Below are 288,358 nucleotides of genomic sequence, written 5' to 3' on the forward strand. Positions count from 1 at the left end.
AGTGGCAGTGGGAATCAGACGGAAAAGTAAAAAATGATGGAAGAAAGTAGACAGTGGTTGTGGTATAGAAAGAGGGGAGGAGGCAATGGCAGTGTCAGAGGAAGAGAGGGACGCAGTGGTAGCGCAACGTAGCTGACAGTGACAGAACACTCCTAAGAAAAGAGTGAGGAAGACAGTGCCAGTCTGAGAGAAATAAAGACAAGAAGAAGAAATGGGCGAGAACCAGTGATAATGAGCGGCAGAGTCTATGACAATGACAATGAGAAAGAGAGAGATGGTGACAGTGAAAAAAGACGGTACCAGTGGAAAGGAATGAATGAGATAGTAGCAGTAAGAGACAGCAAGAGGGACACATTGCCAATGAGAGGGGACAGCAACAGTGGGACATAAACGAAGCAGACTGTGGCTGAGAGACAGGAGCCAGTGACACTTAGGATGAGCTGGGCTGAATAAGTGAATGAGAATGGAAAAACTTTCAAAAGTGATGAAAAAGGTAGCATGAGGTAGCTGATACCCCACTTTTCAGTCAGTCTTTTAAGTAAACAGGACCATTTTCGCCTTTTTTGTGCTCCGATAGGAGTTAATTGGCTCTGAGCACTATGGGACTTAACATCTCAGGTCATCAGTCCCCTAGAACTTAGAACTACTTAAACCTAACTAACCTAAGGACATCACACACATCCATTCCCGAGGCAGGATTCGAACCTGCGACCGCAACGATCGCGCGGTTCCAGACTGAAGCGCCTAGAACCGCTCGGACACTCCGGCCGGCTAGGAGTTTATTCCCTGAGCACTATAGTATGACTGCTTGATCGTTACATTAAAGTTAAATACTAAATTAACTGCTTACCAAATAAATTATCGGTTGCCTCTAATTAGTATAGGTGCTTTATTTAGCCTTTTCAATAGGCTAACTCGGGTTAGTTGGGATCTATCTTTAAGCGTTTGCAAGTTCAGGTTTTTCAGCGTCTCACTGGGCCCTCCTATGGCTCATTCAAACTGGTTACCATTCGTGTTGCCCTTTTCTGTATACGTTCAGTATCTCCTGTTTGTCCTATTTCGTACAGATCCCATATATTTTAGAAATATACTAGAATGGGGCGAACGAGTGTTTTGAAAAGAGTCTCGTTTGCGGACTAATTGCATTTTCCCAATATCCTGTCAATGATCCGACGTTTACAATCAGGTATTTTCATGAAGTGACTCAATAATATGGTAGTGGTAGGATGACACAGTTTTCGTTTTGTGAGGTGCACTATTATACATTTGTGAACATTTAAAACAAATTGTTAATCTTCATCATTTTGAGATCTTATCAAGATGTGACTGAATATTCGTGCAGTTTTCTTTTTTTAGGCTGTACTTCACTCGTAGATAACTGCGTAATCTGTGAAAAGTGCGAGGTTAATATTAATACTGTCTGCCAGGTTATTTATACACGACATGAACAGCAATGGTCAATACACTTGCCTAGGGAACGCCTATAGTTACTTCTGTCGATGAGTCCCCACATAGGAGGGCACCATGCTTCCTTCCTACCAACAAATCTGCAACCCAGTCACAAATCTCCTTTGATGCACCATGTGATCGTACTATCGTCAATAAACGTTGGTGTAGTATTGTTTCAGACGCTTTTCGGAAGTCGAGACGTAACCTGCATTTACCTGATCGGTTTGACCCGTTGCTTTAAGAAAAGAAAGAGATTGGCTTCACATGATCGACGTTTTTCAGAACCCATGCTGGCTGATACGGCTGTTCGACACTGACATTGTGTCTGAGCTCAGAATTCGTTTAAAAATTCCACAAGCTAATTGAACAATAGTTTCGTGAGTCACTCTGTTAACTTTCTTGTTGACGTAATTGACCTGTGCTTTTTTAAGTGCTGGGCACGGCTATTTATTGCAGGAATCTACGCTATATCGTGAACAGTTGAGGGGCTGACTCAGCCGCATAATCTGGATAGATTCTGAAACGGTCCCGCTGGGCCCAGCAGATTTATTCAAGTTCAACGATTTTAGCTGTTCCTCAACGCTCATGTTGGCTATTTCCATATCATTCACCTTTGCGTTCATGGTAGAATTAAAATTTTCTTTGTAATGTAACATTTGAAAAAGGATTTCAGCATTCCTGTTTTTCTTCTCATCCATGAGTGTCTGGACACTTTGGTGCCAATTACTGCTTTTACGTATGACTAGAATTTCTCTGGGTTTTGTGAGATGGCTTTCGATAAGACTCTTCTGCGGAAGTAGTTAAAGAGATCATTTATTATCCGTTTGACAGCCAAACGCGTTTCATTTAGTATTTTTCCATTCATGTGTTCGCTCTTTCTTTACAATTTTTTTCTAGAGGGACTGTATATCAATGGGGATCGCTCTCTTTTCTGCAGATATATCTCCCCAAAGCTTAGTCAGCTGCATCTTGTGTACTGAAAATGTAAACCATTCTACTTGTTTTAATTGCTCTTGTATTCTGGTAATCATTATTACTACAGCTTCCTAATGGTCACTGATGCGAAATTCAATGTGGGCATCCTCAAAGAGATCAGGTCATTTCAATTATGAATGGGCATCCAAAACGTCTGTTTAGATAATCGTCAGGTAAGGCATTTATTACTTTTTCGGAAGATGATTTGTCACTTCCTCACTTAGAAAACCGTAATTACCGCAATCGACTGTTGCGCGCTCCAAGTCTTTTCCAGTGATGATAGCATGATTGCGCAGTCTATGTACTAGCTAGCTGAGATGTCCTCTGCAGTTTTCCGCTTTATCTAGGAGGGAGTGTCGTACTCGAGAGAATGATTAAGCTGTAAGTTTATGATGTGTGGATAAAAATGCTTAGTTAAGGTTGCAAAAATTCCTTTCATTATAACTAGCTTCAGCTCATTGACGAGTAATCTTTCAACCAATAAAAATTATTGCTTAACTCAGTGTGTGTCAGCCACCATGCATTACACATTGTCAGATCTGCTGAGCCGAATCACTCTTGTTGTCGTTTACACACTACAGAAGAAGGTCTTCGTGGTTATATAATTTAAAACCTTAGCCGTGTGTTCACACTGCCACACTTGTGTTTTAATACAAGGCGATTGAGTTCTCTGACAATCATAGTAGTGGTACCTCCTTGTTCCTGTAGCTACTGTTGCGAGTGATATGCCTTCTTTACATCCACACATGGAGTATGTAACTGTTACCACTGTCAATCTCTCTCTATTAAAATAAAAGTGTGGCAATATGAGCAATGGATATGAATATGATGCATGGTTAACTTTTTAAATTTTATGACCATGACAACCTTCCACTTTAGTGTGTACATGATAACAGGAGCGATTCAGCTCAACAAATCATGACGATGTTTAATGCCTGGTAGCTCATACACACTGAATTAAGTAATAATTTTATAGATTGGAAGACAGTTTATCATGGAACCGAAACTAGTTGTCAATATACGAATTTTTGCAGTGTTGACCTAGGATTTAAATTCACACATTTTAACATAACGGATTGCCTGTCTCCCTATCTGACAATGTCAACGTAAGTTTTTGCCCACCCTTGGTACTGACTCTTACCCAAAATCCAGCTTCAGTTTCTATCGCAGTGAATTTGAGTTACTTGTCTACTATACCTACGGTTATGTGAGCTCTGCTGCTTTTTAGAGTTCATCTGAGATGATTAGGCCCTTCAAGATAAATTTCTAGTTTTTTGTGATGGCATTTAACCCATTTTATTTAGTCTGGGCCACAGTGTTTGAGCCAATGTTATCAGATTTGTTAAAATTTCAACTCATTCACAACATGAGCTCATTGCTAGCTAACGAGGTCTGTTCCCCAGGTTATCCAGGCATAGCTGTCGCTAGTTCCTCACCCCATTTTCATCATGTACACCAGTAAAGCCCCATGTTTCATAAAATTATGTGCCATAACTCCTTGTGGAAGAAAATGCGGGTACCTTATTTAAAGTCTTACCTAAATGGCTCTTGGATATATTTTCCTGTCATGCTTGTACATTGGTCATCTCACCAATCTTGCAATATGGGATTATGCATGGTATGACATTCATTTAAATTTGGTCCTTGCCCTAGCATCTGTCTCCCTTTTTTTAAGTCTCCACTACATGACTAGCTTTCCACTCCCTTCTTCCTGATAAAAAATAGGAATAACTGGAGAGAACTTCTGTCCTATGCAAAAAACAGGATGTTTAATTTTATCCATGGATGCTTCAGTGTTTTGGAAGCTGTCATCAAGGAGTTCTTATTATTCTGTCACACATAAAGCTTAGTGCTAGTAGTTTTATGCTTTACACTTTCCGACATGCTTTTTTATGCTGTTGTCTTGTTTACTGTCATATTAGACACATAAAAACACCCATATTTTCCCTATCACTGTTGTAACAGTTACACACAAGATTGCTACCACCAGTTCAAGTGTCATCGTAACTATATGTGGATATAAGAAATGTATTCTTAATATTTTGAAGTAAACTCCCACTGAAGTCATCCTATAAGCATCAGAGTATCTCAGTATTATATCCCTCTGCACAGTGCTTGTTTAAATTTGTCTAGTCTTGCCCTGTAACCATACAGACTGACAGCTTAACGTATTAAGAATGTAAACTTGGGGCCAAATCCAGTATTACAGCGCTTCTTAGCAAATAAAATGTGTTCAGGTCACCTACATATGTACTCTCCAAGCCATTGTTAGGTGTGTGGCAAAGGTATATCCCATTGTACCATTTATTAGGGCTGTTTCCCACACCATTCATGAAATGGAGCATGAGAAAATTAGCTGTTTAAGAACCTCTATGCATGCTGTAGCTAATCTAATCTTGTTCCCATGCCATGGGAGCGATTTACAGGGGATATTATTATATTCCTACTTTGTAAGTACTCATTATTGGGATAATTTACAACTATCTTCAACTGTCTGCCAATTAAAAAGTAATTTCGTTCATCATGTTGCCAGTTCAACATTAATTTCGTTCATAATATTGGGACTTTTTGAAGTGCTGATAAAAATTCTGATTTTTATCAAAATGCAGCGCCAGATCCCTCCTTTTCACATATTGCTAAAGAGAATGGTTATTTTTTATGTAGTTTATTTTGCTTTACAGTTTTCCCTTGGGCACTATATGAAGGGCTTGTTTCAGTAGTGGTACATGTCCATTACCTCCACTTTTCTGTCTATAAAGCTTCTGAAATTCATGAGCCAAACAAACAGAAAAAAAGGTTCATCTCTAGCAAGAGGCCATATACTTGAATATTTCTGGTATCTCAACTGCAGATTTTTCAGCACTCATTTAACTTTAGGACTCTATATCTCAATATGAACAAAAATGGACTTGTACCACTATTGAAATAAGCCCTTCATATAAGCTATTTTGTCGATGTATATTTTAATTTTGTTTAAGATATTAAGAATCAAAAATGAAAAGTTGTAAGAAATAGAATGTTCTATATTGGTCTGCCTACAGAATTATGTACCATATTAGTGAACATCATGCATCACTTTGATTGAGGCAGTTCACATATATTCACTAAGTTTCCAGGCTTGTATCTTGAGGTTTGTGTGTATGTACATATACCAAAAGATAAGTGTAGCAATAATTACTTTGTGTTCTTAAGTGTGATGGTGATACCCATGGGTAACTGTTAATTTAAATTTTGTTTAAAAGTTAAAGGATAGTGTCAATATTAGGATTTTTGTTTACTTACATCACCATCGGTGTACTCATTAGAATGAAACAGCGTCAAACATAAGTTGCCATGGAAGCTGAAAACTTGAAGTACACAGCTATTTATTCTATCACTCCTTTCGAGGTTCAACAATATGAAGTTAAATGCCTAGGACATCACATGGGGCATGCCACAGGGCTCTCTGTTTGGATCTTTACTCTTCACAATATATGTAAATGACTTGCCAAGTATGTTTGTAAATCCACATTAATTACAGGTGACACTGCTTTTATCTCAGTTCAGAAATACTTAGGAGCATTAAATCAGGAAATTAAGTGTCCTCTCAGAGCAGCCAGTTAGTGGTTCCATATCATGAATTGTATATTAATGACGAAAAAATCTAAATGTTCTCTTTAGTTTACTAATACCTATGCTGGCAATGACTGTGTTAAATGGAAGAGTCACACCAATTATATCCATACTAAGATAGTGTGTGCTACTTATTTGTTAGGTACACTATGGTCTTGTGTTAGTTATAAGCTACTGCTCAATGCATAGTATATCTTCTGCAACACCCACATGACATATGCCATTTTGTTGTGGGGGAATTCCCCTGGAGGAAACCAAGTTTTAATTTATCCAAAGAAGACAAGTAAGACAACTGGATGCATCAGTGAAGTCAGAAATAACGAGTCTCGTAGGCTACATTTAAAAAAAAAACTAAAAATACCAACATTTATGTCTCTCTTTGTAATACATTGCATAATACAAAAAAAAAAAAAAAAAAAAAAAAGAAAATCAACACAGTCACAAACTATAACAATATGTCTATGAGTATGGCATATGCCTAGAATCATAGATCAACAACAAAGTAGCTAGATTTAAGAAAACTCAAGAGAGTTATAAATACACATGAGTAAAACTATTCAACATGTTGCCATTCCAGCCAAACAGTGTATCATGGAATATGTTTTAAACAGCCACATAGAAATGGCTTAGAGACAAAGCATTTTATACAAAAGAAGGATTCAAAATTTGCCCTAAAGATGATGTTATTTACTAATATAGTTTCATTCACATTAAACTTATATGTGTGAATATATTGATTACATCATTTGCAGTATGATGGACAATTATGTATCTTAGTAGACAATAATAATCTGAAACATCATTTACATGGTGATGTTGTTTATGTAATTGAATATGTAAGTATGTGTGTATACAAAAGATGACATCAGTTGAAATTTTTAATGCCTAAAGATGGATTGTAAATAAAGAAATAAATAAAAAGCAAGAGCTTTACCTGTTCTGTTACTCTGTATTGATGAGATGTCTGCTATTGTCAGTTAATGCTTTGTAGTGCTGGAGACTCCACCACAACATAAATCTGAGCTAAGATTATACACTCCTGGAAATGGAAAAAAGAACACATTGACACCGGTGTGTCAGACCCACCATACTTGCTCCGGACACTGCGAGAGGGCTGTACAAGCAATGATCACACGCACGGCACAGCGGACACACCAGGAACCGCGGTGTTGGCCGTCGAATGGCGCTAGCTGCGCAGCATTTGTGCACCGCCGCCGTCAGTGTCAGCCAGTTTGCCGTGGCATACGGAGCTCCATCGCAGTCTTTAACACTGGTAGCATGCCACGACAGCGTGGACGTGAACCGTATGTGCAGTTGACGGACTTTGAGCGAGGGCGTATAGTGGGCATGCGGGAGGCCGGGTGGACGTACCGCCGAATTGCTCAACACGTGGGGCGTGAGGTCTCCACAGTACATCGATGTTGTCGCCAGTGGTCGGCGGAAGGTGCACGTGCCCGTCGACCTGGGACCGGACCGCAAGCGGCGCACGGATGCACGCCAAGACCGTAGGATCCTACGCAGTGCCGTAGGGGACCGCACCGCCACTTCCCAGCAAATTAGGGACACTGTTGCTCCTGGGGTATCGGCGAGGACCATTCGCAACCGTCTCCATGAAGCTGGGCTACGGTCCCGCACACCGTTAGGCCGTCTTCCGCTCACGCCCCAACATCGTGCAGCCCGCCTCCAGTCGTGTCGCGACATGCATGAATGGAGGGACGAATGGAGACGTGTCGTCTTCAGCGATGAGAGTCGCTTCTCCCTTGGTGCCAATGATGGTCGTATGTGTGTTTGGCGCCGTGCAGGTGAGCGCCACAATCAGGACTGCATACGACCGAGGCACACAGGTCCAACACCCGGCATCATGGTGTGGGGAGCGATCTCCTACACTGGCCGAACACCACTGGTGATCGTCGAGGGGACACTGAATAGTGCACGGTACATCCAAACCGTCATCGAACCCATCGTTCTACCATTCCTAGACCGGGAAGGGAACTTGCTGTTCCAACAGGACAATGCACGTCCGCATGTATCCCGTGCCACCCAACGTGCTCTAGAAGGTGTAAGTCAACTACCCTGGCCAGCAAGATCTCCGGATCTGTCCCCCATTGAGCATGTTTGGGACTGGATGAAGCGTCGTCTCACGCGGTCTGCACGTCCAGCACGAACGCTGGTCCAACTGAGGCGCCAGGTGGAAATGGCATGGCAAGCCGTTCCAAAGGACTACATCCAGCATCTCTACGATCGTCTCCATGGGAGAATAGCAGCCTGCATTGCTGCGAAAGGTGGGTATACACTGTACTAGTGCCGACATTGTGCATGCTCTGTTGCCTGTGTCTATGTGCCTGTGGTTCTGTCAGTGTGATCATGTGATGTATCTGACCCCAGGAATGTGTCAATAAAGTTTCCCCTTCCTGGGACAATGAATCACGGTGTTCTTATTTCAATTTCCAGGAGTGTATAAAATGGTTTAAAGTAGTTTGCAATACTGTAACATATCCAGATGCAGCAATGCGACAGAAAGTTGTATTTATGGAATAGATGTAGATAGCATTACATTAATTCTTGGAGCCGTGTGTATATATTCTAGTCCAAATTTAGAGCTGTGTGGTCATCCTTAGTTGACTGTTTTTGGACCATTCTCCTAAGAAAAACTTTTTGTGACTTTCTTTTTCGGGATGGTCTCAGACTGTGAAAAAAGATTTCACAGATGTTTACTCATTTCAGAGCAGCAGAAAAAAGCACACTGGCAGAGGTTATCAGTGTTGACTTTAGAATTTGATTGATCAGCATCTTTTATTCCTAAATCCAAACAGAAATGCATTTAGACTGACTGTATTTCATCCAAACACACAGGCTGGCTTTTATTTTATTCTTCCTAATGTCCTAATAAACATGAAAACCAGAAAAGTTTCACAAATTTCACTGATTTCTTTGATTACTGCCTCCCCAACTACTATTTTTTTTAATTGTTGACCTTTACTTTACCAATAATGAGGTTTTCTATTTCTGCCACATAGTTATCTGGAGTTAAAAATTATAATTTTCTGCTGAAAAATTCAAATTTCAGTAATAGCCATAAGGAGTAACATAGTGGTATGGTCTAAAACACTGCAGAATTTATCCAAAAGACATGCTCATTTAAATAAAGAACAGTGAAGTATATTAGGAAGAAAATTGACATTAACATGAAAGATGGCAAGAATTAATTCTTTGATAGTTACACCTTAAGAAAAATGTATAAGATATTATCTGAATGAGAAATAAATGGCATTAAAGTTACTAGAATATTAATACATGTATGTCAGTGGACCAATGATGATAATTTTTTTTCAGTGTGGCAGTTTTATCAAGTCTTAAGCATAATTAAGCAAATTTAGTCAAGCTGTTAATCCATCAAAATATAGAGTAAAGTTCTTTTACCTTTTGTAAAAAATAAACGTCAAATTAATCTACTTATTGTTGAATAATGTAGGTAAAAGCTTGATGCTAACTGGGTTCACAACCTTTGTGAAGTTTTTAAACAAATATATAGTAGATAAATTCCAACACCAAATGCAACTGCTCTTACAGCATGTCACAGCTTTCTATTATTGACTGGGTTCCAACAGACCACAATGCTTGAAAATGACCATGTCAGAATTGCAAGTGCAATAAATGCAGATGGAGATGAAGAATTTATAACAAGAAGATTCACAAGTTTCCATTGATAAGTTATTGTATTCCAAGTTAGTAAAAATGTTAGGCTCTGTTCTCTAATCTCAGGAGTAAAAAGAGAAAAAGAAACACATGTGTAAGGTGCAGAGAAGATGGGATGAGAATTTATAGGGCAGCTAACTTTTACACAGGAGGGTGCAAGATGTTCAGTGGCAGGTAGTGTGAAAAAATGCTTGAATGGAGAAATATGACTAGTTAATTATGTAAAACACTGGAAGCGGTCACAAAGCTAACAGAAAAGATTTTTGATACTGAGGTACCCTGTTAGTGTTCCAACTGTGACTAAGCGAATGAACCAAAAATTAATTGTGTTGTCTTTTGTGAATATCAGACAAAGGAAAACTGCAAGATTAGCCTTCAGCTATTTGCATGGCCAATGTTCGCACATTAAAAAATTCCACTGAAGCATTGGCAGGATAACAGTCATGATCTAGAATCCCATTTCAGTGACCTGACACACTTGCTTCAACATTCTTGATTTACTTTGTTACATAAAGATTTTAGTCCACATTATTATTACTTCTTTGATTATTTTTCTTTTTGGAGATAGTGTTGCAATAAAAATAATTACTGATAGTTGATTATCATCTGTGTCCTACTCCAAGTGCATGGTCACTGCTTTTACAATATTTAAAAGCCTATGTCTGCCAGTAAAATGTTTCATTGTCTTTTTCAGATTCTGTAGTAATTCATTTGATTATGTTGAAAAGTCAGGCCATAAAATAGGTTAACTTACAATGTACATCACAGTCCATAAAAATTAAAACCAAAATATTATCAAGAACGTCTCAAAAAAATTAAATGTTTTCCATATTTTTCATTTAAACTCTAGCTAATTTTTGTGATACCTTGTATAAATCACATTTATATTAAGACAAAGTTCCTTAATCTACCTTAAATTAATGGCAATAGTGAATAATAAAAGATCTCACTGTTCTGGCAACAAAATCATTAATATTCAATCATATGTCATATGGCTTTCTTGGCTGAGAAATACCATGGACTGTAGTCAGTTGGCTCATCATTGACCCCTTTCCCTGCAGATATGTGAGAGTTATGTTGTATGTGTATTTATGGAGTGCAGGTGAGTGTAATGGATGCATATATAGGGAAGTGTTATGTTTGTTTTGTATGATGATGAGAGAAAGGAGGGTGTGAAATCCAGTGTCAGTGCATATCCTAATCCTCTGTAATAGCACCAAGGGACCACTGAGGTTAGTATCCCCATCTGATGGATGTGCCACAAGCCTTCATTTCATGAGACACCAGGGAGATATTTGAAATTTAATCCAGGACATTAATGCAAAGACTAGTGGTCAGGAACTTCAAGACACAATCTCTCATCCTCTTGCTGGTCAGATATTGTCAGTGAAAATTTTCCATCATCAGGACTTGTAGCAGCTTCTCTCCGAGTTCAGAGCCACTCCATAGGCATGTGTTGGTGACTTTGACTACAGGAGTGGGTATTAAAGGATTCTGTAAGTTGTGTTAAAGGTATTTTTATGGTCTTATGTTCACTTTTTTTGCAGCTCAGTACAAAGAAATGATTACCGTTCAGCAACTTAATACATGTTGTTTGAAAATATGAACATAAGATTTGTACAAACTTTTTATTTACTTACAACATTTTCTCAAAGTTGGTTTTTCTGACTGTAATCATTCACACTTATTGTATATGAACATTCTTTTATCAAATCAGAAAGAACTTATACTGCAGAGATCTGTTGCTTATTCTTTTCACCATTACCCATTCTTTTCTGATTAAACTAGGACACATTTTCATAAAGGGAAAGCTGTAATTCACTTGCAACTCTAAAATACTAGTGATAACTATAAGTAGCCGAATTTCACTCCAAAAGAAATTGGCATAAAAGTGAAGTTTTCATCTGTTACTAAAACTTAAGTTGTATAATTAAATATGCATAAAATATTAAGTAAGAGAAAGATTGGTACTATATATCACAGTAAGTTCATTTTCCTACTTGTCCTACATGTTTATATAACATAGCTGCTAGATGTTCTGAGCAAAATACAAATAAAAAGTATAAAGAAAATGTAATGAGAATCAGATTACAGATTTGTACATTAAGAACTTGTAGAAAAACCATACTAAGGACAATCAATTTCCTTGCAATTGTCTTATTGACCTACTTATTTAGCAATATCATTTTCCCTTCTTTAGAAAATATGAGATGACAGTTTTAACTTCCCATATAATAAATATGCACATAGTGTAAGGTACTTATGTCGCCATTGCTGTGTATCATCAGCACCTGTCTATGGATGGCTTGGTTACAAAAAAGTTGCAGAATACTCATTCTAAGCAAACACATTTCTCTCTTAGAATTGAAGATTAACAGGTTAAGTTGATAAAAAATATTCATTGCTCACTAACAACATTGACTCATTATAACTGATGTATATGTGACCTGCTCGTACAGATGAACAGTTAAGTTTCTTTCATAACACAGTAACAGAACAGGAACTCAAGACGGCATACAATTACAAACATACATCAACATCTTAATCATTTTTCAGTCATCTTTCATACATATAAATATTAACAGTTTGAGTTATTATCTTAATCTGAGTTAAGCACCTTGACTTATTGTTCAATCATAATGAATTAAGGTAACATCAAAAGTCATTGTGGTTACCTTAACAACATAAAATTTGCTTGCAGTTCCTATAATTCACCTCATGCATCAAATTAATACTTTTGATGTTCCCCTTAAAACACTACACTGTGTTGACTACATCCTGTACATATCCACAGAGGGCACTAGAAAAAATCTCTTCATTATGATCAACATCAATTGCTGTTATCTCAAAGACAGAAGCAGAATCAAAGCAGGAACAACGAAAAGTGTGGGATGATCAACTGCAGCTGTTGTAAAAGAGAAAACAAGATAAAATCAGTAAACAAAATCATTGCAACTGTTTTTTTTCTTCTTCTATAAACTTTGCTTACCTCCTGAACGACAGTCAGAGTTGTCAGATGTTGGTTCATATCCTTTCATGCATTGGCATACACCAGAAATGGAGCAGATAGCTGTCATGTCATTTCCATGTTTGAGTACACACTCAGCACTATCTGAACAACGTTCATTAAGTCCTGAAAAACTAGCAATCTTGTTAAAACTGCAGATACACTGTTTAATTCACATTAATTTATATTTACTTGTAGACAAATGTGTTAAATGTTCCACATATTTTCCATTCCTGAGGTCCTACAGAAAACAGGAAATATGTCTTCAGCAAATGTAAATTAAAAGATTACTACCGTAAGAGAATGCCAAAATTTGTGCTGAAATTTTTTCAAGATCTATGGAAAGGTTTGAATTATCCGTATATAGACATAAAAAAGGAGATTGGTATTAACAGAAATTAGTAAAATAAAAAAGGCAAACCTACAAATTTGTTTTTTGTACAAAGTATCATAGTATAGTGTTCCTTATATTCTTAAAGCTTGTATCACAGTGAATATTTTCTTTATCAGAGTAAATGTCTATATTTACAACACAAAATTAATTATTTTGTTTCGACATGTGTTCATATACACCCTAATGAATAATATATAGCCTGCACCAATAGCATGATCATTAAAATAGACAGACAACAACTTTTCAGTATCAACTGAGACGCCATGGGATGCGTCCTTACACCTTCTTTTGCCTGGCTTAGTTCAGCAACCTGACAAGGCAAGGACTTAACAAGTCGTTGAAAGTCCCCTGCAGAAATATAGAGCCATACTGCCCCAACAGTCATTCATAATTGCGAATGTTTTGCTTGTGCAGTAGTTCGCACAACAACTAGTTTCTATGTTACATCCCATAAATGTTTAACAGGATTAATGTCAGGTGATCTGGGTGGCCAAATCAATCGCTCAAATTGTCCAGAATGTTCTTCAACCAAGTTGTGAAGAATTGTGGCCCAAGTGACATGGTGCATTGCCATTTATGAAAATCCATCACTGTTTGGAAGCTTGAAGTCTGTGAATGGCTGCAAATGATATCCAAGCAGCTGAAAATAACCATTTCTAGTCAAAACACATCTCACACAAATTGGAGCCACCACCAATTTGAATAGTCTCTTGTTGATAGCTTGGGTCCATGGTTTCATGGGGTATGCGCCTGGAAACCTGAGTATTGAAATTAGATTGAAACACCCAAATAATGATTCTAGTTTGATCCTCCTGTCTGTATCTTTTAAGAAATCTGGACTGAAATCTCCGCAAATTATTGTTCCTTCTTTACTGGCAGGTAGCTCAATAAAGCATCTAGATTTCTCATAAATAGCTGACTGTTTTGTAGAGGCAATCTGTAGACTGTTACAATTATCAGAGAAGTATTCTGCAGTAGCATTTCACAAGCACACTCTTCTAGGTTCTGATTAACACAAAAGCTATTTGTTTCAGTATTTTTGACTTTTTGTTCACCTTTTACAACAATGTCACTCCTCCTTTTTCCATATTAACTCTTCACAAAAATGATGCAAGTCTATAATCCTTGATATTTTGTATATAAAAAATACGCTCATTTACTGTTATTTAATGTATAAATCTTCTTGTAAGACATCAACTGCTCCTGACTGTATTCATTTAGGCAGAACCGTAAATAATATCAGCTATCAGTTTATGGTAGCAATATAATATAAATACTCATTTCTACTACCATAGTGTCTCAATTAATTTTACTCATTCAGTAAACTGTAAATCATAATTTATGAGTGCATATGATACAGTTTAAATGTTGTAACATTGCTCGTACCTTCATTTTTCCAGAATTGTATTTCGTTATCTACAGAGTGCTTTGCATTGTGGAACATTATCTTACTGAACAAAAATTTATCTTATTGAACAAAAATTTATTTTGCTCATAGCTGTAACTTGATCTATAATGACATGGCAAAATGACAAACCTGTATCTTCAAGGAATCATTGTCTGACATAGGAATAAATGAAGCTCATTGCCTCCGTCAGGGCAGATCAGCGACTAAACAAATGCATCCTCAAGTCATAAAGTGTACTTTCAGATATGTCATGTGGATGATAATGTGATGTGTCTCGAATTTTAATTGCGTAGTTACTTGTAGAGGAACATTACATAAAGACAATTAGTCTCCAGAACAGACTTTGCTGAACAGCCATATATGGTATGTGGTGGACTAGACATCAGTGAGTTAAAGAATGCAGTGCATTATTGGATAACTAATTTCCATGTCTTTTAGGTACAAACTATTAATTACCAAAAATGAATGGAAAATGATAACTCAGTCAGCGAATCTTCATGATGTGTACACTTACAGGAAATTGAAACAGGAAAAGATGCACATTAACAAAATTGTCAGAAATATATTCTGTAGACTGCATTAATAGTTAACTATCATTAAATTATAATATTTTATTTGTGCTCATACTTAATGAAGTTAGTAGGAAAGGAAATTCCTGTGGAAAGTTGGTACTTACTTAGTGGTGCTAAGTAACTATTATTTATCTGCTCTTGATTGTTAAATATTTATGAAGTCACTGTGGTAATGTATAACACTATTACATATTAACATTCTGTAAAAATATAGCCTTGTTTACAATTAACAATATACCAAGGAATTCTTTTCTTCTAAGAATTTACAAATTCTTACAAAAGCTAAGTAATTTTTTTAGAAATGTAGTTGACTCTCTTCTTCTTCTTCTTCTTCTTCTTCTTCTTCTGCTTTTACGGCCTCATTGGACCACTTCAGTCAATCATTTCTGGTCCTCTTCTTTGGTATTTTCCCCTTCCGAGTGGCCCAGTATCTCTTCATTCGTTCCGATGCGTTTCGTCATTCCTTATCTGTAAATACCCTTTTCATTGTATGTCGTTCGTCAATTTTTGGTTTAAATCTTATTTCTGTGTCCCTCAACTTCTTTAAATTTGGCGTTTTGTTCTGCAAATCATCCAGAGTTATTTCCAGTTCTACCATATCCTCTCTTATTTCCTTAAGCCATCCTCCTTGTTGTTTCAAATTCCAGAGTTTCTCAATAATTTTCCTTGATAATCTGGTTTCTGGTGTCCTCAGAATGTGACCACAAAAAGAGATCCTTTTCTTTCGTATAGTATCAGTGATGGGCTCCAGTTCTCTGTATACCACTTCATTTGGAACTATCTGCTATTGCCCAGCTTTTTGATATTTCTTATTTATGCATGTTCTAGCAATTCTTCTCTCTACTTTTAAAATTTTGTCAATTCTGTTTTTCTGGGTGACTTTAAAAAGAGTTTCACTTCCGTATGTAACCTCTGGTTGAACCACCGTCTTGTAATGTTTTAATTTTGTTTTAATTGATAGACTTTTTTATTGTACGTAGACCATGTTAGTTTTTGAGCTTTTATCATTTTATTAGTTCTTGCTCGCCATGCAGGTTTCTCGTCCAATTTATGTGTTATAATTTCACCCAGGTATTTAAATTGTTTCACTATTTTAATTTCCCTGTTGTTCACTGTGATGTGATCTATTACAAGTGGATCCGTTACCATTATTTCAGTCTTTTCAAATGATACCTGGAGTCCTAATTTTTGTGCTATATTTTGTAAGCTTGTTATTTGTTTCATGGCTTCCTGAATATTATTAGCTAGTAATGCTAGGTCATCAGTAAATCCCAAGCAATTTAGGTTTATTTTATCTTTCTTAGTTCCAATTTTAATATTCATAGGATTTCCCTTGTACCATTCTCTCATTACATATTCAAGAGCACAATTGAATAGCAATGGTGATAAACAATCTCCCTGTCTCAACCCTGTTTTAATCGTAAATGGTTCAGATATTTCTCCTCTAAATTTTACTTTGGATTTGGTGTTTGTTAAGGTTAACTGTATCATTTTTATTAATCTTCACAATTTAGTAACTTGTTAAATGTTTCTGCTAGAATTTCTGTATTTTTACTATTGCTATGGGCTAGGTTATTATCTTTATCTTTTAACATTAATGTTGGAGGATCATATCTTTGTAATTGTCTGCCAAATATTTTGTAATAGTCTCTTGAGTTTGTTTTTTCACTATTTGTTTCTATCATTAGAAGTATATCTTTTTGGTACTGACTTTTAACTCTCCTTATTATTTTTTGTGTTGTCTTCCTTTGTTTTGTGAGTTCCAAATATGATTTTTCTGTTTTTTTCATTTTGATGCCTTAACCAGGCTTGGTGTCGATCCAACACTGCTTCATCACATTCATTGTTCCACCACTGGTGTTTTTTCCTTGGATTTATAGGGGCAACTTGTTCAGCTATTTGTTTCAATTTGGGAATTATTTCTTCCAGATCATCTGTTATTTTTATATCCCTGGTTTGTGCTTCATAATCCTCATTTTGTATCAGTTTATGAGGGTCATAGGTTCTCTTCTTCTTCTGGTGGGATTTTTTCTTTGCTAATGGGGTTAATTTAATTTTAATTTTTATCATGTAATGATCTGATCCGGTATCTGTCCCTCTCAGTACTTTCACATTGTAAATTTCCTTGTGGTAATTCTTATCCATGCAGACATGGTCCAGTTGCCATTCTCCTTTTTTCCAGTCTGGATGTTTCCAAGTTTTTAGTTTACTTGGTCTTCTCTTAAAATACGTCGACTTTGAGATCATGTCATGGTTTCTGCAAAATTCCACTAGTCTTATGCCATTTTTGTTTGTTCTTCTTTGTGCTGTCCATTTCCCTATTATGTCTCTATATCTCTTTTCCCTTCCTAACTGGGCATTGAAGTCTCCAATTAAAATTTTGATGTGATTTTTATTAATGTTATTCGTCGTTTGATCTAAAAGCTCCCAAAATTTTTCTACCTCTTCTCTGTGTTCTTTTTTATTATTTTTATCATTTGTTGGGGCATGGGCATTTATTATTGTGTACATTTTATTTGCAGCTTTTAGAGTTAATGTTGAGAGCCTGGGAGATTGTGCTTTAAATTCTATTATGGAAGTTGACTCTCTATTACAAGTTTTTTATCAGAAAAATAAAATTAGAAATGTAGTCCTAGATAATTTTATGGAGCAACAGAAACCGAAATTATACAAGATAAGATACTGTCCCTAAATTCAACCCAACACCATCACATACACTGCAAATGTGAAACATAACAAACTGACATTCTTGGAAACCCATTCTAGGTTTTTTATCTGTTTGCATAGTGAATTGATTAATGTCTGTTATTGGACTCTTACATCATTTTAATTTGTATGAAGTTGCATAATATGAACCTTCAAGTAACTTTGTATCATGAGTAAACATTAACATTTTCATAAGTCTGTTTTAGATTCTGCAGAGAGTATTTTAAAAAATACTATAATCAAATATAAAATGATAAATTTAAAATCACTATAGATACAGGACCAAATGAAAAATATACACACAAAATAATTGTATGAATTACATTCAGGGATTGAATATTCCTATTAGCTTCATAAAAAGTTGCAATGTACGTGGTAAACCATCCTCTTTTCTTACAGAATGTAAAATCAATGCTTTTGCAGATACCATGCACGAGTATAATCAGGTAAACACTAAAGTAGCTGTGAAATATAACCTGTAAGAAATAATTCAGCTTAGTAAACGTCATTTTTTTCCAACGTAACTTATGCTTTGCTTTCTGACCTAATGTTTAACAATTAATTTGATTTCATCATCAATTTTTTTCTTTTGCATCCTTTATTTCTACTGCCCGCAGCCTTCTAGATTTACCTTTCACCCCTTTTCACAACTCAATTAAATATAGATATATACAGAAAATGATCTATGCTAGAATTTCATCAAGGTTACTAACAAATCATTCATTTATAAAATTGTTACATTACATGATTTTTATAAAGTGCACTTTTTCTATTACAGTCCAGGTGTAAAATTCTTCAAAAGACAACAACACCTGAATAAAATAAATGGAGTTTGAATATTTTTGAGAATATGGGCTACAATATCTCTGTTTACTTTTTGTACTTTCACTAAAGGATTCTGCTTAAAGAAAGCCAGTAGTGTGTTCAGAAATAGTGTCTTTGTGGAACTAAATAATAAATATTATTGTGTGGTATTTTATGCAATACCAGAGAACTTAATATTTTGGGAACCTTGAAATTTCACTTTTGAAACTAAAATGTTCTGGCATTCAATTACACTCTTTCATTCTGCATCCTGTTTTGCCTCTCATTTTCCTGCAACTTGGTCCTACTTTTTAGAAGTCACAGTTTACATTTTTCTCCTAATTCACATTTCTTATCTCTTTACATTCAGCTGTTTCCTTTGCTATAGCGCTTTTCCAATTTCCTCTTCTGTCAAATGTGTTGTTTCAGTACATTATCAATTTCTGTTCAGCACCCTCATTAATATTTCTATTGGATCATGAGTTAACATGCTTCATACTGTTTTAGAATACTTACATTACATTCACTTCAGTCTTTACTCCACTTCATTTACTCATTTGTTCATTCATCAAATTCTGTAGACCAAACCATAAATACGACTTCCATGAATGTAGAATGAAGAAAAATCAGATTAAGGTTTAACATCCTTCTGAGGACAAGATCATTAAAGACATAGCAAAGGTTCACACTGGAGCAAGGATGGTGAAGGAAATTAGCTTTTTGAAAGGAACCGTCCCAGCATTTGTGCTAACCAACTTACATAAATTCCAGAAAACTTCAATTTGGGTGGCTGAGGAGGATTGTGCACTGACCACAGCACCTCTGCATTTGATATGTGAAATGACTCAAGGTACAGTATACATTAACAGGGAGAAGTAGCTAAATTTAGTATACAGTAATAACTTGGAACCATCATTAAACAGTTTTATTGAAGTTGTTCTTACTTAGACCTTATGTTTATGATCACACTTTCAAAGAAAGCAAAACCCAGGCCATTATCTGAATAGTTCACGATTTATTTTATTTTACATTTGGTCATTACTCCTATTTATCTTATGCATCAGGTATCTTATGAATCTCCACTCAGTTGTCATTATATCCTAGATTATTTTCTCCCAGTTAGCAATGTTTTAACGTCTCTCAAGACATCTTAACTAGTGACAGGATATAAAATTGTGCAGGTTCAATATTAAAAAATTGTTATGTTACATACCAATATTTCTCCAGCATTTAGTCTTGGCAGCAGTGTAGTGATAATCATCCTCACAGATACATAGGCCAGACTGACACTTGGAAAATTCAATGTATTTTGCACATTGTGCATCTTCCTGACATGGACTCTCTAACACTTCAGCAGCTGAAAAATTTACCCAATTGCAGACAGTAATCAACATCAGTATTTCTTTATTAATCATGGTATTAGACCACACACACACACACACACACACACACACACACACACACAAAGACAAACAAACAAACACACACACACACACACACACACACACACACACACACACACACACATAGTACACCAATTGAACAGAAAGCTCCCAGAATAAAATTAAAACTACATTGCAATTCTAAAAATGATATCAGTGCAGAATGTTGACAATGTCTCTTATGAGAGAATGAAATTGTCTCCGACCCACCACAGTAGTGCAAAATATTTAATGTTGCTTCTTGTCACTATTCAGGAAATTAAATCAAAATTTTATTGTTACAAGTAAATATGCAGAACTCCTGAAAACTGGTTTTCTAACATAACTACATCACATTCAGCTGCAGAAAAAAAGCAAAGATGATACTGAATCAATTACTAAATCATTAAAGGGTAAAGATCCCCAAGGGTTGTGTAATTTCGAGTAGAATTAAGAAGATTAGTATACCATATACTACTTCTGTACTCAGCTGTGCAGTGTTTCTTTCAGTTGTGGGAAGTTTACTGACACATTGAAATACTTGTTGTGAACCATCTTTATGAAAAGGTGACAGAGATAACGTACAAAATTACTGGACAATTTCTTAGTTATCCATGTTTTCAAATTTTTTTGTGAAATCAACCTGTAGGAGAAGTGGCTCATCTCAGTACAAGAGGTTTGCTGTCATTTTATTGGTTTGTGTGTGAGTCATTAGTAGAGTTAAATGATCAGTTGAGAACAATAGGTATTTTGTGTTATTAAACAAAAGTATTTGATTTGACTTAAATAATGTTTTTGCATAAGGTGGAACATTATGGGATTAGGGGAAAAGCTCAACAGTTCTTCACCTCACATATGGAAAGTAGGAACAAGAAGATCGTCCTTCAGTATCAACAAACAGAAAAGAGGACTGAATCTGACTCAGGTCATGTAAAGTGGGCTTTGCCACAGGGTTTGTTCTAGAGGTGTTGCTTTTTGATACATACAAGAATCATTTGCTACTAAAAGACAGATAATTCAAAAAAATTTCTCTCTGTGGATGAGACAAATGTTGTTGTGAAAGACAAGGAATGTACTACAAATGATGTAGCTAATAGGATAGTTAATAACACCACCACCGTCACCCAACTTCCAGGTTGACATTTAACTGCAACAAAACGCAATGCATACAGTTTCTGACACTGGACTCATAAAAGCGAAATTTTACTGTGCAAAGGTGATCAATTCTTACCACTGATGGTACATGGGAGGCTTTCTTGGAAGTATCACCTTCAAGATATTTTGCAGAAACTGAATGCCACAATCTTCAGTGTAAGAATGATCTCCACTGCCTCTGACACTGAATGTGAAAGGCTTGTTTACTTTGCTTACTTTCATACTATTATCTTGTAAGTGAGGCAACTCTAGCATTCACCAAGAACATCCTTAGCTGAGGAGAGGGCACTTAGACTGATCTGTGGTGTCAGTTCATGGACTTTTATAGACTTTTGCTCAGGTGCCACAGAATCCTAACCTTACCATTCCTGTATACATCTTCCACTGTGGGATATGTTGTTCACAATATTAAATCATCCAGAAGAAACTGTAACAATCAAACATTTCTTCAGTGAACACTAGATGTAAAAAAGATTTGCACTTGGGTATCATACAGAAAGATGTGCACTATTCAATACATTTCATTTTCAAAAGGCTTCCAGCATATCTGAAAAAAATTGAATTATAAACGTGAAACATCCAAATCTATGTTTAAAAGCTTCCTTGTAGCACAATACTTCCATTCCATAAAAGAATCCTTGATGTAATTGAGAACTACTCTCTGTAATGTAATTTATTCGCATACTCTCTTCATTTTTTGTAGTTGATTGATTGTTTAAGGTTTAGATTACAATTTTTTTAATCAAGATTCTGTAAACTGTTTTCTGATACATTCCTCGACCCATTAGCTTCAGCTTGCATTGTCCCACGAAACCTGATAGATAATTGTTTTAATTAATTAGGTTTTACTCCTGTAAACAAAAGATACAGATTTCCACATTACCTACATCATTATATGGAGGAGTGACAGAATAGAAAATTTGGCTGTGGAGGGTATATGGTGCACATGTGAAGGCTTTGGAGGAAAATAAAGGTTTGGGTAAGGTAAGCAGGTTCAAATTGATGTAGAGTGCAGTAATTATGCTGAAAAGACTTGCACAAGGCAGTCTAGCATGTCTTTTGACTGATGACTATAACAACAACGACATTAACAGTCGCGATATATTTTGTGGTATTTAAAGAATGGTGTCATGGAAGCAATAAAAGCTATTGTATATTTATTCACAGACAACCATTTATGGCCAAATGGACATCTTCGAGTGATACATTAACACTAAATCAAGTTAAAGGAAGGTTGCTTGGTGTCAAATACACTGCTGTACAAAACTTAAGAACGAGGTAGATAAAGTAACAAGACAACTGTTCAGTGGAAATGAACGACAGTGTAGGAGTATGTTGCCAGATGTCTCCTAATCGTGCACAGAAATCTGAACGTCACTTGCCCTGAGGTTGGCGTGACTGTAGCGCCAAATGGGAATGGCCCCACATCACGAGGAAGTTGAAGGAATGGGACACACAGTGTACTTCAATCAGTGAACAGTTACGTGTTTGGTAGTGGTGGTACTTACAATGAAATAGTCCATAGACAACATCTGGATGATTTCATACGGACATAAATCATCGGAAACTTGAAGAAGGACCACGTGTAACGAATATAGCCGAGGAGTCTTGTATCGCTCTAAGCATTGTTTCGCTTGCGTGGAGGCCATTCTGAACTACAGACAATGCAGCCCGAAGAAGAGGAGGTGGTCGACCACGGTCAACTGCAGCATCAGGTGAGCGCTGCATTGTGCAGCAGGCAAGAAGCGAACTACGTCAAACAGCGGGTGCAACTGCAGCCCCATTTAACAGGACTGCAAAGTACAAAATATCTCTCTCCATAGTGGCTCGGCGACTGCGTAGGTGGTCTCCTTCCCCCACGATCAGTACGTTGTGCTCATTTTTCACAACAAAGTTTAGGCTATAGTTTGGTGATCCTCTGATGAACACTCAGCAGTCGCTACGCAGTGAGCGAAATCTAATCTTATACAAAAGAAAGACACTTCCAATATCAAGATTTTAACTGTAAACGCAGAAGATTTGTATATTTACTGACCTCCAGAAAAGCTGTCGCGCTCAGATTCTACTTAGAACTGGGAGCTGGATGAAACCCGACGTAGAAAGCTCCGACATATTTAAACAGACACAGAACGTATACCGCAAAGACAGTTCAGACGTCACAGAAAGGGGCGTGTTCTTAGCAGTCGTCAAAAATATTGTGTCTATCGATGTTGCAACTGAGCCTGACTGTGAGGTTATCTGTAAGCCATTCCAGGAAAGTCTACTCTCAGTAGTGCGCAAGTACCCCGCTCATCCAATATTAAATGGAGGAGACTTTAGTCTACCGAGTATAGATAGACGTTTATGAATTCATTGATGGTGGTACGGTCTTGGGAAATAATTATAAATACATTTGTCCGAAAATTGTCTTGAGCAGCTGGCTCTACTACCCACAATGGAAATATTTTAGACCTTGTAGCTGCAAACGCACTTGACCATGTCGATAGTATTTGTATAGACAAGGATTAGTGATCATGGTGTCATCGTAAACACGTTGGTTACTGCAGTTGATAAATCCATCAAAAATGGTAGGAGAGCTCTTATGCTGGAAAGAGTAGACAAGCAGTTGTTAGCATGGTATTTAGACAATGAATGGACATCATTTAGTTCCGCGATGAGTAATGTAGAGGTATTATTGGCAAAGTTTAAAATGGTTGTAAATCGCGTTATGGAGAAATACATGCCGAGTAAGTGGATTAAGGATGGATAAGACACATAGTGGTTTTGTAAAAAAAAATTCGAAAAATAGTGTGACACCAGAGATTGTTGCACTTACAGTTCCAAAAAAACGCAGAAATGTCGACATCCACAAGTCAGTAGAAATTCGTGCATTTGTGAAAAATCGATGCGCGAAGCGTAAAACTTCCACCATAATACGTTAGCGTAGCATCTTGTTGAGAACCATAAAAAATTCTGGTTCTACGAAATATCGATAGCGGGTCCAAGGCTCATATCCAGTCATTCGTCGAACAGCGGAAATAACGGACATCAAAGGAAGGCTGAAGTTTTAAATTTCTCTTTTAAAAAATCGTTCACCTAGGATAACTGTACAGACATACCATCGTTTAACCGTAGCACAGATTGGCTTTAAGATGTCATAGAAATGGACACCCCTGGCGTTGAGAAGCAACTGAAAGACTTAAAAACAAAAAAGTACAAGTCCTGGATTGAAATCCAACACGGTTCTACAGAGAGTACTCTTTGGAATTGACATCCATTACTTAGCTTGTAAAGTATGCAGTCCCAAGCGACCATAAAAAGGGCAGGTGACTCGTGTTTATAAAAAGGTAAAACAACAAACGCCCAAGATTAAAGACCAATATCCTAAACATCGGTTTGCTGTAATATTCTTGAGCATATTCTACTTCTGAATACAATGAACTTCCTTGAGGCAGAAATGCTTCTGTCCGCAATAAGCATGGACTGGGCGAAATTCAGCTTGCCCTTCTCTAGCACGATTTTCCTTCATAGCTACGGTTAGAATAGAAAGTATTCTATCAACCAATACTTCAAATCGATAAAACTATCCTGCAAAAGATTTGAGCGTCATCGTTCCTCTCACTGGATCTAGACCACTTACAGTGTTTTATTACATTCTTGCTTCTCTGTCATCCTCGGAAGTTTGGCGCATCATTAGGAAACTACCAAACGTCAGCTTGCTTGTATATCTGTTCCCTTTCCCTCATAGTTAAGTTGCTCAGCTTCATTTTATAGGGTTAGTGTGGCAAACAAACGGTTCAATTGTACCTTGTCGAATATTCTGATTTCCAAAATCCGAATTTATCAACAACACAAAAGGCAAATTAACTTAATTCTCATCATTAACGTTTGTTACTTACTAAAAAATAACAAGTAGGGCACTGTCTGGCAGTCATTCGATGTTAGTCCATAATTACGGTAAGGAGCTGCCACTTGCATTTAGCGATATGAGGTATAACACGTAACTGGAACAAGGAATTACTGTTGTTTTTACCTACCTAAGAGACAGTGGCGACCGTCTTGGCTAATTTCATGATGTACTGTGCAGTGGCATACGTCTTTGCAGACGGCTCCTTCCGTTATACATTCTTCGTCAGTGTCACAATTCTGCCCAAGTTCTGAAATAGTTTAGAGTGTAATTTCATTAACAAATTAAAATAACCAAACATGCATGGTTACATACATCATAAGGAGCATACACATTTGAATCTAATGCTATAGACATAGGACAGCAAAGCTCCACGGTCTGGTCCAGGTGGGCGAATTGGGACCATCCTACAGCCGTGTCATCCTCTGCCAAAGGTGTCACATCAGGATGCGGAATGGAGGGGTTTTGGTTTTTCTGTACAGAGTTGTGCTATACCGAAAATACGGTCGGGTAGTTTTGGAACACTGCATGAATGATGTAGTAAATGGTACCATTGCTAGTGAAGGAAACATAAATGATTTTGTTTCTTTTTAGTTTGTTTGCTTGTTTGCATTGCACATATTTAGGACCGCACATCTTTCAGTGTTATTCCAGTGCGTATTTTACGTTTTCACAGATTGCTTATAAATTGCATTTTGTAAAGATGTTTCCGTAAGAGCGTGCAAAAATGTAACACGACGTAAGAAACGCTCCACTGAACAATATGAGGTAGGGAACGTGGGGTCGGAGAAGCCAGCTTAAGGAGATATGAAAGTAAACTTGTCTACCGCTTTGTCTAGCATTATTACTGTTTTCCAGTACATTTTTTATTTCCTGCAAGGAAACATGCAAGACGAGCCTGGTTACTAGGAAGTCATGAAGCATGTTTTGTTTACATTACTTATCCATAAGGTGGCTTTGTTGTATCGTATATACATTGCCTCATGACAGAACAAGCTATGAATCAACGACAGACGCATTCATTACTGAGTGCTATTCAGAGACGTACAGTAAAATCCAATGGATCATTACCGGTACAGTTTCGTAGGACTTACTGACATGCGCCTTGTGTATGGTGAAGTACGTTGCAATGCTCTCGCTGCTGAAAGGCTGTAAAGAGAACGATTTCCTGATAGACATCATCCGTCACGACGAGTGTTTATTTCTCTCGAAGGACGAATACGGGAGACTGGTTCATTGGAAAGAAGAAACGAGGGGCCTGGCAACATGAGAGCCATTCGCACACCCGATTTTGAAGAGGAGGTGCTAAAACGTGTTGCAGTGGACCCCGCTACAATTACTCGTCGTATTGCACGTGAAATGGGCGCTGCACAAACTGGCGTGTGGCGAGTGCTCCACGAACAACAATTACACCCACATCATACACAACGACTGCATGCAATGCTTGTCACTGACTTTGGATTAACTGTCGCCTTGTGTCAGTGGTTGCTGCAACAATGGATTGATCGACCAGATTTCCTCCAAACCGTGCTATTTACTGACGAGACCTCATTCGACCGTGGTGTTTCGAACAGGAGGAACTGCCATGTGTGGGATGATGAAAACCATTACGCTGTATTAAAGTCTTACCATCAACTACGTTTTGCTGTGAATATCTGAGCCGGCATTTTAGACGACAGTCTCACTGGGCCTTACCTTCTACTTGGCCGTCTGAATGGCCACCTGTACTTGAGGTTCGTGCAAAGAGCTCTACCTCAGTTCCTGGAGACCGTACCCTTGGCTGATCATGAGAGATGTGGATACAACAGGACGGTGCACCGCCTTAACTTCAGTGTGGATGTCCGCGACCATCACAGTGCTGTTTTTCCTGGTCGCTGAATTGAAAGGCGAGGTCACCTGACCTGAATCTCCTTGATTATTTCCTATGGGGGTATCTAAAGTCACTTACCTATGAGACCCCAGTGTATACAGAGATGGAATTAGTTGCCAGAGCTGTAGCTGCCTGTGATGTGATTCTGAACACACCAGGGATATTTGTCAGCGTGCGTCAGAATCTTGTTCGCCGCATTGAAATTGATGGCCGACAGTTTCAGCACATTTTGCAAGATACATCGCAAATGGTACGTTCATTGTGTCAGTGATGGTATTTGCAGTTAACTGTAACTAATGTAAATAAAAAAGTACGCAGTAATGTGATTTTATTCCTATTATGTCCTTTAGCTGGCTTCTCTGACCCCAGGTTCCCTGCCTCAAATTGTTCAGTGGAGCATCCTCCATGTCCTGTTAAATTTTTGCAGGCACTTACGGAAACGTGGATGTGTGTGTGTGTGTGTGTGTGTGTGTGTGTGTGTGTGTGTGTGTTACTGTTATTATTTTGCACTCAATAGAACGTTCTTCATCGTGCTCAAAGGCAAGAATTTCTTCTTAATATTGACAAATGCGAAAGTTATTTATCTATAAAATAAATTTGTTTTATATAAGTTCGACGAAGTATAGGAGCAACGTTTTATATATTGCTGTTTTGCAGGTGTTTTTATTTCACTTTTTTGTTGAGTAAATTGCTCTTTCTAGCGGTATATGGTTATTCTGTATTGTTTTCCTTTATTTTTAGCACAACATCCCTCTGTTGCACATTACAAATCAACCATTTTCGAGTAAAACCTTATATAAAAACCTTATATAAAGATTGACAGTTTCAATTTTGCTATGAATAAGTGAGAAACAGGAGGATAGCCATGTAGAACAAAAATTTTCTGTTGGTTACCTGGCCCTTTAGATATTCTCACTCAGTTTCTAGATGGTTCACACTTCCTGTTTTAGGGGAATTTAGTAAAATACTGATCACAGACGTAAAGAAAGAGAGCGTTATGCTGTAAGCCTGACATATATGCAACACACCTAACATGCAGGTAATGCGAGTACAACATTAACTGACTGAGGCTACTAGGAAAACTACCGTAGTCTCTGCTTACTTTTGATATCATATGGTAGCCTATGGTAGTTATACAACTCTATTCTTGACCATGTAAACACTGTTTCTCACTCAAGTAGCTCCTGACCTAGCACTGAGAGACTGACTGCGTCCCATTCCAGTCCCCACCAAGGAAAAATCCCTGCCAGTACCAGGAGTTAAAACCAGGTCCTCCTAGCAAGCACCTGTCTTCTTTTTCGTTTACAGCTAATCTATTTGTGTCTAGCGTTATCTAATTCCCAGCTCCACTTACAGCACATGATTTCAAGATTTGTGAATATGCTCACTGACAATAAGCTGTAGTCTGTGCTAGTCCCTTACAGTGAGATCTTCAGGTTAACATTGATCTAATTGGTGATATCCTGAACGCCATGGATCATGGAAGTCAGGCAGTTGCAGTATTTCTTGGCTTCCGAAAAGAATTTGTCCCGGTATCAAAGATTTCTAAAGTAAGTACAATCACATTTGGTATGGAATTAAATTTGTGACTGGACTGAGGATTTCTCAGTAGGTTTGGTTATATTACTTTGGATGCAGAACATCGACAGATGTAGACGTAACTTCAGACATTCTTCGGGGAAATATATTGGGACCTTTGCTGATCGTGTTGTACATTGATGACCTAGCATAAAATATTAACAGAGACCTCAGACCCTTGACGAATGTTGCATTTATCTGTAATGAAGTACCACCTGAAAAAACGCTTCGTAAATATACAATTAGGTCTTGATAAGATTTTTAAATTATGGAAATATTGACAGATGGCTTTAAATGTTCAGAAATGCAAAAATTTGCACTTCGATAAGAGCGTAAACTATGACTACAAAATCAGCGAGTCATAATGTCATCATTCAAGTCATACGAACGCCTAGTCTAACAATTTGTGGGGATATGAGATGGAATGACCGCAAAGGTTCAGTCGTAGATAATGCAGGAGGTAGACTTCGGTTCCTTCGCGGGATATTTGGAAAATGATAAATTTCTTATTTTTAAATTTTGGTCACTAGCATAACCACACACAATTTAAACAATAATTCTGTATTATCTCGTCATCTTCCACACCTGCACGAAAAACAGCGTAATCATTCATGAAGAACGCTGAAGAACAAATATTGTAAATGAAAGTGTTTATGGACCCTTCGCGTGTATGTAGGGTAAGAATCTGATGAACTATTTATCACCTTACAGGAGTTCAGTTAATCTTGTCATAGTACCATAAGTCCAAGACGCATTTCCATTAATATGTTACCAGTTTTTATGCACTTAACCATCATCAGACCTGTTCTTAGAAATCCAGTAGCTTAACGTTCACACAGAGCAGGGTATTAATGCACAACTCACATAAACCAGGTGGTATGTTCCAAAATGGAGTGTTGATGGCAGATGCGTCCAAACCGATGACCTATTAATAAAAATAAGTGCGTATTGGACTCCGGTTTTATTTAAATTACATGAAATTAATAACGTCTTTTGAAAATAGCTGGCAGTGTTTTACAAGATTTGGATGTACTGCACATAGCAGTTTCTACTGAGAGCAGGAAGCTGAGAGTAGAGATTAGACCTGCAATTGAAGGTACGAATAGAACAGCTGTTGTCTGTTCTCGTTCTATCAAATCATTATGCCAGGCATAGTTCTCTCCAGGTATAGAGGACGAGTGTTTAGTGCTGTCTGGCGTGTGGCGTAAATTTCAGTTGAGTAACTTCAGACCGGGCACTAACACATTTCACTAAACTGTATGAAATACCTGATATGCCCATTATATCAACTTGAGGATTGAAAACCTCGTATGTTGGCGGTAGTTTAGTGAGATATTGCGACGCATGTTTCTTGGACATGTTATATGTTTGTGAAACACGCAATAGAAAATTCTTGATTTCTTGCAGAAAGTATTTTAATCAAACTAATCTCAAGAAACTATTGCCTATTCCCTAGTTCATTAGACACAACTCGCCAGTTTGCCATCTGACAGTATTTTCGACGGTTTTGTTTTTGCATCTTGTGCCTCGCTTTCTCTCTAGCACGAGATGATTATTCATATACGGGACAGTTCATTCACGAGGTTTTGATATATTGTCACTAGTATGCCTCGCTGCTCAGGCCAAACTGTTGCCATAATCCTCTTCCATCCGTTAAATAATTTCCATTTATATGCATGTGCCTTTAGATGTTCCTGCAAAGGGACTTGCGGACTAGAATACCTGTGATAGGTAAATTAGTATTTCGAACTACTATCGCCTAAATCATTCATTAGATAAATGTGACCTTTTATGTTAATCGTTATTCTTCTCATATCACAAACGGACCAAGTACATATGAATAACGTAATCATGTACCTGACACATCAAAGCCAGGAAAACGTTGCGTGTATGTGCAAGAGGATTGCTTTGAACGTTTGAAGGAGATGCAGTAAGTTTTTCGATTTTAACGGGTAATTGATGTAAATTTTGCGTGACATCTCAAAGACGTGTTTCTTCTGGTGAAGCAACAACCAACAAGCGACAAATGAAGCTCTGGAGCGTGTCACGATTGGCAACTGGCGAGTCCAGCGTAGTGGCCCCTCTGCCAGCAGAATACTGCACGAACTGAGATCACAGTAGTAGTCGTCACCAGTGCAGAATACCCGACACAATAGGAAGAATAACAGCGGACGCCAGTGGAACGCCACACCACGCAGACCTTCACCGTCGCCTCACTTCGCATTGTGCTACTCAACAGTGAATGTGGACCCTCCTTACCATACACAGATAAGACGCAACAACGACATGTGTTTTTTAAGCATCAAAACAATACAATAAGCTTTCTTCACACATGGAGTGCGGCAAATTCAACACACTGCTGGGAATAAAAAGCAGGTATGTGTAGTGCAAACTTTTCAAGAGAACAAAACGCCCATATTTAGTTTGTAAAAGTACTTAGGGAACACGTTACGTAGCACATTTCACTTTTGTCTGATCCTTTGCCTCTTGGTGTGTTTCTAATTCCGAAATAATATCAATAAAGTAAGGCCCACTCTCCTCCCATCTTTTCGTTGCTATTATTGTTTTACTATTTGAGACAATATTCACGAAAATACTTTTCAGGATGTCTGTTTATGGTGTTGTTTACGTGCAGAAGAGACTGTTTCGTTGTCAGTGTAAAGGCTAAGCAGTATTTCTCTGCCAGATACTGCATTTTATTCGCAGACAATCGCTTGTAAAAAAAAAAAAAAAAAAAAAAAAAAAAAAAAAAAAAAAAAAAAAAAAAAGCACACGCTTTATCTGTTACCAGAATAGCAAACAATAATAATCAAAAGAACATAATCTTCCAACTTGGATAAGCTCGACGAGTGCAAATTAACATCAGTTCGTTATGGAGGATGGCGTCACCCCTTGTTCAACGTAACGAACAACCGTCCTCTCCGAGAGTTATTGAAGTGGGACGACGTTTCTTTACTCTGATAGTTAATGTCACTGCTTCCACGTAAGTCTCATGGGAAAATATCTTCCGTAACGTGACGTCGACCCCAAATCGTGTCCGTTGCTCACCTGTCACTTTGTACCAGGACGGCGCGCGAGCAGCACATTTGCCGGCAAAGCGTTGCATCAACAATGCAATCGTATAGGAGTGAAGAGACTATAAAAGGCTAGGCGACGCCTAGTCCGCCAGAGAGCAGCAGCACGGCCCGACAAGTATGTGGGCTAAGAAGCCACGGAGTACATTTCTAGGAAAGCGTCCTGACATTCGTGTCAAACGAAGCCGGGACGCATTGAAAACCAAAATATGGAAGGTTGGAGGAGGATTTAAAACATCTATCGGAATATGAGTATAGTGTCTCAATTGCTTCACTAATTCGGCCGGACACTGCTGCAGAAATCGGTAACTAGTTCTAAATCAAGAATAAATGGAACATGTAGATTTAGAAATCTTTACAAAATTTGAAAATTAGTCATTTAACACTGGGAGTAAAGACAGTTGTATCCACGAACTGGTAATCGCATAATGGCTCCCGTACAAAACATTGAGCTAACAATTCTTTTATGGGTGTGTGTGTTTGTCCTTGGGATAATTTAGGTTAAGTAGTGTGTAAGCGTAGGGACTGATGACGTTAGCAGTTAAGTCCCATAAGATCTCACACACATGTGAACATTTTGAACAGTGCTTGTATACAGTTTTGCCTTACCATTTCCAGGAAACAATTAGGCATTTATAATTTTTAGTGCTACTGAAAGTATGCCGAGATTTTTAAAATTCTGCCAGATTATATTACATATCATCGTGTATTTGAAAACAAAGATGAGCTTCAACATAATATGGAAATATAATTATTATATAAAATGGTTTTATATATACATGTATACTCTAAGAATAAAGAATGGTGCACAACGAAGGAATTATCTGAATGGCATGGAAATCAGTAGATGTTATGTACGTGTACAGACAAACATTTGCATACCATTTTAACGAAAATTGGATGATTTGTTCAAGAGAATGAGCTTCAAAAATTGAGCTGGTCAGGAACGCTCTGGTCCACTTCTGGCTCTTATGCAAACATTTATTTGGCTGAATTGATTGGTAGACTAACGGTCTTGCCGTAGTTGTAACACAGGTTCCCGTAAGATCACCGAAGTTAAGCCTGTCGTGGTGGGCTAGCATGTGGATGGGTGACGATCCGGTCTGCCGAGCGCTGTTGTCAAGCGGGGTGCACTTAGCCCTTGTGAGGCAAACTGAGGAGCTACTTGATTGAGGCTCCGGTCTCGTAAACTGACATACGGCCGGGAGAGCGCTGTGCTGACCACATGCAGGTCATATCCGCATCTAGTGACGCATGCGGGCTGAGGATGACACGGCGGCCGGTCGGTACGGTTGGGCCTTCCAAGACCTGTTCGGACGGAGAGTTTATTGATTGGTAGAGTTGTTGGATCTCCTCCTGAGGGATATCGTGCCAAATTCTGTCCGACTGGCGCATTAGATTGTCAAAACCCCAAGCTGGTGGGAGGACCGTGTCCATAATACACAGAACGTTCTCAACTGGGGGGAGATCTGGTGATCTTGCTGGCCAAGGCAGACAAGCAGTAGAGGTTATCGCCATGTACTGAAATGTAAACTCAGGATGACTTGCCACGAACTGCAATAAAATAGGTTGCAGATTATCGTCGACGTACCGCTGTTCCGCAAGGATGCCGCAGATGACAACCAATGAGATCCTGCTATGGAATGAAATGGCACTCACGATTGTAGGGCCGTATGGCGGCCGACAGTCAGGATGGTATCCCAACGTGGGTCTTCATACACGTTTCTGCTATGCATCGGGCCTCAGTTTCAAGCAGGACTCATCAATGAAGACAATTCTACTCCACTTGGGATACCAGGCTGACTGTCACCCGCCGTACACCCGATTGAAGGTCAGAAGTGCCATTTCACTTCAAGCAGGACCCCTTTAGACGTCATCCGCGACACCCTTACAGCACAGCTGTACGTCGACGATACTCTGCGCCCAGTTTAGTTGCCCTTCAAGGCAAACCATCCTGGCCTTATATTTTAGCAACATAATGCCCGCCTGCACAAAACGAGAGCTCCTACTGCTTGCCTTCGTGCTTGTGGAACCCTACGTTTGTCAGCAACGAGGCCGAATCTCACCCCAATTGAGAAATTTGGGGCATTATAGGCAGGGTCCTCCAACCAGCTAAAGATTTTCACAATGTAATGCGCCAATTGCACAGGACTGGCACGATATTCCAAGGGAGTACATTCAACAACGCTGTCAACCAGCGCCAACCCGAATAACTGCTTGCATACGGGCTAGGGCTGGACCAATGCGGTGTACACTTGTTCAATTTGTGGAGCTCTATCTCTTGACTAAGTCTTCCGATTTTTCTGAAGTTGTAATCATCTTTTGTGTGTACATGTACAGTCGTGCTCAAAAGTATCCGAACGACCTGAATTCCATTTCGCCTGATTCGAATGCAACCCACACAGCGCAGCTGTCTAACAGGTCCTCTAATCGCCCCTCGATACAGTCGTTTGACTATTGAAAATGGTTCCAACAAGTCACCACTAGAAAACACTGCCCTGCATCGCAATAACTCAAGATGTAAAGTAATACCAAGGTACTACAAATATCAGAGAACATCTTATCACAGATAAGACGGTTCTTCAGGCTTGTAGTTCACATTTATTACAATAAATGATATACACGAAATGTTACCACTCTCATTATTACGTCAGATAGGCAATTCACGTAGTAAGTTCGTCGTATTCATGATTTCCTCTTCAAAATAACATACCGTACTTATTATTTAACACAAAATGACAATAAAAATTTGAGTTATCACTAGCAGCTAGTTGAGAATATGTATGAACTTCAAATGACACGACGAACCGTCTCGTTCTGCATATGGATTCAAACCCAGGTCATGCAGACTAAGCAAAGACTTCGTGACTGACGGAAACTAACAGTCATTCCTGACTAGGCATACAGAGAGTGATATACATCGATTTTAGACAGTATTAGTTAACGGACACCAATTCATACCCGGCATCTATTGTCCTTGTTAAACGAACTACGAGAGATGTTAAATATTGCTTCTTCACAAGTAACTTACTTGAAATGCCGTGAGGTAAAGCTTTGTGTTGGACAGGGATTCGAACTCAGAACCTAATTGGATTGTCATCGAAGCACAATCAACTGTGACATATCGTATTTTCTCGGCAGTAGCTAGATGTTTTAACTGAAATGACGAGACGAAACATTAATTTTTTCTTTCCCAGGACTCCAACCTCGCACCTATCGCTGTTATATTCTAGAGAAAACGAACGTTAAAAATGGGTTTGTTACACCAGCAGCGACATGTGAGCATGTTTGAACTAGAAATAATATGACGATGAGTTCAGTGCTGACTGGGAATCGAGCCTCACACATATCGTTGTTGACTGCATACAAAGAGACGTCAGCTGCCGAATTTTTCTCCACCAGCAGCTCAGCATAACATCCTTGAATTTACAATGATTTCGCAAACAGTTCTGTGTCTCACTGGGACTCAAAAACGACAGATACCGTTAGTGTTGACAACGAATGAAAATACATTAAAAACCAAAATTATTACCCACCAGCAGATAGGTGTTCTCATGCTAGAGCTTCATAATACATAATGAAAGCTTTAGTGCCGGGCCAGGATTCGAACCCTTTCACGCGCAATATGTGGAGGTGTTGAGGAATCTGCAGTTTTGAACAAACAACAAATTACAGTCGAGCTGTATTGTCACAAAAGGATCAAATTCCGCGTTAAGGGCGGTCTGAGTTGCATTCCCAGATCAGAACCAATTTTAGCGACATACAGAAGCTCAAATAAAAGATGGAATAAGTGTCCTGTGACCCTACGTTGCGTTTCTTTCGTCACTAGAAATAAATAACTAGTATAAGAACGGTTACTGCTGATAGAGTTTCTACGTGACGCGACTCTTGACTCGATTGTGGTTCAACCTAACGTCTACTTGGTAGAGAAGGAATATCATGTTTAACATTAATTTCAGACCACAATGCCATTATACCTTGTTCACTTGGCGTAGCCAGAAGAGAACAGAATCTTTCTCTCCTTATCAAAAATAATTTGTAGAAGTTGGAATCGAACCCAGACCATAGGTATATGAAGCTAGCATCAACCCAAGAGACCACCAAATTCCCTTCGCATTCAATCATTATTCTATCATAACAATGTTGCGCCTCACTGGATGAGAATTCTGACACACAGACTCCCTGTTGTGGTTTGCAGCATGTTCAGTACATTCATTTACTTGGTTGACCGAATCACCATGAACTAGCTGCCTCGGCTACCCAGTGCATACATTCGACTCTTTTGTAATCACCGAAATAAAATCACGTAACTGACACCTACACAGAACTGCCAACAGTGTAGGATGCAGAAATTTAAACAGGAAGTGTTCCTTTCGACTTGCGCTACTCTATTGCGCTATTTGTTTGTTAACAACGTCGTGCAGTGCAAAGGAAAAGCTGTAACTGTCAGTCCCTCAGAAGTCTAGATCCGGCCATATGCATTATCTCACAGCACTGTGCAATGCGCAAGTTCTGGAGGAATTCTTGTTGAGTTATGGAGGTGTTGTAGCGTCACGGTAAGCGTGTGGGTCATTAACTGCTACATTTTTTAAAACGCCATACTGATGTCTGCTGAAGTTATCGATCTAATGGAACTTTGAATATAATTCCCTTCACTTCTCAACCCAAAATAGTCGCAAGTGGAAAAAGGGCTAACTTCTGCGACATTTTGTTCTTTTCAGGTTTAATACACTCCTGGAAATTGAAATAAGAACACCGTAAATTCATTGTCCCAGGAAGGGGAAACTTTATTGACACATTCCTGGGGTCAGATAAATCACATGATCACACTGACAGAACCACAGGCACATAGACACAGGCAACAGAGCATGCACAATGTCGGCACTAGTACAGTGTATATCCAACTTTCGCAGCAATGCAGGCTGCTATTCTCCCATGGAGACGATCGTAGAGATGCTGGATGTAGTCCTGTGGAACGGCTTGCCACGCCATTTCCACCTGGCGCCTCAGTTGGACCAGCGTTCGTGCTGGACGTGCAGACCGCGTGAGACGACGCTTCATCCAGTCCCAAACATGCTCAATGGGGGACAGATCCGGAGATCTTGCTGGCCAGGGTAGTTGACTTACACCTTCTAGAGCACGTTGGGTGGCACGGGATACATGCGGACGTGCATTGTCCTGTTGGAACAGCATGTTCCCTTGCCGGTCTAGGAATGGTAGAACGATGGGTTCGATGACGGTTTGGATGTACCGTGCACTATTCAGTGTCCCCTCGACGATCACCAGTGGTGTACGGCCAGTGTAGGAGATCGCTCCCCACACCATGATGCCGGGTGTTGGCCCTGTGTGCCTCGGTCGTATACAGTCCTGATTGTGGCGCTCACGTGCACGGCGCCAAACACGCATACGACCATCATTGGCACCAAGGCAGAAGCGACTCTCATCGCTGAAGACGACACGTCTCCATTCGTCCCTCCATTCACGCCTGTCGCGACACCACTGGAGGCGGGCTGCACGATGTTGGGGCGTGAGCGGAAGACGGCCTAACGGTGTGCGGGACCGTAGCCCAGCTTCATGGAGACGGTTGCGAATGGTCCTCGCCGATACCCCAGGAGCAACAGTGTCCCTAATTTGCTGGGAAGTGGCGGTGCGGTCCCCTACGGCACTGCGTAGGATCCTACGGTCTTGGCGTGCATCCGTGCGTCGCTGCGGTCCGGTCCCAGGTCGACGGGCACGTGCACCTTCCGCCGACCACTGGCGACAACATCGATGTACTGTGGAGACCTCACGCCCCACGTGTTGAGCAATTCGGCGGTACGTCCACCCGGCCTCCCGCATGCCCACTATACGCCCTCGCTCAAAGTCCGTCAACTGCACATACGGTTCACGTCCACGCTGTCGCGGCATGCTACCAGTGTTAAAGACTGCGATGGAGCTCCGTGTACCACGGCAAACTGGCTGACACTGACGGCGGCGGTGCACAAATGCTGCGCAGCTAGCGCCATTCGACGGCCAACACCGCGGTTCCTGGTGTGTCCGCTGTGCCGTGCGTGTGATCATTGCTTGTACAGCCCTCTCGCAGTGTCCGGAGCAAGTATGGTGGGTCTGACACACCGGTGTCAATGTGTTCTTTTTTCCATTTCCAGGAGTGTAGATGGCCAGGCTGCAGATGCATCTCGAAACTTTTGTATTATGTATAGGAATAGCGCATCGTGCCAAAATACGTCAGAAAAGTATTTTCTACATTAGCTGTCGTGTGGCAGTGGCATTTTATTCTTCATAAAACCTTGTTTGACAGCTTTAACTCAGAACAAGTTTTCTACATGCATGTAATCAATAAACTGCATGTGCATTGTTAGACTGTTATAGATAACATCAGAGAGTTCGCATATATCGTTGATGATTAATGTCTCTCCCATGTTAACTAATGTTTTAACAACACTAAAAGAACCCGTACGAAAATTGTGCACTGTATTATAAGAAATAAAATAAAACTACCCACGATAACCTTACGACGAAAGTCTGTTTCAATAAAACTGAGTATCTGTACACAAGCGTGCCTCTATTGGCACGAATTAGTAAAATACTAATCACTTAGATTTCGATTGGGTCTGTGTTTGATTGGTATGCTGTGTCATACCCAAGTAGTATGCAAATGTGGCATTTCATAAATAAAGTTATGTATTCCTAGAAACCCAAAATCTGTTTGTCAGCAGCGGAAAGAGGCGTTACCTGTTGTGCAGCATTGTAAGTTTTTCACCATTGCACTATGAGCCGAAAGTATTGTCTTGCGATTCCCTTATTGATGTGTGATCTGACTGCTTGTAGCTCTTTCACAGAAGGGATAAAAACGTTACAGTCAGCAAGACTGGAACTGCAAACCATAACAGACGCTTTCTCTGAGGTTAGCACGTTTCCACTGAGCTAGGGAAGAGGCAGGCGTCTAGGTCTCCTCCTACGAGACTAGTAGTGGCTAGAACTCGTAAACCGCAATTTAAAAAGGACGAGATTAGATGCGATTTTCACGTGCAACGACTTTCCTGGGCTGAAAACCGGAAATTTACAATCTTTTGTTACAGCTCAAGCGTTAATAATAACTGAGTTTACTCAATGGAAATGACAGGAAAAATCAAGTGACCTTTGAGGCTTAATTACGTGCACACCAGGAAGTAACTCGTCGATCACAGAGTTGCCAAATATACCTTGCCTTGTTGCCAAATCTCAGTTACATTACCAGCAGGAAGAAGACGAACCGATGTGATCCTACAGCGGGCTGGGAAGTGACCATAGCTGGCGTCTCAAAGACGCGGCTGCTACGGCCTGGAATACGTAATCCGTCTGATTCACATTCTGTAACTGGCTTTAGGGACTGGAGCGTAGTTACTAATAATGCTCAGAACTGACTGCAAACTAAGCTTCATAAATCAGTAACTCTCATAGTTCTTTTTATATATCTTTCGTAAGTGTACTCAAAACTAAGAAAATCATTGACGAACGTTTTCGTGCCTCGCCAATAGTCGAGCTCAACAAACAAATAAAAAAAAAAAAAGACTGAGTGTGTGTGTTTGTGTGTGTGTGTGTGTGTGTGTGTGTGTGTGAGAGAGAGAGAGAGAGAGAGAGAGAGAGTAAAAAATTGTTGCAAAGAAAGTGAATCACGGTATGTAAAGAAATCTTTCATTAAAATGACACATTCTATATCATTACGAAATGTAGTATTCATGATCTGTGGAACAAGTATTAATCTAATCGAATCTAATCTAATCATATCATCATGTCCTCCCTCAATCTCACCTGATAGGGATCCCAAACGCTCGAGCAGTACTCAAGAATAGGTCGTATTAGTGTTTTATAAGCGGTCTCCTTTACAGATGAACCACATCTTCCCAAAATTCTACCAATGAACCGAAGACGACTATCCGCCTTCCCCACAACTGTCATTACATGCTTCTCCCACTTCATATCTCTCTGCAATGTTACGCCCAAATATTTAATCGACGTGACTGTGTTAAACGCTACACTCTCAATGGATTATTCAGACATTACAGGATTCTTTTTCCTATTCATCTGCATTAATTTACATTTATCTATATTTAGAGTTAGCTGCCATTCTTTACACCAATCACAAATCCTGTCCAAGTCATCTTGTATCCTCCTACAGTCACTCAACGACGACACCTTCCCGTACACCACAGCATCATCAGCAAACAGCCGCACATTGCTATCCACCCTATCCAAAAGATCATTTATGTAGATAGAAAACAACAGCGGACCTACCACACTTCCCTGGGGCACTCCAGATGATACCCTCACCTCCGATGAACACTCACCATCGAGGACAACGCCCTTTATGGACAAAATATTCATTGACAACATGTCTGAAGGAGTTTGAATGTTAAAAAGTCTCGACATAATGCACGAGCTGGAGCACACGTGTTTGCACGAGGTTAGTAATGAGAGTAGTAGTCGTAGCCTTGGGGCGCAGAATGGCGCAGCGCTTTCTCTAGGGACAGCCTTCTTGAATTTTCTCTTGAGGGCGGGCACAGCTGTTTCTGCTGTGTTGCCCCCTCCCCCTGCCCTCACCCCTCACCCAACTTCTCCTCCGCTGTACGCCCCTGGGTGGCCCAGAGCGAACAGTTCTTAGCAGCGGCTAAAACGTGTCTACCCGCCGCCGCTATCTTACCCCCAACTGTTAAGACACGATTCTCGCACATCAGCAAGGCAGCAGAACCTGTCCCTTCCTTGGGGTCTCCCAAACGACACTGCCATTCGAACTTTTTTTTCTTGCTGTTGGCGAACTGCGCAGCAGCCTCACTGCCACCGGACTGTGGCCGTGGCGCATGTACGCAATTTCATTTAGAGGTGTACTATGGTTTTCCAGAACTCTTGCAACAAGTCTGTCTTTCATCAATCTTTCCTAACATCGATTTTTATTTGATTGTCTTGTTTCGTACTGCTGCTTAGTATTACACCTATATTCTTACGAAATGGCGCGACGTGCTCAATACGTCGACCACATATTTTAAAATTGGGAACTGTCGGTTTCGCTGTGTTATATGCATGATCTTACGCTTATTCACATTTAATGAGAGCGGCCACAACCAAAGTGAAATTTTGTGTAAGTCTTTCTGTAATTCCTTACGATCGCCAAACAACAATACTTTACTGTGTACAACAGTGTCGTCGACACAGCCACATACTGCAGCGGATCCTAAGTGAGAAATCGTTTACGTATACTGAGAACATCAGAAGTTCTACTGAACTTCCTCGATGCATAACCGATGCTCCCGCTATTTTATGTTTAATATTCGCCGTTCAATACAGTGTACTGCGTGCTATTAGACAAACATTCATCGGGCTAATTACAAAAAAAATGGCTCTGAGCACTATGGGACTTAACTGCTATGGTCATCAGTCCCCTAGAACTTAGAACTACTTAAACCTAACTAACCTAAGGACATCACACACGTCCATGCCCGAGGCAGGATTCGAACCTGCGACCGTAGCGGTCGCGCGGCTCCGGACTGTAGCGCCTAGAACCGCTAGGCTACTCCGGCCGGCGGCTAATTACATATTTGCAGTGATACTCCGTACGATCATACGTTTGTTGGTAGCTGAAAATGTTGCGCAGTGGCTAAGGCCTTGTGGAAATCTAGGAAGACGTAATCTACCTGTCCACCTACACATGTTGTTAGCACCATGTCGTGAATGAATGAAGCTTCCTGGGCTTCTGACGAGTGACTTTTTCCTCAAATTGTGCTCATTCTTGGAGAGGTTGTTGGATTCCTCTAGAAAGGTCATAATGCACTGTCCAGTCACATTAATGTGACCGCCTGTCAAAAAACTTAATATATATGAAGATGGTATCTGTTCTTTCGGACATGTCCGAAAGAATAGATACCATCTAAATATAGTTAAGGCTCACCGGCCATTTGACCATCAGTGTGCGATCTCTTACGGACATAGGCGGTAAAGCCACGAGTAATGAGTATAATGGGCAGGGGCACTATGAATACAGTGAGGGACAATAAGTTGCCGGCTGGAGTGGCCGTGCGGTTCTAGGCGCTACAGTCTGGAACCGCGCGACCGCTACGGTCGCAGGTTCGAATCCTGCCTTGGGCATGGATGTGTGTGATGTCCTTAGGTTAGTTAGGTTTAATTAGTTCTAAGTTCTAGGGGACTGATGACCTCAGAAGTTAAGACCCATAGTGCTCAGAGCCATTTGAACCAATTTTTTTTTTTTTTTTTTTTTACAATAAGTTGGGAATGTGGATCTCACGGGAGGCGTGCCAGAGATAAGTCCCTGCAGTCGCAATATCTTCTGTGTCCTCGGTGGCTCAGATGGAACCGGCACGGTAGCTCAGCGTGTTCGGTCAGAGGGCTGATTGTCCTCTGTAATAAAAAAAAAAAATTGAGTAAAGGAATGAAGGATCAACATGAACTGATGTCATGTGACGTCCGCCCAGACCAAACGCAACGAACAATATCGAACATAAAAGAAAAAAGAAAAAAAACGGATAGAGGTCTGCCAGATAAGCAGGAGATCCCAGGTTCGAGTCCCGGTCGGGGCACATATTTTCTACTGTCCCCGTTGACTTATATCAACGCCTGTATGCAGCTATGAGTATTCATTTCATTGTAAATTCAAAAACCTGAATGTCCACCTTTTGCTGCGTGAATCTCTGCGAGACGAGCAGGAAGTAATCAATGAATTCCTGGAAGGTACCGACTGGGATGTGGAGCAACGTGTACTCCAGTGCCGTGCTCGGCTGTGCTAGATTTCTCGGTTGAACATCCATTGCGCCAACAGCCCGATCGAGGTGGGCCTGTAGATCTTCGATTGGGCTTAAATTCGGGAAGTTTGGTGGCCAAGGGAGTACGTTAAACTCATCCCATACAGTACTCATCCCCGTTAAACTCATCCTATATGTACACTGGGCGTTTTGTGACACGTTGCATTGTCCTTCTGGTAGATGCAATCGTACTAAGGAGAAACAAATTACATGTAGGAGAGCATATCGCCCCGAAGGATAGATACATTCTTTTGTTGATCCACTGTGCTTTCCAGAATGATGAGATTACCCAGGAAACGGCATGAAAACATTCCCCCGACCCTAACGCTTCCCCCTCGGTCCTGTACCCTTTGCTTTCAGACGTTCCACGCCAACACGCCAACGACCATCTGTCGGATGTGGTATGAAACATGATTCATTTGAAAAGGCTACCTGTCGCCTCTCTATGGACGTCCATTTGCGGTAGCGGCGCGCAAATTCCAGTCTTCGCCATCGATGAACAGCAGTCAGCGTGTCTCCATGAATCAGGCTCCTGCCGCAAACATCTGTACATAGCAACATTCGCTGAACGGTCGTTGAGGAGACACTGATGATAGCCCATTGGTTCATCTGGGTGGTCAGTTACTCAACGGCTGTATGTCTATTCGACTGTACATATCTCCGCAACCGTGGTTCACGCCTGTCAAATATGGCCCGCAGTGCGGCGTCAGTTTTGAATAGAACAATTTTGCTATTTTGTGCTTTAACCACGGCGGCCCGCGAACAGTTTACGAAGCTAGTCGTTTCGGAAATTCTTCCACGCTTCTGGCGAAAGCCAATGCCTTTTGGACATCAGATAAATTGTTCCGTTTCCGCATTACGACAACGACTCCACTGCTTTCCACATCCCCCCCCCCCCCTTTCAACACGCTTTATGTACTCTCCACTGCCAGTGCTGCCACCTGCCGTCTGTAAATGATTACTTCACTTTGATATCGAACATGGGGTGTGGTTACATTACGCATACCGTATTTGAGCTCTGGGATCCACCAACAGATGTACGTAAGCGATATTTGGCTCTAATTCTGAGAATCCGATCTATCACCCTTTTTGAAAAAAGGAGTGACTGCGCTTTTCTCCAGTTACGCATTGTCGTTCACTGTTCAACAGATTCTCGATGAATATGAGGTAGAAAAATGCCAAATTCCATAGCGGATCCAGTTTAATGCGTAACTGGAACTACAGCAGGGCCTGTTGCCTTGACCACTTAAGTAGATTTGTTTTTCAATAGTACGAGTCCTTGGGTTAGTATCTCTCATTTCTGAGTTTCTGTGGCAGTCAGACATTCGTGTGGTGCACTGGCCACACAGTGCTTGTGAAGAACAGGGGCAGATAACCATTAATCATCTATCGAATTAGTGTTAGAATGCCACTGGAAAGAGAACTCTCCAGTAGGCGAGGTTTGTCGCGTAGCTGACAAACGTCAGACCTTTTACTCGTCGTCTGAGAGGAAGACAAAAAAACGCCGAGTTGTGAGTAGGACACGCGCACTGATTGTTCCGTACAAATTTAATTATGTATGTGGCCACTCCATCCAGTCTGGGAATCGAGGATCTCCACCATTTTTGCTTGTCGTCGACACTGATCCTGGCAAGATATCAGTCCCAGCGATTCCAAGATTTTCGAGAATATTTCAAGTTCAATAACATTAATGTGACATGAAGTCATGGAGAAAAGAGGCGACCATTATTATAATAATCGATAGTTCTCCATTCAGGCTGACTGGTTCTGTCTGCTGATGTTTGTATCACATGTAACTTGAAACGTAGTAATCGCTCCTGGATATCTGATGATGAATAAATTCCGGAGCGTGTCATTTCAGCAACACAGTCATTCCTTGCCTGATGTTTGACTTTTACCATTGCGACCCAGTTTGCCTGAATGCAGAACTATCGATTATTTTAAATTGAGGTTGCCGTCGGATTACAAATGACAGGAGAAAAATTTTATTCTTGTGACATAATTACAGATTAACTATTTTCGGATTTTTTCTTTACTTATACTGTGAAATCTTACTTCTTTCGAAATTTCATCATTATAGATTAACGGAACCTATAGGTTTTGATGAGTGAGTTTGCGAGACATAAATGGCTGTACATTTTGATTGCACTGACTTGGAAGCAAACATTTACTATATCGCCAAGGGACCATAGACCTCAGATAGTGGCATAAATTTCGGCTTCATATGTCTAAACATTCCTGAGATAAACGGGTCTTATCAAATGGGCGAGTAAAAGGGGTCTTAAAAGATACTCATATAAGATACAGACACTCACACAAGAGATGAAAAACAATTTTTTTCATGTGATATAATTACAGATTTACGGTTTTCAGATTTTTTTCTTATGGTTTCACTGTGGAATCTTCCTCTTAGACAAATTTCATGGTTCCAGGCCAACGGGAAGCACCCTACGGGTTTTGATGTGTGAGTTGGTGAGTATTAAAATATGTGACAAAAATGGTTGTAGCTTTTTGTTGCATTGACCTAGAAGCTTTAATATTTTATTGCCGAGCGATCATAGAATTGAGTATGTGACATAAATTTTAGCTTGATATGTTTACCCGTTCCTGATAAAAAGAATTTTTAACAGTAGGGCAGACAAAGAAACAGGCAGACAACAAAGTGACCTATAAGGGTTTCGTTTTTACGGATTGAGGCACGGAAGTCTAAGAAGGACGGTTAGACTATAATCAATTATGAAAACGCATATAGATGAAAGTACGCAATACTCAAGGCAAAAAGTCTCAGCAAACATAGTCCCTAAAGTGCTTGCCTTCAGAGCTACGAGAACTTCGTCATCTTCGCTATTGTGAAGTGCATCTCTTCTGCTGAACAAGTGCTCATACCTCTTAAGGTATGCACTTTAGAGCGCATGTTTGCTGGACGTTTTTTTCTTGTTTCGGTCCATTCTACCTGTTCCAAAACTATGAAAAGCAAAGAGCTTGCAATAGAAGAGATTTGTTTCAGAGTATCGAAGATGAATAAGTGCTGATAGCTTTTGAAGTATGCACTTTAGAGCCAATTTTACTGGATTTGTTTTCTTTTTTTCTTTTGCTCCATACTACCTGTTCCCAAAATATGAACAGCACAGGGGTTGCAATGGAAGAGACTTATTTCACAGTATCAAAAGGTGAATTGTCCATAGTTCGTCAGATATACGTTTTAGAGTCCATGTTTACTGAGACTTTTTGCTTCTAGTATATGTGCTTTCAACTGTGTGCGTTTACGCTATTAATTAAATGTTTGTGTGAGTTCCTAAAGGACCATTCGTGACACGGCGCCTCAAACCGCGCGGCCACTCCGCGTGGCAGCTATTAATTACAAAACACCCTGTATATATTTAAGCATTGTAAATTTTGTTGACATTTGCTTCTGAAATGTAAGGTCTTGGAAACAAACCCAGCCTACACAGAGAATAAGGAACCACTTTCTTTGTGCGCTTTACGTAATTAAGTAACGTAATTATCAATAAACTAACCCAATGTGCGAACACAGTCAGAGCCATTGTTAACAGGTCTGTACTGCTGGGGACACACACAGACCTGATAGAGGCAGCTCAGCATCACGTTTGGATTGTCAATGTGACAGTCGTTACTCACACGGCAGGACTCGCCAGCCCCTGAAAAAGACACAAGGGCCGAACATTAGGCGTTAAGGCGAAAGTCAAGTACTTTAAACATTCAAAGCAGAAAATACAATAACAGTTGCAAACAGAACCAACCGAATGTCCAATTAAGTGTAAGTTGCGTACTTTACACATACTTAATAAAAAATTTCACAAGTTATCACTAAATCATAGCACCACTGATAGAAAAGTTTTAGGGAGATGTAAGCAGAGATTGGCAGATAAACTGTGAAGACGGAACGGGTTAATCCAGCAATACCAACTCATTTTCCATAACATGTACTGTCAAGCGAGAGGGGGGAACTTTATGCGTATCATACAAAATTTAAAAAATATTAATTGTTGTTAACTTTCATTAACAACACGTTTTTAAATAGGTACTGATGTGTAAGTAGAGTTCAGAACTCGAAATATCTTTTAGAACAATCTTAGCAATGCCTACGTATTTTCCATAACCAAGGGATGATAGGCCACCACAAGTTTATTTTTTTTACTTATACAAATTTCCATTATTATTGTTCTCTTTTATTCACACCACAATTCTTACAGACATATAGACGTGTAAGAAGAATCCTGAACCTGTAAATATGAATACAACTGTTGTGAAAAGTCACATGCACTATTATGACTTAAATTTTTGGGTATGGTTTTACTGAAAATTTTCAAACAATTAGGGAATCTGGCTGAAATTGTCTTTAAAGACACTAAAAATTATTTTTCAAAATTTTAAAATATAAGGTAGATGACTAGATAATGGAGAGGTGGGCATAAAGTACCGCCCCGCATCCGCTTGATATTCCAAGTGTTAAAGCCCGATCCCGAAAGTGCAAAAGAAGAAGTAGTTTTGTCCTGAGCCTTATAAGTTCAGTAGCTACCAAAATAATTTTATGGTGTGTTGTCAAATAACAAACTTTCTCAGAAATCGAAAGTAAATAAATCATCAGTTGCAGAAGATTAAGAATGCAATAAAATTGTAAATTTATTTATGCATTTCTTTCACCAGGCAAGGTAACGACCATCTTTTACACCTAAACAGACGTCCTTATTGAACCGGTAAATGATATTAAAAACGATAATAATATTCGCAGTTACGGAAATGATTATATGGAATTTAAGAAACGCCAGTCTTATTGACATTGTGTTCAGCAATCTTCGTTAAGTTCTCGTCGAATGGGAATAATGATAGGTAACAGAAACATGTAGCAGCAGCAGAGAAGGAATCAAATGTGGACAAGCAGACTCATCATTAGAACAGCGAGAAATAATAGCGTAAGATTAGCAGATGAGATGGAATGAAGCAATAATGTGGTAGAGCACTGGTTTGCTGTTGCACAGCAAGAAAACAGCTTAAATATGCCGAGAGGGAAGCTGCACCGACGATAATAGACAAAGCTTTAATTTCGTCTTGAATGTAGAGTGGCTTTCGATAAGATCCATATTATAATGTAGTTCCTTCCAGAGTCGTGTTGCCGAAATTGAGAAGAACTAGTGTTATGCAAAGGCAAAGCCAAAATACTTGACACAGTTGATTTCGTGTAATGGAATGATGATATTCGAGGAGAGGTACTGAGGTCGCAGTGACTAACAAGGGAATCTCCCCATCGCAGCCCGCTCAGATTTAGACGTCAGACGGCCCAGCCAGTGGATAGCCCGTCAAAAACTAAACACAGGTCAAGCATGAAAACAGGAAGAAGGTGTACTGGACTGTGAAAAAAGAGGCAAAAGAGAAAGAGTGAATGGTCCAATATCGCTCGTACCCCTCCCCCCCCCCCCCCCCCCCATCCCCAGACATTTTTTTTCCCCACAAAATTAACTTTTCATGCAGTCATTGGCCTGTCTGTGAAAACAACCAATAAACGGTTGTGAACTATGTTACAACAAGAGAACTTAAAAGTCAAAACTTCCAAAATGGAACGCAACAGTCATAACACGTGGTACCTGAGTAGAACAAATAGGAGGTACGTAAGTCTGGAAGTCTCTTTTTTATATCTCGCTGTTGCAAACGGAAGTTACACCACGACCCAGACACACATTAGAACGCAGAGAACAGACACGTCAATGACCGAACGGATAGTTCATAATTTTGTGGAAAAAAAATTGTCATGAGCGAGGTATGAAGCTGATCTCCCCTTTCACAGTCCATCACCGTAACAACATAACCACAACGCCATGGCTACGCACGTATGCTCAACGCTGCACATCTTGAGCTTGGACTGTTCACTGTTCGTGTTTTTCTTTCTCTTTTTCTATTTTGCTTCCTTTATCACAGTTCAGTACACCTTCTTCCTATTTTCATGCTTGATCTGTGTTCAGTTTTTGACGGTCTGTCCACTGTCCATCTGTCCATTGGGCCGTTACAACTAAATCTCAGAGGGTGGGGGGGGGGGCTGGGGGGGGGGGGCGATGGATGAGGAGTTTCCCTTGTAAGAAACCGAAGAAGGGAGAGAGTGTGGAAATGACGTTCCATATCCCGACGCATACACCCTAACTGAGTATACGAAGGACTGTCGTGATCAAATAACCGAATGTTACACATATCTAACTCAAGCATACAAGGCTATCTCGAGTTGTAAGGGTTTTTAACCGTTCCAGCCGCGTTGAACTACATCACAGTAATATAGCTACAACATAATTATCTACAGCAACACTTGTATATCATTGGAATTCATACAACTTCAGCCAAGAAATGACTTGCTACATAATTATATCAAAACAAAGTATGTGACTAAGAATCTTATAACTATTACAGAGTGCACAGATAGGGCCGGGATACCTCAAGTTTATTAATAAATATTTCAAAACAGAATATGTTGAATGCACCCCTTAATACTAGAAAAAACTTAATCTAAGATATAATGAAGTAACTTATTTGTACTGGTTCCCATACAGCAATAATGAGAGCTCTGACTGTCCAGTCATAAAACACGAACTCTCTCACGTCATTCAAATTTTAAAAAATTGGGAATGAGATCAGTTGAAATGAATACTCTGGTAGTAAGAAAATGGTCACCCTCTGGCTGTTCAGCTGTCTCAGTAAAGCTGCAGCTGAGCTGGGAACACTTACTTGAGGTGCGATGACACCGCCCCTCCACGAAGTGCGCATTCTCGCGGCACTGACAGCGCCCGGCGCTGTCGCAGACGGAGTTCTCGCTCAGGTTCATAACGCACTGCTCGTTCAGGAAGCAGGGATCGCCCACTGTTGTGGCAGCTGGAACATGTGAACACATCCAGCACTGTACACGTGACAGCACGGAGCATGGACGAAGCTTAAATCTGAAATACCCCCCGATTTTTAGAGGCTGTACAGTACTGCTCATAAAAGTAAGGAACACTTGTGATTGTCGGGACAGTTGAAGGGTTGATACCTTCGTTATATTCAGTATAAGATCGCATCCAATAGAAACACACAAGAAAACTGCGGTGCATCAACCGTTAACTGGTATCATACAATTTTATAACATAAATGGCATCATGGTGTCTGTCAGACTCCAAAATTTTACTGTTGTTTCAAACAATGCTATCTTAAGTTATTAATTGTTTATTGACCTCAACTAGTTGCAATATGTGTTTTAAAACATATAAAACTGAAATATCATAATTAATATTAATAATCAAGAAGACAATACAGAAAACACTCAAGTGATGTTGTAAGGGGTTCACCACCCTGCTGGAGCAAATGTAATTGCGATGTATTGCTCACGCGTTGCCTGCAACAGAAAATATCTTTGCTGCAATAGAGTCGCAGGTCAAAGCAGTCTCGGCAGTAGCAGTCTCTCGCTGCCACAGGGCAGTTGCAGTCTGTCGCTGGTGCAGCGCAGTTCATAGCCATGTATTGTAAGGTAAATTTTATTATTTTTATTGGCATGCACGTAGTTAAGTCACTTGTTTGAGATGTTAATACGAATCTATTTCAATCTGTTTGTGATTCGTCAGTACCAGTTGACCCAGATTTGTAATATTCAATTTCTCATATAGTGGATTGCAGGTCTTTATCAATAATCTAAAAGATTTTCGGAATATAATTTTTACCAGTCAACAAAAAGAGGAAGGAATAATTTTGCCTTACGTCATTACCAGTCCCGATCCAGTCATCTATTTAAATTTAAATATTTCAGAAGTTTTCTCAGATGATAGTCGTGTGTTCTGTAGTAACCAGACGACCAACTGTGCAGCTATGTCAATAAGCATAGTCAGTTTTTCTAATAATTCAGATCTCAGACAAATGTTGTCCAGTAAAGTAGATGGGCCAGCATTACACTAAACTGTGCCATTCACGAGCAGATACACAGACAGCGTTATTCGGCGTTACCATCCTGAGGGAAGAATGTTTCAGTTTATTCAGATTGACTTCACAGGGCCACGGCGTAGTGCTGCTTACGTAAAAATTTATCAGTTTTAATGAGTTATGAAAGAAACTTTATTATTTTTATTATTTTATACGGGAACGTTAAAATGCTCCGAAAAAGTGGACTTCCCTACCTCTCTCAAAAATCTAGTAATAAAGCTTTCAGTCGTTAAACGCACGCTGTGCTAGTCTTCCTTAAACAACAAGGAAACAGAAACAAAACTGCTGGACAGTTTCAAGAATAAATTCACATTTTGATGTTAACTTTCAAACTTTTTAGAGACCACAGTGCGGGCACTGTGTTAAGCACTGGGTCCTGACTCACACAATCCTTAACCCGTATTGCGCCAGTTTTCTTGGCAGGTACCTCCGAAGTCTACATCGACCATGGAAAGGCACAAGGATTTCATCAACAAACATAGCAGAGCCTGGAGAGTAACACTACTGACAATTCACAATAAAGATGTTAAAAATGTTTGACACTGTGGCAGCAGCATCTGTTTTGTTTTCTGTCCCCTCGTCTGGTTTACCAAATAAAAAAGGTGTGGCTTATAATATATTCGGTTCCACACAATGAGAAAATATCATATATGGATTCACTGCCATATTTCGAGAGTGCTGTGAATACAAGTAACGTAACTGGTATCATGATGTCTGTCAGATTCCAGAAGTTCAAGAACATGAATATCATGTAAGAAAGGTATGTTCGTTTGGTAGTACTTTTATTTTACAGATGTTATTCATCAATCACTGAAGTTTCTCATGTAAAATGTTATGAGTAAAAGTAGACTCGAGAGTTGTCCTGCATCAGGATTCCTACTCGAGGCAGTTCCCCTAAGTCGCAGACCATGCGTTGAAGTAACAAAAGTCATGGGATACCTCCAAATTTCGTGTCGACCCTCCTTTTGCACGGCGTACTGCAGGAACTCGATGTGGCACGGACACAACAAGTCGATGGAAGTCCCCTGCAGAAATATTGAGTCATGCTCCATTCACAGCCGTCCACAACTGCGAAAGTGTTGCTGTTACAGAATTTCGTGCACGAACTGACTTCTCGGTTATGTCCCATAAATGTTCGTTGGGATTCATAGCGAGCAATCTTGGTGACCAAGTAATTCGCTCGAACAGTACATATTGTTCTTTTAATCAACAACTTTGGCCCGTTGACGTGACGCATCGTCATCCACAAAAATTCCATAGTTGTTTGGAAGATGGAGCCCGTGGATAGCTGCAAATGGTGTACAAGTAATCGAACATATCCATTTCCAGTCAATGATCGGTTCAGTTGGATCAAGAGGCCCAGTCCACACCGTGTAAACACAGGCCACACCATTGTGGAGTCACCACCAGATTGCACAGGGCCTTGTTGACCACTTGGGTCCACGGCTTCGTGGGATCTGCGCCACACTCGAACCATACCATCAGCTATTATCAACTGAAAGCAAGACTCGTATGACCAGACCACGGTTTTCCTGTCGTCTAGGGTCCAACCGATGTGGTCGCAAGCCCAGGAGAGGCGCTGCAGGCAGTGTCGTGTTGTTAGCAAAGACACCTGCGTCGGTCGTCCTCTGCTACATCGTTAACGCCAAATTTCGCCGAACTGCTTTAACGGATACGTTCGTCGTACGTCCCACATTGATTTCTGCGGTTATTTCACGCAGTGTTGCTTGTCTTTTCGCACTGACAACTACTGTACGCAAACGCCGCTGCCACAGGTCATCGGCAGCTGCGTTGTCCGTGGTGAGAGTTAATGCCTGATATGTGGTATTCTCGGCTCGCTCCTGACTGTATCTCGGGATACTTAATTCCCTAACAACTTCCGAAATGGAATGTCCCATGCGTGTAGCTCTAGCTAACATTCCGCGTTCAAAGTCTATTAATTCCCGTCGTGCGATCGTAATCAAGTCGGAAACATTTCACATGAATAACTTGAGTAGAAATGATACTTCCGCCAATGCATAGACCTTTTATACCTCGTGTATACGGTACTATCGCAATCTGTAAAAAGTTGTTCTATGACTTTTGTCATCTCAGTGCAATGTCATGTTAAAGGTTTAACACAGTAAGACAAGTATGAAGGTTAGATACAGTGTGTATGTCTCGCATAAATTAAGCAGAACTCACAGCGCTCAAATTAGCCATACTATATTTATGCAGCATTTGAGAATGAGAGCACATAACTTTTACGAAACTATTTCTCGCCACCTCCCCCCCCCCGCCCCCTTCAAAATGACGAAATTAAAATTATTTATCGCTTACTGCGTTATTGCTGTTCATACAGTAAAACACAATATCATGAATAACATTTTACTTTAGTACTTCTAAACTAACAGCTCTATTTGAAACGTATTTTGCAGACAGAATCCATGAATAGCACTGGACTTACCTGCAAAATTATATCATTGTGTGGCACATAGTTCAGGAGATCGGCACCATAAACATTGAGATGCCTGAGAAGCTAGATTTTGCTTACAGTGGAGGTGAAACTACATTCATCCAGTGTTCCATAATAAGAGCACTTAGCGACTTCCAACAAACCTTAAGCACAATTTCAAACTTTTTTCCAAACTTTTACTTCCTCACATCCTTATTGTCAAATGTTTAACAGGTTAACCCATATCTAAAGCGATAAGATGTTCGAAGCAGAATTATACACGGACATATGATTGTTTAAACAATCAGCGGATTACCACTACAGCCTAAGATAGCTGAGCTACAGCATTTGTTGTCCGACACAATTAAACTACATTATAGCGAAGCACCGGTTAGCAATTCGAGACTTTAGCGATGCCGTTTGTGTAAAGCTGACGTCAGATGACGTAATCAGAGTGTGACAGCTGCGACAGGGCGCCTCAAACACATCCAGGACGTGGTGCGGACAACGTGTCAGTTTTCTAATGTACGCGTGTAAATTTCCACGTTTATGACTGCCGACACTAAGGTGACAAAAGTCGTGGGTACCCCGCAAAATCGTGTCGGACCTCCTTTTCCTGGCGTAGTGCAGCAACTCGACGTCGCATGGGCTCAAGTCGTTTGAAGTTACGTGCAGAAGTATTGAACTATACTCCCTCTATCGCCGTCCATAACGGCGAAAATGTTGCTGGTGGACGATTTTGCGAACGAATTGACCTCTCGATTATGTTCGACGGGATTCACGTCGGGCGATCTGTGTAGCCAAATCATTCGCTCGAATTGTCGAGAATGTTCTTCAAAGAAATAGAGAAAAACTGTGACTTGGTGACATCGCGCATTGTCATCCATAAAAATTCCATCGTTATTTGGGAATATAAAGACCATGAATGGCTGCAGATGGTCTCCTAGTAACCGACCATAACCATTCCCAGTCAATGATTGGTTCAGCTGAACCCAGTCCATTTCATGTAAAAACAGCCCACACCTTTATGAGGCCAGCACCAACTTGTATTGACCTTTGTTGATAACTTGGGCCCATGGCTTTGTAAGGTTTGCACCACATTCGACCTCTGCCACCAGCAGCTCCTTCCATCTGATATCGGGACTCATCTGACTGGGTCACGGTTTTCCAGTCGTCTAGAGTCCAACCGATATGGCCACGAGCCAGGCAGAGGTGCTGCATGCGATGTCGTACTGTTAGTGAAGGCACTAGCATCGGTCGTCTTCTGGCATACTTCATTAACGCCGAATTTCGCTGCACTCTCCTGACGGATACGTTCGTCGTACGTCACACATTCATTTGTGCGGTTATTTCACACAGTGTTGCTCTCTGTTAACAATGACAGTTTTACTCAAACGCTGCTGCCCTCGGTCGTTAAGTGAAGGCCGTCGGCCACTGTGTTGTCCGTCGTGAGAGGTAAAGCCTCAAATTTGGAATTCGCGGCGCGTTCTTTACATTGTCGTCTCGAGATATTTAATTCCCAAACGATTTCCTGAATGGAATGTCGCATGCGTCTATCTCCAGCTACCATTCCGAGTTTGAACTCTGCTAATTACCGTCGTGCGCGGCTATACACGGCGGAAACCTTTTCACATGAACCGTCCGAGTACAAGTGACATCTCCGTCAGCGCACTGCCCTTTTATACTTTGAGTACGCAATACTACCGCCTTCACACCGACCTTTTTAATGCAGTTATGTGCTATTTTCTGTGGCATTCGAAACAGGCGTTGAAGAGGACTCGAACCGAAGTGACGTGTGTGAAACTCGATCTCTAGTGACAAGATGTCCGCTGCCCCGTCGTCAGGAGGACGAGTCCCACAAGCGCCTGTACAGCTGCACCAAGTGGAAGCAAACGCGCCACTCCAGTACGGTTCGTGAGTTTAGCTGTATACTTGAGGTCCATCAGCCTGTGCTCTGCTGTTGCAGCGATCAAAAAACTTTCTCGTCATGATACTCAGTGTTTCCCAATAAACACAGCTGTCGAAAAAATGGATATCGTTTACATTTACTGTGAATGTCACTAACCTTTTAGAGCAGCGGTGTGATTTATGCAGAAAGCCAAAGGAGTAGGGCTGATTCCAGAACATTTTCCCACACAATCGGCCTATTATCTGGCGCCTTCTCTCTCAGACATCATTTGCCGTTTCTTGAGCTTTTTCTCTTTTTACTCACGCCGTAAATCCCTTTGTAGCGGTGAATCTGTGTTCGATCACTGGTACCAACACCAATTTAAGCAAAAATGGCGTCAGAGGAAAATATTTCCAACAAGTTGTGCGACCTTGCTAATTGTGGTTCAAATGGTTCAAATGGCTCTGAGCACTATGGGACTTAACATCTATGGTCATCAGTCCCCTAGAATTTAGAACTACTTAAACCTAACTAACGTAAGGACAGCACACAACACCCAGTCATCACGAGGCAGAGAAAACCTCTGACCCCGCCGGGAATGGAACCCGGGATGCTAATTGTGTATTGTGTATTAAACCGGGGATCTAGAAACGACGGAGAGGCTTCGTCCCGCCGTAGCCCTCTTGTGTTTCACAACCCCACAACAGGCCACAGCAGTCCACCCACCTCACCGCCGTCCCACACCGAACCCAGGGTTATTGTGCAGTTCGGCCCTCAATGGACCCCCCCCCCGCCCCCCCCCCACCCCCCCCCCCCCCCCGGGAACCTCTCATACCAGACGAGTGTAGATCCAAATGTTTGCGTGGTAGAGTAAATCTTGGTGTATGCATACGTGGAGACAGTGTTTGCGCAGCAATCACCGACATAGTGTAACTGAGGCGAAATAAGAGGAAGCAGCCCACATTCGCCGAGGCAGATGGAAAACTGCCTTAAAAACCATCCACAGGCTGACCGGCACACCGGACCTCGACACTGATCCGCCGGAGACCGGCACGCCTTCCCGCTCGGGAAGCACCGCGGTCGACCGCGCAGCTAGGCGGGCGGGCTGACCTTGCTGATACTGTTGTGGCCTTTATTTCAGTGTACTTAATGTTGGAAGGGAGTGTCTTTTCTGTGAGATAAACATTATTTTAGTCTATTACGGTGGAGTCACCATAATCTTTTTAGCGCTTTCTTTTACGTAATATTTTCAATTTCACTGTTTACCACCCTGTTTTCAATGGCCAGATCGCAGTGTGCCACACGTAGGGGCTTTATAATTCACGTACCTGATGATGTGTAAAACTGACTTAACCTTTCTTTGAAATCACGCGTGATAATTACAAACACTTAAAGATATGAAGACGGCAAAACAACGTTTTTGATACTAATAATCTCATGTATACACTACTATCTGGGAAATAAAACTGAAGATGGCAATATAACTTTGCTGAAACTAGTAATCAGGATATGTATCATTTGCGATCTGAGCAATGAAACTTCTCTTTTAGAAGCTTTTTTACATCGATATAGTGCTCGTTCTGACAATCTCAGGTTGTTACAACACTTTTGCACGTTTCCTTTAGAAGCACCCACGAAGTAATGGTGCCTCCACGAACCCCCACCATAGACCACATGAAATGCAAAAGTACCACTTTTGCTCCATTTGCTTAAGGTTGAGGAAGTGTGTAATATTCGTACTTTGAACCTGTAATGTAGGACAGTCACACTAAGATAGTACTTCTGTTACGTATGCAAATGGCCCGTAGCCCAACGGCTATCCAAAACCCTTGATCCCACCTTTCTATCAACAACGGTACGCGAGGTATGAGCCCTGGAAAAATCCCCTTTCCATGCGCCGCGTTTTGGAACATACTGCTAAGCATGTTCTTGGATACTTACCGATACACTTACAGTTTTGTGAGGTAGTTATGTATGGGTGTGTGTCATAAACCGCATCCAAGTCATTGAATCTGTATCCATATAGGTTGTTTTTCATAGGTCCAAGCAAGTGCAAGTCAGACGAGGCTAAATCAGGGCTGCAGGGTGCATGAGGCACCAGTGACCAGTCCATTTTTGCAATCACTTGCGTTGTGAAATATGTGCAGGGGCGTGCATTATTGCCTCCTCAAGTCTCCTAAGTGTAATTACATAGATTACTCTGTTGACTGTGAACTTCAACCTATCTGGCTCCTCGAATCACTTTATCAGCGCATCCTCTACTGAATTTGTGACAATGTTGCCATCCGACTGCTGCGCTGTTTGTCTGCGATGTCGGTTTCTCTGTTCGCAAACCTCTTCACGAAACGCCTAACATTTATGATGACCATTCAGGGCCTCATACACTTTTTTTTCATGGATGACGGTAAAACTATAAAATCATAAATCAAGAACCAAAATTCTGAATTTTTCCAAACTGGTTTTGATGGCTGGGTTCAATGACAGTGCAAATGTGTACAAATACATGGTGACCACACTGGGCTGGCGAAGGTCACTGGATAATGATATGCACATACGTAGATGGCGGTAGTATGGCGTACGCAAGCTATAAAAGAACAGTGCGTTGGCGGAGCTGTCATTTGTTCTCAGATGATTCAAGTGAAAAGGTTTCCGAAGTAATTATGATCTCACGACGGCTATTAACAGACTTGGGTAGTCGAAGCTACACACGTGGGACATTCCATTTCGGAAATCGTTTGGGAATTTAATATTCTGGGACCCACAGTGTCAAGCGTGTGCCGAGAATACAAAATTTCAGGCATTACCTCTAACCACAGGCAATGCAGTGGTCGACGGCCTTCGCTTAACGGGCGAGAACAGCGGCGTTTGCGTAGAGATGTCAGTGCTAAAAGGCAAGCAACACTGCGTGAAACAGCCGCAGAAATCAATATGGGACGTAAGACGAACGTATCCGTCTGGACAGTGCGGCGAAATCTAGTATTAAAGAGCTATCTCGGCAGACGACCGATGCAAGTGCCTGTGCTAACAGCACGACATCGTCTGCTGGTGATCATGTCGGCTGGGCGCTAGGCATCTGGGAAACCGTGACACAGTCAGACGAGTCCCGACTTCAGTTTGTAGAAGCTGATGGTAGGGTTCGAGTGTGGCAGAGGTCCCACGAAGCCATGCACCCACGTTGTCAACAAGGCACTGTGCAAGCTGGTGGTGACTCCTTAGTGAGTTGGGCTGTATGTACGTGGAATGGACAGGGTCCTCTGGTCCAGATGAACCGATCGTTCACTGTTCGGCTATGTGGAGACCGTCTGCAGCCATTCATGGAATCCATGTTTCTAAGCAAAGATGGAATTTTTGTGGATGACAATCCATCATGTCACCGGCCACAATTGTTTTCGATTGGTCTGAAGAACATTCTGGACAATTCGAGCGTATGAAGTTACTTAAAATCGGTCTTGATTGCAATTTTTTTTTTATTTTTTTATTCATATGACCGGTTTCGGTTCATTCAGAACCATCTTCAGATCTGATATTTCAGTTACAGGAGTAACCCGTCCAAATCCAGCAACTTTCACATGCTACGTAGCATGTGACGTAGCATGTGAAAGTTGCTGGATTTGGACGGGTTACTCCTGTAACTGAAATATCAGATCTGAAGATGGTTCTGAATGAACCGAAACCGGTCATATGAATAAAAACAAAAATTGCAATCAAGACGGATTTTAAGTACCATTATAAAATCACTGATTGCTGTTATCCCATAAGACATTATGTCTGTTTTTGCAAACGAGCGTATGAATCCCATCGAACATTTACGGATCATAAGCCGGAGTTCAGTTTTGTGCACGAAATCCTGCACCGGCAACGCTTTCGCAATTATGGACGGCTACAGAAACAGCATGTCTCAATATTTCTGTAGGGGACTTCCAACGACTTTTTGGTTCCATGTCACGTCAAGCTGCTGCACCACGCCGGGCAAAAGGAGGTCCGATATGATATTAGGCGGTATCCCATGACTTTTTATCAGTGTATTTTGAACAGCAGTGATTCGTAGAGGACAGTTCAGTCTGCGATCTGTTCTAATTCACTGTTATATGTTAAATTTTGTACGAGAGGAGGCACAACTTTTTGATCTACCCTCGTCTCATAACAGGCATTTAATAAGATTTTGCGCAGAATTTACTATTTTGCAAAATACCATGTGTACAAGGATGCAAGTATTTGGTACCTGTTAATATCAGCATCGGAAAATTTGGACAAAACGATGGCAAACTTAACGATGTGCTGGTTACTCATACAAGATACTAGGCGAAGGGCATTAAGGTATTCAACGTGTCGTCATGAATAAAATATATCTGAAAATTCAAATGAGTTTCACATTCATCAGTATTGGCTTACGACGAATACTTGTTTTACCATTAGAAAAGCGACTGCTGACAAAAAAGGCAGATCTTGCGAAGTTTTGCAAATGTGAGGTATGGTGATGAGAATTATTTTTATTTATTTAGCGTATGGCTATACATGCAACATTAATACATCAAGTGTTAGACATTAAAATCTTATAACAATCATAAATATAATTTATGTATATATTGGTCAGTTGAAAGGTTATATCGAGGTTTGAGATCCATTCTATCGCCGATGGGGATGCCTCCAGGAAGTCGGACCAGTTCCCTGCATATGCTCGCAAGGAGCATTCACCATGGATGTGTTGGATCGTCTGTCTAGGGGCACCGCAGTCGCATTCTGGTGACATCGCTCTTCCCCATTTGTGTAGTGAATCCGCACACCTGTCATGTCCAGTACGTATTCGATTTAATGCGGACCATGTATTCCGTGGTAGTTCCATTCCAGAGATGTTGCAGTTATAGCTCTCAAACCAGGTCTGTAGTTGGTCATTTGTCTTTTGGTTCCAATCTAGTCTCCATTGTTTCATGTGGTCATAGTTATTATTTTGAAGCTGCTTAGCTGTGCGTATGGGTGGCTTTCTTGATTTCAATCGAGTGTGTCGCAGTTGTGAGAATTCTTCTTTAATTGGTAGTTCTGGTTTTGTCTCAATATTTCTGAATTCGTGCAGTAGGACCGCTTTTCTACGCAGGTCCGGGGGCAGGATATTACATAGCACCGGTAACCAGTACGTGGGCGTTGATTTAACAGTTCCAGAAATCAACCTCATTGTGTTATTTAATTGCCTGTCAATAAGTTTGGTGTGACAGCTATTAATCCAGACTGGAGCGCAGTACTCAGCCACAGAAAACACTAAGGCGATAGATGAGGTGCGTAATGTTTTTGCGTTAGCTCCCCAAGTAGTACCGCTAAGTTTTTGGATGATGTTATTCCGTGTTCCAATTTTTGCAGTGGTGTTCTCCAGATGTTTTCTATAAGAACGAGTGCGATCCAATGTTATACCTAAGTACTTTGGAAACTTATTATGTTTGAGGTTGGTGTTTCCGAGTTTTATGTTAATAATTTCATTTGTCATTTTGTTATTAAGATGGAATGTAGATACTTCAGTTTTGTTAGGGTTTCGCTTGAGTCTCCATTTCTTGAAATAATTGTATAGTATTTCAACGTCATTATTAAGGACTTCCTCTGTATTGAAGAGATACTTGTCTCTGGTAGCCAGTGCTATGTCATCCGCATAGCAAAATTTTCTTGACTTTGTGTTTGGGAGATCTGCTGTATATAGGTTAAACAGAAGAGGGGCCAATACGGAGCCTTGCGGAAGCCCGTTGTTAATAAGTTTTGTTTTGCTTGTTTTTCCGTTTAGGGTGACCTGGAAGGTTCTGTTACTCAGCATATTATGTATTAAGGATGTTAGAATCTGGCAAGGAATCACTCTTAAGAGTTTGTATATTATTCCATCTCTCCAGACAGTATCATATGCAGATGTTAAGTCTAGAAATACAGCACTTGTTTTCAATTTCTGTTGAAAGCCAGCCTCTATGTAGGATGTTAATGCCAGAACTTGGTCACAGCAACTACGGCCAGGTCTGAAGCCTGCCTGTTCTATAGGTAAGTTCTCCATAATAATGCCGCTAATTCGATTATGGACAATTCGTTCGAGAAGTTTGTATGTACAGCTAAGAAGTGCTATTGGTCTGTAGATTAGCGGTTGGTCTGCTGGTTTCCCTGGTTTCAGCAAAGCTATTATTCTTGCCTTTTTTAATTCTCTAGGGAGATGGTTTGTAGTCAAAATGTTCGAAAAGAAATTTGCCAGCCATTTGACTACGTTCTTTCCAGCGTAGGTTAGAAATTCTGGATGTATGTTGCCAAAACCTGGGGCTTTGCCCGGTTTCATATCCTTGAGGGCAGTAATGACATCATCCTCAGTGAATGGTCTGGAAAGCTCTGATATATTTGGAGTATTCTTTTCTAGTGTTCTGAGTTCGCGCTTAATCATCCTGGTATGTGGTTTGTCTCTCGGAGCTCTTGACATTTCGACAATGTTATTTGCAATTTTCTCTTATGTTATGGTTGGATTTTTCTGGGCTAGTCTTGTCGTACCTCCGAGTTTACGTAACAAACTCCATCCCTTCCTACTTGATTGAGTGAAATTCATTCTTTCAGTTGCTTCAGTCCATCGTTGTCTTCTTGCGGAATCTAGATTGTGGAGGAGGTCATCAGCTATTTCTTGGTCACCACTACTAGTAAAATCCTCATATAGCTGATGGCATTTTGCATCCCATCCTGGGATGTGTTCTTTTCGAAACCCCCTAGGGATGTGTTTTTTAGCTGTGGTAATTATAGCTTTGCTGAAACAAACGTAGCATTTAGGTAGTGACGGTATAAACCGGGTGCATTTATCAAGGTCCACTGAATACTTCTCCCAGTCAGCTTTTTGGAAATTCCATCTAGGTCGAGGGAAGGAGCGTATCAGGGGTATAGTGACACCGATGTCTAAAATAACAGGCCTATGCTGGCTGTGTGGGAAATCTGTGGCAACCCTTCTATGTATAGGCACTGGTTTTCCCTCGTTATCGGTAGTTACAAAGCAGAGGTCCGGATTGTAGTCCCTGCGCCAGACGGCAGAGTGGAATGTGCCCCTCTCCTTGGCATCGAATATAAGATGTAGATTGTTCCCGTCGGCCCATTCCATCAGCGCTTCTCCATGTTCATTATTTTGGGTGTATCGCCACATTTCATGATGGCTATTAAAATCACCGGCTTATATCGTTGGGTGTTCATGTACGAGTAGTACAATACTTGGCCAGATTTGGTTTGGTGGTTTGTAGACATTTATAAGTCTTATGTTGTCTACTTTTATATCAACAACATGGATGTTGTTTTCTGTGCTTGTGGACAGCAGGTGTGCATGTTCAATATCGGATCGGGCATATGTGGCGGTGCCATAGGCGTGATGATATGTTGCGCCTATTTGTTGGAAGCCTTGAATACGTCCTCTTCTTTGTAAGTCTTCCTGCGAGTCGGTATGTGTTTCCTGAAGGAGTACCACATCGATGCTATTGTCCAATAGAAACTTTGAAAGATATTCAGATTTGGATCGACTAATTCCCTCAATATTTAGCTGGCAGATCCGGACTGATGGTCCCAATCTTCTAGTCGGATGGTTCCCAAAGGAATCGTTCGTTTGGTCACTTCGTTGCATGTTTGAATTACCAGGAGATCCCAAAGGATAGTCTGGTAGCCAAGATTGTAGACTATTTAGCCGCGATATAATCACGTTGCCCGGGGTGCACCACGTGGAGGCTAGTCTACTACGCATCCAGGTGATGAGAATATACAGATGCAGCACCCTAGTTGCGAAGTAATCTGTCAGTTTGCGTATTCACAAGAAAATAAACCGAAAGCTGCGTAGCTGATGTAGATCCAATCAGAGGTGAAATTCTACACTTTACACGTGTTTGTCCCCTGCATATACCCAAGAGAAATAATATCACTTGGTATATTGATTGCTTTTATCGATTTACCCACTGTTTTATTGTTAAACTAGTTGAGTAGATAGAAGCGCTTGAAATATTGTGCTACAGAAGAATGCTGAAGATTAGATGGGTAGATCACGTAACTAATGAGGGGGTACTGAACAGAACTGGGGAGAAGAGAAATTTGTGGCACAAACTGTCTAGAAGAAGGGATCGGTTGATTGGACACATTCTGAGGCATCAAGGAATCGCCAATTTAGTACTGGAGGGAAGCGTGCAGGGTAAAAATCGTGAAGGGAAACCAAGAGAGGAATACAGTAAGCAGGTTCACAAGGACGTAGATCACAGTAGTTATTCGGTCATAAAGATGCTTCCACAGAATAGACTAGAATGGAGAACTTCATCAAACCAGTCTTTGGACTGAAGACCACAACAACAACAACAGCTGAGTACCTGGTGTTTCCTGGGTATGTACCTTTTCCAGTCTTCTGTCAGTCCATTTCTCCCTTCACCCTCTGTTTGTCCATCTCCACCTGTTCTCTGTCCATCTCCTCCGCCCCCTCACTCTGTGCACTACCTCCTCAACCCCACTCTCTATCTATTTCCTCCTTTCCTCTCTCTGCCTATCTTTTCCTCCTCTCCCGCTCTCTGTCCATCTCATCCTCCACCCCATTTGTGCCCATCCCCACTCGCAGTCTGTCCGTCTCTCGTCACCCTTTTCTCTCCACGTCATCAGAGGAGGCTGATGATTCCCATCCCCACAATACTTCTTTCCAGACGGTAACTGATGTGTCTATCAAAATTTGGTTGACATCGTTCCAGTATTTCTTTCCGGATTGTAACTAAAATGTGTACCAAATTTGGTCGCAAGTGCTCCAGTGATTTAGGATAAACTTTTAACCTGTGGCTATGCCCGCGTACGCACAATTCAGATATATTTAACATATTACAAACTTATTTGTACACGTATTTCACCTGTATCTCTAGCAAATTTCGCCTTGCAGTTTCGTTTCCACGCAGCTCAATTTTATAATGTCATATCTCCTGAACTATGAGTTGTAAAATAGTATAAATTTACTGGTATCTTCAGTGAATATTTGGGTACTGTATATGTTGCGAATAATTAGTAGTAAAGACGTATTAAATTAAAATGTCATGCATGATCCCACAGTTTTTCACGCATCTGAGTATATGACGTCATGCCTCCCGAAGTATATGTTGTACAATGATATATTTTTGTAGGTACATTCAGCGCAGATGTGGGTTCTGTCTGCGAATAGAGCTAGTAGCTTATACGATGCCGCAGTTTTTCACAAACCCCAGTGTTCATGACGTCATATCTCCTAAAATATGCGTCGTATATGACATAATATATCTGATACATTTTGTGGTGTATGTGAATATTAAACTTCCTGGCAGATTAAAACTGTGTGCCCGACCGAGACTCGAACTCGGGACCTTTGCCTTTCGCGGGCAAGTGCTCTACCAACTGAGCTACCGAAGCACGACTCACGGCCGGTACTCACAGCTTTACTTCTGCCAGTACCTCGTCTCCTACCTTCCAAACTTTACAGAAGCTCTCCTGCGAACCTTGCAGAACTAGCACTCCTGAAAGAAAGGATATTGCGGAGACATGGCTTAGCCACAGCCTGGGGGATGTTTCCGCTGCAGAGTGAAAATCTCATTATGTGAATATTGTCTACAAAATGTGCTGCGAATACAATTAATAGTAAACAAGTAATAAATTATAACTGCGTTCTTCATGCGGCAGTTTTACTGCATGAACGGTGAAAGTGTAGTGAGTGATAAAATTATTTCCATTCATCATTTTGTGGGGGCCAGAAACAGTTTCGTAAAGTTTAGAAATTACGTGTAAAATCTGTTGCAAGTCTCTAAGTGCTCTCATTCTTAAATAGTGGATGCCTAAATCATGGGAATTCAAATGCTGTGTGCTACACTGCCTTGTCACCCCCTCCACTTTGATAGGTACGTGGTTGTATGGCTGTTAAACCCATAGCGACGATTTCCAGAAAGTAAGTGTTATACGTAGCAAGTTTGGCTGAAATCCGTCCAGTGGTTTAGAAGGAGATGGGGAATACATACAAGTACATATGTATATACATACATACATACATTTTCATAGTATATATGGAGTATGAACAACACCGAAGTTTGTGTAACTAACGTTCTCTTGAGATATAGTGATAAATGATTTTTTATTTATTCAATGCGTTTGGTACCCCCGAGGAGGTACCTAGGTCTAGTTTTGTAAGGTGCATAATCAAGGTCTGGACCAGGTTAACAGAACTTTCAAAAAAAATTAATTATTATCGATCGCATATACGAGTCATGTGGGTAGTTACACCGCCGTCCACCAGCGTGCTGGCGGCTCCCTCCCGCGCCTCGTCCTTGACTGCCCCGGAGTGCAGCGCCAAGGGCCACTCAAGATCGGCTAGGCTGTCGCTGTGCAAACGTCTTCTTGCCGTTGCCAGCGAGTTAAGACTCGGTAACGTCACAGGTAATGTTTGTCAATTCTAACAGCATCCAGTTATTTGCAGGCGAGACACCAAATTATGCTGTTAAATTTCTTGGCAATCCTTTATCACATTTATGAAACACTTTGAATAGTCTATATTATAAAGGGCGATCAAAAAGTTTCCGTTTGAAGGCGTTGCAACGCAGCGCCATTCCGATGCACACGTAGGCAAGGGATTGGTGTGGCATTCGAGTCCTTCCGATGTGTGCGCGGTTAATGCAGAAACGTGAACTATGGCGAAGTTGTTAGCAAACGCGTCCAAACAAGACCAACATCCTGTTATTCTTTTCTTGGCTGCCGAAGGACAAATATCAGTCAACATTAATCGGAGAATGAAGAATGTGTATGGGGCAGCATGTTCGTCGAAAACCACCGTTGTGGAATGGTGCGCCAAGTTCGGTGCTGGTCGCGATAAGACGACAGCCGATCTGGGAGGCCAGCGCCATCCATTACTGACAAGAGAGAGACACTGGAGCAACCGCCTCATGATCCTGATCTCCCCCTATGCGAATGTCACGCCTTCGGTCCCCTAAAAGAAGCCTTGAAGGGTCGATGATTCCCGTCGGAGAAGGATGTGTAGCAGACAGTGAAATTTCATCTTTGTATGTAAAGAATGACAGTGCTGGGAAAACTCTTACGTTATTTGATTTTCAAACAGCTGAGCAAAACTGAACGTACTCAGACAGTTCTCTCTTTACTTATTCTGATCATCACTAAACTGACACACAATATGTTTAGCGTGACGCAATCTGACTTTCAATGATCCCTGCAAAAGAATGGCCCTGACTAACAATAACCTATACCTTTCATGAATCACTTACCTCACAAAAATCTTCGTTACTCGAACTACTGCAATACAGCGAGCGCCAATACTGCCAGCTAAATAAAAGATTCTAACTACGGAAGGCACTAACTACTGATAGGCATAGTTAGCAAATGAAAGATTTTGATAGAGAACAAACAATTTATTTACCTTGCTAGTGTTCAAAAGACATTATATATATATATATATATATATATATATATATATATATATATATATATATATAAAAGTAGGTAAAAAGAGGAGGGTTAGTAGAAATCCTTGGGTAACAGAAGAAATATTGAATTTAATTGATGACAGGAGAAAATATAAAAATGCAGTAAATGAAGCAGGCAAAAAGGAATACAAACGTCTCAAAAATGAGATCGCCAGGAGGTGCAAAACTGCTAGGCAGGGATGGCTAGAGGACAAATGTAAGGTTGAAGAGGCTTATCTCACTAGGGGTAAGATAGATACTGCCTACAGGAAAATTAAAGAGACCTTTGGAGAAAAGAGAACCACTTGTATGAATATCAAGAGCTCAGATGGAAACCCAGTTCTAAGCAAAGAAGCGAAGGCAGAAAGGTGGACGGAGTATATAGAGGGTCTATACAAGGGCGATGTACTTGAGGACAATATTATGGAAATGGAAGAGGATGTAGATGAAGATGAAATGGGAGATACGATACTGCGTGAAGAGTTTGACAGAGCACTGAAAGACCTGAGTCGATACAAGGCTCCTGGAGTAGACAACATTCCATTAGAACTACTGACGCCCTTGGGAGAGCCAGTCCTGACAAAACTCTACCATCTGGTGAACAAGATATATGAGACAGGTGAAATACCCTCAGACTTCAAGAAGCATATAATAATTCCAATGCCAAAGAAAGCAGGTGTTGACAGATGCGACAATTACCGAACTATCAGTTTAATAAGTCACAGCTGCAAAATACTAAAACGACTTCTTTACAGACGAATGGAAAAACTGGTAGAAACAGACCTCGGGGAAGATCAGTTTGGATTCCGTAGAAATGTTGGAAGAAGTGAGGCAATATTGACCTTACGCCCTATCTTAGAAGAAAGATTAAGGAAAGGCAAACCTACGTCTCTAGCATTTGTGGACTTAGAAAAAGCTTTTGACAATGTTGACTGGAACAGTCTCTTTCAAATTCTAAAAGTGGCAGGGGTAAAATACAGGGAGCGAAAGGCTATTTACAATTTGTACAGAAACCAGATGGCAGTTATAAGAGTCGAGGGGCATGAAAGGGAAGCAGTGGTTGGGAAGGGAGTGAGACAGGGTTGTAGCCTCTCCCCGGCGTTATTCAATCTGTATATTGAGCAAGCAGTAAAGGAAACAAAAGAAACATTTGGAGTAGGAATTAAAATCCATGGAGAAGAAATAAAAACTTTGAGGTTCGCCGACGACATTGTAATTCTGTCAGAGACAGCAAAGGACTTGGAAGTGCAGTTGAACGGAATGGACAGTGTCTTGAAAGGAGGATATAAGATGAACATCAACAGAAGCAAAACAAGGACAATGGAATGTAGTCGAATTAAGGCGGGTGATGCTGAGGGAATTAGATTAGGAAATGAGACACTTAAAGTAGTAAATGAGTATTGCTATTTGGGGAACAAAATGACTGATGATTGTCGAAGTAGAGAGGATATAAAATGTAGACTGGCAATGGCAAGGAAAGCGTTTCTGAAGAAGAGGAATTTGTTAACATCGAGTATAGATTTAAGTGTCAGGAAGTCGCTTCTGAAAGTATTTGTATGGAGTGTAGCCATGTATGGAAGTGAAACATGGATGATAAATAGTTTGGACAAGAAGAGAATAGAAGCTTTCGAAATGTGGTGCTACAGAATAATGCTGAAGATTAGATGGGTAGACCACGTAACTAATGAGCAGGTATTGAATAGAATAGGGGAGAAGAGGAGTTTGTGGCACAACTTGACAAGAAGAAGGGACTAGTTGGTAGGACACGTTCTGAGGCATCAAGGGATCACAAATTTAGCATTGGAGGGCAGCGTGGAGGGTAAAAATCGTAGAGGGAGACCATGAGATGAATACACTAAGCGGATTCAGAAGGATGTAGGTTGCAGTAAGTACTGGGAGATGAAGAAGCTTGAACAGAATAGAGTAGCATGGAGAGGTGCATCAAACCAGTCTCAGGACTGAAGACCACACCAAATATATATATATCAGATCACGACATCCAGTCTTATAGCTGTCCTTTTTCTAACGGATACAAATCCAGATCGTCCGCTCATAGTAACCTCTCAAAACTCTAGCAGCTCTCTCTCCTCATCCACGTTGCAGTAAGTACTGGGAGATGAAGAAGCTTGAACAGGATAGAGTAGCATGGAGAGGTGCATCAAACCAGTCTCAGGACTGAAGACCACAACAAAATATATATATATCAGATCACGACATCCAGTCTTATAGCTGTCCTTTTTCTGACGGATACAAATCCAGATCGTCCGCTCATAGTAACCTCTCAAAACTCTAGCATCTCTCTCTCCTCATCCACCACTGCTGGCGGCTCACCCCCAACTGCCCAACGCTACGCGCTGTTCACATCCAACTGCCGAGCACTACGCTAGCGAATATTCCAACAATGAGTCCAACCAGCCACAGACTGCACACAGTGCAGCCAGCGATTTTCATACAGAGCATTACGTGGCGTTACCAACATAAAAACCTAAACAGCCTACTTATACAACAGTTACGGACTTATTCATGTAGGAGGACACGGTGTTTTACAAAAAGGGTATCTTCAACATGCTGCGATTTGCCGGACTGGCATACCTACTGTGAACTGTACGCCTTCGAACAGAACGTATTTGATCGCGCCTTATACTAAACAACTAATCCGAGCACGGTCCCAGTTCGGGATTGCCCATCTAACGGTTTCCTGGTGCAGCAAAAATTAGCTTTTCAATATTTCATGCAGTTATTGACTGAATTAAAAATTTTTAAATGTTGTCATTGGCTGTTCAATAAGAGCTATAGTCGTAGGTTAAAATTTCATTCCAGTTAGACACGTATTACAGTAGGCTGCGTAACTCACTGCGCGAAAATTTCCGAGACTATATTCACCCAGTATTTGAGATTGAGAGCACGTCGCATCTTCTTGTAGACTTTACAAACATTTATCCAAAGATTTTCTCTCTGATTCCCTGGAAACAATAAAAAAAGTTTATCACATGTTTCATTTTCACTGCAAAAGCATTAAAACAGGAGATGCAAGTATGATGTTTCAATTTATTAATTCTCTATTACCAGTTCATTTGCAGCACATTCTCCAAAAGGTACCTACGTATACCACAGAATGTATCTGCAAAATTACAGTACTGTACGACTCATAATTCGAGAGACATGTGTTAAACAGACAAGGTCGATTCTTTAAAGGGAGTTTATTGTTTCTCCCTTACGGTGTGATATGGAGGACATAAATTAAAAATATTTTGTTCAGGAATATGATCATACACACATGCAACAAAAACTCTTAGTTTTCAGTTTCAACGTTTTGTTGACACGGGACCAACAGCTTCATTAATATTTCACAAAGCGCTTATTATCAAATCTGTCACAGTTGAAGTACATGCGGTTAGAGTTTGATTCTGACTTGCTAAGTAGACACAAGTTGATTGTGACAGTCATCTGTGAACGTTTTATAAAGCATGTATTGCCATTTTGATGCTTGTCATCAAGATCAGGCACATTCAGTGCTCTCTCAGAAGGCCAGGTTTGAGAATGAACCAATTGGTTCGAAACTCGTGGCCAAACTATGTACTGCAATTGTGACGGATTTAATAATAAACGCTTCAAAAAAGGTTAGCGTTAACGTTGCCCAGGCTGTGCTTTACACACCATTATAGCAACGGAAGAGTTCTCCAGGCGTGTCACACGATCCCATGCTGATGCACTTGCACCACGTTTCTGTGAAACTTAGCATAGGTCTACGGTTTATCTTTACCTTAGAGATTCCTTGCACTTCCGTCACTGCAGCTTCATCATAACAGAATCGATGAAAGGCAACGCTTACATCTTTCTCAACAAGAATTTGTTTTTATGTATATCTTTCTTCCTTTTAAACATTGCAAATATGTACTGCAGGTAAATCGTCTGTCCTGGTGCTTCATCTTCATTCGTCTCAGAATTTCAGCTACTTTATTTCATCTCATATTATCGAAGGCTATCGAAAACATTCAAATGGCTCTAAGCACTATTGGACTTAACGCATGAGGTCATCAGTCCCCTAGAGTTAGAACTACTTAAACCTAACTAACCTAAGGACATCACACACATCCATGTCCGAGGTAGGATTCGAACCTGCCACCGTAGCAGCAGCGCGGTTCCGGACTGATGCGCCTAGAACTGCTCGGCCACAGCGGCCGGCTCTTGGGGTCATTAAAGTGGAGAATCCTGGGAAAGGTTCATCATTGTGCTGCAATTAGAAAAGTATCTTGACAGCATTTGGAACTGGGAGTCTCAATCTTAACTCAACTATGGGAAACTGGAAACGGGACGGCGAGTTCTCCAGGCAGGCGGCTGCCAGAAGGCACAGAGCCAAACGAGGCCGAGTTGGCTCTCCACGTGCAGGCCCGGTCACAAGTCAGGTTCAGGGAGCCAAGTGTGACGAACAGACCTTCGACGTTCCTCGTTCACACGTTACGTTGTTAGAGCGTGTACAGTACGGCATCAGTGACAACTGAGAATGATTTAGTCGCTGTGTTGCTTGACAGACACGGGCACTATATACAGGCGAGAACGTTCTACGCTAATCCGTGGACTTGGTACGTCACACCTCATCTTATCCTTAACGCTATAAACACCTACCAGGTCTTCATCGGGTGAATAGCTCTGCTCAGGACAAATTTTCTCATCGTACTATTGCTGCCTCCGTATCCGAGATTGCTTGCGAGGTGGCCCTTAAGCCGTTGGCACACCGAGCGTGCTTTCGAACGTCAACGTTGAGCGTGCCGAGTACAACGTGCTGCTGACCGCTCACAAGAGGAACTCCCGATCGCAACTCCCGCAGATTTACTACTAAAGATGGTCCAGTGGATAGCCTGTCAAATAGTAAACACAGATCAAGCTTAAAAAAAAAGAAGGTGTACTAGATTGAAAAAAAGCAAAAGAGAAACAGTGGACGGTCCAAAAAAAAGAAACGCAATAAACAGCAGGCTTAAACAGCAACGGCGTCGTGTGTAATTGGTCATGGTGCTGGGCTGCCAAGTGGACGAGCCGTATTCGAAACTCTCTCGTGTCACATATATTTATTTAGTTTTTCACAACAATATGAACTGTCCTATCGGTCATTGAAATGTTTGTTATCTTTCTGTAGTCTTAGAGTTGTCATACTATACATTGATTATAGAAAATGAGTAATATGCTACGAATACGTTCCCATTGGAAGTAAATGTGATGATGAACAGTGAGAGCAGGCAAGACACCACATAGACGTCTCACAGAAATCTGAACAAAAAATAAAAGGGTGTGAACTATGTTACACCAAACGAATTCAAGAGTCAAGACGTCCAAAACGGAACACAATTTTAAAAACATATGTTTTGAAAGATCCCAGAGAAACTGTGTGAGTGTCAAACTATTGCGTTCATTTGTTACTGCTTCGGTAACGATCTATTGTTCTCATCATTTCCTTGGGAGTGATCATATTGAAATTCAGACGAACACCTACATCGGACAAGCAGGCATATCTCACTCATCAATCGTACGAATTAGGTGCGTCGATAAGAGATTGCTATCATATGACACAGGTACTGTCACTAATTCTATGTATGACATACCAGATGTGTTTTCCGGTGGAGGATTCGGTTGACTTGTCGCCTTGTAGTCAAACGTTTACGGTTCCCATTCGAAAGCTACTTCCTTTCGGCTGCTAATGCAGTAGCTGTGTAGAATCAATTGTCATCCTTACGGTTCCCTGTTGTAAACGGACGTTACACCACGGGACAGACACAAATTTGAATAAAGCGAACCGGGAAAAAAAAATTGCCACCAACGAGGTTTGAAGATTGCTCGCCAGCTTGGCAGTCCAACATCTTAACCACTTAACCAAGATGTCATTTGTCTTTTCAGCATCTCTGTATTGCACTTCTTGTTCTTGGAGCGTTCACTGTTTCTGTTTTGCTTGTTTTTTTTTCACAGTCCAGTACTGCTTCTTTCTGTTTTCATGCTTGAACTGTGTTCAGTTTTTGGCGGGCTGCCAACCGGACCCTCTTACCGCCAAATCTGGTGGTGTGGCTGGGGGTGGGACGGGGGGGGGGGGGGGGGGGTTCCTTTTCAGAAACGATGCGACTTGTGCACACGGTACGTGCTCTCAACGTGGCATACGCGACCGCAGCGCGCTCCAGCGGCAGTTCTCGGCTGGATCTGGCTGGCAAAACACACTACTCACGAAGTGGACGGACATAAAATTCCTATATTAGCTCTATTAAAACGCACATTGGCTCCCTTGTCCACATGCTAGTCATGTTGAAAGGGTACAGTACCACCCGACATTGAAAATAGGTACAACATACTTCATTATTTTTGTCAGAACAACACATTTTTTTTTGTAAAATAACTCAATTTCAATTAATACAGCGAAACCGGATACCAGTGTGGGAAAGAATGACAATTTATTTATTTAATTGATCACATGTGCACTCCCTCAAAATAAATCCCTACATCCAGTTTGGTGAGATCTGTGAAATGAATGAATGTATGGTCGTCTGCTAACCGCAGATAGTGAATGTGAATATAGATCATCTTTGAGACGATCCTTTGGCCACCTTTGGTGGGACCAAAGAGATGAAATTTACCTGAGCTTTGAGCACCTGAAATGTGGCTGACCAATACCGTAGCAAGGTGCTCCCCCACTTCGACAGAGGTGTGAGAGGACCTGAAGAACGGCCATGTTTCAGCACTCTGCCGCTGGATCTTGTGCTGTTAAGACCTGTCTTGGGTGTGCTTCGTAAAGACAAAAGAGTGGAGACATGGTATGCATGTGGAATATTTAAGAGTAGTTTGAAATAATAATTTATCTATTTCAGGAACTTTTGTGGGGAGAATTAAATGTCAGGCAGGTAATATTAATGGGATCGTAGTAATCTTCGGAAGTGACCAACGGTCACAATGAAACCACGTGTAGCAATAAGTTGAAATACTTCCATGCGCTTAAGTTAAGCTGAATTACTAGCGTGTGTACTATAAGTTGAAATATTTAAGAAATAGCGTGTGCAGGACTTGAAATTAGAGGCGAGTACTTCCACGTGGTGAGTACTGTGTGAGTCTCAATCTGTGTATGAGACAAAGGATAAAGAGAACTACTCGTCCATGGTATCAGTTGAGGACTCGTGTGTGTGATGAATATGTTCTTAATATTACTTTGCGTGATATGTTTCCGTGTGACGCTTGATTCAAACTATAATACTCTGAGAGAGAAGCAAGGTGAGTCAGCCGTCTATCCAGTAACGCCACTTGGCGTGCATTGCACAGGAAGACGTGCATATATCTCCAGAGTTCATAGTAGGAAAGTAGAATTACGAAGTGGGGCAGTGTCGTGTGAAACTGGGATAAATATTAATTGAAATGGGAAAGCTGAAAGTGATAATGTTGTGACTATTCCCTGTGTTGTATTTCATGTTGTAGTATGGTGTATGTCATGTAATTTAAGTATGTGTGGTTTGCATGGGAGAGTAGTAAGGTAGTTTCAGAGGTAGTGGGTTATGCGTGTTCCTTTTGTACTGCTCGGTCTGGAGGAAAGTTTCGAGATAATGATTGTGAGAGTCGAAGTGTGAGATATAATAAAAGATCCACCATCCTATCCAGAAAGTGCACTGTAGCGTTAAATAATTACGAGACCATAAGATAGAGAATCACCAATGTAAAGCCATGCCCACTGGGCGGAATTTGTCATGTGTTATTGTTGTAGGTTATAGAATTTGTGTGTTTAGGTTATAGAATTTATCGGAATAAATAAGATCATCATCATCATCATTTAAGACTGATTATGCCTTTCAGCGTTCAGTCTGGAGCATAGCCCCCCTTATACAGTTCCTCCATGATCACCTATTCAGTGCTAACATTGGTGCCTCTTCTGACGTTAAACCGATTACTTCAAAATCATTCTTAACCGAATCCAGGTACCTTCTCCTCGGTCTGCCCCGACTCCTCCTACCCTCTACTGCTGAATCCATGAGTCTCTTGGGTAACCTTGCTTCTCCCATGCGTGTAACATGACCCCACCATCTAAGCCTGTTCGCCCTGACTGCTACATCTATAGAGTTCACTCCCAGTTTTTCTTTGATTTCGTCATTGTGGACACCCTCCTGCCATTGTTCCCATCTACTAGTACCTGCAATCATCCTAGCTACTTTCATATCCGTAACCTCAACCTTGTTGATAAGGTACCCTGAATCCACCCAGCTTTCGCTCCCGTACAACAAAGTTGGTCGAAAGATTGAACGGTGCACAGATAACTTAGTCTTGGTACTGACTTCCTTCTTGCAGAAGAGAGTAGATCGTAGCTGAGCGCTCACTGCATTAGCTTTGCTACACCTCCCTTCCAGTTCTTTCACTATGTTGGCATCCTGTGAGAATATGCATCGTAAGTACTTGAAACCGTCCACCTGTTCTAACTTTGTTCCTCCTATTTGGCACTCAATCCGTTTATATTTCTTTCCCACTGACATTACTTTCGTTTTGGAGATGCTAATCTTCATACCATAGTCCTTACATTTCTGATCTAGCTCTGAAATATTACTTTGCAAACTTTCAATCGAATCTGCCATCACAACTAAGTCATCCGCATATGCAAGACTGCTTATTTTGTGTTCACACATGTTAATCTCACCCAGCCAGTCTATTGTTTTCAACATATGATCCATATATAATATGAACAACAGTGGAGACAGGTTGCAGCCTTGTCTTACCCCTGAAACTACTCTGAACCATGAACTCAATTTACCGTCAACTCTAACTGCTGCCTGACTATCCATGTAAAGACCTTTAATTGCTTGCAAAAGTTTGCCTCCTATTCCATAATCTTGTAGAACAGACAATAACTTCCTCCTAGGAACCCGGTCATATGCCTTTTCTAGATCTATAAAGCATAGATACAATGCCCTGTTCCACTCATAACACTTCTCCATTATTTGCCGTAAGCTAAAGATCTGGTCCTCACAACCTCTAAGAGGCCTAAACCCACACTGATTTTCATCCAATTGGTCCTCAACTAATACTCGCACTCTCCTTTCAACAATACCTGAGAAGATTTTATCCACAACGCTGATTAAAGAGATACCTTTGTAGTTGTTACAATCTTTTCTGTTTCCATGTTTAAAGATTGGTGTGATTACTGCTTTTGTCCAGTCTGATGGAACCTGTCCCGACTCCCAGGCCATTTCAATTATCCTGTGTAGCCATTTAAGACCTGACATTCCACTGTATTTGATGAGTTCCGACTTAATTTCATCCACCCCAGCCGCTTTATTGCACTGCAATCTATTGACCATTTTTTCCACTTCCTCAAATGTGATCCTATTTCCATCATCATTCCTATCCCATTCTACTTCGAAATCTGAAACATTACTGATCGCATTTTCACCTACATTGAGCAACTCTTCAAAATATAAATAAGATGGTGAAAAGAAAAAGATTGGTGGACTTTTCCTTCGAATTGTATGTTGTCATGATATCCAGAATTTATAATGTGTGCGCCATTCATATTCAGTGCGACGGCCACGTGTTGATAAAAGCCGTTAAATAAAAAAAAAGAAAATGTGGTATTGCCAGTGCGTAGTGAACAGTCAGAGTTCTGTAAATTGCTGATGGTCAGATGTGCGTTTCCGTTGCGTATTATTCATATAGGAGGATAATTTGTAACTTAGTTGCGAGTACGAGAGTTCATGTTACTCGATTAATAAGAATGAATCCACTCGCTTGGCAGACCACTCGTCTTGCAGGCCTGACTGCTTGATGCCACAGTATGAGCAAGGCATGTGGGTGCCTCTCAATGTTGTTCACTCTTTAGTATGTTATGTTAATCGGGGACCCATAAACGACAGAGAGGCTCCGTCCCCGCCGCAGCCGCAGTGGTCCGCAACACCACGACGACTATCGCAGTCCACTTCAGCCCTCTGCCGCCCACACCGAGCCCCGGGTTATTGTGCGGTTCGGCCCCCGGTGGACCCCCCAGGAAAACGTCTCACGCCAGACGAGTGTAACCCCTATGTTTGCGTGGTAGAGTAATCGTGGTGTACGCGTACGTGGAGAACTTGTTTGCGCAGCATTCGCCGACATAGTGTAGCTGAGGCGGAATAAGGGGAACCAGCCCACATTCGCCGAGGCAGATGGAAAACCGCCTCAAACCCACCCACAGACTAGCCGGCTCACCGGACCTCGACACAAATCCGCCGGGAGGATTCGTGCCGGGGACCGGCGCTCCTTCCCGCCCGGAAAATCGTGCGTTAGACCGTACGGCCAACCGGGCGGGCACTATTTAGCATACACAAATAAAAATTTCAGTATCCATGGAGATTTTAAAAGGCAAAGAGGGAAGTACCATACCCAGTAATTACGTACATCAGCTTTTAAAAGTTCCATTAGAAATAGTGCGATACAAATTTACAGTAGTTATCCACGTAACATAAAAATTATTTCATCCTGTTTACTTTTTGGTAAAACCCTAAGGACATTCACACTTGATCACTGTTCCTATTCAGCAGCAGAATCTTTAGAAGTGAATCATAAAAAATAATACAAATGAGTACAAAATATCTTATTGCAAGTAGTGCAAGCTATCTTGTAAACAAACTCACTCCTCAGAAAGAGAGCACTTATATTTATATAACGTCGAATATTATAGAATACTCTTTCTTTAAAGCAATAAAAAAGTATCACAACCTGATAGAAAACACGAAGGCTAGTAAAAACACTGTTTGGGTTGTGCGAGATTCGAATCATCAAGAAGTCGTTTAATATTGTATACATGTGCGACCCTGCTCACTGCGCTGTAACGACCAGGAACGTCGGGCGAATCTCCTTTGTTCTTATTGTCTCCTGAAGGCCGTAGTTGTCGACATGTAATTAATTGACATTTAATTATAACAAATTTTACCAACAATATTGCCTTTCTTATGAATGCTCAGTATGCCGATTCCTTGAAACGGGATACTTTCATAATACACAAGCTACAATAACTCCTTAACAACCAATATGACGTTTACCGTTATCCTGTTGCAGCAAATCGTACAGTTAACGACGGGTTTTCGAGCGATCCGCAATTTTCTGATGAAAAGAAATGGCATATATACATAAGGGCTTCCGACTATGTACTGAAGAGGGACGACGTTCTTACACCTCTTTGCTTAACGTTCAACCGCGCGTTCAGCATATCTGTCATGCTAAATATTGCTCCGCACGTTCTGAAAGACTGCTCAACATGCTTTATCCACGCTATGACGTCAGAAACTCGGCAGGCTCAACAATTATAGTTCGAATGCACGGTCCGTGTGCCGATGGCTTTATTGCAAGTGTTACCGTTTCGAATTCTTGTGCTGGAAGTAATTTTTATCGACAGGATATCGTCGGCAAGAAGCGGAGAGGGGTTGAGGTAAGCGTCCTCACTACCAGGCCAAGCGCCACTGTCCTGGATCAAACGCAAACCTCTCCGTAGTATGTCACCGAGAGAGAGCCAGCGACACTGTTGTATTGATTCATCCGTCGGTCCGATGTGGACGTTGTCCTCGGGCGGCCCTCTTACTTCTACTCTCCACAAGTAACACACACTGATGAGCCAAAATATTATGACCACCTGCTTAATTGTTTGTCCGTCTTTGAAACGAAATACATCACTGATTCTGGGTATCAGGGATCCGACTGTTTGTTGTTAGGTTGTCTTTGATGGTCCGTCGGCACACGGACCGTTGATTCGAACTTTGACTGTGGAGCAAGCCTAGTTTCTGACGCCGTAGCGTGGAAAAAGCATGTTGAGCAGTCTTTCAGAACGTGAAGAGCAATGTCTAGCGTAACAGATATTCTGAACGTGCGGCTGAACGTTAAGCAGTAAGCTAGAAGAACGGCATCTCTCTTCAGTAGAGTCGGAAGCCCATATGTATACCTGGTATATGCCATTTGTTATTATCAGCAAATTCAGGATAGCTCAATAATTGTATGATTGGCTCCAATAAAATAACGGCAAATGTCATATAGGTCGGTAAAATACATTGTAACTTGCGTATTATGAAAATATCCCGTTTCAAGGAATGGGCATACTGAGGATCCATAAGAAACGCAATTTTCTCTGTAAAGTATCATCGACCTAGTAGAGCAAAAATTTGATTCACCCGAAGAGCCGACACGTTTCCATTGATCGACAGTTGAATCCTTATGGTCCCGTGCCCACTGCAATCGTAACTGACCATGTCGTTGGGTGAACATGTGAAGATGTAGGGGTGCTCTGCTGCGGAGCTCTGTTTTCAACAATGTGTGATGAACGGTGTGCTCCGAAATACCTGTGCGGACACCAGCATTGTGTTCCTTCGGCAGAGATGCCTCAGAACACCATCTATCCTACTTTACAGAGCACACCTATTGGTAGCTTCACTGTCCTACTTCTATCCGTAGATGCTCATGACAGTAGCACGTGAACATTCCACCAGTCCCGCCCTTTTCGAGATATTCTTTCACAGGCTGTGCTTAATAATAATCTGTCCTTTGTCAACGTCGCTTATCTCAATGGATTTCCCCGTTCGCAGCCCTGTACCTTCGCTAGTGTGATCCCCCGTCCGTATCTGCTCCTCTTACACACTTTTGTCATCGTGCCATGTGTTCGCGACGCTAGCAAGTGGCATCCAACATCGCGGTGGTCAATGGTCATAAAGTTTTGGCTGATCGGTGTATGTACTTAAATTCGATTTCACTTTCTAGTTTCCTTCAATTCTGTACATAATATTAACGACAGAAACTCACTATTACAAAACAACAGCATTCATCGCAGTTACACGTATTACACACACATCAAAAAAAGTTTTGCATCACCCCAGTTCCCAGAACTTCTGAAGACAGACGTTGACTGTGGGTATTGTATCACAGAAACAGTCCCTTTGACTGTTCAGAGATGTAACTGTAACCCGCCCAAACATGTAAACAACCACGCATGGCCGGCCGAAGTGGCCGTGCGGTTCTAGGCGCTGCAGTGTGGAACCGCGAGACCGCTACGGTCGCAGGTTCGAATCCTGCCTCTGGCATGGATGTGTGTGATGTCCTTAGGTTAGTTAGGTTTAACTAGTTCTAAGTTCTAGGGGACTAATGACCTCAGTTGTTGAGCCCATTGTGCTCAGAGCCATTTGAACCACGCATGAGCAGTGCCTATTAGACGGAAGGGGTCCCACGGCCTACCAGTTCCAGTCATCCCATCAGGAAGGAGGTACACTGCTCGTGTTGTCTGTAGTTCAACCGTGCCTAGACGGTCATTACCGCAGTTCGATCGCGTCCACATTGTTACTTTGTGCCAGGAAGGGCTCTCAACAAGGGAAGTGTCCAGGCGTCTCAGAGTGAACTAAAGTGATGTTGTTCGGACATGGAGGAGATACAAAGAGGCAGGAAGTGTCGATGACATGTCTCACTCAGGCCGCTCAAGGGCTACTACTGCAGTGGATGACCGCTACTTACGGAATATGGCTCGGAGGAACCCTGACAGAAACGCCACCATGTTGAATAATGCTTTTCGAGTAGCCACAGGACGTCGTGTTTCGACTCAAACTGTGCGCAATAGGCTGCATGATGCGCAACTTCACTCCCGACGTCCATGGCGAGGTCCATCTTTGCAACCACGATACCATGCAGCGCGGTACAGATGGGCCCAATAACATGCCGAATGTTACCGCTCAAGATTGGCATCATGTTCTCTTCACCGATGAGTGTCGCATATGCCTTCAACCAGACAATCGTCGGAGACGTGTTTGGAGGCAACCTGGTCAGGCTGAACGCCTTAGACACACTGTCCAGTGAGTGCAGCAAGGTGGAGGTCCCATGCTGTTTTGAGGTGGCATTATGTGGGGCCGACGTACGCCGCTGGTGGTAATGGAAGGCCCCGTAACGGCTGTACGATACGTGAATGCCATCCTCCGACCGACAGAGCAAACATATCGGCAGCACATTGGCGAGCCATTCGTCTTCATGGATGACAATTCGCGCCCCCATCGTGCACATCTTGTAAATGACTCCCTTCAGGATAACGACATCGCTCGACTAGAGTGGCCAGCATGTTCTCCAGACATGCCTGGAGTAGACTGAAAAAGGCTGTTTATGGACGGCGTGAGCCACCAACCACACTGAGGTATCTACGCTGAATGGCCGTTCAGGAGTGGGACAATCTGAAACAGCAGTGACTTGATGAACTTGTGGATTGTAAGCCACGACGAACACAGTTATGCATCAAGAGGACGTGCTACTGGGTGTTAGAGGTACCAGTGTGTACAGCAGTCTGGACCACCACCTCTGAAGGTCTCGCTGTATGGTGATGCAACAAGCAATGTGAGCAATAAAAAGGCGGAAATGATGTTTATGTTGATCTCTATTCCAATTTTCTGTACAGGTTCCGGAACTCTAGGATCCGAGATGATGCAAAACTTATTTGATGTGTGTACATCTATCGTAAGGAGATGAAAGTCATGGGATAGCGATATGTACATATACAGACGGCGGTAGTATCGCGTACACAGTGTATAAGAGGGAATTCATTGTCAGAGGTGTCATTTGTACTCAGGAGATTCATGTGAAAAGGTTTACGACGTGATTTTGCCGCACAACAGGAATTAACAGATCATGAACGCAGAATGATAGTTAGATCTAGACGCATGGGACATTCCATTTTGGAAGCCGTTGGGAAGTATTCCGAGATCCACAATGCGAAGAATGCCCCGAGAATACCACATATCAGGCATTACCTCTCACCATGGACAACGTAGTGGCCGACGACCGCTGGCAGAGGCGTTTGCGTAGAGTAGTTGTCAGTGCTAAAAGAAAAGCAACACTGCTTGAAATAACCGTAGAGGACGACCAACAAAACTGCCTTTAACATTTCAAAGAACATAGTTCGTATATAGGAAAACAGCGATCTGTAATTATTATAAATAAGCCGGAAGCAGTCTTGATAGCATAACTTTTTTAATGTGGTGACTGGTTTCGAACTTTTTATAAGATCATCTTCAGACCATGAATGTCTGCCGGAGGCGGTGGCGCATGACAACCCTCTTGCTTGTGGCTAGTGGTGCCGGTCACCACATTAAAAAAAGTTATGCGATCAAGACTGCTTCCGGTTTATTTACAACTGCCTTTGCTAACAACATGACATTGCCTGCAGCGCCTCTCCTGGGCCTGCGATCATATCGGTTGGACCCTAGACGACTGGAAAACCCTGGTCTGGTCAGACGAGTCTCGATCTCACTTGGTAAGAGCTCATGGTGGGGTTCGAATGTGGCGCAGACCTCACGAAACTATGGACCGAAGTTGTCAACAAGGAATGTGCAAGCTGGTGATGGCTCCATAAAAGTGTGGACTGTGTTTACATGAAATGGACTGGGTCCTCTGGTCCAACTGAACCTATCATTGTTCGGATACTTGGAGACCACTGATAGCCATTCATGGACTTCATGTTCCAAATCAACGATGGAATTTTTATGGATGACAATGCGCCATGTCATAACATTCTGTACAATTAGAGCGAATGATCTAGCCACCCAGATCGCCTGACATGAATTCCATAGAATATTTCATGGGACATAACCAAGAGGTCAGTTCGTGCACAAAATCCTGCACAGGCAGCACTTTCGCAATTATGGGCGACTATAGAGGCAGCATGCCTCAATATTTCTGCAAGGGACTTTCAACCGTCTGTTGAGTCCATTACAAGCGGAGTCCCTGCACTATGCCAGGCAAAAGGAAGTCCGACACGATATCAGGAGGTATCCCATGACTTTTGCTGCCTCATTGTACATCTATATCCGACATGTCATCTTACGTTATCTGGTCGAGGTACCAGTTGCCCCCCTTTCCTCTCCCAGTCGCAATACTTTGAACGTTATATGCTGAACGAACCAGTTTATTAGTTGACTTTTCTAGGACTGGATGCTATCGAAATGTTGGCAGTAAACCACTCCGTGATGCACAACACCTTTCTTGTAGCGTCTGCCACTGGAGTTTGATAAGTATTTATTTTTTGTTTCCTCTGTCAGTCTTATCAGATAAGGGTCCCATACTGATCAGCAGCATTCCAGAGTCGGCCGAGGACAACTTTGTACGTTACCTCCTTCATGGGTCGACTACACCTGCTGGGAGTTTTTCTGATGAATCTCTATCAGCCATCTCCCTTTCCTACGGTTAGTTTTATGTGGTCGCTTCTCTTCAAATTAATCTGCGTACTCCCATATATTTGATGGATGTGACTGCTCATAGGATTTTTTGGCAGTCGTGTAACTGTACAGTAATACTTCTTTCCGCCTCTTTATACTCAATACGTTGCAGATGCCCATTTAAGAGTCACAGAAAATAGCAGGAAAGCAGAGGACAGTAGCTCGTAAGATACTTATTTAGAGAACGCAACAAATAAAGCTACCAACATTTTCGTATATTATTCTGGCAATGACCTGTAACAAACACAGTTGCTACTGAGTACAATCCGGATTCAGTCCATGACCACCTAGTTTTCAGAATACTCAAAGTTATTATGGTAGTTCTGTCACTTTACGATACCCCCAGAAACACGCAACCTATACTGGCAAAAAGTAAAATCTCCTTAGTGTAGTGTATGTTAGTCACCCAAGATATAGTAGGTCGTTGTAGCAGCTATAAAGCAAATCTTTGGTGCGTGGTGCCTCTCAGAACCCCATGTCAAGTGTCTGTAAGCAAAGGGTCGGTGCAGCAGTTGAAACTTAGAACCCAGATACGGCAGTATCTCTCGCCTGCAACGATGTAATGAAATTAAGGAATATATGCCCTTCAGCTACGACTATGAGGAGCATAGCGTATGTTTGGTTGCCATCAGTTAGGTGACACATCACAGGTTGCACAGTTAAAAGATGTTATCTTCAGAGCTCTTTCGTGGGACTTTTGTCAATATTGGTCTTATGGACGTTAGTGAAGGCAGCAACGACGATGTTGAACACATACCGACATTGTTCTTTGAATGTCGAACAAATGAAATAAAATACATCACGGAACCGAATGTTACATGTTTTTTCTTTCTGATGCCTGGTAAAAGTATGAAAGTATCCAGTGGCTGTAACTGGGACTCCTTCAAAGAAAATTATTTTATAGACAGGCTGCACGTACGCGACAAAATCAACTTTCAGATTAAAAGGGAGATCCAGTGAGTAAACTAGAAGTTTTTTCTTTGCCAAAGTAAAGAGCAAAATTTCGAATAATTTGGTGAATCCTCTGTTCACATTAGTCGACGCAAGACTGGGATTCCACTTTTTACTATCGACACCGGTCATTTCTCCCCAGAAGATATATATCAATATAATATCAGATTAACTAGTGTTTTTGCTCTGCTGCAACTTGAAGCAGTTCGGTTGTTCTATCTTTTTCTTTACTCTGCAGACGTCAGAGCAAATGAAATGTACGTATTACAGGCAGGGGGTGTACAAATATTTGGAAGCATCAAAAGCACAACGTGCCAACGGCCTTGCCGCAGTAGTAACACCGGTTCCCGTCAGATCACCGAAGTTAAGCGCTGTCGGGCTGGGCTAGCACTTGGATGGGTGACCATCCGGTCTACCGAGCGCTGTTGGCAAGGGGGGTGCACTCAGCCCTTGTGAGGCAAGCTGAGGAGCTAATGATTGAGAAGTAGCGGCTCCGGTCTCGGAAACCGACACACGACCGGGAGAGCGGTATGCTGACCACAAGCCCCTCCATATCCTCATCCAATGACGCCTATGGGCTGAGGATGACATGGCGGCCGGTCAGTACCGTTGGGCCTTCATGGCCTGTTCGGGAGGAGTTTAGTTTTTTAAAAGCATAACACATTAACATGCCTCATGCTGTGCAAGGATAACGTTGGCTTTCTAAACATCTTCTAGGAATGGATACATAAAGGTTCTGTATGGTTTTCAAGGAAATGTTACTCAGTTCTTCCGGCAAAATAGTGGTACGTTCATGTAACGAGGATGGAGATGGATAGCGACACTCACGATTCTTTCCAAAATAGACCACAAAGGCTCAGTAATGTTGAGATCTGGTGACTATGGTGGGCAGGGGAAATGCGACAGTTCATCCTCATGCTCACAAAACCAGCTCTGGACGATGTAAGCTGTGTTACAGGGTATAGAATAAATAAATAAAAAAATAAAATAAAATATTAATTATTGTATATTTATGATAGTGATTGGTTGTAATTAATGTTTGCTTATCTAGAACATGGATGTTTAATTATTTGGTATAGACGCTTGACAATGGCTTTTTTCGTAAATGCAATGTTATTCGTTGTTGACCGTGAAATGTAACTCAAATAATCGGACTTCGTATTTAAATCGTTTCCAAAGACTGCTGCGGTAGGTGCGGACTCAAAATCTCAATATTAGAATAATTTGCCAGCCATGTCAATACGTCGTACAGAGGTGACTGTCTACTAAACATAAAGAAGTTTACACAGTTAGTTAAATCAGATATATTCAACGAATAAGCCTACGGTTAAATAATTCAACTTACTTTCATAAATATAGAATCTTTACAGAGTCGAGTGCCAAGTGAGATTGCAACTCGCAGTGCTCTTATATAACATCAAATATGGCGGTGTGCCAGTTAATAAAATACAGGGTGAGTCACCTAACATTACCGCTGGATGTATTTCGTAAACCACATCAAATACTGACGAATCGATTCCACAGACCGAACGTTAGGAGAGGGGCTAGTGTAATTGGTTAATACAAAAAAATAAAAAAATGCACGGAAGTATGTTTTTTAACACAAACCTACGCTTCTTTAAATGGAACCACGTTAGTTTTGTTAGCACATCTGAACATATAAACAAATACGTAATCAGTGCCGTTTGTTGCATTGTAAAATGTTAATGACATCCGGAGATATTGTAACCTAAAGTTGACGCTTGAGTACCACTCCTCCGCTGTTCGATCGTGTGTATCGGAGAGCACCGAATTACGTAGGGATCCAAAGGGAACGGTGATGGACCTTAGGTACAGAAGAGACTGGAACAGCACATTACGTCCACATGCTAACACCTTTCTATTGGTCTTTTTCAGTGACGCACATGTACATTACCATGAGGGGTGAGGTACACGTACACACGTGGTTTCCGTTTTCAGTTACGGAGTGGAATAGAGTGTGTCCCGACATGTCAGGCCAATAGATGTTCAATGTGGTGGCCAGCATTTGCTGCACACAATAGTAATCTCTGGCATAATGAATGTCGTACACGCCGCAGTACATCTGGCTTAATGTCGCCGCAGGCTGCCACAATACGTTGTTTCATATCCTCTGGGGTTGTAGGCACATCACGGTACACATTCCCCTTTAACGTACCCCACAGAAAGACGTCCAGAGGTGTAAGATCAGGAGAACGGGCTGGCCAATTTATGCGTCCTCCACGTCCTATGAAATATATCCAGCGGTAACGTTAGGTGACTCACACTGTATACATGCTTCCCGCACCAGCTATTGTACAAGACCTACTTCTTCTTAATGAAACATAAGAGTGTCGTAATTGTATTTTGTCTTAATACGCCACAGCGCTGCAGTTCTGTGCCATAGGCTTTATTTATTTGTCAGCGATTAATTATTTAATTAAGATTTCGCGCTTCCGATGAAACTCACGCACGGCATGCAAATGTGCCTTTGTAAGGGCCCTGCCGTCTTGGAACACAGCATCACCCTGGGATGTACTATGGGGTGGATCTGATCAGTCAAAATGGTCACAATCTTTGGCAGCGATGCGAACTTGCAGAGTAACAATGGCGCCCATGGAATATCACGATATGGTTGCCCAAATCATCACCGAACCATCACCATCTTTCACTCTTAAAACGTAAACTCGAACCTGTTGGAAAATTTGAAACAAGACGCATCCGACCAAACCACTTTCTTTCCATTGCTCCATAGGCCAGGTTTTATGGCTTCGGCCGACATTTTCCTGTTACGGGTATTTGCATCACTGATGAATGCATTTGGAATTCCAGTTTATCCTGCAATTCCCAAATCCCTACTTATGGGACTCCCTTCATTTTTTTTTATTTTTTTTTTCGACAGGATTCTGCAGTGACCGTCTGCCACGCTCACTCAACCCACACTTTCGTCCGCGTTGTGACATAGAGGATGATGTTACTCAGCTTTCCCTGTATGCGGTACTAATCTTCGAAGCGGTGCCGTTTGAAACACCAAACACCTCGGCTACATCTACATCTACATCCATACTCCGCAAGCCACCTAACGGTGTGTGGCGGAGGGTAGTTTGAGTATCTCTATCGGTTCTTCCTTCTATTCGTCTCGTATTGTTCGTGGAAAGAAAGATTGTTGGTATGCCTCTGTGGGCTCTAATCTCTCTGATTTTATCCTCATGGTCTCTTCGCGAGATATACGTAGGAGGGAGCAATATACTGCTTGACTCTTCGGTGAAGGTATGTTCTCGAAGCTTTAACAAAAGCCCGTACCGAGCTACTGAGCGTCTCTCCTGCAGAGTCTTCCACTGGAGTTTATCTATCATCTCCGTAACGCTTTCGCGATTGCTAAATGATCCTGTAACGAAGCGCGCTGCTCTCCGTTGGATCTTCTCTATCTCTTCTATCAACCCTACCTGGTACAGATCCCACAATGGTGGGCAATATTCAAGCAGTGGGCGAACAAGCGTACTGTAACCTACTTCCTTTGTTTTCGGATTGCATTTCCTTAGGATTCTTCCAATGAATCTCAGTCTGGCATCTGCTTTACTGACGATCAACTTCATATAATCATTCCATTTTAAATCACTCCTAATGCCTACTCCCAGATAATTTATGGAATTAACTGCTTCCAGTTGCTGACCTGCTGTATTGTAGCTAAATGATAAAGGATCTTTCTTTCTGTGTATTCGCAGCACATCAAACTTGTCTACATTGAGGTTCAATTGTCATTCCCTGCACCATGCGTCAATTCGTTGCAGATCCTCCTGCATTTCAATACAATTTTCCATTGTTACAACCTCTCGATATACGACAGAATCATCCGCAAAAAGCCTCAGTGAACTTCCGATGTTATCCACAAGGTCATTTATGTATATTGTGAATAGCAACGGTCCTATGACACTCCCCTGCCGCACATCTGAAATCACTCTTATTTCGGAAGACTTCTCTCCATTGAGAATGACATTCTGCGTTCTATTATCTAGGAACTCTTCAATCCAATCACACACCTTTGGTTACGTAAGCACCAACATACGAGTACCAACAATTTTCCCCCGTTCGAATTTTCTTAGCTCCGACATACTGCACTCACCACTACGCAGAACACTGTTCTTATTACGACTGACATTTGCAACATACCGAGGACATTGCACAGGTGCCGTTCGTGATGAGATACAACAGCGCAAGGTGCGTGCTTGGCTAGCGCCCGCATCTGTGTTCAAAGACGCATTCCTCGCGGTGTTCTCATATTTTTCTCCAACCTCCGTAAATTGCCGCATCGAGAAAGTGGAGCCAGAACGAGTCAAGGGTTAAGATGTTAAGAGGTAACCGGCTTGACGCAAGCGAATAGTCTTGTGCCAGGAGCAAAGTACTTTGTAGTTTCAAGGTCGACGTCTCAAAATACCGGTCGGCACAAGTGCTGGTGCGTAAATGCCGCTTGTATACGTCGCACTCTGCTGGCAATACAAATAGAAGTCAGCGCTCTGGTAAGGACTACGGTCTGAAAACTTTATTCCACTTTAGTAGTGTGTATTGAGAAACAACAATTTCAGATAAGATGCAATACTCTGTCGTGAATTTTACAACATTGTATCGTCACACGACCAACTGACACAGTACACGAAAACAGAGTCGTTTAAAGCAAAAAAAAAAATCCTGCTTATAGATAATTCAATGAAAAAATGTTGTTGTTGTTGTTGTGGACTTCAGTCCTGAGACTGGTTTGATGTACCTCTCCATGCTACTCTATCCTGTGCAAGCTTCATCATCTCCCAGTACCTACTGCAACCTACATCCTTCTGAATCTGTTTAGTGTAGTCATCTCTTGGTCTCCCTCTACGATTTTTACCCTCCACGCTGCCCTCCAGTGCTAAATTTGTGATCCCTTGATGCCTCAGAACATGTTCTACCAACCCGTCCCTTCTTCTTATCAAGTTGTGCCACAAACTCCTCTTCTCCCCAATTCTATTCAATACCTCCTCATTAGTTATGTGATCTACCCATCTAATCTTCAGCATTCTTCTGTAGCACAACATTTCGAAAGCTTCTATTCTCTTCTTGTCCAAACTATTTATCGTCCATGTCTCACTTCCATACATGGCTACATTCCATACAAATACATTCAGAAACGACTTCCTGACACTTAAATCTATACTCGATGTTAACAAATTTCTCTTCTTCAGAAACGCTTTCCTTGCCATTGCCAGTCTACATTTTATATCCTGTTTACTTCGACCATCATCAGTTATTTTGCTCCACAAATAGCAAAACTTCTTTACTACTTTAAGTGTCTCATTTCCTAATCTAATTCCCTCAGCATCACCCGACTTAATTAGACTACACTCCATGATCCTCGTTTTGCTTTTGTTGATGTTCATCTTATATCCTCCTTTCATGACACTGTCCATTCCATTCAGTTGCTCTTCCAAGTCCTTTGCTGTCTCTGACAGAATTACAATGTCATCGGCCAACCTCAAAGTTTTTATTTCTTCTCCATGGATTTTGATACCTACTCCGAATTTTTCTTTTGTTTCCTTCACTGCTTGCTCAATATACAGATTGAATAACATCGGGGAGAGGCTACAACCCTGTCTCACTCCCTTCCCAACCATTGCTTCCCTTTCATGTCCCTCGACTCTTATAACCGCCAACTGGTTTCTGTACAAATTGTAAATAGCCTTTCGCTCCCTGTATTTTACCCCTGCCACCTTCAGAATTTGAAAGAGAGTATTCCAGTCAACATTGTCAAAATCTTTCTCTAAGTCTACAAATGCTAGAAACGTAGGTTTGCTTTTCCTAGCTTCTAAGACAAGTCGTAGGGTCAGAATTATGTTATGTTATGTTATGTTATAAAATTAAATTTATAAACCATTTTTCGCTCAAATAACGTGACAGAATTTTTTGTACTAGTCTAGGTATGTTACACTTAACCTTATATGCAAATGAGTAAAAAAGCACTGAGAATTTCGCAACGAGGTTAGATTTTTGGCTCTCGTCATTATTTAAGTTCTGGAAGCTATCACTTAAACTGATGATATATAAACACGTAACATTACATTTTAGACCTTTTATGGTATGTGATATTACTTCCTATAAAAATATGTAGATTTATTTTATTGCTTCGAACCAAAATACTGAGAGGAACGCTTTTACTGAGTGTTTTTGGTGACATACCTTTGAGACACGCAGTGCTGCCATTGCTGAGCGTGTAGGCGAAGGCGCCGACCTTGCAAAGGCAGTACTTCTGCTCCTTGCAGTAGGCGTTCGGAATGCAGTCCTCATCGTAACGGCAATCGACTGGAAAGTAGAACAGAAATACAGATTCCAAGAGAAGACCAATGCCCAGCACAATTTCTTCACGATCTGAAGAAATTCCATATCTCCATGAATGTTTTGAGTCTCAGTGCGACAGTAAGAATTAGTTAATATTCCGCTATAGACAAGGGGGACCACTAACCTGTGTAGTGGCGAATTTAGTTGATGCGATGTGCTAGTTGCTTTCCTTAGTAGTAAATGAATAGATTTGGTGAAAACTTTACAAGAGACCTGTGTTTAATATGAAAGATGATCATGAATTGTGGAAAATAAAGCTAAGTGTAAAATATTTAATACTGCAAATTTTAATGATATCTTGGTTTGTTTCGGAAGAATTGTGATATCTTTTTGCCGCACACACTAATTTTAGTGGCGGAAAATCATTTTGTAGAGGAAATTGCATAAAGATGGTAGTTTTGTTCATATGTTTCGCAGGTGTAGGATGACGTTATTAAAATTATTCAGTACTTTCGTGTGATCCAATTTTCCATATATACCTCTTGCACGGTCAGCTGTATTTAGTAATAATATAGTTTTGTAAATGAGGTTATGATCACCATTTAATTAAAATTTTGGTTATAAAACCAGCAGTTTTAATTTCGACCGTGTGGTGATTATCAAGTGGAATAATCCAAACTATGCTTCAGCAAGTGTCAAAACGTAAAAATTATCTGACATTTGTACATGCCGTCGTCACTTCCTTATGTTGGGTATTTAATGGTAAGGATGCATCCTTACAGTTAAATACCCAATATACAGTTGTGATGACGGCATGTACAGATGTCAGGCATTTCTTATTTTGACATATCGACCCTCTGGAATGACAAGGCGTCAACTAAGAATTCATTCGTGTCGTGTAAATTGATTTCAAAATTTCCTTAACTCATTATTCAGTCGTCTCTCACTCTACAATAACGATTTTTTGATGTGGTACTACTAAGTGCTTCTCACAAAGAACTGTGACGAACATTTACAAAAGCAGTGAAATCTGGAATGTAACTGTGTTAACCTTTTCCCTACCACATTCCTTGTACAACTGCTGCTGCAAAAAACCTCTGAAAACTACAAGAAATTTGTACCTGGTCATGCTTTCAAGGGCCTATGCGTTTTCAAGTGCCACTTACCTCTACCTTGTTTCTTCAGTCAATTTATAAGAGCAAATTTCCTTTATCTTGTTTTTTCTTCTACTTCCAAATATGAACAACTTACATGGTAGATATTTTCCTCGTTTGAACGCTGATATTTGTTAGGAAGAAAAGATTTGACAAATGAAAACTATTAATTACAGTAATATTCATATATTTTTATCAGTAGTTACAAGAAAAATGATTCAGTAATAAAAAAGTATGTTCCATCTGTCAAACAGACCTCGGTATCCCAACGAATCAAACAAAGTGATATCAGGTGGTACTTCGGCGTACTTGTAACTCGGCTATTTCTCCGCAGATTGCAACACGACTACTTCAACATGTATAGCATCTTGTCACACTAAAAACTCATTTTTTTCAATTTTATCAGTCGGAACCTTGTCATTGCAAAGGGTCGATGCGTTAAACCACAGCTCTGCAATATTCCACTCGATAATGGCCACATGGCCGAAATTACAATGGCAGATTTTATAAATAAATTTCATTCATGATGCCGTTTAAAAAAATTTCTTGAGTATGGTTCACAGTTACAAGTTAATAATTCAGTATATATCTGAAATACACCACCCGACTCCAAATGTTCTTGCAAGTAGTGCCGTTGCCACAGTTCTTACCGTAACAGATTTATCAGACAATCTGAGCAGACCTCTCAGATTGTTTGCAGATGATGTTGTCATTTACCGTCCTAGAAAGTAATCAGACGATCAAAATAAATCACAAAATGATTTGGACAAAATATCTGTATGGTGCAAAAAGTGTCAATTGACTCTAAATAATGTAAAGTGTGTGAAGTCGTCCACATGAGTACTAGAAGGAATCCGCTAGATTTCGGTTACAGGATAAAACACACAAATATAAAGGCTATAAATTTAACTAAATACTTAAGAATTACAATTAGAAATAACCTGAAATTGGAATGATCACGTAGATAATGTTGTGGGGAAAGCAAACCAAAGAGTGCAGTTTACTGGCAGAACTCTTAGCAAATGCAACAGGTCTAGTAAAGAGACTCCTTACACTACGCCTGTCCTCCCGTCCTAAAGTACTGCTGTGCGGTGTGGGATCCGCATCACACAGAATTGACGGGGGGCATCGAAAAAGTTCAAAGATGGGCAGTTCGTTTTGTGTTATCGCGAAATAGGAGGGAGAATGCCATGGATATGATACGCGAATTGCGTCGGCAGTCGTTAAAACAAAGGCGTTTTTCGTTGGGGAAGTATCTTCTCATGAAAGTTCAATCATCAACTTTTTCCTTAGAATGTGAAAAATTTTTTGTTGGTGCACGTCTACATAAGGAGAAATGATAAAATAAGAGAAGTTAAGGCTCGCACAGAAATATTTAAGTGTCCGTTTTCTCCTGCACTCTGTTCGAGAGTGGAACGGTAGAGAAATAGTTTGAAAGTTGTTCGATAAACCATCCCTCGGGCATGGATGTGTGTGCTGTCCTTAGGTTAGTTAGGTTTAATTAGTTCTAAGTTCTAGGCGACTGATGACCTGAGAAGTTAAGTCGCATAATGCTCAGAGCCATTTGAACCATTTGATAAACCTTCTGACAGGCACTTATTTGTGAATTGTAGAGTAATCAGGCAGATGTAGATGTAAATATTCGCTCGAAACTGGCTGAGACAGACCTGCATTCGCCGACAGCCGCAGTCCCTGTTGGGTTGAAACCGATCGTCATTGACAGGCGTGACATTCGTCTCCAGTCCCTGTCGGTCACCATTTGTCTACGACCACTGTTCTTACGCCGTGTTACGTTGTTGCGAGGGGTACAGCATTCCTTGTAGACACGTTGGACAGACCACGTTGATTCAACAAATGAGGCAACTTCATTCGCGGTGTGATCATGGGGACGACCATGCACGATGTACTTCCTTTTTGCCTTTCTGTCACGTTATGTGTAATTGAAGGTGGAGCGGGGAAGAAAGGAAAGGAAAAGGAGGGGATCAAAACTGTCAGTTGCATTGCAACATGACGTGGAACCAGCGCGGCGACGAGTGAACATGTGTACCGGACCAGGACTCGAACCTGGGATATCCTGCTCACCAGGCAGGTACCTTAACCACTGCGCCATTCGGGAGACAACGCCACCGCAACTGGGCGGACATCTCGGCACGCCTCACGGCCGATGCACGCTAGAGAGCCTACATAGAGGGAGGGAGTGGCCAATGGTGATAGCATCGCTGATTGGCTGGGAGCCGAGGACGCCATATTTTTACCAAACTGACGGTTACTTGGTACGAGTATAAATAGATACTGTGTGTGATACTGTACTATTGGTTCTCTTCAACGCTTCGAACGCCAATTCTATTGTACAATTATGTACAGGTTGTAATACGGTAGGTATTGAAGGACTTTTGTATGTTCTCTGTCTGTTCTATTTACGTAAATTACTTCACAGTCACTCTCTTGGTCTGATCTATCAACTCACTGGTTGTCGCTGCTAGAAAGCTCGTTTGGTTTCTTTGTGTATCGAACAATCAGTTTCTCTCAATATGATTATAATGCCTACAAAACAAAATTTAAAAAAATTAAAGAATAACCTTTTTACTGATACATCCCCTCCATGAAAGAAAAAGTAAATGAACACCACGCTATTACTACTGTGGCCTTGTAGCATGGGGGTGGAGTTTTAACTTTAATCCGAAGGTTGAGTTCGAATCCTACTCGAACCAGGTTTTTTTTAAACGTCCTTTTTTCGACTTTTAATGGTTCTTGAGTGACAATTCATGCTACACGATCTGTTTTAACATGTATACGGACTGGCGACTCGCACTTGGCTCTGTAGTCTTGGCTATTCACATTCTTGTAAATTATAATTATCGTGTGGATATTCAGTTACTTATTTTGAATTACTTTCTGCTGTTTCAGTAAAGTACCTAAGTATTGATATTTCTCTGATTTTCTGTGGTATAGAGTTCCTAAAAGTGTGTACGAATGAGGTGTTTAGCCAGCATAAGAAAATGATATAAGGTCGATACACATTTAAAATGTATTATGTGGGGACGGAAAGAGACAAGAGTTTACCAATTTCAACGATGAATATCCGCAAGGAAAAATCTGAAATAGCATCATGTGTTCTGAGATACATTAAATGAAACTTCTTTTTCTTATTAATCAGCTGTCAGTGTTTATATAGCATCATAAAATACAGCTGTTGAAATTCGGCATACATACACACTGCTTCAAGATACTTCCATTCGCTCACAAATTTATTAGGGCTATATAAACATAGACGAATGGCATTTGTTTTAATTATATACCGAGTATTAAGGTAGAAGATCTGCTCTGGTCTCATGCGTCAAACACATGCCTTGTTTTACTCGTGAAGTGGCTCGCTTTCTGCTTGTGTCTCTACCTAATTGTGTGTGTGTGTGTGTGTGTGTGTGTGTGAAATCTTATGGAACTTAACTGCTAAGGTCATCAGTCCCTAAGCTTACACACTGCTTAACCTAAATTATCCTAAGGACAAACACACACACTCATACCCGAGGGAGGACTCGAACCTCCGCCGCGACCAGTCGCACAGTCCATGACTGCAGCGCCTTAGACCGCTCGGCTAATCACGCGCGTCGCTACCTAATTGCACGTCCCGCGCGCAATGTGGTAAAAACATGGCGGCCACTGGACGATTGGCCACTCTCTCCCTATATGGGCTCTCTAATCCACACTCCCATCGAGCGCCAACTACCCGCAGTCGCTGTCCATTTCCTCCTTTTAGCTCTCTGACATTCCCACAGGAGGTCCGACGTATTTGTGCATTCCCACTGCGCTGCTTCCGTGCAACCCTCTGATACATACGCACTCCACTTCGCTCCCATGGCCTAATTCAGCGGTGGAGGGCCACGCGACCGCCTGGCACCAGTTCTAGACCACCTAAACAGTTCCAAAGCGACCATTGTGCTCTTTTAAGCATGTGACTGATACTTTGCCTCGTGAGCTTATAAAAAATTACTTCGCTCCTTACTCTAAAGAAAGCTGCTCGACTCTTTGAAACAAAGAAGCTAACACTGCTAAAGAGGGTATCGAAATCTTTGATAATACTGTAATCAAGAAGAACTTGTTGTGGAAGCAACGTAGCAAAGTGAGGTTACCAATATGATGTTGCTTTGTATACCTTCGTTGCCGTGATCTTAAGAAACTATAGCCCGATTAAAATTACTTGACAGGTGACAGACGTCTGTCACTTGCCGCTACAGTGTTGCCATAACGGCTGCCGGCTACTGCTCAGTTGTAGGCGACACACAGACACGGCGGATCACTACACAAATGCTGTTAATGTGTAACGCAGAGCAGGGTTGGAAGAGGCCGCCACGGCTACGACGGTCGGAAATAGAAGGTGCTCCGTCGACAGCTGACTTTTAAGTTCCAATGACTGAACTGCAGCAGACGACCCGTTTTGTAGCACTGAACTTAAATTCAGGTCCTAAGCAAGCCACAACCTCGTGATGTAGAATGTATCTGAGAAAATAGCTATGAACAATTGACGTCAGAGCAAAAATTACGACCGCCTTGTGCACGGCGATTAAAGCTAATCTATACGACCAAACTCAAGACAGAAAAAAATTCAATTACAGCGCTAATAGCAACTGTAAGTTCCCGCTGTCACTGGTTACCTGAAACTATCCTCACACCAGCTACACGAGCTGCCGCGTGACCAATCAACAGAAGCAGATTCCAAATGAAAAAAGAGTGAGAGAAGGAAAAATAAGAGCGAATAAAAAAGTCAATACGGTTTTGAAAAGTACTAGAGAAATATTATTGTATTCAAATCAGTTAACGGAAAAAATAATAGTCAAATTCTTTTGAATGCATTTATGAGTAAAAAAAAAATTGCTGCATTTGACAAAATTCGAACCTACGAACTTTTACGCTGAAGCACCAAAGAAACTGGTATAGGCATGCGTATTCAAATACACAGACACGTAGACAGACATAATAAGGAGCTGCGGTGGGCAACGCCTACACAAGATATCAAGTGCCTGGCGCAGATTTAGAGTTGTTTGGGCCTGGCCTTTGTTTGGAGCGATTTAGGGAAATCACGGAAAACCTAAATCAGGATGGCCGGACGCGGGATTGAACCGCAGATTTTAGATCGGTTACTACTGCTACAATGGCAGGTTATCAAGATTTAATTGAGTTTGAATGTGGTGTTATAGTCGGTCCACGAGTGATGGGACACAGCATCTCCGAGGTAGCGATGAAGTGGGGATTTTCCCATACGACCATTTCACGGGTGTACCGTCAATATAAGGAATCCGGTAAAACATCAAATCTCTGACATTGCTGCGACCGGAAAAAGATCCTGCAAGAACGGAACCAACAACGACTGAAGAAAATCGTTCAACGGGACAGAAGTGCAACCCTTCTGCAAATTGCTGCAGGTTTCAATGCTGGGCCATCAACAAGTGTCAGTGTGCGAACCATTCAACGAAACATCATCGATATGGGCCTTCGGAGCCGAAGGCCCAGTTGTGCAAATTGGAAAATTGTGGTAAGATCCTATGGGACCAAACTGCTGAGGTCATCGATCCATAAGCTTACACACTACTTAATCCAACTTACACTAACTTAACGCTAAGGACCACACACACGCCCATGCGCGAGTGAGGACTTGAACCTCCTTTGCGGAGCGCCGCACCAACCGTGGCAAGGGCGCCCCAGACCGCGTGGCTAACCCGCGCGGCTCACTCGTTTACCCTTGACGACTGCACGACACAAAGCTTTACGCCTCGCCTGGCCCCGTCAACACCGACGTTGGACTGTCGATGACTTAAAATATGTACCCTGCTAGGATGAGTCTCGTTTCAAATTATATCGACCGGAATGACGTGTACGTGTACGGAAACAACCTCATGAATCCATGGACCCTCCAAGTCAGCAGGGGACTATTCAAACTGGTGGAAGCTCTGCAATGGTGTGGGGCGTGTGCAGTTGGAGTGATACGAGACACCGACTCTGACAGGTGACACGTACATAAGCATTGTGTCTGATCACCTGCATCCATTCATGTCCATTATGCACTCTGATGGACTTGAGCAATTCCAGCAGGACCATGTGACACCCTACACTTCCAGAATTGCTAAAGAGTGGCTTCAGGAACACTCTTCTGAGTTCAGCCACTCCCGCTAGCCATCAAACTCCCCAGACATGAACACTATTGAGCCTATTTGGGATGCCTTGCAACGTGCTGTTCAGAAGAGATCTCCACCCCTCGTACTGTTACGGATTTATGGACGGCTCTGCAGGATTCATGGTGTCACTTCCCTCCAGCACTACTTCATACATTAGTCGAGTCCATGCCACGTCGTGTTACCGCACTTCTGCGTGCTCGCGGGGGCGCTACACCATATTAAGCGGGTGTATCAGTTTCTTTGGCTCTTGAGTGTATACGTTGGGTTAACACGCTATCCAGTGAGCCACGCCACTAAGCTGCGGAAAACTGCTACATTTATGACTCTGGTGATCCAGTTGCCTAAAAAAATTCAGCTTTACGCAGTGTCGTGCGAAGCTTATCTTGTGTGGGCTGATCTCTGTGATAATAACAACGTATTTGTGAGGCTGAGTCGCGTCTTGTCCAGAAGGATCCAGTATGTAAGAAACCCGTGAATTCCGTTAGGGTCGTTGTGTGTGTAATTGTGTGTTTGTGTGTGTGTGTGTGTGTGTGTGTGTGTGGTGTGTGTGTGTGTGTGTGTGTGTGTGTGTGTGTGTGTGTGTGTGTTGTTTTTGGTGTGGTTATCAAGTGGGATGAAATACGAAAGAAAGGAGCCAGACGCAGTATTCGGGATCCAAACACATAAAGAAAGAAAGCCGGACAAGGAATCGGAAGCGAACTAATTGTGGCAATTTGGCAATGGCGAACGGTTCGGTCTTGTCGTTGAGTGCTCTGATTTGAGGAAACCAGCTCCAGCGGGTAAAGTGTCGCTGTCAGACTACAGAACGCTTCAACCAACAGAAACTTAGACATATGAACATCGAATGGGGTGACTTCATGTCAAACACTACTGTTCTTGAGAAGGCAAAGATGTAAGGTACAGAAGCCACCATTATTGGCCTCCAACTCAGATGGATTGGGCATGTCCACCCGACGAGAAACAAAAGACTTCCTGGACATATTTTGTGTAGTGAAGTGAGCACATTGGTAGAAGGCCCCATGGTGCTCCTCTGAACCGCTATAAGGACCAGTTCAAGAACAATCTAAGGAGTCTAAACATCAGCTCAAGTAACAGGTGCGCCGCAGCAGAAGATCGTGATCGCTGGCGCACGGATACTTCAGGTGTTGCCATACGTTTTGAATGGGAACGTCTGAGATGCAAACTTCGGCTGGCCTAGCCACGTCCTCCACCATTTATTATGTTTAACCCATGTGCCCGCATGTTTCATGCCAGGATTGGTCCGCTAAGGCATCTCCATACCTGAACTGCGATACAATAATAGAAGTACAGGAGAAAAATGAAAACTCGGATACAAGTAACAGCCGACTGCTATAGGTGGAGGAGAATCCGAAACAAAGGTTTGCACTACGATGCAAATAATCGTTTCTGCGAGAAGTATTATTCAATTTTTGTAGTCAGGATGGAGAGAATAAAGTAAATAAGCGTCATTTGATTCGATAAACAAATCTGCATTATTTCTAACGCAAAAAGTTTCAGATTGTTATAGGTTGGTACCGTGATACGTGGAGCATGCTATAACACAATAACTTTAAGCATGAAGTAGGTTTCGAAAAAAGTCTCTAATCTCGAGACCTATTTTGTAACAAGAGTTCATCCAACGATAACATCCCACAGCCAATGAGGAAACAAGCGGTGAGTTATCCCCTGATAACATATACGTGCTGTTATCGCCGCGTGCCACAGTTTTATCGCTTATGCGACAGGCGTGTGACTCACTAACTAAACTGAATCCTCCGCTAACCGTACACAACAATGCGCGTATGTGAATATACAATACTTTCATCATTAAAATGTTTGCCTGATGCTGTATATCTCTGTTTCTCTAGAGTGACCGAGCACATGAGTTTCAGACGCAGCGTTTTCAGAATTGTATTCCTCGTGATATTTTTCGTGGGGCAGTTTCATCACAATATGCAATCATTGGAGGCGTGCCCCCCTTTTTGGCCGTTGAAGTACCTATTTCTCATTAGACAAAGGCTCACCCTCGACTTCGTTGCACTATTCAGTTACAATCAATAACATTCTTTCTCTGTGCTCTTCTCGGCGAAAGTGATGAACTCAGCGATGTTTCTTTCCGCGTCTGCAGTCTTTCGATAGGTTGGATGCTACTCGCCATGATACACTCTTCATGTCAGAGTGGCACTTACACGCAAAGTCCTCAGCTACATCTCATATACATTCTAATCTCTGCCTTCCCTCCACATTTTTTTTTTTTCCAGCTAGTATCATGGAAGTTATTCCATGACGTCCTATCATCCTCTATTTTGCGGAGAACTTCATTTCTTGTTAGTCCTTTCATTTTCAGTATTCTTCTGTAACATCCCATCTCAAACGCTTCGACCGATTTTCCTACAGACCACAATTCACTCCAGGAGCGTACATTCTCAGAAACGTCTTCCACGAATTAAGGTTGTGTTTGGTACCAGTAGAATCCCACTAGCGAAGAATATTCTCTTTCCGTGCACTAGGCTGTTCCTTATACTCTACTTGATTCTCTCTCTTAATTCTGCTTCCAAGACAGCAGAACTACATTTGTCTACTACATGGTCCTCAATTTTGATGTTGTTCGACGCTAATCGCATTTCTGCTACTCCTCGTTATTGACACCCGATCGATATTCTGTTCTCAGTGCGCTCTTCAACGCACACTGCAATTGCAGTAACTCTTTATTACTTTCACAAAGAGAAGAGAGAATTATTTCTGTTATAGATCTCTTATTATGGAATGTTAAGGCAGTTCTTAGAAGTCTGATAAGATTTGTTCTAGTTAGTAATGTTAAAATCTGAACACGGAACTATAGCGAAGTCACATCGACCATTTTAGTGATTAATTAACCAAATTTTCTTGAATGACATGTATTGAACGACATATTGGAATTAACTTATGTGTTTCTGTCTCAAAAAGTTGTGACTGTACAAACCTGTTTGCAATTTTTTTTATAGAAAAATGTACTTTGTACTCAGAAATCATCAAGGTTTTCCTATTTTTCTAATACTTAAGAGATATTGTTTTGTTATTTTTAAGTGATTTTTACATCCATATTTTCAAAAAATAATTTTTTTGTAATTGTTGATGGCTGATTAGTGTAACTGTTCAGGCTAGGCAGAGTAAATAGGATATCCAGGCTAAACAGCGTAGCTAAATAAAAAATCATTGATATCCTTCCACAATACGTTTTAAATCCACTTCTGAACCTTTCTTTTATTTCCTTGGTTGCTTCTACGATACACACATTCAACGGTAGAGGATCAAGGTTGCATCCCTGCCTTACATTTTTTTTAAATCAAATTCTCTCTTGGTCTCCCTCTCTTATTGTTCGTCTTGGTTTCTGTACATATTGTATATCATCCAGCTTTTACTATACAATAGTAGAAACCAGTATAAAGGCATAGATATTTGTAGGAAAATTATAATTGTCGGTTGGAATAGCTGTACTGAGTTTATAAGAAATAGTATGAGATCCTTTATACCGACAAATGCATTCAGATGGTGTCGCATTCGATGTCAGTAGTACAGTATATAACAAGATACCAACGATTAAGGTGGTAGAGGTTGGAACTCGGTATTTAGGCAGCTGGCTCTATGTGTTTTCATGTGTGCGTACGTGCCTTTGCTGTGGAGAGGAAGTATACACCATTAGTGACCACGCGGTCACCATTATCATGGATGAAAAAGCAAAAGTCGGTGCGTACAAGGAAATGGAACTCTCTACTCGTCGAAACGCCGAGAAGATAAACCGTTCAAGTGCAGTGATTGATAACTTCGTTAGATTGGGTGCATGATACGGACAGTATCGAAAATACGGGCAGAGTACTAAATTATCTGAGGCCTCGAAACTTTTACTTTTGCGCAAAGCAATGGCCACACACCATCTTTCTTCTCAACTTGTTGCTGATTTACAGTTGCCAGTAACTGCCAGAAGAGTACGACAAATTTTATCAAACGACAAACATCTTGTGTTCCAGAAACAACTGTAGAAACCTGCTCTAACACCAAAACACAAACATGGTAGATTAGAGTTTCCTGAAAAACAAATGTCTTGGACTTAATAAGGGAATAAAGTGACCTTCAGTAGTGAGATGGAGTTTAATTTAGGTAGGCCTGATGGATTTCACTGTCAATGGCATGTTCTGAGAACAGAGCAGCCAGTAAGAATGAGCAGAAATTTTGGAGGTGGGAGCGTTATGATTTGGGCAGCCTTCTGCACTAAAGGTAAGTCACGGACTGCATGGCAGAACACTACAATGAAATCTGACATATACACTGAGATGCTAGAGACAGGATTGATTAGAATGCATGAGGACCTAGACGACGAAACTCTAATGTTTCAACAAGATAACGCACCTGTGCGTTTCTGCTATAAGATAAGGATGTCTTGCCCTGGGCTGCACGTAACCGGATTTGAACCCCGTGAAAAACCTTTTGGGAGTACTTGCAGCTTGCAAGGCGTGTTCATCTCCATGGAGGGCAGTTTGAGGCCCATGTGATCTGAAAAGAGCGACACAAGAAGAGAGGGCGACAGTTTCACTGCAGTAGCTGCTAACCCAAACAAAATTAATACCGAAGAGAATTTTTTGAAGTAATTAGGAAGAACGGAGGTTGGGCAACAATGCAATAGCTCAACAAAACAGTGAGTGTCTTTATTTCAATTTCCATCCGGAAAATGCAAACGCCTCGTTTTGTTACTCGTGTTATGGAAGAAACTATTTAATTTCGTCATGATTGTTTGTCTCGTACGTATCTATTACTTTCATAATAAAATTCCAGACATGTATGCTTCAGACACCGTACTATAACTTTCGTAGAAACTCTGCCTTTATACTGACTCCCACTATTGCAGTGTATTTCTATTTTTCCGAAGATTTAGATCAATTTGGACCACTTTACAATGTAAACGCGTTTTCTTAATCGGCAAATCCTATGACAGTTCCTTTTTATTTCTCAAATTTTGCCTCCATTATCAAAGAGTTTCATTACACAAGTAAACTTCCATAAATATCTCGGTTGATATAACAGTACTAACGATGTTGCAGAATTACTCACCCCTCTGCCTGGTGTCATTTGCTGGAAAACGCGTTTCGATACTTTCGACATTTCATGAATTAAAACACGTCTTACGCCTTACGCGATTCATACAGTGACAAAACTACCCGGAGTGAGAGAAAATCTAATAATGTTTGACATTATTATTTTCTAGACCAGACCTGCAGTTGCGAAAATCTTCGCCTCCTACTCGATATTAACTAATTACAGTGAGAGAAACTCATGATCCAGTATTTAATTTACAGCTGAACACGAATATCTTTTTGCATTTCGGTCACCGGAAAATACTTAGACTCTGTATAGCGAGCAGAGATGTGATATCTAAGGATGTGCTCTGTTATCTTGGATATAAGCTTTCAGTTTACATAGCTAGTGATAATTTTTTTGCTGTCGTCGAATGAAAAACCAGAGCAATGCGGCAGTGAGTTTGAAATGAGTGAAACCGGCGCACTCGATTGATATTGTTTTTACACTTCAAGTAAATGCTAGAATGGGTTCTCAAATATTAGGACGACTATCTCTTGTCGTGAATTTAGCTGATCACGTTAACTGCAGTTTGAAGGATAGGAGTCACCTGTTCGAAGGTTGTTTTAAGCCCCATTGTGTTTTACCATGCATTGTCCTGTTGGAGATAGTATTCTCCTGTCTTCCTTCGATCTGAGCACCGTTTCGTACTGTCAGCAGCGGGAGGGGTGAGGGGGTTGGGGGGGGGGGGGGGGGAGGGGGCCGATGAGAGCTACAGTGGAATCAATTCTCTTTGCAATTAAAGCTGTGTGCCGAATACGGAACCTTCATTTCCACTAGCCGGGATCTTACCGAAATGTCTCGCAATCTGTCTCGCAGTTTCAGTCTGACAGCACCTTTCTCTTGCTGCAGTGTAGTCATTTAGCCTCTATCAGGTACATTTAGTAACGACGGAGGTGACTGCTAGTTAAAGCGTCAAGAAGTAAAGATGAAGCCACTCGTCGATCCAATGTGAAATTCTTCAGCTGACTAGGACTTGAGTAAACACCCATCCAAAAATCCTCTTAATGCCTCCTAATTTCATTTAAATATTTAAAATCAGAAAATAGAGGGTGATTCTGACATTTACATAAAATCGAAACGCACTGTCTGTGAGTACGTTCGCTAAAATGACCGTTCCGCTTTTGAATCTGTGTGATATTATTTCAGGATGATTAGTGACTACAAGACAGCCATCATATACTGGTGACGTTATTAAAAGGGCTCAGTTGTCAAATGGTTTGCGCGGGGCTGTCAATGGAATCACTGCAGCTCACAACCAGACATATGTTTCACTGCTAGAAGTGTCCTACCAACGTGCGAAGTGATGCCGTAGGGTCTTTTTACACTCGTCTTTCAAGCTGCTGAACCTCTTCCCTAGTTATTGCTTTCTCCTTCTACTTAAAACTGCTGATACGTTTTACAATTCAAGATAACGACGCTTTACGTGAATAGAAACTGTCTATTGTAGCTCAGTTATGCAATACTTTACCAATTCAGTATTATTGGTGTTACAAATAAAAGGCTTTCAGCACAGCACAGTGAAAACACAAGAATACGAATGAGGCAAGTAACTTACGAGGGACTGTTCCACGTCACTGATTCAAAAAGCACTTTTATATCTCAGTACAATCTTCTTATTCACAGAGACATTTAGCATATTGTTCAGGGTGTCACTGAAATCGATCAGCATAGAATTACTTTTGCTGTCTGCAAATGAATTTACTTTCTTTGGGAAAGATGGTATCTAAGAGCACAAGAGGAATGAAAGCCCCTCGATCTGTGTCAAAACTATGCCCAAAATACTCCCACTTGAAATACTGCAGCGCGTCATTTGTTTCGTTGGCAGTGTTATGAAGCACGTAGTTGCGCACGGATAGGACGCATTTGGTGAGGACCTGTTTCCAGAGGACATTTCAGTACGATTTGTAAATACTTATTTGTTCTTGATGCAAGAATGGATTTTGCAGTATAGTTGTGTGATTCCAGAACAGAGTTAGAATCGGAAAATCATGTGTGTAGTGCCATATTTCTTTTCCCAGAGGACGTACACTCCTGGAAATGGAAAAAAGAACACATTGACACCGGTGTGTCAGACCCACCATACTTGCTCCGGACACTGCGAGAGGGCTGTACAAGCAATGATCACACGCACGGCACAGCGGACACACCAGGAACCGCGGTGTTGGCCGTCGAATGGCGCTAGCTGCGCAGCATTTGTGCACCGCCGCCGTCAGTGTCAGCCAGTTTGCCTGGGCATACGGAGCTCCATCGCAGTCTTTAACACTGGTAGCATGCCGCGACAGCGTGGACGTGAACCGTATGTGCAGTTGACGGACTTTGAGCGAGGGCGTATAGTGGGCATGCGGGAGGCCGGGTGGACGTACCGCCGAATTGCTCAACACGTGGGGCGTGGGGTCTCCACAGTACATCGATGTTGCCGCCAGTGGTCGGCGGAAGGTGCACGTGCCCGTCGACCTGGGACCGGACCGCAGCGACGCACGGATGCACGCCAAGACCGTAGATCCTACGCAGTGCCGTAGGGGACCGCACCGCCACTTCCCAGCAAATTAGGGACACTGTTGCTCCTGGGGTATCGGCGAGGACCATTCGCAACCGTCTCCATGAAGCTGGGCTACGGTCCCGCACACCGTTAGGCCGTCTTCCGCTCACGCCCCAACATCGTGCAGCCCGCCTCCAGTGGTGTCGCGACAGGCGTGAATGGAGGGACGAATGGAGACGTGTCGTCTTCAGCGATGAGAGTCGCTTCTGCCTTGGTGCCAATGATGGACGTATGCGTGTTTGGCGCCGTGCAGGTGAGCGCCACAATCAGGACTGCATACGACCGAGGCACACAGGGCCAACACCCGGCATCATGGTGTGGGGAGCGATCTCCTACACTGCCCGTACACCACTGGTGATCGTCGAGGGGACACTGAATAGTGCACGGTACATCCAAACCGTCATCGAACCCATCGTTCTACCATTCCTAGACCGGCAAGGGAACTTGCTGTTCCAACAGGACAATGCACGTCCGCATGTATCCCGTGCCACCCAACGTGCTCTAGAAGGTGTAAGTCAACTACCCTGGCCAGCAAGATCTCCGGATCTGTCCCCCATTGAGCATGTTTGGGACTGGATGAAGCGTCGTCTCACGCGGTCTGCACGTCCAGCACGAACGCTGGTCCAACTGAGGCGCCAGGTGGAAATGGCATGGCAAGCCGTTCCACAGGACTACATCCAGCATCTCTACGATCGTCTCCATGGGAGAATAGCAGCCTGCATTGCTGCGAAAGGTGGATATACACTGTACTAGTGCCGACATTGTGCATGCTCTGTTGCCTGTGTCTATGTGCCTGTGATTCTGTCAGTGTGATCATGTGATGTATCTGACCCCAGGAATGTGTCAATAAAGTTTCCCCTTCCTGGGACAATGAATTCACGGTGTTCTTATTTCAATTTCCAGGAGTGTAATATGTTTCCTTCACATTCACGCATGCGCTGTCTCGAGAAGGTAACGAAGACCCGAAAAACTGGTAAAAAAACCCATATAGTATACCGTGTCCTTTTCCTTGATTGGCGTTCTGTAATGCCATTTCCAGTCTTTGCACATTATGCTATGGGAGTAGGTAAACAGCAGGTCTCCATCTTTGTCAGACAACCGCCGGTTACTTATTCTACGAGATGGGTAATGTCTTGTGAGGAACTAAAATCAGCTATTGCAGTGTCCATAGTTCCCTCTGTCTTATACCCATCATTTTCCTTCCTGGCAGTCTTCAGTGATTGGACAACGCGGTTTTCGAGAACTGCGTACCATATTCGAAACTGCGCTTCGCATACTTCTAACCAGTGTGTTCTGCTGCGACTTCTCCCGTGGATAGCGACTATTTCTTTATGAATAATCTGTCCGCAAAAATCGCGCGGTATTAGGATGTTCGAATGTTACACACTCACGTGGACCGGCCGGCAGATTGTGTTTGTTGTTTCGTATTAATCATCGCTTGATTACATTGTCAGCTATTGACACTGAACTAATGTTGCAATGAAGTGATGAAATCCTGAAGAGTACGAATCAAACGTAATATTAGCGTCAATTTGTAATTTTCTTAACATTTCATTCTAATAAATATTAATTTGGCAACAGAATGAGAGATTCACATCTACACCTATATCTACATGACTGCTATGCATTTCACAATTAAGTTCCTGGCAGAGGGTTCATCGGACCACCTTCAAGCTGTTTCTCTACCGATTCACTCTCCAACAGGGAGCGCGATAAACGAACCCTGAAATCTTCCCGTGGGAGCTCTGATTTTATTACGATCATCGTTCCTCCCTATGTAGGTTTGAACCAAAAAAATATTTTCATACTCAGAGGAGAAAATTCGTGATTGAAATCTAATGGAAAGATTCTGCCCAAAGGAAATCGCCTTTGTTTTAGTGATTGCCAATCCAAATCGCGTATCATGTCCGTGGCACTCCCTCCCCTGTTTCGCTATAACACAAAACGAGCTGCCCATCTTTGAACTTTTTCGCTTTCTCCCGTCAATCCTATCTGACGCGGATCCCACACCGCACAACAGTACTCCAGAAGATGGCGGGCAAGCGTAGTGTAAGCAGTCTCTTTAGCAGATCTGTTGCATTTTCTAAGTGTTCCGCGAATAAACTGCAGTCTTTGGTCAAATACACTCCTGGAAATGGAAAAAAGAACACATTGACACCGGTGTGTCAGACCCACCATACTTGCTCCGGACACTGCGAGAGGGCTGTACAAGCAATGATCACACGCACGGCACAGCGGACACACCAGGAACCGCGGTGTTGGCCGTCGAATGGCGCTAGCTGCGCAGCATTTGTGCACCGCCGCCGTCAGTGTCAGCCAGTTTGCCGTGACATACGGAGCTCCATCGCAGTCTTTAACACTGGTAGCATGCCGCGACAGCGTGGACGTGAACCGTATGTGCAGTTGACGGACTTTGAGCGAGGGCGTATAGTGGGCATGCGGGAGGCCGGGTGGACGTACCGCCGAATTGCTCAACACGTGGGGCGTGGGGTCTCCACAGTACATCGATGTTGCCGCCAGTGGTCGGCGGAAGGTGCACGTGCCCGTCGACCTGGGACCGGACCGCAGCGACGCACGGATGCACGCCAAGACCGTAGATCCTACGCAGTGCCGTAGGGGACCGCACCGCCACTTCCCAGCAAATTAGGGACACTGTTGCTCCTGGGGTATCGGCGAGGACCATTCGCAACCGTCTCCATGAAGCAGGGCTACGGTCCCGCACACCGTTAGGCCGTCTTCCGCTCACGCCCCAACATCGTGCGGCCCGCCTCCAGTGGTGTCGCGACAGGCGTGAATGGAGGGACGAATGGAGACGTGTCGTCTTCAGCGATGAGAGTCGCTTCTGCCTTGGTGCCAATGATGGTCGTATGCGTGTTTGGCGCCATGCAGGTGAGCGCCACAATCAGAACTGCATACGACCGAGGCACACAGGGCCAACACCCGGCATCATGGTGTGGGGAGCGATCTCCTACACTGCCCGTACACCACTGGTGATCGTCGAGGGGACACTGAATAGTGCACGGTACATCCAAACCGTCATCGAACCCATCGTTCTACCATTCCTAGACCGGCAAGGGAACTTGCTGTTCCAACAGGACAATGCACGTCCGCATGTATCCCGTGCCACCCAACGTGCTCTAGAAGGTGTAAGTCAACTACCCTGGCCAGCAAGATCTCCGGATCTGTCCCCCATTGAGCATGTTTGGGACTGGATGAAGCGTCGTCTCACGCGGTCTGCACGTCCAGCACGAACGCTGGTCCAACTGAGGCGCCAGGTGGAAATGGCATGGCAAGCCGTTCCACAGGACTACATCCAGCATCTCTACGATCGTCTCCATGGGAGAATAGCAGCCTGCATTGCTGCAAAAGGTGGATATACACTGTACTAGTGCCGACATTGTGCATGCTCTGTTGCCTGTGTCTATGTGCCTGTGGTTCTGTCAGTGTGATCATGTGATGTATCTGACCCCAGGAATGTGTCAATAAAGTTTCCCCTTCCTGGGACAATGAATTCACGGTGTTCTTATTTCAATTTCCAGGAGTGTACAAAGTACTGCCTTTATTGAAGAACCACGTTTTAGTAAGTTCTTGAGGAGAGGTAGTGCAGTGAGGTAACGATGGAAAATTAATCAGAAGAACTGTGATTCGGAACCTAGTAACCTTATTTAGTGAACCGCTCGCAAGCTGGCTTGCGTTTAAAGCGATAATTTTAGACTAAGCCAAACAGTGAGTTGTGAATACTAACTGAAATCATAATGTTGAAAGTAAGTTAGTTGGATGTAATATTTTCTTGATTATAATCAGAAAATTAACATAACTAACAAATAAAAATAATTATTACAACTCCATCATCAATTGTACTAAATGAATTTAATTGTCAAAATTTTTTTCACACATGTTAGTGGAATAATGAAAGATGTGTAAACTGTGAAAACCAACCTACCATCACACACATCCATGCCCGACGCAGGATTGGAAGCTGCGACGTAGCAGTCGAGCGGTTCCAGACTGTAGCGCCTAGAACCGCTCGGCCATACCGGCCGGCATTTCATTGTTGACACTACACATGATTGCACGTAACGTTATCGAGATATTCACAGCAATATAGTTCTCCGTACAGGATCTTTGACAACAATTTATTTCAGCTAACGAGGAAAATATACACTATCTAATCAAAAGTATCCGGACATCTATTGATGGGCATTAATATGAGATGTGTCCACCCTTCACATTTGTGACAGCTTTAGTTCTGCTGGGGACACTTTCAATGAAGTACCTGAATCTCTGCGAAGGAGCCGATGCCAGAGAATGTAGTGATGCTGGATTCTGGGGTGCGGAGCGAAGTCGAAATTCTAACTCAAACCACAGGTGTTCCATTGGGTTCAGGTCGGGGCTCTGGATAGGCAAGTCCACTTCAGCAATGTTATTGCCCCACAGATAAGGCTTTATGACAGGGTGTATTGTCATACTGGCATTAACAGCCATCGTTTCCGAACTGCTGCTTTGTTTTACGCAGTGCACAGTGCTGTAAAATGTATTCAAATCCTTCCGCATTTAGCGTTTTCTTAAGAGCAATAAGGGGAGCTCACCCTAGCCGCGAAAAAAATTATCATATCGTAATACCACCTCCTCCGTATTTCATTGTTCAAAAAATGGTTCAAATGGCTCTGAGCACTATGGGACTTAGTATTGGTTGAAAACAGTCTTGGTTGCAATTTTAGTTTTTTATTTTTCAACGACGCGTTTCGCCTTATTTAGGCATCTTCAGATAAGCTACATAGAAAACAGAGAACAAATACATCTATTTAAGAATCGCGATCGAGTTGTGCAGACTTGGATAACCTAAAGGCATGTATAAACAGATCAAATACTGAAAGAGCAAATAGCTTATTTTGGTATTTCTTAGAAGAATCCATTAGTCAGTGTAGCCAAAGGGCATCGTCGAATATGTCATGCCAACAACTCCTTCATTAAACTCGGTAAAAACTAGAAATATAAAATAGTAAAATCAGATTTAAAAAAATTCATCAGTAATCGGACACTTAGAAATGCAATCATATTGCCGAAGCCCTTTGATAAGGCCTTACCTTTTCAGGAGGACGCGACTGACACCAAGATCTGCATAACGCGTTCAACTGCTCTTTCAGTATTTGATCTGTTGATACATGCCTTTAGGTTATCCACGTCTGCACAAGGCGATCGTGATTCTTAAATAGATGTATTTGTTCTCTGTTTTTATGTAGATAAAAAAATGGCTCTGAGCACTATAGGACAACTTCTGAGGTCATCAGTCCCCTAGAACTTAGAACTATTAAACCTAACTAACCGAAGGACATCACACACATCCATGCCCGACGCAGGATTGGAAGCTGCGACCGTAGCGGTCGAGCGGTTCCAGACTGTAGCGCCTAGAACCGCTCGGCCATACCGGCCGGCATTTCATTGTTGACACTACACATGATTGCACGTAACGTTATCGAGATATTCACCAAATCCATACCCATCGTCTAGATCGTCATAGTTTACTGCCTCATTCGTCACTGCAAATCACTCGTTTACAGCCATTCACTGCCCAGTGGCGTCGGTCTTTACGCCATCTCAAAAGCTGTTTTGACTACAGAAACATGTGATTCATGAGGAAGTGCTTGACGATTGCACCTAAACCCAGTACGCACAGTCATTGTGCTAACTGGACTATTGACAGCGCTTTCGAAATCGCGAGTGATTTGTTCCAGTGATTTTAGCGGTTTTTTACAACCACCGCCTGCATTGCTGAACAGTCCCTGTGCGTTAGTACGTGAGATTACCGGGTGTTGTTTTAGCTGTGGTTGTTCTTCACTTTTCCACGTCACAATCATGTCATCAACAGTCGTCTTGAGTAGGTTTAGAAGCGTTGAAATGCCTCTGACCTATTTATTGCTCAGGCGTCAAACAACGCCCATGCCACGTGGCAGAGCTCTTCTCAAATGGTTCAAATGGCTCTGAGCACTATGGGACTCAACTGCTGAGGTGATAAGTCCCCTAGAACTTAGAACTACTTAAAACTAACTAACCTAAGGGCAACACACACATCCATGCCCGAAGTAGGATTCGAACCTGCGACCGTAGCGGTCGCGCGGTTCCAGACTGTAGCGCCAGAACCGCTGAGCCACCAGCGGCCGGCGAGCTCTTTTCACCTGCCCATTCAGTTGTTACTGTTTCTCTACTAACAGTACAATATTCACCGCCTCTACCTATACTGGCGGGGCTCTCATGACATCTAGTGATAAGTTCCGCAATATACAGCAGTGTCCGGATACTTTTGATCAGGCAGTGTAATACTCCTAAAGAAGGAAAAACGAAAGAAGATTGGGTTTAACGTCCAGTCGACATCGAGGTCATTAGAGACGGAGCACAAACTCGAATTGTTTGAAGGAAGAGGAAGGAAATAGGGCGTGCCCTTTCAAGCGTACCATCCTTACATTTGCCTGATTTAGGGAAATCACGGAAAACTTAAATCTAGGCAGTCGGACGCGGATAGTATTCCGAAAGGTGTCGTGGGGTTGTAAAGTAACTGCAAGTGGTTGGAGGTACCGGAGGAGCGCCGGTGCAGTTAGGCCGCAGCGGGCAGCCGGGGCCGCCGGTACTCACTCTGTCCCCTGCGGAGCTGCGCGGGGTGGTGGACGGCGCTGGCGGCGCCCGTCAGCAGGAGAGGCAGCGCCAGCAGCAGAGGCAGCGCCAGGTCCGTCAGCAGCGGCGCCGCCGGCTCGCGGGGCGGCAGCATGGCTTCAGCAGCCGCGGCGGCCGCGCGCCCGCATCTCCGCCTCTATCTTATCGCCTCCACCTGCACGCAGATAACACGCGCCTCTTGTCTCTGTTCGCCACTCAATCACTTGCACGTTCGACGTGACGCCCGACTAAATATTAGTCACCCTCTTAAAAAAAAGAAAAATGCACACTGGTCGCTTTGGACCATGGCGGCTATGTGACCGTCCACCACAAACCTGCCATGGCAGTGATAGGTGTGTATGTGTGTGTGTGTGTCTTGCATGTAATCAGTACAGTGATACAGGTCCGACAGTAATATGAGTCGACGTGGGGACGCGACAGAATGGCTGAGAGGAGCTGACGAATGTTCACACGTTAGGGATGGTGGTTTTTGCTGAAAAAATTGCCCCTTCAATTATATATCATTTTTCCACGCCAGTTTAACCTGACCGTTAAAACCGCTCAAAATAATTGCTTTCTGAAACAACCGATTTTCAATTTTTTTCCGTATTACACACATCAAAAAAGTTTTGCATCACCTCCGTTCCGAGAGTTCCGAAACCTGTACAGAAAATTGGAATAGAGATCAACTGAAACGTCCCATTTTGAAACATTATAAATTACTGTGCTAGTAAACTTCTACGTCATTTGATTTTCAAACAGTTGAGCAAAACTGAACGTACTCAGACATTTCTCTCTTTACTTATTCTGATCATCACTAAACTGACACACAATATTTTTAGCGCAACGCAATCTGACTTTCAATAATCCCTACAAGAGAATGGCTCTGACTAACAATAACCTATACCTTTCACGAATCACTTACCTCACAAAAATCTTCGTTACTCAAACTACTGCAATACAGCGAGCGCCAATACTGCCAGCTAAATGAAAGATTCTAACTACGGAAGGCACTAACTACTGATAGGCATAGTTAGCAAATGAAAGATTTTGATAGAGAACAATCAATGTATTTACCTTAATAATGTTCAAAAGTCATAATATATATATCAGTTCATGACATCCAGTCTTACAAATTTCGTTTTTCTGACGGACACATGTCCAGATCGTCCGTTCTCAAAACTCGGCCATCTCTCTCCCCACATCCACCACTGCTGGCGGCTCACCTCCAACTGCGCAACGCTACGCGCTGTTCACATCCAATTGCCCAACAGTACAATAGCAAATATTCCAACAATGCAAATCAGCCACAGACTGCACACAGCATAGTCAGTGATTTTCATACAGAGCGCTACGTGGCGTTACCAACATAAAAATCTAAACAGCCTACTTACACGACATAAGCATCATTTCCGCTCTTTTTGTTGCTCATGAAACCGAGACAGTGCACGTTATACCACCATACAGCGAGACCTTGCTGTACACATCGGTACCTCTAACACCCAGTAGCACGTCATCTTGCACTTACACAGGCCTGTATTCGTCGCGGCATACTATCCACAAGTTCATCAAATCACTGTTAGTCCAGATTGTCCTACTCCTCAACGGCGATTCGGCGTAAATACCTCAGAGTGGTTGGTAGGTCACGTCGTCCATTAACAGCCCTTTTCAGTCTATCCCAGGCATGTTCGATAGGTTTCATGCCTGGAGAAGATGCTGGCCACTCTAGTCGAGCGATGTCGTTATCCTGAAGGAACTCATTCATAAGTTGTGCACCATGGGGGCGCGAATTCTCGTCGATGAAGACGAATACCTCACCAATATGCTGCCGATATGGTTGCACTATCGGTAGGAGGTTGGCATTCACATATCGTACAGCCGTGACGGTGCCTTCCATGACCACCAGCAGCGGACGTCGGCCCCACATAATGCCACCCCAAAACAGCAGGAAATCTGTAATTTGCTCAGACTGACCGGGTTGCCTCCAAACACCTCTCCGACGATTGTCTGGTTGAAGGCATATGCGACACTCATAGGTGAAGGAAATGTGATGCCAATCCTGAGCGATCCATTCGGCATGATGTTGGGCCCATCTGTACCGCGCTGCATTGTGACGTGGTTGCAAATATCGACCTCGCCATGGATATCGGGAGTGAAGTTGCGCATCATGCAGCCTATTGCGCACAGTTTGAGTCGTAACACGACGTCCTGTGGCTGCACGAAAAGCATTTTTCAACACGGTGGCGTTGCTGTCATGGTTCCTCCGAGCCGTAATCCGTACGTATCGGTCATCCACTGCAGTAATAGCCCTTTGGCGGCCTGAGCGAGGCATACCATTGACTGTTCCTGTCTCTCTGTATCTCCTCCATGTCCGAACAATATCGCTTTGGTTCACTCCGAGACACCTGGTAACTTCCCTTGTTGAGAGCCCTCCTTGGCACAAAGTAACAATGCAAATGCGATCGAACCGTGGTATTGACCGCCTAGGCACGGTTGAACTACAGACAACACGAGCCGTGTACCTCCTTCCTGGCGGAATGCCTGGAACTGATCGCATGTCGGACCCCCTCTGTCTAATAGGCGCTACTTATCCATGGTTGTTTACATCTTTGGGCGGGTTTAGTGACACCTCTGAACAGTCAAAGGGACTGTGTCTGTGATACCATATCCACAGTCAACGTCTATCTTCAGAAGTTCTGGGAACAGGGATGATTCAAAACTTTTTTGATGTGTGTACTTCCTGTAATAAACGTAGATATCGAACAAAGATTGAAAAATTTTTACTTTCTCAGTTTCAAGATATATAGAATCAGTATGTAAAATTAAATAGATAAATAAAAGAACACTTCGTCCGACCACCCTTCGCTACTATTCTGGAAAAGAGATAATTCGTTCAACATAATCACTGCTAAAGGTTGAAAACTGAGGAAGAAGTCTGCTTGTCCGTTTTCAAGAGCTACTAGCAGATAAAAGTATATTATGTAGACACCGGTAGAAGGTCAGCTCGCTGGCCGGTGTGGCCGAGTGGTTCTAGGCGCTTCAGTCTGGAACCACGCGACCACTACGGTCGCAGGTTCGAATACTGCCTCGGTCATGGATTTGTGTGATGTCAGGTTAGTTAGGTTTAAGTAGTTCTAAGTTCTAGGGACTGATGACCTCAGATGTTCCGTAGTTCAAATGGTTCAAATGGCTCTGAGCACTATGGGACTCAACTGCTATGGTCATAAGTCCCCTAGAACTTAAACCTAACTAACCTAAGGACAGCACACAACACCCAGCCATCACGAGCCAGAGAAAATCCCTGACCCCGCCGGGATGTTCCGTAGTGCTCAGAGCCATTTTTGAAGAAGGTCAGCTGCTTTCTATTTTTGTTGTGCATTGTGAATGAATAGTTGCTAAGCTTTTAATTTATTAATGTTACCATAATCTCCTTCCCCTTTTATTATTTCATAGAAATCTCAGACAAGCCTACAATCTTTTAAAACAAACGAAGCATTGTACTTCGTTGTTTCATCACTTCGTGAAACTATTTCCAGGCTAGGGTTGGTGCCATTCTTCAATAGTACTGCTGTCCGGCGATGACAGCGAGAAACCAATCTATAGACCATGTGGGGGCGAGTCTTGCCCACTGCACGTACACGCGTACCTTAACGCACGACACACAACAGCAGCGACGATGTTGTCTTGGCAATGCTGTACCAATTCTTATGCTTTGTGTATGTCGCTCGTTCCTGACGGAATTGTTATCAAAAAAGCTCCGATCGCTTTTCTGCATTTCTGGTTCAAATGGCTCTGAGCACTATAGGACTTAACATCTGAGGTCATCGGTCCCCTAGACTTAGAACTACTTAAACCTAACTAACCTAAGGACATCACACACATCCACGCCTCCATTTCTGTAATAGCACATTAATTCGAAGTAACGCCAATGTTCAGTATAAACAAGTACATCTCTTTTAAGAAAGGTTTATTTATGAAAGAAAAATTTTAGCACTATTGCTATGGCTAATTGATGTTTCGATTTTTTACTCGGTTGTTAGTAAACAATAAAAAACACATGTTGCATTCGAGACTAAACAAATACCGAAAAATACCGGTTATTCCGAACTAAAATACCGGTATCGGTTTTCACCGACCGGTTTTTCCAGTTCCTGTTACTCGTGCCTTAACCACAGAGCAGATGAAGTTGCCCTATTCGTCGGTGTATCTTCGCGGAATGTCTAACGTGTTTACTAATGCAAGGTGTACCACTCGCAGCCAGCGAACACGGTATAATGGAAATGTCGTGTGACTAGGGTATATGAACGGTCATCGTAATCAGCCTGAATGACCGGAGACGAGTTTTCGACCATGCGTTGCACATTTGGAGGTACTTCGTAAAAGGCCACTGCTCACAGCTACACGTAAAGCTGCACGTTTCAATGGGCCAAACAATACCGAAGCTGGACGTTATCTGACGGGAAGCGGGTAGTCGTGATTTTGCATTTAACTCAAATTATGCCAAGGCCCATGGACCGTTTAAACCACAATGTGCTGGAGAGAATATTTCAGGTTGAAGAAGGTTCTGTGATGTTTAGTGGTGTTTTTCGTACCATGTGTTTAGCCCACTGACTCATTCTAGCGTGAACTTCAATCAGAATGTTTATTACAACATTATCGCTGAGCGAGTGCTGCCCCTTCTTCGTGATGGGTGTGCTTTGAACATTCCCACCTTCCAAGATAATGGCCGTGTTCAACTGGCGTACGTATACGTTCCTAGTCTGACGAACATTCAGAGTTGCAGTTGCACCTTGACTGACCCATTAAATCATCCGATCTTAGCCCCACAGAAAATATCTGGGACTATTTGGAATGGCGGGCCGATCGTAGCAGTCAACAATTCCGCAGTTAGATAGCTGTACGGGTTCTGATCGGCAACGGCTTCAGCTGAATATGACAAACCTGAAGAAACTTACGGGTTCTCTTCCCCTCCAAAATGAGGCCTTTATCAAGACCAGAGCCGATGTCACGCGGGGGCGATTAATTTTTTGCATGTGCGTATTACTGACAAGTCCATGACACAACATCGATGTGTTTATCACCCAGAAAGAGAGGCATGCACAGGAATGACAACCGCTCCAATATTCTTACACGCTCATTTTGTACAATATTTCACGCTTCCTGTCACTCTACCAACATCTATTCACGGTGTATTTTCTGTGAACCCACTACGTTGAGACCCTTAATTTATTTTTAACAAACCAAGTATGTCGTCTTTCTGTTATGTTTTTCGCGCTTGAATTCTAATCTGATATCTTTGAAAACTAGTTCCCCTAAATATTGGGAATATGATTTCTTTAATCGTTCTCGGTCTCAACCCATACAACCTTCGAAATACATACACTTCATTATAAAAGTAGGAAATTATCATCATCATGAACAGTTTCCAGCCTCAGTCTGGGACTGTTTGAAAGACGATCCTCGTCATTTACTCCTGTTTCCTCTGATCCAGTCTTTGCCTCTCCTCCACACCTTTCTGCCACCTAACCCTTGGTCTTCCTCTTGGTCGTTTCCTTCGAATCTCCATTTCATGTATCTTCTTATGAATCCTCTCGTTTGTCTTCTCTTTAAGTACGACATGTATATGTAAAACCAGTACTACCAGTAAACATACGGGGTTAATCAAAACTCATACTCGCCGAAGGACGACATTCAAACACGCATCCAGCCATCCAAATTTGAGTGCTCCGTGATTTTCCTAAATCGCTTAAGGAAAATGCCGGGATGGTTCCTTTGAAATGCATGCCCGATGTCCTTCTCCGTCCTGCCCTCATCCGGGATTGTGCTCCGTCTCTAACGACCTCCTCCACTCAAACTTCGCCGGTTCGAACTTCGCAGAGCGCCTCCTTGCATACTAACAGGATAAATGTGTTTCTAATAAAATTTCGTCCCAGGCACATTTCCAGTACAAAATGGAAGTCAAACAAAGGCAATTTGTCAACACTGTAACCACATATAGGACGACGATGTTCATTCGGTAGTCTGTAGGTGTGCAACTTGCTTAGTATAGTGGGTATAGTTTTGCGTCAGAATACTCCGAGAGTTCTATTCCAGATCTAGGTCTAATTTTATTTAATTTTTTGTGGGCTTGCCAATACTGCAATAATACTGTGTTCATCAAAAGAGACTTACTCTTGAACTGCAGTTTTTTTTAACGTTAGACTGAGATACTGAGATATGAAACTTCCTGACAGTTTCAAACTGTATGCGGAACTGGGACTTGAGTCCGGGAACTTTGCCGGGCGGAGGCAAGGGCTCTACCAACGGAGCTAACCGAGCACTACTCAGGACCCCTCCTCGCAACTTTACTTCCGCCGGGAAAGCACGAATCAACACAGTAATCGCTTCAAGGCAAAATGCGTCATTAAAAACAGGGTAATACAAACAGTTCTATTCTCCTTTCTTTGTTAGTATTAATTAATTGCTCGTGTTTTGTGTAAGACACGCTGTAATTGTTGTATAGCTATTAAGAAGTTAAATACAGTATGATGGACTCTAAAATCAGAAAAAATTAATTATACCCAGACCTGGAACCGGAGTACTCTAGCACAGTACTCTAACTTCCGCACTAACTGGACACATTATCGAATGTAGATTCTTATTGTACATGTGATAACAGTGTTGCCAAATCGCCTTCCCTTCACGTGAATTTTCTGCTGAAAGAGGCGAAATATTGTCAGAGGCCGGCCGAAGTGGCCGCGCGGTTCTGGCGCTGCAGTCTGGAACCGCGAGACCGCTACGGTCGCAGGTTCGAATCCTGCCTCGGGCATGGATGTGTGTGATGTCCTTAGGTTAGTTAGGTTTAACTAGTTCTAAGTTCTAGGGGACTAATGACCTCAGCAGTTGAGTCCCATAGTGCTCAGAGCCATTTGAACCATTTTTATTGTCAGAGACATTTTTGTACTCTTAGTTTGGCGGAAATCTTGCTTTGGCGTCCACGTGCGCTAATTTCGATTCACCCTATGTATGCAACGGCTTCGCATCGTATCTGGAAATTGAGACGGTGTAGACGTACCACAAAAACAAATCGAAAATCTGTACACTACTCCTATCGCTACCTAGGTAAATCCCGAAAGCTATGAGTTAAAGGAAATTATACAGTTTATAAGTAAAATGCTTTTTTACGACCTACTGGCACCTCATCGTAAAAGTACGGCTGTTAGATACAAAACGCATGCACGATTAACCCACGATGCCGACAGAAACAGGGTCGTAGCTTCGTAAACACTGAACGTTTCGCTAGCACCACGGGCAGCACTGTTTGGTTCATGGCGAGCGAGCGTGCCGTCCGTAGCATTCAACGGAGCATCTCGCGCGCCATGACGTAAGAAGATACCGTCATCAGAGCTAAAACATTTGCTCCCCTGGAACCGCGCCGCAAGCTTATTACGCAGGCATCCTCTAACGATGACTGTCCAAACATGCACCGCACGAATGGTCTAAACTTTAGGAGACGAAAGTGCTTAAGAAACCCGTCGTCTTTACGGCGACGAATTGGTAAAAAAGAAGCTCAGAAGTGACACGCTCGATACTGTCGATAATGGTTTAACGTTGATAGCATTCTTCATATACCATAGAAAAAAAGGAGGGAGTGAATGAGCAAAATTGAGACAAGTAAATGGTATGTTACGTATCACGAAGATCCCCCTACGCGTTCGGAATATTCTGAGGACACAAAAGTCATGGGACAACGATATGCACACATACAAATGGACGTAGTACCGCCTACTAAAGGTGTAAAAGGGCAGTGCATTGGCAGAAATATCGTTTATACTCAGGTGATCTATGTGAAATAATTTCCGAAGTGATTTGCCCGCACGACGAGAGCTGACAGACTTTTAATGCGGAATGGTAGTCGGAGCTACACGTATGGGACATTTGATTCCGGAAATCGTTAGGGAATTAAGTATTCCGAGATCCTCGGAGTCAATAGTGTGCTCAGAATACCACATTTTAGACATTACCTCTGACCATGGTCATCGCTGTGGTCCACGGCCTTCACTTAACGATCGTGAGCAACGGCGTTTGCATAGAATAGTCATGGCTAACAGAAAGCAACACTGAGTGAAATAACCGCATAAATCGACTTGGGACGTACGACGAACTTATCCTTTTGGACGGTGCGGCAAAATTTGGCCTTAATGGACTATGGCTGCAGGCGACCGGCGCGAATGCCTTTGCTAACAGCACGACATCGCCTCCAGCGCCTCTCCTGGGCTTGTGACCATATCGGTTAGACCCTAGACGACTGGAAAACCGTGGCCTGATCAGATGAGCCCCGATTTCAGTTGGTAAGAGCTGAGGGTAGGGTTCGAGTCTGGCTCAGACCCAAGTTGTTAAAAAGGCAATGTGCAAGTTGGTCGTTGCTCCATAACCCTGTGGGCTATGCTTACGTGGATCATTGAGTGGAAATGGTTATGTTCTGCTACACTTGCAGCCATTCGTGGACTCCATGTTCCCAAATGTCGATGCAAGTTTTTTAGATGATAATGCACCATGTCACCGGGCCACAATTGTTCGTGATTGGTTTGAAGAACATGCTGGGCAGTTCCAGCGAATGATGCAGCCAACCTCATTAACCGACATGAATCTCATCCAACATTTATGGGACATAATCAAGAAGTCAGTTCGTCCGCCAAATCCAGCACTGGCAACACTTTCGCAATTGTGGACGGCTGTAGAGGCAAATGGCTCAATATTTCCACAGGGGACTTTCAGCGATTTGTTGAATCCATGGCACGTCGACTTTCTGCGCCACCCCAAGCAAAAGGACGTCCGACATGATATTATGAGATATTTCATGACTTTTGTCACCTCAGTGCATGTCTATACGGTAAGGGAGAGCTGTTGATCAACCTAAATACCGTGTAAATTACACATGAAGCCATAAAAGATTTGTATCGGTGAATTCCGTACATGGCTGTGAAAGGCGCGTGTTGGAAGATGTTGTGTTCACTGGAGAACAGAATTTCTCAAGCTGTGGGTTTTTCCAATAAGCAGATCATTTACACTTTGTCGCTAAACAATGCTCTTGGTCATCGAATAACGAAACTGGCAAATATTAGGTGCTGTGCTACTTACTTTGTCTTCACGTTGTCCGACCTCGATCTACAGTCTACAATATCTCATGCTGTTACAGCAAAAGCTGCCGTCTTCATTTTAGCGAATTGGAGGGATGTTTTCAGCAGTAGCTGAATTTGACCACATGAGGTGGCACAGTGTTTAAGGGTCTGGACTACATTCGGGAGATGTGTAGCACAATTCTCCACGCCAATGTTTTGGGCGATTTCCGTCAGTCACATGTGGGGATGTCGCCTTTGAATAGGTCTTTGCCGATCTTCACGCAGATCCATATCCAACATACCTAGTGCTCCGTGTATTGAAAGACCTAGAGGTCACCAGCTTTCAGTAATCTGAAATGTCGCCGGCCGGTGTGGCCGAGCGGTTCTAGGCGCTACAGTCTGGAACCGCTACGGTCGCAGATTCGAATCCTGCCCCGGCAATGGATGTGTGTGATGTCCTTAGGTTAGTTAGGTTTAAGTAGTTCTAAGTTCTAGGGGACTCATGACCTCAGAAGTTAAGTCCCATAGTGCTCAGAGCCAATCGGAAAAGTCACGCGGACGTGCAAGGTCTGTTGTCCCGAGGAGTACGATTACACTCTACGGAGCCATCTGAATAGCAGGGAATACGGGACACACATAGCAGACGCTGTGTACACCGGTTTGTGTAGGTAGATGTTTCTGCATCTGCACGCGTGGCGCCTGCTGAAAGACTGCGTGGAAAAAGTTCGGAGAGTTCTTATGAAAGCTTATTTTTTATAATTACGTGGTTTTTCGGTCTCGGTCATTTGTCATACGACGTCACTGAAAGGACACAACAGGGCATCCGTATAGCACACTTTTAATGGAACACAGCACAACATTTCGCTGTTTTGTATATTAGACAATAGATTTCGTTATTTAAACAATGAAAAACTGCTCCAAATACTCACTTTTTCGTGCTTGGTACAAAGCCTTTCGAGAAATAATTGTCAGTTTCACGTGCATTTGATTACATAAATATTTTCTGTGACGTTTACATGTGTGATTTTCTGCCTGTCTTGCAATGTAGTAGTCTTTTTGAGATCGCAAGAGAGCCAGGAAAACACTCACACAAATATCACAACAAATATTTATGTAAATAAATGCACTTGATAATGAGAATAAATTCTCGACACGAGTTGTGCTAAAAATAAGTAAATGGCGCAGTTTTTCCTTATTTAAATCATGAATGACACAGCTGCAAGCTTTCCAAAAACATCGAGTGTGACAGACGAAGTTAAGTAAATAGATTTCGTCTCCTTTCGTTAAATTTTCCTATTTATTTTTAGAGAACACTACAAAGTAAATATTAATATCCATCTTTGAATCAGTCTCCCTGACAGGTGGTGAATGTGGATCCAAAGCTAAATCCTTCCAATAAAAAAATAGGTTCTTCAACTTTTGTGCACAAGCAGTAGTCCCATTCTAAAAAATCTTTATACATGCGGCGAAAGCATGTAACAGTTTATCTACTTTCACTAATTATTTTGTTCAATTCTGATATCAAATGTCTTATTCAACGAAAATATCTTACAAAATTTTAATACAACATATGTGTAAAACGGACAAGGACAGTTACTGTAACCGTAAACATGCTAGCGAATGGTTCAAATGGCTCTGAGCACTATGGGACTTAACATCTGAGGTCATCAGTACCCTAGAAGTTAGAACTACTTAAACCTAACTAACCTAAGGACATCAGACACATCCATGCCCTAGGCAGGATTCGAACCTGCGACCGTAGCGGTCGCGCGGTTCCAGACTGAAGCGCCTAGAACCGCTCGGCCACTCCGGCCGGCCATGCTAGCGAAAATTTCTATAGTTCAAATTAACAGAACTATTGTCATGTTAAAGGTGGCACGGTTTCTAGTTTGGTTTCACGAGCGACTAGATAAATCAAGTATGGCCTCTGCATAATATTTAGCTTTAATGCCACAGGCTATTTGGAATAGGTAACTCCACGTTGTCACATGATGCAGTCCATATTTCTCCTTGAGCACTGTGTGCAACTATTCATATGCATAACCAGAGCTCCTATCAGCACGTAATAAACGTAAAGTTATATCTAGCATTACACTTAAGAAGCTACAAACTATTTTACAGCGTGCTGGTACAAAGCTCTGCATGTGGACTGAAATCCTTGCTCTCTTCCATTATGGGTTCCGACAACGTTTGGTTTTGCGTGTAATAGAACGCTATTCCCAGGGCATCTGATAGCCTTTAACCAAGCGGTATCAAGGTAATTTAGTTTAACTTGACCTACTGCTTGAGAAACGTTCAGAGACGAACCAGGAGAATCCGAGAGGAAACCCGAATTATCTTAAGAGCTCTCCGCTACACTGAATGACATCACGTATAAAAATCGCGCAACTGTCACTAGCTCGAACACGTAGTGTTAATCTGAAACTGATGGGGTATATAATTATCTCAACGTCAAATTTGAGGCAATAAACAGCACACACTCCGTATATGTCCTCACCTCGTTTCGTTCCACGTTTTTACCATAAGTGGTCAATATTTTTACTAAGTCATGTAACATTTATAAAGAGTATGACACCTGACTGACAAGTTCCTAGCTTCAGGAGGTGTTGGATTAAGTTCAGAAGTTTGTTATAACGAACAAGAAGTAGCCACCATAGCCATTCTATGATACAGTCGAAATTTGGCGGGGTGAAAGAAGGGCGAAAATAAAGGGACACCTATCTTAACGTAGGTGCCAACAATACAGGATGAGTCAAGAAGGACTTCAAAACTTTGGAATGATACAGAAATTTACTGAGATACCTTACAGAATCGGTAGATGTGTCATTTTGTAGCGAACAAAAAAGATAACAGTATCGAAGGTCATTCCGGTTCGATGTGACGACCATTTGTGATACGGCAAACATGCCACCGGTAATCAATTTCTTCCCACACTCGTTGCAAGAAATCGGGTGTAACTTGTGCAGCAGCAGCGTAGGTTCGATTTTTCTTGTCGGCTAAACTGTTTGGTGGGCGGGAAAATACACACCGTCTTTAATGAAATCCCAGAGAAAGAAATTCAGTGACGTCAAGTCTGGGGAGCGAGGTGGCCAAGCGATTAACCCTTCACAGCTAATCCAAGCGATAATCGAGGAATTCACGAGATGTTGCATCATCTTGCTGGTAGTAAACCATCCCATCTCGGTCATCTTCATCGATCTGTGGAATTAAAAAGTTTTCAAGCATATTCAAAAACACAGTCAACACGCGCGGGCGACCTGGTGATTTATCATGTCGCAATGGACAACCCGTCCTAACAAGCTTTTTGTGTCAAGAGTAAATTATAGGCCAGCTTGGAGGTTCTTTAGCGTATTCGTTGCGGAAGTTACGTTGAGCAATTGTTGCAGAGATCGTTTCATGAAACCAAAACACAGCGAGCACGCTCCGCACCAGTGAAATTAGCCATTTCAAGTATGCATTACGTTGGCGCTCCTGGCCACGGAATGTTGTATTGATGCGCTATGTGAATCAAACTTGAGGTTGTTTGCTACAAAATGACATACCTACCGAATCTGTAAGTTATCTAAATATATTTCTTTATCATTCCAAAATTATAAACTCCTATTTGACCCTATAAATAATATTCGAGTAAACGACGGTCGAAGTCTCGACGTAGCTTCATCAGTCTGCTCGCACATCATATAACCACGAGAATTGGTACCGCAATATCTGAGAACCCAACTTTCAAATTTCGCGCTCCGTGATCAAGTCCAATTTTTTTTTCTTCCCTATTGTTAGAGCGGATGTATGTGGCAAATATTTTTTGCGATATCATGAAATACAACGGAATTATTGATAAAACAAGTAAGCATTTCAAATGTTATTGAAAATAGCTTTTACCGTCGGAAATGACACAGGTTAACACTTTCCAGAATACAGTTACCGGCCGGCCGATGTGGCCATGCGGTTCTAGGCGCTTCAGTCCGGAACCGCGCGACCGCTACGGTCGCAGGTTCGAATCCTGCCTCGGGCATGGATGTGTGTGATATCCTTAGGTTACTTAGGTTTAAGTAGTTCTAAGTTCTAGGGGACTGATGACCTCAGATGTAAAGTCCCATAGTGCTCAGAGCCATTTGAACCATTTGAACCACAGTTACCAACAGCTTTTGTCTGTCTCTAATAAGTCAGTTTCAAATCTGACCCTCGATTCCAACAAGACGTAAATCAATTAATGAAACGACAACACAATGTGTACGCGACAGCGATGAAATCGGGACAGCTAACAAAAGAAACCTATCATCAGTGTTTGGACAAAGTTTTGCGACCTTACATAAAAGCGGGGCCGTTACTTATAGTATTGACGCCTGGGGTGGGCAAAGCAATCATTCTCACGATGGACTGTTTGTTAGTGAAATAGGAGCACCGACGTTTTCGGTAAAAGTAATTCCGCCATAGAGTATGCGCGTATGTTAAACCTGCGACGTATACTTTTAACAGGTAAAGAATGACATTCACCGATTACAGTGCCCTATTTTCATCGCAATCACAAGTGGTGCAATTAAAATATGCGACTTATCTAGCTTTCGAGAAAATGTTACGATATGCGTACTTTGCCGCGAAATTACCTCCAGATCACATGGTATTTAGCTACGTTAATGAGGTTGTTTTCATAATTATATTCACACTAAAAAATGTTCCATGGCGTATGTGACTTAGTTCATTATTCGTGGCGATCGGATTTTCATACTTTGAATGTTATTGTGATAGATATCGTAGTGGGAAATGTTTTGGTTCTCTTGAAGACGTAAAAAGTGACATACTAGAATTTATATGTTTTTAACTCGCAGTTATCGTTAATTCTAACAGTTTCGTGACGATAACATTTGTTTTTAACACGATATGTAATGATCATTCCTTTTGTAAATAATTCCATTGTACTTCAAGATGTAACAAAAAATACTGATGTCACATACTTCCACGAGGACAAAAGAGAGAAAAAGAATGTAAAAGTGAATTTGAAGACGGGGCGCAAAAATCCGCAGCTGTGCTCCTAACCGCTGCGCTACGAACTCACTTAGATCTAGGTTGCGCAAGCCGACTGATGAAGTGACGTCGTACTTTGGTCGTCATTTTCTCGTAAGTTATTTAGCGTTGGCACCTAAGCCAAAATAATTGTCCCTTTATTTTCACCCTTCTGTCTACCTGCCAAGTTTCGACTGTATATGAGGGCGAGCTATGGCGGGGTTCGCATTGTGAGTGATATTGGCCACGAGCTGCTTTTAGTTGCGGAGTGTTGCAAGGGTCTCTTGACAGGAGTTCTACAATCCACGCGAAACGAGTTCCCATTCAACAGTTGTAGTTGCTTGCTTTTAAAAATATGCTTTACTGTCCACCATATAGCACAAGTATCTTGGATGTGCATCTGAAAGGATGCCTGGGGGATGTTTCCAGAATGATATTTTCACTCTGCAGCGGAGTGTGCGCTGATATGAAACTTCCTGGCAGATTAAAACTGTGTGCCCGAGCGAGACTCGAACTCGGGACCTTTCTCTTTCGCGGGCAAGTGCTCTACCAGCTGAGCTACCGAAGCACGACTGGAAACATCCCCCAGGCTGTGGCTAAGCCATGTCTCCGCATTATCCTTTCTTTCAGGAGTGCTAGTTCTGCAAGCTTCGCAGAAGAGCTTCTGTAAAGTTTGGAAGGTAGGAGACGAGATACTGGCAGAAGTAAAGCTGTGAGGAGCGGGCGTGAGTCGTGCTTCGGTTGCTCAGATGGTAGAGCACTTGCCCGCGAAAGGCAAAGGTTCCGAGTTCGAGTCTCGGTCGGGCACACAGTTTTAATCTGCCAGGAAGTTTCAATTAAAGAAGTTTGTTGGTTCTCGAAATAATTATTTTGAATCGCAAATTAGTTTTGAACTTAGACTTTCACTTCACACGGCTGATTAAACTATTTATAGGCATTGTTTTCGGCTTAAATTTATTGGCGTATTTATACAAAATGAACCAGAAGTTGCGCAACCCTGAATTTAAAACAATAGTTCAAATGGCTCTAAGCACTATGGGACTTAGAATCTGAGGTCATCATTCCCATAGACTTAGAACTACTTAAACCTATCTTACCTAAGGACATCACACACATACATGTCCGAGGCAAGATTCGAACCTGCGTTCGTAGCAGCAACACGGTTCCGGACTGAAGCGCCTAGAACCGCTCGGTCACAGAGTCCGGCTGAATTTAAAAAAATCAAATCCTTATTAATGTATTTATAATGCCTACAAAAAAAAATGGCTCTGAGCACTATGGGACTTAACAGCTATGGTCATCAGTCCCCTAGAACTTAGAACTACTTAAACCTAACTAACCTAAGGACAGCACACAACACCCAGCCATCACGAGGCAGAGAAAATCCCTGACCCCGCCGGGAATCGAACCCGGGAACCCGGGCGTGGGAAGCGCGAACGCTACCGCACGACCACGAGATGCGGGCAAATGCCTACACTCACCACATATATATCATTGGGAAAAAAATCGCAACACCAAATAAAAATTAATGTAGAGTAATGAAATTACGGAAATACATTTGTCTAGGTAACATTTTTAAGTGACTAACTTTGACAACTTACAGGTTAATGTAAGAGCGAAATAAGACATTACAAACGTGAACTGCTGGTACATTCATAATCGGTGTCACCGCCAGAGTGCTTAACGCAAACATGCAAACGTGCATACTTTGTGTTGTACATGTGCCGGGGGGATAGAACTCAATGCCTGTGATACTTGATCATTACAACAATGCTTTTCTCGATGACAGTGGTGTTTGTACTAGATTGGAGACAGATCTGATAATCGAGATAGCCAAGGATACATGTAGATTAGAGTATGTTGGGTTACAACAGCGACATGTGGGCGAGGGTTATGCTGTTGGAAAACATCCCCTGCTCATGAACGGCAGCACAAAGGTAGAATCACCAGACTTACGTACTGACTTGCAGTCAGGGTGCGTGGAATAACTACGAGAGTGCTACTGCTGTCATACGAAATCGCACCCCAGGCCATAACTCCAGGTGTAGATCCAGCACGCAGACAGATTGATCGAGGGCGCTCATCTGGCCTCCTTAACCAACAAAATGGTTCAAATGGCTCTGAGCACTATGGGACTCAACTGCTGAGGTCATTAGTCCCCTAGAACTTAGAACTAGTTAAACCTAACTAACCTAAGGACATCACAAACATCCATGCCCGAGGCAGGATTCGAACCTGCGACCGTAGCGGTCTTGCGGTTCCAGACTGCAGCGCCTTTAACCGCACGGCCACTTCGGCCGGCCCTTAACCAACACGCGGCCATCACTGGCACCGAGGCAGCAACAGACGTCCACCATGCCCTCCGATGGCAGTGTTTTGGTATCAGAGGAATGCGCGCCACTGGGCGTCTGGTTCGGAGCTGTCCTTGAATTAACCGATATGTAACAGTTCGTTTTGTCACGGTGGTGCCAACTGCTGCTGCCGGCCGAAGTGGCCGTGCGGTTAAAGGCGCTGCAGTCTGGAACCGCTACGGTCGCAGGTTCGAATCCTGCCTCGGGCATGGATGTTTGTGATGTCCTTAGGTTAGTTAGGTTTAACTAGTTCTAAGTTCTAGGGGACTAATGACCTCAGCAGTTGAGTCCCATAGTGCTCAGAGCCATTTGAACCAACCAACTGCTGCTCGAACTGCTGTGCAGATGCACAGCCATACGCCACAGCCACACGCCGAAAACGATGGTCTTCCCTCTCGGTATTGCCTCGTGCCGTCCGGCGTCTGGTCTTCTTGCGACAGTACATTCCCGTGACCACGGCTACCAGAAATCAGGTACAGTGGCTACATTCCTGTCATGTCTTTCTACAATATCCCAGAAGGAAGATCCAGCTTCTCGTAGCCCTATTACACGACTTCGTTCAAATCAGTGGCGTTCTTTCCTAACATCAACTCACCACATCCAATTACAAAACGTAACTAACGCTCACGACCGTTACAGCGTGTATTTAAAGCAAACCTGATTTGCATCGTCATAGTGAGCTACTTGCGCCGCTCTTATGTGACTGGCGCGAAATTTGAACAGACATTGTCTTTCAGATGTAGAAACACGCCTACCAACTTTCGTTTGTGTCGCACAACTCCTTCTTGGTGTAGCAATTTTTTTTCCTTCATTGTATTTTCCCGTAATAGCTGCAGAAAGTACTGTTCATGTGTTTGAACACACATCTCAACACGTTTCGCCTTGTTGGCTGCTAGGCTACTACTTTGTGGATGGCCGCTACGCTTGCGCGGAATATTTCGTCTTCTATGTTGTTTTTCAGTTTGTCGGTTGTATGAGGGTTGTTCCTGTTATCCTCCAGAGACCACCAAAGAAAAAAATTCGGGGCCATTGGGATGGGGCGGGGTGGGGGGGGGGGGGAGGTGTAAGATAAATGTAGGGATGTAGGCGACCATATGAAAAGTGGTGTGCCCCCAAAGAACTGAAGCAACATTATCATGGTGTTATTCGGCATGTACGCTGTTGTACCATCATGCTGCAGCCTACGGTCTCGTTCATCAGCCTCTAACTATGCTACGAATTGCATGATGATATCATGTAACTTTCAGCTGTTATGGTTTCTGAGAAAAAAGTGGTTCTATAATGCTTTCGAGCGAAACATCACCCCAAACTCTTCTGAGAATGTAGCGGGATCTCATGGAAAAAAGAGCGTTTCCTGAACTCCAGTATCTTTCTTTCTGGCTGTTTACATAGCCACTTTACCGAGCGAGGTGGCGCAGTGGTTAGACACTGGACTCGCATTCGGAAGGACGACGGTTCAATCCCGCGTCCGGCCATCCTGATTTAGGTTTTCCGTGATTTCCCTAAATCAATCCAGGCAAATGCCGGGATGGTTCCTCTGAAAGGGCACGGCCGACTTCCTTCCCCATCCTTCCCTAATCCGATGAGACCGATGACCACGCTGTCTGGTCTCCTTCCCCAAAACCAACCAACCAACATAGCCACTTAGATGAAACCTTGCTCCGCCAGAGTAGAAAACACAATCCAGCACCCGAATACTGTCGCGAATAGAATGCAAAAACCGTTGAGGTTAATTTATTTAGTTTTTTCCTCTATCAGGTTTCTCGAAGCTCATGCAAAAAAAAAAAAAAAAAAAAAAACAGTGCGAAAAGGACGGAGTTTCAGCTTCTCTGTGGCTCTGCAGACACTCCCGTAGGAATATTTTTAGCATGGTGCAGGAGAGTCAGCAACTGTAAAAAGTAAATATATTAAATTGCAGCTTCCAGTTGCATAAGGAAAGAAACTTTACCTAGGTTTCACCTATAATAATGTAGCCTTCTACAGAAATGTCACAATATAAAATTAAATTAAAACGTACCGGATACTGGCCTTGTCAAACTTAAAATGTCAGTACTACAGTACACAGTCATAACACTGCGTCAGTTCTACTAATGTTTTGCAGATAGGCCACACAAACAGGCCAGACAGGTGGGCCGCGGGCGCCGAGTTGTAACTGGGCGCCGCGGGCAGCGACGCAGCGAGCTCAGCTGGTGGTCGCGCGCATGCGCGTGCGGAGTAATGCAGACTTAAAACCAGTAAATGTTAACTGAGATTATTATGGCAAATAGTTTATTACAATTTTATGGCTATTAATGGCATTAAAACCTTAAGTTCTTGAAGTTACCGTTCCATAAAAGGCAAACATATAAAAAGTATACTGTACATAAGTATGAATAAACATTAAATGATAGCATTATTTGTTACAACAGCTAGAAATGTTATTGGTAAATAAACCATAATAACTGAAGTTACAGTTTTATGAGAGGCAAACGACATTATATAGCGTAAAGGAACTCCCGTAAGACATTTCACTCTGCTGATATAGTTTTCGTACCGACTTTATGGTGAACGTTGCAAGGATGTGCGAATATTTTCTAATGAGGCATCACTTAACACCGAAGGTCGGCCGGAAACTACACATTCATTCACACTACGGTACCAGTTTATCTGAAATGAGACGACTGTGTGTGAAATAGTTGATTTATTAGGTACCGTTGTTTCAAGGTCTTCCTGATATTGTGAGAAAGATTGTGATTTGAAGAAAATACACATCTTCAGCCTGAGAAAAATACATGTTTGTTCGCACACAGCTAACTCGATACTGACATCAAAAGGCCAGAAAACTGCTTGGAAACCTCGTTCTATGTGTTTTCCAAGGATCATCCGTTGCCAACAGAAACATTTTCGCCGGTAAGGAACTCAATTTCCCATACACTATTTTGGGTTGCTTAACTTACGGCTCACCTTGTATTTAACACAGTTAATTTCACTGATACTAATACAAATGATGCGGTGGAATGATTAACAACAGTATAGTCTGTGGAGCAGACGTCGCTGGTACTTGTTAGAGCGATATCCAGTAAACAATTTAATTATACAAAGGGATAGAATAATAATCAGAGCTGACTTATAAATAAGAAAGGTACCTGTTATTAAAAAAATGGTTCAAATGGCTCTGAGCATTATGGGACTTAACATCTGAGGTCGCCAGTCCCCTAGAACTTAGAACTACTTAAACCTAACTAACCTAAGGACATCACAAACATCCATGCCCGAGGCAGGATTCGAACCTGCGACCGTAGCGACGCGCGGTTCCAGACTGAAGTGCCTAGCACCGCTCGGCCACACCGTCCGGCTGCTGTTATTAAGAAACAATAGCAAAATAAAATATGCTTAAATGCTTACACACAAAATATGTTGTAAGTAAAGAATTATAATGAGAATAAAATATGTACACATGCACAATTGAAGGCAAAGAAATCTTCTTGAGAAAAGAAAAGCAAATGGAAGCAACATTTCCAAAACACCAACAGGAAATTGACATTGCATTACAAATGCATTGCAATATTTGAACTAAGGTACGTAATATTCCTTCTGCAGGATTTTTGTCGGATCATTTTACGTAATGTAACATCGATAAAAGACTCGTGTTGTAAGTCGAATCTCCGGTGATGGTCGTCGCATTAGATTTTCCCACCAATTTTTATAGACTAAATTTTGATTTATGGAGGATTTCATTAATGTAAAAAGTATAACATATGTAAAAATTATTTAAGGGCAATAAAAACAATTCGACATTGTTCCGCTATTAACTGTAAAAAAAATGGTTTTATGACTCTAGTATTCCCGATAAATGAAGAAGCAAACAGTGGACAGCTGCAGTTAATCTGGAAGACGGGAATCATAAAAGAGGTTTGTAGAAACCGACAAATTATGCATTTCTGTATGAAGTACGTATTTTGTGGTGTGATGCGACGTAAGTATGTCTGATCAATAACTTTCGTTGTATTTACTATTGTTCCAGGACTGTTGAGTGTTGCAGTCTACAATTTGTATGTTGCTAGCACAAGAACGAACAAAAAACGAATTTTTTTATTACCAAACAGTTGTCAAACTACTGTAGTTGTAGCCTTACAAGTATTGAAATTATTCATATAGTCCAAAGGTATTTAAAGCCATGGTGCAGTATATGTCTTGGTGGCTACGTTTTTATCGGTTGCCATACGGCAGATTCATACCTTGGTCAGTTCAATTTTTTTTCTATTTACTGCTTGCTTCGTCTCCGTCAGTGACTTATTAATGTGAAAGACTTGCTTCGCGTCTTGTATGATATAACTGTTGTAAGACATTTACAGTCCCCACACTTTTTTATTTGTAGGCTACTTTTTCCTGGCTACTGTTCATTAATATTCACCCGGCGTATTACTGTTAATTGAAAGTGAAGGGCATGGATAATTAATTATCCACGTTACTGCTACTATGCTACTGCAGAAAGCACAAATGCTTCTCTCTCGAAAAGGAGCTCCTGTGAAATGATTTCTTGTGGTTTAGCTTTTCTAGTTAATGTCGGTGAAGAAATATATTTTCCACATGTTGACGTTATAACATAAAGTTTCTAGATCCACAATGATTCACTGAAAGAGTATTATGCGGAGACGAGAAAGTATACAGGGGTCTCAAAAAACCACAGACAAGCTTTAGGGACGGGTTCTTTACACCAGAACAAGGAAAAGAATCTAGAAAACATGGACTCTATAATGAATACCTTAAAAGCTATGGGCACTTGTTCATGTTTGCCAGTATGAAACACATCTCTTCCACTGCACATGTGCTCATAGCTCTAAAGTAAAGTAAGCATGTTAGGGCCCATGTTCACCAGACATTCTTTTCTGCAGTACCTCCTTCCAAAATACGGGAACCAAAGAGCTTCAAATAGAAGAGATGTATTTCATAGTATCGAAGAGAAGCAAGTGCTCATAGCTCTTAAGGTATCCATTTTAAAGCTCATGTGTACTAAATATTTCTACCTGTTTTGGCGTATGTAATTTGTCCCTAAAAGCCTGCCGGAGTTCTTTTGAGACACCTGTCTCACTTCACTAACTTCAACGATGAATATCTAGACATACACTATGTGATAAAAAGTATCCGGACACCCCAAAAACATACGTTTTTCATATTAGGTGCATTGTGCTGAAACCTGCTGCCAGGTACTCCACATCAGCGACCTCAGTAGTCATTAAACATCGTGAGAGAGCAGAATGGGGCGCTCCGCGGAACTCACGGACTTCGAACGTGGTCAGGTGATTGGGTATCACTTGCGTTATACGTGTCTACTTGAGATTTCCACACTCCTAAACATCCCTAGGTTCACTGTTTCCGATGTGATAGTGAAGTGGAAACGTGAAGGGACACCTACAGCACAAAAGCGTACAGGCCGACCTCGTCTGTTGACTGGCAGAGACCGCCGCCAGTTCAAGAGTGTCGTAATGTGTAATAGACATCTATCCAGACCATCACACAGGAATTCCAAACTGCATCAGGATCCACTGCAAGAACTACGACAGTTAGGTGGGAGGTGAGAAAACTTGGATTTCATGGTCGACTGGCTGCTCATAAGTCACACATCAAGTCGGTAAATGCCAAACGACTCCTCGCTTGGTGTAAGGAGCATAAACATTGGGCGATTGAACAGTGGAAAAACGTTGCGTGGAGTGATGAATCACGGTACACAATGTGGCGATCCGATGGCAGTGTGTGGATACGGAGAATGCCTGGAGAACGTAATCTGCCAGCGTGTGTAGTGCCAACTGTAAAATTCGGAGACGATGGTGTTATGGTGTGATCGTGTTTTTCATGGAAGGGGCTTGCACCGCTTGTTGTTTTGCGTGTCACTATCACAGCACCTTCTTGCTTCCCACTCTTGAAGAGTAATTCGGGGATGGCGATTGCATCTTTCAGCACGATCGAGCAACTGTTTATAATGCACGGTCTGTGGCGGAGTGGTTACACGACAATAACATCACTGTAATGGACTGGCCTGCACAGAGTCCTGACCTACATCCTACAGAACACCTTTGGGATGTTATGGAACGCCGATTTCGTGCCAGGCCACACCGACCGACACCGATACCTCTTCTCAGTGCAGCACTCCGTGAATAACGGACTGCCATTCCCCAAGAAAACATCCAGAACCTGGTTGAACGTATTCCTGTGAGAGTGGAAGTTGTCATCAAGACTAAGGGTGGGCCAACACCATACTGAATTCCAGCTATACCGATGGAGGTGGCCACGAACTTGTAAATCATTTTCAGCCATGTGTCCGGATCCTTTTGATCACTTAGTGTACATTTACATGGATACTCTGTAAGTCAGTGGAAGAAAGTTCATCGAACCACCCTCACAATAATTCTCTATTATTCTAATCTCGAACAGCGCGCGGAAAAAACGAAGACTTGTATCTTTACTTGCGAGCTTTGATTTGTCTTATTTTATTACGATGATCGTTTCTCCCTATGCAGGTCGGTGTGAATAAGATATTTTCGCAGTCGGAGGCGAAAGTTGGTGATTGTAATTTCGTGAGAAGTTTTCTCCGCAACAAAAAATGCCTTTCTTTTAATTATGTCCATCCCAGATCCTGTATCATTTCAGTGACACTCTCTCCCCTATTTCGCGATAATACAAAATGTGCGGCTCTTCTTTGAACTATCTCGAGGTACTCCGTTAATCCTACCTGGTCCGGTCCCCAGAACGCGCAGCGGTACTACAAAAGAGGACAGACAAGCGTAGTGTAGGCCGTCTCTTTAGTAGATCTGTTACATTTTCTAAGTGCTCTCCCAGTAAAACGCAGTCTTTGGTTTGCCTTCCCCACAACATTTTCTTTGTTTTCTTTCCAATTTAATTTCTTCGTAACTATAGTTCCTAGGTATTTAGTTGAATGTACGACCTTTAGATTTGATTGATTTGTCGTGTAACCGAAGTTTAACCGAGTCCTTTTAGCACTCATGTGGAAGATCTCACGCTTTTTATTATTTAGTGTCAATTGCCAATTTTAACACTATACAGATATCTTTTCTAAATCTTTTGAAATTTGTTTTGATTTCTGATGATTTTACTAGACGATAAACGACAGCATCATCTGTAAACAACTGAAGACAGCTGCTCAGTTTTCTCCTAAATCGTTTATACAGATAAGGAGCAGCAGAGGGTCCGTGACATTACCTTGGGGAACGTCAGAAATCACTTCTGTTTTACTCGATGACTTTCCGACAGTCACTACGAACTGTGACCTCTCTGACAGGAAATCGCAAATCCAGTCACATAACTGAGACGATATTCCATAAGCACACAATTTCACTACAAGCCGCTTGTGTGGTACATTGTCCCCTTCTGTAAGTCTAGAAATACGGAATCAGTTTAAAATCCCTTGTCAATAGCACTCGATACAAGAACGATGTTTTCTAAATCCGTGTTGACTGTAGTTCATAATGTTCGAACCCAATGTATGTTCCAAAATCCTGGTGCATATCGACGTTAATGATATGGGCCTGTAATTTAGCGGATTACTCCTACTACCTTTCTTGAATATTGGTGTGACCTGTACAACTTTTCAGTCTTTGAATACGGATCTTTCGACTAGCGAGCGATTGTATATGATTGTTAAGTACGTAGATATTGCATCAAGCATACTCTGAAAGGAACCTAACCGGTAAACAGTCTGGACCGGAAGACTTGCTACAAAAATTGAAATGGCATTAGAACATGAAATAAGACAGAAGAAACTTCATCTGATCTATTCCCATTATTTCCAGGACGTCAATAAACTATAATAAATATTTAATATTTCACTATTCTTGGCGTTCGTCGGACGTATACACTGCTACACACAAGGCTGTTCAGTTTAGTCCACAGTAAATGTATTGCCACACAGGGAAAATATTCGCCTTAGCTACATACAAAATAACAAGCCGGAAGTGCTATTTTGGTGTCACAAATCAGATAAATATCTTGTTACAGCCGATAAGCAAATACATTTCACGTTGCGACACTACTTGTATTAATATACATTTCGCCCACAGTCTGGAAAAAACATGGCAGTCGGCTGAGGATTAATCAGTCTCTCTCTAATCCTTTGACGATCAGGCCACACAAAGAACAATATTTTATACATACATTTTGAAGAAAATGGTATTACAATTTAATGAACTGTGCTAAATATGACTTCCTGCTATAGTCATATTTTCTTTTCCATATCGAGTATAAGTTGGTGAATTGTACATCCATTGTTGACGAATTCTAATCATAAACGAAATTCTCTCTTCGCTTGCATTTATCACGTCGCACGGGTCCACTGTTTTTTATGCTTCGGCCACTTTACGAGTATTTTAACTTCGTGGCTGGATGCCCTTTCCCGTCGCCACAGTCATCAGTTAATTTAAGGGAGAGAAGTCGAGGACATCACCTGTCTCTGGATCATGTGAAGTTTGTTGTGTGGGTTTTCGTATTTTTAGAGGCGGAGTTTGACGACTAGCCCAACATTTGCCAAAGAGTGTGGAAAATTGCCTAAAAATGCTCTCTGGCTTGCCGGTGTGCCCTGCGGGGAGTACTCCGCCACGGGGATTCGGTCTGGGTCCTGCTCACCTCGCTGCAGCGCGCTGCAGTGTTAAGTTACATGAGCAAGTCTTAAAATGAAATGTAGCTAGACCACAGTATTTCATCATTCAATCACAAGATAATCTTTAAGATTTAAATACGGGATGACAACCACACGGCGCCATATCTAATACTACAGGCATCTCTCTTTTATAAATTGTTATTTGTGGGATATCCACAGCTATGATGCAACATATTAATGGTAAACAAATCCGCCAGTATTGTAAAATACTTTTATTGACCGAAGTCTTGCACGATAGAAGTCGCTACAGACTACCACGGTTTCGACGTCTTAGCCCCGTCATTAGGTGCATCCAAAATCTAGCAGTAGTAGGACGTCATGTCCATGACCAACAACTTTTAGATGTCTGCCTTCTAGTTTGTGTGGGCATAGACATGACATCACACTACAGCTAGTTTTGAGATATACCTGATGATGAGCCTAAGACCCCGAAACCGTGGTAGTTTATAGCGACTCGTGTCGTGCAAGACTTCGGCCAATAAAAGTATTTTACATCTATGGCGGATTTGTTTACCATGGACTCGCATACAGTTGCAAGCGAACAGTGCGTATACCGTAGCAAATAACGGAGTATAGAGCGCAGTCGGTGAGATTTCAGTGTCCATCAGTTCTGTCGTGGGCTCCAGTTGTACTGCCGTTTGGAAACAGCGACGCACGTGCGGTCGATGAACACGTAAACAGGAAGCTGAATGAACTTTCATAAACTCATCGAGTGACGTAGTTCAACAGACGAAACTGATTTATGTCTGAAGCTACAGACACCATGTGCGCCAACTGTGGCACCCAGATAAGAGATACAGCTGAGCGCTGCCCGGCGCTAATAGTTCGGCACTCCTCAAGCTGACTGCTCTGACAGAGCCTGAGTGATGATGGCTACAATGCACCCGAACTGTCTCTCATCACTGGGAGCTCAACCAGCCACCTCTGTAGCTGACGTTGCTAACGCATACTTGAGTGACGTCATCAGGCACTGACGTACCTAGATTGAATCCTGGTTATGGAAGAAATTTTCAGCGCCATTGATTGCACATCGTTTCTTGTTGTTTTGCAGCATCCGAGAGTTTTTTCAGGTAGCGTCCCAAAAGACATAAAATAGTTGCAACGTACTGGATTTTGATGGGTATGCACTTCTCAGTGATAAAGTATTATGGTCTTCTGCGGTACTGCCATGCCTGCTGATTCACTGCAATCGAAAAGTCTCCTCTACTAGGAGGAAATTCTTTCAGTTATCGTCAGTTTCTCTCTTTTCAGAAACAGATGCATCACCTTGAAGGGCGAAGTGCAATCATTAATTTCGTTGATGCAGTTTCACTACTAATTTGTTCATATTATGTGTTTCACTCTCTGGAGTAAAGAACATTTGTAATTTCATGCAACTGCGAAGCACGAAAATCAGCGTGAGTAATGTCGCTGCTTCCTGATGTTTTGTGTTCTGGCAGATGACATCACAAAATAATTGGAACTCCTTGTTCTAGAAATGCATTATCGGAATTATAAAGTGCTGTCACAAGCCACTGATCGAAACAATACAATCGTCTCGTACATTTCCGAAACTTTTTCCATGTGTTTTTCATGATCGGCAACATTACATTTTGAACATTGTCTATATCAGTCCTCATCAGTAGCAGCCGCTCTTCGATTTCTTTATAACTAGTTTATCTAGTTTTCACAATACCTGTCAGTACCTTTTGAAATCACTTTTATCCCGTGATAAATCTCTAACAGTATTTCCTAGGTGATGTGCGTTTCTGAAAATACTCCGTTCGGATTCACACAGTTCTCTCCGTTGGCTCGTTGCAAAAGATAACACACCTATGATGATGAATTGTGCCCCCATCTACAAACTCTCTGATGTGTATATTCACGTCACAACTTCAGTTCGATATCTTCAGATTTTTGGCTACATACTGTAATTCAGCAAGCTTTATAGACGCTCGTACGTGTCGTAAAATCACAGACATTTCTTTAACAAAGCCAAAACTCTTACTAATAATAATATAGGAGGGTTGTAACTTTAATAGTGGCAACTATTTATTTACAGCTCGTACAAAATAGATACGTTTTTCAAGCTTTTACTGACCTTCAAAGTAGTCACCAGCATTGTGTATAGCCCGTTGCCAGCGATATGGAAGTCGTAGGATACTCATAGCAGTGTCAATGGTGTTGACAGTTCGAGTTGTTTGTTGTTGTTGTTGCTGTTGTTGTTGTAATAGTTGCCACTATTAAAGTTCCAACCCTCGTACTACCTTATATGAGCCAGGTGAAATTTAGTTTCGTAAAGTGAATCTGTCGTCTGTAAAATATACATTACAAATTAACTATACCTATTATTAATTCCAATTAGTTATCATTTTGTCGGTGTTTCACGATGTTTCATTCGTGTGGCTGACTCTATATGCATCCTAATGCAAAATTCACGATGTAACATGAAGAAAATGGCCAACTGCTACGGGTGAAAGTGCTACTTCGGCATGAAGAGGAATTCGTGGCGAGCCACATCAAGTCATTCAGAACAGAGATGACAAAAAACGTCTTCAGGCTGAAACGCGGACGTCATACACTCCGGATGATATTCGTCCAAGGTAAGTCAGAGAAACAGCAGGAAACACAAGCCAGGACGACCGGAAAGGAATGTGAACATCTCTCCCTCCGACCCCTAGAAGAACTGTTGTAGAGACCGCGGCAGAAGAGAAATGAGGCACGTGCGCAGAGGCAAGTAATGTTCAGGTAGGCACCGTTGCGTCACAGCGGAGGCGCCCCAGTCACGGCCCCGCCGCTACGGTAACGGTGGGTGACATCACGCTCCGCTTCCCGCCTTCCACCTAGCGGGTTCACAGACGTACACTCCAAGACAAAAACAGAAGTCGCGCTGCGAAGAAATCATTCGAATGGGATGGATATCAGTAGATGTGATGCACATGTACAGACAAACAAACTACTACAATTTCAGAAAATTTGGATGGCTCACTAAAGAGAAAACTCTAACTCCGTCCGAACAGGCCTCCGGAGGCTCAGCGGTACCGACCGACTGCGGTGTCATCCTCAGACGTTTAGCGTCACTGGATGCGGATATGGAGGGACGTGTAGTCAGCACACCGCTCTTCCGGCCGTTGCCAACTTTCGAGTCCGGAGTCGCTACTCCTCAGTCGAGTTGCTTCTCAGCTCGCCTCGCAAGTGCTCAGTGTACCCCGCTTTCCAGCGCTCGGCAGACCCGGACGGTCACCCATCCAAATGCTAGCCAAGCCCGACAGCGCTTCGGTGATCTGATAGGGTGCTACCACTGCGTCAAGAGCGCTGGCATTCAAGAGAAATTCAAAGTGAGTAAGTCGATAACGCATTGGTCCACCTCTGGTCATTATTAAAGCAGTTATTCGGCTTGGCGTTGATTGATACAGTTGTTGGACGTCTTCCTGACGGATGTCGTGCCCAATTCTGTCCAATTGGCGCGCTAGATTGTCAAAGTCCCGAGCTGGTCAGAGGACCCTGCGCATAATGCTCAGCACGTTCTCAATTAGGGAGAGATCCGGCGCCCTTCCTGACCAAGGTATGGTATGGCTAGCACGAAGGCAGGCGGTAGAAACTCCCGCAGTGTGCGTGTGGGCATTATCTTGCTGAAATGTAAGCCTAGGACACTTTGTGATGAAGGTCACCAAAACGGGGCGTAGAATATCGTCGACGAACCGCTGTGCTGTAAGGTTGCCGCGGATGACAAACAAAGGCTATGAAAAGAAATGTCACGTCAGAGCATCACTCCTGGTTGTCGGGTCTTATGATGGGCGACAGTCACGTTCGTATCCCAATGCTGTCTGGGGCGCCTCCAGACACGTCTTCGCCGGTTATCGGGGCTCAATTCGAAGCAGGACTCACGATTGAAGACAATTCTACTCCAGTCAAAGATATTTCAGGCCGAATTCGCGTCTGTGAACGGCCCGGAGTTTATCTATGGAACAGTACAGCTGCGACAGGACACATGTTAATACAATTACAGAAAGGAAGGCAAGGGAATTCTATGGTCATACATAAAGCACACCAGTGGCAAGACGCAACCAATACCGTCACTGCGCGATAACAACGGTGAAGTCACAGATGACAGTGCCACTAAAGCAGAGTTATTAAACACGGTTTTCCGAAACCCCTTCATCAAAGAAGATGAAGTAAATATTCCTGAATTCCAATCAAGAACAACTGCCAAGATGAGAAACATAGAAGTAGATACCCTCACTGTAACAAAGCAGCTTAAATCACTTAATAAAAGCAAGGCCTCCGGTCCAGACTGTATACCAGTCAGGTTCTTCTCAGAATATGCTGATAAAATAGCTCCATATTTAGCAATTATACACAACCACTCGCTCACAGAAAGATCCGTACCTAAAGACTGGAAAATTGTTCAAGTCACACCAATACCCAGAAAGGGAAGTAGGAGTAATCCGCTGAATTACAGGCCTATATAACTAACGTCGATTTGCAGTACGGTTTTGGAACATATACTGTATTCGACCATTATGACGTACCTCGAAGAAAACGATTTATTGACACACCGTCAACATGGATTCAGAAAATATCGTTCTTGTGAAACACAACTAGCTCCTTATACTCATGAAGTAATAAGTGCTATCGACAGGGGATGTCAAATTGATACCATATTTTTAGATTTCCTGAAGGCTTTCGACACCGTTCCTCACAAAACTGTGTGCCTACGGAGTATCGCCTCAGTTGTGCGACTGGATTCGTAATTTCCTGTCAGAAAGGTCCATGACGGAAAGTCATGGAGTAAAACAGAAGTGATATCCAGCGTTCCCCAAGGAAGTGTTATAGGCCCTCTATTGTTCCTGATCTACACTCCTGGAAATTGAAATAAGAACACCGTGAATTCATTGTCCCAGGAAGGGGAAACTTTATTGACACATTCCTGGGGTCAGATACATCACATGATCACACTGACAGAACCACAGGCACATAGACACAGGCAACAGAGCATGCACAATGTCGGCACTAGTACAGTGTATATCCACCTTTCGCAGCAATGCAGGCTGCTATTCTCCCATGGAGACGATCGTAGAGATGCTGGATGTAGTCCTGTGGAACGGCTTGCCATGCCATTTCCACCTGGCGCCTCAGTTGGACCAGCGTTCGTGCTGGACGTGCAGACCGCGTGAGACGACGCTTCATCCAGTCCCAAACATGCTCAATGGGGGACAGATCCGGAGATCTTGCTGGCCAGGGTAGTTGACTTACACCTTCTAGAGCACGTTGGGTGGCACGGGATACATGCGGACGTGCATTGTCCTGTTGGAACAGCAAGTTCCCTTGCCGGTCTAGGAATGGTAGAACGATGGGTTCGATGACGGTTTGGATGTACCGTGCACTATTCAGTGTCCCCTCGACGATCACCAGTGGTGTACGGCCAGTGTAGGAGATCGCTCCCCACACCATGATGCCGGGTGTTGGCCCTGTGTGCCTCGGTCGTACGCAGTCCTGATTGTGGCGCTCACCTGCACGGCGCCAAACACGCATACGACCATCATTGGCACCAAGGCAGAAGCGACTCTCATCGCTGAAGACGACACGTCTCCATTCGTCCCTCCATTCACGCCTGTCGCGACACCACTGGAGGCGGGCTGCACGATGTTGGGGCGTGAGCGGAAGACGGCCTAACGGTGTGCGGGACCGTAGCCCAGCTTCATGGAGACGGTTGCGAATGGTCCTCGCCGATACCCCAGGAGCAACAGTGTCCCTAATTTGCTGGGAAGTGGCGGTGCGGTCCCCTACGGCACTGCGTAGGATCCTACGGTCTTGGCGTGCATCCGTGCGTCGCTGCGGTCCGGTCCCAGGTCGATGGGCACGTGCACCTTCCGCCGACCACTGGCGACAACATCGATGTACTGTGGAGACCTCACGCCCCACGTGTTGAGCAATTCGGCGGTACGTCCACCCGGCCTCCCCCATGCCCACTATACGCCCTCGCTCAAAGTCCGTCAAATGCACATACGGTTCACGTCCACGCTGTCGCGGCATGCTACCAGTGTTAAAGACTGCGATGGAGCTCCGTATGCCACGGCAAACTGGCTGACACTGACGGCGGCGGTGCACAAATGCTGCGCAGCTAGCGCCATTCGACGGCCAACACCGCGGTTCCTGGTGTGTCCGCTGTGCCGTGCGTGTGATCATTGCTTGTACAGCCCTCTCGCAGTGTCCGGAGCAAGTATGGTGGGTCTGACACACCGGTGTCAATGTGTTCTTTTTTCCATTTCCAGGAGTGTATATTAACGACATAGGAGACAATCTGAGTAGCCGTCTTAGATTGTTTACAGATGATGCTGTCATTTACCGTCTTGTAAAGTCATCAGATGACCAAAACGACTTGCAGAATGATTTAGATAAGATATCTGTATGGTGCAAAAAGTGGGAATTGACCCTGAATAAAGAAAAGTGTGAAGTTATTCACACGAGTACTAAAAGAAAACAGCTAAATTTTGATTACGCGATAAGGCACACAAATCTGAAGGCTGTAAATTCAGCTAAATACTTAGGGATTTCAATTACAAATAACCTAAATTGGAACGATCACATAGATAATATTGTGGGTAGAGCAAACCAAAGACTGCGATTCATTGGCAGAACACTTAGAAGGTGCAACAGGTCTATTAAAGAGACTGCTTACACTACGCTTGTCAGCCCTATTATGGAGTATTGCTGTGCGGTGTGGGATCCACATCAGGTGTGACTGGCGGATGAAATCGATAAAGTAGAAAGAAGGGCAGCTCGTTTTGTATTATCGCGAAATAGGGGAGATTGTGCCACAGACATGATACGTGAATTGGAGTGGCAATCATTAAAACAAAGGCGTTTTTCGTTGCGACGGGATCTTCTCATGAAATTTCAATCACCACTTTCTCCTCCGATTGCAGAAACACTCTGTTGGCACCCACCTACATAGGGAGAAATGATAATCACGATGAAATAAGAGAAATCAAGACTCGCACAGAAAAATTTAAATGCTCGTTTTTCCCGCGTGCCGTTCGAGAGTGGAACGGTAGAGAGACAGCTTGAAGGAGGGTCATTGAACCCTCTGCCAGGAACTTTATTGTGAAGAGCAGAGTAATCACGTAGAAGTAGATGAAGGATTTCAGTCACCACAACCGTCAATGGATGTAATGTCGTATCGCAGAACGCCACTGAGAGCAGATAAAGGAAGGAAGATTTGGAAGTGACGTCCCGTTGACAACGAGGCCATTAGAGACTGAGAACAAGGTTGGATTTTTTAAACAAGGCAAAGAAAATAGTTGGCGCCCTTTCAAAGCGACTATGCCGGAACCTGCCTGGAGCGATTCGGGCAAATCATGGAAATCCTAAATGCAGATCTGAACTGTCGTCCTTCCGAATGAAAGTCCACTGTGCCAACCACAGAAAGATTTATCGCGTTTCTCAAAATTATTTCAAATGAATGTTACGATATTTCTAGCAATATGCACACGGTGTTTCCTTTGGTAACGCTTTCTAAGATGATCCACATTCGGGTGTCGGGTTCCATGCTTTTACAAAATCTTTTCTGTTGAATACTTGGATGGTTCCTCCTTCAAGTCTATGCTTGATTATTTGCTCCATTCTTCTCCAACGATGCTAACGCTTTATTTGGACTATCTTCAAACTTGCCACGATGCTGAACCCTGTGGAGATCACCAAATACATTGGCGTGCAACATAAGCGTGGTAGGAAGAAAATTTCGTTCCACAGAAAGTAACTGCCGATATCGAGGCGACTTGCTAAGCATGCAGCAACTAATCAGCCTCGTCATAAGACATATGTGAATTAATGGAACTACGACAGAGTAATGTTGACAACACATATTAGTTACAATTAACAAAAATTTATTAATAGATTTTATACAGAGTGTCTAACCCGAAATGGTCTCTTCTCAATTTGCTCCCAACACAAAATTAAATGAAATATATATTTTCTTCTCAAAAATAACATGTACGTCTAGTCAAGTTTTCAAAAATGTTACAACATAAAAACACTCCGACATGAGCCCCTGTGGTGACGGGTAGAATGACTAGACGGTATTAGATTTCCATCCATGTCTGCTGCAACATGGCCGGAGAGGTGGTACCGATAACGTACAGAATCCGAGCACAGAGGAGTCGAAGGACTCGCACAGCAGTGGTGAACACCCTGTCCTTGACGAAACCCCGGAGGAAAAAAAAATCCGATGTGTGATGTCAGAAGAACGTGGAGGCAAATTCATGGGTCCATCTCATCCAATTCACAGCCCTGGAAATGTTAGATTGAAAGGTGTCCGAACCTCCAACGACGATGAGTTGGAACACAATCTTGTTAGAGGCAAAGGTTTGGTTGCACGTTTTCAACCTGGAGAAAAACAAATATCCGTAACACATATCCTCAGCAAAGAAGAACGGTCCAATTACCTCATCGTACACGGGGCCAAACCAAACGTTCACTTCCGGGTTAAATCGCACCTTTTTCCTGATACTCTTTAGATTCTTGACCCCCCTCCCCAGTGTGAACGTTAGTTTTATTCACAGTTACAGGGACATAGAACGTAGTCTCGACAGAAAATAGACTTTACAAGACTGCCGGGTTTTGGTAAATTCGATTAAGCAACTCACAGACAAATCATATCGCCGTTGCTTGTCATCGTGCTTTAAGGCCACCAGAATCTGCATCTTGTATGAATATAAATATAGATGCATTTTAAGGGCATTATGAATAGTTGCTTGTGGCATCTGTAAGTTCCCAAGAAGTTTGACGAATTGATTTGCGTGGACTTCACTGGAACGCTTGGGGCACATTCTCAACTTCAGACCTTTTATCCTCTTGCGTCTGGTGCTACTTTCTTGTAAATAGAACTAAAACGCCTTTGCACAATAACAGTGGATTTAAACACTGCGTACCAAACCACAGTTTGTGCCTTTTGTTGAACTGACGCTATTTTCGCTTGGACGGACGACACTGAAACTATGAAATCGCACCAAACGTTGACAAAAAAAAAAAAAAAAAAAAATAGGCTACAACTATTAGTCCTTCTGCACCCAACGGACAAGTCAGACCTAAAACAAAGATATATTTACTATTTTTAAACCGCCTCAAAAAATAGCGTATTCGACACCCTGTACATTGGGTATCTTTGGTATGGTGATTATGATGGTGATGATGTGTGGCAGTGGTACCTTGATTCACAGGGCTCATTTCATCTCACCTACAACAACTTAGCATATTCGCGATTGCAGAACATTGTCTTGGCACCGGTCATCCCATGGAATATAACAACATGGAGATTCTGACATGCACTTCTAGCAACTGGGATAATTTTATCATGGAAGCTCTCGAAATTAAATTAGCAAGTAACCCTATACATAGAGTGTGTGTTTGTTATCTACATGGAATCCTGCTCTCTCTCTTATCAAAAAACAGAGGGACAGAGTTAATGCTACCTCACTCGTTGATTATTAGTTTCACCATCGATAACTGCTGACGTCGGTCATCTTTGGTTTGTGATGGCGCTATTGTTTACAGTCTGTGTCTGTGTGTGCGTGCGTGTGTGTGTGTGTGTGTGTGTGTGTGTGTTATCTTTCCGGAGTTCCTCTCTGAACATTGCATACGCCGATTCAAGTCTCACAATAAGAGAGTTTAATTCTTGGGCGTTTGAAGGGCTGTTTCTTCGAATTTTTCCATATTGAAATTCGCTACAGGTTTCCATTGAAATTAAATTGATGTTAGACAATGGTTAAAGACAACTCCCACATCATTTGCAATAATATCTGCTAACTGTGACATCACCTCATTAGGAGTAAACAGTGATATATTAAAATTGGCCATAATACCTCTTGGGCTCAACCAAAGGATTTTAATTTTTCGAACAGAACATTTAAATTTAATATAACTGACAATTTATTCCCGCAAATGATTATAGGAGAATAGTCAAATGTTAAGCAATCTTTCAGGGCAGACAATAACTAGCGTTAATAATAGGTCTTACTGGAATACGAGTTTTGTCACCTTGCGGCAACGCTTCTGATTTTAAGATACGCTGCTTGACAGTGAGAGAAACTGAAGAGGTCTTTATCGACTTGTCCATTATTCTATGAACAGAAACCGTGGAGATTTCGCTTAAGTGCTCTGTATATTCCTGGCTCTAATATGACCCCAATTTTACTACTGCAGTCCTCTTTCCACATTAAAGGTACCATGACTTCATCAAGATAAAATCATTACTATGCCAGGGTGTAGAGAGAGGCATCAGAAATTCAAAAGTAGAAAAATAACCTTAACAGGAAAGTTTGAAATTAGACAAATTGTGGGCCTCAGTGCTAAATAGAGTGAATACCTCCGTAACACATGTTGGCGCTACTCTGTGATGTCTAATGTCATGACATAGTGAACTTTGTAGGGATACGCATAAACAGTTAGGCTAGCTGAGCTTGTTTAGATTTTTAACTGCTGCCTGAGTCTCTGTAGCCTCTGATGACGTCTCCAGCCTAGAATACGAAACGTTAGACACAAAAATGTGCCTTGGACCACGGCCCAATGACCGTGAAACAAAATTCACCAAGGGTACAAACACAGGCCGTGAACCTCTGCACTATATGATCTACTGTTCAACTGTTTGTACGAACATAGCTTCGCCAGCGTTACGTTATTACTCGACATGCTCTTTTTTTACCTTTGAATGCATTTGTTCGGCACATTGCCTGGACCAACTACAGTAATTCCCAAAATACACAGTTCTATAATTATAACAACGGACAGAATTATTGTTCTTATTGGAACATTATTTCTGAAAAGCCAGTACCATGTAATTAGGTATTCTCGTTTGGATTGTAGGTACAACGTTTCTCAAGAGGGGCCTTCGATTTCTTGCAAGAATTTGCATCTATGCGACGCACATCTTCAGAAAGTTCACATTTGGAACGCTATACTTCACATCTGCGTCTTGTGATACAGGCATTTTTAAGTCATGAGCAGGCTCAGGCTGCTCTGCCCTGTTTTGTGGATAGACTTTCCTGATGACCTGACAGTGTGCAGTTGACATCACCTCGTTGATTAAACCTAAATTTCACTATCTATAATGCTAACACCTGAATTTTACAGCTGTGCGTTCTGTTAAACATGCTTTCTCGTTACAGAGCAGAATGTACGTTAAAGTAATGTAAAATACGTAATACATAAGACACGTAACTTCGCAAACATTAACAGGTAACACTAATACTCTTAGTTGGAGTGATGAAATGCGCTTTACGGCTCTGACAGAGCAGATATGTGTCAGGAAACGTGTTTACGCTCTACTGACGGCGGAAGTTGTTAGTGAGACTGTAATAACGACAGACTCGTCAGCTGGCGCCAAATGTTTTTCACAGCCATTAGGGCCTCATGAGGACACTGCTGATGTGTTGCCTGATACTAATGAGAGTACTGTTTCCAGGGAAGCGATTTATAAGTCGTTTTTTGTTGCTATGCTTCTTCGGTGTATAATAATGACGTTGTAGGGAACAAGAATGTCAAGATATCACTCGTCGAAGACTCCCTAAGAAGTATTTAACGAAATGAAATTAACTAACATAATGTGCACGGCGACATTTTGCTTCGGAAGCATTAGTTTAATGGCGCCTAGAGATGAATGTTGATTCAAAGTGAGACCCTCATAAAATTGCTTTATCCTTGTCTAGGGAATGTTCGCCTGAGCCTTAACTACCTCAGATGAAGTAGTTTCTTATTATACAGCTGAAAACTAAAGCCCGCCTTTTCGAAACGTCATTAACCGCCGTTAGTTCAAAATGGTTCAAATGGCTCTGAGCACTCTGGGACTTAACTTCTAAGGTCATCAGTCCCCTAGAACTTAGAACTACTTAAACCTAACTAACCTAAGGACATCACACACATCCATGCCCTAGGCAGGATTCGAACCTGCGACCGTAGCGGCCACGCGGTTCCAGACTGTAGCGCCTTTAACCGCTTGGCCACACCGGCCGGCCCGCCGTTAGTAGTAGAGGATTTTTCTTCAGCTTAATGTCCTTCGTTCTTGCAGTAAAACAATTTTAGCATGACTTTGATCTTCTGTGTTCCCTTATTACGCGGTTCCCTTGGTAAATTTCGGGTTCATAAATTATTCACTATGTCAACTCAAATAAGTTAATCGGATGACATAGTTGAAGCATAATATGGTCGACTGTTTGTTAGTGATGCAAAATTTGTTAATGATTTCCCAGGGTGTTCCTCTCTGCTGATGATTAACATCGGAGGACTCTGATAATATGTTACTCTACCCAAGTGAGTGAGCACTGATTATAATGGCATGAGATATCTCGTTATTGTGGGCATAATGGTTGATCCTGAACAAAACGATCTTCGCGTAACAGCCGTCACGATTCAGAAAATACTCTATATTCAAATCCTATCATTTCACGACGTCCCGTGAATCTCGATGTAAATACGTCACGACGTTCGCGTTCGCAGTAATGACTAAACAAACGTAACAGCTGATGAATGAGTCATACCAGGTGCGAAATAAATTGTCAGTTCATTCAGCGGTGTCTTCGTGCCCATCACGTCATTTTCCAATTATTTAGTCTACTGAGACAACGTGAACGTCAGTCCTTAAATGGCGTTGGTGTCTCTTGAACCATTTCGCTTATGCACCTCAGGAATCAATTACAACTGTAGGCACGAGAAATTCCTCACATGTATCGCAGCAGTGCTGTTCGCTGTTTCCTCCTTTCTTTGTAACGACCGGTGCGATGTCGTCTCATCTTTTAGACAGATGTTCACTGGACAGTTACCGGCGTTGTCGTGCTAGTTTTCCGAGCCAAGGCGTCAAACTACACGACGTATGCTAGCGTTAATATAGACATCAAGGTGTCGGTAGATTGGTGCTGTGCCCTATGACCGTAGCGCATAATCCGAATAGCTTGTGATAACGACTCATTCCTCCACCATACGCACGAGATCCGTGATCTCCCTTTGTGCATGTCCGTAGAATTTTCGAATTTTTGGTTATGAATCTTTAGTTGATCGGTAGTATGGAAAAGGAAAGTAGACGTTTCATCGACACTGTGATTTTTTAAAAATTTGCCTGTGATGGATGATACGATGTACATTCATTGAACTGTTAAATGACTTCATGATCAACATGCCCAGGTACATTTATTTATGAATATGTACAAAGCTTTTTAGCGGATTAAGCACAGCTGAAGATAGCAGCGACCTGCCGAAACCTGTGATGTGAATAGTTTTAATATATTTAAGTAATCGTGATGTAACAAATTACTATGCGACATTGTAATTATTGGAAACAGCGTTTTTGGGTAAACTGCGTGGAAGATTTATTCCTGCGGATATCCTTGATAAAGGATCTTGTTTGTGTTCCTGATAATGTATTATAACCACAAACGTGCAAGCTAAGATTCTGTAACTTGCCCGTCACTCCGTGTAGTGGCTAATAAGCAGGAACAGTTAGAAAATGGACAGGTGTGAAAGCAAAGAATGTATTAGTGCTAAGAAACACTAACATTAATTTCCGGATAACTAATGAAAAAGTCACTGAAGATGACATAGCAACGGTGAAACAAATTTGGGTGTGTATACAACAAAATTGTGTTTTGCATATGTAGGAGCCAATCTCAAAAGATTTGTATACGAAAATACCGCGAATTATAATATAACTACACAAGAGTTTTTGTTTACAGTGTCAGTAGTTTCGAAATAGCGGACGTAAGTCTTAATTTCAGTGGTGCCGAAAATCGAAGTGTTTAAGTGCAGATATTTGGTTATGTGCCGCTCTTTATGGCTAGAAGCGGTTATTGCATTTGATTGATTTCTGAATCATTTCCGATTTTCTCTTGAGGTAAAAATGTACACTGAGCATAAATAGTGAGTATTTTTGAGGATAATGGTTAAGTTCACAAGTTTCGAGATTCCTAGAACCATAAACTGACATCGGCTACGTAAATACCGATTCCTCATAACGTTCAAGTGTATTTACTGAACGAAAACTAGGACAGTAGTAGTGAGACACTCTTTTACATCTGAATAATGAAAGGTACAAACATTTTGAGCATTTTTAATGCCAAATAGCGCTTTACTTTGCAATTTCGCTTTCTGATCTGTTTATCGTTAATGAAATTGAGAGACACAAACTGCAAGCGTTTTGTTCAGTGCCGACTCGTTTCAGGTTTATATAACAGAAGCAGCAACCTTTATTTTTACTCCTTTTCCTTTCGGAAGGAAATGAAAGGTGACACACCATGAAGCAGCAGTTCGATATTTAACAAACTTTGAGGAGATGTTCATAACGTAATGAATATTCTAACATTCTGCGTGGTGTCTGTTTGTTCTGAGTCGTGTCTCCCTACCACTTTCGTGCAACGACGCTCTGAGCGTGTTTTTTAGGGAATTGACTAGTCTGAACCTGGGACCTGTTGCTGGTAAGGAGACGCCAGACCACACATGACATGTAGAGTTCAGAAGAGTTCAGTGAGACTAGCGATGATATAATCAAATGCTTAATGATTTCAGAGTCAGCTCCACTGCACTCCCTGTAAAAGAATCTGTAAGTAGGCTGTTTAGGTTTTTTTATTGGTAACGCCACCTCTGTATGAAAAATCACTGGCTGTGCTGTGTGCAGTCTGTGGGTAGTTTGCATTGTTGTCTGCCATTGTAGTGTTGGGCAGCGGCAGCTGGATGTGAACAGCGCGTAGCGTTGCGCAGTTGGAGGTGAGCCGCCAGCAGTGGTGAATGTGGGGAGAGAGATGGCGGAGTTTTGAAATTTGTCATGAACTGCTATATTTATATATGATGATATCAAGGTAAATACATTGTTTGTTCTCTATTAATATCTTTCATTTGCTAACTATCCCTATCAGTAGTTAGTGCCTTCCGTAGTTTGAATCTTTTATTTAGCTGGCAGTAGTGGCACTCGCTGTATTGCAGTAGCTTGAGCAGCGAAGATTTTTGTGAGGTAAGTGATTTGTGAAAGGTATAGTTTAATGTTAGTCAGGGCCATTCTTTTGTAGGGATTCTTGAAAGTCAGATTGCGTTGCGCTAAAAATATTGTGTGTCAGGTTAAGCACAGTCTTGTATAAATTGTTCAAAAGGGGACGTTTCATATGTCGACCCTTAGCCGAGGATACCTCACTGGAATCTTCTGATTTTTTGTTGTAGTTTGTGTAATTAGTGTAGATTTTGTTTATTGCTAGCTCGTAATTGTAGAGAAAATCTCCTTTGTAGTTGCAGTCTTTCATTGTTGTACAGTAAAACAGTTGTGGCATGCATGTAGATTTGCACCAAGTATTTCGCAGCTGCAATTAACTAGATATTATTTTCAGTATTGTGTTAATGTGTTCTCTTATTTTTGCTCTTCAAATTGTGCTTTTCTGTGTTGTCGTGTGAAATATTGTGACAATAATGGCGTGTGAAAAACGTAATACTAGGCTCCAAAGTAAACTGAGAAATGACAGTGAAAATGAAAGCAGTGTGTTAGCGCCACCGAGTAATGAATTAACTGATGTTCAAAGTAGTAATTTGGTAATTGTGCATAGGGAAATGGAGCGGGCTGCAAACAATGGTGTAGACAGTGAAACAGGTAGTGAACAGGGAAGCATTATCGATCGATCGGTCGGCAACAGCTCGCCTCAGGAATCCGAAATGACAGGACAAAATTTCGCAAATACTGTAGATTCAGGTTTTGGGTTATCACCGTTTTCTCAAATAAGTCAAGACGCATTTTCTGCTTGTCAAAATGTGAATGTTGCCGGTGCAAATGCACTGCCGAAAAGCGTAGAGAAACAGATTCCAGACACTAATACATTATTATTGCAATTAATGCAACAAATGGAACAAAATCAGAGACAAATGGGACAAAATCTTAAAAAGTTAGACACAGTGGAACAAAATCTCAAAAAGTTAGACACAGTGGAACAAAATCTCAAAAAGTTAGACACAATGGAACAAAATCTTCAAAAGTTAGACACTACACTTGAACAAACACGTGAAGATTTAACCACTGAGTTACATAACATCGAATCGAAATGTCAAAAGGTCTGTAATGACGTAAAAACACAAATTTGTGAGCATTTCCAACCTATTTTTTTGCGTCATGAAAATTGTATTACAGAATCACAAAGCAGTCATAAAAGAACTGCAAACTATTGTTCATGAAAATCATGAGACCTTGCAAGCTAAAATTGACTCAGTTGCATCTACCGATTCGGTTACGCAACTTGCAAAAACTCAGGAAAACTTAAAGGACACAGTAGATACGATTTCAACACAAATGGACACTCTGAAACTTGGTTCAGAAAAACATACAGAGGAAATGATTTCACTATCGGATAAAGTAGCCGAACTTTCAGATCAGTTCACTAACTTATCTACAAAGGTAGATGATGTTCTGAATGACACAACACCTGTAGCCTTCACAGGCACTGAAGAGTATGAACAAATTAGAAAATTCAAACAAAATCAAATCAATACACAGTACAAAAGAGAAATCCGGGAAGTGCAAGATCAGTTGGCACAAGTAGTACAAGAATTACGTATTTCAGAGGACACTCGCGCTCCAGTACGGGAAGAGGGACATAGAAATACTGAACAGACACAAAATAACAATACAGGGCACTTCGGAAATTGTGAAAGAAGTTGGCAAGGTACGCCGAATTTTGAGATGGAACCGCCGAAACGACGTAACAATGACCGACATGCGACTTGCCGACATGATGATTTTGACTATAAGCTGTTCATTACTACACGTAAATTCAAAACATTTAAGAATTCTGGCAACGACATTCATCCACAAGCATGGCTCCATCAATTCTCTCATTGTTTTCCTCCCAACTGGTCGTTAGAACACAGATTAGAATTCATGTGTGGCTATTTAGAGAATGAACCAGCTGTAAGAATGCGATCGGTCATTCACGATTGCCACAGTGAAGGAGAGTTTTACCATGCCTTCCTCTCAGCATATTGGTCTCAAGCCACACAAGACCGAGTAAAACATAGCATCATAATGATGAAACGTTTCAAACAATCTGAATTTTCCAGTCTTATGAAATATTTTGAAGACATGTTGCATAAGAATCAGTATCTTTCAAACCCATACAGCCCCTCAGAACTCATCCGCATTTGCTTAATGAAATTGCCTGAACATTTACGACATATTATTTTAGCAGGACGTTGCAAAGACGACATTGAAGCTTTTCAGGGACTGTTACAAGAATTAGAAATCGACACAGACAGTCGCGGGATGCGAAAACAGGAAAACAATCACTACAGGTCACATCCGTCACAATTCCGTGACGACAGAAACAATAACTGGACACGACAAGTCTATTCTTACAACGCAAATTGTGACCAAAACAGACACCACCCATATGACAACCACTGGCAAGGGAATAATGGTTACAGAGAAAGATCGCATTTCCGTAGTAATGACTATCACAGAGACAATCAGAGAAACGGACAATATGGGAACCAAAACAATTATTATCAAGGGAGGCAGAATAACTTCAGACGCAACAGTTCGGCGCACAGTCACGATTCAGGGAGAAATTCTCCACCACGTGACGGACAAGGAAGAAACTACGGAATCTACCGACATGACGACAGACGATATATTCGTAACGACAGACCTGAATTTCATCAGAACTGGCGGGATTCTAACAGAGCTGGGCCCCCTCGGCAAGGCGAATTTGTAGAAGTTAGGTCTCCTAATCCCAATAACAACGCGCGCCAACAAAGAGACAGACAATGACTCGCACAGCAGGCAGCCGCGTGCGCCCGCTGGCTCCGAGAAAAATAACATAGACGCTAACCTTGAGAAAAATTTTAGCATTCCTTACCGACGTATAAAACATGACAATTGCTTTTCAGTTGAAAGTCTGCGTACTAGGAAGAGTAAAGGTTTACACCACATTTCACATGTAAAACCGTTTATTGAAAGATAATCTGCTTTTTAACTTTGTCATTGCCAGAAAACTTTTCACTTTACATTACTAGTATGTTTGTCAGACTTAGAATCTGTTAACATGCAACAATCTTTGAAGTTAAATATCCAGTCAAGAACCAAGTGAACTTATTTAAACAGAAATTACGAATGCATTGTTATTGCGAACAGACGACACAGTGTTATTGTGTGTGTACATTCTTGCTTGTTAGTTGCACTGTTACGCAACGACTATAAGGCTTACATACTTAGAACATTTACCAGTACTGCTAATGAGATTTTAATGCAACATTTTGGTTACCTGAAAATACATTCTGTATTTAAGATGCTTTCTGAGAGATACCAGGTAACACAGTGGTTAGTTTATTTGACAGCTACACGGTTTTATCACGACGCTACTAATGAGTGAAAATTTACAATGTTGCTTTTGCGGTGTATCTGTTTTATATCTGTACAGTTTTTCTGAATTCTTCTGGAAAGTAAAACAGGTTTTAGTAGTAACTTTTGTAGTATAGCTACAATGAGACAGGGTTTTCCGTAGCACAACAATACGTTACAGTACAGTACTTTCTTCATCACAACAATAAGCGTAATAACTACGATATCTATACACAAACCATTTCACTTTTGTTTATCATGAGGTAAGTACATTGACTTCTGCAGAACTTAGCTTTCGGAGGACGATAACTACGGCACTTCCACAGAGATTATGTTGCAACAAGATGCACATTTAGCGCTACAGGACACGTATTTGAGTGATTGATTTTGTACCTAAAATATTTATTTTTCAAGATATTTGGAGTACAATGATACAAAGGTTTTCCGTGATACATTTCATTCCATTGCTGTAATCTGTAACACCTGAGGGTATAATTACATTAATCCTCAGGGGGGTACACCCTTACTTTGTGTACCATGCGTGTGGCAACCACAAGGAACCCTAGCTAATATGGTATTTGCTTATACAACTTTACACATCGGTACCATATTTCTCTAACACACAAATTACACAGCTATCTGATCATTTAACTGAGAGATAAACATTTTTTTACTACATCAGTGACAGATGTTTAAGTAATTACACAGTTGGATAACTTCACACTTATGAAATTGTATTTTGTCAGAACTTTGTAAAATGTTCATATTTTTTCGGAATCATTGTGATACTATGAGAGCTTTGAATGATGTATTTGGTAAGGGAGCATGATTTTAAAATACGTTTGAGGTAGATGACACTATTGAAATGAGCAGAGAATTTTTTTTAGGTTTTGAAATTATTGGAGGAAGCTACGACGATTTTGAGAATTGACTGAGATGTTATGATATTATTACGATGACGATGTTTACTATGCTGTTGAGATATGTTTATGATCAATAAGATGATGCTACCGTATATGAGGAATAAGAAGTATGTTGGAAACCAAGAATCGTACTTTAAGAGTTATGAAATGTGCGTAAATGCGTGACTGTATCACAATGCTGACGAATATTTTATTTGGACACTTATATTTATAGGATTTTCTTTCTACAGATTTGCAACGCTAATTCTTGACCTGTGAAATATTTTTATGTGAGACTATCACTGTAGCGGAAACTGCTGTCGTAAATATTTCCGTAAGAAAGTTAAGTGACCACCTGCACGTAATGCGTCGCAGGCACCCACCTGGGCGACAGCCGCCCGAAAAAAAAAAAGCCATTAGCCTGTCAGCGGCACAGGTAGAAAAAAAAAAGGGAGGCCATTATCCTGGCTATTGACGTTCCTTTGTAGAAAGTATCGCAAATATTACACGCTCATTACCTGAAAACATATGGTTACTCGTACTTTGTGCTAATTACTGAAATGCTTATGAATTGATGGGAAATATTCGTACATCTGCACACCTGATTATGACAAGTGTCTTTCTACGAGAGTTGAGAGCTACTGACTAACGAAATGCCACATGACTATTGAATGATATTTTTATGCTTTGGTTTGCGTAATTGCTTATTTCATTTGACATCTGTTTTCCAGCTGTGTTGCAGCATTGGTTTCATAAAATAAAATTAAATGCATTTGCTAATGTGAACACTTTCTGTCAACAGATCTGTTAAATAATAATTTTGTGATCCACATTCTTCAAAAAAGGAGCACTTGGAAAGGAAAGAACAATATGAAGGGACTAGTAACAGTAACTGCATACATAATATTCTTTTCAAGTACATGGTAATATTTCTTTTACAATAAGTTGTTGTGGTGCACCACTTTAATTACTTAGACATTAAGATGTGATTATACATTTCCCTTATCTGCATTGTTATCTTTAGTGTAATATTTTTTCTGCTTGAGCTATGTCATGTTTAGGTATAAGTTACTGCTGTTTGCCAGGCATAGTGCTACTGAACTTTAATTTGTGTTACTCTGCTAAGCCAGATTTATTTTTTTGTTTGCTGCGCAATGCCTCATATTAATTGTAATGTTGAATTGCTTGGTAATTTAGATTTACTGTAGCTTGCTTTGCGATTTTCCATTTTTTTATTGCTGTTTATATTAATTGTTTTATGTGCTGCTGCATTGCCTCATCCCTTAGTTTAGCATCTGAGCTCAGTAGATTTAAGTTAGCTTAAGAGGAGTAGACTATATAAGAAACTAATTATTATAAATTTATAAGAAATGCATTGAGAAGCTATCAGAAAATGGTCTGGCAAAATAAAAAGGATACTGTACAGTGGAGAAAAACTATTATTGACAGAGGATGTGAACAGAATACAGAAAGCAGAGAGAAAAATTATTTTTGACAGAGGATGTGAACAAAATACAGAAGGCAGGCTTAGATAGGACTTTTGGGAATAATGATGAATGAAGGGAGATCTCCAAGAAGCAAAGAAAGTTTTGTTTGCAAAATACTGCAATGAAACAAACCCTGTCCTTTCCTTTTGTGTTATCCCACTATGTGTTTGTGTACCCTTGTGTAGTTGTTTTCTTCCTGTCTCTGTGTAGTTTCATAGAATTTTTTTCTTCTTTTAATATTAAGCTACATTCACTATGATGAGGAATACTGTTATCTTCAAATATAATTTGCATTTATAATATGTTATTTACTTTGTAAAGATGTTAGACATTATTTATTCTGTTTTGTGTTAATGCTCATGTGTGAAGTTGATGTTTCGAAAGTTATTCCGATCTTTTATGTATGTACTCATGTCATAATTCCGGTAACATTGATGTATATGTTTATCTCTATTCTTTTGTAAAGCCCCTATTATCTACAAATGTTATCTGTATTATTATGTTTCAATGATGTTTTCTGTATCTTTGTAATTGTATTCTCATGTTATAAAATTGTACTTGACACCAGTTCATCAAATTAAGTAACTTGTGAGTTACATTTCACTGCACACGTTTCTGTTGGTCATAGTATATGGACAATATGTGAGAAGTAGGGACTGTTAGTGTTAATAATTCAGCAAGGGACTGGATAACAGCATTGCTGGTTCTAAGGACATTCAAACAAATTTTTTGTGAGTGGACAAGTGGTGGTTTATGGACTTGCTACATTCTCCTCAAGACTCTTCGATGGTGATTGTGCACCTGCACAGTCGCAACAGATGGTTGCTGGCCGTCTCTACAAGGACTACAGTAGGTCTGCATCTTTGGTGGCCCACCAATACCATTATTTCTACTAGGACTACAGTGGGTCTACACCTTTGCTGACTCACCAGTACCATTATTTCTGCAAGGACTGCAGTGGGTCTGCGACTCTGATGGCCCACTAATACCGTAATCTCTACCAGGACTGCAGTGGGTCTACTCTGTGATGACCTACCTACCAACGTTCTTCAAAACGTCGAATGACTCTGCTGTGGGTTTGCTATGTTGTGGCCCATTACCTGTCAGCATGTCAAGAGTCAGCACTGTCTTTCTGATGGAAGGACACTACTTCTTCAAGACTGCATGGAAATCCACTACTTCTGTGTGCATTCTCTTTTACTGTTCAGACTTTGAAAAAAAAGGAAAAACACTGTAATTTTACTGTGATGAATCAGGACTGTCTTTATAGACTGTGAGAAAATTTTATCTTTTGACCAACATTGTATCAATAAGTGTGTGCATTTGATTTCTTTGTTATTGTCATTATGAAAAATTTTTTTCAAATCTGTATTGGCCACTGCCCAATCCAATTTGTAAAATTTTTTGTGGGGAGCATGGGGGCTATGTAAGTAGGCTGTTTAGGTTTTTTTTATTGGTAACGCCACCTCTGTATGAAAAATCACTGGCTGTGCTGTGTGCAGTCTGTGGGTAGTTTGCATTGTTGTCTGCCATTGTAGTGTTGGGCAGTGGCAGCTGGATGTGAACAGCGCGTAGCGTTGCGCAGTTGGAGGTGAGCCGCCAGCAGTGGTGGATGTGGGGAGAGAGATGGCGGAGTTTTGAAATTTGTCATGAACTGCTATATTTATATATGATGATATCAAGGTAAATACATTGTTTGTTCTCTATTAATATCTTTCATTTGCTAACTATCCCTATCAGTAGTTAGTGTCTTCCGTAGTTTGAATCTTTTATTTAGCTGGCAGTAGTGGCACTCGCTGTATTGCAGTAGCTTGAGCAGCGAAGATTTTTGTGAGGTAAGTGATTTGTGAAAGGTATAGTTTAATGTTAGTCAGGGCCATTCTTTTGTAGGGATTCTTGAAAGTCAGATTGCGTTGCGCTAAAAATATTGTGTGTCAGGTTAAGCACAGTCGTGTATAATTTGTTAAAAAGGGGACGTTTCATAAATCTTAATACTAACTAAATTTAGTGGAAGGGGTTCAAGGTTTTCCTATTTTTAGTTAGCTGGTAAAATAACGTCGAAAAAGCAGCTAAGTTTACCATTGGAATTTTTATTCTACTCACAAAACATTATTTATAAATTGTACTATTGATAAAAGGAAATATTTTAATACAGGATGATAAAAACCAACTGCGTTCAACAAAGAGGTGAACGAATATTCCCTGAATGGGTTTCCAAGTTCTATAATGGATCGAAGGATGACCTATGCCATATCACATCTATAATCTAGGTTTAAATTAAGTTTCATAAAAGAGAAAACTATCAAAAATGGTCTACAGTGACCCTCAATTATCTTTAACTACTTATTTAACTTCTCGTAAATTACAGTGGCTGATGTGGCTTCTCAATAATTGTATTACAGAAAAATCATCGAGTTTCAGATTTTAACTTCAAGTAGCAAATGTGAATACCACGAAGTTTAATTGACGATCGACACTAGTATTACGTAAAAAAGGGGATGTAACAGATGAGACTTCTGCAATTCTGAGTGAAGCCTTATGCGCTCTTATGTGGCATTGCGTGCGTTCATTACCTTGTCGGTGGTTAGGCAGCGTCAGGGGCGGCTGGCGGCGCAGCTCCACACACCTCGCCATCTCGGTAGCAACTCTCTCGAACTTATCCTTACTACTGTTTACAGAAGTTGGTTTAAGAAAAAGGTATCTGGCTGTGTTTTCAACTGATCAATCAGCGTCTCAATGTTAACCTTAAGCTCAGCCTACAAAAATTCTGTCTATCCAATGAGAAACGTTATACTTTTCATGGTGGGGCAATGTTTTTAATGTTTGCTATGTAACAGAGACGCGTATAGTCTCACGCAAAAACTTGCAGCTGGTGTGGCCCTTTTAGTGTTATCGTAAGAACTATACTGTTATTCTGGAGGGCTCTATCTTTTAACATGGGCTGGGAGATGGACCTCTTGGCGGTCAGCCGGCTATGCGGGTATCCCATTGTTCCGCTCTTATCGTACGGCCTTCTAGCCTACATGGCTCTGCTCTCGGCTTCTGTTCTCGTTTCTCCCCTTGGAACTGCGTCTGTTTCATGGTGTTAAGGTATGACACGCATTTAGACGTTCTTGTGTTAATCTGTGGTATTCCATTTGCTCACTCGTTGATCATATTACTTTGGTTAATTTATTATTATTATTCTGGATTTACAATGTGAGTACATTTTTCCAGCACCTATTCTAGATTACAGTAAGTCACTAATTATTGTTCTCCACTCTTCTCCATTTGTCCATAAATCTTCAGGAATGTTGTTCTTCCTCATTGCTGACTGAACTCCCTGTATCCATGTATCAGGTGGTCGTCCCCTTTTTCTTCTTCCAATTGGTACCCAGTCGATTATGCATTTTGGTAGCCTTTCCTGTTCCATTCGTCTGATGTGTCCATACCATTTAAGTTGTTTGTGCTCGATGAAATCAATAATTGAATTTTTACATTTCACCTTGTCTCTGATTACTTCATTTTTGGTTAATTTAATGTCAGGATTTATTCGGAGCTATGTGACATATTGCCGGATTTGCTATCATCTCAGGGTTTTCATGGAAGGTGTTGGATTTGCCTGACACCTTACAATATTATGAGACTGCACTTTCATTCTTTTCGAAACTAATATCCATCATCAACATCACTATGAGATGTGGACTGCACAGGTACAAATATACTCTTGCTTTCGTTGTGGCATGGAAGCAGCCTCCGAAAGTCAGCTTGAAGAATTTCTTGCTATGGGTCGAACTGATGCTGTGTCAGTTCAGAAACACTGCTAATTGGAGGTTGATACGAAGTGTAATATACCATCGGTACCTTACTTATGAATGGTATGACGACAGAATTTGCCATAATGCCACTTACTGGCTACCATTCAGAGTCGCTACAAATATTTTCAGATCATTTATGCCGTTATATTCAGTAGCTGCTCACACCATGGTTCCAGAGATTGGAGAGGATGGGTATCGAGAGTCGCAGCTTCCTGTGAACTTTAGCAGGTCATCTGTTGACAATTTGTCACTGGTCTGATAGCTACAAAACAGAAGCGAGACACACAGCCGAACACCACAGAATGACAGCCAATGTCCCACTTGACGCTGACTCCACATCATGAAGTCTCCGGGGCCAGCAATAAACGATACACGGAAATCCAGTTTTGCAGTCTCTTCCCGACGGTTTGTGGTGACACTCTGATTGACGCCTCTGTCAGGAATTCAGTTGTTGTCATCTTTTCCTCTGTTAGAGCCAGTCGAATAACCCTACTATTTTCTCGTGGTGCAGTCCTTCTGGAAGGACCCGTGCCTGCTCTTCTTGCCACACTGTTGTCCATCTCGTCACCACTCACTCTGTAGTCATTCCACTACTGCTAGCTATCAGTATGTTCTGACAGTATGATGCTCCCCCAGTGACCAGACCTTTCTCTACGTTCGAAAGATGGCGATAACTGTGCCTGTTCAAGAACACTGCTGACTGGAGGTTGATATGAAGGTATACATCGCCCCATCGCATCCCAGGCATGCTCTAAGGATGGCAGATCAAGGGACCAGGCAGGTCAGTCAAGGACGCGTACATCCCTCAAGACGTGCTGAGTTGCAATTTCCACCCGAAAACGTCCAGTAACGTTAGACACTCCCGATAGCCATAATGATCTATAGGACGCCCTCCTTCTGTAATGAAAATGCTAAATACAAGCTCCCATGAAATTTTAATGTACACATCGCACACATGGAAATACTGGAGTATCGTTAATTGAAAGAAACGGCCGCTATTCCACTGTAAGTTTTTATTATTCGTTAGCGAACCCGGCAATGCTTCACGCAGTTGTTAATACTTACGTCATAATCTCCATCTCCGCGCTCTGTCGATCCACCTCCTCCTCACCCTTTCGTTGTTCACCACCTCATTCTTCCCCTCTCTCTATCCATTACGTCCTCCCCTCTCTGTCTGCCCATCTCCTCTTTCCCTCTTTCTCTCTTCATTTCCTCCCCCTCTCTGTGACCTCGAGCATTGTTTATTCTTATTGAAGATCCAGCCGTCGTAGTATTATTCTAATCGCGATTTGATAAGCCATAAGTACAACTTTACCCTTTACTGGGAAAACCAACTTCAAGGAAGAAACCATTACATCACATCGTCGCACATATAACGTGTGTTTAAAAATGTTTATAATCAGAATGGATAAGTGCGGGGAAAACTGTTTTTATAATGGTTTAAATATCCTACTATCGTAAACTGATTGCGAGAATGAAAACAAAACCATACATATTCATAGCCGAGCAATGCACAGCATTTCCTTTCTTACAGTCGATTTTAACAGAAAACCTGCACATTCATGTTTAAAAAAATACATAGCTTGTGCCCTATGAACATTTATTAGTGTGTCCTGTAAAAATCTGAAGTACGAGTAAATTGGTCAAGAACTCTTCGATATTTTTGCGAACAACATTTGCGTTTTATATATTATATATGCATTTATATGTTATATATATTTAAAAATATCACCTATGTCGATCTGAACATTGTTGTTAGAGTTACACGTAAAAATTTGAATTCAATCGGACAAGAACTTTTCCAGATTTTTGGCGAAGTTTCCCCTTTATGTATTTTATACACACCCTAGCTTATGATGGTCTGGATTATCATATAAAAATATTAAGTAAATCGGTCAAGAACTTTACGAGATTTTTGGTATCAATGTTCCCTCGTGTTAGATTAACTTCTTCTGATCCACGTAAAACTTTTCTATTATATCAGTTATCTTTTAATAAGGGCGTGGCATATCGATATCATAAATGAGCAGTGTAATTGTAATTTTATGTTACTGCTCATCCAGACAGAGATTTTTCTATGTCCAGCCGGCTGGACACTGGTACTAAAAGCGATTATTCGTGTGTGTGGCCATGGAAGTAATAAGACACATTTATGTTTTTCTTATTTGTTTAATATTTATATACATTACTTACAGGAGTATTACAAAAGTATGACACAAGAAAAGCAGTTTCAGTAATCAATATTTCTGAAATTCTGATAGTACATCGTATCACTTTTCAGTTGTAGAAATCAAAGTTAGTGATAACAGGCATTCTTGGATTTCGGAGCATCTTAGTATTGAAGCCCTTGTTTCGGCATCTCATCCTAACATCTCTGTTTGGAACTTGATTTACCTTTGAGCGTTTTCTAATAGCCACTTCAGGAGATTCAGATTCCTAGCCTGTGGAGTAAATGTCCTGTCGCGCTGCAGTTGCAGCTGAACTCAGGGATTCACCAATTTAAATCTTAAAACCCAATAGATCCACGACTCATTTCTTGCTAGCACCTAGTGCCTGATGATCCTTTCTGTATTAAAACCACGAGTTCAGAACCGCCAAGTCAATGAAACGGAGGAAGAGTCTTACAGACCATTTCTTTGTGCTGCCATGACGCAGTGAGTGGAACGTCCCAGTGTAGCCAACAGCAAAAAAAAAGTGTGTGAAATCTTATGGGATTTAACTGCTAAGGTCATCGGTCCCTAAGCTTACACACTACTTAACCAAAATTATCCCAAGGACAAACACTCACACCCATGCCCGTGGGAGGACTCGAACCTCCGCCGGGACCAGCCGCACAGTCCATGACTGCAGCGCCTTAGACCGATTTTTTAATCTCATTTTGTTCGTTTTCGTTCGTTGCATCTGCTCGGGGCGGATGTCGCAAGACACCCGTTTCAGTTCGTCGTTGATCCATTAACTCAGTTTTTTTTTATTACAGAGGGCAGCTAACCCTCTGAACGAACACGCTGAGTTATCGTGCCGGCAGTAACAATATAAGTTACGAAACTTCCTGGCAGATTAAAATTGTGTGCCGGACCGAGACTCTAACTCGGGACCTTTGCCTTTCGCGGGCAAGTGTTCTACCAACTGAGCTACCCAAGCACATACCGCTCGGCTAATCCCGCGCGGCAGCCAACAGCAGAAATCAAATATCATTAAGAAAAAGGTTCTCGAGACAGCTAAAATGTCCACCGTACTGAACACGTCGTTTCAGTGTCGAAGAAACTGTAATTGCACTGAAAGAAAAATAGATAAATAACGTCCAGCTGGCTGGACGCGGGGACTGAAGAGGTTAATTGTGTATGTGTACAATATGGCGCTCCAGCAGGTGTACAAAAAGACGCGCATGTTCGACTGTAATTGTGAGTCAAAATTTCAAAGCAATCAGAGATGTAATATTTTGAACAAACAAACATTTACATTTTTATTTATACAGATTTATTTCATAGTACCACGATTGCGGCTTTGTTGCCATTATCAAGTGCAAAACTGAAAAAAACTAATGAAATACGCGGCATGTCTCAATGACACATCGTCGTCGTCCTCATGCAGACATATGAGATATTCAGTGAATAATAGAAAACTTTCAGTCAAACGACGGTAATACCATTCAGATATATATTTGACTGTGGTCCCCAACGAAGGAAACATCACTGACTGGAGTATCAGTTTTTTAGCGTTAGGTCAAGGTTTTCATGGCGTAACGCTTTTCTTTCCCGTTATGGTATTTCGGAAATTTGGTTGCACCCCTTATTTCATTTGGCAAATTCATCCTTCACAGGCAAAGTGAAGTTTTATTTCTTGACCTGAGAAGCAGTACTCCGGCATTCCTGTGCGACCCGACACCTGCTGGCGTCGTACACAACCGAGATTGTGATGTACAGGGTGGCGGAGGGAGGGGGGGGGGCAAGCGGAGGGAGTTGGGTGAGGGGGGGCAGGGGTCTGTTGCTCTGCTGACGAGGGGCTAGCGTGGCAGCCGGCTGTTCTGCTGGCTCATCGCGGCTCACATCGCACGGCGTGAGCGCGCGCCGTCGCCAGCACACGAGCCACGCTGGTGCGCGAGGCGCTCTCACCGTCCTACACAAGCAGGCTCAGTTTACACTACGGGGACCGCTCAGGTCGGCCGCTCTGATGATTAAGTACAGTGCCAGCTGCCAGTCCCTGCAACAATTATTGATCCACAGTAGGTCCTCCTCCATTTACAGTGTGCGCAAAATGCCGTAGCCGCTAGATGGGCAGTCGGCTGGGGAAAGCTTGGGGAGAGCGGCAGTGGTGGAGGTTATGGGTAGACGCTGTAGGGTGTAATGGTACTTGAATTATGTAACCATTACACCACCTCACCTCAACCTCTCGATACCAGCAATATTCTACTGCGTTTCTGTAAAGTTAACATATTTCTGAGACAACATTCAGATTTGATTTCATTAATGTAGAGGTACTTTGATACATCGATATGTTTATATTGCAATGATATTATTCTTATGTGAATTCTTTCTTTTGTCACTATGATCTTTGACGTACTTGTAACTCTGATTTTTGGGCGCGTAAGCGATTATTAGAGAGAGTCAAGTCTTGGTCGTCATGTTGAAAAGACGCAAATTGTAGTCAGTTTATAAAATGTGAACTTTAACACTGAGGAAGATATTTTCAAGTATGTTTTATACTGTGAAGTGATGTTTTGTGAGTAACGTGAGATTGCAACAAAAGTAATAAAAAAGAAGTATAGCTTAACTTCGGAGTGCTGATTACTTTTTTACATCACCATTTTGCTAACTTGCAAAAGTTTAATATTCAAGAATGGTTTATGAAACACATCTATAAAACTTTTGAATATCGCAGAATAACACCTAGGCCTCTTTGCATCCGAGCTTGGAATCATCACCACCTAGATTTTCGACGATTGAGCCATGAGTTCACAACGAGACCAGCATGGGAAACACGAAAAGATGAGTGCCTAGTTTATCCATTATTTCATGAAATGACTTTATTAACTGTGCTCTAATGACACCTGCCACATAATACAACGTTGTTGTTGCCCGAAAATGCAATATTTAGTAGCGTGAGCAACACTAAAATCACAATTAATTTTTGACCTTTGTTGTGGTAGTGTTGTTAGAAGGGGAAATGCCAAGCGCTGTAGGGGAAGTGCAGTTCTAAACCGAAGCCTACGCTCACATTTTTTGTAAATATTAAGTTGGGCCCCTCCACGCCCACACTTGCGTGGTGACCACTCAAAAAAATCTGCTGTCACCTCTGATTTCGTTACTATCTAAAAACAATTCCGCTGAAAATGCAACGATTTATTTTCGCCTGGCTTGTTAACCAGTTGTAACTTTCAGAGAACCATCATGAATGGCGAATTTTGAGTAAAACCTACACATGTCTCTGGGTGTTACCATGTTAAAATTTGCATCTTTTGCCAAAGCGCAGTGTACACAGCCTCATCTCACTAACATGTTGTGTAGACACAATTGAGAGAGAATTCTAAAACAGTGGTTTATTAAATTTATTAAGAGAGCAACTGAAGAAAAGTAAAGTCAGAGGCTTATGAAAAGGCACACCTTCGATACAAAAAAAACGTGTATTGTCTTCACAGATGTTGTTCCAAAACCCAGCATTTCTCGTTTCACCAGCTATAGATCGCCCTTAGAAATTACATTCTTTCACCAAAACAGTCTGTAGTTATTGGAATAACGCGGTAGACACCGAAGTTTTACATAATAACGATATGGTAAAGTACTCTCCTCTTTGCATGTTATCATTAGCCAAAATCTCATTTCTATATCTGAAACCGTTTATGACATACGAGGAATGCTTTGGATATTTCTCTCTGGCTTTGTCGCTGGCTCGGTGCGATCGCAAGTGAGTGTGCTAAATCAGATCAGTTTTCTCGAGGCTGGTGACAAATAAATAACTCTGCCCAAGTCTAAAGAAAAATTGAATATATTAGCTAAATTTCATATGCAACAATATATTACGTAATATGGACTAAACGCAAAAGCATAGCGACCCCTATTTTTCATTGCAAACTTTTTCGAATTTCCCGCAGTATCTTACTTCCATGTAAATATCATAACTATGACCATTAACGAAATGATGGGCACATCATCATGAACCAGACATTTAAAGCTAAAAGTGAACGGCACGCATGTAAAGGCTGTCAGTTTGACCACATGCGCCGGCCGGAGTGGCCGTGCGGTTCTTGATGCTACAGTCTGGAACCGAGAGATCGCTACGGTCGCAGGTTCGAATCCTGCCTCGGGCATGGATGAGTGTGATGTCCTTAGGTTAGTTAGGTTTAGGTAGTTCTAAGTTCTAGGCGACTAATGACCTCAGAAGTTAAGTCGTATAGTGCTCAGAGACATTTTTTTTTTTTTTTTTTTTTTTTTGACCACTTGCTTAGGAATTACAGTTACGAACAACGTAAGTTGGTACGATCACATAGGTAATGTTGTGGAGAAGCCAGATTAAAGACTACGTTTTACTGGTAGAACAGTAGATGCAACAGGTCTCTTGAAGAGACTGCTTACACTACGCTTCCTTTCCTCCGCTAGAGTATTGTTGTACTGTATGGGATCCTTAGAAGATAAGACTAAAGGAGGGCATCAAAAAATTTCAAATATGTGTAGCTCCTTTTCTATTATAGCGAAACAGGGGAGAGATTATCATGGATATGATAAGAGAGTTGAAGTGGCCATCATTAAAACAAAGGCATTTTTCGTTGCGACGAGATCTCTTCGACATTCACCAACTTCCTCCTCCAAATGCGAAAATATTTTACTGTTGCCAAGCTACATAGAGATAAATGGTCATCATAATACAATAAATCAGAGCTCGTACAGGAAGATTTAAGTGCTCATTTTTTCCACGCGCTGTCAGAGAGTGGAATGGTAGAGAAATAGTCTGAAGGTGGTTCGAAGAACCCGCTGCAGGCACTTAAATGTGAATTGCAGATTACTAATGTAGATGTAGATATTGACGCTTCTACCAGACTGCTCTTTAATATTGTCAATAATATTGTGCAATAATGCGGTGATTCGGAATGTTGGACGGTATACTCCCTGCTGCTGTGGTGATTGCTCTGCTTTGTGGCAAAGAGAAAATAAGGCGAATGAAAAATTGGTTGAAGGAGCGTCAACGATCACTCGCGAAAACGGATTGTGACAATTTAGGTTGAACGAAAAAAGATATCATAACTTTTTGTGCGTTGATGGCCCAACATTTGACAAATTACTGGAAATGATTCACACCATAGACTGGCATCCCAATACATGTGCACTTGCCTCCGTCTCCCTCCCCCTCGCGGATGAATATCTGCGAACACCCATATTCCCATAAGCAGAAAACAAAATAATACAATGAGAGACGCAGTTCCACCAAGTCAGCGCTGATCTATTACGCTACGACACCTAGCTACTGAGAATTCTTTCGAAGACTAAATATACAAGTACAGTTCCACCGTATAGTATCGCATTTGATATATAGATGTGGAAACGTGTCATGCAATAATATTTCCACTAAAGGATTACATTCGGATAAATAATGAATATGCAGTGAGCTATGGCGAGCTGGCGCCAGTGTTATTTTGTTCATGTATAATTGAGATCGATTGTGGTTGAGGTATCTTTGCTTTTCTCGTGTCTGATGGTTCGGGTTGGCGGGCGAAGCGAGCCGGTTGTTGGCCTTCAACGGGTAACCTTCGAGATCTCATGATATTCTTGGGGAGACGAGTGTCAACGAGCGTGCTGACCGTTACACGTTGTGGTGTGAAATTGGTTGGACGTTTTGCCGACATGGGCAGCTTGGACATACAAGTTCCGTGACTTCATTGAGGACAAAATTTGAAGGGAAGCGGTGAACCTGTGGAACCCCGCTCCCTCGTATTGTGTACTTGATATGGAGTAAGTCGTAATTGTTTACTCACCGACGTATTCAGAGATTTTAAACTTTATTATTATGGTCAGACTTTCGTAGTCTAATCTTCAGACGGTGTGGAAGAGTTCGGTTGGCCTAGTTAAGTGGTGGCCGTTATTTGAAAATTTTCTCAGAAGTTTTACTAGAGCTTTGTGTCTCTTGCAATCAAATGATTTTATGCTGCCGTTTTTAAGGCATCCACCCTATTAATACAGTTGTCCGTATGTAAGTGAGTCAAAGGTTTTGCCGAGTGTTTCTATGTTTCAGAGTTATTGGAATATCTTTGTGATTCGAGCAGAAACTTTTGATTGTGCCAGCGCCCTGGCGGGGATTGAAATGTCATACGAGGCCTACGCCTGGCAGTGTTTAAGAACCTGGCCACTATCGGAGTTGTTCATATATCGCCTTCCATAGTTTAGTATTTATCTTCTTTCCGTCAAGGCGAGTTAAGCTGGTATGTAATTTGTTTGTATAGGAGCTTGTTTTCTTAAATATTAGGCACTGGCAACTGGCTAAACCTTAAACTGCATAGCATCTGCTGAGTTCCTTGTGTAGCTTTTCCTAGTAATCTTTTAGTAACACGTCTGAGCACGTGAACATTTCTTTTTTAAAGATCAATGTTTCTGTTGTAGGTTTTTTAATTTAAGTGGTTCTCTCGCCTTATGTAATGGCATCTAAGATTGGCACTAGTGTTCAAGTGCTATTAAGTCACCCCTTTACCTGTAATTGTTTTCGTTGTATCTATTTTGAGGGACTTAATTTGGAATTGTTTGTTAGAGTACTGAGTACGTTGAGTTTCTAACTTTGTTTGCAACGTTTTATGTAGTGGCTCGTCCACAATTTGTAACTGTCAATTTTTTTAAAGGGGTCCGCAGCTCGTGGTCGTGCGGTAGCGTTCTCGCTTCCCACGCCCGGGTTCCCGGGTTCGATTCCCGGCGGGATCAGGGATTTTCTCTGCCTCGTGATGACTGGGTGTTGTGTGGTGTCCTTAAGTTAGTTAGGTTTAAGTAGTTCTAAGTTCTAGGGGACTGATGACCATAGATGTTAAGTCCCATAGTGCTCAGAGCCATTTTTTTTAAAGGGGTAATTTCAATAAACTGTCTTAATTATAAATTGTGACTACCAACCATGATTCCATCCCGCTTCCTCTTTTATGGTATTTAAGATATGGTGTGTAAGTGTGGTACTGTTAAAGAATTCACGTATTATACAGTGATAAATATCTATACTTATCTTTGTTAACAACTTTGTATTAATTAATTTTTACAAAAAATCTTGCTTCGTGGCTGTTCTCTCCTGAGCAATAAATCATACGATTCATTAGTCTTAACACTTCTGTTTTTGTAATCACCTGTCCAAACGTCCCAAAATACCAGCAATGATTTATACATTTCGATGCACTCTAATAATAACGATCTTTCGTCTTGTTTTGAATCCATTTTCTGCGCAACACGTACCCTCCCTGGTCTCTGTAGCTCGCGACATACTATCAGCGGTATTGTCAATACTGCCTAGAGCCCGGCACGATATTTTCAGACAGCACAGTATATTTCAAAAGTTTTTGAAGTTCTTGATATTACTGCACAGCCACTCAGTCTCACTCCAGGACGGCCAATTTTATTGCGCATCCGGGAAATATTGTCAACATTTTTGACTGTCTAGGATCCAGTTTCTGGCGCTGCAGCCGTCCGATAGACAACAGTTTCCTGCGCGAAAAGCCTTACCAAGCTTCCGCGTCCATTACATCAAGCACATATACAGGTGGAAGCAGAACTCCGCCGACAAAATTTCGGAGGTTCTTCAGGAACATGTTGTGAGAATTTTGGTATAAAGAGCCCGTGATCTCCGTTGGCTCGTTGCAGAGTAATAACCCAAGAACAGTGATTTATTCAGCTTGCAAAGCCAGTCACCTCATTTTCTGTGCAATTTCCATTAAAACACTGAGAACGTCTGTAATTTACAATCACCAAACCGTGCAATACGAAATACAGAGTTATGCAACAGTCATCAGACGGATCCAAAAGTAATGTGGTGGGGTTGCCGTCGTGGGAACGGCTCAGAATAGGGCCACTGTTGTACTGCATCCAGTAAACCCACACACGAGGTGCACGTCAGCGAACAATCTGTGTTGCTGTGTACCGCCGATAATGTGTCGCTGACAATATAAAAACAAAAACAAAAAAACAAAAACAGAACAGAACCGAGCAGTGCTGAATACAAACTTGAAGGTGAAAAGCAACATGGACATTACTGTCGTCAACACCAAGTACCGCGAGCGATTGAAACATGTTTGTTTCAAAACAAGAAAAATTTTTGGAAACTGCTGACGTCATCGGTCCCTAGGTTTACGCAGTACTTAATCTAACTTAAACTAACTTATGCTAAGGACAACACACACACCCATGCCCGAGGGAGGACTCGAACCTCCGACGGAGGAGCCGCGCTGACCGTGACAAGACGCCTTTAGACCACGCAGCTAACCCGCACGGCTTCAAAACAACACATGCAGCGCATAGCAACGGTATTTGCACTGTTGTACGGATATTTTCAGTGCAATACAGATACAAAGATGAGTGAGGATAAGAAATCAAACGGAATGCAATTGAAGACTGGAAATGCGAAACGCTTAAAGTGACAAAATTGGGATATTTTCTTGTTTTTTCCCTGCCATCATCTGAACGTGACATGATTAACATCTTGAGATAGGTTCCGCCTCTACTGATCTCTTTGTCGACGTAACGTCATAACCAAATGTTACTCCCATCTGTGAGATAGGTTGGCAGTACCTTGTATTTCAAAGTGTATATTCCTTTGCTCGTATTATGAAAAACGCTGTATGGGCCGAACGAGGCTCTACGTGAATCGTTTTTGTCAAGTGAAGGTAAGGAAAGACATCACAAACGTGAAGGAGAATACTGAGCTAAGAATTCAAGGAAAGCCGCACGCAACAAAAAAGGTGATGGCTGTTGCTCAGAAAGAACCACCACGACGTAAGTTGAAATCATCATAATTCAACTACGTGTGGTGCAGCCTAATGAAATAAAAAATATCGTGTAATTCTGGGATACAAACGGCATGATGATGACCTCCTAGGAAATATTCCTTTTTTCCGTTGACCAACAAATTAAGTGCTGAAAAAGAGAAGGAACTGTTAGCCATGGTCGAATTTCTTGATGTGAAATACAGGAAACCTTATTTCTTGTGGCGTCGGTAATGTCAGTATCGTATACTTTGTACTGCTCGGAAATAATCGATGTCGTGCTACCACATTTCGTGATTTCTAGAAGTGAAGCATGGCACTTTAAATAAATTTTCCATTTAATATGTTTTTTATTCTAAACTGTTTACACTTTGTAGCACTTTCTCTGTCAGACGTTACAACTGATGAGAAAATATCATAATTTGCACTCCTGCGAAAAAAAAAATGTTTGTAACGTGAATCTCTCGTTGTCTTTCCTGTTTCCTTACATTTTCACACTTCACGCTTTTACAAGCTATAATTATTCTACAACGAGCCGCCGGAGATCATGGGTCCAGTATACGTAAATACTCTCAGGATATCCTCGAACAACCTCCGACGTTTTGTCGGTGGAGCTCGGTTTCACTCTGTATGTGGCAAACAGTAAAGGCACAAAAACACTGCCTTGGGATACTCCCGTTATGAATGACGTGTCCTGAATGGAGTCAAAAATTTGGTCAGAGACTCATTAGGCTCGAATTTTGTTCAATAAACGAAGTTCCAGCACTGTGTCGAAAGTATTTCGGAAGTCAAAGAGCTTGGCATCAACCTGGCATGAATCGTCGTGTGCTTAGCGACACTTCTGTCGCTGTTCCCGAATTTTTCTTTTTATTAAGACAATGAGAACGTCAACCTTTAATTATATTAGTGCCTCTTGAGCACCGTCGTTTTATGTATGTTGGTAAGAAATAAGAAATACAGACAGGAGGAGTTCCTGATACACAGCGCTGTTGCCCTGACCACTGTCTGCTTCTTCTTTTTCAACGCCTGGTACGATATTGCTGACGCTTTTAGAGACCCCTTCTACATACACTGAAGCGCCAAAGAATATGGTACAGACATGCATTCAAATACAGAGATACGTAAACAGGTGGAATACGGCGCTTCGGTCGGCAACGCCTATATAAGACAACAAGTGTCTGGCGCAGTTTTTAGATTGCTTACTGCCGCAACAATGGCAGGTTTTCAAGGTTTACGTGAGTCTAAACGTGGTGTTATAGTCGGCGCACGAGCGATGGGACACTGCATCTCCGAGGTACCGATGAAGTGCGGATTTTCCAGTACCACTATTTCACGAGTGTACCGTGAATATCAGGGATCCGGTAAAACAACAAATCTCCCTCAGCGCTGCGGCGGAAAAAGATCCTGCAAGAACGGGACCAACGACGACTGAAGAGAATCGTTCAATGTGACAGAAGTACTACCCTTTCGTAAACGGCTGCAGAGTTCAGTGTTGGGCCATCAACAAATGTCAGCGTGCGAACCGTTCAATGGAACATCGTCGATGTGGCCTTTCAGAGCCGAAGGCCCACTCGTGTACCCTTGATAACTGCACGACGCAAAGCTTTATGAGTCGCCTGGGCCCTTCAACACCGACATTGGACTGTTGATGACTGGAAACTTGTTGCCTGGTCGGACGAGTCTCGTTTCAAATTGTATCGTGCGGATGGACATGTACGGGTAGCGAGACAACCTCATGAATCCATGGACCCTGCATGTCAGCAGGGGACTGTTCACGCTGGTGGAAGCTCTGTAATGGTGTGGGGCGTGTGCATTTGGAATGATATGGGTCCCTGATACGTCTCGACACAACTCTGACAGTTGACACTTACGAAAGCATCCTGTATGATCGCCTGCACCCATTCCTGTCCGTTGTGCATTCTGACGGACTTCGGCAATTAAAGCAGGACAATACGACACCCTATACGTCCAGAATTGCTACAGAGTGGCTCCAGGAACACCCTTCTGAGTTTAAACACTTCCGATGGGCGCCAAACTCCCCGACATGAACATTTTTGAGCATATCTGGTATGCCTTGCAACGCGCTGTTCAGAAGAGATCTCCACCCCCTCGTACTCTTACGGATTTTTGGTCCGCCCTTCAGAATTCATAGTGTCAGTTCCCTCCAGCACTACTTCAGACATTAGTCGAGTCCATGTCACGTCGTCTTGCGGGGGCCCTACACGACATTAGGCAGGTGTACCAGTTTCTTCAGTGTAGATACTTACTGTGTTGCTGCAGGCTTTGCCGTAGTAGCTCTCTGAGCCAATGTCTCGGACTTCCTTTAATCTTATACAGTCGTTAACATAGAAACAACTGTGGCGTTAGCCTGTTGGTCTGTACAACGACCATAATCGATCTGAATTGTTTGTGATAACTGATCACCGTCCGTTACGTCTGAAAATTTGGATGTAGGAGGTGAAAGAAGGGGGCAAGAGTGGGTTTAACGTCCCATAGACGAAGAGGTTATCAAAAGTGCGACATGAGCTCTCGGTAGTTTTCAAACAAACCATACGGACATTTGCCTTTCAATGATTTAAGGAAATTGGGAGAAGTACTAAGTCTGGGTCGTTGAAAGAGGACTTGAACCACCGTCCTCCCGAACGTGAGTCACTTTCTCACCACTGCCCTACCTTGCTCGGTCCGTAAAAAATGAGTCCTCCGTTTGGTCCACAACACACAATTTAGGTGAGCTGATAAGGGTTACTGCCAGGACCGATATTGCCACTAAGGAAGTTTATAGCCTAGGGACAGAAAAATTTAGTGAAAACGATAAAGCGAAATCAGCGGCTCAGCGAAACAACGCGAAATCGTTTTTTTTTTTTTTTGTTTTTTTTTTTTTAGACATATCGTGAAATTTGTAATCTTGCCGTTTAAAAATGTTATAAATATGAGGAAGGCAGCTAGCTAACACTCATAAATGAAGAATGAAATTTTCACTCTGCAGCGGTGTGTGTGCTGATATGAAACTTCCTGGCAGATTAAAACTGTGTGTCGGACCGAGACTCGAACTCGGGACCATTACCTTTCGTAGGCAAGTGCTCTACCATTTTTTTTTAGCGGGAACATCGTAAAGAAACAAAATATCTTTATTGGTACAAGCTTTAATACAGCAGAAATGCCATCCTTCCGGCAGAAATAACACGAGACATTACACTCGAACAAGGCGAGCAAATTTTTTTATTAACAAGGTGTAGGAAGAAAATAATAACAATAATACTGATGTAAGCTAAGAGGTGTGAAGCAATAGACAGCAGAGTTGTGGAAATGACCAGCGTGCTATGGTATAATGCATAAAAGAAAGGCGGTGCCTGTCCTTGCACCTACTCCACTGTGGTTACGATATAGAAAGTAGCGAAGAGAGTCTCAGATGTCAGCAAGGGCGGGGGGCGGTGGGGGGGGGGGGGGGGCAGGAGTGTTGGAGTGTGGCACCATTCAGTTGAGCCGGGATGACGTAAAGATCGCGTGTAGGTAATTGGCGAAGAAGGTGCGGTAGCTCGGTCGGTGTTCAACTTCACTGTGGTCGGTTTGTAAATACTGCCATGATTTGTCGCCATCATTATACATGTAGGTTATCGTCTATCGCTTGACCCATACAATCGCATGATTTTTGTTGGCGGCGAAATAAGTATCCTCAGGATACAGGTGTGAGGTGATCCACATGAGTTCCAAAAGAAATCTGTTGGAATTTGATTACTCGATAAATAGTACAATTCTCAAGGCTGTGAGTTCAACTACGTACCTGGGTGTAAAAATTACGAACAACTGCAGTTGGAAAGACCACATAGATGATATTGTGGGGAAGGCGAGCCAAAGGTTGCGTTTCATTGGCAGGACACTTAGAAGATGCAACAAGTCCACTAAAGAGACAGCTTACACTACACTCGTTCGTCCTCTGTTAGAATATTGCTGCGCGGTGTGGGATCCTTACCAGGTGGGATTGACGCAGGACATCGAAAGGGTGCAAAAAAGGGCAGATCGTTTTGTGTTATCACGTAATGGGGGAGAGAGTGTAGCAGATATGATACGGAGTTGGGATGGAAGTCATTAAAGCAAAGACGTTTTTCGTCGCGGCGAGATCTATTTACGAAATTTCAGTCACCAACCTTCTCTTCCGAATGCGAAAATATTTTGTTGAGCCCAACCTACATAGGTAGGAATGATCATCGAAATAAAACAAGAGAAATCAGAGCTCGAACAGAAAGGTTTAGGTGTTCGTTTTTCCCGTGCGCTGTTCGGGAGTGGAATGGTAGGGAGATAGTATGATTGCGGTTCGATGAACCCTCTCCCAAGCACTTAAATGTGAATTGCAGAGTAATCATGTAGATGTAGATGTAGATGTAGATGGATGAAAGTCCATGGGTCAATCGAATCCGGCAGAACGCGGAGGTAACAGGCAACGAACTGTCGGCCAAGTTTCCAGATGTCACTGGTGGCAGCACAAGTCAGTGGTGGACAACGTCATTCAAGCGGTGGCAAATGGAACAGATCGGAGAGTCCGTTAGCCCGATGGCGTGAAGTCGTTGATTTGTGGCGAATTTTCCACTTGCGACGTGGTACCGTGTTGCCCGGACGTTGGAGGGAAGGAAAGGCTGGTGTATATGACGCCAAATCGTGGGCCGCCGCTTGGATTGATGTCTGAGCTCGATTTTGTTGTTGGATATGTAACGAAGCAGTGGGGTGTAAAAATCTTTAGATCGAGGAGAACGCGTGGTCGGTAAGTGTGTGTGAGCGTAACTGAAGTCGACAGTGAAATCAGAAACGTGCGTCAGAAGGTGCTTGCTGGTACTGGTGGAGTTATGATCGCGGGCCTAACAATTTCCAGCAAGCTGCGCATAAGGGAGGTGCCCCAGTTCCACTGCTTGTGCATGGTGGACATGTACATGGAGTCGCACATTGACAAGGCCGAGGCCTCCCGCTTGCGGGGGAAGGCTGAGCGTTTCGTAGCGGACCTTAAAGAGCGAACCGGCCGTAAGAAAGTATCCGAAGGCAGCCTGGAGGCTGCGTCCAATAGTTGATGGCAACGGGAGGACCTGTGCGATGTGGACCATTCTGGACGCCACATGTTGATTGAGGTATTGGACACGTTGTAAAGAATCGAGTCGTCGGAGAAGATTTTGGCGCACCGTCGTGCGGATAGTTTGGAGCGCACGCCGAAAATTGATGGCAGCGGAGCGGCGCACTGTGGAGGTGAAAATGATACGAAGGTATCGTAGTTTCTCTACACACGGGAGAGGTGCTAAGTCGTCTTTCAAATTCAAATGGTTCAAATGGCTCTAAGCAGTATGGGACTTAATCTCTGACGTCATCGGTCCCCTATAACTACTTAAACCTAACTCACCTAAGAACATCACACACATCCATGCCCGAGGCAGGATTCGAACCTGTGACCGTAGCAGCAGTGCGGTTCCCGACTGAAGCGCCTAGAATCGCTCGGCCACAGCGGCCGAGGAGGTCTTCCGCATACGCACGACATCAAAAACTATGCTGTTGCAAAGAGACCAGAAAGGTGGCTCGTCAGACTACCGATGAGTGGTTCCAGGTTTATGGCAGAGAGTAGGGTCGAAAGTGGGCAGCCTTGCCTTACGGAAAGCCGGATCGCTACTAGTCCCGCCACACGGCCATTGACCTAAATCAGCGATTCGGTGCCGTACAGGCGCCGGATGACATCGATAAAGGCTGGTGGAAAACCCATTCGCCTCATCACTGAGAACAGAAAACGATGCCGCACCTTGTCGAATGCGCTATCAAAATCAATGGCAACAACCGCGTCCCGGAGTCTGCACGGCGCTGCCAGTGGAACTAAATCACGACGTTCTCCTGTGGCCGTTTGTATATTAACTGAGCCACCCGGAGTTGTCTGTTCCGGGGCTAGGTTGCTAGGCAGGCATCACGTCGCCAGGAGGCGTGTTAAGATTTTATGGTCTGCGTTAAGCAGAGGCAGAAGACGGCAATGTGCTGTCGTCACTCCCGGTGTCCATTTGTGGATGGGCATAATAATTACCCTGACAAAGGACGGCGGTACGGCGTTCCCCATTGTCATCAGTTCATGGAACATCGTCGTCCACCGTGACGCCATTAGTGCGAGGAATGCGCGGTAAAATTCTGTCGGCAATCCATGGACACCAGGTGACGTACTCGGAGCACCTTTGTTGATTGCATCGTGGACTTCGTCACGCGTTACTGGCTCCATCAGCTCGTCCGCTTCGTCGCTGGCGAGGGTGCGAGTTACGTGTAACACAGACTTCTCAGCGTGGTTATTGGTAGTCTCCTCCCAGTACGTTGTGAGGTAGTGGTCTACAAAGGCATTGACGATTTCGGCCTGGCAAGTGACTTGCTGGGCGTGACAGGTATAGATCTCGGTGATGAGTCGTTGTCGTCGGTGTTCCCTATCGGAGGTGATATGATGCATGGTGCGATGTTCTTGTTCCGCCGAATCTTGACGTCAGGTCCGCACTACCGCCCCCTGCAGTCTACGGCGTGTGAATGTTAGAATTTGTGCCTTAATCCTGCTGCGTTCCCTCTGAGTGTCAGGGATGGGCGGCTGGGCGTCCAGGTCGCGGGGAACGGCTTAGAAATAGTCGGTAGTGTGCCGGCGCCACGCATCTACTTCCTTGCCATACTGAATCAAGGTACGTCGAGTGGCAGGTTTGGCACATTCCAACCACCAAGTCAAGGCCGTGCTATACTTAGGTAAGCGACGTTCACAGGTGGCCCATGTCGCGGTAACACGTTGAAGACATTCGGGATCATGAAGATGGGAGGTGTTTAGCTTCCACGGTGCACGAATACGCTAAACCACTTGCTGGCCAAGGAGAATGTTGCAGATGTAGGCACAGAGGTCCGAAAAGGCCAAGGGCCAAAGTTCTACACCTTGGACTGCAGGTGTGAGTTCACGAGAGACGTAAATCCTATCAAGGCCGCTCGCGGAGTGATTCGTCTGGTAAGTATGTCCAGGCGCGTCGCCGTGCCGAACTTCCCAAGTGTCGCGGAGCAACAGATCACCGACGACAAGACGCAGTTCTTGACAGGTGTTGTAGTGGGGCATTTGATCGTTAGGGTACAGGACACAATTAAAATCACCCCCAAGCAAGTAATGGTCACAGCGTCCAAGAAACAAAATAGCGATTTCTTCTGAATAGCAATGTGCCCTGTCGTGTCTGCGGGTGGAGCCCGAGGGAGCCTAAATGTTGACAATACGCTTCCCCATGACGGTGACGGCTATGCCTCTGATGGATGGAAGGCATGTGATATCAACCACCGGAATGCCTTCTCGGATGTAGATGGCTACGCCGCTTCCCAAGTCGTCACCTGGAGAAGGATAAGTGTTATATTCCGCGCCGTCTGGAAGTGTGGCCAAGTGTAGTAGTGTGATGTCGACGTCCGAGGCCCATATCATCTCTCGCAGCAGTTGAAGTTTCACAGGGGAACTAATGGTGTTAGTGGTGATCGTCGTTACTCGGTAACCGGACCCCGCTGTGGAGGGGAACGCCATCAGCGAAGAATGAAGAGGGGCGAGGCAACGGCGAGTCATTCCATACGCCACCTGACGGCGTTATCAGCGGCGCAACGAGGCTTCCGTCTGGGGTAACTCTGTCCCCAGCGTGTGGTCCGAGCCTTCGTCGACTTCGTCACTCCACGCCATTGAAGGCGCTGTCGTTGTGATGTTCGTGCGTTCCACTTCGGTCGTAGGAGCGGAGGACATCTCGGCGGCAGTGGCAAAGGTGGAGTCCATTGGTTCAGGTGCACCTGGGTGAGCCAGCAGAGTAGGCACCGGCACAGCCACAGTCGGCGTCATGTTGACGTCATTCGTGTCGTCGTGCAGGTTCGCCGAGGCCTCGTCAGGTGGGACGGCCTCTGGAGCATCAGGGGGAGGTGATCCGACTCGTTCCGAGACCGTACGGCGCCTCCTCTTGCGCCTTTTAGGTGAAAGTTGTTTCCGTATTCGCCCCTCTGTGTCGGAAGACGGAAGGGAGTCGCGGCGCTCTGGGACGAAGGCCGTCGCGGGAACGATATGATCGGCCGGGTGGGGATCGGAAGTCGTCGCTGTTGGTAGAGGCGCCGGAGTAGGGTCAGGTCCGTCGACCTCGGCGGTATCCGTAGCAGCAGGGTCATCGGTAAGTGGTCCGACGGGAGGCGGCTGGTGGGAGGAGAAGAGAGCGCCGATGCGTAGGTGATCGGTAAAACCGTCGTCGGAGACGGAGGCACCACTATAGCGGCTGGCAATTGGGTGATTCGTCGCTGAAGACACTCAAACGTGGAGTGGCCTTCCTTCCCGCATCCGGAACAGGTCATGGGTTGGCCGTCGTATATGACAACCGCGCGGCACCCGCTAATTTGCAAGTAAGATGGCACGTGGCGATGGAGGTCGATGGCGATCTGTTGCACACCGTTAACAACGGGGTACGTTTTGAATTGTGCCCAGCGTTCGGCAGTGTGGCCATGTACAGTGCCATAGGGGTGGAAAGCCGCGATAACGTCATCCGCCGGGAGCTCGAACGGGAGTTCGCAAAACTCATATGGTGCCCATTCCCAACCCTGCGTGGTCGACAGTGACCGCACCGACTTTTCCGCCGGCGTTGCAAAAGCGTGGTCTGTGTTTGGTGTCACGAAGTATTCTTTCACACACCGCGTCACTGACGACTTTGACGTACACCGTACTGCTTAATATGGACAAATGGATGCCCAAGATGTCGCAAGCTGCGATCTTAGCAACGTCGCGTAGGAAGCGTTCCAGTTCCAAGGCCTTTGGTCGTCTGTAGTCGTTGCAGAAGCTGAATCGTAGTGTTGATTTTCTAAAACTGTTGGCCATGGTTCCAGCACACGTAAGCGACACGTAAGAGACGGCCCGCCGGCCGCTGTGACCGAGCGGTTCTAGGCGCTTCAGTCTGGAACCGCGCTGCTGCTACAGTCGCAGGTTCGAATCCTGCCTCGCGCATGGATATGTATGCTGTCATTAAATTAGATAGGTTTAAGTAGTTCTACGTTCTAGGGGACTGATGACCTCAGATGTGAAGTCCCATAGTGCTCAGAGCCATTTGAACCATTAGAGACGGCCGCTGAAATGTAAACAACAGCGAGCGCGCGCGCACCGCAGGTGGAAACAACAGCACGTCCGCACTGCACCGCTGCTAAAGCCAGACACTATCTGAGCTACAAAGCACGGCTCTCGACCCGTCCTCACAGCTTTAATTCCGCCAGCACCTCGTCTCCTACTTTCCAAACTTCACAGAAGCTCTCCTGCATACCTTGCAAAACTAGCACTCCTGGAAGAAAGGAAACTGCTGAGACATGGCTTAGCCACAGCCTGGGGGATGTTTAAAGAATGAAATTATCACTCTGCAGCGGAGTGTGCGCTGATATGAAAGTTCCTGCCAGATTAAAACTGTGTGTCGGACTGAAACTCGAACTCGGGACCTTGGCCTTTCGCGGGCAAGTGCTCTAAGAGATGTAAAGCTGTGAGTACGGGGCGTGAGTCGTTCTTGGGTAGCTCAGATGGTATAGTACTTGCCCACGAAAGACTAAGGTCCCGAGTTCGAGTCTCGGTCCGACACACAGTTTTAATCTACCAGGAAGATTCATACCGGCGCACACTCCGCTGCAGAGTGAAAATTTCATTCTGGAAACACCCCCAAGGCTGAGGCTAAGCCATGCCTCCGCAATTTCCTTTCTTCCAGGAACACTAGTTCTGCAAGGTATGCAGGAGAGCTTCTGTGAAGGTTGGAAGGTAGGAGACACGGTACAGCTACATCTAAATCTACGTGATTACTCTGCTATTCACAATATAGTGCCTGGTAGAGGGTTCAATGAACCACCGTCATGCTGTCTCTCTACCGTTCCACTCTCCAACGGCACGCGGGAAAAACGAGCACTTAAATTTTTCCGTGCGAGCCCTGATTTGTCTTATTGTATCGTGATGATCATTTCTCCCTATGTAGGTGGGTGCCAACAGAATGTTTTCGCAATCGGAGGACAAAACTGGTGATGAAATTTCATGAGAAGTCCGGTCACAACGAAAAACGCCTTCGCTTTAATGATTGCCACTCCAATTCACGTATCATGTCTGTGACACTATCTCCCCTATTTCGCAATAATACAAAACGAGCTGCCCTTCTTTGTACTTTTTCGAGGTACTGTCGGAATTACAGCTGTGAGGACGGGTGTGAGTCGTGCTTGGGTAGCTCAGATGATGCCGGCACGGTAGCCCAGCGTGTTCGGTCAGAGGGTTAGATGGCATCGGTAAAAAAAAAAAAAAAAAAAAAGGTCTGAGTTATTTGCTCAACGATGAACTTGAACCTTGAACAAGCGCTATCGGACGTCCGGTAGCTCAGCGTGTTCGGCCAGAGGGTTGGCTGCTCTCTGTAATAAAAAACCTGAGTTAATCGATCAACAATCATGGGACGTCCGCCCTGGACAAATACAACGAACACTAACGAACAAAATGAGATAAAAAAAAAGATGGCAGAGCACTTGCCCGCGAAAGGCAAAGGTCCCGAGTTCGAGTCTCGGTCTGGCACACAGTTTTAATCTGCCAGGAAGTTTCTTACTCATAAATGAAAGTTACTGAATGTTAAAACTGCATTTTAATTTTTAATCTCCTCAAGGCTGAGATTCGTGTATAATCTTAAACTGACAGGTCATTCACGCGTTGGAAAGAAAACGATACCGAATTTGACAAAAAACACCGAATTTGGAAAAAAATAGTGCTGAACTTGGCCGAAACAATAACGCTAAAATTGAAAAATAACCAGTAAATTTGACAAAAATAACAAAGAATTTAGAATAAAAACTAAGACCGAATTTCGCAAAAATAACATCAAATTTGGCAACAAATAACAACGAATTTTGAGAAAAACACCGAATTTGAAGAATGTAACTCAGAATTAGGCAAAATATAAAGACAAATTTGGGAAAAGTAACACGAAATTAGGCGAAAAGTATTAAATTTGGCAATAAATAAACATCAAGTTCGGCAAAACCACCGAATTTGGCAAAAAATAAGTAAAAAAGTAACACTGAATTTGGCGAAAAATAACATCTAATTTGGCAAAAAATAACACCTAATTTGGCAAAAAATTACATCGCTCTAGGCAAAAAATAGCGTCGGACTTAAAAAAATATAATAGCGAATGTTGCAAAAATAACACCAGATTTTGCAGAAAATAATACTAAACGTGGAAAAAAAGACACCGAGCAGCAAAAAATACACCAAATTTCGCAAAATGTACACCGAATTTTGCAAATAAGTAACACCAAATTTCACAAAAGTGTTAACTACTTTGGAAAGATAACAACAAATCTTTTACACCTACACCGTCCTTTAACTGAAGTTTGCTACGAGGCAGTAGTGGATCGTGGTACAGCTTATCTTTGCTGAAATTGTTTTCTTACTAATCGTGTAAGAATAATCGATCATCCGAGGCCATGGAGACCGATAACGTCAACAGCCGAATGAAGTATGGAACTTGTGACTCATGATTTTGGAGAAGATCGTCGACCGAGAAGGGAGGAACTTTCAGGGACCGCAGGGGCGCCACTAGAGTAGGATGAGTTGTGCGGCAGTGTTGGCTGGAAGACCCGAAGGGATCGGTATAGCCTCATAATCAGGTAACGTTTTATTCAAATGGTTCTGAGCACTATGGGACTTAACTTCTGAGCTCATCAGTCCCCTAGACTTAGAACTACTTAAACCTAACCTAAGGACATCACACCCATCCATACCCGAGGCAGGATTCGAACCTGCGACCGTAGTGGTCGCGCGGGTCCAGACTGTAGCGCCTATAACCGCTCGGCCACCCAGGCCGGCAACGTTTTATTCTTCCGCACACATTACTCACATTCCGCTACGTGTGAGACTTGTGTATTTAGCTGCTGTGTAGGTGACTGTACTGGGCGTGTGGATAGTGTGGTGCGGACTCCGTTACCAGCACATAGCCTATTCGTCTCGAATAGCACCAGATGATTCACTGAGTTTACCGTCCCCGTCAACCGTACCACATGCGTCACTGCAGACATGTTTGGAATTCATTTCAATTCATTGACATAAGGACTCTTACCAGGCAATCACTAGCGGATTGCTGCATCCACGGCCAAGATTCGACCCAGCTATCCTCGAGTCGAGTGCCACTACAAAGGCGTGCGTTAGCGACCTCGACTATGGGGCGGATAAGGGTTAGACTAATGGCAGTATTCAAATTTTTATAAATTATCTGAGGAAGAGGAAAAAATGCCTCACACTCTCACTGTTTGATGGCTGAAAAGAAGCAGGAGCTGCTCTACATTGCAACCTTGATGACGCAAATATTCATTTCCATTGAGAAATTGGAGAAACCAAGAAAATCTTATTTCTTGACGATCGAACGTATAACATGTGGCTATATTTAAAGTGCATTTACTCATGGAGGTTCAGGGTGTGCTGCAGTTATCGTACAGCAGCGGAACTTGGTAGATATGCTAATGCGTTAATACAGAACCAATTTACGTCGGAAAAAATTAGTTACAATTTTGGCCACAAGTTGCAAATCTGGCGCTGTACACTGTTTGTATCACGGTATGACATCCACGCTGTCATTTGACAAGCCATAACAGTTAACAATGAAATCAACATAATGCGTTTTTCACTTATTGACCTTTTTGGCTACGCCGTTCCTAATGCATTACATATGGAAACATTTCTGTATACTTCTTTCTTGCATTCACAGCGCCAGATTTGCACATGATGACGAAAACTGGAACTAATTTTTTCAGCGTCAATCGGTTCCACATTAACGCAATAGCATATCTACCAAATTTCACTGCCATATGATAGCTTCAGCCCACACTGGACCCCTGTGAGTAACTGCAGCTTATTTATAACCACATAGTGTTTGGACAGTCGAAAGAAATTTGGAGAAACCTCAGGAAACCAATATCTTGACGGTCGAATAGAGGTTTGGAGAATACCTAATATCTTTATCAGAATGGCCTAATAGAACTTTGGAGAAACCATGTAAAATCACTATATGGACGGCCGTACAGAGATTTGAAGGAATCGCGAAACACACAAATCTCGATGGCCAACAGAGGTTTGGAAAAACCATTGAATATCTATATATGGACGATCAATTTGACTGCTTTTCCTCCAAAATATGTGTCCAGTATCGTAGACATTGCACCATCTGTCGCTTAACGTGGCGGGATTGAACATCAAGCATTTATATTGAGTGCATTGTAGATACAGAGTAAGAGTTAAGGGGTCGCATTCATATAAAATGTGGAAGAATGATACCGTTACGAGAATCTTTTAATTTCCAAGGTATGAACAGCTTAACATTCATCAGACTTGTAATTTGAAGCGCCTAACTAATGGTTTACAAAACTTCACTTGAGTGCATTGTAGATACAGAGTAAGAGTTAAGGGGTCGCATTCATATAAAACGTGGAAGAATGATACCGCTACGAGAATCTTTTAATTTCCAAGGTATGAACAGCTTGATATTCATCAGACTTGTAATTTGAAGCGCCAAACTAATGGTTTACAAAACTTCACGCAGATTCGAAGTCCATTCCTTTCGTCTGACAGTAGGAGGTTAGGGGTAACGTGCTGCCAATAACAAGGTTGAGCTGTTTGTGGTTCCCGACGTAATAACTGCTTCAAAGGTTTCCGGGCGTTGCGTCGGACAGTATTATCTAAACTGTGCAATATTTCCACGAGGCAGCCGTTCTCGTCTTCAGCTTTGACTGTGTCTAGTAGCTGTTGTGGATCGACCAATTTAAACGCTGATGCGACGGACACCAAGAGGAGGGGCTAGAAAGCCATCGATGGAACATTGACATCCAAAGTAGCCTGCCGGGAAAACGAGCTCTGGATACTGCATTCGCACCTGAAGATGAGGAGCAGCAGCAGCTGCGTTCCTGGGGCCGTATCGAGGCAGTGGCAAAGTAGACCCCGCCAAAGGTGCAGGTATAGGATAGGCGCAGAAAATGACAAAAAAAAAAGACCATGTGAGAACTAAACTGGGGAGATACGAGAGGTCTCCAACTCATCCTGTTCCTGCCTTCTGCCTGCCAGAAGCCTTTCCCTCGACCCGAGTGTAAACACACGCTGTTGTCAGTGTCATTTAGTCCAAATAGCGCCATAAGAAATTAGTTCAAATGGTTCAAATGACTCTCAGCACTATGGGACTTAACATCTGAGGTCATCAGTCCCCTAGACTTATAGCTACTTAAACTTAACTAACCTACGGACATCACACACATCCATGCCCGAGGCAGGATTCGAACCTGCGACCGCAGCAGCAGCGCGGTTCCGGACTGAAGCGCCTACAACCGCACGGCCACATCGGCCGGCAAAGAAATTAGTACTACCGAACAAGCGTCACATGGATTATGTTTCAGCAGTGCGCTTGGTTCAAATAGCTGCCGCCTATGCACTTAGATCATGTTCAACAGTGGAGTTTTTGCCTGTACTTTGCTACCATATTGTACGAGGGGCGTTCAATAAGTAATGCAACACTTTTTTTTTCTTTCCTGTTTCGGTTGAAAAGATGCGGTATTTGTTGTGGGTCATCGTTGAACATTTCCGTATCAGGCCCTATAATTTCATGAAGTTCCGATAGTTGGCAGCCATATAAGTGGGCTTCATCTTTGAACATTCCCGCTTCAGCCCCCATAGTTTCATGAAGATCCGATAGTTGGCAGCCCTATATGTAGGCTTCAAAATGGCGTCTGTAACGGAGGAACGTTCCAAGCAGGGAGCTGCCACCGAACTTCTTTTGGTGTAAAACCAGAGCTTCTTAGATATTCACAGGCGCTTGCAGACGGTTTACGGAAACTTGGCAGTGAACAAAAGCAAGGCGAGTCGTTGGGGGAAGCGTCTGTCATCATCACAACAAGGTCCACAAACCTATTCTATCTCCATCGTGCCGGTCAGCCGCACATAGCTGTGACTCTTGCAGTGTTGGAACGTGTGGACGCTCTCATACGAGGCGATCGACGAGTCACTACGAAATACCTCGCTGCTCATCTGGCATTCAAACACCTCGCTGCTCAACTGCCAATCAAACAACTGCTGCTCAATTGGCAATTTGGCTATCAAAACACCTCGCTGCTCAATTGCACGTATCTGGGTACTCACAGTTGTGTGCCTAACAGAATACCACAAAGAACAACAAAGGACCATCTGTGCGGAGTTGCTTGCGCGTTAGGAGGCTGATCGCGACAATTTACTGTCGAACAGCGTCACAGGCGATGACATATTGGTCAATCACTTTGAACCGAAAACAAAACGGCAATCCATGAAGTGGCGCCCCACAACCTATCCTCCAAAGAAAAAGTTCAAACACGCACCCTCAGCTGGTAAAGTTATGGGGACGGTCGTCTGGGACTCTAAAGGTGCCATTCTGCTTGATGTCCTCTCTCATGGTGCAACGATCAACTTTGAAGCTTATCGTGCTACCCTCAGGAAATTGAAGAAACGACTTCAGTGTGTTCGTCGCCACACAAACGAAACCGAACTTCTCCTTCTCCATTGAAACACAAGGACTGTCACAAGCCTGAGCACACGAGAGGAGCTAACTGGGCTGCAGGGTGGATGAGGAAGATCTCGCACCATCCAACCTCCAGCTGTTCGGCCCAATGTAGGATGCACTCCGCGGGAAGAACATACGTGGATGACGCGAAGGCTACTGATGCAGCGAGACGTTGGCTCTGACGTCAACCAGTAGAGTGCCACCGTGCGAACGTACAGACCCTCCCAGTAAGATGGTGTAAGGCCGTCGCATTGAACGGAGGTTATCTTTAGAAACAGGCTTTTGTACCAAAAGAGTTGGCAATAATATGGTGTTTTGGAATTCTGAATAAAACCAACCTGCTTTCAGAAGAAAGTGTTGCATTACTTATTGAACACCACTCGTAGAATCTCGAAGCAAATATGCTATTTGAGTTTTCAAATTTTTCCCGATTTCTGCCAACTTGAGCACTGGAGTGAAAATGTTTAAGCTAGAGTGCTTCGAACTGTTTCATTCAACACTAAGTAAACAGGGAAACAGAACTCACATATAACAAATCAATTCATTTCATTTTAACTTACTGTTGAGAGCGCCTTACTTGAGAGCTCTGCATCTTATTTTGAAAAATATACAGCATATTTTTGTCGCCAAATTTAGCAGAAATATCGATAAAAATGAGCTAGTTAACAAAGCAGTGGCTTTCAAATTCCAGCAGAAAGAAGTAATGAAGTGTTACAGGAACGAGAGCAAAGAGGGCTATGACAAGACGTCAGCCAATTGCACGCTGACCGACCCCTCTCCAGGACGACAACGCGACAGCAACAGCCTCTAGGCGAAGAGAACTTAAGCGCCGCGCCCGATTGGCAACGGCCGAGTTCCACGAGAAGCTTCGAGACCAGCGACCTGAAGAGAAGCGTCAAAGCTCATTACTTGCTTGTACATTCTGTGTAGCTTAACACCCTTTGCTTGCGACACATCTATGTAACTCTCAAAGTTAAGTATTGTCATTGTTCATTTTGTAATACGATTTGCCTGAATTATTGTCTAGCGATCCGAAAAAGCAGGTTTCCTAGACACCCCATCTTCGACGAATAGGCAGAATTCAACATGAAGACCACAGACACAGGTTCCCATTTCGATACTTTGAACATTTTAATTGTGGGTTGCGAGATGCTATCCAAATATCAAAATAGGTTTGAGGATAATTATCAAATTTCAATCAACTGTAGCACCTTCTCAACGCAGTGTCAACAAATTAAAGATGATACTTTAGGTTGACTACAAGTGCCAAATTCAACTACCTTATCAATAGCATACGACATTGCCGCTAAATTTTACTTCAGGCCAGCCGGAATGGCCGAGCAGTTCTAGGCGCTACAGTCTGGAACCGCGCGACCGCTACGCTCTTAGGTTCGAATCCTCCCTCGGGCATGGATGTGTGTCATGTCCTTATGTTAGTTAGGTTTAAGTAGTTCTAAGTTCTAGGGGACTGATGACCTCAGAAGTTAAGTCCCATAGTGCTCAGAGCCAATTGAACCATTTTTTACTTCAGTGATACAATCGATAAGTTTGCTTTGCCCAAAGGAAAAGGAAAGCAAAATTATACTGAAAACTCATTTTTTGGAACTGAATGTGTCTCAAAACTTGCTTATAGCCCTTCTTTTATTTTGAATTAATAATTTATGAGGGGTAAGTAAAATCTGTTTATTATTATACATAACGCTAAAATGGAGCAGCTACCAGAAACAACAAGACATAGATTTTGTTTTATTTTCAGTTCCTTTTATATCGTTAACACAATTTATAATGTATTAAGAACAATGATACAACTCATTTGTTAAGTGCAATATTATTTATTTATATACCTGATCATGAGAAATGCTTCTTCTTATTAAACCCACCGTATAAACTGCAAAATTATCTAAACATGTGTAGAAAAAAATTCAGCAAGGTTTTTTTCTTGGAGGGGAGGGCGTGGGAGGAGGCGCAGCTTTAGCAGTTGTGCCAAGGGCGCTGAATAACCTCTGCATGACTGTCCGACGCAGCTCACGGTAACCGTTCGAGCAATTACGAGGTCATTAGAGAACGAGAATAAGCTCCGACGGGACAAGGCTAGCGAAGGAAATCAGGCGTCTCCATTTCAAAGCAACTAGCCTAGAATTTGACTTAAGCTATTCACCCAGTTATTTTATAACTTTTGCTCCATTACATAAGAGGCACAGGCATAAATATGGCTGTAAAGAATTCGCAATAGAGAATATTAACACACAGTCACGTTAACATCAGAAAACGCTTTTATGTCGCTTTCGTCGCCAAAAGCCGCAGAATGCCTACGAAATGACGCCAACTGACAGCCGTAGATAAATAGAAACTTCTCAGAATTTGAAGCAATAGAATGCATAACCGTATAGAGTTAAAACACGTGTGAGGATGGCAGTTCAGTGTCTTTTTCTGGGAAAGTAAACAAGAACATAAAGGTTTCAGAGAGGTATAGGAGACTTAAAGAGAATATTGAGAAACGAAACTATTTTGTTGTGTGTTGAAAGCTTTCGGAAAGGTCAAAATAACAGAAGCTAAGTAAGCGTTGGCTAACGTGCATGCTATTTCACAGTAAATATAAAGACCGGTAACAGTATAGTACTTAAAAACTGCAGTCGGGAGAGCGTAACCGCTTCATTAACTGAACGGTGTAATGAACGTCGTAGTAAGCATAAAATAAAGCGCTTACGTGTGGCCGGTCGTTGTGTCCGAGCGGCTCTACGCGCTTCTGTCTGGAACCGCGCTACCGCTACGGTCGCAGATTCGAATCCTGCCTCGGGCATGGATGTGTGTGATGCCCTTAGTAGTTCTAAGTTCTAGGGGACTGATGACCTCAGATGTTAACTCCCATAGTGCTCAGAGTCAGAGCTTACGTATGTTGATTATTAGGCCTGTTCTGACTACGCCGAGCCAGCTAGTAAGCGAAGTTCCTAATAACAGAGATCGGATTAACAAAGCGGGAGATATGTAGGTGGAAATCTGAGCCTTCATTCAAGCCCTGAAGCGCGCTCCAGGACCTCTGCAGGAAAGGCACTCGCTTGCAACTGCAAGTCTTACGAAGCTACATAACTATGGTACACGTATGTAAATTGTACCAAACTCACAAGGGAATTGATAACAAAGTCACTGTTTGGTGGCAGCAGAACGTAGCTGCTCCTTGGATCTACGACTAAATGAGTAGATGTGGTTTGGGGAAGTTCGTACATTTGTTTCTGTACTACCTTTTGCAGAGGCAAATTGGTTGGTTTGGTTCAAATGGCTCTGAGCACTATGGGACTTAACTTCTGAGGTCATCAGTCCCCTAGACCTAAGGACATCACACACATCCATGCCCGAAGCAGGACTCGAACCTAAGACCGCAGCGGTCGCGCGGTTCCAGACTGTAACACCAAGAACCGCTCGGCCAACCCGGCCGGCGGCGAATTGGTCTACAGCTGTTGACGACATCTCTTAACAACTTAGAAACATTCACAGGTCGGAATATATTTGTACGCCGTAGCTGAACCCATATAACGTAAAAACTCAATGAGGACAACACTTGAGCATGAAGCAGGCAGTACTCAAACACTTGTGTCGCGTGCAATCAGATGTTAGTGTAGGACACTGCTGGCCAGACGTAAACAAGGGATGTCCCTTACATAGTAGCAGACTGTCAGAGCTCTTGAAGTCGCAGCCAACGAGTTCGGCGACACTGAAGGGAGCACGAAATACGATTGGATAATAATAGAGGAAGGATGAGCTGCGGCGAAAGGAAGATTACAGTTCAAAGTTCCGTTTAGAGTGAGGTTGCTTCAGATCGAACACAAGCTCAGATCTGCCGAGAAAGAACAAGGAAGTGGGCTGTGTCTTTTCCGTATGTACCATCCCAGCATTCGCTTATGTAATTTGGGTAAAATGAAAGTCATCGTACCAAACCGGTCTCCACTGCTTCGTGATTGTGTCCCTTGCTTCTCTTGTTTCTTTTGTTTTACAATCTCCATTCATGAATGAGAGAGATCAGTGTGTGGCATATATTTTTTTGTTTTTTTGTTTTTTGCAGTGGGTTTTGTCGAAAAATAGCGAAAGAGAGGCTACCTGTCCTATTGGGGAATCAATGGCTCGAGTTTCGGATTCCAATATAAGGCTGTGGACCGATATGTTGATCTCTTACATCTTTAGCACTATAGCTTATAGCGAAACTTACACAATGAAGCAGCAGCAAGACAGCTGACAAAAGTTTTGTACGATTATACACTGAAGCGCCAAAGAAACTGGTATAGGAACGCGCATTCAAATACAGAGGTATGTAAACAGGCGGAATACGGCGCTGCGGTCGGCAACGCCTATATAAGACAAGAGTATACCGCAGTTGTTAGATCGGTTACTGCTGCTACAATGGCAGGTTATCAAGATTTAAGTGAGTTTGAAGGTGGTGTTATAGTTGGCGAATGAGCGAAGGGACACAGCATTTCCGAGGTAGCGATCAAGTGGAGATTTTCCCGTACAACCATTTCACGAGTGTACCTTGAATGTCAGGAATCAAGTATAACATCAAATCCCCAACAGCGCTGTACAGGAAGAAGATCCCGCAAGAACGGGACCTACAACGACTGAAGAGAATCGTTCAAAGTGACAGAAGTCCAACTCTTCCACAAATTGCTGCATATTTCAATACTGGGCCATCAACAAGTGTCAGCGTGCGAACCATTCAACGAAACATCGTCTATATGGGCTTTCGGAGCCGAAGGCCCACCCGTGTACCCTTGATAACTGCACGACATAAAGCTTTACGCCTCGCCTGGGCCCATCAACACATTGGACTGTTGATGACTGGAAACATGTTGTCTGGTGGGACAAGTCTCTTTCCAAATTGCATCGAGCAGATGGACGTGTACGGGTATGGATACAATGTCATCAATCCATGGACCCTGCATGTCAGCAGGGGACTTTTCAAGCTGGTGGAGGCTCTGCAATGGTACGGGGTGTGTGCAGTTGGAGTCACATGGGACCCCTGATATGTCTAGATACGATTATGACAGGTGACACGTAGTGTCTGATCATCAGCATCCATTCGTGTCCATTATGCATTCCGACGGACTTGGGCAATTCCGGTAGAGCAATGCGATACCCCACACGTCCAGAATTGCTATATTGTGGCTACAGGAACACCCTTCTGAGTTTAAACACCTCCGCTGGCCATCAAACTCTCAGGACATGACATTATTGAGCATATCTGGGATGCCCTGCAACGTGCTGATCGGAAGAGATCTCCACCCCTTCGTACTCTTTAGGATTTATGGACAGCCCTGCAGGATTCATGGCGTCAGTTCTCTCCAGCATTACTTCAGACATTAGTCGAGTCCATGCTACGTTGTGTTGCGGCACTGCCGTGTGCTCGCGGGGGCGCTACACGATATTAGGCAGGTGTACCACTTTCTTTAGCTCTTCAGTGTAATAATAGTTCGGTTTCTCCAGGCGACTCTACCTTCTCTTTAGCACACACACACACACACACACACACACACACACACACACACACACAACTAAACTTAATTTATCATTATTGTCCAAAATTAGATTCAGATGCATCCACAACGCACCATATGGTTTCTGTAGAAAGGTACTTTTCTTTTGGTCCCACTGGGTCGCCACTGTAACACTTCGCTTTGCAGTATTGATTCCCTTTTGCCACTATACCATGTTCAATTTTATTTGGAGTGTACGGGACATATTTACTGCATTTTATTCACTAGGAAGGTGTTTTCCCCGTATGGTGTCCGGGCTCTCTTTGTCGATAGCAATCGGCCAGTGAATGTAATTAGGAAAGACAATGGTACCCTGTGGCTGGGCAGCTGTCGCAACCACCACGAAGCCGACCAATCGATGGGACACTATTCTAGCCCAACACCAAGCACTTATTTGTTAAGGTGCGAGTTATATGCCAAGAGTGGGAAGTTACTTCAGCGATCCCCCAGTTTTTCATAAAATCTTGAAAAAATGGTTCAAATGGCTCTAAGCACTGTGGGACTTTACATCTGGCGTCATCAGTCCCCTAGACTTAAACCTAACTAACCTAATGACATCACACACATCCATGCCCGATGCAGGATTCGAACGTTCGGCCGTAGCAGCAGCGCGGTTCCAGGCTGAAGCGCCTAGAACCCCTCGGCCACACATGGCCGGCGCAACAATCTTGAATCATTGCCTTTGAAAGAAGGGAGCTGTGGAGGGAAATGTATGTTTCGTGGCCATTTGATCGTCGCCTGCAGTTAGGGTCTCTCAACTCCCGTCTGCCGTTTGGTGCTGACAGGCACACGACTTGCTAATTTCGGGGAAATATAGTTTCGCAATTGCGGTGGCGCGATCCATATTCTGGTCAGCTTATTAGTTGCTTATTTTGCCACTCGTGTTGCTCAATTTGGTTATAATTTGTGGCGTCTTGTTGCACTGTGATTTAGCAAGCTGCCCAGATGAGCAGGTGTTGTCACTTCTTCGACGTCCACGTTTAACAGCAGTGGTGAGAAGGTGCGACCCTGCCTTACAACTCTCGTTAGACTCCGCGCAGGATACAGTGGCCGACGCGTGGTGACTATTTTTCGCCCGCTTTCGGCCGGTCAGCGATAACAGAATCGAGGTGTATGCCCTGCACTCTTTCCAAAACTATTTCGCAGAAACTGATAGATAAAAAATCATTTTTGCGTTACGTATAGCTTTACAGGTCAGCTTCATTACGACGTGCCTGTCCTTTCAGCAACGGTCATAATCATTGTGAATTCGGGAAAAGTTTGAAATGAAAAATATGATTCACTATGATTTTGCTTTCGGTGCATATTACATTATATCTTACTGCATATGAAATTTAGTTAACGTATCGAAGTTTTCTTTGGACTTGCGTGGAGGCCTCTATCTGTCATCAATCTCGAGAAAATCTATCGGATGTAGCACACTCATTTGCGACCGCGCATGACAGCGATAAAGTCAGAATGAAATATTCACAAGACTCTCCATGTTTCATAAACGGTTCGAGATATCGAAATGAGATTTTGGAAAATGGTAGCACACAAAGAGGAGAGTATTTTGCCACCTGGTTTTATGCAAAACGTCGTTATCTGTCATGTTATTCCACTAACTACAGGCTCTTTCGATGAAAGAACGTAATTGTTAAGGGCTATCGATAGCTGGTGAAACGAGAAATGCTGTCGGTTTTGGAATAACGTAAGTGAACAATTACACATTTATTTTTGTACCAAGGATGTGCTGTTTCATATATCATTGACCTTACTTTTCCTCAATTCCTCACTCAATTAACTTAATAAATTCTCTCGCAACTGAATCTACACAACATATTAGTGACGTGACACTGTGTAAACCATGCTGTGTTTTGGCAAAAGAAGTAAATTTTAACGTGGCAACAAGAGAAACGTAGGTTTTACTCAATATTCGCCACTCATGATGCTTGTCTCAAAGTAACTAATGGTAAACAATCCTGGCGAAAATAAACTGCTGCTTTAGTTGCATTTTCAGCGGAATTCTCTTTACATACTAACCAAAGCAGAGGCGAAAGTAGATCTTTTTGAATGGCCACTATGCAAGGGTGTGCGTGGAGGTGCTAAACAGCTCCTGGCATCAGCACGACCATATCGTTCTCCCCAGGCGTGCCGTAAAGATTGTGCATCCACCGGCCACATTATTCTGCGCGCCCTCGACACCAATTTGTCTTTCTTGAGATTCCATTCTAATTGCTCATACTTATTCACTCTAAAACAGAATAAACGACGCACCACGAAGGAATTATCCATATGTGACAGAAACTGGTAGATGAGATACACAGGGTGAGTCACTAACTATTGCCACCAACAATAACTCCGAAAGTATGATAGGAGCTGAAAAGTTTGTGGGACAAAAGTTGCATGGAGCAACGTGGGCCATAATGTGGCGTTGGTTTCTTGTTGCTAGCTGGGGTGGCCTCAGAGATATGAAGGTCAACTTTGTTTTTTTTAATGGAATGCTATAGTTTGGTACTTATTTTCTGATAGCGGCTATCGAGGCGAATCCAATGATGTGTAACATTTAGGTCCTTGAAGGTCAACGAAAGTCACAAACGTGGCATGATCGTCCATTTACAGAAGGTGTTCGAAGTGATGACCATTGGTATCAATGCAGTGCTGCATTCTTCTTGTCATGGATTGAGTGGTATTCCTTATCACATCGGCACTTATCGGAGCACATGCTCCGACAATTCTCTCTCGCATATCTTCAGGTGTAGTTGGATTGTCTTTATAAACAATGTCTTTTACGAATCCCCACAAGAAAATATCCAGAGGCGTCAAGTCTGGCGAACGAGCCGGCCACGACACGTCTCCTCCGCGTCCAATCCAACGATTTGGGAACTGTCTCTGCAGCTCATTTCTAGCCATCAGCGAAAAATGTACCGGACACCCATCGTGTTGACACCACATTCTGTTCCTTGTTCATAAAGGCATTTCTTCCAATAATAGAGCTAATGTTTCTTGCGAGAATGTGGTGTACTTCCTACCTTTAAGACTCCCTTCGATGAAATATCCTCCAGAATCTCACACCATACATTCACCGACCACGGTTTTTGGTGTACAACTTGCCACAGCCAACATGGATTTTCAGTTGCCCAGTAATGCATGTTATGCAGATTAACATTTCCATGGTTCGTGAATGTAATCTCGTCAGTAAATAAAATCAATTTAATAAATGTGTCTTCCCTCTGAATCTGAAGTTGAGCCCAGCGGCAGTATTCAGTGCGACGCATACAATCCGCACAAGTTAATTCTTGGTGGAGACTGATTTGGTAAGGATGATATTTATGGCGATGCAGAACACGAACAACACTACTCTGACTACGAAGTCTTTCGCGACGGAGTCCTTGCATAAAAAGTTCTCGGTTTACTTGCCGCGTCAAATTTGGATAAAATCCCAAGCTTTCGATGACTGCCTCCGTCATCTTCGTCAGGGGTAAAACTGTCAGTTTTACCCCAGACGAAGATGACGGAGGTAGTCATCGAAAGCTTGGGATTTTATCCAAATTTGACGCGGCAAGTAAACCGAGAACTTTTTATGCAAAACTGTCAGTTTTACCCCAGACGAAGATGACGGAGGTAGTCATCGAAAGCTTGGGATTTTATCCAAATTTGACGCGGCAAGTAAACCGAGAACTTTTTATGCAACACTACTCTGGTTCAATTCTGCTCCAGCCAATGTGATTCCAGGCCGAAGATGCGTCTGGAATCACGCCCTGGCCTGGGGTGGGACACCAATCTGACTGTCACCTGCCATACGGCCTGACAACCAGCAGTGATAGTCTGGTGTGTTATTCTTTTCATAACATGACCCCTTTGGTTGTCATCCGCTGCACCCTTACAGCATAGCGGTACGTGGACGATATTCTACGGCCCGTTTTGTCGCCCTTCATGGAAAAAAGACAATGGCTGCCTGCACACGACGAGAGTTTCTAGTGCTTCTCTTCGTACTCCTCAAGCCCTACCCTTGCCTTGTTCTTCGAAGGAATACATCATCCACATTCGCTTGATTCGACAATACTAGTCTCACCGTTCCTATTAGTGATGTGTTGCGAAACCGTCCAATAGTGTTTTCATGTCAGTGGCACATTAGATGGATACACCGTATTCGAAGAATATTTACGATGTACTAGAGAATTTTCAGAGCCGGTCGGTATGGCCGAGCGGTTCTAGGCGCTTCAGTCTGGAACCGCGCGACCGCTACGGTCGCAGGTTCGAATCCTGCCTCGGGCATGGATGTGTGTGATGTCTTTAGGTTAGTTAGGTTTAAGTAGTTCTAAGTTCTAGGGGACCGATGACCTCTGATGTTAAGTCCGATAGTGCTCAGAGCCATTTGAACCAATTTGAATTGTCAGAGCATGTGCTTTGGTAAGTGCCGAAATGATAAGGAATACCACTCAATCCATGATAAGAAGACTGCAGATTGATACCCTGGTCATCACTTCGAACACCTCGAAATGGACGTTCATGCCTCCTCTGTGACCTTTGTTGACCTTCAAAGACCTTACTGTTACACATCATTGGATTAGTCTCGATAGCCGCTATCAGAAAATAAGTACCAAACTATAGCACACCATTTAAAAAAGCAAAGTTGAACTTCATACCTTCGACGCGACCCCACCTAGCAACAAAAAACCAACGTCATAATGTTGCCCCCGTTGTCCCATGCAACATTCGTCCCACAAACGTTTCAGCTACTATCATACGTTCGGAGTTATTCTAGGTGGCAATAGTGACTCACCCTGTATTTGTGCAGACAAACAACTGATTACAACGTCAGAAAAATTGGATGATTTATTCAGGAGAAAGCTCTATAAAAACTGAGCAGGTCAGTAAAGAGTTTAGACAACTCTGGATCGTATTCAAGCAGTTATTTAGCTTGGCATTGAATGGTAGAATTGTTGGACGTCGTCCTGAGGGATACCGTGCCAAATTTTATCCAATTGGCGCGTTAGATCGTCAAAATTCCGGGACGGTTGCAGGGCCTTGTCCATAATGCTCTGAACGTTCTCAGTTGGGGAGAGATCCGGCGACCTCGTAGGCCAGGGTAGGGCTTGAGGAGCACGAAGAGAAGCACTAGAAACTCTCGTCGTGTGCAGGCAGCCATTGTCTTTTTTGCCATGAAGGGCAACAAAACGGGCCGTAGAACATCGTCCACGTACCGCTATGCTGTAAGGGTGCAGCGGATGACAACCAAAGGGGTCCTGTTATGAAAAGAATAACACTCCAGACTATCACTGCTGGTTGTCAGGCCGTATGGCAGGCGACAGTCAGATTGGTGTCCCACTCTAGGCCAGGGCGTGACTCCAGACAACATCTTCGGCCTGGAATAACATTGACTGCAGCAGAATTGTCTTGTGATAACATTGACTGCAGCAGAATTGTCTTGTGATGAGTCCTGCTTCGAATTGAGCCCCACTGACCAGAGAAGTCTTGAGATGCTTCGAACATGGCCCAACAACCATTTCTTTTCATACCAGGACCCTCTTTGATTGTCATTTGCAGCACCCTTACTGCACAGCGGTACGTCGACTATATTCTACACCCCGTCTTGTTGCCCCTTCAGCAAGATAATTCCTTCCCGCACACGGCGATTATTTCTACTATTTGTCTTCGTACTCGCCAAACCCTGTCTTGGCCAGCAAGGTAGCCGGACCTCTCCCCAACTGAGAACGTCTGGAGTATTATAAGCAGGGCCCTCCATCCAGCTTGGGATTTTGACGATTTAACGCGCCTTTTGGACAGAGTTTGGCGCGATATACCTCAGTAGAACATCCAACAACTCTGGCAATCAAACAAGCCGAATGACTGCTTGCGTAAGGGGCAGAGGTGGACCAAACGCTACTGACTTACCCAATTTGTGAAGCTTCTTCTCTTGAATAAATCATCCAATTTTTCTGAAACGTCGTCCGGGGTGACCGAGCAGTTCTAGGCGCTACAGTTTGGAACCGTGCGACCGCTACGGTCGCAGGTTCGAATCCCGCCTTGGGCATGGATGTGTGTGATGTCCTTAGTTAGGTTTAAGTAGTTTTAAGTTCTAGGGGACTGATGACCTCTGCAGTTAAGTCCCATAGTGCTCAGAACCATTTTTCTGAAACTGTAATCATTTGTTTGTCTGTACAAGTACATCACATCTACCGATTTCCGTCCGATTCAGCTAATTCCTTTGTGGTGTGTCTTTTTTATGTTACCGTATTATTATCTGTGATCTTGCAAGCATTGGAAAGCCCGCCCGGTTAGCCGTGCGGTCTAACGCATTGCTTTCCGGGCGAGGTCCGGTGTGCCGGCCAGTCTGTGGATGATTTTTAAAGCGGTTTTCCATCTGCCTCGGCGAGTGCGGTCTGGTTCCCCTTATTCCGCCTCAGTTATACTGTCGGCGATTGCTGCGCAAACAATGTCTCCACGTACACGTACTTTATAGTTACTCTACCACGCAAACATTGGGGTTACACTCGTCTGATGTGAGACGTTCCCTGGAGGTCCACTGGGGGCCGAACCGCACAATAACCCTGGGTTCGGTGTGGGACGGCGGTGGGATGAGTGGACTGCTGTAGCCTATTGTGTGGTTGTGTACAAACCACTGCGGGCTACGGCGGGAACGAAGCCTCTCCGTCGTTTCTAGGTCCCCAGTCCCATACAATACAATACAAGCATTGAAACATCGTTCCACCTCACATTTTTCCAACTTCGTCAAGGTCCACAGACGCAAGGAATGTGTCCTGATTTTTCTTCAATCCGTCTCACATTAACAGAGGTGCAATTCTGACATGGCGGTTGCTCCTTATTGCTAACATAGAGAATGACAATTTTTGAAATACATGAAAAAAAAACGAAATTAGTTACAAACTACTGCGTGAACACACTTTATTCGACATGGAAACGTTACTACAGATATTCGGATTTAGGTTATGACGTGTTCGATATGCCTGCCATCATTGGCGTTGATGTGGCGCAGACGAATAGCGAATTTCTATATGACCCTCATGTCGGAGCATCGATACTGTCGATGACCTCCTGTATGGTTGTTTTCAGCTCAGCAATGATTTTAGGTTTTGTTGCTATACACCTCGTCTTATCTATGGCCCAACAAAAAAGAGTTGCGTGTGTTCAGATCCGGAGAATATGGCGGCCAATCGAGGCCTATGTCAGTGGCCTCTGGGCACCCCAGAGCCAGAATGTGGTCCCCCAGGACATCAAAAACTTTACTGCTTCGATGGGGTCGAGCTTCATCTTGCATGAACCACATCTTGTCGAAATATGGGTCACTTTGGATAATGCTGATGAGATCATCTTCCAAACCCTTCATGCACCGTTCGGTAGTCACCGTGATTGGACATTGCACACCACACAGTCACCCGTTGAGGGTGAAGAGACTTCTCGATCGCGAAATGCGTATTCTCAGTCCCCCAAACACGGCAATTTCGTTTATTGACGAACGCATCTAAATTAAAGTGAGCTTCGCCGCTAAAACAAACCAACATGCGCATATTAATTCCCATCACGCCAAAGGTGCAGTTTGAACGTCCTAACGTAAACCGTTCAGAAGTTTTGACGATTGGATTTCATATCGTGCAATAATTGTCACCCAGTATCTGCAAGGGGCGATATGTTGAGTTTTATCTTCAAGGAAGTCCTAAATCCAGTCACAAATATGGCCGATACTCGGTTGGTTCATGATTCATAGGTAAAGGAGAGTGCGAAATTTTATGAAATGCCTCTCCGACGATCCTTCTCGAAAGCGGGGATGACCTATGTTATTTTTTTCCAATCGCTAGGTACCCTTAAAGATCAACCTATGATAAACTACCGCTAGAAGGTGAGTAATTTTTCTCGCGTAATCTGCATAACACCGCACAGATCTCTCACGGGATTCAGATACCTTTCTGCCGTTCAATGATTTTGATAGATTTTCTATTCCGAAATACGTATCTCAAAATCTGCCGTTACGTCATTCGTCCGATGATTGCAAAGAGGAGCCGTATTATGATCTTCCATCGTGAAACATTACCGGGGGACGGAAAACAGTATTTCGCCCTTCTGCCTAACATCTTTCGGTGCGAGCACTGTCACTGAGCGGCTGAATAGTTATTTTGATCTCCTTACTGTTTTTACGTAAGACCTAAACTTCTTATGAGATTTACTCAGATCGGTTGGCTCAGTTTCACTTTTGGAAATCATTGCTCAATGAATTCTAAATAAAATTCAGCTTTTATTTGTTAACAATGGTTCGGTTTCGCTTAAGTCTATGATGAGACTATCTTTACTTTCGCAGCAATTTTTCAACACGGTTACTATACCACAGTGCACAGATCCTGAATTGCGGTAGGTAACATGGCCAAAATTCAAAACCACAATCAATGTGATTCGCAGTCGGAATAATGGTGTTTTTGTCCTTTCTGATAACGAACTGGATACGTTATATCTAAGAACCAAAATGTCGGACAAAATCCGAAATAAACGTGATTATTTTGACGAATATTGGTATCTTGGAATTATTGATCAAAAAATGGTTCAAATGGCTCTGAGCACTATGGGACTCAACTGCTGAGGTCATTAGTCCCCTAGAACTTAGAACTAGTTAAACCTAACTAACCTAAGGACATCACAAACATCCATGCCCGAGGCAGGATTCGAACCTGCGACCGTAGCGGCCTTGCGGTTCCAGACTGCAGCGCCTTTAACCGCACGGCCACTTCGGCCGGCAATTATTGATCATGCGAAGTACGAAATTTATATTTAAAAACCCAAAAAAATAATACCGGATATTATTAAAATTTTCTTCTTAGATTCTTCCCACAGCTAAAACTTACCTCCACATTTTCTCAAAGAACTTTCCTTCAGATTGTATCCCGGAATGAAATCTCCCATATCACTAACACGACGCCCCATAACATTCCTTAAGAAAGTTATTCAGGACGCTTAGTAGGTAGTCGGAACCATTTCCTCGGACATATGCTGCATGAATTATTTTATTCTTCAAAAATAGTTTCACGAGAGATTAGATACGGTGCCATATAGCGTACTTTATTAGATTTTTTTTGGGAAACGACGGATCGTACGAGATTTTGAGAAACATTATGCAGGTCACTGTTCAGAACGTAGTGGGGAATACTTAGTACCGATGTGAGCCTCTTACCTCCACTGTTCCATTCACGTACTGAACAATGACAAACTGACTGTATATAATCTTTTCCTGATATGTATTATTATTAAAATCATCAGTAAGGGAGATAAAGGAAAAGAAGTCAAGTTTCTTGCATTCTGTATCTGAAACAAGGATTCGTGGAAACAACGTCATCTTTGTACTCCTCATTCTCAGTTATATTCCCTGATTGTCTACGGCACTTTTTGTGTGGTTCGTATCTATTTGCACGATTCTAGCAGCGTGTCTTCATATTCCTTCGATATCCTCCATCAGGTGGACTTGATCAAGATGCTGCGACTGGAGTTCATAGATGACACACTATAATTCTCTCAACAAATCTGTTTCATTAGCTCTTTTTTGTTATCGATTCGATGAGGTCGTGTTTTTCGTGTCACTTCGCAGTATTACGTCCAGAGTTTTAAAAGCTGTATCAAGCTCCTGGAGTGCATCACTACAACTATATTCAGCAGGGCCGGTTTAAGGCTCATGGGACACAAGCGGCCGCTTGGGGCGCCGAAATGAAAGGGGAGCCAGCGACGCCCTAATGCGAAATTCGTACACAGGGTGTCTCATAATAAATAGCGAAAACAAAGAAATTCACGCTCATCAGATTTGGCTTTCTTTTTAAAGATCTTACCAAGAGTCCAAGGAACGACATCTAATGTAGAAGGAAGGGACGGGGGGGGGGGGGGGGAGGAAGGGGGGATAGGTCGTTAAATGGTATGGCGCTTGTGTGGGAAAACTTTCTCGAACCCACCCTGATGTTTAGATACAACTGGGTTTCCTCTTTTTTAATGTACCTCATCTTTATTTTTATCCAAGAAGTGTCGAATCAAAGTCTCTAAATGGGCCTTTGTATCATTAGTCAACGGGGGACAATACTACGTAGACAAGAATGTGATCAGCAAGCAATTTGATATTCCCTGACTGGAAAATCCTTTATGTGCATTTCGGACCGTTAGCGGTTCTACCACGCTTCCTTTGGGGAAATCAGTGACACTTTTGCTTCTGTTGAACATTCACCGTCCTATAGGAGACTCTGGAATCTGTGAGTCAAAACATCTTCGAGTCAAACCCAGCTTAGATACGATATTTCCTGTGTCATGATTTTTGTAACAGTAGACGCTGGCGCATAAATTTGAACATGTATCGGATGCATATGAAGACGGAATGTAACTGTTCTTTCGCTTACATTTACTATTTGTCTGGTGGTGCGTGTGAAAACAGCATGCTGTACGTGTATTTTAGTGAGTGGCGTTTCGTGAACGACAGAAGGAGCACCTTCCCCTCGAATAATGTTGTTACGTTCGAGTTCTCAATAAGCTACAACATCCCACAATAAACCTACTTTGGACATGTTGTTGTTGTTAGTCCGACAACTAGTTTGATGCGGCTCTTCGCGTTGGTATATACTGTGCAAGCCTCTGCATAACTATTGCAAGCCAGATCAATTTGAACCTGCTTACGCAATTAGAACCTTGGACTTCGTTCCACAATTTTAAATCCGACACTTCCCTCCACTATCAAATTATTTATCCTGTCATGCCTCAGAATTTATCCTATCAACCTAGTCATCCTGTTCTCTTCACTTAGTTAAGTTGTGCCACACAGATGTTCTCTTCCCGACTTGATTCAGTACTTTTTCGTTGCTTAGCCGCTCAACCCATGTAATCTTCAACATTCTTCTGTAACGTCACGTTTAAAAACAGTGTATTACATTCAACAGTACAGGATGGCATCCAATCAAGGAATATTTTAGGGAATTGGTTTAAGAAATTTATCTCAAAGGCCCAGTGGAATATTTACAATTTTTCTCCCAGAGTAATTCAAGCCGTGTCTACGTGACACAAGTCGCTTGTCTTGCAAAACCGAGGCAGTTCTGTCCAGTTAAAACTGCTGACAGGAGACGCCATGAACCCCATGCTGAAACTTCTAGCGAATTCGCGCCATTCGTTTTAGTCAATAGCGTGCGAAGGATACCGATCACGTGTGTGGACGCCGGAGCGTCCTGCGGTACAGAACACGCTTGTTTCTCTCTCTTGTAACCCAGACTTCGAGCAGGACAGACGTCTTCTTGGAAGGCAGAGCCTCTGGCTATGCTTTCCACGACCGGCCACCAACGGAAGAACGGAAGTTAACATGAACTGCTTCCTCTTCCGTTGCCCATTTCAATTAATTGTTCGACCTCCTAGGCTGGCCTAAACCTGCTACTTCCCACCCTAGGCGCGCCCTTTGTACTCCGTATATTGAAATATATCCTCTTTATTGTACTTAATTTCCTGTTTTGTCATTTAATGGCAGTCCTGAATGCCCACTATCAAATCCTGACCGCTCGACCTCCTGCACACTGCCGCCACGAGGAATATGTAACAACCTGCTTCCCCCTTCCCTGCCATTTTATACATTAACATTGGTGTCAGAAGTTTCTATCCCCATCCCCAAACCACGTACTCTTTTACACAACATTGTCAAAGATTTACTTTTCTTCAATATACTTCCAGAATCACTCGTCGAGTCTGTGTTGTTCTGCGTGTTCTACACTAGTGGCTATTTAAATTGCTACACCAAGAAGACATGCAGATGATAAACGGGTATTCACTGGACAAATATATTGCACAAGAACTGACATGCGCTTACGTTTTCACGCAATTTGGGTGCATACATCCTGAGAAATCAGTACCCTGAACAACCACCTCCGGCCGTAATAACGGCCTTGATACGCCCCGGGCATTGAGTCAAACAGAGCTTGGATGGCGTGTACAGGTACAGCTGCCCATGCAGCTTCAGCACGATACCACAGTTCATCAAGAGTAGTGACTGGCGTATTGTGACGAGCCAGTTGTTCGGCCACCACTGACCAGACGTTTTCAATCGGTGAGAGATGTGGAGAATGTGCTGGCCAGGGTAGCAGTCGAACATTTTCTGTATCCAGAAAGGCCCGTACAGAACCTGCAACTTGTGGTCGTGCATTATCCTGCTGAAATGTAGGGTTTCGCAGGGATCGAATGAAGCGTACAGCCACGGGTCGTAACACATCTGTAATGTAACGTCCACTGTTCAAAGTGCCGTCAGTGCGAACAAGAGGTGACCGAGACGTGTAACCAATGGCACTCCATACCGTCACGCTGAGTGATACGCCAGTATGGCGATGACGAATATACGCTTCCAATGTGCGTTTACCGCGATGTCGCCAAACACGGATGCGACCATCATGATGCTGTAAACAGAACCTGGATTCATCCGAAAAAATGACGTTTTGCCATTCGTGCACCCAGGTTCGTCGTTGAGTACACCATCGCAGGCGCTCCTGTCTGTGATGCAGCGTCAAGGGTAACCGCAGCCACGGTCTCCGGTCTGATAGTCCATGCTGCTGCAAACGTCGTCGATCTGTTCGTGCTGATGATTGTTGTATTGCAAACGTCCCCATCTGTTGACTCAGGGATCGAGACGTGCCTGCACGATCCGTTACAGTCATGTGATCCACATGCCTGTCATCTCGACTGCTAGTGATACGAGGCCGTTGGGATCCAGCACGGCGTTCCGTATTACCCTCCTCAACCCACCAATTCCATATTCTGCCAACAGTCATTGGATCTCGACCAACGCGAGCAGCAATATCGCGATATGTTAAACCGCAATGGCGTTATGCTACAATCCGACCTCTATCAAAGTCGGAAACGTGATGGTACGCATTTCCCCTCCTTACACGAGGCATCACAACAACGTTTCACCAGGCAACGCCGGTCAACTGCTGTTTGTGTGTGAGAAATCGGTTGGAAATTTTCCTCATGTCAGCACGTTGTAGGTGTCGCCTCCGGCGCCAACCTTGTGTGAATGCTCTGAAAAGCTAATCATTTCTATATCACAGCATCTTCTTCCTGTCGGTTAAATTTCGCTTCTGTAGCTCGTCATCTTTGTGGTGTAGCAGTTTTAATGGCCAGTAGTGTACATTTCTGTGGAGCCCGAACTGATTCTCTTCTGGCTTCTATCAGTTTCCCATTCTTTTATATTTAAATCATATCAGTATTTTGCAATAATTACTAGTTAAACTGATGGTTTGATAATACTCAACCGTTTGACACCTGATTTCTTTTTTACTGACTTTATTACGTTCATCTTGAGATCTGTTGTTATCTTCTCTGCCTCATCCTATAGCTTAAGATAAGGGTCTGTAACTTCGCGCATCTTTTCTTTTAACCTTCTTATAAACATATTTGTGCTGCACTCCTTTCCAATCCCAGGTAATGCCTTTCTGGTATAGCACCAGGCGTTTCTGCACGAAGTATCGCTAATGCTCAGATTCGTACTGCCGGACATCTGGGACACCGCGTTAGTGGCGCGCAACGAACTTGTTTCAGCTGGGAGACCACGGTCCCGCTCCACCTGAAGGCGTTGAGCTGCGTAGCATGTTACCAACACCAATACTGTTTGGACAGCAAGCACGTCTCTTGAGTATTCCTTGCTTCGTGTGGAAGATATCCGCTTAGTCAATACAAGGACAATGCAAGAACATGGCGTCAAAATGCAATCCCGGAGTAAAAGTAGCAGGTGCAAAGAAGGCATAGCAATCTAGTATTTAGCGCCTTTTGAAGACGGCGTGTGGATCCTAGCAAGTTTGGGCACCTGGATGAGTAGCTAAAGGTCGATAATCTTTTATAGAAGTGATGTTGTGGTAATGGTCCTCAGTCCGGAGACTTATTTGATGTAACTCTCCAAACTGGTCTACCATTGTGCAAGCCTGTTCAGCTCTGAGTAGGAAAGATAGGTGCGTACGATTGGGGAAGGGGGGGGGGGGGCATCCGTCAACAGCAGCTAAGGACTCTACCAACTGTCTGTTCACTATGGAAGTATGGAAGTGAGTGCCATTAGTCTCAACTGTCTAGTGCAAGACTTTCAATTGTATGCCACGTCGATAATTTTTGTTCCTAATACGTCCCAGTAACCGTACTGGGCAAAAAGGGAACTCCATTTTTACGTGCAACCCAAACTACGTGTCGTTTCTGGCGAATTTTCATTCACTGACAGGTGAAGGTTAGGTTACAAAAAGAATGAAAAATTTCTGTGGGTCGACAAAGATTCGACCATTCATCCTCTAAATCTATGGGCACACATTCCAAGAGCTTTTGAGCCATTGTCAAGTCAATGTCATGCCCTTTACACGTTTGAACGCAGCTGTTTGTCAAATTAATTGTTAATGTGCCTAATCGTGTTCAGTAACCATTCTGACATCCTTTTCTGTTTTCTTTAATGTTCTTACCTTTTAGGCACAACTCGAAGGTAATCGGCCACGCTCTTTCAGACGACCCTTTTGCCTTGAGGACTTTAATCACGGTAAATCTAAATCTGCATATCTAGACGGGGATTTGAACCACGTCCTCTTAACCGCTGCGCCACATTCCTTGTTAGCGACAGTTCGTGTTGAGGCAAAGGTACCACCGTAGCCTCCACTAACACTAATGTATTAAAGGCAATTACAAGAATTTTGAACAACATTTCGCTGTAGTCATTCACGTTCACGTTTCAACGTCATTTCTCCAGTCTCACTTATCGAGTTTTAGTAAATCTCGTACAAGTTTTCTTCCTGCCTGATGCTGTGCTCGCTGTAAGCTACAGCAGATAGACGCGTCCTGGTGTGAGGCGATCTCTTTGCTGAAATATGCAAGTCACCACGCCGAAGATTCTGGCGCCGCTTGCAGCTCAATGTCGGAGGCGCATTGTACACTAACATTCCAATCTCAATTGCTTAACACCTGTGGCAGTTGATCGGTCTGCCTGATACACGAGGGCCAAGCGAAATTTCTCGACCGGGCGTCGACGCTAATTAATATTAGTTTTTGGTATGTTGGTACGTGTTGGAGAATAACATAAATCAAACGCCAACCTGGTTTGCGGAATCATCTTGTTTGTACAGCCTTCTTAAGTAGTAGAGTTGCATGTGTTTCTTTCAAGTAGATAAACTAGAATACTTCCTTGTCGTAAGGTCCTGTGTTTCGGACTACTTATTGACGATGGAAGCTGTAGAATGTTTCTATAGAAATCGACGACTGAATTCAAACTTGGCTGTACTTCTCTTGAAAATGATGCTCGTGAAGGCAACCGCTCAAATGTAACAGCAGATGAAAACATCGAGATAGAGCGCAATATACTTTTGGGCTATCGGTGATTAAATGGTAAAGAATAGCTGATGTCATTGGCGTAGTAGGAAGGAGTGTAGTTTGAGACAATTTCCGCTTTATGCAGAAGGCAGTTTTCTTCTTTCCGTTTCAACCGAACATCTTTCAATACTTTCGTAAGTTGTCTTACTGCTTTTTTATTTTGTTTATAAACATACAAAGTTTTTTCCAGAATGAGATTTTCACTCTGCAGCGGAGTCTGCAGGTCCCGAGTTCGAGTCTCGGTCGGGCACACAGTTTTAATCTGCCAGGAAGTTTCATACAAAGTTTTTTGTTTGGAAACATAAAAAGTAGTGATAATTAAATGTTAACTTTACGTTAATATACAAAAGTTATGATACATATTACGCAGCTCATCTTGAAATGTTATGTGTACTATACTGAGTTGAAAATTAGGACTACAATACTAATTTGGAAAATATGGCTGTACTGCAATTAGACTCACGTCACAAAACATTATTAGTTATTTTGTGCCGCCAGTTTTACATGTATCATGACAGCTTGTCATAAGTAAACAACATAACGTTTCTGTTTTACTATTTCTCTCTCATTTCAGGTAGCAAATTGCTGTGCCATATAGCATTTTTAGCTTTTTACTCACAGTTTCTGATGCTTTTGTCTTCTTCATGTTGTATTAGACGTACTAAAACACTTCCTTTTGCTCACTATCACTGTTTTAACAGTTACATACGCGTTTCATTTTATCACGAAATCTCTGAGTTTCTACTATCACGTAAAGTGTTATTTTAGCTGCATGTTGTACAGAAATGGCGGAAAGTGTGGAGAGAAAAGTAAGAATAATACTGTACTTTCAGTTTGCTCATAGGTTTTGTTAGTTTATTTTCAGGCTAACAATGCATATTACATTAAACAATAATTAGTTTGTTTTTAGCACTGCCGTACATATTGATGTATAATTACACGAGTTTAATTTATAAGGATATGCTTACATATTTAAAAAATATTCAGTAACTGTAGGAAGTTCGAAGTGCACTGAGTTCAGTTAACGTGATTACTTTAGACGGGAGCACGGCTGTTGAAGTATTCTTAAATAAATGTCGCGCAGAAAGTCCACCAGCATGAGCATAACCGCCATTCTCTGATATTGGCATAAGTAGGTAGCAGCTCATTTCTGTTTAGTTCAAAATAAAGCTCGATATTTTTCACTGAGAACACGGCTCTGAGTAAATTGTGTAAATAGCAAGCAACGATACCAAATTATCTGCCTTTTCTGGCTTTAGACTGAAAGGCGAATAAAATATGCGAAATATTTAACTTCACAGAGCGAGACAAGAGAACGGTTTCATCATGTTTGGATGTAATCGAAATACCTCGTCGCCTACGAAAACAAGTGCAACTACTGTGTCCGAATTCGGCAGTTTAGTAGACGGAGGAAATCTCTTACCACTTGCAAATAATTTCTCGATATTACTTTTGTAAAACATTCCGCACAAAGAAGGCCGGTAGAAAAAAAGTTTGTAGATGGAGGACGGTACAGAAAAAATGTTTGCAATACATTTTAATACATTGAGCCTGAGGAAAAAATTCGCACATGTTTTTCGTCGCTGGCACCAACACAGTGGGGAAAGTGCCATTTTTCTTCATATTTCTTATAGTTTGATTGTAACAGGTCAGATGAGATCAGTGGCAAAATGATCAGCAGTAATTTCTTACGTAGCACTAGCAGTACAACTTGGGTGATTTTGCAAATGTAAAAAGGTGATACTCTGAATACAAACGCCAGAGATGTGAATGTTTCTCCTATTGTCATAAGCCTAAACACGAAATAAAAATAAGACAGGTGTAATATTAAAAACTACTATTATTTTTAAAAAGGCATAGAAAAGGAAGAAGTACTGGAAGTTTTGCTTCCAGTAAAGGGAATAAATGGGCACTGCCCGATATGCTAACATTTTTAAACAAAGAGGACTACAGACGAGAGTAGGTTACTATCTAATTTACCTGTTTATCCAATTTTTTACGTTATTCCCTTTTTATTATTTACGTTTATTTATTATTGTAATTTATCGCGGGGAAGTATATCCAACATAGAGGGTGATGCCGGCCGGTGTGGCCGAGCGGTTCTAGGTGCTTCAGTCTGGAACCGCGCAGCGGTCGCAGGTTCGAATCCTGCCTCGGGCATGGAAGTGTGTGATGTCCTTAGGTTAGTTAGGTTTAAGTAGTTCTACGTTCTAGGGGACTGATGATCTCAGATGTTAAGTCCCATAGTGCTCAGAACCATTTTTTAGAGGGTGATGAAGCTTCCACATCATGATGGTGAAGCGAGTAACACACAGGTGTTCCAGATTTCACCTACTTCTTCTAACGAAGGTATTTTTTCAGGAAACGTGGACGGTATCGCGTCGTTCAGACCAGCCAGCAACAAGAGGACACGTCTAAATGACAAAATCTTGAAAGTGGTGAATTCCCGGTGTGCCGAGAGAGAAACCGCACTGAATACACTGGCTGAAGGAAAACGCAATGATGACGTCCATTTATTTTTGAAAAGAATCGCCACCAGCGTAAAAAAATTAAGTCGTAATTTTATCAACGAGAACACTGGAGTTGTTTATATACACCAACAGGAAAAAAAAATCGTAACACCAAGAAGGAGTTGTGCGATATAAGCGACAGTTGATATGCATGTTTCTACATCTGAAAGAGGATGCCTATTCAAATTTTGCGCCAGTTGCACAAGAGTGGCGCTGGTACTGCCAGTATGAGGATGCAAATCAGGTTTGCTTTAAATACACGCTGTGACGGTCGTGAGCGTTAGCTACCTTTGAGATTGGACATGGCGGGTTGATGTTAATCAGGAATGCCTTTAAGACGACAAGCATGCCATTATTAACACCTCACTTAATTTGAACGAGGTCGGTTAATAAGGCTACTAGAAGCTGGACGTTGCTTCTGTGATGTGATACTGAAGAGAGATTTGACAGGAGCATGGCCACTGTACATGACTGCTGGTAGCGGTGCTCATGAGAATGTACGGCCGCAGGAAAACCATACCTCTGGCTGCCACGTGGCTCTATCGAGAGGGAAGACCATCGTGTTCGGCGTACGACTCTGGCGCATCGTACTGCATCTGCAGGAGCAATTTGAGCAGCAGTTGACACCACAGTGACACAACGAAGTGTTACAAACAGGTTAACTCAATAACATCTCCGTGCCAAACGCCCTGTAGCGCGCATTCCATTCACCCTAAACCACCGCCATTTGCGATTTCAGTTGCACTCGCAGCAGTTACTTCTGTAAAATTTCTGGAAGTATGCGTACGGAACGATTTGAAGTGGAGTGATCATATAAAATTAATCGCTGGTAAGGCGGGTGCAAGTTTGAGATTCATTGGGAGAGTCCTTAGAAAATGTAGTCCATCAACAAAGGAGGTGGCTTACAAAACACTCGTTCGACTTATACTTGAGTATTGCTCGTCAGTGTGAGATCCGTACCAGGTCGGGTTGACAGAGGAGATAGAGAAGATCCAAAGAAGAGCGGCCCGTTTCGTCACAGGGTTATTTAGTAAGCATGATAGCATTATGAAGATGTTTAGCAAACTCAAGCGGCAGGTTCGGCAAGAGAGGCGCTCTGCATCGCGGTGTAGCTTGCTGTCCAGGTTTCGTGAGAGTGCGTTTCTGGATGAGATATCGAACATATTGCTTCAGGCAGTCGTTCATCCCGCGAACCATACGCGACTGGAACAGGAAAGGGAGGCAATGACAGTGGCACGTAAAGTGCCCTCCGCCACACACCGTTGGGTGGCTTGCGGAGTATAAATGTAGATGTAGATGTCAAGAGAGAGTTCATTGGAGGGCAGGGTGTAAGTCTGTTGTGTTTTCTGATGAAAGCTGCTTCTACCTCGGAGCCAGTGATGACCGTGTGTTGGTTAGAAGGAGACCAGTTGATGACCTGCAACCAACCTATCTGCGTGCCAGGCACACTGCACCTATATCTGGAGTTATGGTCTAGGGTACGATTTTCGCGGAGCACTTTTGTGGTTATCCCACACACCCTAACTGAAAATTTGGATGTCAGTCTCGTGATTCGAGGTGTTTGCTGTAATTCATGAAAAGTATTCCAGCTGGTATTTTCCAATAGGATACCGCTCGCGTACATACCGCTGTTGCAAACCAACATGCGCTACAGACTGTCGACATGTTGCCTTGGCCTGCTCGATCATCACATCTGTCTCCAATAGAACACATATGGAGCATAATCGGATAACAACTCTAGCGTCATCCACAACCGGCGTTAACTTCCCTATACCGATCAGCCCAAGTGCAACAACCTTGGAACTCCATCACACAAACTGAATTTGGCACCTGTACAGCACAAAACATTCTGGCGGTTACAACGGTCATTAATGTACCAGCATTTCACATTGTCATTAGCTTATTTAGCGATCAGAGTAACCTGTGATCTTGCTATACTATCACTGTATGTCACGTAGAAAAATGTATTCCCGGAATTTCAATACTCTACTTTCTTTCCCACGTTGCGTTTTTTTTTTCCATCAGTGTATTTGGGAAATCCCACTATATTCGACTTTGATTTTCCCGTGCGTCGATTATCATCGAGTACTTACACTCAAGAACTCCAACGCATCAATTGTGGATAACACTGAAATCGCACCTCCTACTTTTACTATGAGGCGGGCTGAGATTCAGACATGAGAATTCAGGACTTCTCTGGGAGCTAGGAGAAAGTGTAATGGCGGATGTAAAACTGTGAGGGTGGGTCGTGAGTCGGGCTTCAGTTGCTCGATTGGTTCAAAAATGGTTCAAATGGCTCTGAGCACTATGGGACTTAACATCTAAGGTCATCAGTCCCCTAGACTTAGAACTACTTAAACCTAACTAACCTAAAGACATCACGCACTTCCATGTCCGAGAAAGGATTCGAACCTGCGACCGTAGCAGCAACGCGGTTCCGGACTGAAGTGCCTAGAACCGCTCTGCCACAGCGGCCGGCGCTGAGTCAGTAGTGCACTTGTCCGTGAAACGCAAAAGTTCGAATCCCAGTCCGACAAACAGTTTTAATTTACTTGGAATGAAATAATAGACATAAACGAACTGAAGATAGTACATGGAATGGCGGAGATACGTGTGAGTTAACTCATATAAACAAACTGTATCTTCGATAAGGCGTAATTACTCTCTAATTTTTCTTTATATGTAAGGATAAGAAGCAGCTCTACAGCTCCCAAAAGAGGATGGTGCATCTCACTTGAATAATTAACGTTAAGACAACTACGTCCAAGACTGACTTCACATTTGTTCAAAGATAAATGAAACCGAAAGAAGGAAAGGTTGGATTGTATTTTTTAAAAATCCAGGACAATTGTGCCGATAATTTACAGTGGAAGGAAGTCATTCATTATTGCAGCTTTAAGTCCAATGTAGCACTCGACTCTGCAGCTCTGTGGTAACCCAATGGCAGGGACTCCGTGGTAGGCTGTCGGTGTGCCCTTTATGAGAAGAATTTTCGTCAGCTTGATGAGATCGCCTAGGACAAACGCGGATACATACGGTACACGGCGCGCTTGGCATCCTTTCCGTGGGTATGAAACGGTAACTGTTGATGTCCCTGTGATGCTTTTAGTAAAGCTTTGAGTCTTGTAGACGTCGATGCTACTAAACACACAGCAATGGTTCAGTTGTAGGAGGAAGGAGCGAGGAAATGGCTATCACCTTTTCGAAGCCCCTTCCTAATTTCTGCCTTAAATAGGGGAACACGAGAAACACTACAAAGTGCTCGAACGAGAATCCGAAACGCGCCCATTCCGAGTGCCAGCCCAGACCCTTAACCACTGATTGTGAGACCCAACTCTCTCGAGAAGCTCTTGAGAAAAAGAACAAGCTACGCATACCTCGCTCACCTCCCCATTATTACTGCCTTTTAAAACTGCACAGGTGTTTTTACATATTTCAAAATGTGGTAACCCCAGTATCATCAGTTACTCTACTACAGTGGTTCCCAACAAATTTTCGGAAGGGCAAAAGCTAAAGGACTCAGGTTTGGTCACGAAACTAGATTATTTTTAAAATATCATTACTATAATCAATATATCGTAAGAGAGTAATAGTGATTCCGTAAGTTACAAATGTCCAAAAGAACTGGTACGACACATTCGTATTATTGACTCGCCTCGATGGGCAACCAGTTCACAACCGTCACTGCAGATGCGCATTTACAGTGGCAGTGATCATGCGGAAAATGTTGTCAGCCTGAAGTCTTCCAATTTCTACCATCTGAGAAGTAAGGAATCCAGCAATCAGGTGATTTACAAACAAGAAGTATAGCACACACATTTAATTTGGTTGATTTTAAATGGGATGAAAGGCGCGGGTTAGTGTCGCTAGGGATAGAAGTGGTGCAGAGGAAATATGTTCTTTTAAAAATTCTTTATCTCAATGTGGATACTTAGCTTTCTTTTTTTGAGAAGCAGTTGTAGGTAGCACTCGTGACGCACTGAGAATTGCTTCATTATTGTATAAAAACAGGCTGTTAGAAGTAAGCACCACCAGTTTATGATTGACTCATTAGTTCAAGGTTTAATAAAGCACTTACAAAAAATATAATTCATTTAACTTTCGTCATTTTAAAAATAAAGATGTTCAAAGAAAATTCTTTTTCATTCCAAAATTTAGTTAGGCATTAATATTAATAATGGTGAGGTGAATGGATGGGTTTGGGGAACGGGGAAGGGGGAGGGGGGGTTACTAGCTAATACCTGACTGCACTCAGGGATAGTGGTTTCAGAGAGATTGAGAATCACTGGTGTAGCAGCACTTCAAAACAGTATAATCCATCACGAATTAGAGTTTCGTAAATCTGTTTTCTGTAAAACATAAAATGTTTTGGTTTTTCTTTTAGTTACTCATGTATGATCGTTGTTTATGTGCCAGCTTCTGTGAACCTCTGTGAAAATACTGTCAGTCTAAATGGTTCCTAATTTTAGCTTTAAGCTGTTACGCGTGCGACAGTATTTCCTGTAGTTAATGTATACCGTCTACGTAAATTTACGTGGTGGCCTTCTTCGGTATACTTTATGTATTGACAGTGTTTCATCTGAAAACTTGGTTTCCTTTTGCTCAAAAAAACAAATATTTTTCCAGCGTTTTACAAGAGTAGCGGCAGTGATGTTACTCTACTTGAACTTTATTGGCAAATTTCTTCATTTTAAAAACGTGTTTTCACCCCTTTAACCACTCCTCTTTTACCCTCATTTTCTATATAGTAAACAAACATGAAGAAAGCACACCTGGAAGTGAGAAATTACAACTACAATCTTGTACATTCATATGTAACAGTTCAGACTTACTCAATAACGTGAAGGAGGAAACTGATTTATATTTTTTCTAGAAGGAAAGGAAGACGGGTGGCTCATTGGTGCCTAAATACCTACTGTAAACCAAATGAGATCTAAGCATTTCGCAAGAATTAATTTTACTTCCTACACAGGGATAAGAAATAGCTTCAACAATTAAATTAATAATTAACTGCCAACCATCGTCTTCCAACACTGTTTTTTGTTCTTACCCAAAAATGTTTCGTTACTGTTTATTCTTATGTTGTATTGTGCGTTCAGAATAATATTGTAATCTTGGCACTTGTAGGAAGAGTCTTTTTTCTTGAGCGTGAAGTTCTAGTAGCTTTCGGTACAAAGTTGCAGGCATAGTTGCTCATGCGGGTAAAAACATGTTTGTATTTCCTTATGTGCGTGAAGTCTTGTAGAGCTCTCAGTCCTCTTATTGCGCTGGCAAATCATTACCGTATTACACGTATTCGCACTTAATATCATAGGTCGTCAACAGTGTTTTGTACCCCATGCCTAAGTGGATTACTTGAGAAGCTGAGATTTCTCGGATACCAATACTTAACAGTGGGAGAATCGCACACACTACTTTCCGCTTGTCGCACAGTCCTCAACAGAAAGTCTGTTCTTTCTTAGCAGCTATTGTCACTGTAATTTTCGGTCGTCTCCTCTTTTATTATTTCTTCTGTTTCCTACGATACGAAACACAGCTTCAAATGTGCGTAACTAGTCGTGGGCTCACAGGATCTCCAGGCCTTTGTTGACTCCATCCATCCAGCTCAGACAAGGGATCCCCTTCTAGCACTGCCTTCATCATGCTTTCTTATCTTCTCAGTATATTTTTCAGCCTCTGACCTCTTCTTTGCTTTATTATAGGTGTCACATCCGGTTCATTAAGCAGCGTGTGGATCTCTGGGTTTTTTCTTCTTCTAAAAATTCCGCCCTTTATTATTATATTATTGTTATTATTATTATTATTACTATTGTTATTATTAATGTCTATTATTAGTCTTATTATTCCGTGTTATTATTTGTGTTGTTGATTGAAATTGATAAAAAATTTGTCATATTACATAATTAAAACAGAAGTATGCAAATAAATTGAGATTCTGATATAAGAGAATGCCTTAAGGCCATATTCCGGCCAGGCTAAATAAACAATTAATAAAAAAAATTATGACTTCTGATCGCTTACCATAGTGCCTAAGGCCACTTTTTTCCTCATAAACTGAGTAACGTAAGGCAGGAATCACAGCAAACAGTACCAAAGATGGAAATACTATGTATAAGGACAGCTTCAACCTAATTACATAAATCAATCACGAAAAAACTTCTATATAATTAAATGGGGTTATTCTTATCGTTTTCAGTTTACTGAATCCTAATATGACAGCAAGAAATGCGTATCACTTATAACTTCTTACAATTAAAACTCGAAGTTTAAAAATGCATTTTCAGCGATTTTAAACATATACATTTCGTAACATATTTCTGTTAATAATTACGTGAAGTTGAACTTTCGGAGGCAGTAGTTTCACTGGCCAGTATATTTCGTAACACTGTGACAAGCTCTTTGGCTTTCTTCCTTTTTTCACAAGAACCTTGTGATACCACCACTGGATATTACATTGGGTCTAACGAAAAAGTTTGTGCAAGGCTTACCCAAGTTTTTTTTAGATATCTCTTAGCTATTTGAAACGAAGTTGAAAGGAGGCATATTTGTTGGAACTGAATTTCGAAAATTTATGTTCGATTCCAACTTTGGGTATGATCAGTGAGGTTGTTATTAAGTGCTTAGGCAACAAAAAGAACCGACATTACATTTCTCCACCGGCCAACGTGCTGGAAAATTTCCAAGACTCTACAGAAGAATATAACTGTCATTTGATTTTATGATATGCTTTATTACACGATCTAGAGTTCAGGCTTTAGGCCGTTTTCAAATGGTACAAATACGAAAAATCATCTGACTTGCGTGGAACACCAGACTTAGGCGGTTTAATAAGCCTCAAGATTTACGATAAGAACATTCACCCACTTGTTTTCCATAAAAATTTGATTATGTCTGTGAAGAACAAGATGAAAACTTTCGCCAAGCCATCAGGGCCGCAGCTATACGAATATGATGGGGACTGCTGCCAATCACTTCAACGAGACAGACAATTCAGCAGGAGAAAACACTGGTTTAGATGAAGAGAGAGGAGATATGAGTCAATGGACTCACAGTCCTCCGTAATATTTAGGTGTTCTTACGTCTATACTTCAACAAAATGTTTCTTCATATTGAAAAATTAAATATTTTCCACTACGATTACATGTATTTTGCTAATTTTCTAATTATTAGATTGTGACACAACTATATTTATAGAAGAATACTGAGGTCAGATATAGATTCAATTCCCAGGAAAACAAAACGTGTGATTATTCTATCAGCTAATAAAAAGTAATCACAAAATCTTCGAAGTTTGGATGCTGAACAGATTTATCGCTTGTAATGAAGACCCTTTATGACACATAAATGTTGATAGAAAGTGCTTGCATGAACTTTCATTTATTTATTTAAATCTGTTTGCCGGAACAGTTTCGGAAATTACTGTGGATAGTGCATTAATAGTCAATAAGTATTAAGATGAATCTTCTACGTAGTCACTGATGTACAGTATATCGTATATTAGTATAGGAGACAAACTGCTACAAAGTGATCGTAAGGTGCAACTTAGGGTTTACATGTAGCAAATATCGTGTTATGAACCGTAAGCGCCGGCCGGTGTGGCCGAGCGGTTATAGGCGCTTCAGTCTGGAACCGCGTGACCGCTACGGTCGCAGGTTCCAATCCTGCCTCGGGCATGGATGTGTGTGATGTCCTTAGGTTAGTTAGGTTTAAGTAGTTCTAAGTTCTAGGGGACTGATGACCTTAGGTGTTAAGTCCCATAGTGCTCAGTGCCATTTGAACCATTTTTGAACCGTGAGTGATGTCACCGCTGTTTATATGTAAGCACAATCGACCAGCCGACACCACGCAATAAGTTGTAATGTACATAATGCCTAGACACGACCAAGTTAAACTATTCAGATACAGGTGTAATAACACCTATGGAATACGTTTAAACCAGCACGCGATCACACCACTGTCATCTTAGCAACGGATAAGCGGGCACGATACCGTTTTGGAGACGATTTTCTTGTCAGTTACGAATGTAAGGACAACACAACACCCAGTCCTCCGAGCGGAGAAAATCTTCGACACGGGCGGGAACAGAACCGAGCACCTTCGGTCAGCAATATGCCACACTCGCTGCGCAACTACCGGGACGGTAGTAATCATAAAATCTTCGAAGTCTGGATGCTGAACAGATTTATCGCTTGTAATGAAGACCTTTTATGACACACAAATGTTGATAGAAACTGCTTGTATAACTTTCTTTTATTTATTTAAATTTGTTTGCCGGAACAGTTTCGGAAATTACTGTGGCTAGTTCATTTATAGTCAATAAGTATTAAGATGAATCATCTATGTAGTCACTGACGTACAGTTTATCGTATGTTAGTATAGGAGACAACATGCTACAAAGTGATCGTAAGGTGCAACTTAGGGTTTGCATGTAGCAAATATCGTGTTATGAACCGTGAGCGATGTCACCGCTGCTTATATGAAGAGAGCCGGAACAAAACCCGATATATCCACTCTTGCTGTATACGCGTGTTTGAGCTGTAGGGGGGAGATACGGGAGTAATAACACACGCTGCCACAAAATAATTTTCAGCACAACGCGACAGCAAATGTTTTATGGTGTTTCTTCTTTTTATAGCTTGTGGAGCCATTTAGAAATCACTATTTGTTATGTTCTGTATTAACAGCAAATGCGGATTTATCGGTTTTTGTTCCGGCGCTCCTCATATGTAAGCACAATCGACCAGCCGACACCACGCAAAAAGTTGTAACGGACATAATGCCTAGAGACGACCAAGCTAAACTATTCAGATGCAGGTGTAATAACACCTATGGAATATGTTTAAACCAGTACCCGACCACGCCACTGATCAATATGACGTGCACACTCAGTGATTTCAGCAACGGATAAACGGTACGATACCGTTTTGGAGGCGATTTTCTTGTCAGTTACGAATATACGAATGTTAAGGACACCACAACACTCAGTACTCCGAGCGGAGAAAATCTTCGACCCGGGCGGAAACCGAACCGGGCACCTTCGGTCAGCAATATGCCGCACTCGCCGCGCAACTACCGGGACGGACGCCAGAAAACCTTGATAACTGATAAGCTTGAAGGTTCATCAAGATCATTAATTCGACATGAAAGGTGCTGCATGAGCTGAGGCAAGTACCGGGTGACACCGCTATCTGCAGTACCCGAAAGGTCCCATTAAGGGCGTATAAACTGCAGAAGACCCGCAGCTGTGTGTTACGGCATCGCGTAAGTGGCGCGCGAGGCCGGTGCGGCTAGGACGCGGCGGGTAACGGTAAACGGGTAATCCGGCCGAGACCGGCCGGCAGCTCTACCTGTGTAACGATTCCAGAAGGAGCGTCTACTCACCGGCGGCGTGGCGTCGGCTGCAGCTAGCGACCGCGGCGGCAGTGGCTCCGGCGGCACCTCGCGTCGCGCGCGCAGCTGTCCGCAGACTGGACGCGCAGGCGCAGCGCGGAGCAGCATCTCGGCTGCAGCGCGAGCAACAAGTCGGCCCGGCGCAGCAGCCGGCAGCCGGCAGCCAGCTCTGGACCCCGCACGCCGCGCCCCGCGCACGGCGACGCAGCGCGAGGTACAGTCGCGGACGGCCGGCTCGCTGCAGGTCGCGTCGCTATAGCCGCGCGAGGGGAGCACGCAGTTTTCTCCTCCGCACGCGCACGTCAGCGGGGTGGGCGGTCAGGTTTAGTAGCCGCTGCTCGACTCTCCGAATCCCAGCAACGAGAGTGATTTTGCGGCGCCCTTGAGATGGCCTTCACCTTCGACGGGCTTTGCATCACAAGCACAAGCAGCCAAGCTGCCCGCCTTTCCATCCAGATGCTGCAAGGACTTCCCAGTTGGCCGTCCGGAGAAACGACCGCTTAAAACAGGGGTTGTTGCTGTTTTTGTTGTTGTTTTTATGGCCCTCAGTCCTGAGATTGGTTTGATGCAGCTCTCCATGCTACTCTATCCTGTGCAAGCTTCTTCATCTCCCAGTACCTACTGCAGCCTACATCCTTCTGAATCTGCTTAGTGTATTCATCTCTTGGTCTCCCTCTACGATTTTCACCCTCCACGCTTGCCGTCGAATACTAAATTGGTGATCTCTCAATGTCTCAGAACATGTCCTACCATCCGATCCCTTCTTCTAGTCAAGTTGTGCCACAAATTTCTCTTCTCCCCAATTCTATTCAATACGCCCTCATTAGTTATGTGATCTACCGATCTAATCTTCAGCATTCTTCTGTAGCACCACATTTCAAAAGCTTCTATTCTCTTCTTGTCTAAACTACCGGGTGATCAAAAAGTCAGTATAAATTTGAAAACTGAATAAATCACGGAATAACGTAGATAGAGAGGTACAAATTGACACAAATGCTTCGAATGACATGGGGTTTTATTAGAACCAAAAAAATACAAAAGTTCAAAAAATGTCCGCGGATGGCGCTTCATCTGATCAGAATAGCAATAATTAGCATAACAAAGTAAGACAAAGCAAAGATGATGCTCTTCACAGGAAATGCTCAATATGTCCACCATCATTCCTCAACAATAGCTTTAGTCGAGGAATAATGTTGTGAACAGCACTGTAAAGCATGTCCGGAGTTATGGTGAGGCATTGGCGTCGGATGTCGCCTTTCAGCATCCCTAGAGATGTCTTTCGATCACAATACACTTGTGACTTCAGGTAACCCCAAAGCCGATAATCGCACGGACTGAGGTCTGGGGACCTGGGAGGCCAAGCTCCTTTTATACACGATTGTCATGCGCAGTCACTGACGTTTTGCTGTCTAGCGCCATCTGTCGGACATTTTGTGAACTTTGTTTATTTTGTTCTAATAAACCCCCATGTCATTCCAAGCATGTGTGTCAATTTTTACCTCTCTATCTACATTATTCCGTGGTTTATAAAGTTTTCAAATTTATACTGACTTTTTGATCACCCGGTATTTATCGTCCACGTTTCACTTCCATACATGGCTACACTCCATACAAATACTTTCACAAACGACTTCCTGACACTTAAATCTATACTGGATGTTAACAAAAATTGCTGTCTCTGACAGAATTACGATGTCATCGGCGAATCTCAAAATTTTTATGTCTTCTCCATGGATTTTAATTCCTACTCCAAATGTTTCTTTTGTTTCCTTTACTGCTTGCTCAATATACAGATTGAATAACGTCGGGGATAGGCTACAACCCTGTCTCACTCCCTTCCCAACCACTGCTTCCCTTTCATTCCCCTCAACTCTTATAACTGCCATCTGGTTTCTGTACAAATTGTAAATAGCCTTTCGCTCCCTGCAAACAGGGGTATCCGGCCTATAATTTGACTTGACACCTTATCGCAGGGTCGTCCATCCTTTTAGCTTACCCGGGTGACATTCGAAGAAGACAAGTATTTTTGGGCCGCACGTAATATACTTGACACTAACAATAACGGTTGTGTAAAATAAAAAACAGGATCCGTGGTATATTGTTAAATATATAAGCGATTTATAATTCTTCGGAAATGCTAAATATGTATGAGACTTAGATATACACTCTGTGATCAAAAGTATCCGGACACCCCCAAAAACATACGTTTTTCATATCAGGTACATTGTGATGCCACCTATGACAGGTACTGCATATCACCGACCTCAGTAGTCATTATACATCGTGAGAGAATGGGGCGCTCTGCAGAACTCATTGACTCATTGACTTCGAACGTGGTCAGATGATTGGGTGTCACTTCTGTCATACGTCTGTACGCGACATTTCCATACTCCTAAGCATCCCTAGGTCCACTGTATCCGATGTGATAGTGAAATGGAAACGTACAGCACACAAGCGTACAGGCCGTTGACTGACAGGGACCGCCGACAATTGAAGAGGGTCATAATGTGTAATAGGCAGACTTCTAACCAGACCATCACACAGGAATTCCAAACCGCATCAGGATCCACTGCAAGTACTATGGGAGTTAGGCGACAGGTGACAAAACTTGGATTTCATGGTCGAGGGGCTGCTCATAAGCCACACGTCACGCCGGTAAACGCCAAACGACTCCTCGCTTGGTGTAAGGAGCGTAAACATTGGACGACTGAACAGTGGATAACGTTGTGTGGAGTGACGAATCACGGTACGCAATGTGGCGCTCCGATGACAGGGTGTGGGTATGGCGAATGCCCGGTGGACGTCATCTGCCAGCGTGTGTAGTGCCAACAGTACAATTCGGAGGCGGTGGTGTTATGGTGTGGTCGTGGTTTTCATGGAAGGGACTTGCACTCCTTGTTGTTTTGCGTGGCACTATTACAGCACAGGCCTACATTGATGTTTTAAGCACCTTCTTGTTTCCCGCTGTTGAAAAGCAATTCGGGGATGGCGATTGCATCTTTCTACACGATCGAGAACCTGTTTATAATGCACGGCCTGTGGCGGAGTGGTTACACGACAATAACATCACTGTAATGGACTGGCCTGCACAGACTCCTGACCTGAATCCTATAGAACACCTTTGGGATGTTCTGGAACGCCGATTTTGCGCCAGGCATCACCGACCGACACCGATACCTCTTCCCAGTGCAGCACTCCGCGACTAATGGACTGCCATTCTCCAAGAAAAGTTCCAGAACCTGATTGAACGTATGCCTGCGAGAGTGGGTCATCAAGGCTAAGGGTGGGCCGACACCATACTAAATTACAGCATTACCGATGACGAACTTGTAGGTCATTTTCAGCCATGTGTCCCGATACTTTTGATCACATAGTGTACCTCCTAATCTCCATTTCCCTACCCCCTCTCTATCCTTCTCCTCCTCACTCCTCCCTTTGTCCATCTTCTCCTCCTCCTACTCCCTACCTTTGTCCATCACCTTCCCCTCGCTCCCTGTACACTCTCTCTATACATCTCCACCCTCATCTCTCTGTCCGTATCCTCCTTTTCCTTCTTTGTATCCATTTACTCTCCCCTTCTCTGTCCATCTCCTCCTCCCCCTTACTTGACATTGTTTATTGTTATTACAAATAGAACCTTGATTGGGACTACAAGCCAAAATCGACAGGTAAATCGGTTGGAATCATTAGTGTACGGGTATGAGAGAGACTTTCCAGCTACTGGATCTGTGAGGACAGTAGCTTTAACGACATAATTTCTCACGGTTTTAATCTACGAACAGGTAAGATTGTAAACACAACTTCCCTGTTTTCTGTTAAATATGACTGCAAAAAGAAAAACAAAACCGCGCATTTTCACAGCACATCCTGATCCCCTTCTCCCCCGTCTCTCTCTCTCTCTCTCTTTATCCCTCTACTCCTCCCCTTTCTCTTTGTCCATCTCCTCCATCTCTCCTCCCCCCCCCTCCTACCTCTTTCTTGCAGAACGTTTAACAAAAATATTAATCTTATAACGTGTCTATATCTCCAGTGGTTTAAGCTGTGCATTGTTTGTCAGTCGGTCAGTTGGTCGAGAGGGGATTCAGCAGCAGACCAAATCCTTCCTTGAATTTGTGTGAGCTGAAACAAATCAATTTCAGTAAGATCATTAATTTATTGAAATGAAATAAATCGGAATTTATTGCTTTCACAATAATTGCTTGCTGTTTTTAATGCGTTCGTCGCTACTCTTTGTGGTGAACGATATTTTTTGTCTTCCTGTCCGGTGCGAAAACGAATAGCGCCAGTGGATTACCGACTATCGAGCACGCCACGTCCAAATGCCCATGGGAAAAACACGGCAATTTAAGATTTATTCCATACATTTCCAACGACTGGCCTTGTGATTTATTAGTCGTCATTTCGTATTCAAGGCGAACCGGAAACTGGACACGCTTAAACTGAAACGGTAAGTCGGTTGACTAGTGATGTGTGATGCAGTCGAAAGAATTTACTTTAAAAGTTGGGTTAAAATCTCGTTCTGCAATAATATTCGCCGCAAATTATTTCATTTGAAAAGAACTGTTGCACTTTTGTATATTCTGCAAGAAATGCTTCAATCGAAGTTCTTGGTCAGAAAGCAATGATGGCAGTCTCCTGGTGGCGGTGTAAATTGTTGTAATTTGACATTTTTGCTCGCACACCATAAACCTGGCCGTACGTGTCGAAACCTCAAACCATTACAACGCTGACAAACATTGTTCATTGTTCCGAAATCGATCAACACATCCGCAGTGTAATCGATTGTTGTATCGCATCCGTATCCGTCGTTCCTAAGTCACAATCTTATTCGATTTGCCTCCAGACACTGTGTACGCTCTTCGTCAGTCCCACTGACTCGACAATCACGTTAGTCGACTGCGTTTCGCGTACGGCGACCGATATTTCAACGCCTCACTGGGGGCATTTTTTCCAAAGAAATAAACTATGAACTGAAACTGAGTGTTTGCAACACATCAAATAATCACCAACTGACAGCAATTCAATGTTTGCAACACACCAAAGACATGATCGCCACCGATAACACATTAAAATATCGCTTTCAATTGTATTCTTTTTCGCATAATATCAATATCCAATGCAGAATTTGTTGTTGTATGAAAACCTGCGACAGAAGAACTGTCGAACTGACCGTCACATTTTTATGAAGACATATGACAGCAGAGCTGTCAAACTGACCGTCACATTTCTTCCATCGGGACTTCCATACAAAAATTATTATCAAAATTTCCGCCTTTTCCGGTGGAATTATCAAAAATTTTCTTTCACACAAACCTTCTCATAACAGCTACGAACACAAAAAAAGCCAAATCGGTCTAGCCGTTCTCAAGTGACGATCTTTCACACATATGGGAAGTGATTTTTATATATACACTGCTAACCATTAAAATCGCTACACCAAGAAGAAATGCAGATGATAAACGGGTATTCATTGGACAAATATATTATACTAGAACTGACATGGGATTAAATTTGGGTGCATAGATCCTGAGAAATCAGTACCCAGAACAACCACCTCTGGCCGTAATAACGGCCTTGATACGCCTGGGCACTGAGTCAAACAGAGCTTGGATGGCGTGTACAAGTACAGCTGCCCATGCAGCTTCAACACGATACCACAGTTCATCAAGAGTAGTGACTGGCGTATTGTGACGAGCCAGTTGCTCGGCCACCATTGACCATCATGATTCTGCAAACAGAACCTGGATTCATCCGAAAAAATGACATTATGCCATTCGTGCACCCAGGTTCGTCATTGAGTACACCATCGCAGGTGCTCCTGTCTGTGATGCAGCGTCAAGGGTAACCTCAGCCTTGGTCTCCGAGCTGATAGTCCCTGCCGCTGCAAACGTCGTCGAATGGTTCGTGCAGATGGTTGTTGTCTTGCAAACGTCCCCATCTGTTGACTCAGGGATCGAGACGTGGCTGCACGATCCGTTACAGCCATGCGGATAAGATGCCTGTCATCTCGACTGCTAGTGATACGAGGCCGTTGGGATCCAGCAAGGCGTTCCGTATTACCCTCCTCAACCCACCATTTCCATATTCTGCCAACAGTCATTGGATCTCGACCAACGCGAGCAGCAATGTCGCGATACGATAAACCGCATTCGCGATAGGCTACAATCCGACCTTTATCAAAGTCGGAAACGTGATGGTATGCATTTCTCCTTCTTACACGAAGCATCACAAGAACGTTTCACCAGGCAACGCCGGTGAACTGCTGTTTGTGTATGAGAAATCGGTTGGAAACTTTCCTCATGTCAGCACGTTGTAGGTGTCGCCACCGGCGCCAACCTTGTGTGAATGCTCTGAAAAGCTAATCATTTGCATATCACAGCATCTTCTTTCTGTCGGTTAAATTTCGCGTCTGTAGCACGTCATCTTCGTGGTGTAGCAATTTTAATGGCCAGTAGTGTACATACTCAGCAAGCAAGCGTACGGTGGATGGCGGAGGTTACCACTACTAGTAATTTCCTTTCCAGTTCCGTTAGCAAACAGAGCGAGGGAGAAACGCCTGTGTAAAAGTCTTCGTGGTCCTTACGTGAAAGCCAGTTCTCCAAATTTCCATAACAGTGCATCGCGAAAAGAGCGTCGTCTTTCCCTCAAGGGATTCGCATTTGAGTTCATGTAGCATTTCCATAATACTTGCTTAGTGGTCGAACCTAACACTAACAAATCTAGCTGCAAGGCTCTGAATTGTTTCAGTGTCTTCCTTCAGTCCTACCTGTTGGGGGTCCCAAACACTCGAACTACTATCTGGCTGATATCGCGAATTTTTAGTAAAAACTGGAAGGAGCCTTAGGAAGGCGGGACTGAGTATCAAATCTGAAAAGATAGGGGTTGGGTTCCCTGATATGTCGTTTCTAGACAATGCCGTTTTGCCGGGAGAAATCAAAATTTTAGTGAGAAGCTGGTGATGGGAGTGGTAACAGATCTAGATTTAGCTGAACGCTAATGTAAGAAACCCCAACTAAGCCGGTGGGTTGCTTTCCGATTTATTGTTTGTACTGGTGATTATCTGTAGAAGCTATTTTCATTTGTCATTTTCGTATTTACAGCCAAGAACAGAGTATTGTGAACTGATGTGTTGCAGTTGTTGGCCCAAATTTACATCACTGGAGCAAAGTCTAATTTAGATTTTGTTATCATGGCCCTGATGAAATTTAATGTTTTTATTCTCTTGTTTTTATTCCTTGGCTTCAGAAGCTATAATTGGCTTACAAATTAAGGTCATTTATATTATTATTTGTAAACTGTGAAGAAGGACATTTTATGTTTAATAAAATTGTAAAATTAAGCCCACGCTTGCAAAACGTCCAGCCCAAATTTCACACCACACAGAAACTACGCTACACCTTGTTACGAGTTATTTCATAAAAATAAGTGGCTGGCCAGTTATTCAGAATCGTCTTTCGGCGACCTTTCACCTAGTGTCCTGAGAATTTACGATAATTGCACCATACTCAAAAAAGTCTCTTTTAATGGTCGATTTAAACCAATCAAAAACAGTGAGTATTGTTAAATCACTTAGACAAGAAACAGGTAATGGATGCGCCCACATAATATGTGTTACTGCGGAGGATTTCATATTCTGGCTGAATGTGTTTAACTGGAAAGTTGTTTTTTGCTTGTAATGTTACAGCTATTTAGTGTATTAAAGCACGGCGTTCATAGGTTATAGGACAAACAAGTAGGCCTATATGTCATATGCCACCTCATTTGACTTCGTAGCACATCATGTTCTCATTAGTTTAATTTGTCTAGGGAAGTGGCGTAAATGACAGTTATTAATATTGTAACTTGCGAAGTTTTTGGCGTATAGAAACATTCTAAGCGGCGATGGACTCGTTACCTCGACGTGATCGATTTGTTGGCTTTGGAATTAATGTATTGTTCTTGGATGGCGTGACACTAAATATCCGAGATACTTAAGTAGATATATTTTATTTCAGTGAAAGTTCTTATCATGACACCTCTTTCGTTCTGTGCATGCTGATGCGATGTTTTTTGGGGGCAGGACATTCAATGAGTGTTCAGTGTCTCTTCGCTTCTTGCTGTTCACCTGGTAGCCAGAAGCTGCGCTTAGTCTCCGCCCCTCGCGCTGGACTGTCACCACCCCTTCTGACAGGCGCGCGTTTGAAACGAGCACTCTTGGGCGCACCCTCAATATCCATTATGTTACATCGTTATACATCGTATATTTTCGAACATTTGCGAGTGCTGCCCAAAATTCGTGCTATATTGTGAGTTGTAAATTTAATTTTCACCTTTTATAAACCTTTAACATCCGTATCTTCGTTCAAAACAATCGTTGGCTTATTTAGTTCTGTATTTACTTGGAAAAGGTATATTTTTTAATGATTTTCGGAGTCTCACGTGTAACTTATTCCTTAGCAAATTGTAAGCTACAGTTGTCACTTGTATATTCCCTAAATTTCAGCGGAATATCTTCTTCGGAGATCGATTTCCCCTTTATAATTGTACAGATACTTACGTGATTAGTGTATTATTCCTCTTTTTTTCTGTTCATTGACGTGTTTCCTCTAAATCAGTGCTTGAAACTTTACCATAGTGACGTAAACTTAGCTCTTATCAGTTCTATTACCGTGTTGCAATATTTTGTTTTGCGCAAATTAGAACTATCGTACCGCGTACCATTTCGTTCCTCACTTCAACAGTAATTAATGTTGCCGACGTTAGTGGCATATTACAACTGTTTTAGACGTTTTTACATGAGTCTGTTATTGAGCATAATCTCCAAAAAATATTCAAGAAACTAAGTTATTTTCGAAACATCTATAAATTTTATCATAGGTTTTCTTTCTTTCGTTATTTATACAAACCAGTTTCTTTGGTGTTGTAACTCCAGATCCAAAAGGGAACCTGTAATACTTGTAGCGTAACTGCTCTTGAAATTGAAACAAGAGCTATGTACCAGAGGTACCAAAGGTATCTCAAAATACTACCCTTTACAACGGATACTACCTCCTCGTCAGGAGCTACAGACTGTCACTGCCCGTCCAGTTGCCTACGAGTGACGTGTCAGTGGTACATCTAGAGGCCCTGTGTAGGAGAGACAGGGACTGCAGAGAACTCAGAGTATTACACCCATCCCGCCAACCAACAAGTTCAACGTGCTGTCTTCCAGTAAAACTGAACCTGAGCCAGTGACATACATTACACCTTTTGAGAAACCTAATGTGTTCTTAGTCAAACACAAAGGGAGGCAAACACAAAGGGTAGGGGTCTGTCAGTTATCAGCAGTTCAAACTTGCGGCGAATAATGGCACCCAGTAGGGAAATGGCAGCAAGGAATAGGAAGGATTACCTTGTGCACTCTGTGTGTATGTCTGGAGGCCTCATTCAACATCCTGAAGACGCTATTCGGACAGCCATTGACGGGACAAGATCCAACCAATTGCCGATTACGGCATACATTGGAACCAAAGATGCTTATGGACTCAAGTCATACTGGGATCGTTCTAGTGACTAGCAGAGAGCGCAGAGAAGGCCAGTCTTGCTCTAGGAGTTTTAACAGCGCTCACAATCTGCAGCATTGTCCCCAGAACTGAGCGATGCACTTTCACTGAGCCAAAAAGGAAGGCTTTGAACCAGAGATTTCGAAGGTTCTGTGACAAGGTGAACTTGCACCGTAAGACTGAGAACTTTAGAGCTGATTGAATGAATAAGGTGTGCACCACATGTCAGGTGTTACAACCCAAGTTGCCGACTGTGCACACTAAGGTTTTCTTTTATTTTTATCTTAGGCTTCTCTCCATCGACCCCAGATGATGCTACCTAAAGGAGAGCTGAGAATACCAGGGTACGAGTCAAAGAACTGTCGAAGCATTCGCAACAAATTACCAGAGTTCCAAACAGTCCTAAAAAGCGCTGAAGCTCACATAATATTAAGGGCAGGAAGCCAGCTACAACACTAAATGACAGCGAAGAAATCTGTGTAAGTGTACATCGAGTGAATATGCTAATGGAAAATGGAGGTGACACTTTAGTCGCAATGAACAAGAAATGTAAATGCACAGAGACTGAAATTGCAGTTGCATGCGAGATTGTTTGGCAAACTTCAGTATCAAGACTAGTAATACGCTTTTACTATCGACCACCAGACTCACCCTCAATACTATCCCAAAACTTTACAGAAAACCTTAGTTCGCTAGTACGAATGTCGCCTAATCATACTGTCATCACTGGAGGAGAAATTAATCATGCAGCGCTTGCCCGGGATAATTAGTTTTGTAGGTCGAGGTCATGTCAAGACATCTTGCGAAACATTACTAAATATCCTCTCTGGAAACTACCTGAAACATATAGTTTCTGAGCCCACTTATCATGGAAATATATTAGACCTAAAGAGAACAAAGTCGCTAGACTGCTTTGAGGATAACCATATTGAAACTGGTATCACTAACCATGGGGCAGTTGTAGCAACAATAATTACTGAAGTGCAAAGAGTAGCTAAAAGAAATAGGAAAATTTACACATTTAGTAAGTTAGACAAAGAGGCAGTCGTGTCACGTCTCAAAGAGGAACTCAGATCATTTACCTATGGCTCAAGTTCCAAAGATTATCTGATCATAAACTGGATCGATATGTGCCTCATAGGACAGTGGATCTTGAACGGTGTGAAGCCGCTAGAAGAAACTTCTAAACAAACTGCTGCTTCTGCATAACAGTTGCAAAACAAAGCAGAGGGTCTTACAGGGAGACACTGAATGAAACACGTTTCATTGTCAAGAGGGCAATGCTTGAAGCCTTCAATGACTAACAGAGCTTATCGAAAGATCTCTTACATAATTCAAAAAAATTCAGGCCATATGTAAAGGTTGTCAGCTAGTACCCAGACACTCATAGACGACACAGCAACTGAAACTGAGAGTAGCAAAGCAAAAGTAGAAATACTGAACTCGGTTTTCAAACGTTATTTTACTAAGGAAGAAAGAGATGTAATGCCTCGCTCTATTAGAAAGATGAGTGATATACTGTAGATATTAGTGACAGTGGCGATGGATAACAACTAAAGTCGCTAAATTGAACAAGGCTTCAAGAACTGAAGGGAGCTCTGCCAGATTATATACAAAATTCGCATCTGAGTTAGGTCCCCTTTTAAACACAACATACCTAGGATCTGCTGGATAAAAAACATTGTTCATTGACTGGAGGAAATCACAGGTCACGCGTCAAGATGGTTAGCATAACTGGTACATAACCCATCCGGTCTCATTGACGCCCCTCTGTTGTGACATCGTAGACTAAACATAATCAGGTATCTCGAAAATAATTACCTCTTCCCTGCCAACCAGCATCGATTTAGAAAACATCAATCGTGCAAAAACTACCTCGCGCTATTCTCGCACGACATTCTGATAGCCATGGAACAAGGAAATCATAAGAGGTGCCAAATTTTCTTCACTTGCGAGATACATTTCACTCGACACGACACCAACTTTTATTTACGAAAGTACAGTTATGTGGTTTATCAGTCGAAATTTGTGACTAAGGTGAGGATTTCTTCTAAGTGGGACGCAACACGTTATCTTCGCTGACGATTCATCAACAGGAATAATTTCAGGCGCGCCTTAGTTAGAACCCTTGTTGATAATGTTGTATATTAAAGACCTCTCAGACAATACTCACATTAACCTAAGAACTTTTATATATGATGCAGGTATCTATAATAAAGTACTGTCTCAATAAATGGTGCAGAAATGCATTCTACGAAAAAAAAGCCATACCACGAAGGGGACGGAAATCAGTAGATGTGATGTAAAGTACACGCAAATAGATGATTATAATTTCAGAAAAATGGGATGATTTATTCAAGAGAAAGAGCTTCACAGATTGAGCAAATCAATGACGCGTTGGTCCACCTCTGGCCCTTATGCCAGCAGTTATTCGGCTTGGTATTGATCGACAGAGTTGTTGGACGTCCTCCTGAGCAATATCGTTCCACATTCTGTCCAATTGGCAATTTGGCAAAATTGCGAGCTGGTTGGAGGGCCGTGCCCATAATGCTCCAAACGTCCTCAATTGGAAAGAGATCCGGTGACCTTGCTGGCAAAAGTTGGGTTTGGCAAGTGCGAAGACAAGCAGTAGAAACTCTCGTCATGTGCACATGGCATCTTCCTGAAATGTAACCTCAGGATGGCTTGCATTGAAGGGCAACAAAACGGACCGTAGAATATCGGCGAGCTACAACCGTAGTACGAGGGTGCTGCGGGTCACAATCCCACTGCTGCCTGGGGCGTCTTCAGACACGTCTTTGGTCGGGATCTACACTCCTGGAAATGGAAAAAAGAACACATTGACACCGGTGTGTCAGACCCACCATACTTGCTCCGGACACTGCGAGAGGGCTGTACAAGCAATGATCACACGCACGGCACAGCGGACACACCAGGAACCGCGGTGTTGGCCGTCGAATGGCGCTAGCTGCGCAGCATTTGAGCACCGCCGCCGTCAGTGTCAGCCAGTTTGCCGTGGCATACGGAGCTCCATCGCAGTCTTTAACACTGGTAGCATGCCGCGACAGCGTGGACGTGAACCGTATGTGCAGTTGACGGACTTTGAGCGAGGGCGTATAGTGGGCATGCGGGAGGCCGGGTGGACGTACCGCCGAATTGCTCAACACGTGGGGCGTGAGGTCTCCACAGTACATCGATGTTGTCGCCAGTGGTCGGCGGAAGGTGCAGGTGCCCGTCGACCTGGGAAGGACCGCAGCGACGCACGGATGCACGCCAAGACCGTAGGATCCTACGCAGTGTCGTAGGGGACCGCACCGCCACTTCCCAGCAAATTAGGGACACTGTTGCTCCTGGGGTATCGGCGAGGACCATTCGCAACCGTCTCCATGAAGCTGAGCTACGGTCCCGCACACCGTTAGGCCGTCTTCCGCTCACGCCCCAACATCGTGCAGCCCGCCTCCAGTGGTGTCGCGACAGGCGTGAATGGAGGGACGAATGGAGACGTGTCGTCTTCAGCGATGAGAGTCGCTTCTGCCTTGGTGCCAATGATGGTCGTATGCGTGTTTGGCGCCGTGCAGGTGAGCGCCACGATCAGGACTGCATACGACCGAGGCACACAGGGCCAACACCCGGCATCATGGTGTGGGGAGCGATCTCCTACACTGGCCGTACACCACTGGTGATCGTCGAGGGGACACTGAATAGTGCACGGTGCATCCAAACCGTCATCGAACCCATCGTTCTACCATTCCTAGACCGGCAAGGGAACTTGCTGTTCCAACAGGACAATGCACGTCCGCGTGTATCCCGTGCCACCCAACGTGCTCTAGAAGGTGTAAGTCAACTACCCTGGCCAGCAAGATCTCCGGATCTGTCCCCCATTGAGCATGTTTGGGACTGGATGAAGCGTCGTCTCACGCGGTCTGCACGTCCAGCACGAACGCTGGTCCAACTGAGGCGCCAGGTGGAAATGGCGTGGCAAGCCGTTCCACAGGACTACATCCAGCATCTCTACGATCGTCTCCATGGGAGAATAGCAGCCTGCATTGCTGGCGAAAGGTGGATATACACTGTACTAGTGCCGACATTGTGCATGCTCTGTTGCCTGTGTCTATGTGCCTGTGGTTCTGTCAGTGTGATCATGTGATGTATCTGACCCCAGGAATGTGTCAATAAAGTTTCCCCTTCCTGGGACAATGAATTCACGGTGTTCTTATTTCAATTTCCAGGAGTGTAATTGAGTGGTGAAGAACTGTCTTCAGTGATGAGTCTCGCTTCGAACTGAGTCTCGATGACCAGCGAAGACGTATCTGGAGACACCCAGACACCAGTGGGATACCAAACTGACTGTCAGCCGCCATAGGGTCCGACAACCAGGAGTGATGGTCCGGGTTCCGTTTTATTTCAGAGCAGGGCTCGTTACAGCTCAGCGGTATGTGACGATATTCTACGCCCCATTTTGTTGCAAGCCATCCTGGCCTTACACATTAGCAAGATAATGCCCGCTAGTACAGGGCGACAGTTTTCATTGCTTGTCTTCGTACTTGCCAAACTCCACCTCGGCCTGCAAAGTCGCTGAATCTCGCCCCAACTGAGAACGTTTGAAACATTATGGGCAAAACCCTCCAACTGGCTCGGGTTTTGACAATCTAACGCGCCTGTTGGACTGAATATGGCACGATATCCCTCAGGAGGACATCCAACAACTCTATCAATCAGTGCAAAGCCGAATAACTGCTTATGTAAGGGCCAGATGTGGACAAAGGCATTATTGACCTGCTTAATTTGTGAAGCTCTTTCTCTTGAATAAATCATCCCATTTTTCTGAAATTGAAATCATTTGTTTTTGTCTATATTTACGTCGCATCTACCGATTTCCGTCCCGTTGGTATAATTCCTGCGTGGTGAAACTTCCTGGCAGATTAAAACTATGTGCCGGACTGAGACTCGAACTCGGGACCTTTGCCTTTCGTGGGCAAGTGCTCTACCAACTGAGCTACCCAAGCACGACTCACGCCCCGTCCTCACAGCTTTACTTCTGCCACTACCTCGTCTCCTACCTTCCAAACTTTACAGAAGGTCTCCTGCGAACTTTGCAGAACTAGCACTCCTGAAAGAAAGGATATGGCGGTGACATGGCTTAGCCACAGCCTGGGGGATGTTTCCAGAATGAGATTTTCACTCTGCGCTGATATGAAACTTCCTGGCAGATTAAAACCGTGTGCCGGACCGAGACTCGAACTCGGGACCTTTGCCTTTCTTGGGCAAGTGCTCTACCAACTGAGCTACCCAAGCACGACTCACGCCCTGTCCTCCCAGGTTTACTTTTGCCATTACCTCGTCTCCTACCTTCCAAACTTTGCAGAAGCTCTCCTGCGAACCTTGCAGAACTAGCACTCCTGTGTTGTGCCTCGTTTTTGTGCCTTAGGGCATATTGTATCAGAACTTAGTAGGATAAAATGATTCAAGGATTGGCAACTTTATTTAAATGTACTGAAGTGTAAAATTATGCACTTTACCACACTAGAAAACATCATATCTTGTGACTACATAACCAGTGATTCACAATTAGAATCAGTCAGCTCATACAAATACCTGGGTGTAACAATATATAGGCATATGAAATGGAATGATCAAATAGGATCAGTCGATGGTAAAGCAGTGTAGACTTTGGTTCATTGGCAAGATACTGGGGAAAATGGAATAAGTCTACAAATGAGACTGTTTACAAATCACATGTGGGTTCCTTCTTAGAATATTGTTCAAGTGTGCGTACGTATGTCAGACCTGTTCTAAACAGGACTAACAGGGAATATTTAACATGCACAAAAGGGGATGTTTGACGCGCAGGAGAGTGTCACAGAATCACAGGAAACATTAATTGGCAGACTCTTGAAGATAGGTGCCAATTATCCTACCAACGCCTATTTACAAACTCTCAAGGACCAGTATTAAGTCAAGAATCAGGAAATTTTCTTCAGCCTTGTTTGTATCGCTCCTGTAGGGACTGTGAAGATAAAATTAGGTATCAGGTGCTTCACAGTTACATATACGTTAATCTTTACATTGCAGAATACTTTGGAGTGTCATGAAGTCTGTTTGATAGATGTACCAATGATATTATGTAACAAAATTTACCCATTTTTGTAGAGTCTGTATTTGTCTGTCATACAGAGCAGAAGAAAAAACACGCCACAGTTGCTGAACAATTTCACATTCAGTTGTAAATATGGTGAAAGTGGCAATGTTAAGTAATAGTGGTGTGTTTATACTTGTGCTCTATGTGCCAGACAAATACACATTTAGAAAAATGGCTAAATTATGATACATGACCTTGCTGGCGTACCCAGCAAATAGACCTCATCACACTCCAAAAGAATCTATAAAAATTGATGTGCATGTTATGGTAAAGCTCCTGATGGTGGCAGCAAGCTGCCGAAACTTCTCGTGCTAACAAATGTTAATAAAAGTTTATAAATTTTTTAAGACAGTCCCTGACCTCAACAAATTCCACACAACACGGATATATTTAAAAAGTACTGTGTTGTGGTTGCCATCGCTGCGGTAATAGCGCACAAGTCAGCATAATGTCATTGTGTCGCACTCCTACACTGCTTCCTGTGAACCCGTGCAACACGTGGCGTATGGCCCATCTGTACACGTGTCCATGCCTCTGTACATCACTGTTAATGTACAACAAATACCGCCGGAGGAAGAAATCCGAGTGAGCAGTAAAGAAAGCAAGCTTGAAAGCGCATTACTGTTGTCATCATCTAGTACCACGAGGGAATGGAACAAGTTTGTTTCCAGGTAATATACACACCCCATACTGTAGACATTTGTACTGCTGAGCAAATATATTCGTTACAGAGGCACAGACAAATAGGGGTAAGAAATCATAGGAAAAGCATTTACCCTGTAATGAGCCACTAGGGATCATAGGTCCCATGTACCAAAATATCCCTGAATCAACTCCGAAAGTTTGCCTGTGTAGTTCGGGTTCACACAGTAGAGTGGTACCAAAGATGGGGAGTCATTTTACGTTAAGTGCCAGAGAAAGTACCATACCTAAATGAACCGAGGAGCGACTGCTGTATCTATCGATTGATTGTTAGGGCCTATAGTATCACACTCAACAGTGAGGCAGCGAGGAGGGTGCCAGAATAGTTAATTTTATATATATGGTTTATGCCGGTATGACTGTCTATCGTGAAAATATGGAAGATAGTAGCTGCTAGGAAGCGTTTTGAGGTAACATCTGCGTTATGAGCTTCCTTAGTACTTTTCATCTGCAACACTTCTGCGTCTTACCATTACTCCACACTGCGAAATTAAAAGTTTGTGATCCTAATATTTTGTCTCCGCAATTGTTGCTTCTTTCACCTCTCGTAATGTATTGTTGCGCGGTTCGGTGGCTCAGTGGTAATACGCCAGATTACAGGTCCTAAGATCGCAGCTTCGATGCTAGGCCAATTCTAGGAGTTTTACCTGTCACTTATCACTTCTTTCATGTATGGCAATGTTTGTTGGTGCGTTGTACCGTGGTTTGGAATCCACACTAAACTTTAGATCCCTCTGTAACTGGCTGGGTAAGTCAGTTGATGTCGAAGGAATACAGCGGCATGCCATCTACAGCAGGACCATACCTAGCAAAGCACTGTGGCGTTCAAAACAATCTTCTGATTGATGACATCTTTACTTTTTTTAATGCCTTGTTAATGTGAATAATGACAAGTTTCGCCATTTTTATTCTTCCTATAAATGGCTTGGTCACTTCGTTAAGTCGGGGGAAGGGGGAGGGCACACCACTTCCAACCTACAGGTTGAGGACAGATTTAGTAGTAGTAGTAGTAGTAGCTTTATTCATCGGTAGATCTCTTTTTACAAGGATAAAGGACATGTCAAAGTATTTACAAATTTAGATAAATTTAAAATAAGCTAATTCGTATACACATATACTTACAGACTTCTAGTTAGAGACAATCATTAGATTTACTCCTGGTATACAATACTTTTTTTACAAATAACTTTTTAAATAATGGGCCGGCTGCGGTGGTCTAGCGGTTCTCGGCGATCAGTCCGGAACCGCGCGACTGCTACGGTCGCAGGTTCGAATCCTGCCTCGGGCATGGATGTGTGTGATGTCCTTAGGTTAGTTAGGTTTAAGTAGTTCTAAGTTCTAGGGTACTGATGACCACAGATGTTAAGTCCCATAGTTCTCAGAGCCATTTGAACCATTTATTAAATAATGTAATGCCACATTGTTCTCTCGTATCTCACTATCAGTCACTGCACACACTATACACACATTGTTTCATAACACTTCACGCACTGCAGACACACACGCACACGCACACACACACACACACACACACACACACACACAAACAAGTTCGCACATTTCGAAGACTGGTTCATGAAGTATTGTTTCACTTACAACTCATTTTCTAACAATTTCAGACATGCCTTACAACTTGTTTCTTACTATTTCTCTTTCTGCTCGCGATTCCCCAAATGATTACCATTTTTGCTTCCCTATGTGTTGAAGACGTTCACCACAGCACTCCTCGAGCGCCCGACAAGCATGTCGTGCAGTTTCCGAAATGCTCGTGCTGAGCCTCTGGGCCATCACAATCTGCCCTCTGTCTAACTAAGATAGGTCGAGAGCCTTCCCCATTCTACATGCGAGTAGTACGCTCACTGATACTACATGCACCGTGCGTATGTCTGACTAGCCGTCATTCCTCGCCAGATGACGCTGCTATTGCCTGGACATGTTTACATCGATAGTAGGTCTGTGGTCAAAATGTTTTGGCTGATCAGTGTATTTATAACGACAAACGAAATAGATAGATTCACCATATGGGAAGCAGAATAGCAGACACAGGTCAGACCCCCAACATAAAGCACGATATCGGACTCTCAGTACAGAATATGGCAACCTCGGGCAGTAATGCACATTTTGCAATTATTATTAATGCTGGCTACCAAATTGTTAAGGATTCCATGAGGGATATTGTCTCACTCTTCTCTCAAGGCGGGTTTCAGTTCTTGCACGTTTCGGGGAGGCGGTGCTCATTGAGAAACATGTCTGTCAAGAGCATCCCAGGCATGCTCTATACCCTATAGGATTTAGTAACAGGGAGTACACAGACCATTCCTTAGGTTCAATATCTTCACTTTCCAGTGTGTCTGATACCTCAGCGGTGGTGTCTGGTCACATGTCGTCGTCCATAAACAAAAAGTCGGGACCTACTCCACCGAAAACAGATGAACATGAACCAGAGTAATCTCCTAGCAATACCGCTGTGCTGCAACGATACCTTGCGCAAGGATACGGGCGGTTTTCGGCCATTGTGAGTAATGCCTACCCACAACATAAGACCTAGGCCACATCGATGACATTCATGAACGTTCTGTGGTGTGCAACATGTTCCCTCCCCCCTCCCCCCCCCTCTCTCCCTCCTCCCCCCCCCCCCTCTGTCTCTCCCCTCACGTTAACAGGTAGCCAGAATCACGTGCAGTAGTGAAGTGGGGTTCATTGGAGAATATCACTGCCGCGTGGGATTAGCTGAGCGGTCTAGGGCACTGTAGTCATGGACTGTGTGGCTGGTCCCGGCGGAGGTTCGAGTCCTCCCTTGGGCATGGGTGTGTGTGTTTGTCCTTAGGATAATTTAGGTTAAGTAGTGTGTAAGCTTAGGGACTGATGACCTTAGCAGTTAAGTCCCATAAGATTTCACACACATTTGAACATTTTTAGAATATCACTCTTGACCGCTGTTGCTGACCCCATCCCACACTAACGAATTCCATCACTAACGAATTCTCTCTCGACGATGGCGTGGTTGAAGGGGATTTCATTTAACAGCTTCCGAGCATACAAACCAGCTTTATTTAATGGCCGCGAAATGGTTCTGGCATAGAAGCGTGAGCCGGCAGCGATTGCGAGGTCTGCAGTGATCTGCCCAGGAGTGACATGTCTGTCCCTTTTCGCCACTATGGCCGCGTATCGATTGTTTTGACGTGTACTGGTCCGTCTACGAGCACCGACATACTGTCACATGGCATTTCTCATTCAGCAGCTTTTTATAATCACGAGATGACGCTTTTGGACACACTCATTACTGTGGCCACACTAGTGACATTCTGACCTGCTTTGAACCGTACAGTTGCTCGTAAGAACTTAAATGATGTCTTTCACATATGTTCCCGTACCACACACAATGTCGCACTTGTCGGTTCCACAACAACCTTCATCAAGCACCGTACTGCACGAACTGTCGAATACATATGGAGCTCAGGCTTTGCTACAGTTAATTTTAACACATCCCGCCCTCTATATCAGCTTTTACTGTTAATGGCTGGGTTTTACGCAGAAATTGTCTGTTGTTCCGTAGCAGCTGCCAGTTGTTCCTTAGCAAGTGTCAGTTGTTCCTTAGTAGTTGTCAAGCAGTGTACAAACGTGTGTCGTATTTGTGTAGTCCTTATACTTAAACAAAGCGTTTCTTCATCTGTCGTTTCTACGTGCTGACCGTCCATGCCTCCAATGCTATACATCAACAGAACCTTTTCTCCCCGTTCTAGTGGACCATGCATCATCCTTACCTTATTTTAGAGGGTACTCAGTTTTGATTTCATGGAAACGCAAATTGGCGAACCAATTTGCTCGAAAACTGAAACTGCCAAAAAGTGTAATGAACCTGTCTTTCAAAGAATGTAACTCAAATAAAGAAGATATGTGTGAATTTCCTTCTCTTCCTTTGTTTACTTAACCCTCTGAAAAACATGTAAGAGTCTATTAGGTAGCGGATAAGAAGTAAGAAAACGATCTGGCAGCCCTTCGCCGAAGCTGCAGCTTGAAAATGAGACAGCAGTTTCCTTAGAGCAATCGTCCACTGCGACCTCCAAATTTTGCTGGCTCATCGGCTGTAGTCTCCGAACCGTACATTTATGCAGATACTACACCCTCAGGCTGCAGTTTACTGTAGCGTAAGGGAATCAACGATATAATACAGCCTAGCACTCGTTCATTTCTTTGAAAAAAGAAACAAAAAACTTTAAATCTCGTTGTTCCCTGCTAGGTACTGAACTGGAATGAAATTAATGCGTAATATTAAATGTGTTTTTTGATAAAACTTAGAACGTCATAATAAAATTCACTCCAGAATTTGAGCGAGGTCGATCTTAATAAATGTTTACTCCTTTTCCACAGTTTTTTCTTGTTCTTTAAAGGCTCCGGAGGACCACATAGCAGTTTCGATTCAACACATTCAGTTGCTTTATTTTCCTTTCCCTCCAGTCTTCCTTCATCCATTAACAGCTATTTCATTTCCTCCCCTCAGTCCAATTTGAACAGCTTTTCTTTTCCTTTTTGCCTTGGTACCCCTCCATTAGTAATACTTTTATTCTAAACACATCTATATTTCTTCTCTCTTCTTTTCTTTCTTTGTTAATCTTTCTTGAACTCTTGAATCCATCCTCTTGATTTCTTTTCCCAAAGGTATTTGAAGACCTCTTGGTTAATTCTATACAAATGATCAGTTTTGGTAGACCCATTATTTTCCATATAATCAATACTTCAAAGTTACTGCAGAATGGACGGTCCGGTAACATATATTATTACACATGGTGGGAACTTGGAAGAGGAATCCGCCATCATGTTATGCAATACCTTGGTGTCTACAGTCACGGAGAGTCTCATCGTATGCAGCAGGGATTAGTCGTAGCAACTTTGGAATCCCCCTGACCTGAAATATAAGAAAAACTCTTTTGTTGGCAATTTTAACATAAATTCCTTACTACCTAGCTACAGCTAGAAATTTACTTCAGATATCCTGTTTTTAACTGAACTAAAATGAGGTTTAACGGCGCAACAATGGAAGTATTGGGGAAGTGTTTGGATTTTATTCCCACGCTGAAACATTGTTATTCTGTTATCATAGCCATTGAAAAAGCTGTTAGAAAGCTGTCTAGTGACTCTGCTGAGAAAGTAAGGCAAGAGAGGTTGGTACCTTCTGCAAATGAAGGCAATATGCGTCTTTTTTCACTGGCAGGTCACAAGTTACAACCTGCCAGAGGAATCAGCATATCGTAAGGTAGACAACATCCCACTGACTCTCTTCAAAGAAAAACTACTTCTTTTCGGAATTCAAGCTCTCTGACAAATGAGGTTACCAGAGAGTTATTATTTTTTATGCTTTCAAAGTTATACGGCCTTCCCAAGATCATCAAAGTTATACAAGAGCCTGAAGTTGTATTTAAGAAAATGGATAGAGACAAAGATGAACTGACAAGAAATTTATGTAATTAAGTGAGAAAAAATCTGGCTCACAAGAAGACAGAACCTTTGCTTGGAACAATGATTGAAAGCTTCGCCTTTTAGACCAGTAGTGAGCACCTACTTATTTGTACTCTAGTCATTCTTGTGAAAGGATTTCCAACGTGATTATGGCCGCAGGACAGGAATTAATAGACTTGAGGCGCGGAATTGTAGTTGGAGCTAGACGCATGGGACATTCTATTTCGGAAATCGTTAGGAAATTCGATATTCCGAGATCCACAGGTCGTGAGTATGCCGAGAATACCAAATTTCAGGCATTACCCCACACCAAAAATAACTTAGTGGCCGATGGCCTTCACTTAAACGACTGAGAGCAACGGCGTTTGCATGGAGTTCTTTAGTGAGCTATGCAGCAGACGACCGATGCGACTACCTTTGCTACCAGCACTACATATCTGCAAGGCCTCTCCTGGGCTCGTGACCATATCAGTTGGACCCTAGACGACTAGAAAACCTTGGGCTGGTGAGAAGAGTCCCAATTTAACTTGGGAAGAACTGATGGTAGGGTTCGAATGTGCCATAGATCCCACAAAGCCACAGACCCAAGTTGCCAACAAGGCATTGTGCAAGCTGGCGGTGACTCCGAAATAGAGTGGGCTGTGTTTACAAGGAATGGACTGGGTCTGCTGGTCCAACTTAACCGATCATTGACTGGAATTGGTTTTGTTGGGCTACTTGGAGACCGTTCACAGCCATTCATGGACTTCATATCCCCAAACAACGATGGAATTTTTATGGATGACAATGCACCATTGCATCAGGCCACAGTTGTTCGTGATTTGTTTGAAGATCATTCTGGACAATTTGAGCGAATGATCTGACCACCCAGATGCCCGCCATAAGTCCCATCAAACATTCATGCGACATAATCGAGAGGTTGGTTCGTGCACAAAATCAAGAACCACTGTTGGCTCTAGAAACAGCATGGCTCAATATTCCTGCATGGGACTTCCAACGACTTGTTGAGTCCATTCCACATCAAGATGCTGGGCAAAAGGAGGTCTGACATGATGTTAGGAGGTATTCCATTATTTTTGTCACCTCAGTACATTTGTACTGCCCATTACAAGGTGTATGGCAGTGCACAGACACTAAGCCTACTCAAAGAAGCAGAAGTAACTAACTCTAGAAACTATGACTGCACTTCCACCTACACCATTTGTAGAATCCTCTCTTATCATGTCTTCACTCTCAGAGCAACTTTTGTTTTAACTCTTTGCTGGTTGGCAGAGACAGGAGAAGACAGTAAGTGACAGCAATTGAGGGTTTACACATGTTTACTAAGCCACTGTGAAAGAAGAAAATGAATCTAGGGAATTCAACATACGGAAGTTGAACTAAGAAGAAATCAGCCTGAAGGCAATTTGAGTAGCTGAGTTAGAGAACTAAACAGTAGTTTATTGCAAATATTCACATTATAATACATATATATATATATATATATATATATATATATATATATATATATATATATATATATAAACGAAGATGATGTGACTTACCTAATGAATGTGCTGGCAGGTCGACAGACACACAAACATTCACAAAATTCAAGCTTTCGCAACAAACTGTTGCCTCATCAGGAAAGAGGGAAAGACGAAAGGATGTGGGTTTTAAGGGAGAGGGTAAGGAGTCATTCCAATCCCGGGAGCGGAAAGACTTACCTTAGGGGGAAAAAAGGACGGGTATACACTCGCACACACACACATATATCCATCCACACATATACAGACACAAGCAGACATATTTAAAGACCAATATATATGTCTGCTTGTGTCTGTATATGTGTATGTGTGCGAGTGTATACCCATCCTTTTTTCCCCCTAAGGTAAATCTTTCCGCTCCCGGGATTGGAATGACTCCTTACCCTCTCCCTTAAAACCCACATCCTTTCGTCTTTCCCTCTCCTTCCCTCTTTCCTGATGAGGCAACAGTTTGTTGCGAAAGCTTGAATTTTGTGTATATGGTTGTGTTTGTTTGTGTGTCTGTCGACCTGCCAGCACTTTCATTTGGTAAGTCACATCATCTTTGTTTTTAGATATATTTTTCCTACGTGGAATGTTTCCCTCTAATATATATATATATATATATATATATATATATATATATATATATATATATATATATATATAGCTGATATGGTTTTGACTAAGAAGTGATTTTCGAAAGTCCATGAAATCATTCTATTGAAAATGATTGACAAGCAAAAACAGACTTACGTGAGTATTTGACTTTAAGAATGTGCTTGCTGCTGCATTTTAAAACTCACGTTGTAAACATTCTTCATTATATTTCCTTTCTGTAAATTCATTGCCCCATTACTTGCAAGGTTTAAGCAGCCCTTAAACACTGGGATTTTTGTTGTTGTTGTTGTAATAAAATAATGTTTTTGAAGGAAAACTCTCATACTGAAGTTTGATGTGCAGTGCAGCTCCACAGTAATTAAATGCTCTCCAGTTTTCCATTTATTCAGACACATTCTGGCTTACTAAGTACCATAAAAACAGAGTCACTTTGGAGATTCTTAATTTACTTAATCCCATCTCAGGTCTTCAAAATTCTTGTGCATGTATGAGGATGACATTTCACCCCCCCCCCCCCCCCCCCTCCTCTTTATACTAAAATAAATTTCTACCACTGTTATGGTTTTTTTGTGCTTCATTGTTAATTCCCACAATAATCCAAAGATTTCTCTATTGGCTAGTCTGTACTTCACAAAGCAGCCCTTAAATACCGGAATTTTTTCATAGTAATAAAATGCTCTACGAAAATCTCTTGCAAAGTGAGGGGAAAATATATTGTTAAATAGCCCTGTATATCTGATAATGCATAATTTGGGTGCACTAGATGTAATAGTAGTTATCTGCTTCTGACCTCTAACATGATACAATTCTACAATCTAGGCATGCAATTCTTATTCGGGGCTGCATTTTTATATAAATTGTCTTTATCACCCATACAATGAGGATGGTGTAAACCACACCCATTGTATCCATGGTAAAGACAATTTCCAACTTCAGGTAGACTAGAGAAATTATCACACTAAATTATGGTTACAGAAGGATGCCCAGAGACTATTTGGAATGAGCATTTGTAGCCCTGACCAAGCCCACCACAGAAATCTGATTCATCAGAACACAAGCCAGCCCTCAGTGTTAGGACCTCAAAATTTTTGAGTAGTCACCATGTTATGTAAGTGAATAACAAAACAGCTGTTTCAAATAGCAGGTGGAGGTTTCAACCCTGTCTCCCCAAGAGTAAATGGCTAATATCAATAACTACATTATTTCAGTTTCTTTAATCTGATCTAACAAATGCATTCTTTGCGCACAACAAATAGTTGTTCACATAAAGTGAGCTGCTAAGACACATGTAATTTGTTTGCCAGATCATGTGTTATGTCACAGTATCTCAACTTCAATAACCCAGTTCATATGACTCATAAAATTGCCTTAAAAACTAATTTTCAGTATCACTGTCAATGACACTATTTATGCACCTAGAAACAGAAGTTATTCAAATCTGACCCTTATTTAAAACACATGTGTGATGGCAAAACATTCTTCCAGCCATTTAATAGCTCTAATTTTTAAGACTATTGGCAACAATTTACTTTATTACACGTTGTCAGGCTACGCATTCAGTGTCAAAGTTTGTCTTAATAGGATGAACATCCACATACAACTTCAGGAATTTTACAAAAGAAAAAATATTTTCAATGACTTTATTTTTGTAAGAATTGTACATAATATTTTAAATTTTTCATATGAAAAATTAAGGATTGAAAGCTAATTTTATAGAAAAAGACATGTTAACATTCTCTACACCTAGCAGAAAAATCATAATTTAAAATAATATACAATGAATTGCTTGATGAAGACAAATATGATCAATTTATAAGTTAATACAGTATTCAACAAACTCCTTTTCAAGATATCCATAAAATATACAAAAAGTCAAACAGATCTGATTTTTCTCATCAACTTGCATCAGTTGCACTCCACTTGCTTCAAAAGAATTAAAAGTAAGATAATGTAATTGTCTCTTTAAAATGTACACTTAACAGCACAGAAAACACAACATGGAATAATTGATGTGCACTTATCTATTAATCAAAGTATAGCACTCTATCCTATATTCTTAGATGGTGTATGTCATTGACATTGCTTTGCGAGTAAACAATGAATCATTGAATGTTTATTGCACAAGCCTTAACGGATTTTTACCATGCAACCTGAAAAACACATCATTAGATGTAAAGCAATAATTTTTTCCTCAACTTTTGGCACTTACACACATCAAAAACGTTTTGCATCACCCCGGTTCCCAAAACTCCTGAAGATAGACATTGACTGTGGATATTTTATCACAGACACAGTCCCTTTGACTGTTCAGATATGTCACTAAGTCTGCCTAAAGATGTAAACAACCATTTATGAGCAGCACCTATTAGACGGAGGGATCCAACAGCTGATCAGTTCCAGTCATTCCACCAGGAAGGAGGTACATTGCTCATGTTGTCTGTAGTTCAGCCATGCCTAGCTGATCAATACCGTGGCTCGATTGCATCCGCATTGTTACTTTGTGCCAGGAATGGCTCTGAACAAGGGAAGCTTCCAGGCATCTCGGAGTGAACCAAAGCGACATTATTCGTACATGGAAGAGAGACAGGAACTTCCGATGACATGCCTCGCTCAGGCTGCCCAAGGGCTACTACTGCGGTGGATGACCGCTACCTATGTATTTTGGCTCAGAGGAACCCTGACAGCAGTGCCACCATGTTGAATAATGATTTTCACACAACCACAGGACATCGTGTTACGACTCAGACTGTGCGCAATAGCTGCATGATGCACAACTTCACTCCCGACATCCAGGGCGAGATCCATCTTTGCAACCACGACACATTGCAGCATGGTACAGATGGGCCCAACAAAATGCCAAATGGACTGCTCAGGATTGGCTTCATGTTCTCTTCACCAGTGAGTGACACATATGCCTTCAACCAGACAATCGTTGGACATGTGTTTGAAGGCAACCTGGTCAGACTGAACACCTTACACACTGTCCAGTGAGTGCAGCAAGGTGGAGGTTCCCTGCTGTTTTAGGGTGGCATTATGTGGGGCCAATGTATGCCGCTGGTGGTTATGGAACGCACCATAATGGCTATACGATATGTGAATGTCATTCTCTGACCGAAAATGCAATCATATCGGCAGCATATTGGTGAGGCATTCGTCTTCATGGATGACAATTCGCGCCTCCATCATGCACATCTTGTAAATGACTTCCTTCAGGATAATGACATCCCTCGACTAGAGTGGCCAGCATCTTCTCCACACATGAACCCTACTGAACACGCATGTGATAGATTGAAAAGGGCTGTTTATGGATGATGTGACCCACCAACCACTCTGAGGGATCTTCGCCAAATCGTCCTTGAGGAGTGGGACAATCTGGACTAACAGTACCTTGATGAACTTGTCAATAGTATGCCATGATGAATACAGGCATATACCAATGCAAGAGGACATGCTACTGAGTATTAGAGGTACCGGTGTGTACAGCAATCTGGACCACCATCTCAAGGTCTCGCTGTATGGTAGTACAAAATGCAATGTGTGGTTCCCATGAGCAATAAAAAGGTCAGGAATGATGTTTATGTTGATCTCTATTCCAATTTTCTGTACAGGTACCGGAACTCTCGAAACCAAGGTGACGCAAAGCTTTTTTTGGTGTGTGTATTTTTGTATCACTATAATGTTAAATTTTCACTTGTACAGCTTTGTAAGATCTTTCTGTGATTGTCATAATCAGTTTTCTGGAGTGAGCAAGCTCTTAAGCCCTGAGGTTGCTGCAAAAGCTGTTGATTTGTTACAAGAAGACAGAGCATGCATTATGTTGCAAAAGTGTTGAGACTGAACCCACAATGACTTCCAAAATCACAAGAAGGAATAAGGAAACAAAGAGGCTATGCAAATACATCAGTATCAGGTTTGAGAAGAGTAACAGTGACAAGTGAGGACCCCTTCTTACAACAAAGTTCCCCACAACCATCATACCACCTCCATTAACACACGAAATTGATGCCACCAAGAGTAAGGGATCAATGTTAGTGAGAGAACTGTCCAAAGAAGGCTGGAAGAAGCCAAGCTTCCATCCAAGACTTGTTACAGGTCCAGAACTCACCAGAAAGTATCGAACAGCTATGCCACACATCACACATTAAAGAGAGCAAGTGTTGTCCACTAATGAGTCATTACTTGGCCCGCAGTCACCCGATGGTGGAGAGAGGGTCTGGAGAAGGCCTGAAGAAAGGTATTTCCTTTGCATATTCCATCCACAACACATTTTTAGGGTGGTTCTCTGATATTGAGGGTAGAAAATCAGTGTGATTGCAAGGATAGATTTTGTCTTTGTGGAGATAAGGTGCCTTCAGTTCATTGGTACACAGAAGAAATCATATTTGGAGCATGTTGTGCCTTTCAATTCATGTATTGGTAATAGTTATAAACTAATTCATAACAATGCATGCCCACATGTTTGCAAGAATTGTGTAAGAATTCTTGGATGATGTAGTGATTCATGCTGTGGCTTGGCTTACTTGAAGCTCTTTATTGAATCCTGTTGAGTGCATGTAGTACCAGCTGGGAAAAGGTGTGATACCAGCTGGGAAAAGGGCCAGCCAGCACTATGCAGAGAATCTACTGGAGGATCTCCTGATGGAAAGTGAGATGATTGCTTAAAAGGACATTGCAGGACTACTCAAGAGCATGCCTGAAACGTTGGATGCCCTAATTGGCGCAATATGTTCATGTGCACTTTTGAGGATGTGAAGAATAGTCTGTGAAGTGTAGAAAACCAAATGAGAAGAGAATTGCCATCATGAGGTTCCTCAAAATTTGCTTGTAGTGTAAATTCATTCATGTAACTTCCACATCCCTGGCTTAATTTGTTTATAATTGTCTTTTTTCAATGTTAAGATAGGGCTATGCCACAATAATTTATATACAATAGTACAGTGTCATAAAAGTGACAAGAATTTAAAATAAAAATTAAAACAATTTTTTAAGTAATTGAAGTGTTGTGTTTTTCATCCCAGTCAGTGTAATTTGAGAATTATTTGCAGACAGCTACATAGCAGTAAAAAAATCCATCTTTTTACATCTGCTGCATACTAATAATTCAATGAAAACCAGCACTTTTCTCAGTAAGATAACTTACACAAAATGTCAAAATTAGAATAAATACTGTCAAAAATGTTAAAAATCCTTATTGTCATTAATGAATTAAATGTAGGAGGCTTCATTTTTGATACACATTAAAAACTAACATGACATCAAGCACAATTGAACAAACACAACATTGTCAGATTTTAAAACTCAAAGGATTTTTCTCTTTCCACCAAATTTACCAGTTGCTTTTCTGCCAGATTTCAGCACATTCATCAGTGGCACAGCCATACGATTCACATTCCATGGGCAATAATTTTCGGTATGGGAATCAGGTCCAGTTGCCCCACAAATTGGGCACACATACATTTGCAGCACTGGACAAACAATTTTGCCCTCATTGTCCTTCAGCTGATGGCTCCTATAATTTGAGGAACCATTATTTTTGCAAAGACGACACCATGTATCTTGGTCTTGCTTCACTTCTTTTGAAACTTCTCTGCGGATGTACCTTGATGTTTCACTACATTCTGGAGTATTATCAACTTCTCTTCCATTGTCGCTGAATTCTGCCATCACGTCACCTATAAATATTCATGGGATTACCCAACAATAAAAATTTTACATCACAGTACATCACACAATTAATTTGGAACCATTCCAGGAAAAATCTGTATGTTTAAAATTAGAGTACTAATGTTAAATTAACCATGAAATATTTATTTTACAGTTTAGATAAACTGAAGGGCAAGATACCTACTTTCACAAACAGTTAAAATATAATGAAAAATATCCAGACATAACCATTTACTCTGAAACTAAGACCTTTCACAGAACTTGATGACAGATTTAAGCTATTAACTGTAGCAGGATTCAGTCCCATATTGTTTGTCTGAATAGGCATACTGTTGGCAAGTTCATTATAAGAGATTGTGCAACTGAACACTTTGATATCAAAAGAGCCTACTGTGATACATCTCCTTAAAATACCTTACCTTCTTTAGTATTCTTAATTCAAACTTAATTGTACCAAGCTCTAAGCAGAGAATTTGCTGTAATCTCTATATGACTAGGAAAATCTGTCTCGCATTCTTGCACACAGACGTATTGAAACAGAGCACACACTGTTGCAGAGTGGAAGATTCATTTTAGAGGAAAAACTGGGTGCCAGACCAGAATTTGAGAGGAGGACCTGGCATTCAAGGGCATCATAATCCCAAACACATTTCAATGTAGAGAATCAGTCACAACTATATAGAGCTTTGTTCTAGTCTTCGAGGTGTGCTGAATGGCATGACTAATAGCCACTACATACAAAACATTAAGAGTTGGGCTCTGATCCTGGTGTGGCTGACACTTTTCATGTAAATCATATTCTGACTCTTAAAACACTGAATAGTAAGGGCATAAAGATAACCAAACTAAGCAACAATTCGAATTTAATGGCTGGAGTACTTATTATCCTATATATTCCCAAATACAATTTGTACACATTTTATTACAATGTGAAAAGAGATTTTTAACAGTAGAAAAACAGAGTGAGCTAATTTCATTATTAGTTAATTTGTCATTTAATTTTATCATCCCATACCATCAAAACAGAAACAGAATTTGTCCAATGTCTTCCCACCACAATAGCAGCTCTCTCAATTAGGCTATACGAATGGTTTGCTCACATGAAAACCTACTTAATAAGATCAAAGTGCCAAATATTGTCAGCCTCTGAACTAGGTGAGGGTAGGAAATCAGAATGACTGCAAGGATAGATTAGGTCTTCAAAGAGCTAGGGTGCCCGCAGTTCATTGGTACACAGAAGAAATCCTTTTGGAGTATGGTGTACTTTTCACTTCATATATTGGTGATAATTATACACTGTTGTACTTTTCACTTCATATATTGGTGATAATTATACACTGTTGTACTTTTCACTTCATATATTGGTGATAATTATACACTAATTCATAACAATGCATGTCCACATGTTGCAAGAATTTTGTAAGAGTTCTTAGATGATGTAACAAAACACTGTGGCTTGGCTTGCTTAAGGCCCTCAATTGAATCCTGTAGAGTGCATGTGATACCAGCTGGGAAAAGGGCCAGCAACCACTATCCAGAGAATCTACAGGAGAATCTCATGATGGAAAGGGAGATGATTGCTTAAAAGGACATTGCAGGACTAGTCAAGAGCATGCCTGAAATGTTGGATGCCCTAATTGGTGCAAGATGAGTCCGTATGCAATTTTGAAGATGCGAGGAACAGTCTGTGAAGTGTAGAAAACCAAATGAGAAAAGAATTACCATCATGAGGTTCCTCAAAATTTGCTTGCTAGTGTGAATTCATTCATGTAACTTCCACATCCCTGGCTTAATGTGTTTAAAATTGTCTTTTTTCAATGTTAAGATAGGGCTATGCCACAATATTTTGTCATACAATAGTACAGTGTCAAAAAAGTGACAGGAATTTAAAATTAAAAATAAAAACAGTTTAAGTAATTGAAATGTTGTGTTTTTCATGCTGATCAGTGTAATTTGAGAAGTATTTGCAGACAGCTGCATAGCAGTAAAAAAAAATCCATCTTTTTTTACATCTGCTCCATATTAATGATTCAATGAAAACCAGCACTTCTCTCAGTAAGATAACTTGCACAAAATGTCAAAATTAGAATAAATACTGTCAACAATATTAAAAATCCTCACTGTCATTAATGAATTAAATATAGGATACATCATTTTTATACACATTAAAAATTAACATGAACAAACACAACATTGTCAGTTTTTAAAACTCAAAGAATTTTTCTCTTTCCACCAAATTTACCAGTTGTTTTTCTGCCTGATTTCAGCACTTTCATCACTGGCACAGCCATTCGATTGACATTCCATGGGCAATTATTTTTGGTATGGGAATCAGGTCCAGTTGCCCCACAAATTGGGCACACATACATTTGCAGCACTGGACAAACAATTTTGCCCTCATTGTCCTTCAGTTGATGGTTCCTATAATTTGAGGAACCATTATTTTTGCAAAGACGACACCATGTATCTTGGTCTTGCTTCACTTCTTTTGAAACTTCTCTGCGGATATACCTTGATGTTTCACTACATTCTGGAGTATTATCAACTTCTCTTCCATTGTTCCTAAATTCTGCCATCACGTCACCTATAAATATTCATGGGATTACCCAACAATAAAAATTTTACATCACAGTACACCACACAATTAATTTGGAACCATTCCAGGAAAAATCTGTATGTTTAAAATTAGAGTACTAATGTTAAATTAACCATGAAATATTTATTTTATAGTTTAGATAGACTGAAGGGCACGATGCCTACTTTCACAAACAGTTAAAATATAATGAAAAATATCCAGACATAACCATTTACTCTGAAGCTAAAACCTTTCACAGAACTTGATGACAGATTTAAGCTATTAACTGCAGCAGGATTCAGTCCCATATTGTTTGTCTGAATAGGCATACTGTTGGCAAGTTCATTATAAGAGATTGTGCAACTGAACACTTTGATATCAAAAGAGCCTACTGTGATACATCTCCTTAAAATACCTTACCTTCTTTAGTATTCTTAATTCAAACTTAATTGTACCAAGCTCTAAGCAGAGAATTTGCTGTAATCTCTATATGACTAGGAAAATCTGTCTCGCATTCTTGCACACAGACGTATTGAAACAGAGCACACACTGTTGCAGAGTGGAAGATTCATTTTAGAGGAAAAACTGGGTGCCAGACCAGAATTTGAGAGGAGGACCTGGCATTCAAGGGCATCATAATCCCAAACACATTTCAATGTAAAGAATCAGAGTCACAACTATATAGAGCTTTGTTCTAGTCTTCGGGGTGTGCTGAATGGCATGACTAATAGCCACTACGTACAAAACATCAAGAGTTGGGCTCTGATCCTGGTGTGGCTGACACTTTTCATGTAAATCATATTCCGACTCTTAAAACACTGAATAGTAAGGGCATAAAGATAACCAAACTAAGCAACAATTCGAAATTAATGGCTGGAGTACTTATTATCCTATATATTCCCAAATACAATTTGTACACATTTTATTACAATGTGAAAAGAGATTTTTAACAGTAGAAAAACAGAGTGAGCTAATTTCATTATTAGTTAATTTGTCTTTTAATTTTATCATCCCATACCATCAAAACAGAAACAGAATTTGTCCAATGTCTTCCCACCACAATAGCAGCTCTCTCAATTAGGCTATACGAATGGTTTGCTCACATGAAAACCTACTTAATAAGATCAAAGTGCCAAATATTGTCAGCCTCTGAACTAGGTGAGGGTAGGAAATCAGTATGACTGCAAGGATAGATTAGGTCTTCAAAGAGCTAGGGTGCCCGCAGTTCATTGGTACACAGAAGAAATCCTTTTGGAGTATGGTGTACTTTTCACTTCATATACTGGTGATAATTATACACTAATTCATAACAATGCATGTCCACATGTTGCAAGAATTTTGTAAGAGTTCTTGGATGATGTAACAAAACACTGTGGCTTGGCTTGCTTAAGGCCCTCAATTGAATCCTGTAGAGTGCATGTGATACCAGCTAGGAAAAGTGCCAGCAACCACTATCCAGAGAATCTACAGGAGAATCTCATGATGGAAAGGGAGATGATTGCTTAAAAGGACATTGCAGGACTAGTCAAGAGCATGCCTGAAATGTTGGATGCCCTAATTGGTGCAAGATGAGTCCGTATGCAATTTTGAAGATGTGAGGAACAGTCTGTGAAGTGTAGAAAACCAAAAGAGAAAAGAATTACCATCATGAGGTTGCTCAAAATTTGCTTGCTAGTGTGAATTCTTTCATGTAACTTCCACATCCCTGGCTTAATTTGTTTAAAATTGTCTTTTTTCAATGTTAAGATAGGGCTATGCCACAATATTTTGTCATACAATAGTACAGTGTCAAAAAAGTGACAGGAATTTAAAATTAAAAATAAAAACAGTTTAAGTAATTGAAATGTTGTGTTTTTCATGCTGATCAGTGTAATTTGAGAAGTATTTGCAGACAGCTGCATAGCAGTAAAAAAAATCCATCTTTTTTACATCTGCTCCATATTAATGATTCAATGAAAACCAGCACGTCTCTCAGTAAGATAACTTACACAAAATGTCAAAATTAGAATAAATACTGTCAACAATATTAAAAATCCTCACTGTCATTAATGAATTAAATATAGGATACTTCATTTTTATACACATTAAAAATTAACATGAACAAACACAACATTGTCAGTTTTTAAAACTCAAAGAATTTTTCTCTTTCCACCAAATTTACCAGTTGTTTTCCTGCCTGATTTCAGCACTTTCATCACTGGCACAGCCATTCGATTGACATTCCATGGGCAATTATTTTTGGTATGGGAATCAGGTCCAGTTGCCCCACAAATTGGGCACACATACATTTGCAGCACTGGACAAACAATTTTGCCCTCATTGTCCTTCAGTTGATGGCTCCTATAATTTATGGAGCCATTATTTTTGAAAAGATGACACCATGTATCTTTGTCTTTCTTCACTTCTTTTGAAACTTCTCTGCGGGTGTACCTCGATGTTTCACTACATTCTGTAGTATTATCAACTTCTCTTCCATTGTTCCTAAATTCTGCCATCACGTCACCTATAAATATTCATGGGATTACCCAACAATAAAAATTTTACATCACAGTACATCACACAATTAATTTGGAACCATTCCAGGAAAAATCTGTATGTTTAAAATTAGAGTACTAATGTTAAATTAACCATGAAATATTTATTTTATAGTTTAGATAAACTGAAGGGCAATATGCCTACTTTCACAAACAGTTAAAATATAATGCCATTCGATTGACATTCCATGGGCAATTATTTTCGGTATGGGAATCAGGTCCAGTTGCCCCACAAATTGGGGCTGTAGCAGGATTCAGTCCCTTTTTGTTTGTCTGAATAGGCATACCGTCAGCAAGTTCATTATAAGAGATTGTGCAGCTGAACACTTTGATATCAAAAGACCCTGAGTGTTATACACTTAAAATATCTTACCTTCTTTAGTATTCTTAATTCAAACTTTATTGTACCAAGCTCTAAGCAGAGAATTTGCTTTAATGTCTATTTGACTAGGAAAATCTGTCTCTCATTCTTGCACACAGACATATTGAAACATAGCACACACTGTTGCAGAGTGGAAGATTAATTTTAGAGGAAAAACTGGGTGCCAGACCAGAATTTGAGAGGAGGACCTTGCATTCAAGGGAATCATAATGCCAATCACATTTGAATGTAAAGAATCAGAGTCACAACTATATAGAGCTCTGATCTAGTCTTTGAGGTGTGCTTGAATGGCATGACTAATAGCCACTGCATACAAAACATGAGGAGTTGGGCTCAGATCCTGGTGTGGCTGACACTTTTCATGTAAATTATATTCTGACTGTTAAAACTCCGAATAGTTAAGGTATAAAGATAACCAAACTAAGCAAAAATTTTGAAATGAATGCCTGGGGTACTTAATATCCTATATATTCCCAAATACAATTCATACACATTTCATTATAAAGTGAAAAGAGATTTTTAACCAGTAGAAATATGGAGTGAGCTAATTTCATTGTTAGTAATTTACTCATTTAATTTTAGCATCCCATACCATCAACACAGAAACAAAATTTGGTGAATATCTTCCCACCAAAATAGCAGCTCTCTCAATTAGGCTATACGAATGGTTTGCTCACATGAAAACCCACTCAAAAAGATCAAAGCACCAAATATTACCAGCCTCTGAACTTGGTGTTCAGTATATTCCACACTCAAAAGAGGAATTTTTTATTTATTTATTTATTTATTTATTGAACAAAACGCAAGCATGCAGACATCGTTCTGCCACAATCCAGCAGTACCAGAGCTTGTTCAATGGATAGTCCATCAGCCAGAGATTTGACTGAGCTTTGTTGTAGCAGTGGTAAAGTTGATGCAACAAAAGCATTATTGATGGCAGGGATGGAATAATTTAAACAGAGGCAGAAATATATCGTTCAGGCCAGTCTGCTGGTAAGAGAACAAACGAGGGTTCCCCAGGGTTCATCAATGGCAAGAGATGCAGCATCACATCACCCAGACAAAGTAAAGGAATAAGCAATTCCTTAGCCACATGGAGAGGATATTCATAAGACTTAAAGAGTTAAGGCAAAAAACATAATGAATGTCAGAAAGATCTATAATAGTAATATTACTTGGGACAGGTACCTGTGTGTCCCTCAGAGGCTGTGCATATATCTAGAGGGGGCCGGGGGGGGGGGGGGGGGGGGATATGACGTCTCTCCCAAAAGTGCCCCACACCAACCCATTATAGTTAGTTTTAGATAGGAATAGTAACCACTCTCAGAGAGAAAGTATAAAAACCTGTTCACTGTTCTTTCATCATCAGCTAGTATTAAGGATAAGCTGTCATTAAGATCCTGCCTTCATAGGGGCTATACATGAAAGAGAACTCCTAAAAAGGAAAAAAGGTAAAAAGAAAAAACAGGGCAAACAGTGGCTAAAAGTTATAAACAACAGAGTTAAAGATGAGTGAACAGGAACCAGGACAGCTAGAGGAAGAGGAGGTGGTAATGTCAAGATGACCCAACCATTCTGTCCCCACCTTGAAAGTGGTCCAAAATGTTATAGCTGAGAATAAAAATGACTTTCTCAGATGAAACGAAGTACTAATTCAGCTGTCCACATATCATCTGTGAACATTAGGCACAAAGAATTGAGGAAACCATGCTTGGTGTAGAAGGTAGAAGTGAGGAGCAGACCATCCATCAGGATGTGAGCTACAGTCTCCAAGGCTCTGCAACCGCAACAAGGGTGGGGGTCATTGCATAAGATAAAACTATTGGTTAATCTTGTATGTTCAATATAGAGGTGACTTGGAATGGTGGAGTCCTTCCGTAAGGAATAGGAGGAACATCAGGTGTCCATAGTCTCCTTGGTGACACAAAGTTTGCTAGAGATCTATAGATAGTGTTCTGTGTTCAACAGAGTAGAGGCTTTATAGGCACTTGCAAATCCCTGCTACGGATTGTCAAAGGCAATGCTGGGTAAGTAATCATTTCTTTAGCCAAATAGTCAGCCAGTTCATTTCCTGGGACACCAAAATTACTTGGGCTCCAGAAAGAAACACATGATTTAAGGTCAGAGAGATGACCGTGAACAGGAGATATTGCACGATAGCAAGTACCCAATGATCACTCTCCGAGTCACTACAAATTAAAATGCAATAGGAGGAGGTCTTTTTAATAAACAAAAGGCTTCATTAACCACTATCAACTCATCCACAAAAACACAAATATTGTTCCTGGCTGATGGAAGATATAAAAGCATATCCCATCCTATCCATGGTTTTAAAGCCATCAGTGTAAACTACAGTAGCATCCTAATATTTCTGAAGAACTGAGAGAAACATATGCCAAAAGGTCATAGAGCCAACTGAAATTTAGGTTCTTGAAACAGTTTGATCCATTTCATGGTCTGGGTACTAAGCAGGGAAGCACCACACGAAGCACATTGTATGAGGGGAGCACATTCTAAAAGTGGTAGGTGAAGCTTCCAGCAGATGGTCTCAAAGCACTTTCCAACTGGAAAACACATCTGAGGGCAATCATCAGGGCTTCAGCACCCCCTGTATGAAAAAAGAATTTGAGAGCTCGAATGACTGAGAAACTGTCATATGGTGAGTGTGTAAGTGAGCAAGAGTTGGTACTGCAGAGCTAAAGAGGTAAGATCACCACTTCAGCAAGGAGACTGTCTGCAGAACTGGTCCAGCAGAACTAGTCCAGAAGGCAGGAGTGCCCAGTCTTCATCCACAATGATGTACTGAGTCTGGAAAGTTCAAAGACAAAGATACCACTGAGCCATAAACCTTACAACCATAGTCCATTCGGGCTGAAATTGGAACCTGACAGACACTGAGCAGAGTAAAGCAGCCACATCCCAAAGAGGTGTGGGTGAGGAAGCAAGAGACTATTAAACTTTCACATGAAGCTGGTCTAAAGTTGATGGATATGATGCTCCCAAAAATCAGCACTTCACAACAATTTCCAAGAGCTGTGTAGCAAAGCAGATTCCTATGTCAGAAAGTACTGTGGTAAGATGACAGCAAAGTAGATTCCTGTGTCAGGAAGTACAGTGGTACAATGACAGAAGTTCACAACAAGCATTTTTGTAGCTGATATTGGAAGCTATGGGAAAGGATCCAAGTGGAGGCCCATCGGATGGCTCCTTGGAACTGTCACTCAACCAAGATCATAGATTGGGAGTTGTACAAAATGTAGAATTCATTGAGATACAACTTCAGGGTAAGCACTGGTCCGACACAGGGTACAAGCCCACTGATGGTAACAAGGAGGAGTGTCCCTGACAAGACACCATTGTTGGACACATGGGGAGCTGAGAGAGATGTAAGCCTTAATCTGAAATGATCAGACAGATAAAAACTGACAAAAAAAACTGGGAGGAAGCCTATCTGGTGTGACAAGATTTTGGAACTTTCAGACTGCTGTACTTCTGACCTAAGCAAATGCAGGTGAGAAGATGTCATAGGAATGTTAAAGAAATTGAATATGAATTTAAATGGTTTTACATGTGAAATACAATATTGTACAAAAATATACTGTGCAACAGAATTAGAGGATCACTTTTTCAAAACACCCTTTCTCTCATTGTGACACAGAGGTTTGAAATTTGGCTCAAAGGTGCCTACAGCCTTACTCTGTAATGATGCAAAAGCATGAGGACCTCGATATCACCCTTGGTCTCAGCACATGTGAGAAAAAAGGCCAGAGCTCAGAAGCTAATGTGAGGCAAATCGTGGGTTAATGATGTTAAATTGGTGTGAACTTTCATCACAAATCTGACCAGTGCCACTAGGGACATCTTGCATGATTGAAAGGTCATCACTTGCCTCTTACGCAAATGTCACCCCTTCTTTTGATACCACTGTGATGGAGGTCAGAACCATGATGCCCAGGGGCTTCAATGAAACCACCCCTTCCCTTGCAACATTGATTCCCACACACTTAGCACTCAAAAATGACGACTTCCTTCAGGATAATGACATCAGTCGACTAGAGTTGCCAGCATCTTCTCCAGACATGAACCCTACTGAACATGCCTGTGAAAAATTGAAAAGGGCAGTTTATCGATGACGTGACCCACTGACCACTCTGAGCGATCTACGCCAAATCGTCCTTGAGTAGTGGGACAATCTGGTCCAACAGTGCCTTGATGAACTTGTGGATAGTATGCCATGGTGAATATAGTCATGCAACAGTGCAAGAGGACATGCTACTGGGTATTAGAGGTACCGGTGTGTACAGTAATCTGGACCACCACCTCTGAAGGTCTCGCTCTATAGTGGTACAATACGCAATGTATGGTTTTCATGAGCAATAAAAAGGGCAGGAATGATGTTTATGTTGATCTCTATTCCAATTTTCTGTACAGGTTCCTGAACTCTGAGAATCGAGGTGATGCAAAACTGTTTTTGATGTGTGTACAATAGACTTGCACTATGAGTTCAGTTCATACTGACAGTGAGGACTGGGACTGTGCAAAACAGTTTGGGAAGTGTTGTGCTTGTGTTAGTAAAAGTAATATGTAAGTTCTGTGATGAGTCCCATGGGAATTAGAATAAAATCATTAATCATGATTGAATGAAGTACTAAATCACATGACATGCCTTCTAAATCAGATGTCTTGCCTTTGGGGCTAAGAAATATGTTTAAATATGGAATCCATAAAGGATGATTTTAAAAGCTTAAAACAAAAATTTACAATCTAAGTATATGAGTAGATAATATGAATTCTCACTAGAGTATAATATTTGTGAATCGCAAGAGTGTAATGGTACATGCAGTTATGTTAGATGTATGCAAATTGGCCCTGTTGATCTCACATAATTAAACTGTTGTCCTCCAAAATAATTAACAAGGTATTCATTATCTACATAATCAAACAAGAATCACAATTAACTCAGTTTATTACACTAAAGTGCATGATAAATGTTTTGACAAACATTGATGCTAGACTACCTTTGCAAGGCTGGTCAGTGGATCTGGTGTCTGACTCTAATAAACATATATCAGGATTAAACAATTAAATTTCCAATGATTGCCAAAAGGTTAGTATAAAAGTCAGATAGCTTTACAGCAGGGTATGAGATTGGATCTATGGCCGGAGTTGAAAGCATGTTGGTCTTAAAACTGCAAGTATGTCTTCAGAATGAAGCTTTAAATTACTGAAACTTGGAAAAAATGATCTGACTATCTATAAAGCTTGTCTTGCTGTCATGATCTCACCATGTTAATCTGCAGGTGGAGGCTGAAGTGGCTGCAAAATTAGTCATTGGTTTTGTACCAACATCTTGCATCTGTGGCTAAGGTCAAACCAGTTGGAAAAATTTCTGAGTCTCCAGTCATCAAGTCTGTCAAAGAGATGCCTGGCAGCAGAGATTCTCTGGCAGAGCAGTGATTTTGTGCCATCTGCTTCTAAAAAGGAAAATGTGTGTCTGCATTTTTCATTCATCACATCATTTTGAGTGGCTAAAAAATGGATAATCCAAACACTGACCAGTCAGAAGCTGTCTTAAAAGATACTGGCCTCCTAACCTGACTCTGATTTCAGGCAGTTAATTAGTAAGAAGCTGCCTAACACTTAGTGCTCAAAACCTGTATCTCTCTGTCTCTCTGTCTCTCTCTCTCTCTCTCTCTCTCTCCCTGTCTATGGCTAATGAAGTTGGACCTATGCAGCATATCCATTTTTCTCTTTGTAACTTCTAAATTATTTATGTTGCCCAATTGCTGTGGTCCTCCCATTGTGTTAAACATAACCTATCTGCCTTCAACGGTGCCCAAACTTTCCTGCTCCTCATTCCATTCTCAGATGCTACCTATAGCAATATGTGCATTTCAAAGAAGCCCTACTTCCTATGGCTCTGATCATAAAAGCGTACTTCTGGGTCTTTACCAAAAAAAAAAGGCACTTACCCTCCTTCCACATGCAGTTTTTTAGAGTCTGTCAATTTCCCAACACCATGGAATATGCTATATGCATTGTGACTCTTGGCATCCAGCACACAGAGGGGTTCTTCAAAGCAGTGGCAAATCTCTGAAGTATGACCACGAAGGGGGGAGGGGTGGCAGGTGGAGCCCTGTCTGTTAGATTTCTGAAATTTGCAACCAACTGCCCTTGCCAGCTCTGTGCCCTCCTCCCCCCCCCCCCTCCTTTTTTTTTTCAATGTGGAAACATAATCTGCATTCGTTAAGTCCTGGCAATCACTGGTACTGATGCACATTTCATTTAATGATGGGGACTAAGTGTTCCAATTTGACTACTGGTTTTATATCAGCTACAGGACAGTTTTGGAAAAATGATATGTGTAACAAGATGAAAGAGCTCAAATGAAAAGAGACATTAAAATGCATATGCATGACAAAAATAAGCTCTCTGTCCCATTTTCAAAGGCATATATTGACTTGTGACTTCCATTATCCAATTATCTGAGCTCTATCTTGTGAATTTAGAATTGCATTCAAAACATATGATGTGGGTGCTGTTTGGTGCACTTTCAATGCAACTAAATGCGCTTTATTTTATTAGTCTTATCTGATTTGTGTTGTAAGCTTACCTCCTGTCTCATAATTCTAAGAGTAGCATCAGTCATCTGTGATCAAGCAGATAACCTTGGCTTAATTTCACCCTGTAGTAAGTAGAAAATGAAAATTATTCTTGGGTTACATACAGAACTCAGCTGAGCATTCGGAAAAGAATTACAGTTATTTTGCCAAAGTGCAGACTTCAGTTTTACAGTCTCCCACTGATAAATTTTTGCATCAGTTGATATGAGTCAATAGGAGAGGGAGGCAAAAATGTGTGGTGAGATGCACATGCTGTCGAGAGGACCAAGACTGCTTCAAAATATTTTCATGGTGGTGTATCCCATCTTGTGTCAAAGATACGAGAACGAGAGTACACATGAAAGAAAGCGAGTAAAGAAATGAGAAGGACTATGTCCTAGAATATTCTACAAAAACTCTGGAATGAGAAATTGTATATGATGTGTTTTACAAATTTAGATCCCTTAAACAGTACAGAAGTCAACAAAGAAATATGCAGTCAGATGAATAGAAATGACACTTTTATCCAAGGACAATAATTGTAATGAAGTCACCATGACTCATGATGACTCCCTGGATACTAGAAATGTTGCTGGCAGCAACAATGATGAGGTGTTCTCATGGCAGAGTTTTCCATTCCTTCACCAATGCCATTGACAACTGCTGGATCATTGTTGGTGCATGTGGATGTGGCACAACATCTCCTCAATGCACCCTACACACATGCTCGATGGTATTTCAGTCAGAACGGGCAGGCCCGACCATTCTCCGAATATCCTCTCTTTTCAAGAGCTCCTCCACCTGGGCTGTTTGATGCAGTCATACATTGTCATGTCATCCATAAAAATGAAGTCATTGCAATGTCATAATTACGCTGACCAGCAAGTGTACCATGCTCAAAGACTAGGGAGGTCAGTACACCCAGGCAACATGGCTCTCCACACCATAACCCCTGGACCACTAAAACGACCATGTTCGGCAACCTGTTGGATGCACTGAGGAGACATACTGCAGCACATCCACATGCATCAACAACCAACCAGCAGTTCTCAACTGTGCTGGCGAAGGAGCGGAAAACCCTATCACAAGAATCCCTCACCAATGTTGCTGCCACCATGGGAGCATGTTGCAGAGCATGCACTGCTATAATGTTGCAGATCTTTCTAGGTATCTCTCTCTACCTTATTTGGCGGCAACATATCATTTGAAAGTCACTTGTGTCCTTAAGTATTTGCAAGCAATGACAGAAGCAGCATCCATGCAAAGTGGAGCACAGCCAACTTCAATCGCTTATTTATGAATGTGCATCTGTACATGATGGCAAAAAAACACTGAAGATCAGATGAGAACAAGGGGCCAGTTGATAGGATACATTATGAAACGTCAAGGAATCATCAATTTAGTACTGGAGGGAAGTGTCGGAGGCACAAATTGTAGAGGGAGACCACGAGATGAATACAGTTAAGTCGGTTCAAATGGATGGATGTTACAGCAGTTATTCAGAAAAGAAGAGTTTGCACAGGATACAGTAGCATGAAGAGCAGCATCAAACTAGTCTTTGCCCTGAAGACCACGACAACAAAAACATCAAAACAATGTTCATCAGCTCTGGATGTTAAATGAAAGCAGTAAGTAATTCAGCACACGCAAACTGAAGTTATCAAATATTTTTGACCAACATTATCTCACTGTAAATACCCTGCAGGGCAACAAAAAGAAGTAGTAGTGAAGAATATGATACAGCCGGTCATCTTCGACCAGTGATGCTATCATAAGTATTTCAACAAAGATAAAAAATGCACAAGAAAACCTTCATTTGATCAACTTTACCAGTTTCAACAGAAATGAAGCAGGCTCAAATCATTGGTAAGCCAACATCAAAATAGGTATCAGACAATAATATCCCATACTGCGATTTGCCTGAATCCATTTGCATTTGGAATTGAATTTACTTTGAAATTGGGCAAATACTCAGCATTAGCATACATCTCTGTAGGATACAGTAAGAGTCTAGTTTGGGGCCGGTAGTGGGCCTGAGTGTTGTCATGCAGCAATGTTGTTGATGCTCACCCTGAGGTATGACAGGAACAATTGGGGGTATGTCATCAGCTGTTGGTTCTACACGGTCAATGAGAATGCAGTGGGGGATGATATGTTTGGAAGCAAAAGAGAGTGTAACATTCTCACGTCAGTATAGAAGCGAAATTCGCTACATTTTCAAGGAAAAAAGCTGTGTTTTCGGTTCCCGTGTCCATTGCAATCACAACCTCATAAATCCCAACATTTTCAGAAGGAACAGACAAATATTTGTGACATTGAAGATAAAAGTTTCACAGCTGTCCTGTTAGAATGATAGTGACAATAATGATGATGAAAAATACTGTTACCACAGGTGACAGTCTAAGCAAACAAAAAAGGCCATGAAGATAAAACTTAATGTAAAAGTTTATTTTATTTCTCCTTTTACTATCCAAATATAGACAATCAATAAATGGCATAAGTTTAGAATAGGAGAATGTTAACTGTTTGGGCAGGGGAAGTTGGTGATTTTGATTAGTCAGAGCGTTAAAAAATAAACCTTTTTCAAGGAGGGTTTGCCTTTTATTCAGGGTCATCTTATGATTGGGTAAATACGACATTTGATTTTTGGGTGGTGCCAGTTCACAGAGTCACTAAGAAATATAAAATCATTCACATTTCCTGTGAGTATGATGACAGTATCATTCACATATTGTCTGTAAAATGAAATATAACTAGCCAAAATGGGGTAAGATTTGGAAAGCTAAGCTCAAAATGATTAATAAAAATGTCAGCTAGAAAACCAGAGGCAGTTCCCCACAAACAAAATTTTCATCTTGTTGAAATGTCTGATCACTGAAGCTGATATCTGAGGACAATTTCACTTCTGAAGATGACAGTTTAAACTGTTGAAACTGGTAAAGTGAAGTAAGTAAAGGTTTTCTTGTGCAGTTGGCAACTGACATTTTTATCTTTGTTAAAATATTCTGCAGCTGCTGAACTACAGCTATGAACAAAGTCATATTCATCATTATTACTTAACCTCTATAACATTATGCAATCATACTTATTTTAATTATGGAATTACAAGATGAGACCTTCTTATTAGCTGCTTCAAGTGGGGTTTTCTGTGAGGATGTAAATGTAACCACAAAGTGTGGAATGTATATAAAAAAAAGATGGTCATGACATTCATTGGCTTCATCAACTTATAACTGAACTATAACATAACCTAAGCTAGACAGAGGTTATACAGCAGGTTAGATTGTTGAGACACACGTGATTTAGGGGTGCTGGCATGGTAGCTCAGGGTGTTCAGCCTGAGGGCTGGCTGCCCTCTGTAGAAAACTAAGCGAAGTGTTCAACAATGAACTTAAAGGGGTGTCTGCCGAGACCAGATGATGAGAAAAATAATGAACAAAATGGTGGGTTAACACCTTTGACTTATAATGCAAACTTCATCAGTTTGGGTTCAAATCTAGCCACTGCTTAAATTTTGAATAAAAATCATCAACAATGGCAGGCTAAGACTTCCAGCATAAGAAGTCACTGCCATTCTGCCAATGGCCTTGTCAAAGAGGGTGGAGGAGCGAACAGAGGTTCAGGGCACTCTGCTGGCCTTGTAGAGGGAAACTGCCCCCAGAAGGTAGAAAAAATCAGCAACGATCAACAGCATGAGGGTTTAAAAGGCAATGGAAATCACTGCGTTAATGACACACACTGTGTATCCACGGGGCATGCTGCATGTAATTAAAAAATTATCAAGATGATCTCCCTACTGGCAAACAACTCCAGATTAGTCCCCCACTCAGATCTCTGGGAGAGGACTGCCAAAGGGGAAGAGACCATGGGAAAAAGATGATAGGGACAACATTCTACCGGGTCAGAGCATGGAATGTCAGAAGTTGTAGGAAAGTTAGAAAATCTGAAAAGGAAGATGCAAAGGCTCGATCTACATATCTGGGTGTCAGTGAAATGAAATGAAAAGAAGGATTTCTGGGCAGACGAATAGAGGGTATTATCAACAGCAACAGAGGATGGTATAACAGACATAGGATTCATTATGAGTAAGAAGATAGGGCAGAGAATAAGTTACTGTGAATAGTTCAGTTATGAGTTATTCTCATCAGATTCAACAGCAAATCAACAACAATAGTTCAGAACTACATGCCAACGTCACAAACTGAAGATGAAGAGATAGAGAATTTATATGAGGATACTGAACAGGTAATTCAGTATATAGTGGGATATGAAAATCTAACGGTTGTGGGGGATTGGAATGTGGTTATTGTAGAAGGAACAGAAGAAAGGGTTCCAGGAAAATATGGTCTATGCAGTAAAAATGAGACAGGAGAAAGACTAATTGAGTTCTGCAATACATTCCAGAAGGTAATAGCAATTACTCTGTTAAAGAATCAGAAGAGAAGGAGGTAAAATTAGAAAAGACCCAGAGATAAGAAGACAGCTGGGTTACATCATGGTCAGGCAGAGATTCTGAAATCAGATACTGGATTGTAAGATATACCCAGCAGTAAATAAAGGCTCAGATCGTAATTTAGTAGTGATGAAGAGTAGACTGAAGTTTAAGGGAATCATATGGAAGAACCAAGAGGAGTAGACAGTTCTAAAAAGGGCAACCAATGATATTGGACAGTCGGACATAGGTACAATGAAGATAACTGATCGACAAAAGGAGGAAGTTCAGCAAATGACATGACTACAGCAGTATAAATCACTTGGAAATGAAATAATAGGAACTGCAGTGCAGCCAATGCGAAATGGCTGCAGGAAAAATGTGAAGAAATCGAAAAAGAAATGACTGTCAGAAGGACCGACACAGCATACAGAAAAGTCGAAACAACCTTTGGTGAAATTAAAAGCAATGGTGATAATATTATGAGGACAATGGGAATTCCTCTGTTAAATGCAGAAGAAAGTAGCAGACAGGTGGAAGGAGCACACTGAACATCTCAATGAGTAGAAAGACTTGTCTGATGAATTGATAGAAGAAGAAGCTGGAGTCGATAAGGAGGACATTGGGGATCCAGTACTAGACACATAATTTAAAAGAGGTCTTTCAGACCTTAGATCAAAAAGCAGAAGAGTTAGATTACATTCCATTGAAATTTCTAAACTCTTTGAGGGAAATGGCAACCAAATGATTATTCAGGTTCGTATGTAGGATCTTTGAGACTGACAATGTACCATCAGACTTCTGGAGAAGTATCATCCACACAGTCTCAAAGGCAGCAAGAGTAGACAGGTGTGAAAACTATTGCATAGTCAGCTTAACATCTCAATCACCAAATCTGCTAAAGAGAATAATATACAGAAGAATGGAAAAGAAAATTGAGGATTTGTTAGATGATGATCATTTTGGCTTAGAAAAGGTAGTGGCAGAGATGCAATTCTGACTTTGTGCTTGATAATGGAAGCAATACTGAAGAAAAACCAAGGTACGCTCATAAGATTTTCACACTAGAAAAAAGTGTTTGACACTGTGAAATGGTGCAAGATGTTCGGAATTCTGAGAATACTAGGAGTAACCTACAGGGAAACATGGGTCATATACAATATGAACAGGAATGAAGAGGTAACAATAAGACTGAAAGACTAAGAACAGTGCTCATATTAAACTGGGTGTAAGACAGGGATACAGTCTTCACTGCTACTGTTCAGTCTGTACATCAAAGAATGACGGAAATAAAAGAAAGGTTTGAAAGTTGGATTAAAATTTAGGGTAAAATGATATCAATGACAAGATTCATCAATGAAATTGCTGTATACATTGAAAGTGAAGAAAAATTACAGGATCTGTGGAATGTAATGAACAATCTAATGAGTACAGGAGATGGAATACAAGTAAACCAGAAAATGACAAAAGTAAAGAGAAGCAGCAGAAATTATAACAGCGAGAAACTTAACTTAAAAATTGAGGATCACAAAAGAAGTAGACAAAGTTAAGGAATTCTGCTGTGTTCGAAGAAAAGTAATCCATGACAGACGAAACAAGCAGGACATAACAAGCAAAGAGGTCATTCTTGACCAAGAAAAGTCCTCTGGTATCAAACACAGGCCTCAATTTGAGGAAGGCATTTCTGAGAATGTGCATTTGGAGTACACCACTGTATGGTAGTAAATAATGATCTGTGGAGTAACTGGAACAGAAGAGAATCAAAGCACAGAATCAGCGAAGATAGGAATATGTGGAGAACACTGACAAGAAGGGGCAGGATGATTGCACATGTGGTAAGGCACCAGTACCCCGATGGAACTAAAGGAAACTGTAGAGGAAAAAACTGTAGGGGAAGACAGAGATTGGAATATGTCCAACAAATAATTCCAGATGTAGGGTGCAAATGCTACTCTGAAAGTAACAAATTTGCACGGCAGAGGAATTCGTGGCGGGCTGCACCAAGCCATTTGGAAGACTGATGGCTCAAAATAAAGAAGAAAAAAAGTGTCAAAAAAAGAAAAAAAGACCAGTCACAATGTTACCATCAACATTAGGCCTAATTTGTATCGTATAAAAATTAAAGCCAGAAATTTATGGTCATCTAGATCTATACTCTGCAAACCACTGTGATGTGCATAGTTGAGAACAAGACCATTAATCTGTTAATCGTTAATTAAGGAAGTTAACTTCTAGAGTAACTGGTTAATTTCAAAGTTAATTTTTGTAGATAGTACAATTTCAATGTTTATATCTGTGATTTACGTAAAATACCTTTATAGATAAAAACCTTTGCTGCCATTGTTATTCTGTGCTCAGTTGTCTTCGTTATTTTTCAATTTAATAAAACTAACAAATAATACATTTTGTGAGTGTTATTTAAGGGTGAGACACTAAAAGTTTATCAGGTCATGGGCCCAGATTTGTTTTAAATGGGATTTGTAACAAAATACCTAGCCATGAGTGATGTTCACATAAAGTGTTTTTGAGAGGGCAACTGAAGTGGAAAAATATTGTATACTTTTATTTGATGGAACAAATTTCAACAATTGGAATCAGGACAGAAACTCTTCTCAAGGAAATGGAACTTTTACCGTTTGTGCAAACAAATTACCTGTCAAAAGTGTAATTTGTGGATGGAGAGGCAGACACACAGAGTGTTACAAAGGAAACACAACTGGATGAATTGGCTAAACATCGGAAATCTAAGCCTCATCTTATTCGACGCATTGCCAACAGTCATTTGGAATATGCAAAAGATAAGGTAACCTCTTTAGATTTATGGACATCTCTGTGCAATGTGTTTGAGAGAAGGGGAATTGCTAGTCAAATTCTGTAGAGAAAATAGTTGTTAACTATGAAATTTGATGCAACAAGTGATGCTGGTCAACCACTTTCTTAAGTTTGATAAATTGATTCGAGAATTACGTTCTACTGGATACGGTTGAAGAAACCAACATCGTATGCATACTACTTTTAACAATGCCTATGGAATACAACATAACGTTCACTGCAATCAAAATAGTCTCAATGAAAGACTTGACTCCGAGCTTTGTGAAAAATAGGCTACTGGATGGAGAGTCGAAGTGGAAGAGAGTCGTCGGGAAAAAAAATGATGATACACTGCCTCCTCTAGTTTTTCAGACTCAACAAAAAATCAGCAAAGAACTTCAGGTAACTCATTTAGCTTTACTTGTCACCATTGTAGAAAGCCTGGTCACAAAATGGCTAACTGGAGAGTTAAGTTACCAGACAAGAACTAAGGAACCAGCAATTCAGTGGTCATAGCTAATATCAAAGTGGAAGATGGTTTTTGTTTTGCAGCATCAAGTGAAGAACAACATAAATTAGTTGGCAAACAACATAAATTCATTCTTGGACTCTGGAGTAATGGAACACCTGATTAACAGTAAGATACCTCTAACTACTTTAAAGTAACTGGAAAAAAAAACAGTTAAAGTTAAAGTAGCTAAGTCAGGCATTTTTCTTGGGGCTAAAGTAAAGAGAGAAATTCAAGTGAGAAGTGTTGTAAAAGGAAAGGAAATTCAGATAATAATCAAGACATTTTATCAGTGCCTGGTCGTAATTATAATTTGCTGTCAGTTGGAAAATTGGAAATGAATGGCTTTAGTACCATCTTTGAAAAAGCTCAAGTTTTAATTAAAAGGGGAAAAGAAATCATTGTTACTGCAAATAGGAGTGAACCTCAGCTACATGTTTTAAATTTTTTGCAACATAAAGCCTCTGTCAGCTGCTTCAAGTGAAACTGATGTGAATCTGTGGCACCACAGTGAGTTACGATAGACCTATTGTGGCTTTGGAAGGTTAGATTCCTGCAGCTTTGTGGTAAAATGAGAAACCTAACATGAGTAAGCTGTGAGTATTTTGATGCATTGTTTATCTACAGGTACCAAAGGAAATGAGAACATGGAAATTTGACAGAAAATCTTTGAAGTGCTACTGTCCTAATAGCTACAGACTGTGGTGTTCAGAGGAAGGAAAAAATAGTCACAGGAAGGAACAATGTTTTCTATAAAGGAAGATTTGACTTTAAACATGTACCAGTTAAGGACTGGATTCCGGAATTTCTACATGAATCATCAGAAAAGGAAACCAAAGACAATAATGCAGCTGAACTCACCGAAGATGGATGTTAAATCAAATGATAGAGGTCATGAAAGAATTCTCATACCAGAACTGACTGATGATGAAGTGCAAACTGAAAATGAGGCTGTTCGATGTTCTACCAGGAAGAGGAACCCTCCCAAATACCTAGATGCCTATGCTGTTCTTGCAGTGAATGCTGAATCATTTGTCAATGATGTACCGAAAAGCTACAAGGAAATTGCAACTCGTGAAGATAATAAATACTGACATAAAGCTATACTGGATGAAAGTGTCTCTATAAAGCAAAAGAAGACTTGGATCTTTGTTAAATTATCCCCTGGAAGGAAGGCGATTGGCAGTAAGTGGGTATTCAAATTGAAGAAAGGCAATAGGTGAGAAACTGAAAATTTATCATGTGAGTGTTATTTATGGATGGGTCATGTGAATGTTATTTAAGGGCGAGAAAGTGAAAATATATCAGTTTAAAAAAAGTTAATGGACTAACTTCTGTTAACTTTCTTTGCCTCTGTTAATCTTTAATTAGGTACCTTCTATTTATGACAAAAATGATGCTCTGCCAGCCAGGGAAATCATGTTCTAGACATGCAGGTGTGTTGCTACTCCGGGTTGCCAGTGACTGGTGTAGTCAGTCAAGGTGTTGGCTGTTTATTGTTGCTTCTTTACTGAGATCACACTTCAGTGCTACTTTTTGTTAGTGGATCTGTGCAAATTAAATCATGGAATCGAATTCTAACTCTAGAAATAATGAAACTCCTTGGCGGCATTTAAGTGATTACGTTTAATTTTGTATCCAGATCGGGAGAACAAATAGTTTTCTATTATACACTGTGCCTGCCTAAAAAGTCCATAATTAAGGCTTACACTTTGAGCCTTAACAATTTGAAACAACACATAAGATAGCCCATGAATCATGGTATGTACAGTTTGAAGGAACACTGAAGATAGTGTGCGGTTGAGGAGAACCAAAAGGAAACACCAATCTTGACCATTCAGATATCGACAGTGCAGAGCGGAGCCAGTAGTAGTAAACTCATTTGTTAAATATGATACTCCTATACTCTCAAGTGCTGCAATCAAACGACTTTCTTCTTAGGCACATAAATTTTGTCTCCTAAATGAGCCTTGCTCGGTGAAAACTTTAACATGTTGATGTTCATGAAGGGAAATATGCACCTTGTCAGATATTCTGATTATCCTGCGTTTTTATTCTCCCATGATTTTGCATTGATAGCTAAATGATTCTAAAAATAAATGATTAAATTGTATTTTTTATTTATCTTCAATGCCCTGTCCAAACTTCCCAACTTAAACTTTTTATTAAAGCAAGGGTAATACGTTGAGTTCACTTGCTCATTTCACTACACTCACAACATAAAAGTTTGAGTGAGGTGGCAAAGTGGTTAGCACACTGGACTTGCATTCAGCAAGGTGGTGCAGTGGTTAGCACCCTGGACTCACATTCGAGAGGATAACGGTTCAAACTAGTGTCCGGCTGTCCTCATTTAGATTTTGCATAATTTCCCTAAATCGCTTCAGGCAAATGCCATCATGTTTCTTTTGAAAGGCCTCAGCCGACTTCCTTCCCCATCCTCCCCTAATCTGGTGGGACTGATGACCTCACCGTTTGGTCCCTTCCCCCAAAATCAACCAAGCACAACCATTTATTACGAGTTAACCTTAAAGTTACTTGTTAACTTTAACTTCAAATAAGTCTCCTGTAAAATACCACTTTAACTTTTGATGAAGTTAACTTTTTTAGTAAAAGATTAACAACTAGCAAAGTTAACTTTTTCAATAATGTTGCCCAGTTACGGCGAAGTGCATGGCAGTATGTCCCATTTTCCCCATTCGGATCATGTAAGGAGTGCAGAACGAAAGACTTTTTAAATGTCTCTATGCGTGCTGTAATTAACCTCTTTCTCAGAATCCCTATTTAGAAGATTGTAATGTAATCCTAGTGTCATCATTTAAAGTTGGTTCCTGAAACTTTGCTAGCAGGCTTTCTCGGCATCATCCAAGTGTGTGCCAGTTTACTTCTTTCAATCTCTTTGACTCTCTCCCAGGGGCCAAAAACACCAGTGACCATTCGTGCTGTCCTTCTCTAACTTTTTGTCCTATTTGGTCGGTGTCCCACACACTTATGTAATATTCTAGTATGGGTCGCACAAGTGATTTGTAAGCAACCTCCTTTGTAGGTTGACTGCATTTCCCAGATGTTCTACCAATAAACCAAGGCTGCTACCTGCTTTACCCATGGCTGAGACTATTTTATCGTTCTATTGCATGTACCTACAAAATATTACCCCCAGGTATTTGTATGAGTTTACCAATTCTATCTGTGACTCTTTGATGCTGTAGAAAACTAAGTATTTTTCATTTATTTAAGTGCATGATTTTAAATTTCTGAATATTTAAAGCAAGTTGCCACTCTGCGCACCACTTTGAAATCTCATCAAAATCAGACTGAATACTTCTGCAGCTTCTTCCGGGCTATACTTCACTGCAGATAACTGCATTATCTGCGCAAAGTCTGAGGTTACCATTAATATTGTCCACAACATGAACAGTAAGCGTCCCAAAAAACTTCCCTGGTGTACACCTGAAGCTACTGTTACATCTGTTGATGACACTCCATCAAGTATTACTTGCTCCGTCCTCCCTAGCAAAAGATCCTCAATCCACTGACAAATTTTGCTTGATACACTACATAACCGAACTTTTGATAATAAGCTTAGGTGTGGGTCAGAGTCAACTCCATACACGTGCAATCTGCTGAGCAATTTCACCAGTACTTGTAATGCCACTGCATTAAGACATTCCACTGTGGGAAATGGACTGCCATGTTTAGCAGCAGTTGCAGTTGCTCTTCATGTAAAAAATAAATAAAGAACAGAAACTGTAATTTATTGAACTTTTTTAAAACGCTTTTCTTGGGAACTGTAGGTTACTTCACAGAATATATTACATTTTTCACTGATGCCAAATGGGTTGTGTACATCTTTCCAGTGTATTAAAACTACTAGTTTTTCATTTATTAGCCCTCAGTTCCTTTTTCATTCATTAGTCTTACAGTTCAACTGAAAATAATTACATAACTTGTTTGCACTCTCGATGTGTCTTTAGAAATGTTGTCAATAGCACCCCTGCTGATTACAATAACTCTTTCTTATAAAGTGTATAAGGGAAAACTGGATTATATGAAATTACAAGGGACCCCGAGTGTAGCTGTACAATAGAGTTACCCTGAACATTTAGATTAAATGGCCACTTTATATTACAGTACTGGTACGTCATTCCGTTCAGAAGTCAAAAAGTAAAGAAATGTGTCTAATTCTTTCATACATAACTGACTATCAGATGGACCCAGCGTAGTGTGACTATTTCTGCGAACTTTCCACCAGTTCTTCTTTTAAACACAAGCTTCAAAATGATAACAACAGAGGATGTTCAGATGTGCATGAATTCCTAAGGGACCAAACTGCTGAGGTCATTGGTCCCTCGACTTACACACTACTTAAGCTACCTTATGCTAAGAACACACACACCCATACGCGAGAGAGGACTCGAACCTCCAGCGGGAAGGGCCGCGCATTCCGTGACATGGTGCCTGTAACCACGCGGCTCAGAGGGTGTATTTTGTACTGTTTTGTAATATAAATGGCAACTCTGGCTTCACTTCTCAGAGTGGTTCGTAGTCCCAGGATAACTATATATTCTAACATATAAGTTGTTACTCAACAATGGCAAAGCGAAACAAAGCAAAACAATTCCAGGTGAGCGACGACCAATTCGCCCATATACGTGTGATCTACGAAGCCAATGTGACGGATCGCTGTGTGTGTGGGGCCTTTAATCCATCCCTATAATTGTGACCTCCATACCAGAAAGTCACAAAAGATTGAGATGCTAAAACCAGAGGTTGAGTAGTATAAAGAGTATGTATGCACAAAGAAAGGTGGCAATGTCTAAATAATTACAAACTTCACTGTGTCATAGTTGCTATTTATGGTAATATTCATAATTATATAACGATTTCAGATTCTTGTTAAGAAAGGCTATTAATTCTTTATTCCAAAGAGGACTCATATACAGTATGTATATCTCATCATTTGAAGGTTGCTGGAGGGGGAAGAAGAATAACTTGTAAATTTGCTGTTTCATGCTAACTGAAGGTGTCACCAGAAGAAAATATTAATCCACAAGAACATATTTGAGATATTGGATACTATATTTTCAGTTAAATTCAGAAACAAGAACGCATATTCAATAACACAAAACAAATTATGTAGTATACTTACTTTTCTAATGGTACATAAGGAATTTATTATCGGCTTGTGGTGCATTCAGAAACACAACAGATAGATGTGATCACACTAGTACACTAGTAGTTCTTTCTCAGTGGATGGTTTGCAGTACCTGCCGATGGCCCTTCGGTTGTGCCATCTTGAGTTTAAGTAAAGTTTATTTTTGAGTACACAGTCTTGTAATCTTCTGTTTGTTAAATAAAGTAACTTCATTCATTATTACGATTATTTATTGAGAAGTGACCTCAACCTTTTTTTTTTTTTTTTTTTTTTTTTTTTTTTTTTTTTTTTTTTTTTTTTTTGCATCGAATGGATTGAAATCCTATACAGATGCTGTAATAAGCTTAGTGCTCAATATTAATAACTTAAGGTACAAATTTAAATCTGACAGTATTCCTAGCAAATACCAAGGCATTTTCCACAAGTGCATGATAGTGCCAAATAAAAGAAAAAACAAATTTCATTTGTTTTTGTTGAATTATAGTAACAACACATTTGTTAAAGAGGTGTTGATTGTAATCAGGGTCCAGAACCTGAAAAAACTTTTGGCACACTCTTAGCAATACGTTTCAATCACTTATACTACTGACTTTATGACCACCACAAAAATTTTTAAAAATGCAAGTTTGCTTCATTGTTGTTGACTTTTACTTTTTAAAGAGATACTGATGTGTAAGTAAGGCCCTGATATAGCAAATATTGAACATGATTTTCATCAGGAAAAGTGACACCTACCATTGAAACTTAAATTTTTAGGTTAAATTTAACTGAAAAATTTAAAACATATAACGCAGTCTGGGAGAAGAATTTATTAAGAACAATATTTTCGTAAAATTTGAAAACGTAAAATAACTGACTGGATGGAAGTATTTTCAAAAGATGGGCATAAAGCATCCCTCACTCCCCCAGTTGGTATTGTGAGAGTTAAGGCTTCATGGTGTTTTAACGAAAATGGCGGTGCATTACGTTCTAGATGGCATAAGAGCAAAGTCCTGATCGTAATTTCCTGGGCAGTGAGGAGGATGCAAAATTATCGAACGAGAATGACAACTACAATGACAGGATTGAAATCTTTTGGCCCTTAATCCTTTGCTTTAATTAACTGCCACACAGTTTAGGGTACTAATATGCAGATTTAACCAAAAATAAAATTTTCACAAAATTTAAATTCCGTGAAACAATTAACTGTTGAATCAAGTTTCAGTTATGTACAACACGTTAGAAATTTATTAATTTCGTTAGTTCATGCGAATAGTGGCCGTAGGACTTTATCTGGGAGTGCAAGGCTATGAAACTGTCATTTTTGAACAAAACTATAAAACTGCCATTTTTGATATTGATGAGTTTGGAAGTTCTGAGATGTGTCATGCTACAAGAATTAAATTTTATGACACAAAGAACTTACTGTATCCGAGAGAACTAATGATTATCCACTCAACATTTTTTATAGATCGTTTACATTGAAACGTTACAGGTAATCATGTTTTCATGATAAGCTTCAAAATAATCTTTTTCGTATTATTAAAATGATTAAGGAGGTGATACCGCCACGTAATACTACAGTTATTGGCTAAACCAGAGGCTTAGGGAAATCACTTCTAGAAGTGTACGAGAATATGACAATCCTGTAATGAATAAAACTCTATACGCCAGATTCAAGGGGTCGGGGGCAAACACCACCTCTTGTTCTCTCTTGTGTACGCAAATGGTGGTGGCAACTGCAGTCTGTGGAGAGAAAAGGTTCTATCAGACGGCCTAGAACAGTCTGAAGATATATTCGTAGCATTACTTCGCTATATTCGTAGCATTACTTCGCTGTACACGTAGAACTTTTATCCACATTGTTTGTGATAAAGTTACAAAAATATACAGAAAAGGAAAGATGGCTGAGTATACTCAAAGCGAATAGTACTCTTTGGCATAAGCGACAAATCGATAACTAACAGCAGAAAGCTCAGGGAGCCACTTAACCGTACAGCAGATTAATGTAGGGAAAGAAAGAGGCAAGACGGTAGTTTCTTCCCATCTACCTGCTAATTCCCAGAAAGGGCAATTACCAGCAACACGCAGTGTTTTATTTTCTGTAAACAGTGCAGCGCAGCTTCAGCGTATTTACAGAACGGTAGCATGGAACCAGCAGTGGCTGTGGTACATATTATTTTCAAGCGACCGTTCAAAGCCACAGTCTTCCAGCAGCAACTGAAGAGTGCGTAAGACGCCTAAGGACCTTCCTTTAAGGCTAGGCGCAAACTGAGACGCGTGTGGCGCGACGCAGCGCGCAATTTTGTAACTTCACTGGTTCAAATGAGACCGAGCAAATTGCGTCGCGACGCGACTGGGACGCGACGCAGCGCGAATACTGTGGCAGGGGTGAGGCGTGGAGCGGGAAGGCAGTCCTGCCTATGTTCACTTCGGCATGGCGCATACGGGCAGTGGAAGTATTGCCCATCCGAAAAATATGGCCTTACTTCATACTGAATTTTATTATCACTGCGTAGTGTTTCGTTTTGCGCCGTTTAAGCGGTCCATCTCTTTTCGGTAGTACATAATAGTTTTCAGTTAAATACATCTGTGCAGTTCTTTTGTTTTGTTTATTCTTTTGTCAAGAACAATGCACAGATCAATAACTGGTGAGCCATTTGCCACTCGAATTATATCTTGTGCCTCCACAATGTTTTCAGATCGTAAGAAGGGGCAGACGATTCATTGTGAAGGTAGTGAATAAGGAAGTAAGGAGTATTATAATCACCTGATTTAGAAGCAAGACAGGAAAGTATAACAAGGTTATCTACTTGCTACCTGTTATGCTGACGTATCTCTACGATCTGTTGCAAAAAGTCTAAATGGCTTAATTTCCACAGAAACGACCCGTTTGTGCATCTGGTAAAAAGCGTCCAAGGAACGAAGAACGTAAGTTCCACTATCGTTACTTGGATATGGATGTAATAAGAGACATTACACTATGTACATGTGGACATCACATTTCCACTGCAAGCTAGAAACAGTCGACAAATAGTCACAAATAACAATGTTTTAATTGGCTCGCCGTGTTGAGAAATAGCATTTCAATTGTTGCGTACACATTATCAGCAATAATGAACTAATTATAGCCGGCCGTTGTGGCCGAGCGGCTCTAGGCGCTACAGTCTGGAACCGCGCGACCGGTACGGTCGCAGGTTCGAATCCTGCCTCGGGCATGGATGTGTGTGATGTCCTTAGGTTAGTTAGGTTTAAGTAGTGCTGAGTTCTAGGGGACTGATGACCTCAGAAGTTAAGTCCCATAGTGCTCAGAGCCATTTGAACCATTTTGAATTAATTATACAACAGAGTACATAAATGAAAAAAATTGTCGGCATTATTACGAAAGTAGGAGTATCCTGAGAGAGTGTGGTGATTAGATATATTTAATTTGTTGAAATGTATTGCTGAGAAAGGCAGATCTACTTTCTAGACGATGTTTTTCGAACTCCCGCTCACAAGTCACAATGGCTAGCTTCCGCATTCCTTTTGCGCGTATTATGCTCAGCTGTTGACAATGCACTGACCATTCTGATGGGCGACATATCAATTGTTTACTTTTCTCAGTAACCACTGTTTTATTCGCGAATCTCACATTGTCAATTTGGTTAACAGTAGGTGAGTAACCAGCATCTGGCATGTGCCTATTGTTCCACCTGAAGAGAATGCTCGTCATTATTTTACTACTGCTCAGATCAGGAGAAAGGATAAAATCCTTGGGTAAGTTTCCATTTCAGTCGTTCAATGTTAAAAATATGTTGGGTTACGCGGATTCAACCAAAATTGCAATTTATTTTTGTGTGAATTGTTAAACTTTTCTCATTCGAAGAAGCATCACCATTTATGAGTAACGGCTACATTTCTCTTGTTGACAGGTTTAATTGTACTTCCTTTGTCAAAACACAGTGTAATTTGCACAAACTCATCTCACAGCAGCTATTGCAACAGAATTCTGAAACAGAGTGCGTCATTAAACAAGTAATGGACAATCAAAGAGCTCAATAGCTTACGAAATACCTTATACTGTCGGTTTTCAGTAACATAAGAGAAGAAATTTCATGTTTATATTCATACTAGGATACTGTTGTTTCACTAGCTGTCGATATCTCTTAAAAAAAATGATAGTGACTGGAGTGAAAAAAATTGCTGATACATCGTCGTAGATAAGAAAGTTCCGTGTGTTTAGGAATTTGAAAAATACTCTCCTCCTTGTGTACTATCATACGCCAAACTCTCGTTTCGATGTCTCGAGCGGTTTAGGAGATATGAGAGATGTTGCGAATATTTCATTCTCGCTTGCGTCAGATCTGGAGTGAGCGCGCTACATAGGATCCATTTTCTCGAGACCAGAGGCAGACAGACTTCCTCCCAAGTGTAAAGAAAAATTCGGCATGTTAGCTAAATTTCATACGCAGCAACATGTGGCGTAATACGCGCCAAACGCAAAATCATAGCGACTCATATTTTTCACTGCAAACGTTTCGAATTTTGCATAGCATCGTACCAAAATGTGTATACCACAATAAGTATGGCCATCGTGACACGATACTGCAGCGCGACGCGCATTTTGCGACGCTTACACATACTTCGCACGCGCCGATTGGCGAGCTCTATGCTACAGAACCGAAGCCCGCACACACTGAAATATTTCTCAAACGATTTTACAGAAACTATACAGCGATAATATTTGATTTTTGCCTTACTTGTAGCGTTATTAGACAGCTTCGTGCCCATAATCTCGCTAATGGTCATACTTCTTGTGGTATAAACATTTCAATAAGCCACTACCCAAATTTGTTGGGTCGTAATGATTTTGCGTTTGGTGCTTATTGCACCATATGTTGCTGCGTATGAAATTTTGCTAACATATTGAATTTTTGTTTAAACTTGGGAGGAGGTCCATCTGTCTCCGATATCGAGAAAATGGAGCCTGTGTAGCGCGTTCACTCCCGATCTCACGTCTGCGGGAATGAAATGTTCTCAACATCTCTCATATCTTCTAAACCGCTGGAGACATCAAAGTGCCGCGCGGGATTAGCCGAGGAGGTCTAAGGGCGCTGCAGTCATGGACTGTGCGGCTGGTCCCGGCGGAGGTTCGAGGCCTTCCTCGGGCATGGGTGTGTGTTTGTCCGCAGGATAATTTAGGTTAAGTAGCGTGTAAGCTTAGGGACTGATGACCTTAGCAGTTAAGTCCCATAAGATTTCACACACGTTTGAACATTTTTAGACACCGAAGCGAGATTTTGGCGAATGATGGCACACAAGGAGAAGAGTCCTTTTCCAGTTTGTAAAAACACTGGACTTCCTTATCAATGGCGATGTATCAGAAGTTGTACACTATTTTATTTTTTTCATTCCAGTGACTGTAGTTCTTTAAGAGTTATCGACAGCTAGTGAAACAAGAGTTTCCTAGTATGAAAATAAATATGAAATTTCTTCTCTCGTGACACCGCAAACCGATACAATGATGTTTTTCGTAAGCTCTCTGGTCGCCAAGTACTTATTTAATGAGATACTATGTTTCAGAATTCTGTCAGATGCTGCAAAAACGAGTTTGTGCAAATTAAACTTTGTTTTGGCAAAAGAAGTACAATTAAACATGTCAACAAGAGAAATGTGGCGTTACTCATAAATGATGATGTTTTTTAGAATGAGTTAACAATTCACACAAAAATAAATCGCCAGTTCTGTTGGAATTTTTGTTGAATCTCATAATCCATCGTGATTTTAACACTGAGCCACTGGAATGGGAAATTAACAAAGGATTTTAATCCTTTTCTTCATTTGAGCAGTATTAAAATAATGACGAGAGTGCCGGCACCCTTCCGGCGGAATGACGTGCCCATACCAGATGCTGGTTACTCGCCTACGGCTTGTCAAACTGACAATGTGTGATTCGCGTATAAAATTGTTATTGAGAAAAGTGAACAATTGATACGTGGCACAACACGGCGGGCTGTGTATCGTCAGCAGCTGAGACTAGAGCGCGCGACAGGAATGCAGAAGCTAGCCAAGTGCTCTTTGTGAAAGGAAGATTTCACGTCGTTCGAAAAACATTGTCATGTAGGTAGACCGCCTTTGTTAGCAATACATTTCAACAAATTAAATATATCAAATCACCACACTCTTTCAGGATACTCATACTTTCGGAATAATACCGACCACTACGTCATTTGTGTAGTATGTTGTACAATTACTTTATTAATGCTGTCAGTGTTTATGCAACCACTGAAATGCCGATTGAAATATCGTTATTCGTGAGGGCTTCTCTACTGTTTCTGGCTTGCAGTGGAAATGTGATGTCCACATGTACGTAATATAATGTCCCTAATTACATCCACATCCAAATAATGACAGTGAAACTTATGTATTTCATATTTTGGACGCTTTTTAACAGGAGCACAAAGGGGTCATACCTGCGGAAATCACGCCTTTTCGACTTTGTAACAGATCGTAGAGATACGTTAGCAGAATAGGCAGCAAGAAGATAACCTTGGTTTGCTTTCGTGCCTTCCTTCTAGATCACGTGATTTTATAATATTCCTTGCTTCCTTATTCAATACCCTGACGACGAATCGCCTGTCCCTTCTTTAAAAAAATGGCTCTGAGCACTATGGGATTTAACATCTGAGGTCATCAGTCCCCTAGAACTAACTACTTAAACCTAACTAACCTAAGGACGCCACACACATATCCATGCCCGAAGCAGGATTCGAACCTGCGACCGTAGCGGTCGCGCGGTTCCGGCCTGAAGCGCCTAGAACCGCGGCCGGCTGTCCCTTCTTACGATCTGAAAAATAATTGCGGAGGCAGAATGTATAATTCCAATGGCTAATGGCTCACTGTTATTGAACTGTGCATTGTTCTTGACAGACGAATAAACAAAACAAAAAAAGTATTCAGATATATTATTAACTAAAGAAAAGAGATGGAGCGCTTAAACGGCGAAAAACGAAACACTACTCAGTGACGATAAAATTCAATGTACCGTAAGGCTATATTTTTCGGATGGCCAATACTTCCATTGCCCATATGCGCCACGCCGAAGTGAGCATATGGCAGGACTGCCTTCCCGCTACCTGTCTCACCCCTCCCGCAGTGCTCGAGTGACGCCCGGCACGAGAAATTGTGCCGGGCCGCACGCGCTATACAAGTCTCAATTTGCTCCTAACGTAAGTGGATGGAGTGTTAACTCGTGAGATGAAGATTGTCGCTTAACGGAAACTGCCGTAAATAAACGTACATGGTGACTCCATAATTATGTTCTTAAAATATGGCATGCCCTTGAAATAGTAAGCATAATGCGTTAAAGATATTAAATGTTCTATCATAGATATGCTAAAATCAATATGAAAAATAAAACCCGGGAAATAATAAATCTCTATGTTGTAACTTCATGTTACCGTACTTACCACTGAGAAAGTGAATCCTAATTGAAATGCGACTCTTCCCATGCCAAAGCGAGAGGTCTCAAGTATGATGCATGGAATATGTAAATAATCAACCAGCCACCAAGCGAAGACTTGCTACACTCGCATTAGCCGCATGTTATGTCCCCCCGAAAAGAAGTTACAAGGATTTATGCTACTCTGGAAGTTCCGTGTTAAAAAGTGCTGCAGAACTCGCACACAACTTTTCCAAAAAGAATCCGAAAAGGCAATTCTGTCAATCAAGACAAGTAGTCCGTAATTTTCATATATTGCTTACCATTAGTCTGTGGTGAATGTGTCTCCGAATACCTTAGTATGTCAACGAAGTCTAAGCTACTGGTGCTCTGGAAACGATGGTAAGTGAAATCCATAGCCGACAGTGGTTAAACTCCAACTGACATGCGTCTTACGCTGGAATAGTATTCGTCCGCTCAGAGGAACACTGGCGAGTGCTGTCGACTAACCTCAAGCCAGGTAAAGACGCTGGTGACTTGGCGAGCCGTCTGATGGGAGGGTACCAGTGAAACGTGATTGGTCGGACGCACAAGGGCGTGCCCATCGAGAGGCGGGGGAGGAAAGCTGCCCCCACCCTTCAGAAACAAGTTTTCGCGAAACAAACACGCGGCCTGCCCCACGAAACAAACGTATTAGATGGGTATCAGTTTGGAGAAAGCCTAAAAACGTAACGGACGCTGACTAGTAGCAAGTGGAACTAGAATCGTCACTGAAATCTCAAAACTATATGGTCCTTCAGATGAACCTAACATCAGTCGAAATCAAAAAGAGCCGCCTACCCAACACACAAACACATAGCTCAGTTCCTGAGTATTCTCTTGCAGACATAGTCTATCCAAATGAACGCCCGTCTCTGCCTTTGTTTCATATTTAATTCAGTGGCGTACCAACTAATTTTATTGACTGTGTGTGAATGTGTGTTTGTGTGTGTGTGGGTGGGGGGAGAAAGCAAGCAAACCTACTCAGTAATTCTTGGGTGCCATGGGTGAGGGGACAGAAGCAAACTTGTTTACTTATTTCGTCTAACGCGACTTACACATACAAATTTCAGTAAATGTGTTAAGCTTTGTCTACCTATAGTGAGAGAAGATGTCGTATATTCGGCAGTCGGTGCTATATTGTTCTGCAAAAAGAGAAATAATTCATTATCTTTCCGGTGGATGCAGTGTTTACCGCGAGATCGGGCGCCTAAGAGCAAACTGATCCCTCCCCTCATTCACTTCCTTATCAAATTTCAATAATTAACCACATTATAAAGGGTAAATGTCTTTCAAAAAAGACAATGTTATCATAGGAACACAACAACAACGCTCCACTGAATATCGATAAGTTTACCTGATTTGCTCAACCTATTCGAACCAAGTGAGACAAAACTAATGAATCATATAGTTGTTTCAAGAATCAATTTATTCTGATACAGTTCTTTTTGGCAAAATTAAGCATTTCTACATTTATTCTTCTATTATCAACGAGTGCAGAAATAAATAAATAAAATACACAATGGGCCAACGGCGCATATTACTTGCAATAGTGTTCGAAGCAGTCGACTCAACCGTCGGTGCCATTATAAAAAGTTGCATTGGACAGTTTCCGTTTATGTCCTGTGTAAGAATTTATCAGGTTATTCTCATGTGTGCAAAGCTCATGGGAAACTAGAGTACAACCTGTTTTGAAGCCAAAAAGTGGACTGTGGATAGCCGTTCCTTTGCGGAGGAGCCTCACAAAGGAAATATTTTTTTCTTCCTAACTCTTCGATCAAGCACTACTTTACACTACACTACTGGCCATTAAAATTGCTACACCACGAAGATGACGTGCTACAGACGCGAAATTTAACAGACAGGAAGAAGATGCTGTGATATACAAATGATTAGCTTTTCAGAGCATCCACACAAGGTTGGCGCCGATGGCGACACCTACAACGTGCTGACATGAGGAAAGTTTCCAACCGATTTCTCATGCACAAACAGTAGTTGACCGGCGTTGCCTGGTGAAACGTTGTTGTGATGCCTCGTCTAAGGAGGAGAAATGCGTACCATCACGTTTCCGACTTTGATAAAGGTCGGATTGTAGCCTATTGCGTATGCGGTTTATCGTATCGCGACATTGCTGCTCGCGTTGGTTGTACTCAGAATATTGAATCGGTGGGTTCAGGAGGGTAATACGGAACGCCGTGCTGGATCCCAACGGCCTCGTATCACTAGCATCGAGATGACAGGCATCTTATTCACATGGCTGTAACAGATCGTGCAGCCACGTCTCGATCCCTGAGTCAAGAGATGGGGACGTTCACAAGACAACAACCGTCTGCACGAACAGTCCGACGACGTTTGCAGTAGCAAGGACTATCAGCTCGGAGACGATGGCAGCGGTTACCCTTGACGCTGCATCACAGACAGGAGCGCCTGCGATGGTGTACTCAACAACGAACCTGGGTACACGAATGGCAAAACGTCATTTTTTCGGATGAATCCAGATTCTGTTTATAGCATCATGATGGTCGCATCCGTGTTTGGCGACATAGCGGTGAACGCACATTGGAAGCGTGTATTCGTCATCGCCATATTAGCGTATCACCCGGCGTGATGGTATGGGGTGCCATTGGTTACACGTCTTGGTCACCTCTTGTTCGCATTGACGGCACTTTGAACAGTGGACGTTACATTTCGCCGGCCGAAGTGGCCGCGCGGTTCTGGCGCTGCAGTCTGGAACCGCGAGACCGCTACGGTCGCAGGTTCGAATCCTGCCTCGGGCATGGATGTGTGTGATGTCCTTAGGTTAGTTAGGTTTAACTAGTTCTAAGTTCTAGGGGACTAATGACCTCAGCAGTTGAGTCCCATAGTGCTCAGAGCCATTTGAACCATTCGTTACATTTCAGATGTGTTACGACCCGTGGCTCTACCCTTCATTCGATCCCTGCGAAACCCTACACTTCAGCCGGATAGTGTACGACCGCATGTTGTAGGTCCTGTACGGGCCTTTCTGCATACAGAAAATGTTCGACTGCTACCCTGGCCAGCACATTCTCCAGATCTCTCACCAATTCAAAACGTCTGATCAGTGGTGGCCGAGCAACTGGCTCGTCACAATACGCCAGTCACTACTCTTGATGAACTGTAGTATCATGTTGAAGCTGCATGGGCAGCTGCACCTGTACACGCCATCCAAGCTCTGTTTGACTCAACGCCCAGGCGTAACAAGGCCGTTATTGCGGCCAGAGGTGGTTGTTCTGGGTACTGATTTCTCAGGATCTTATTGTTGTTGTTGTCGTTGTGGTCTTCAGTCCTGAGACTGGTTTGATGCAGCTCTCCATGCTACTCTATCCTGCGCAAGCTTCTTCATCTCCCAGTACCTACTGCAACCTACATCCTTCTGAATCTGCTTGGTGTATTCATCTCTTGGTCTCCCTCTACGATTTTTACCCTCCACGCTGCCCTCCAATACTAAATTGGTGATCCCCTGATGCCTCAGAATATGTCCTAACAACCGATCCCTTCTTCTAGTCAAGTTGTGCCACAAACTTTTCTTCTCCCCAATCCCATTCAACACCTCCTCATTAGTTACGTGATCTACCCATCTAATCTTCAGCATTCTTCTGTAGCACCACATTTCAAAAGCTTCTATTCTCTTCTTGTCCAAACTATTTATCGTCCATGTTTCACTTCCATACATGGCTACACTCCATACAAATACTTTCAGAAACGACTTCCTGACACTTAAATCTATACTCGATGTTAACAAATTTCTCTTCTTCAGAAACGTTTTCCTTCCCATTGCCAGTCTACATTTTATATCCTCTCTACTTCGACCATCATCAGTTATATTGCTCCCCAAATTGCAAAACTCCTTTACTACTTTAAGTGTCTCATTTCCTAATCTAATACCCCAACATCACCTGGCGTAATTCGACCACATTCCATTATCCTCGTTTTGCTTTTGTTGATGTTCATCTTATATCCTCCCTTCAAGACACTATCCATTCCGTTCAACTGCTCTTCCAAGTCCTTTGCTGTCTCTGACAGAATTACGATGTCATCGGCGAACCTCAACCTTTTTATTTCTTCTCCATGGATTTTGATACCTACTCCGAATTTTTCTTTTGTTTCCTCTACTGCTTGCTCAATATACAGATTGAATAACATCAGGAAGAGGCTACAACCCTGTCTCACTCCCTTCCCAACCACTGCTTCCCTTTCATGGCCCTCGACTCTTATAACTGCCATCTGCTTTCTGTACAAATTGTAAATAGCCTTTCGCTCCCTGTATTTTACCCCTGCCACCTTCAGAATTTGAAAAACATTGTCAAAAGCTTTCTCTAAGTCTACAAATGCTAGAAACGTAGGTTTGCCTTTCCTTAATCTAGCTTCTAAGATAATATTGTCCTCAAGTACATCGCTCTGGTATAGACCCTCTATATACTCCTTCCACCCTTCTGCTTTCCCTTCTTTGCTTAGAACTGGGTTTCCATCTGAGCTCTTGATATTCATACAAGTGGTTCTTGTATGCCTCTACATCCTTATTTTTATCCTCTAGCCACCCCTGCTTAGCCATTTTGCACTCCCTGTCGATCTCATTTTTGAGACGTTTGTATTCCTTTTTGCCTGCTTCATTTACTGCATTTTTATATTTTCTCCTTTCATCTATTAAATTCAATATTTCTTCTGTTACCCAAGGATTTCTACTAGCCCTCGTCTTTTTATCTACTTGATCCTCTGCTGCCTTCACTACTTCATCCCTCAAAGCTACCCATTCTTCTTCTACTGTATTTCTTTCCCCCACTCCTGCCATTTGTTCCCCTACGCTCTCCCTGAAACTCAATACAACCTCTGGTTTAGTCAGTTTATCCATGTCCCATCTCCTTAAATTCCCACTTTTTCGCAGTTTCTTCAGTTTTAATTTACAGTTCATAACCAATAGATTGGGGTCAGAGTCCACATCTGCCCCTGGAAATGTCTTACAATTTAAAGCCTGGTTCCTAAATCTCTGTCTTACCATTATATAACCCATCTGTCCGCCCCAGTAGCTGAGTGGTCAGCGTGACGGATTGCCGTCCTCTGGGCCCGGGTTCGATTCCCGGCTGGGTCGGAGATTTTCTCCGCTCAGGGACTGGGTGTTGTGTTGTGTTCATCATCATTTCATCCCCATCCGGCGTGCAGGTCGCCCAATGTGGCGCCGAATGTAATAAGACCTGCGATATGGCGGCCGGACCTGCCCCGCGAGGGGCCTCCCGGCCAATGACGCCAAACGCTCATTTCCATTTCATTTCCATAACCTATCTGAAATCTGTAACTATCTCCAGGCTTCTTCCATGTATACAACCTTCTTTTATGATTCTTGAACCAAGTGTTAGCTATGATTAAGTTGTGCTCTGTGCAAAATTCTACCAGGCGGCTTCCTCTTTCATTTCTTAGCCCCAATCCATATTCACCTACTACGTTTCCTTCGCTCCCTTTTCCTGCTACCGAATTCCAGTCACCTATGACTATTAAATTTTCGTCTCCCTTCACTATCTGAATAATTTCTTTTATTTCATCATACATTTCTTCAATTTCTTCGTCATCTGCAGAGCTAGTTGGCATATAAACTTGTACTACTGTAGTAGGCATGGGCTTTGTGTCTATCTTGGCCACTATGATACGTTCACTATGCTGTTTGTAGTAGCTTACCCGCACTCCTATTTTTTTATTCATTATTAAACCTACTCCTGCATTACCCCTATTTGACTTTGTATTTATAACCCTGTATTCGCCTGCCCAAAAGTCTTGTTCCTCCTGCCACCGAACTTCACTAATTCCCACTATATCTAACTGTAACCTATCCATTTCCCTTTTCTAACCTACCTGCCCGATTATGGGATCTGACATTCCACGCTCAGATCCGTAGAAAGCCAGTTTACTTTCTCCTGATAACGACATCCTCTTGAATAGTCCCCGGTCGGAGATCCGAATGGGGGACTATTTTACCTCCGGAATATTTTACCCAAGAGGACGCCATCATCATTAACCATACAGTAAAGCTGCATGCCCCCGGGAAAAATTACGGCTGTAGTTTCCCCTTGCTTTCAAACGTTCGCAGTACCAGCACAGCAAGGCCGTTTTGGTTAATGTTACAAGGCCAGAGCAGTCAATCATCCAGACTGTTGCCCCTGCAACTACTGAAAAGGCTGCTGCCCCTCTTCAGGAACCACGCGTTTGTCTGGCCTCTCAACAGATACCCCTCCGTTGTGGTTGCACCTACGGTACGGCCATCTGTATCGCTGA

The 288,358-nt window shown here is 42.1% G+C and overlaps 1 protein-coding gene and 1 pseudogene across 1 annotated transcript; one reads left to right on the plus strand and one right to left on the minus strand.

Annotated features, from left to right (window-relative positions):
* Nucleotides 1–11,297: 11,297 nt before the first annotated feature.
* Nucleotides 11,298–220,102, minus strand: LOC124612324 (prion-like-(Q/N-rich) domain-bearing protein 25). Its single transcript, XM_047140460.1, has 9 exons — nt 220,022–220,102; nt 111,166–111,358; nt 89,462–89,584; nt 49,127–49,270; nt 45,916–46,056; nt 25,216–25,335; nt 19,837–19,980; nt 12,722–12,865; nt 11,298–12,637 (listed from the first exon to the last, which is right to left on the minus strand). The coding sequence occupies exons 2-9, from the start codon at nt 111,296–111,298 to the stop codon at nt 12,573–12,575; spliced, it is 1,014 nt and encodes a 337-aa protein (XP_046996416.1). The 5' UTR covers nt 111,299–111,358; nt 220,022–220,102; the 3' UTR covers nt 11,298–12,572.
* LOC124557039 lies at nt 83,574–83,691 on the plus strand (annotated as a pseudogene).
* Nucleotides 220,103–288,358: the final 68,256 nt, after the last annotated feature.

This window comes from Schistocerca americana, chromosome 1 (assembly GCF_021461395.2).
Source record: "Schistocerca americana isolate TAMUIC-IGC-003095 chromosome 1, iqSchAmer2.1, whole genome shotgun sequence".
In the NCBI taxonomy this organism is placed as follows: domain Eukaryota; kingdom Metazoa; phylum Arthropoda; class Insecta; order Orthoptera; family Acrididae; genus Schistocerca; species Schistocerca americana.

Bases quoted from the DNA above. Each gene is read 5' to 3' on its own strand.
- LOC124612324 (XM_047140460.1), bottom strand. From the start codon at position 111,298: ATGCTGCCGCCCCGCGAGCCGGCGGCGCCGCTGCTGACGGACCTGGCG. The intron at 25,336-45,915 runs GTTAGTTTATTG...AAACTATTTCAG, and splicing joins TGACTGTGTTCGCACATTGG to AACTTGGGCAGAATTGTGAC. The intron at 12,638-12,721 runs GTAAGCAAAGTT...CTTTTACAACAG, and splicing joins CTCTGACTGTCGTTCAGGAG to CTGCAGTTGATCATCCCACA.